Genomic DNA, 237,646 nt, shown 5'->3' with positions numbered 1-237,646 from the left:
CATTGGCCTGAGGGCTGAGAATATCTGACACCTTCTCTCACTTGCTGGCATTGGCCTGAGGGCTGAGAAGAAGTGCCAGTTCGAAGATACTTCTGATCCCGGAAGGGCAGCACCTGCCATGAACGGCGGCCCAGCTGCAGGACCAGCTCCCGCATCCATCCCAGTTACTCCGGGACTTCGTGAACTTCCACCCTCAACATCCTGGTCCTTCCTTCCAGATTTTCACATGGGGCCCAGGCCACTCTCGAACTGCTCCTGGCAATCACAGCCAAGCCCAGAAGCCAGTGCCAAGAAACAGCATGAGGACGCCCGCTCCACACATAAGACATCTCCAGAGGCCGCCCGATCTCTGTCCCATTCCACAGCTGCTGTCATTGGAACCTGACTTTATGGGCCCCAACTCTCCTCTCATGGGATGGCAGAGACTGAATAAAGCAACATCAAGCCTTTTTTTCTGTGAAATTTATTGTTTCCACATTAAAAGACTTTTTTTGAGGGGAAGTATTTTTTGTAACCACATGATGATCCTATACAGCTGCCCAGAGTAGGACACCATCAGAGTCATTAACATGCCATATGAGTTCTGAATAAATAAAAGCTACAAAGCCCAAGTTATATACAAATATCTTAGGCAATAATGTTTACAAACCTATGTACAATAAAACAAATGTAAACAGTAAATGCAGCATGAGAGTAATCAAAGGATGCACAGGGACAGCCGCCGCTGTTCAGTCCACCCCGGAGCTGGTACCAGCCCGCCCTGGAACCAGCCACTCACCCTTCCGAACACAACGGGACGGCCCTTGGGAGAGAAAACAAAAACGCTCCAAAGATGTGGTTGAACTGAAGGACGGGAAGGCTGGCGAGAGGCTGCCCGCCTCCCTCACCCCGAGTCTGAGGCGCCCGGAGGACGAGATAGCACAGAGGCTCGGCCCGTGTGTGCCCCGTCCCAGAGGCTCCTGCCACGTGGGGCTCAGACGGGCATTGTGCTGCTCTGGGAGGCAAGTCCATGGAATGGTAGCTGCTTAAGTAAAATCAGAAGGTGCAGAAAATGTTCCCTAATTCAGTAACCTTCCTGACTCTTTGCCAGAAACAGGCCCAAACCGTGAGGGGCGGAGTTGGGGGACACATGATCATGAGCACTGGAGATGCCTGGGTGGGAGCTCAGGAGGGCACACATTGACCTGATTTGGGGGAGAACTTCTAGAAGATTTGCAATGTCCTAAACACAACTAAACCCTATCAGCACAGCAGAGTGGGGGCTACGAGGCAGGTGCGATGAATGGGTACTTCTGCATCCAGTGACCAAGTAATACACGTATGTATCACCTTGTGACCCACGAAAGTGCAATCATGTGAAACCAACGGCACTACGGCGAGAAGAGAAAATAGCCAGTATTGATATCACGCAGAGTTCCGGGGCTGGGCAGGGCCCAGCAGCCGCCACTGCATGCAGCCTGCCCTCTGCCAGCCGTGCGGAGGCAGACGGAGGGGCACGGGGCTGGGCCCAGGCACCGAGGGGTGAGGCGTGGGTGTCCTGGGTTGCTGGAGGAGGGCAGGAGCCCCCACCTGGAGGCTGGGCACTCACACACTGAGAGGCAGCATACCCGGCGCTGACGACGGACGCGAGGAGCCCAGACCAGGAGGAGGAGGAGCGGGGTCAAAGCCGTTTACTGCCCTGTGGGAGCAACCAGAGCACAGAAGGGAAGAAAGAGGAAAAGAAAAACAAATTCGTTTAAAATCACTCACACACAGTAGGAAATTCATCTGCTTTCTCAAACTATTCCTTGCCCGCAGTAGGGTCCTGATGGCCCAAGGGGGACTGGCTGCCTGGAAAGCACCAGCTGGTTAGAGAATTGAGCATTTGGGAATCCTGGGGAACCAGGACCACATGACCCTTCTTGGCAACTTCTGCACACCGGCCACTGAAGCCACAGTCCTGATTATTTCCCCACAGAGCAGGTCTAAATGCCTGGCAATAGCGAACTAGTTAAATAAATAATGGTGCAACTAAACAATAAGATATTACACAGCCATTAAAAACACACTCCACAAGTTTTTAATAGCATGGGAAAATATTCAGAATGTAACTAAGTGGGAAAAGATGCAGGTTACCAAACTCTGTATGTTCAATGATATGAAAAAAAAAAAAGCAAATAGTATATATTCTAGATTCCAGACTATGGCCCCTTGGACAGACATTACTATCCATGTAGTTAAATCCACAGTGCAGGGGTGGGGCGGGGAGTGTGTATAAATAAATGTATATATACACACATTATATATATGCACACACACATGTATACACACACACCAACATATATGAACATAGGATCATATATATCACAGAAAGAAAATTTAAGAATCATTACTTTTCTTCCCTCTGGGCTGTGGGTGAATTCTGTTTACTACTTTATCCTTTTTTCATCATTTTCCAAATCTCCTTACATTTTCCAAATATAATGTATTAATACACGAATATCTTAATAAGGTGGAGAAAAAGAACTTTTTAAAAACAGTTTAGCAAGCAATGCCAGATGAGTAGGCTTTTCAATGCAGACTGGTGTGCAGACAGCCCAGCCCAACCCAACAGCCTGCAGCCAGGACCCAGCGCACCCGGAGCCCAGCGATGCAGGGAGCCCCCCAGCGTCCCCCTCACCCACTGTGCAGCGCAGCCACAGGAAGCAGCGAGACGGAGGGAGTGTGCAGCCTGGAACGTCTCTGAGGAGCCACTTCAGCCTTTCCACCTTGAAGAGCTTCCTAGGAAAACTGGTCCCACTAGCAATTTAGGAGACAAAGCCAACTACGGCAAGGGGCCACACGGCGGCACGCCTGCGCGCCACTGCCCCCGCCCGCTCCAGAGGCCTCCAGAGAGCTGAAGACAGACTCAGCGAGAGGTTCTCCTTAAAAAGAAGAAACAGCGCGGACACACACTCCCTGCACAGACAGCCGTTCCGTACGCTGGCGAGGCGAGGACAACCTCACAGGGACACAGGCATGCGGAGACTTGACAAACAGTCCCTGCCTACTTGGAAGAAACAAAGTTCGTGTCTAAAGAAACTAAACTCAGAGTATATGTGTGGAGTTTAAATTCCACCCATGCATACAGAGACCAAGAGCCTCAGGAGAAAGGCTCTGACAAATGCCATTTCTCCCTGTTGCACACTGTCCTACTTCAACGACAAACAGCCAGATTGTCCCTTTCCTCGCTGGGTTAGGAGAGGTCTGATTTTTAAGCTTCAACACATTTGCAAGTCTGAAACCATCCTTCCCGTTCTCCCAAGGTCACAGGCCTGTGCCTCTTCTGGGGCCAAGGCCATATCCTATTTGCCATGGTAGCCCTCATATAATAGGCTCCATCTGTCTGGCTAGTCCCAGAGGCCCTGACACCTGCTTCTAGAAACCTCAGGGATAACCAGGCAGGCCCCACAAACGGCCGCAGCTCTCAGCACGTGAACCTCAGATTCCCAGCCTCACACATCACAGGGGCAGGGCAAGCCCCCAAACCGGCACTGTAGACAGCCCCGGAACCCGGCAGAGCCTCACACACCACAGGGGCAGGGCAAGCCCCCAAACCGGCACTGTAGACAGCCCCCAGAACCCGGCAGAGAGGGAGCACTGTTGCATGCCAAGAAGCTGGCACCTGGGCCACGGGGGTGTGCAAAAGCAGCAACTAGGAGATGGCTCCTCGAGCAGGTTGAGGATGGGATTCTGGCATTTTCAAGTGAGATGGACCTTAAGGAACATCAGGTTCGTCCCACTGTTCCACTGCCAAGGCAACCAAAGCAAGAGAAAGTCCAGCCATTAGCCTAGGCTCATCTAGTGAGACGATGGGGAAGTCGGGCCCACAGCTGCCTCCAGATGCCCAGGCCAGGACCCTTTCCTAGCCTCCTCCTGGCGAGAGGCCACCTAGAAGCCCTCAGCAAGCAACCACTTCAGCACTCCCAGTGCAGGCCGGCTCTAATGGGAAAAGCAAGTGGTGCAGCCCAGGCTATAGAGAACCGGTAAATTTCTATCTGGACAGAAACGGAACGCTTAATGTGAAGGCGGGTGGAGTAGAGAACGTCAATCCACCAGCGTCTCACCTAGCACCTCTCTCTTGAATCAAGAAGTAGAAAGTTAAAGAACAGAGAGAGAAGAAAGCTGGCCTTCTAGATGGGAGGACAGGTCTGGTGAAGTCCCCTCGGGGGCCTGCAAAGCGGTGCACGGGGAAAAGATTTTCAAGAGAAGAGACTCTCTATATTCAACATATTCAGTTTCAGGGAGCAGCGAAGGGCCACAGGGCAATGTCCCAGTGGACAAGACCGGACTGAAGGAAGAGAGACGGGGCAGGCTGGAAGATACAGATCTGGGAGTCATATATGTAGAAAAAGGTTCCAGAGCTATAAAATTTCATGATCTTACCACCAAAGACTAGTTAAGGAGACTGAAATGTAGAGAATCCAGCTCAGAAAAAGCGCTAAGGTCAGTCGTAAAATGGCAGTGGAAGAAGTGAAAAGAGGCAAGAGACAAGGCACATTTAGAAGCTACTCGGGACAATAAATCTAAAGCAGCCGAGATAAAGGATGGAAACATTAAGTCTGTCAAAGAAGCAAGGATGAGGACACTGGAGAGGGCAGGAGGGTGGCCTCCAGCTATCCAGAAGAGCTGGCAGGTAGGCACACGCCTCACCCGAGTCTCCCTATTTCAGTGGATGAGTGTGGGCTCAGAGCAGCTCCGGCCTGCTCCAGTCCTCAGTCCAGGCTCTGCAAACTGCAAAGCGCTTCTGAAATGTAAGGCAGATCTTACACACGTCCCCATCTACCATTCCATTTTAACTGGGGACTCCACGCGTGAGCACAGAGGTGAGGGAGTGCTCACACTGGTCCTGATGTGAGAAAACAGAAGCAACTGGGTAACGGGAAGAATCCCAGTCCCAGGAAGACAGTCAAAGGTGGTCCCAGGGCCTGACAGTAACCCTAAACCGCCATCGCCAGACTCTGAAATCAACACTGCAGCGCCCTAGCCCACTCAGGCGTGCCACCTGGCATGCTACTCCCAGCCACCCCAGGACCGCTGCAACTAATTTGCTCTTGTGTCTCACAGCTGAACTAATAATAACGGCATCCAGTCAAGTCGAATAGGACCGTGAAAGCTCACGGATGGGCTGTAAGTCAGTTAAAGCTGGGTCAGCCCCATGCAGTTAGTAAAACCAGACTGTTAATGTGTCTTCCACCACACACCAGGATTAAGAAAGAATGAAAAAGAGCACAGCAAACAAATTCAGTTACCCATGAATAACGTGGGAAATATGACTTTTTCTTGCCTAATAAAAGAAAGGAAAACATATTAAACAGTAATACAAATACTATTTCCACACCGTGCCCTAAAATTAGTCCATGCCCACCTACACACAGCCCAGAACAACTCAGAGTGGCTTACAAAAATAGAGACACGTTACGTAAGAAACTACATAAAGTTATGGGGAAAAAAAAGAATGGTTTTGAGAGAATCCAGGGACCACACTCCACATGAAATGTGTGTCCTTTCAGATGGTGAGACAAAGGATGACCACGGTTGAAGGAAACAGCTCGGCACCTGGGAAGCAGGCACGGCAGCCCACGTTTCAGGAACTGGCAGAAGTGATCAGAGACTAGACAAAATCCTGATTCCCAGAAGCCCTCCAGTGACCAGAATTTACAAAATACTTTTGAATCCCACCAAGCAATATGCCCAGTTAAGGTATATTGTTTTATGTTAGAAGGCTTCACTGCATCTAAAGTTTCAGCGGGTGGGAAGGTGGAACACACGGACACCCACACACACGGACACGCACACAAACCTACTTTGATGACATCTCTCCCCCAAACAACCCTGCCACAGGTTTCTAGCGGCACTAGTGAGCTATCGCCACGGTGCTAGACACCTCAGGAGTGAGAGGGAGGGAGGGCAGGTTCTACAGTGGACTCAGGAGTGAGAGGGAGGGAGGGCAGGTTCTACAGTGGACTCAGGAGTGAGAGGGAGGGAGGGCAGGTTCTACAGTGGACTCAGGAGTGAGAGGGAGGGAGGGAGGGCAGGTTCTACAGTGGACTCAGGAGAGGGAGGGAGGGAGGGCAGGTTCTACAGTGGACTCAGGAGAGGGAGGGAGGGAGGGAGGGAGGGCAGGTTCTACAGTGGACTCAGGAGAGGGAGGGAGGGAGGGAGGGAGGGCAGGTTCTACAGTGGACTCAGGAGAGGGAGGGAGGGAGGGAGGGAGGGCAGGTTCTACAGTGGACTCAGGAGAGGGAGGGAGGGCGGGCAGGTTCTACAGTGGACTCAGGAGAGGGAGGGAGGGAGGGAGGGAGGGCAGGTTCTACAGTGGACTCAGGAGAGGGAGGGAGGGCGGGCAGGTTCTACAGTGGACTCAGGAGAGGGAGGGAGGGAGGGAGGGAGGGCAGGTTCTACAGTGGACTCAGGAGAGGGAGGGAGGGAGGGCAGGTTCTACAGTGGACTCAGGAGAGGGAGGGAGGGAGGGCAGGTTCTACAGTGGACTCAGGAGAGGGAGGGAGGGAGGGCAGGTTCTGCAGTGGAAGCTTTTTCCAAGGGGGCGCTCTTCTCCTGCTGAAACGACAAGCCATGCTTCTACACTTCTATACAGACAGGCTTTTGTGTTCTTTAACCTGCCAGAGTGTGTAACGGACCTAGGAACTGCGATAGCCTGCCCTTCCTTTTGCAGGTGGTACACAACATCTTGGTGTTTATCTGGTCAACAGGTCGGCAGGAAGAAAGGCCAGAGGTAAAAAGCCAGGCAGGCCAGAAGCCAGAATCGAAGCAAAGCGGCCAGAAAGTGAAAACACAGCAAAACCCACAAAAGAGTTCTCCTCAGGAATACAGCAACTAGAAAGAACACACCAGCACCAGTAGGTTCATATTCCAGTGTGCACACACAATCTACTTATCACATAAGCTGAACACCCACACGATAGCCAGTTCACAAAAGCCTATTTCTTAATGGAAAAGGCAAAATGTAAAATGTCTATCATTTAAAACCAACACTAAGTATCTGCAACTGTTCTGATTGGAAAGCACAGCCACTCCGGGTTCAGCTCAAGAAGTACAGCCTACAATTGCATCTCGGATGCTCTCAAGGGACAGGGGTGCAGCCAGTGTGCCCAAGGCCCGTTCCTGGCTTCAGCTCACCCTGAGGTCCCCACATCTCTTGGCAATCCCTGCCCAGGTGCTCTGCCTTGGGAGGCAAGTGGCAGGCAGGAGTAGTGACCCTGAACAGACAGTGTCATCCCTTCCCTCCTCGTGACTGTTCTTAAGGGCTTCCACATGCACAGGCACCTGTCCAACCTATCCATTTATGGTTCATGCCTGCTCTCATGTAAGGCACCTGAGGCCCATCAAGAAATATGATTCCAAGGAGAGACTAATAACTACTCTAGTAGAGGGTCATTATAAGTTGTAGGGAAAAATAATTAGGCACTGTTTCCAACATTTATGAAGACTACCCTAAACATTCTCCATATCATTTAGGGGAAATGGCTACTTTCATGTAAAACCGTCTAGTCATTCCATTTACCATTCCAGTATAAAAACAAGGGCTGCCTCAAGTCTGCCTGAAACTCCTAAGCCTGAGGAAAATCAATTTTATATTTATTCCACCCGAGGAAACCCAATGGTTAGAATAAGGTTCTGATTTCAGCTGGGCGCGGTGGCAATCCCAGCACTCTGGGAGGCTGAGGCAAGAGGATCACTTGAGCCCAGGAGTTTCAGACCAGCCTAGGCAACACAGTGAGACCGCATCTCTTCCGAAGAAAAAAAAAATTATTTAAAAAATTTGTTAAAAAAAGAATAAAGTTCTAATTTGTATAGTGAGGTTTCAGAATGTGTTTTTAATACAAAACCCTTAATGAAATGTATATACCTCAGGGTGAAATTCTCTTAAGGGACAGAGATCAACCAAAACATTCCACTACAAGGAGAAGAGCCTTTTCACAGTGCCCTGTGTGTCAAATCTGCTCCTTTATAAATGTGCCACAATTATTGGGGATGGCAGAAAATGCCAGCTGCTTTAAGAAATCGTGAACATTTCTAGAGTTGTACCTGTTCTGCTTTCAGAGAAAAACAAGCAAGAATGACCTCTATGACTCAAAGCAGAGACAGTGGCAGGGGATCATGGGTGCCTGTTGGCTGCTTCAGTAACAACTACCTTAGGCAGCACCGTGAGCATCCCAGGCCACGGGTCCTAACAGTGACCCATATTAAGGCATACTTGTACAACCATGTATTACCATGCAGTATTTAAAAATAAGTAAATTGAGGTAGAATAATATACATGACATGGAAAGATAATGGCAATATAAGTCATGATAGGCACATTGCAAAGCAATATTTAAAGTAAAATCCCATAACCGTGTTACAAACAACTTAGAGCAGATGCATGAAAATAGGATTTGACATGCCTTGGAATAACTGTAAGGAATGCAGAAACAGTGTGAAGGCAGGAAACAATGACTTTTTAGTTCATATACTTCTATACCAACTGAAACTTTTTGCATTAAGGATGCTTCAATCTTAAGACAATTTTATTTCAGTCTTCAAAAGAGCCTTAACTTTATACAAAAGTTGTATCTCCTAAACTGTATTTGATCCAGTGCCTAAGTACTTCAGGGCTTTATATTTCTCCAAAATTCTCACAGGGGATGTCTGTTGTACAGTTTGCATATATTTAATTGTGATGCTCTCTTCTACCCCAAAAAAGTATTTACAAGTCTGCCAGCCTGTAAGCACCTGGAGAACAGGGACCTTATCACAGTCGTTTTGACTCACCAGAGCCTCACACTGCTGCCTTTCAAGAGTCTGCTTCCCAGGACAGAAGCCTCAGATTCAGGGTTCCTGGGGCAACAGACTCCACGGGGACTAGAGGACAACAACAGACATCATGTCCCCTAAGATTAGAATGGTAACAGGCTGCAGGCAGGTTTGCCAAGCTGAGTTTACCTTTTCAAGGCTTCATTATGCTCACTTAATGATGTCACTTTACTACTCAAAAAATTATCACTTAAAACATTCAGGACTTACCCTTTGTCGAAGAAAGATGTATGCCCTGATCGAGAGAACTTTGTGCCATTGCCATTCAGCACCCCACAGTTAACATTCCCTGAAATATAGGATTTTCGTGATGCTTGGTCCTTTGCAAAATTCCTGCAAGCTGCTAATTTGGATTCTAAAGCCTACAAAAAAAAAAGAAGGAATGATACGGTTGTCAAAACAGTAGCTGCACATAAAAATTTGCATTTCAAACCATTTCTATTTCAAGCCTCAAAACCTACTCATCTCAGTTGATAATGGTGGTTAGTTCAGCCATGATCAATCAACTTTCTAATAAAAAGGCAGAATACTTATGCTCCCTTTCTAATGAGCTCAGAATATTTTATTTTTTCCTCTTAGTGTTACTGAGGGAAATACACGTAATCTTCCCCTCACAAGTAAGAAGAGTGTGGCACGGGAGGTCGAACAGCAGACCCCAGGTCTCTTGTCCCATCCATTGTTCGTTTCTAAATTGTAGACTGTTGGTTGGTGTTAGGAGCAGGGTGTGTTTGGGGAGCAAGCACTATTAAAAAACCCAAAAATATCACTTGAGAATTTTTTTTAGGGCAGCCAATTCTTTCTCTAGGTTCTTCATTTTTTCTACTGCATGAGAATGAATGAGAACATTTACAACACTTTACATGAAATTAAAAGCTATTTTATTTCTGAGAGCACTCTGTAAAATGTTTAACTGATACCCTTTGTAATTAAATAATTCACCTGCAAATGACACTGGTCTTTTAGCATTTACCTCTAAATTGGGCACCCTTGTTTTGCACCTGTCACCACAACATCTGGCAAGCACCAGGCTCTGCCAACACAGATGGCATGAAGAGATCAGGCATTTCTCATGTATTTCCACGCGCTTAGACATCATCAACTGCCTCTTTCCCATAAACACTTTGCCCAGATCAAACCCCTCCTTCTCCAAAAAAAAAAAAAAATATATATATATATATATATATATAAAAAATATATACACACACAATTCATGTCTATTATCCACGACAGTAAAGGACTGGGAATGCACAGCTAAATTAAATCCACAGGTAAAATATACTTCGAGAATCCATTTGGACCTCCTCCCCCCACATTTCAATAAGAGCTATTAAAGAAACAGCAACAACGGCTGGGCGCAGTGGCTCATCCCTGTAATCCCAGCACTTTGGGAGGCCGAGGCAGGTGGATCACTCAAGGCCAGGAGTTCGACACCAGCCTGGCCAACATGGTGAAAGCCTGTCTCTACTAAAGAAAAAATTTTTAAAATTAGCTGGGCGTGGTGGCATGCACCTGTAATCCCAGGTGGCATGCACCTGTAAAATATGCGGGAGGCTAAGGCACAAGAATCACTGGAACCCAGGAAGCAGAGATTGCAGTGAGCCTAGATAGCACCGCTGCACTCTTGCCTGGGCGACGGAGTGAGACTCTGTCTCAAAAAAAAGAAACAGCAACAAAAACAGACAAACTTTTTTCTTCTCCTTCTTTCCTATGACAAAAGTACAATGACCTACTAAAATGACAAGAGAAACAAGGAAGACAGGTAATGACCTTGTAGGACGAACTCTGAATAAGCATAATTCAGCAATAATTCAGCAGCTTATCAAAGCTACACATACACAGTAGAAATTGAGAGCCATTCAATTCCTATATTCAAGACACGCGTTCATTCATTCAAATACATATTGAGTATCTATCACACGGCAGGCACAACTTATGTCTGAGACATCAGTGAGACATCCAAGCACAAGCACCAGGTCTTTTCAGGAGGAAAAGGGTGGTCTAGAGATTAAGATTTGAAAGATATCCCCACCCAGGGGTGGATGAAACTATGGTTGTGATTAAGAAGATCAGAAAATCAAGGACAGAACTCTGAGTAAAACCAATGTCGAAAGGGTGAGCAGATGGACCCTACAAGATGACTAAGAGGAATGGAAAGAAAGTTGGGAGCAGCCATGAAACAGCATCAGAGAAGCAGAGAAAAGAGGGCAAAAAAAAAAAAAAAAAAAGGTCAGTGTTGAATGCTTCAAGTAAAATTAGGACAGAACAGCATCCACTGGATTTGACAGCACTGAGATCACCAGTGAGCAGTTTTAGCGGCACAAGCAGGGGACAGAGCCCAGGCTAAAGTGTCTGGGGAGTGTGCATGCAGTCAAAATGCTAACAAAAAACGGAGACACGCTTTCAAGAAGCTTTAAAGTATGCAATATGTACCACATAAGTATTATATATATTTATGTGGATAGCATGCAATACAGAAATATCAAAGTATACATGTATAATACATAACATATAATGTGTAATATGTAAACATTACACACAAATATTAACACATATATAGTAAAAGGCTGAAGATACAGGAGAAATAAAGATTTGAGGGTTGGAAGAAATGAGATCCAAAGCACAGATGGACAAAATTAGCCACAGGTAGGAATTTGCACTTTTACCACTGGGACAAAAAGGAGGAATGGCTACAAACAGAGGTAATAATAGGAGGGTAATAGCAGAAGATGAGAAAAGAAATCAAAGAAGCTTAAAACAAATGGCCTTCATTTTCTCTGTGAAGGGGATGCAAGAGTCGAGAACGGCTTCCAGTTCAAGTCAGCGGACAAAGTATAAAGAGGCATAAATGAAATATTCATAAAAGCCAACAAAGGCTGGTGGACAGCAGCAGACGCCAAGTGTTGATGACTTTTGGAGGTCGTTATTTTGATAACTGTTAGAAGACAGATTGTCAGCTGAATGTGTAAACCATACAAGGATGCCAAATTAAACTTCTATGCACCACTTCTGAATAAATTAAAGTACTAAAGGAAAACAAACAAGGAACAAAGAGAGACGACAACGTGGGGTTGAGGAATAGGCAGAACTAACCCAAGAGTAAAATGGAGAGAAATTCGAGAGCAACAACAACGCAGCAGCCCTCGAAGCCCATCAGGGCATCCCGCAAAGAGTGTGAAGAAGCAACTAGAAGATACGAGAGCAAAGAAAGGTACAGGTTTTTTCTACTCAAAAGAGAGAAGGGGAAACAAATGCTAGGAAAAGAAAGCAGCATACAGTCAGCTACAATATGAAATATTAAAAAACCCGGTATGATTTTGAGTAAATTACAGTTAAAGAACAAAATTCTCAAAACACATTTGTTGAGTGGCACAAATATAAAGACCCGAAAGTCCAGCATCTCCTCTGTGATGACACAGTAAATAACACATATATAGGCATTGTTACAAATGCTGTTTGACTAATTTTCCATTTTTAGAACCAACCAACAGAGAGCTCACACAGCTAGTAAAGGGCTCAGAAAGGGAAAGCGGAGTGGGAGTGTCAGGGGAAGAAAGGGAGAGAACAGAGAGTTAAGATATAGCCTCATACTGGCCAGAAATGGTGGCTCACACCTGTAATCCCAGCACTTCGGGAGGCCAAGGCAGGCAGATCACCTGAAGTCAGGAGTTCGAGACCAGTGTGGCCAACATGGTGAACTCCATCTCTACTAAAAATACAAAAATTAGCCAGGCATGGTGGCGGGTGCCTGTAATCCCAACTACTCGGGAGGCTGAGGCAGGAGAATCACTTGAATCCGGGAGGCGGAGGTTGCAGCGAGCCGAGATCATGCCACTGCACTCCAGCCTTGGCAACAAAGCGAGACTCTGTCTCAAAAAAAAAAAAAAAAAAGATATAACCTAATACATTTGGAAATGGAAGTTTAAGAACATTAAAGTAATTTTTTTATAAGAACAAAAAATAAAAATTAAAATTTGGGAGGAGGTGATCTAAATTCCTCATCTCTGCTTAAAGTTGAGTAAATCAAGATAAACAGAAAAATAAGCATATTATTTCAAGTATTAAAGACAAATACTCCAACACAGAGGATTTTAAAATCTATCTTGGGAGTGAAGGAAGATTACTTTAGGTACTATAGAAATGACCTATGCACTTTACTTTGTATTTTAACTTTAAAATGCAGGTTTAATCTGATGGTCAGAAAATAACCCCTATGATGAGCTGAAACAGGCAAACGTAAGACCTGTGTCTTGGCCTCCCATATCTGCTTTAGATAAAGTATAATGCAATTTCTACATTTTTTAGAAAGTGTCACACACGAAAATAAGTGAAGGGGGTAGTAGATACTGGGAAATGGCAAGGGTTGGAGAGGTGAAAGTCACTAAGGGAAACAGGAATGGGAGCTAATGCTAGAAACGCAGACTTGATAGTGGCATAAATCCACATGATTCTGCAACTGTTTCCAGTAATTCAGATGGCAGACCTTCTTTGTGGCCAGAGAGACCATGAAGTCAACAGTGACAGAGTAAGAGATGTGTGAGATCACCGATGAAAGAAAGGAAGTGAAAGGAAGAGATGGCAGATAAAAACAAACACACCAAAAAATGGGGTAATACTCTTGATGAGGTTAAAGAGTAGGTATGATACAGAGTAAAACACTGACTAAGCAGAAAAACGGATTTTTTTTTTTTTTTTTTTTTGAGACGGAGTCTTGCTCTGTTGCCAGGCTGGAGTGCAGTGGTGCAATCTCGGCTCACTGCAACCTCCGCCTCCTGGGTTCCAGTGATTCTTCTGCCTTAGCCTCCCAAGTAGTGGGATTACAGGCACCTGCCACCATGCCAGAATAATTTTTGTATTATTAGTAGAGACGGGGTTTCACCATGTTGGCCAAGCTGGTCTCGAACTCCTAACCTCAAGTGATCCACCCACCTCAGCCTCCCAAAATGCTGGAATTACAGGTGTGAGCCACCGCGTCTGGCTGGGTTTAATATTTCAGAAGCAAAACTGTTCTGGAATGCAAGGCTCACACCAAGAAGAAGGCACTGAGGTTGAGGTGGCCAAGGAACAATAAGGTGGGCAAGACTAAGAATAGAGAGTAATGCCATGAGTCAAATGTTAAAGTCCCACAAACACAAGACAAGGGAATGACCAGGAAGACGGCAGACAACAGTAAAGACCAGGATGAGGGTGGTAGAAGACACACAGCAGGCCTTAGACAAAGTATTCTAGACAAGGACAGAGGTGTCGTGCTGTTGAAACAGGAATGGAGAACAGGAAGAATGCCCCGGTGGGAACCTCAGAGCTCAAAGTACAGGCTCTTCTGCAGGGGCATCCTGAAGTGTCATCTGAACTAGCCTCTGGCCAGTCAATGGATGCTTTTGCTTGTCAGCTTCATGACAGCCTTTACCACGGGAAAGTCTCCTTTCTTTCTTCCCTCACTTCAAATTAAGAAATAATTCAATACCTTGTCAGTGGAAACACCTAGTGATAAATAATTGAAACTTACCCCTACTTTCCGTAAGAGATCCCCCACGATGTTTAGTGCTGATATCCTAGCAGAGGGAGTTAGTGGACTGGTACCAAAACCGTTTGGTATAGCTAGAGAAAAATAAAAGCTGAGTGATTACACTTGCAGTTCCCTTGATATTTGGGTCTTGTTGTTGATGTTACAACGTAGTGTAACACTCAATGCAATATCAACAAACAATTTCCAACTATGGACAAAGTACAGATACCATAAGTAGGCTTAACCACTCTCCAATGGGTGCATATTTACATTATATCAAATTTTTATTTTTATATCAAATATATATATAATTAAATTATATCGAATAATGCTACAAGGACATATACTCTTACACATCTAGACAAGTATTTCTGGAAAAAGAGATTCCTAAAAATAGAACTGCCAGCTCAGGCATATGTCCATTTTTTTCACCTTGACAGACCCTGCCAAAATGCTCTCTAAAAAGCCTGTAGTCACATCAGCAATCTATGTGGGGGTGCCCTTGATAATACTAGGTATTATCTTTTTTTTTTTTGACAATTTGATAGTCACGTTGCTTTACTTTCTATTTCCATAGTAACTAGTCATTTGAATCTCTTCTGAAAATCAGCTGTTCAGTCTTTGTACGTTTCTCCACTGGTTTGTCTTTCCTCCTGTAATCTATCTGTAAGAGTTCTATACATTCTGGATATTCACCCTTTCTCTTATATACATTGTATCTCTCAGTGTGACATTCATCTTGTAAACGCTGTGTTTTGGTAGGAGAACCTTTGGCTTCCCCATCTTAATGGCATAATCTTTCCCATACTTTCTCTTAGTATTTTTCTTTTTTTTTTTTTTTACATTTAGATCATTTAATTCACCTAGAAATTATAGTGTCTATAAGATACACATCTAATTTTTTTCTCTAAATGGATAGCCAATTGTCCTAGTATTATTTAGGGAAAACTCATCTCATCTGAAACGGCACTATAACTATTAACTAAATTCCCTAAATATATGAATATATTTCAGTTCCATTGAATTATTAGCCTATTCTATCAGAAGTATGCTACTTTAATTATTATAATGTTAAAATATATTTTGATATCTCAAAAGGCAAAGGTCCTTCTTGTTATGAGCCTATTTCAAACTTTTCTCGGCCGTTCTTGCACATTTACTATTCCAGAATAATTTTAATATCAACATACCAATTTTTAAAATCCTGTTAGGCTTTTTATTAGAAGTTGAAATTATAGATTGACTTGGGGAGAATGGTTATTGTAAGAAAATTCAGTCTTCCCATTCAGAATCATGGTATTTACCATGATATTTACCCACATCTTCCACACTCAGTAAGGTTTTCAGTCATGCACATTTCTTAATTTTTAAGAGATAATATGACATCATGATTAAGGGTTCTTGAGCTGAACTACTGTATACAAATCCAGTTCAGCCACTGGGTAAGTTACCCATATGTAAAAGGGGATAAATAACAACTACCTCATCATAAAGTTGTTGTGAAGTTTAAATTAGTTAACGTACTTTAAAAATGCACATAGTAAGTACTCAATAAAGGTTAGCTATTATTTTTTATGTTTCTTTTCCACAGAGTGCTAATCAGCAACGAGAATACTTGAGTGGGGTTTTTGTTGTTTCTTATCCTTCTTCTCCTCTAGAATGCAATCTCGTTGCAGGTAGGGGCTTTGTCTTACCACTGCGCTCCCAGCATCTAGAAAAATGCATGACATATAATAGGTGCTCGATGTGCTATAAAACACTGCTGTACTGTTCTTGGCAGGGATTTCTAGATCTCATTTTTCCCTATTCGAGTTTTATATTTTAGGTGTTATTAAACCTGTGCTTTTATGGTAAGGTGCATTAAATGCTTTTTAGAAACAAACATTGTTAAGCCAGGCACAGTGGCTCACACCTGTAATCTCAGCACTTTGGGAGGATGAGGTGGGTGGATCACCCGAGGTCAGGACTTTGAGACTGGCCTGACCAACACAGTGAAACCCCATCTCCACTAAAAATACAAAATTAGCTGGGTGTGGTGGAGGGTGCCTGTAATCCCAGCTACTTGGGAGGCCGAGGCAGGAAAATCGCTTGAACCCAGGAGGTGGAGGTTGCAAGGAGCTGAGATCGCACCATTGTACTCTAGCCTGGGCAAAAAAAAGCAAAACTCCATCTCAAGAAAATAAAAAAGGAAAAGAAACATTGTAAAAAATAAAATACAATTAAAGACAGACCACTTCAGAAAGATCAGCTCTAAGATCTCACCGATTTCTCTGACCACCTGCTGCTGCTCACAATTCTGTGCTTTTTTTTTTGAGACAGAGTCTTGCTCTGTCGCCCAGGCTGGAGTGCAGTGGCGCAATCTTGGCTCATTGCAAGCTCCGCCTCCCAGGTTCACGCCATTCTCCTGCCTCAGCCTCCCGAGCAGCTGGGACTACAAACACCGGCCACCACGGCCGGCTAATGTTTTGTATTTTTAGCAGAGACGGGGTTTCACCGTGTTAGCCAGGATGGTCTCGATCTCCTGACCTAGTGATCCGTCCACCTCAGCCTCCCAAAGTGCTGGAATTATAGGCGTGAGCGACTGCGCCCTACCAATTCCGTGCTTTCTTGTAATGAAATTGCAGTGATCTAGTACACAGCAGCTTTTAGGTTAGCCTGTGAAAATTCATGCTATTGGTTCCAGACTAAAAACATTTCTATTAAGCAAATACTACTGCCATACAGTTGGCACATCTCATGCTGTGTCAGAGCAGGCTCCATGTCCTGTTGACTCCCCAAGTCCCTGAATGAAAATTCTTAACGGGCTATTAAAAAAAAATGTGCACCACCTGTGGGTGTCACCTCAACTGAGGCTTTTCACTATTCTGATGAGTCTTCAACTAAAGGATTTTCAGATCTGCATAATTCTAATCAGTAATATAAAACTAAAACTGTTAGTCCTCAGATGTAATTGGGAAATCTTCGAATACACAAGTGGCTAGTCTGAAAAACTGACCATGAGGGCTCCTGGTGACTGCTAATAATCTACTGCCTGCCCTTTGTCCTCAGCAGTAAACCTGGCACATACTGGTGCAATCAGTAACACCTTATGACCATATAGCACCTGCACATACTTTATCTGATATCATCTCGTAACAAGGCAAAGACAAGTTGAATTATCTACTCAAGGGCTACTGAGCACATGAAATGTGGTTAATGTGACCAAGAAACTTAATTTTATATTTTATTTCATTTTAATATACATTTAAATAGCCACATGGGCTGGTGATAATATACTGAGTAGCACAGACATACAGAGCTCACTGTACTAGTTGCCCACACAGCATTCTGAAAGATAAAATCCCATATTTTAAAAAGGGTGGGATGACAGCTTCAATATAGGGTGGAAAAAAAAAAAGCATGGGGGGATGAGAGTAGCCGAAATATGAACTGCGAGCTGCAAAATCTAAACAAATCTCAATTGAGAGCTTTAGGATTCTATTGTAAGGTTCTATCTAGGGGCTACTAGATGGTTTTTCTGCTTATCTGGATTTAAAAAAACGCACTGGCGATGGCAATGTGAGTATTCTGTATGTGCAAATCATCAATTACTCCGAATGATGCTTTTGAAAATGGCAGCTCCTGAAGCATGTAACAGAATGGGCATGTCTACCCAAGCTGGTCTTACATGAGTCTGAAAGGCAACTTAATGATTCTCTGTACATTCTATGTAGAAAGGCCTCAGGTCTCTCAGGACATGGAAAGTGGCAAAAGGAAGAAATAAAACTGTATTTAAATATGATCCCCAAATCTGTATGTGACAAAGAGATGTGCACAAACACACACAAGCACACAATAGAAAAAAAAACTCAAAATGTTAATGGTGGATGCCTGTAAGTGGTAAGATAACATGATTTTTATTTTCTTTTTTTTTTCTGTGTTTTTAAAATTTTCTACCTAAACGTACTGCTATAATCACAAAATCTATTGCTATCATCAAAAAATAAATTTTCCCTAAAAACCTTTAACTTTTAAAAATCTCATGTTAAATGTAGCCATCATTTCACTGTTTCCTATGTATGAGTGGCCTAGGAAAACAATTCCTTCTTCTGTTTCACATAGCACTAGACTTCACCAACTTTTAAACTAAAATTACTCTTTAAACCTTAGCAACCGCCTTCAGCAACAAACCCCCTTAAGCTGATCATCTAACACATGGCCTCAAAAAGAAAAGACATTACAAACCTTTCGGTGATGGAAAAGTGTTCTCCGTTCCTTTGCCAACGGGGGTAGCTGGCAAAGAGAGTGATGCTTGGACGGCGGAGTCCATCTTTTCACAGTCCAGAGTTGGAGAGCTAGGAGCCGACTTTCTAGTTACTTCCTGTTGTCTTTCCCGAACTGCTAGTTCTTGCCTTAAATCTGTAAAATATTCCAAACAAGGGCAGGAATATTCACTAGAGGGAGCAAATATATCAAGAAAAGTGACATCTAAAATGTCATAAAGATCTTCTTCCTAAATTACTATTTCTCAAAAACGAATTTCCTATTTAATTATTAACAACTTTATTTCTAGGGGGAATAAAAATGGCAAAACTACTGTCTAAATGATCTTTTAGAATTTAAAAATGTTACAATCTGAGAGAAATTACTTATGCTCGTATGCAAAAAGTAACAGTGCAGAGTCCACAGTACAATTCACACAAAAGTAAATATTCTTCCCAACTCATTTGCTTTTATTTTCAAATGCTGTAGTTTTGGGGTTATTGCAAAATCAACTAAGTGCATTTTTGTAATTTTAAATGAGTTGGCATTAACTATTATTACTATGAAATATTTAGTTTTAGAAAAGTATTCGGAGTGGTTTAAATATTTGTCATTCTTCTTGCTCTGTCGCCCAGGCTACAGTGCAGTGACACAATCTCGGCTCACTGCAACCTCCACCTCCTGGGTTGAAGAGAGTCTCCTGCCTCAGCCTCCCAAGTAACTGGGATTACAGGGGCACACCACCACACCTGGCTAATTTTTTTTCTATTTTTAGTAGAGACAGGGTTTCACTATGTTGGTCAGGCTGGTCTCGAACTCCTAACCTCAAATGATCTGCCAGCCTCAGTCTCCCAAAGTTCTGGGATTACAGGCGTGAGCCATCACACCCAGCCAATATCAAGTTTTTAACCCAAAATTAATGTTATCTTTTCCGATTATGCAATTTAACCTACAGAATATTTGCTTATGTTAAAAAAGGAACAAAGTCATCCCCCTTTTGGGCATGTATCCAAAAGAATTCAAAACAGGATCTCAAAGAGGTATTTGCACACCCATGTTCACAGCGGCATCATTTGCAATAGCAAGAGATGGGAGCAACTCGATGTCCACCCACAGATGAACAGATAAAGAAAATGAATACATACAATGGAATATTATTCAGCCTTAAAGAAGGAAATTTTGTCACATACTACACATGGATTAACCTTGAGGACATTATGCTAAGTAAAATAAACCAGTCACAAATACAGTATAATTTCCCTTACATGAGGTATCATAGAAAGTAGAACTGTGGTTGCCAGGGGCTGAAGGGAAGGGAAAATGGGTAGTCGCTATTCAAAAGGTATAGTTTCAGTTTTGCAAGATGAAAAACTTCTAAAAATGTGTTTACACAACAATTTGACTATACTTAACACTACTGGAGTGTACACTTTAAAATGGTTAAGAAGCCAGGCACAGTGGCTCACACCTATAATCCCAACATTTTGGGAGACAGAACCAGAAGGATCACTTAAGGCCAAGGATTCAAGACCAGCCTGACCAACATACTGAGACCATCTCCACAAAAAAAAATTTTTTTACTAGCCAGATGGAGCCAGGCGTGGTGGCTCACGTCTGTAATCCCAGCACTTTGGGAGGCCAAGGTGGCCAGATCACGAGGTCAGGAGTTCGAGACCAGCCTGACCAACATAGGGAAACCCCATCTCTACTGAAAATACAAAAATCAGCTGGGTGTGGTGGTGGGCACTTGTAATCCTAGCTACTCAAGAGGCTGAGGTAGGAGAACCGTTTGAACCTGGGAGGCGGAGTTTGCAGTGAGCCAAGACTGCACCATTGCACTCCAGCCTGGGCGAAAGTGTGAGACTATGCCTCAAAAAAAAGTTGACTCTAAGCTTCTTCTGGCATAGGGACAGTAAGGTAAGGGAGGACAAACACAGTTGTCCCTCAGTATACATGGGGACCCCCACCTACACCAAAATTGGCGCATACTGAAGTCCCACAGTCGGCCCGTATATACGAAAAGCCCGCCCTCCACATACAGGGTTTTGAAGGGCATGAATACTGTATTTTCAATCCGTGTTTGGTTGAAAAAAATCAGAGTATAAGTGGACACATACAATTCAAACCCATATTGTTCAAGGGTCAATTGTATTCTTTAAGTTATAAATTTTACCTCTTGCTTCATCCTTTAACCTCTGTACAGAGACCAACAAAGATTCCTTTTCATCAAGTTCACTTTCTAAAAATGCATTTCGTTCAATGGCCTGATTTAGCCTTTGTTCAAAGTCTTCCAGTGAAACTATTGTTGCCCTAAAAAGAAAAATTAGAGTACATGAATTAAATAAATAACATGTGCAAACAGATAGTACAAAAGGAAACTGTCAGTTTATCTCATGACATTTCCTGACCTAGCCGGCCTGGTCCCATTCAAAGAAGATGATCCTGCCCCTTCTTGACCACTGCTGGCACTTAGTGTCTCTACCATTTGGGTAATATATGCAATATATTCTCTTAAATTCCCACCTATTCCTTAATGTTCCCTACGGAAAGGCTGTTTGTTACACTATTTATATCTCCACTGGGTTTTGAACACAATACAATTAAGTTTACACATTTTCAGAAAGAAAACTTTTCAAAACTTGTAATATATGTAAGAGTTTGTTTAAAACATTAAGTCCCAAGTCAGGGAACCTAAGGCCTATTCACACCGACTTCCTAGAACTAAATCAAAAGGAAAACCCCAACTTTCCACACCTAAGTCACGAAAGGACCAGAGGCCATTCCCTTTCCTTGCTGCAACCACTCAGACATTTGCACAGGGTGTCCCTTTGTAACTTCAACTTCACTTCAGCCGCTGACTGGTTGCCCTCCGCAACCAATCTGGCTGCTGCCTCCTTTATGCCCTGGAGCAGCCTGCCCACTTTTTTTTACCTAGGGTATCATCATAGTGAATGTACATATCTGTCACCCCCAAAGGTAGTGACCAGACTAGCTCCGCATCTGCAAGTTTAGCATCATGTCAGTCACTTAAGACTTACTGGATAAATATTAAGGAAGGAAATATCAGGAAACAATTATAAAGTAATAGGAATTAAGTTTGGAATGGTTAAGAAACAACTAATTACAGATGCATAAAAGTTTGGCAACAGAGACAGCAAGCCACTGTAGGTTGCTCAGAAAATGTGAACTGAAATCAACGTTTGAAGAAAACCCATCAGTCAGTATTAAAACAAAAGAGAATAAAAAGGAATAGAAATATAAAGACATATCAGCTAGAAGATAACTATAGAATCCAGGTATAAGATGTGAGGACCTACAGGAAGTGTTAAGAGCACAGAGGGAAGATGGGGGAATGCATGAGACAGTTCAAAAAGAAAAAAAAAAAAAAAAAAAAAAAACCTAGGCTGGGCGCAGTGGCTCACGCCTATAATCCTAGCACTTTGGGAGACCGAGGCGGGCAGATCACTTGATGCCAGGAATTCAAGACCAGCCTGGCCAACATGGCAAAACTGCATCTCTACTAAAAATACAAAAATGTGCTGGGTGTGGTGGTGGCACATGCCTATAATTCCAGCTACTTGGAAGGCTGAGGCACAAGAATCTCTAGAACCTGGGAGGCAGAGGTTGCAGTGAGCCAAGATCATGCCACCACACTCCAGACTGGGCGACAATGCGAGACTCTGTCTCAAAAAAAACAAAACAAAACAAAACCAATAGGATCGACCATAGTATATGAAAGAAGGAAAAAAGAAAAATTGAAAGAGAAAAGCTTTGAAGGGCATTATCTGGGAGATGAGGATTTGGGGTTCCTTTCCATCCGATGAGTTACAGGTGACATGAAACACCAGTCGCAAATGTTCTGGGACTAAGATCTAGGGGAAGAGCCTAATAAAGATTTTAATCACTAATTACCAACGTGGTTTTTTCTAACAAAATGCAGTCATTCGTTTACCTTTTGGCTCGCTCCAGGTCGTCGTTGGCCTGCTCCAGCTCTCTCACATACTTATGCAACTGCTCCTTAATGGCCCGAGTCTGACTTAAATCATCTTCTAACACTGAGACCTGCTTATAGCTCTGTGCATATTGATGCTCTAGCTTCTCCTGAAGGCATCAGTATAGGAAAGTACATGTCATTAATATACAGTCCTCTTTAATAAAGAGGTAACTCAAGTTAAAAGGGTGGGGGGGGAACCTGAGGAATTTACCCACACTCTTAAACAACTAAATGACACATTCATTCTAAGTACCTAAACTCGTGGTAAATTCTGTCAACCATTCTCCTCTCAGAAAGAAACCCAGTAACAACCTCTCTGAAAAGAAGTAATATAAAAAGCCCTTGCCTGAAAATCCCCAAACTTGTTGAAGAAACCTCTGGGTTTTCAGGCTAAATGCGGCCCAGGATAAGCACAGAGTTCAAATTCCCTACCTTTTCCCTGCCCACCCAACCTTCCCCAAACCCACCCACTGCCCAGACACTGAACACCCTCAAGCACGTGGCTACAGTAGATGGTGAAGGGCAGAGAAAGGAGTTAATCCTTTTGCTCCTGAAAATTCCTTTTAGAAGGGAAATTTTTAACCCAAACTAAACTCCAAAACTGAAAGGGCTGTGAACAATAATGAAATAAATGCACATTCCCTATCAATATAATTATAAACATACAGCAGAATGATGCAATCTATCTGTCAAAACAAATAATCAGGTAGCTTTTGAAAATTATAGGAACTATAATAATATAGCTAGGAACATTATAGCTAGAAAAGTGACAGCTACAAAGTTTCTAAGTGAACTCCTAAACTCTAAACCACCTTTTCCCCTGGTTCCATGAAAGAAAACATTTTATTCAAAAATTCACTTTAAGCCTTTTTTCCAAACTATTTTTTGTCACCTGCCTCTCTTAAGCACCTGAAAAACACATTTCTTATTTTAATAAAATCCAACACATTAGACACCAGCGTCTACTGCTGCAGTTACCTTTAATGCTTCCACTTCATATTTCAGTCTTTGGTTATCAGCCTGCAAGTCTCTATTTCTTTGTTCAGCCTGTACTAATTGTGCCTCCAACTCTGCTTCTAATTCTCTGCTTCCTTCCTGGAATTCAACTAGCTCATCCCGAGCTTCCTGGAAGCTAATCAGAAACAAAGTGGGAAAGATGAGTTACACTAGGAACCACAAGGATCGTCTTGGAGGTGATTCTATAGCAATTCGGTAATTTTTTTTTTTTTTTTTTTTTGAGATGGAGTCTCGCTCTGTCACCCAGGCTGGAGTGCAGTGGCCGGATCTCAGCTCACTGCAAGCTCCGCCTCCCGGGTTCACGCCATTCTCCTGCCTCAGCCTCCAGAGTAGCTGGGACTACAGGCGCCTGCCACCTCGCCCGGCTAAGTTTTTGTATTTTTAGTAGAGACGGGGTTTCACTGTGTTACCCAGGATGGTCTCGATCTCCTGACCTCGTGATCCGCCCGTCTCGGCCTCCCAAAGTGCTGGGATTACAGGCTTGAGCCACCGCGCCCGGCCAGCAATTCGATAATTTTTGCTTGAATGTTAATGCTCTCATAAAACATACTAAAGACAATCTGTTTTGCATCTCTTACTGTATATATTCAGGGTTCAATGAAGATGACAAGCCCAAAAAGGAGCCACAAGTTAGTGACTACAATATTTAAGAAAAGTAAGGCTACATGGCTCAATACCACTAGCTTCTTCCACCACAGAACTCAGATGCGAGAAAAATGCATTTTTGCTTTCATTTAAGTAACAAATTTGGCATTTCCTTCTACCATATTCAACAGAAACCACAGATATTTTCACATCACCATAGAATCGTTGCATATATCTCTAAATACATTTATTTTCATGACTATTTCAAAATTAGGTAGTTATTACATTCACTTCTGTATCTTTTTTATTTAATGCATTAATACAGAAGTACATATTACTATGCCATAAAGTAGTTTAATATTTAGATAACTTTTTTCAATATAATTGATTTTCTTTGTAACTCTATTATTCTATGCATTTAAAAATATTATGCTGAGGGGTCCATAGGCTACCCTAGCCTATTAAGACATCTATGACACAGAAAAACATTAAGAACCCTGCCACAGATACACACCTTTCATATCCACTGGCACAATAGAATAACTGACTTCGGTGACAGTAATGAAAGGGCAGTAAAGGTTTGATAAGACTTAGTAAACTCTGTTAACCAAAATAGGAAAATGTATCAATATTTTATTTAGAAAGATCCCATTTTTAAAAAAGAAATTTGAGACAAGTTTTGGTGCTTAAAAGGTTGTTACCTAAAAGTTCTTCCAACCAAATAATTGAAATTTTATAAAACGTTCCATACCCCTGAAGCTCCACCCGCTCCCTCAAAGCTCTGCTGGCTCCAGACATTGATCATGCTTGCCTGAGGAGCACGTAAAGTCTGTTCTATGGAGCCCTAGACAGTTTATCAGAATTTCCAAACGACCAAAATGATGAGGCAGAATCAGTGCACCCAAAGCAGACCAAAGAGGGCCCAGTCTACAAAGCTTAAAGGAGGCAAACGACCGGAAGAAATCATAATGACAGTTTTCCTACTATTTTAATAATTTGAACAATATAAAGACTTATGGCATGTTTACACTATTTAAATACAACCCATGTGGTGACTGTTTCTAGAATCTCAATCCTAGAATCCTAAATCTGCAATTCTAAATTTAGCTTTATGTTAAAAAGAAAAATGCACAAACAAGACATGGTGTATTCCAAATGCCCTCCCCTACTTTTACTGTGCTTTCCGACATTACCTTTGCTTATACTTCAAGGAAAGTTCCTTCCAATAAGCAGTTTCCTCCTTTAAACTTGAAAAATCTGGTATATCTTCACCATCCATGATCAAGAAAGCCTGTGAAATATTAAAGACAAACTGTTAACAAATTAGAGAACAGAGAAATCTAAGCAAAAGCATAAAATCTGGGACAACACTGAACTGCAGCATTCTGGAGGGAGTAAAACATGAGCGATCCAGTGGCTAACTCTCTTCCAACTCAGGCACGTCAATCACTTCACTGCTCCACTCTCAGGGACCGCTAGTATTGTGAATGAGATCATGACAAAGGTCCTTTGATACAAAGCGACAGGAGGCACTATCAGTTGCAGCATAGGTGCTGGGTGACTTGGGCCCACAGAATCACCCTGCACAGAGGTGCAGCGTCGGTTTAAGGCCACGTGGTCTTCCGGGAATCAGGAGACAGAAACAAGCTTATTGTCAGAGATGCTGCTGCCGCATGCATGCCCTTCCCAGGGGTACAATTGCTTCAAAATATCTGCTTGGAACATTTGATACCAGGTGACCCTACTAGAAAAGCAGGCACCACATTCCCAATGATTTACTATTATCAAATTTCTAAAAACTTCCAAAGCTTCCTTCCAAATGTCCACTCATCTCCAACTTCAATGATCTCTCTTTCATCCTGGTTCTTCTCCCAAGGCATTCAGAGAGGGGGAAAAAAGCAATTTAATTAACTTACATTTGGACTGGCTACTTAAAACTCCCAACTGATCGCCAGGCCCACTCTAGAGGCATGCCTACCATCTCCTAGCAGCTCCTCCCCACACATCCCACTCGATATTCCGGCAGTACTGTTCGAAACTGTCTTAACACACCATGCTCTTTCAGGTCTGGAAAGCTACTCCAGGTTTTCTCTACCTGGAGTGGCTCCCCTAAATAGGAAAACTTCTATTTATCCTTAAAACCTAATTGTCATATTTTCCAGAGAGGTTTTCTTGCCCTCAATTGGACAGCATTAAAATCTCTTGCATTCTTTGCTACCTCTGTACCCTACACATGCTTTCACTGATACAATTACCACAGAGCAATGTGTTTGCTTACACCTTTGTGTTGCCTGTTAGGCTGGCTTACTTATTTCCGTTTCAGCCCAATGCCTGCACAATACTGGATACTCAATATTTACTGAATTAAACCATAATTGATTCAACCTATTCCATACTAGGCAGCAAGAACTCAAGACCAGCTTTCAAAGTAAATTAATAGGCCAGGTGCGGTGGCTCACGCCTATAATCCCAGCACTTTGGGAGGCCGAGGCAGGCGGATCACGAGGTCAGGAATTCGAGACCATCCTGGCTAACATGGTGAAACCCCGTCTCTACTAAAAATACAAAACATTAGCCGGGCGTGGTGGCAGGTGCCTGTAGTCCTAGCTACTCAAGAGGCTGAGGCAAGAGAATGGCGTGAACCCAGGAGGCGGAGCTTGCAGTGAGCCAAGATTACGCCACTGCACTCCAGCCTGGGTGACACAGCAAGACTCCATCTCAAAAAAAAAAAAAAAAAAAAGTAAATTGGCCGGGCGCGGTGGCTCAAGCCTGTAATCCCAGCACTTTGGGAGGCCGAGATGGGTGGATCACGAGGTCAGGAGATCGAGACTATCCTGGCTAACACGGTGAAACCCCGTCTCTACTAAAAAAAAAAAAAATTACAAAAAACTAGCCGGGCGAGGTGGCGGGCGCCTGTAGTCCCAGCTACTCGGGAGGCTGAGGCAGGAGAATGGCGTGAACCCCGGAGGCGGAGCTTGCAGTGAGCTGAGATCCGGCCACTGCACTCCAGCCTGGGCGACAGAGCGAGACTCCGTCTCAAAAAAAAAATAAATTAATTAATTAATAAAAACCTGGAGATGCAGAGAACTTCGAGTTTATCTAGCACAAGCCACTCAGGAAGGTTTAGCAAAAAAAAAAAAAAGAAAATTATTTTTAAAAGAATGAACAGTTAAATCTCTCTGCGTCATCAAACACAGAGCACAGTGGAAGTTCAATAAATTATTTGAATTGAGGCTGGGCACGGTGGCTCATGCCTATAATCCCAACACATTGGGAGGCTGAGGCAGGAGGACTGCTTGAGCCCAGAAGCAGTGAGGCTGCAATAAGCCATGATTTTGAGGCTGCAGTGAGCCATGACTGTGCCACTGCACTCCAGCCTGGGTAACACAGCAAGACCTGGTCTCTAAAATAAATAAATACATAAATAAATAAATAAATAAAAATCTGAACTGATTCATAATCATCCTTCCAATATTCCCTCTTGACTTTCAAAGTACCACTTTATTAACATCTGAATTCCTGCTTCAGGAATGGAGTAAGCAAAAAGACGTGTGGGTAGTTTACTTCCACCTCACAATGTACCACCATATATTAAATCAATATGAGAAAATCCTTCATTATCAGTTAGACAAAAGTATTAATCTGATACACGGGCAGCCACATTCAGTCACTGACATAGGCTCAGCACAGGCTCCACATCGAAGAACAGGGAGCTGATGGGATTTCTGGGAAGAACCTTAGAGATAATCACTGCACACTAGCTACCTCAAATCATCATCATCCGGCCCTGAAATACAAACGGACAACCAAGAGCCATCTGACAAATAAGAAAACCCAGTAGCATGAATAAGAAAATTTTAGGACCTACTGAGAGGAAACAGACAATTCAGGAAATGAGATTTTTTCTTATACAGAACTCAGGAGGTACTAGACAAAGACTTAAAAAAAAAAAAAAAAAAAAGTCAGCAGGGCTACCTCCTACACACTTCCTGAGACAAGTACAAAAGAAGGGAGAAAACCATGACCTGGACAGCACGGGATGCAGGAAAGACAGGCTCCAACCTAGTGCTGCAATGAGAAGTCCCAGGATGAAGCCAGTCCATCAGGCCCATAGAATGCTTCAGACAGATGGACAACACCAACAAAAATAAGGAATCCCACAGAACAGATAGCATAGAGCGCGAGGAAAAACCTAGATATATTTGAGGTTGTGGTGAAGACGTGTTACTCTACTGTCACTAAGAAAAAGAGCAATTTACAAGCTCGGGAAAATAAAAAAAGCAACACAAGAAAGTCCTGATCCTCATATAAAGCATTTTGTAAGTTAATGATTTCAATTCTAAAATTGGTAATGTATTGATTTTATCTTATTTGAAGCAACTGGGATAAGTTCCATAACTGTGTAGCCATTGATGAACTTCCTGTTTTTGGTCTTAGCTTTGCCCTAAGTCCCATGTGCTGCTCTCTTGGAAGGTTCCAGGATTTGGTGAACAAAATTGTATTCCCCTTTTTTATGCCCCCTCTGGTTTTGTAGCCTTTGATGATAATACCTGTCAGCCTTGATCTTCCCAAAATGATTACTTCTTGCCTTTTTAGCTTATAATGATTTGGCAGCCATCTCAGTCCCTGAAATATTTTGTCATGCTTTGTATTGCCCCTAGATTACCTATCTGCCTTTCTGGGGCTGAGTGCCTAGTGCTGCTTCTGTACTGAACATTTGATTGACTGGCCGGATCACTTTTATTTTGAGTTTTCAGTACTCTTTCTGTTACTGTGCAGCATTTGATGATATTGCCAATAGTGTGGCCCGTGAACCGGTATCATTAGGAAAGTTCCTAGTGACTGTTAGATACCTTCCTTGGCATCGATCATTTATTTGAAGGTGTTTAAATGTGGAGCCAATTCTTCCACAAAAAGAGTTTGGATTGTTTTGAATCTATAAATGTTATTCAGGAGTCCACTTCAAATCATTTCCGTGTGGGGGTATTTTTTGTCGGTTTTGACCCATTTATATAGTATCAGAGCACCTACCAGCAGCTAATGCTTTGAAGGGCACTTAAGTAGTGATCCCTGAGGAATAGCATTGTTTACCCCTCTGGATGTACTGCGAGTATCCATTTGTCTCTGACTTTTGGTTCTTGAACGGGGACATATTCCTAATACAACACCAACTTTTCCATGAGTGTCCCCTGATAACTCAGGTTTTAAATAGCCTTTTGCATGAAACTTTTTGAGAATCAATTCCTGGCCCTTGCATCCTCTTTGTCCAACTACTTACATTCAGTGTCAAATAATACTAGCAAAATTATTTTACTTCACACTCATTCTTTATTTCTTTTTTTTTTTTTTTTTTTTTTTTTTGAGACGGAGTCTCACTCTGTTGCCCAGACTGGAGTGCAGTGGCGGAATTCCAGTTCACTGCAACCTCCGACTCCCGGATTCAAGCAATTCTCCTGCTTCAGCCTCCTAAGTAGCTGGGATTACAGGCACACACCACCACACCTGGCTAATTTTTGTATTTTTAGTAGAGATGGGGTTTCACCATGTTGGCCGGGCTAGTCTCAAACTCCTGACCTCATGATCTGCCCTTCTTGACCTCCCAAAGTGCTGGGATTACAGGCGTGAGCCACCATGCCCAGCCACATTCTTTATTTTCTTGCTGAATCTTATGTGAATTGAATGTTGACCATAATTTTCTAATCAACAGGCTATTTTCACAACCTGCTTATTGGCCCCTCTAACAGTATTATAACCTATGTTGGATATCATTTACTAAAAGGACCATCAGCTCTTCCAGATCAAACCAACGTAAAACATTTAACCAAGAATAAGTCATTGCAGCAGCATAGCATAGTGGTTAAGAGCCCAGACCCTGAAGCCAAACTGCCCAAGTTTGAAATCATACCTGGAAGTTCTGATTTGCTACTGATGCATCTACTCACTACTTGGGTGACTTTGGGCAGGTTACTTAATTACTCAGTGCCCCATTTCCTCACCTGTAAAATGGGGATAATCATTAAAATGAGGTTATGAAGTGAGCTAATATTTGTAAAGTACTTAGGACAGAACCTGGCACATAGTAAAAACATAAATGTTCAATAAGTTATTAAAAATTGGTAGTTCAGGCCAGGTGCGGTGGCTCACACCTGTTATCCCAGCACTGTGGGAGGCCAAGGCGGGTGGATCACAAGGTCAGGAGATCAAGACCATCCTAGCTAACATGGTGAAACCCCGTTTCTACTAAAAATACAAAAAAAAATTAGCCAGGTGTGGTGGCAGGCACCTGTGGTCCCAGCTACTAGGGAGGCTGAGGCAGGAGAATGGCGTGAACCCGGGAGGCAGAGCTTGCAGTGAGCCGAGATTGTGCCACTGCGCTCCAGCCTGGGCGACAAAAGCGAGACTCTGTCTCAAAAAAGAAAAAATTAAAATTTAAAAAATTTAAAAAAATAAAAATTGGTAGTTCAATAGCAGACCTTTCAAGTATGACCACAAAGTAAACAGGCTTCAAAATTTAAAACATGCAGATGATTATTTAAAATTGATCATTTCGAGAAGCTATATGCATAGTCCAGTGATATCACCATTGCTGAAAAACATTTCCAAAACTTTTTTTGAACACCCTTTATGAGCCACATTAAGAACAAAGCAGGCGAACAAAGCAAGCCAGGCGCAGTGGCTCATGCCGATAATCCCAGCACTTTGGGAGGCTGAGGCAGGCGGATCACTTGAGGTTAGGAGTTCGAGACCAGCCTGGCCAACATGGTGAAACCTCGTCTCTACTGAAAATATGGAAAAAAAAAAAAATTAGCTGGGTATAGTGGCAGGCACCTGTAATCCCAGCTACTCAGGAGGCTGAGGCAGGAGAAACACTTGAATCCGGGAGGAGGCGGTTGCAGTGAGCTGAGACTGCGCCACTGCACTCCAGCCTGGGCAACAGGGCAAGACTCCATCTCAAATAAAAGAAAAAAAAAAAAGCAAACCTTCTTACTTTGTGGTCACACCTCATCTTTATTGCTTCCTAACAGGTATGATCCAGCTCTATCGCCCTACTTTCACCCATCAGATTTACTCGTTTTAAAAATCAGATTCCGGCCAGGCATGGTGGCTCACGCATATGATCCCAGCACTTGGGAGGCTGAGGTGGGAATGTCACTTGAGCAGAGAAGTTCAAGCCAGCCTGGACAACATGCTGAAACCCTGTCTCTAACAAAAATACAAAAATGAGCTGGGTGTGGTGGCATGCACCTGTGGTCCCAGCTACTCGTGAGACTGAGATGGGAGGATCGCTTGAGTTAGGGAAGTTCAGGCTGCAGTAAGCCGTAATCGTTCCATTGCACTCCAGCCTGGGTGACAAAAATGAGACCCTGTCTCCAAAAAAATGAAAACAAAAATCAGATTATTTACAAATAATAAAATTTGCTACCACTGCAGATACTCAAATAACAGTTTCAGGGACTGTGTTACAGTCTGTTCAGTTTGCTTCAAGTTACACTGGGAGGATGTGTTCACTGTTATTTGAAACTATATAATTAGAGATTTTCACGCTATAGAAAGTTAGCCAATATAGAAAACACATTGCTAAAACAATGCTCTAATGGTACATCCACAATTTTCTGAAGCTAGAATGAAGATAGATAATTATGTATTATTGGCAGGGCGCGGTGGCTCATGCCTGTAATCCTAGCACTTTGGGAGGCTGAGGCGGGCAGATCACGAGGTGAGGAGTTCGAGACCAGCCTGACCAACATGGTGAAACCCTGTCTCTATTAAAAATACAAAAACTGGCAGGGCATGATGGCACGCACCTGTAATCCCAGCTACTCAGGAGACTGAGCAAGACAATCGCTTGAACCTGGGAGGTGGAGGTTGCAGTGAGCCGAGATCGTGCCACTGCACTTCAGCCTGGGCGGCAGAGGGAGATTCCATCAAAAAAAAAAAAAAAAAAATTATTATTCTCTGCCCACCCCCACCCCATCTTTATTTAATATCAGGTCTCAATATGGACAGAGTCTCAAAAGCATGACAATTTTTACGGAAAGCATTATCATACAATGTATGACCTTCAGAAACCTAGCAACAATCAACTCGTTTGAATTGCAAACAGCCTGTCCAAAATGCCTTTTATTTACAAGGAAATTACTCTTTGCATAATGGTAAGAAAATCTATTTTCAATATTGTTTCTGGTTAACAGTTCTAAGATGGACTAATGACGCTGGAGTAATTACATGTTGGTATGTTGGTAATACATGCCTTTTTACCGAAATTCTACTGCTCTCAAAGGTGACATTTACAGAATTTTTAACTCTTCGAAGTTGATCATAAACATGGTCTCTCTTTGATTCTATCAGACTTCTTTTTCTACTTTATGGAGTGCTCAGAAACTTACGTCAGAAGTAATTTTAAGCTTTAGTAACCAAATTTATCTCAGCATGGTTTACAATGAAAATAAGTTGTTTTGCAGATCTCATGAAAGCAGGATCTAAGTTTTACTAAGGTTCCTACTTATTTTAAGCTCCTTATCCAACTTCAATCTATCTAATTTAAAAAAAATCAAAACAACTACAGTTTCAGAAGATTTAACAACTTCCATCTGGATCAAGTCAACCTCTAACCAGGGCTGGCCAAAGGTTTTGTTTCTCATGCACTCTAATTTTAAATAACAATAATTTTAATAATAATTTAGAAGAGATACTTCACTTGGTTCCCCTTTACTTCTCTTCAGGCCATGACTTAACGCTGCATTGTGCCCATCAACTTCATGATTTAGCAAAGACATTACCCTGTCTTTTAAGCACATTAAGAGCAACACAGTTTAGCTGACACAATGTTAACCAGCAACTCCTGAACAAGCTTCACAGTAAGATTTTTCTCATGACTGAGCAGCAGTTTTTATCCTAGGTGAGTTTGCTCAAAAATAATTGAGTAAGTAATCAACCAGCTTCTGGCATACCTTTGGCAAGTCACATTTTCTGCCTTGTTTTCTAGCTGAGAAGGGTATAAAAATCCCACGAAAAGAAACCAGAACTCCGAGCCTAGAAATGTAAATTATTATCCAAGCTAAGCCACTCACCAGTTGATTGAACCTAAGTATAAATCAATTACCCCCATCCCAGCTCCATTTCTCCATCGAAATGGCGATAACATAATCAGCTGCAACCACAAGGTGATGCGGTTTGAAAGAGATAGGAAGAGAGTTCTGAAGCGTGTAAAGGTGCTACGTAAATAGAACGTAATAATTAGTAGGGATAGAACTTTCACCTGCTTTGCAAAACTTAAAGGGTCATCTCGTGGCTTACAGCTCGAAAAGAGTCGAGCACAGGTAACCCGAGCCCGTTCGTGACACTTTCCCGAACTCCAAGGGGAGGATGATTAGCAGTTCTGGGCGGGAGTCAGGGGAATGCCAATCCGAGCCCAACGTGGGCTGCTCGCGCTCTCGCCCCCCATGGGAGAGACGCACTGAGAGATCGAAATGCAACCCCGCTTCAAGACACCCTCGCAAATGAAGGAATTTCAGGGAGGGGGTAGGAGGAGGCGGGCTGGGCGCGCCGCTGCCACCTCCGACTGGGCCACTCCTTGCGCCGCCAGCGCCCCAGCCCACGGTGCCACGTCCCGGCCTCCGTCACCGCCAGCCCTCACCCCACCTGGAACGGGGCACATCCTCCGGAGGCCACAGGGATCGTTCCCTTGCAGGCGCCCCTGGGGGGACCACACGTCGGACCAGGGAAGGGAGGGGACAGTTAGAGCGGTTGGAACAGTTGTCCCCGGGCTGGCCGCCCCAGAAGCCGGCCTAGCCCGGCCCGCCCCGGCGGAGCCTCAGACACGGCCCCGGGCCGGGAAGGCTCCCCAAGGGCAGGCCTCGGCGCCGCCGGCCCAGCGCAGCCCCTTAGGGAGAGGTCCCGCGGTGCAGGCTCACCTCCAATGTGTCAAAAGCGCATGTTCGCCGCCGCTCGACCCACGTCTCCGCTCCGCTGGCCTGGCCAGGCCCGCCCAGCCGCTCGGCTCAGCTCCCCTCCGCAGCCCCGAGCTCCACTCCGCGTACCTCCGCGCCCGGCTCCTCCCCGACACGTCAGGGACTGCCTGGGTGTCCGAGGCCATTCTGTGACGCACGGGGGCGGGGCTCGGAGCATGCGCGGCAGCCCGCGGGTGGGCGGGGCGGGGTGGGGCGGGGCTGGTGTCACAGGGGGCGGGCCAGAGCCCGGCGCGCTGACGTCAAGCTGACGGCGTCCTTTTGCGCAGGCGTTCTTGGACTCTGGGACCGGCTGGTTATGGCTTCAGCAGCTCCTTGAAACTGCTATTCGGGAGAGTGGTTCCAAGACGGATGGGAACGTGCCTTCAGTTTTCCGGCCACCAAGGCCTTCAAGTGTCCATGTGTCAGTGTTCCCGTTTATAAAACGAATCTCGGCTCATAGTTCACCTCCGAGTCCATTCCCCCTGCCCGAACACCCAATGGAACACCAGGGGCATTCTAAGCATCACTGCCACAAAGCTCTGTGTTGTTTTTACAGCACTTGCACTGCTTACATTTTGTATTTGTTCTCATCTTCCTCCAGTAGAATTCTAAGTTCTATGAGAGCTAGAACCTTTTATGCCTTGCTCATCCCAACAGATAACTTGGTTCTAGGCAAAGTGGACGCTCAAATATTTGATGAATGAATGGATTCGTTGGCTCCAAGGGGATTTTATATTTGCCCATTTATATATTGTATATATAAATATATTTATATATTGTATATATAAATATATTTATATATTGTATATATAAATATATTTATATATTGTATATATATATTTATATATTGTATATATATATTTATATATTGTATATATCTGAGCATATATTCATTTTTGTATACATGCGTGTACATGTGTGTATGGGTGTGACTTTCTCCCCTCCAAGGCCCCTAAGAAATGGAGTCCTACATTTATATATATATATAATAATATATATTATATATTTTATAAAATATATATAACATATTTTATATAATATATAACATATATATCTATAAAATATATATTATATATTATATATTTTATATAATATATAATATACATTATTATATATTATAGATATATAATATATAATTTCACAAATTTATAATTTCACAAATTTATATATTATATATAATTTTATATATTATATATTATATAAGAGATACATTTTAAAAACAATTTTAAGAACTTTGCTGTATATTATATATTATAATATGTAATATATTATACAATTATATATTATATAATATATACTATATACATTATAGTATATACATTATATATTAGATATATACCTCTTACAATCCATTTTGCTTTTTTTTTTTGAAACGGAATTTTGCTCTTGTTGCCCAGGCTGGAGTGCAGCAGTGCGATCTCAGCTCACTGCCTCCCAGGTTCAAGCGAATCTCCTGCCTCAGCCTCCCAAGTAGTTGAGATTACAGGCACCTGCCACCACGCCCGGCTAATTTTTGTATTTTTAGTATATTTTTAGTAGAGACGGGGTTTCACCATGTTGGCCAGGCTGCTCTCGAACTCCTGATCCGCCTGCCTCGGCCTCCCAAGTTTTGGGATTACAGGCGTGAGACACCGCACCCTGCCCCATCTTGCATTATTAATGTTTATATATATTTTAGTATATAAATACACACGTATGTGTGTGTGTATGTGCGCGTGTGTATTCCCTAGTGGACCTGGAAGCACGCTGGAGGGGATACTAGTTCAAAAAGGAGGGAAAGAGGGATAGGCTATTTACATAGAGAGTGGAAACCTAAAGGAAGAGATACATTTTAAAAACAATTTTAAGAACTTTTGCTGTATAATGTACAAAGTAATCCTTTCTTTTCTTTTTTAGAGACGGGGTCTACTATGTTGCCCAGGCTGGTCAAGAACTCCTGACTTCCGCCAGGCACTGCAGCACTTTGGGAAGCCAAGGCGGGCAAATCACCTGAGGTCAAGAGTTCGAGACCAGCCTGGCCAACAGGGTGAAACCCTGTCTCTACTAAAAGTACAAAAATTAGCCAGGCATGGTGGCAGGCACCTGTAATCCTAGCTACTGTGGAGGCTGAGGCAGGAGAATCATTTGAACCCAGGAGGCGGAGGTTGCAGTGAGCACTACTGCACTCCAGCCTGGGTGACAGAGTGAGACTCTGTCCAAAAACAAACAAAACAAAAAAGAACTAACTTCAGGCAATCTTCCCACCTCAGTTCCCCAAAGTCCTGGGATTACAGGCGCCAGCCTCCATGCTGGACACAATGTAATCCTTTCCAATTTCAGTGCTTTTAGGATTGGATTTGTGGGTATGGACACAAAAATAATGTGTAAGACATGCCTCAAGGTGAAAGCAAAGTGAGTCTAGGAGGCCCAGTTTATACTTTTGAAGGAGATGGACATAAACATGAACAATGCAAGATGGATTGTAAGAGGTACCCAAATAAATAAAGATCAGAGAAGGGATTAATGGGGTTTGTGGGAAGGGTAACATATTACATATGCCTATTATGAATAATATTATAAATAATATGCATATTCTATGCATGGATTTCTTTTTTTTTTTTTTTTTTTTTTTTTTTTGCACAAGGCCAAGCATGGTGGCCCATACCTGTAATCCTAGCACTTTGGGAGGTTGAGATAGGCAGATCACTTGAGCCCAGGAGTTCGAGACCAGCCTGGGCAGCATAGTGAGACACCTGTCTCTAAAAAAAAATAAAATAAATGTTGGCACCAAAATAAATTTGTTCTAACTTGCTATAACATGTCTGAACAGGATCTAGCTTGAAGCACCAGGAAAAGAAATCAGTTTGAAGAGAGTCCCTATATGAACATGTATTCTACAAAATTGAAGCAATAAAAAATATTAAATTTATGGTGAAGGCCAGGTGGAAAAATGGTGGACTCATTGGTGCTTTATAAAAGTTTATAAGGACAATGCCCCAAAAGAAATCAGCAGTTTACAAATGGATAATCCATTTTAAGAAGAAACATGACAATGTTGAAGATGAATCCCACAGCATCAGACCCTCCACATCAATTTGTGAGGAAAAAAAGTAATCTTGTTCATGCCCTAATTCAAAAGGTTCAGTGATTAACAGCAGAAACAATAGCCAGCACCACAGATATCTCAACTGATTTGGCCTACACAATCCTGACTGAAAAATTAAAGTTGAGCTAACTTTCCACTCAATGGGTGCCAAAACCATTGTGCCCAGGTCAGCTACTGACAAGAACAGGGCTTTCAAAATTTCACAAATTTTAAACAAGTGAGATCAAGATCCTGAAGCTTTTTTTTTTTTTTTTTTTGAAGAATTGTAACTAGAAATGAAACTTGGCTTTACCAGTACAATCCTGAAGACAAAGCACAATCAAAGCAATGGCTACCAAGAGACGGAAGTGGTCCAGTCAACGCAAAGTGAACCAGTCAAGAGCAAAAATCATGGCAACCATTTTTTGGGTTGTTCAAGGCATTTTGCTTATTGACTTTCTGGAGGGCTAAAGAATAATAGCATGTGCTTATGATGAGAGTGTTTTGAGAAGGTTAGCCAAAGCTTTAGTGGAAAAATGCCCAGGAAACCTTCACCAGAGAGACCTTTCCACCATGATAAAGTTCCTGCTCATTTCTCTCATCGAACAAGGGCAATTTTGCAAGAGTTTCAGTGGAAAATCACTAGACATCACCTTACAGTCCCAATTTGGCTCTTTCTGAAGACTTTTTGTTTCCTAATCTTAAAAAATCTTTAAAGGGCACCCATTTTTCTTCAGTTAATAACGTAAAAAAGACTGCATTAACGTGCTTAAAATCCCCAGACCCTCAGTTCTTTAGGGATGTACTAAATAAATGACTGATATCATTGGTTACAAAAGTGTCCTGACTTTGGCTGGGCACAGTGGCTCACACCTATAATCTCAGCACTTTGGGAGACCGGGGTGGGCAGATCACTTGAGGCCAGGAGTTCAACACTAGCCTGGCCAACATGGTAAAACCCCGCCTCTACTAAAAATACACAAAAATCAGCTGAATGTGATGGTATGTGCTTGTAATCCCAGCTACTCAGGTGGCTGAGGCTTGGGAACCGCTTGAACCTAGGAGGTGGAGGTTGCAGTGAGCCAAGATCATGCCACTGGGTGACAGAGTGAGACTGTTTAAAAAAAAAAAAAAAAAAAAAAAAGTGTCTTTGCCTTCCTTGATGGAGCTTGAGAAATAAAATTTGTATTTTTTAATTTTATCTTTTAATTTAATTTTTCTATGAACTTTTCGAAGTTCTCTTGTATGCACTGGCAATTGTGCTAAACACTTGGTCTGCTTAATTTCATTCTCACAATAACCCCATGAGACAGGTACTCTTATTCCCATTTTTTAAATGAGGAAACAGACTCTGCAAGATGAAGTTTCCCAAAGTCTCTCAGTTAGAAAGATGAGGCCTCAAGCCTCAAACCCACCCTGTTCTGATTGTCTGACTCTCCAGAAAACACACTGTTAACAACTAGTATACTGCTAATCAAGAAGGGGGAGCATTAGCAATTACTACCATGTATTGGGCTGGAGCACTGTGCTAAGTGCTTTACATGCTTTCCCTCCCTCAATCCTCACAATGAGCCTGTGAGGCTGAAATTATTGCTTCCATTTTACATATTGTAAACGGAGACCCAGAGGAGCTAGGGCTTAAACTCAAGCAGGTCTTACTTCAACGCCAGTGACCTGGGACAACGAGCTGATACAGCTCGTTCAGGCTCCGGGGCTCTGCTTCCCTGGCTGAAGCTGTGCTCTGGCTGATGAGATCACAGACAGGGAGAGGATGAATGAAGGCTTTCCTATGGACCTGGTGCCAGGACAAAACAGTCCTATCTCAAGAGGAAAAAAATTAAGAAGGGCTGCGGCTCTGTCCCTGCCTCCTGGCTGAGGTGCTGGGAAACGCACTGAGTCATCTAATGGCAGGCCAGGCCCCTCGGAAAATGTTGGCATCATCTTCCAAGCTGTCACCCCTCCCACGCAGCCCAGACCCAGAACTGGTGTTTGTCAGGACTGGACTATTGGCCTTATCTTAATGAATGAGCTTTGCCTGGCAGGATTCTAAGAGGTGCCAAAGGGCCCAGACTGATCTAATTCCTTCCTCCTCGTGGTTGAGCTTTCTCCCTAGGAGATGGACCCAGGGACTGGGCATGGCAATTAACTATCAGCAACCTTTGCCCCAGCCCCTGCTTCCAATATACCAAATCCAGAAAAAATAAAGTGGAAAGGAAGACGGAAATCAGCCCCGAAAGGGAACAGAAGTTATAAAACCAGCCTTATGGTGTTAAAAAAGGTGAGTGAGGGCTGCCCTGCTCTCTGCTTTTATAAATCATTAGGAAGGGGTTTGCCGAGGCATGGGTCCCTGTACAAGGTCTTTCTTGGATTGAGCCAAAGAGGTTAATGTCACAGTCCCTGAGAGCATGCATGAGGATCCCAAATCTCTCCTGTCACAAACTCCGAGATTCAGGAAACAGGCCAGATTCCATCACTGGGAGGGGTGGAGGCTGACCAGCTACCCTAAGGGAGATCTGGGTACAAGCCCAAACCCTAGCTAGTAAAGATGCTGGACTTTGGCCACATCACACACTCACAGGTGATGTCATGCACACAGGCCCACTGTGGAAATTCTGACGAGATGGGGCATAGTTAACTCTACTGAATCAGGTGAGCAAGACATCTCAAAATCAGCTTCCGCCTAATCTCTCTCTATTCCTTTGGCCAGCATTTTTTGCTAATCTCTAAGGGTATAGATCTAGCTGGGTAAGGGACACCCACTGGCTGGCCAGTTGCTAATGGTCTGGCGGCTGTGTCCACCAGCTGTCCCACCACCACCTCCAGCTCTACGTGCCAAAACCCCAAACAGATTTGCCTTTGCCCCAACAGAAATTTCCAAAACCATTTTTATGTTTCTGTCAATGGTGCCATCATTCCAGTCAGTGAGGCACAAGGCACTCATCAAATCCCCCTAATCATTTCCCGCCCCCAGCTTGCATCTCACTCTTGTGGTCACCAAAGACCAAAGACTTTCCCTTCCTAAACTCAAGTAAATCTATTCATTCTTCAGTACTTTCTTCCCACATCGCCCATAATCCAAAGTTTCTTATTTGTCTCTCCCTCCCTCCCCAAACTTCTCTCCCTCGAATGTCTTCTTATTTCAGCCCAGCAGTCCACACATAACCATAAGAATAATCTTTCTAAAATCCCACTGTATACAGAGCATCCCTGGCTCCAAAACTTGCTTTGGCATCTTGCTACCTTTGTGATAAGGAACAAAGTAGTCTGGTACTCAAGGCCCTCCCAAAGCAACTCCAGCCCACTTCTGTGGTCTATATCCTATGGATCACCTATCTAGGTCTGGCCAGACCCTCCAGCATGGTCCCCCAGATAGATGATTCCCTTCCTCTACGGACCTATCTTGTTGACTCCCACTGCCCTGTACGCTATAGCTGCTCCCTAGGCTTGGCCGACCCACCTTCTCCTCTGCCTTTTGAAGTCTCACTCATATGCTATCTCCTCCAGGAAGACTTCCCTGATACCCAAAGCCCCAAAGTGAGCACTCCTTCCTCTGAGCTCACATGGAGCTCTACACAGTTCACAAGAGACTTATTAAACATGGCCTTTTGGTCACAGAGATGTTCAGTCTCCAAGAAACCAAAACTCACTGAGTGTAGGGACAGTGTTGATTGTCTAAATATATCCTCAACAACAGGCACTTATTAACACTCATTTAATATGCTTCAACAAAAGTGAAAGAATGAACCAATGGTCTGGTGGCTATAACTTCAAAGGCAAGACTGACAGAACATTCTGGAAAATACCCCAAATCCTGAAAAAAATCACCATAGACAGGAATTTTCACTGGTATAAAAGGCTGAACTTAGATGATATAGGTTACAAAGGAACTAAGATTTGGGTCATAGGCAACTATGCCTTTTCTCTAGCCTAAGTCTTAAACCCAAGCCACAGTGTCTACAATCCCCAATGCAATATCCTTTGCTTTTGTAATTAAATAATATTAATAATAATGTGTTTTTAAAATCTTAAAAATATACACTTGGGGCCAGGCATGGGGGCTCACGCCTGTAATCCCAGCACTTTGGGAGGCCAAGGTGGGCGGATCACGAGGTCAGGAGTTCGAGACCAGCCTGGCCAACTGGTGAAACCCCATGTCTACTAAAAATACAAAAAGTAGCCGGGTGTGGCGGCACATGCCTGTAATCCCAGCTACTAGGGAGGCTGAGGCAGGAGAATTGCTTGAACCTGGGAGGCAGAGGTTGCAGTGAGTCAAGGTCACATCACTGCACTCCAGCCTGGGTGACAGAGTGAGATTCTGTCTCAGAAAAAAAAAAAAAAAGAATATATATACACACACACACACACACACACATATATACATACATATATATACACACATATATATGTACACACACACACACACATACACACACATATACACTTCAGCCTTGAGGCGAGAAGTGGTGTTATATAGAGAGAAAAGTCTTTCATTCATTAGCAAGGAGTTTAGTGCCTGCTGAGGACCAGGCACTGTTCTAGCTATGGGGATCCCGGTACAATTTTAAAAAGCACCCCCCGCCCCTACCCAATATAATTAGCTTATATTCTAAAGGGAAAATAGACAACAAGCAAATAGACTAATCTATTTCTGCCAGATCATGAGAAATGCTATAAAGAAAAACAACCAGGGCAAAGGAAACAGTGTGACAGGACTGCTCCCTGAGTGAAAATAGGGCTTAATATTCATGAGATTCTCTTCCTCCGTCAAGTTGCCAAGGCCCTTAAAACCGAAGACTGCAATATAAGATGTAACCAAGATGTGAAATTTTAAAACAACATAGAAGTATGTGCAGATGCCTTAAATAGAGAAATGCATCTTAATTTTTCATCATAACATTTGGCACTGAGTGGCCACTCAATAAATATTGGTCATGTAAATGGGTTGCTGGGCGGTCCACAGAATGCCAGATCCCTCGGCCTCCCATAGTCCTGGGATTACAGGCATGAGCCACCATGCCCAACCTCCCTTCCAAGACTTTGAATGGTAACCAACTCATGTCTGATTCAAAAATGCTCACTTATGGTTTGGTCCCTGACACAGCCAGCCACAAACAGCCCAGCCTGGGCTATTCCCATACCACCTTGAAGGGAAAGAAGGTTCTATTTGTTGTGTTTATTGCATCCTCATTAGCTTCTGGAGCAAACAGAGCTCACCGACCACTCAAAGCAGCTCAGACTCCCAAACCTCAGCTCTCCCATCAGAGTTTGTCTCCACACTTTCAAACTCCAGTTGGCTGTAAGTCAACAGAAAGGCTGGAATTGGGTAGAGATGAATTTGTTATGCAGTGTCTTAGGTTCCAAGCCCCCTTCCCCTTCCTTCCCTTTCCACTGTGCCTGAGAATGCAGCCTGCTTCTGGCCCTTGGCCCCCTTGCCAGGAGGGTGCTTTGCCTTGTGCAGGTCACCAGGTATAGCCTGCTGAAAGGCGGCTTTTAGAGAAGAGAAAAATGAGAACAGTTTAGGTTGCAGCTGAAACAGGCCTTCCTATGAAGGTCCTGCCCCTGGTGATGGTGCCTGGAAAGAAAGAGACCCTCATCCTTATGCAGGGGGGTAAACTGAAGTTTCAAGAGCCTTTAATCCCCTGTTGAGCTCTGTCTAGCCTTTTCTCCCCTATTGATGGAACTTGACACCCTGCCATGCTCCCATGAATCTCTGGCTAGTCCTAATTTCTTCCCAGAAGGCTCCCTGAACTATGGACTTCCTCCTGATCTAGAACCTCATGGTTTTCCTGACTTCCCTAAGCTTCAGTCTTCACTATCATCCTTGGCTGTCATCCCAGCCACTTGACAGCCACTATCCACACCCCACAGTGGCAGCTGCCTCCCAAGAAATGGATGGCATGACACTGTTAATTGCTCATTGGGTTAACACCTGGCAACCCTAAGGGCTGTTGACATCACACCTCCATAAACAGTGTGACTGTCCCTGGGAAAAAAACGAGATGTGCTCACATACCTTTACACAGGCAAGGTGGCGCCAGGTTTACCTACTCCCAAACTAGACTAATGAAATGACGGGGCTGAAAAGAAATGGAGTATTTCTTACCAGTCTAAGCTTATTAAGCAATTTCAGCCTGATTCCCATTACCAGGTAAGTCAATGAGTCAAAGTTGCCAGGACCAAAAGATCATGCTTCCAACCATTCAACAAATATTTAATGAGGGCCTGGCCCTGTTCTAGATGCCTGGCATAGCACAATTAACAAAAGAAGCTAAATTCTTTCCTTCCTGGAGGTTTTCTAAAAATGAAAAAAAAAAAAAGGAAAATAGAAGGGAAACAGAAATAGATAAAGAGGCTGGGCTCAAGGGCTTACTCCCATAGTCTCAACACTTTAGGAGGCTAAGGTGGGAGGATCACTTGAGGCCAGGAATTCTAAACCAGCCTGTGTAACATGGCGAGACTCATCTCCATGTAAATTTAAAAATTAGCTGGGCAAAGTGGCTCACATTTGTAATCCTAGCTATTCTGTTGCCTGAGGTGGGAGGATGGCTGGAGGCCAGAGATTTGAGGCTGCAGTGAGCCATGATTGCACCATGGGTTAGTTGCCTGGGTAACAGAACAAGACCTTAACTCAAAAAAAAAAAAGAAAAAAATAGACAATCCTGAGTATGTCAGCAGTAACAAGTGCTAAGGAGAAAAAACTAGCCAAGGTTTTTTTTAATATTTTAGATTTAAGGTAGCACCTAGGGCAGCAGCCATGCCTTATTTATCTGTGACCCCAATGCCTGGCATGTTACAGGCAGTTAACATTTATTGAATAAAAGCTTTCAATGATTTTTTTTTTTTTTTTTTTTGAAACGAGGTCTCATTCTGTCACTCAGGCTGGAGTGCAGTGGTTCGCTCAGTCCACTGCAGCCTTGACCTCCTGGGCTCAGGTGATCCCCCCACCTCAGCCTCTCAAGTACTTAGGACCACAGGCATGTGCCACCACACTCAGCTAATTTTTGTACTCTTTGTAGAGAGGGGGTTTCACCATGTTGCCCAGGCTGGTCTCAAACTCCTAGGCTCAAGCGATCCTCTACCTCGGACTCCCAAAGTGCTAGGATTACAGGCATGAGCCACTGCACCTGGCCTCAAAGCACTTTTTTAGTTTAGAAGTCTAATAAAGAACTTCCCTTTAGAAACAAGCAATAGGCCGGGCGCGGTGGCTCAAGCCTGTAATCCCAGCACTTTGGGAGGCCGAGACGGGCGGATCACGAGGTCAGGAGATCGAGACCATCCTGGCTAACACGGTGAAACCCCGTCTCTACTAAAAAATAAAAAAAAAAAAAAATAGCTGGGCGAGGTGGCGGGCGCCTGTAGTCCCAGCTACTCGGGAGGCTGAGGCAGGAGAATGGCGGGAACCCGGGAGGCGGAGCTTGCAGTGAGCCGAGATCTGGTCACAGCGCTCCAGCCTGGGCGACAGAACAAGACTCCGTCTCAAAAAAAAAAAAAAAAAAAAAGAAACAAGCAATAAGAAGCAATTGACAAATGTTTAGATGCAGGCGGCTAAGAAACATGTGAATCATATCCTACCTTGATCCTAATCAAACACATTCAAAGTAGGACAGCAAAGAAGAGAGTCCATATTTCATCCAACAGGTATAAGAGATTCTAAAACATTAAACGACAAATGCATACAAGAGCACTGAGAAACTAGCACCCTCGTGTAAAGGGCTGAGAAGGATGTCACAATTCTTGGTAGGGAGTTTAGCAGCCTGTATCAAACACTTAAATATGTGGAACCTTGGCTAGGCACAGGGGTTCACGCCTGTAATCCCAGCACTGTGGCAGCAAGGCAAGAGGACTGCTTGAGCCCAGGAGTTCAAGACCAGCCTAAGCAAGACAATGAGAGCCCGTCTCTACAAAAAACGTAAAAGGAATAAAAACTTTATATTAAAAAAACAAAGGGCTGGGTGCGGTGGCTCACGCCTGTAATCCCAGCACTTTGGGAGGCCGAGGTGGGCAGATCACAAGGTCAGGAGATCGAGACCATCCTGGCTAACACAGTGAAACACCATCTCTACTAAAAATACAAAAAAAAATTAGCCAGGCGTGGTGGCGGGTACCTGTAGTCCCGGCTACTTGGGAGGCTGAGGCAGGAGAATGGTGTGAACCTGGGAGGTGGAGCTTCCTGTGAGCTGAGATCGCACCACTGCACTCCAGCCTGGGTGACAAAGCAACAAAGCGAGAGTCCGCCTCAAAAAAGAAAAAAAAAAAGAAAAAGGAAAAAAAAAAAAAAAAAAAAACAAAGGTGCAACCTTTGTGATCCAGCATTCTGCTTCTAGGAATTTACCCAAAGGACTATTCAGGATGTGTGCAAATTGTCCAACAGGATGTTCATCAAAGCATTGTTTAGCAAAAAATTAGGAACAACATAGACTAAAGGACTAATGAAGTGGAATGATGTGATAGCTACACAATATAATAGCATCCAAGCCAGGCGTGGTGGCTCACGCCTGTAATCCCAGCACTTTGGGAGGCCGAGGCAGGTGGATCACGAGGTCAGGGGATCGAGACCATCCTGGCTAACACGGTGAAACCCTGTCTCTACTAAAAATACAAAAAATTAGCCAGGTGTGGTGGCGGGCGCCTGTAGTCCCAGCTACTTGGGAGGCTGAGGCAGGAGAATGGCGTGAACCCAGGAGGTGGAGCTTGTAGTGAGCCGAGATCGCACCACTGCACTTCAGCCTGGGCGACAAAGCAAGACTCCATCTCAAAAAAAAAAAACAAAAACAAAAACAGTATCCAAATGGTAACAACAATGCTCTAGAAGAATATTAATAAGGAAAATGTCCACAATATACAGTTAAATGAATCAAGCAGTTAACCATAGGTATGTGATCCCATCTTTGCAAAGTAGAAAAACATGCATACATTGTCATTAGAAAAAGAGTCTGGGGACAAAGACACCGACATGAGGTGAGATCACAATCTAATCTCTCTCTGTCTCTCTCATCTGTTCTTCCTTCGTTTTTTTTCTTTTCTGTATTTTTATCAAAAATGTCTTAAATGTGTAATTTTCTAAAGTTTAAAAACTAAGGATGCATCCATACTTAACAAAGCAAGATAATTTTCTCAAAATTCTTTGTAAATGATGTAAACTATTTCCTAAGCCTATGGATTTAGGAGCTGTTAAAATATTTTTAAAAGGCAGCCTTTCAGCCAAGTAACCCCAGGGGATACAAGAGTGACTGGGCACTCATGTCAGTAAAGCCTCAATGAAAGCGTTCCCAATTCTGCAACACAGATCTTAGGAATTAATTCCCTTCTGCTATGACTCCCTAATTAGTCCAACCTGATGTTATGTTTTTATGTACAATTTCCTCCTTTTTTTTTTTTTTTTTTTTTTTTTTGAGACAGAGTCTTGCTCTGTCACCCAGGCTGGAGTGCAGCAGTCTGATCTCGGCTCACTGCGACCTTCACCTCCTGTGTTCAAGCAATTCTCCTGCCTCAGCCTCCCGAGTAGCTGGGATTACAGGAATGCACAACCATGCCTGGCTATTTTTTGCATTTTTAGTAGAGACAGGGTTTTGCCATATTGGTCAAGCTGGTCTTGAACTCCTGGCCTCAGGCAATCTGCCTGTCTCAGCCTCCCAAAGTGCTGGGATGATAGACATGAGCCACCACACCTGGACTACACTTCCCTCTTGTGAACATACATGCTGGCTCTCCAGTGTAAGTTTCCACCCTACAATCTTTTCAATTTCATACCTTCTAAACACCTACTAACTGAAAACATAACGAGATCTGAGACTTTGAGTGGTAGAAATACCTGGGATGTCATTTATCGCTAATCTGGAATGTTAAGGATTGCTTCTCTGGGCGGCGGGGGCCGGAGGGGGAGTCACTTGTCTGGTGACCACTGTCTAAATAAGAACAAAACAATACTCCAACCATTTAAAACTAAATATGGCAAAATAACAGTCATGAGATCGCAGAATAAATTTCACACTAGTTTTCATCCAACCCTGTATGATACAACACAAATCTAGATGTCTGCTTCGAAATTACAAGGGGGCTCAGGTGCGGTAGCTCATGCCTGTAATCCCAGCACTTTGGGAAGCTAAGGAGGGTGGATCACGAGGTCAGGAGTTCAAGACCAGCCTGGCCAAGATGGTGAAACCCCATCTCTACTAAGAATGCAAAAATTAGCCGGGTGTGGTGGCGGGCACCTGTAATCTCAGCTGCTCAGGAGGCTGAGGCAGAGAATTGCTTGAACCTGGGAGGCAGAGGTTGCAGTGAGCCGAGATGGCACCACTGCACTCCAGCCTGGGCGACAGAGTAAGACTCTGTCTCAAAAAAAAAAAAGAAAAGAAAAGAAAATTACAAGGGGGTTTTATGGCCTTTACATCAAAAACATTTTCCACTCAAAATTAGGCGACAGGACTTCTCCAATCAGGAGTGCCTATAATACAGAGGTGGATTTTTTTTTTTTTTTTTTTTTTTTTTGAGATGGAGTCTCGCTCTGTCGCCCAGGCTGGAGTGCAATGGCGCGATCTCGGCTCACTGCAAGCTCCGCCTCCTGGGTTCACATCATTCTCCTGCCTCAGCCTCCTGAGTAGCTGGGACTACAGGCGCCCGCCACCGCGCCCGGCTAATTTTTTTGTATTTTTAGTAGAGACGGGGTTTCACTGTGTTAGCCAGGATGGTCTCGATCTCCTGACCTTGTGATCCGCCCGCCTCGGCCTCCCAACGTGCTGGGATTACAGGCGTGAGCCACCGCGCCCGGCCTAGAGGTGGATTTTTACTCATAAACACTGAATTGCAGACATGAAACATCCCAGGTTCCATGTTAATCACGGTAGAAATGCCCCTTTCAGGAGAGGGAAGCAGGCCAGGCAGAAGAGAAGACATTCACTGAAGTGCTGGGGACAAGATAAAGTGGAGGCAGGGGGCCGGGCGTGGTGGCGGGCACCTGTAATCCCAGCTGCTTGGGAGGCTGAGGCAGGAGAATCACCTGAACCCAGGAGGTGGAGGTTACGGTGAGCTGAGATCACGCCACTGCACTCCAGCCTGGGCAATAGAGCAAGACTCTGTCAACAACAACAAAAAATAGTGGGGGTGGAGGGGATAGGCAGGGGAGCCCTTTCTCCAAGCATGTTGCTGTTTCAACAATTTTCTAAAGATTGTGTGTTAACAGGATGGTTATTAACACCCTGATAAAAAGATATTAGAGGAAGTAGTTTGAAAGCAAGAGGCCCAGACACATAGAGAAGAGGATCAAAGGACAGCAAGGTCCACCCTCCACCCCCAGTCATTGCAGGTACCACCTTTTCTCAGGGCTCCCACACTGGTGTGAGAACCCAGCCATGCCTCGTGTTACTCACCTTGGCCAAATCAGCCCTATCCCAGGTGATTTTGTTAAAAAGACTTCCCTTCTCTGGGCCTCAGTTTCTTATCTGTAAAATGAGCAGGTTGAACCAGATGACACTGTTGACAGTGAGTGAGTCAGGACCCACCCCGACATCTAGCCAAGCACCATCCTGGTGGAGCGGAGAGCCCTTCCTCTCCTTGGCCAGTCTGCAGAACGTGACAGCAGAGTCAGCCCTCTCCTGGGAGGGTGAGGGTAATGACTAAGGATGGTCTTATTCTTGCCAACGTTCCTTTCTATGCCCTAAGGAATTGCTGATCTTGCAGAATGCACCACTTCATGGGCATCTAAGGTCTGGTGTATTTGTTTCCTGTGGCTGCTATAATTATCACAAGCCTGGTGGCTTAAAACAACAGATTTATCTTCCTGCACTTCTGAAAGTCAGGAGTGTCTAAACCGATACTTAAAGAGCTAAAATCAAGGTGTCGGGCAGCGTTGTTTCCTCCTGAAAACTCGGGGAGAGTCAGTTGCTTGCCTCCTCTAGCTTCTAGAGGTCACCAGCGCTCCTTGGCTTGCGGCTGCATTTGCTCCCATAGCTGCTTCCATCATCATATTGCCTTCTCTGATTTTGATAAGCCTCCCTCTTATAAGGACCCTTCTGATTACATTGAGCTGGCCCAGATAATCCCCCCATCTCAAAAGCCTTAATTATATCTACAAAGTCCCTTTTGCCATATAAGGTAACATACAGGTTCTGGGGATTAGGATGTGAACATTTTTGGTGGGGCTATTATTCTGCCTACCCCTTTCTGATCTTCCAGTTTTACCACCTGCACGTTATTTGCTATTTCTGCATATCATCTTTGAATATTTATTTGAATTTACTCACGTATTTAAAGATTAGCTTAAATCTTCCATTAACCGCATTCTAAACGATCATCTCTATGAAATCATAGAATTTGATGCTGATTGTATTTTCCCTAACATTCCCTAAAATAAATACCTATTGAAATTTCAAATGTGCATCTCTTACCACCTAACATCAATCTGCCTGTCACCAGTAGTACACAGACCATCACTTAGGGAATAAAAATATAGTCCAGCCTACTGGATTTACAGAAAAGGGTAATTTGTCCAAGAATACACACGAGCAAAGAGCAAAACTTCAGCTACACCCACAACTTCTGCTTCCTGTCTCCACGCTCATCAATGACAACTTGAAAGTACGTCAGCTTTTCCTTAATAGCATCCCTAACATTAATGATTCATCTAATCTAAGGCTTGGTTCCTCTTCTCTTACACTCATAGATATTTTATATTTGAAAAATGGGGCTTCCCTTTGCTTCCCCTGGTATTCATACATCTAACTTATAAACAGCAGCCTGTTTACTTGACCCACATCTGGACGGCGTCCAGGCCCCAGGGAAGAATAAACTGAGAATGGAGGTCAGTGGCCAGTGGTGACTTTGTAGTTTGCCCTTTGGCATCTGTCCCAGATGCAAACTGAACTTTGAAACCACTTTTGAGAAGCCAAGAGTCCTTTCTGTACAGAGTGTGGGATGATGTAATTGTCCTCTTCTTATATAACAATCAGCATGCAATTTAAAAAAATAGCTGTCATTCGTTGAATATTTAGTATGGGACAGGCCCTGTGTGAGGTGTTTTAATTTTATTTTTGGGGGGCTGCCTCCTGAACCAGAGCAGGTTCAGAGAACTTAACTCGCGTAAGTGCTTTACAAACACTCTTTCATAACGATGCTATGAAGCCGCTATTCGTGTTCCCACTTTACAGATGAGGAAACCCAGTCCTAGAGAGGTTAAGCGACATCTCCAAGGTCACACAGCTAGTATGACAAGGTCAGCATTCATAGACCCTCAGACACAGAAGAGAACTTTGGAATAATCTGCCACATGAGAAAACCAGGGAAGTTGAGCAATCTGCCCAAGGACATATGAGTCTGAGTTAGTGGCAGACTCAGGGACAGAATTCAGGTCTTCAGCTTAGACCAGTCTCCGTCTTTGGATTTTTCTCTCTGTTAAGCTATTATTTCTCGGGTGATCTGCTTCTTTTTTCTCCTTATTCCATCTCGCACTCCTTCATCGGTGCTTCTGGCCCTCGACAGTTTCATGTCGAGAGAGAGAGGAGGGAGGGAGGGAGGAAGGTGATGCAAAGCTGTGGAGATATCTAATGAGGGTCCCAGAATGACCCTTCCCAACCACTCCCTCTGACCCAGCAACAAACATGGAAAGTTCTAGAAAATTTCCATGAGTCTGTATTCATTACATTGGAATTAGTAATAATGTAACCTGAAAAGAATTAAAGTTTACCTTTATCCTTTTTCCCCCCCCAAAAAAGAGAATGCTAAGCAGATACATGGTGGAAACGGGATTAGATGGGGTCATGATCAACAGAGGAACATGTTAATCAAAATTTTAACCCAATAGGAACCCACATGTGTATCATTTAGGAGATTAGCTAAATAAATGATTGTATATACATGTAAAGAAATATTGTATGGTCACTGGAAATGATGTCATAGAACAATGCACATGAGAACAAATTATGATTTCGTAAGTTGAAAGCATGACACAAAATAAAATTACTCCACTTTTCTTTTTATAAGTATATGCTCAGAATAAAAGACTGGGAGGATATAAGTGGTGGTTATCTCTGAGTAATTCATATTTTCTTTTTTGTGTTTATCAGTATTTTCCAAATTTTCTATAGCAAACACATATTAATTTCATAATCTAAGGGAAGAAAATCATCAAAAACTTTAGATGAAGTCATTAAGAACCACTATTTTCTGAAGTCTGTGCTCTGAGACTGCATATACAAGAAAATAAGGGATCAGGCCAGGTGTGGTGGCTCACACCTGTAATCCCAGCACTTTGAGAGGCCCAGGCAGAAGGATTGTTTGAGACCAGGAGTTCAAGACCATCCAAGGCAACATGGCAAGACACTGCCTGTATACAAAATTTTAAAAATAGCCAGGTATGGTGGTGTGTGCTTATAGTCTCAGCTACTTGGGAGGCTCTGGTGGGAGGATCACTGAACCTAGGAGGTTGATGCTGCAGTGAACCGTGATCATATCACCACACTCCAGCCTGGGTGATAGAGTGAGACTCTGACAAAAAGTAAAAAAGAAGAGAGAGAAGAAAGAAAGAAAGAAAGAAAGAAAGAAAGAAAGAAAGAAAGAAAGAAAGAAAGAAAGAAAGAAAGAAGGAAAGAAAAGAAGGAAAGAAAGAGAGAAAGAAGGAAAGAAAGAAAGAAAGAAAGAAAGAAAGAAAGAAAGAAAGAAAGAAAGAAAAGAAGGAAAGAGAGAACGAGAAAGAAAGAAAGAAAGAAAGAAAGAAAGAAAGAAAGAAAGAAAGAAAGAAAGAAAGAAAGAAAGGAAGAAAGGAAGAAAGGAAGGAAGGAAAAAGAAAAGAGAAGAGGGAGGGAGGGAGGAAGGAAGGAAGGAAGGAAAAGGAAAAAGAGAGGAGGGAGGGAGGAAGGAAGGAAGGAAGGAAGGAAGGAAGGAAGGAAGGAAGGAAGGAAGGAAGGAAGGAATCAGCCATAAACTTTTTTATAGAGCTGGCCATACATTAATAATTTAACAGTCATTCTGCCCTAGTAGAAAAATGAGCGATGGACACAAATAGATGGTTCATAGAAGAAATATAAATGGCCAATAAACACCTAAGAAGACCCTCAGCTATATCATTAATAACTTTTAAACATAAATTAAAATGACATTGAGACATCTCCTTGCTTTTTATTTATCAGATTAGCAAAATTTAAGACAAATGATAATACCCAATGTTCGTAAAGTGTAAGGAAGCCCACTGTCTCCTGCGATGCTGGTCGCAGAGTGAAGAATGCAGTAACCATCTCAGTTACCACGATGGATTAAACACGTGTATCTTCACTTCCTCTTGAAATCCCACCAACAAAAAAGACCAAACACAAATTTTAAAAGGTATAAACCCACAAGGACAGAGGATCGGAAAGGAGACAACAGCGGACAAGGGATGTCGACAGGATTTTGGAAGCTGGAAAGTGGATGAGTAAGTGACAGCTGATGTGGTCGATCAGAAAAGGCTGAAAACTAAATGCCAACCAGCAGCAAGCAGTGCCGTGCCTCTAACTCCAGAACGTCTCAGGAACTGGAGGTGCGGGTTACTTTGAAAAGCAAGGTAGGGTGGGGTTAAAAACAGGAAGATCTGTCGAAACATAGGATGTGTTTACAAAGCGTTTCAACACAGGGCTTCACAGCCCAGGCAATCGACAAGCCAAGGCATCTACTTCTCTCCCACCCCAGCGGGAGAAGGTGTGCTTACTGGAGGAACTAAACCAGAAGAGCTCCAGATCTGGGGAGACTGGACACATCCCAGGCAGGGTTAAGTCACTACACCATAAAGGGAAGAAGGATTTGGGAGAGGGGAAGTCTTTGAAGCTACATACAGAATGCTGAGACCCCCTCGTGTCCCCCGATGGCCCCCCAGAATGTTAGCAGCCTGGCTTGTACCCTCCAGGCAGGAGACTGGAGCATTCTTCTGGGGGGTTCCCAATCATAGGGACTGGTCCCCCCATTTGATCACCATACACAGAGAACCAACAACCAAGGCCAGATACAGACACACACACAGACACATTCACAGACACAGACACAAACACCCTCCAATCAGCTTCTAGTTCCTTGATCATAAAAATGAACATTCAACAAGAAATCACCAAACATTTGAGGAAACCTCCAATGTGAAAGATAGAACAAAATAGCGTAAAAGAAATTCAAGGGCTTCAATATAATCCATAGGTACAGGAAAAGTAAAAGAAAAAAGAGGCTGGGCGCAGTGGCTCATGCCTGTAATCCTAGCACTTTGGGAGGCCAAGGAGGGCAGATCTCTTGAGGTCAAAATACAAAAATTAGCCAGGCGTGGTGGTGCATGCCTGTAATCCCAGCTATTCGGGACGCTGAGGCACAAGAATCACTTGAACCCGGGAGGCAGAGGTTGCAAAGAGCCGAGATTGTACCACTGTACTCCAGCCTGGGAGACAGAGCAAGAGTCTGTCTTGAAAAAAAAGAAAGAAAGAAAAAAGAAAAAAAAAAAAGAGAGAGAGATTCAGCAGCAATAAACACAATGCAGGGAGAAGAAGTAAGCTGGAAAAAATGTTTAATATCTTCAGAGAAATAAACAAAGGCATTACATCATGAAACAAGAACATGGGGCTTCAAAAAAGGAAATGAGAACAAGAGCCCTTTTTTAAAAACAATGAGGGTCGAAATTAAAATATTCATCTGAAGAGTATGACCATGAAATTGAGAAAATCTTCCAAAACAGGAGAACAAAAGATAGATCGCCCAAATCAGAGATTAAAGGAAGAAAATGAGAGGATAAACCCCAAAGTCTAATATTCAAATAATAGGCGTTTCAGAAAGCAAGCACAGGGAAAATGAGGAGGAAGGAATTATTCTAAGATAATCATTCAAGAGATTTTTCCAGAATTGAATAACATGAACACCCAGGTTGAAAGGGTCTCCTGAGTACTCAGGACAATCAATGAAGAAACACCCACAGATGAAATTTCAGAATCCTAAGGATGACAAGACACCCCTAAAAACTTCCATATAAAACCAGCACAAGTACAAAGGATCCTGAATCATAATAGCAGAAGATTTCAACCATAAACTAGAAGCTTGAAAACAATGAACCATTGCCTTTAACATTCAGAGAAAACAAACATTTCCAACCAGTTTTCTAAATCAAGCCAGACCCTTTAACAAGTATAAGGATAGAATGAAGGCCTGTTTCCAGATAGTCAAAACCTAACAAAATTACCTCCTATCATTGGAAGATGCATGTCACCAAAACAGGGAAGAAAATGAGGAGGAAAATGTGAGATCCATACAAACAGACAAGTACTGTATGATTCTCCAAATATGAGGTAATTAGAAGAGTGAAATTCATAGAAACGGAAAATAGACTGATGGTTGCCAGGGCCTGGGAGGGATGGAGGGAGGGGAAAATGGGGATTTAGTGCTTAATGGGTAGAGTTTCAGTCTGGGAAGATGAAGAAGTTCTGGAGATGGGTGGTGGTGATAGTAAGCGCAACAACATGAACGTACTTAATGCCACTGAACTGTATGTTTAAAAATGATTAAAATGGGCCAGGTGCAGTGGCTCATGCCTATAATCCCAGCACTTTGGGAGGCCGAGACAGGTGGATCACGAAGTCAGGCGTTCGAGACCAGCCCGGCCACCATGGTGAAACCCCGTCTCTACTAAAAATACAAAAAATTATCCGGGGGTGGTGGCGGGCGCCTGTAATCCCAGCTACTCAGGAGGCTGAGGCAGGAGAATCGCTTAAACCTGGGAGGCGGAGGTTGCAGTGAGCCAAGATCGCGCCACTGCACTCCAGCCTGGGCAACAGTGCGAGACTCCATCACAAAAAAAAAAAAAAAAAAAAAGATTAAAATGGTAAACTTTGTGCTACATATATACTACATATATTTACCACAAAATGTAAAATGGGCAAAGCACATTAAAAATGTAAAATGAGTGACTCACGCCTGTAATCCCAGTACTTTGGGAGGCCGAGGAAGGAGGATGGCTTGAGCCTAGGAGTTCCAGAACAATCTAGGCAACATGATGAAGCCCTGTCTCTACAAAAAAATACAAAAATCAGTCAAGTATGGCAGCACGTGCCTGTAGTCCCAGCTACTCAGGAGGCTGAAGTAAGAGGATCACCTGAGCCCGGGGAGGTTGAGGCTGCAATGAACTGTGATTGAGCCACTGCACTCCAGCCTGGGCAACAGAGTGAGACCCTATCTCTAAACAAATAAATAAAGTTAAAACTATAAAGTGGCAAAAAAGTATATATATAAATTTAAAAGTGGCAAAACTTCATCTCTACAAAAAATACAAAAAATTAGCCAAGTATGGTGGCACACGCCTGTGGCCCCAGCTACTTGGGAGGCTGAGGTGGGAGGATGGCTTGAGCCCGGGAATTCAAGACTGTAGTAAGCCGTGATCACACCACGGCACTCCAGCCTGGGCAACAGAGCAAGACTCCATCTCAAAAAAGAACGAAAAGAAAAGAAAAGAAAGAAAGAGAGAGAGGGAGGGAGAGAGAGAGAGAGAAGGGCGGAGGGAAGGAGGGAGGGAGAACGGGACGAAGGAAGGAAGGAAGGAAGGAAGGAAGGAAGGAAGGAAGGAAGGAAGGAAGGAAGGAAGGACAGACGGACGGAAGGAATCCAAAAGAGAGAGGATTCACACAAGAAACAGAAAAAGGAATTCCTAAAATGACAACATTCAGCAGTCCTGGGGAGAAACCGATCCAGGCAGGAGCAGCAGGATGAGGCACCAGGCAGATGTCTCTGAGGAATAAGGGAAAGAAAACAAGACAAGAGACTGAGAGACAATCTAATGCGTTTGATCAGATTGCCGGGAATTTTATAGCTCTGTTGGAGAGGAATCAGTGATGTGTATCTAAAAACTAAGCAAATGAAGGCACAGTGGCTCAAGCCTGTAATCCCAGCTACTTGGGAGGCTGAGGTGGGAAGAGGTGTTTCTGATCAGGCTGGGCAACATAGCAAGACCCTGCCTCAAATAAATAAATAAATAAGATGGTATGACATTTCTTAAGGGAATCTGGACAAATGAATGAAAACTAAATATATGTACAACCTTTCACCTAGGAATCCAACACCTAAGGATTTATTCTGAGGAAATAATAGGACTAGTGTGCAAAGACGTACATTCAGTGATGTTTACTGTGGCACTGTTTATTATTATAGAAATAAATTGGAAATACCCTAGACAGCCACCAACAGGAGACTGGTTTAATAAATCATGGTACAGCCACACAATGGAATACTACACAGCTGTTAAAAAAGACGAGGTAGATAATTATGAATTAACAGAGACGACACTCAAGAGATATTATTAAGTGAAAAAAAGGTTACAAGACAGTAAGTAGGATTTGACATAAAAATATTCATTTAAGAGTCTAGATGTCTATGTGCCAAAGTATTAATCTTTGGAGATAGAATTATGCAAACACTTCCAATTTCTCTGTCCTGATTAAATTTTTGTCAGATATTATATTATCAGGAAAAATCATCTAGTTCCATTTACAAAATGAAATAAAAGGAACCCCAAACCCTGAAGAATACAACCATACAGTTCACAAAACACCTTCACAATCATCATTCTGCTTAAGTTTACAAACGTCCAAAAACATAGAGATGTCTTATATTTTGTAGATGAGAAAACACGTTCAGAGGGAAGCAAATGGTCCATGAGCAGTGAAGTCAAGGTCCCAGGACGTGATCGTAAGCCCCTAACTTGGTCAGCTCAGCATGACTTCAGTGTATCGCACTGATTGTCTCTGTCAGCTCCAGATAAACCTGTCGGAACCCTACGAGCTCCCTCTGCAAACCAGAAAAATGCTACGTGGGCAGTTCAGGAGATAGGAAACCAAATCAAGGTGATCAGACTCTCGGGGAAAGATGTGCACAAATGATGTGGTTTCAGGAAGCCACCAAAGCCATCTCTTTATGTCACCCATCACCCAACCCTCACACCACAGGGACATAACCAACTTTCCAAACGGACCTCAGCCTTTGACAATCCACCTGCCTCATGGGCACAGAGGGTCCTCAGACATCAGGAGCCCCCCCATTCTGGCATCTCTCAGGCAAACCCTCCTGTGGCCCAGACCTTCTCCAATCAGCCCTTTCCACCCAATGTACCTGGTCCTGTGTCTCAGGCCTCAGCTGATCAGATCCACGGCAGCATACGGGGCCCACGCTAAACTTGCTGACACAAAGCAGAAGTCAATAGGAAGAGTGAGAACCACCGTCCGACCAAAGATACGCAAGGACCGGAAATGGGTTAGAGTCAGGAAGGCTGGGGCCTACTGCCCTGAAGTGAGGCAACCCTGCCCGCCTCATCACTCAGCTGGTGTTGAGCAAGACTGCAGTGTTTTGGGAAGGGAAGAAGAAATTCAAGTTCTAACTTCTCAGCCAGGCCTTCAGCCTCCCCATCTCCCCTGCATGTGTAGTTTGGAAGCCACTGGCCTCCCGGACAGATGACCTGTTCTCTCCTCCACTTTCCTGCCTTCATTCCTGTATTTGGAGGGTAAAGGCATGGACAAGAGCTGTCACTATTTAAGGGGGGAGACAGTGGATGCCAATGTTGTTTGTCTCTCCATGCAGGCCAAGCACATAACGTGGTACATAAGACAATGAACTTGTCACATAGCCTCCACCTGCCACTTGTAGCTGTGAGAACTTGAAACCGGGCACAGTGGCTGACACCTGTAATCCCAGCACTTTGGGAGGCCGAGGCAGGTGGGTCACCTAAGGTCAGGAGTTCAAGAACAGCCTGGCCAACATGGTGAAACCCTGTCTCTACTAAAAATACAAAAATTAGCCAGGCATGTTGGCACACGCCTGTAATCCCACGTACTCGGGAGGCTGAGGCAGGAGAATCACTTGAACCTGGGAGGTGGAGGTTGCAGTGAGCCGAGATGGTGCCACTGCACTCCAGCCTGGGCAACAGAGCGAGACTCCGTCTCAATGAAAAAAGAGCTTGAGCAAGTTGCTTTGCTCTCCAAGTCTCATTTTCCCCATCTATAAATGGAAACAGTGCTGGTACTGACCTCATAGTATTGTGTAGAGCTTAAATGAGATAACGTAAGTTATCCCAAGTCCAATTAGCCCCTTTAAGTCTTAGTGGTTGTCCCCTTCTAGCCCTATCAGATCTGACTCACTCCTTATGACTTTATTAGGTCAGACACCCTGGTCTGAAGACTGAACACTGTTGCCTCCACAGTGGCTGTAGGTCTCATGCCTCAATTAGTCTTACGATCTAGAAGAAGCACCATTATTAAGAAGGGCTAGGAGGCCCTTCACGGATCCTTCTTTTCCTTCTCCCAGGGTGACGTCTTTTCTCCACAGAGTCAGCCGTGAAGGTAGGGCTGTGTGGATTTGTCTCTGTATCCCCAGGAGCACTCATCAGAGCCCTGGAGGTTAAGTCCATAAATATCTGTGGACCTTAGAGGTACATAGAAACATCACCCCTATTTAAAGCCTGCGGGTAAACTTAGGTACCTGGGCTGAGGAATCCATGGCAGTGGGACCGAGGCTTTTTTCAGGATGTGGCAAAGCCATGCATGCAGGCGGGATCAGGGTGACCCTTGGCTCCTCTTAGCTCCTCTCGCAAGTCTCTGAAGCCCCTAAAGATGTGAAATAGGGGAGTGTGCAGAAAGCCGCGGCTTGATCTGCCTGGAAATCCTGCCCACCTCCACCTCCAGAAGAAAGCCTGCTTCCTGCTTAGCCTGCAGCACACTTAAATCCCCTCAAAGCCCCTCTTGGGTTTGCCACCTGCTAATCAAGGCACCTGACCTCTCCCTGGCTCTCTGTCCTCACCTCCTGACACCCTTCTTCTCAGATGATGGATATCCTGATAACTGAGACGGCACCCTCTTTGCCCAAGCTGGAGTACAGTGGTGCAATCTCGGCCCACTGCAACCTCCACCTCCCAGGTTCAAGCAATTCTCTGCCTCGGCCTCCTGAGTAGCTGGGATTACAGGCACCCACCACCATACCCGGCTAATTTCTGTATTTTTAGTAGACACAGGGTTTCACCACTTTGGCCAGGCTGGTCTTGAACTCCTGACCTCATGATCCAACCGCCTCAGCCTCCCAAAGTGCTGGGATTACAGGCATGAGCCACCGCACCTGTCCCGAGATGGCACCTTCTTAAGGATTGACCTCCACTACTTGCTTCCTCCAATTTACCACCCTGCCAGGGTAACCTGCCCGACTCCATACTGCTCTTAGGGTGCCCCAAGCTTTGTTGAGGTTTACTATGCGCTAGGCACTGTGCAAAGTGTTTCATGCGCAATATCCTGCTTTAACTCTCAAGTAACTTTCTAAGGTAGAGGCTATTACTATTCCCATTTTACAGATGAGAAAACTGAGACCCAAAGAAGTCATGCAACTTGCCCAAGGTTATGCCGTGAGTGGACTCACACTCTAACTTGTATTTCAGACATTTCTGTGAAATTGTGTTCACTCTGGTAAACTCTGAGAGAAGAGCCTGGATTTGCTTCTCTCTCACCTCCCATATTGCATAGAGATGGAAACTTACACAGCATGTTCTAACAAATTTTAGAACTACTGGGCATGAGTCACCACCAGGGAGCTTGTTAGATGCAGAACCTCAGGCCCCACCCCAGTTCTTTTGAATCAGATTTTGCATTTTCACAAGAGAAGTGGGTGATGCGTTTGCTCATCAAAGTTTGAGACCATACTGTTCTAAACTGAATTGAGTGGATGGTGCTCTACAGACACCCACAAGCCAAACAAGTATAGGAAAACAAAGCAAAAATACCTACAGGCTCTTGATCTTGGGAACTGCACTTCTGCAGGAAGCACAGAGCAAAAAGTTAGGGCTGAGAGGTTCCCCATGCCTCACTCAGTTTCCACTTCCCGGTGCTCCAGCAAGATCTTGGCCCTGGGAGTCTGGATAGCAACGAGACGTCTTTAGAGCGCCACCTGCTGGCCGTGATTAGGTATGTACCGCTCATTTCTGCTCCAGGCATTCCCTCTCAAAGCTGCAGCTCAAGGTCTGAGCCTTCTGTAACGGATCCCTTGATTCTTTATTTCTGTCCCGTCACCATTCACCATTCACTATTCCTGTCGCTGGTTCAGATAACTCCTTACTCTCTGACAATGATGCAGCACCCCTATGTTTGCTTAGCCCCTTGACCTCAATTCAGTTCAGCTCATTAGGCATTTGTTGAGCTCCTGCTGCGTGCAAAGCATTAAGACTTTAACAGAACAGCCTTCTCATGAGCATCAAAGCAAGTGGTCAGTAAATAAACCAGGCCGTTAGTGTTCTGACTCAGGGTAAAAGCACAAAGATTTAATACTGGTCCCTATAAGAAAGTATTTGCAATATTCACATGGACATAGTTTTTTGTGCTTTTTTTGTTTTTTGTTTGTTTGTTTGTTTGTTTGTTTTGAGACGGAGTCTCGCTCTGTTGCCCAGACTAGAGTGCAGTGATGTGATCTCTGTTCACTGCAACCTCCACCTCCCGGGTTCAAGCGATTCTTCTGCCTCAGCCTCCTGAGTAGCTGGGATTACAGGCGCCTGCCACTGCGCCCAGCTAATTTTTGTATTTTTAGTAGAGATGGGGGTTTCACCATGTTGGTCAGGCTGGTCTCGAACTCCTGACCTCGTGATCTGCCCGTCTCAGCCTCCCAAAGTGCTGGGATTACAGGCATGAGCCACCATGCCCGGCCCACATGGACATATTTCTATTTACCTGGGTTTATATCTATTTTAAATCAATAAGAAAAGGAAAGCATCCAAATAGATAACTGGGGAAAAGATACAGATAAATTCATAGCAGAAGAATGCAAATAGTCAAAAACATTTTTAGGAAATTTACTTACTTTATCCCTTTTTTACCCTCTTTTTAAATAATCAGATTTTTAGAATTACTCCATTTCCCCATTAGCTTTTTCTTTTTTTTAATGGAATCTGGCACGACCTTGGCTCACTTCAACCTCTGCCTCCTGTTCAAGCTATTCTCCTGCCTCAGCTTCCCAAGTAGCTGGGATTACCGGCACACACAATCGTGCCCGGCTGATGTTTGTATTTTTAGTAGAGATGGGGTTTTGCCACATTGGCCAGGCTGGTCTCAAACTCCCAACCCCAAGCAATCTTCCCACCTTGGCCTCCCAAAGTGCTGGAATTACAGGCATGAGCCATTATGCCCGGCCCCCATTAGCTTTTTAATTATGCATTCTTGTATTCTTGTTTAATGGTTACCTTAGAGATTATGACATTCATTATTAAATTAGTAGACCACTATAATTCATACTTCTATCACTCCCCAGGTAAAGCAAGAAGCTTACAACAATTTAACTCCACTATTTCCCTCTTACCTTTTGGCTATTATAGTCATGGAATTCCTCACATATTTTTTAATTCCTAAGACACTCTAATTGTTTTGTATGGTCAATATTCATATATTTTCTCCACCTACTTACGTCCTTTCACTCATTCATTCCTGCATTTCTGTGCTGCCCTTGGATTGTTTCCCTTCTGCTTGAATAACTTCCTTTAGTATTTCTTTTAGTAAGGCTCTCTTAGCAATGAATTATCTCTGTTTTCATTTGTAAACCTCTATAGCCCACCTTTCTTTCTTTTCTTTTTTTCTTTTTTCTTTTTTTTTTTTTTTTGAGACAGAGTCTCACTCTGTCACCCAGGCTGGAGTGCAATGGCGCGATCTTGGCTCACTGCAGCCTCCACCTCCCGGGTTCAAGCTATTCTCCTGCATCAGCTTCCCAAGTAGCTGGGATTACAGGCGCCCGCCACCATGCCCAGCTAATTTTTGTATTTTTACTAGAAACAGGGTTTCACCATGTTGGCCAGGCTGGTCTCGAACTTCTGACTTCAGGGGATCCACTTGCCTTGGCCTCCCAAAGTGCTGGGATTACAGGCGTGAGCCACCGCACCTGGCTTGCCCACCTTTATTTTGGAAGAATATTTTTCTGTGTAGAAGATTCTAGATTGTCAGCTATTTTCTTTCAGCCCTTTGAAGATTATAACATGCATCCTTGACTTCCATTGTCTCCTGATTTCCATCATTTATCTTGGAAGAATTATGCCTGCTTCTCCAAAGATAACATGTCTTTTTTTCCCTCAGCTGATTTTTTTTTTTAAGACAGAGTTTCACTCTGTCACCCAGGCTGGGGTGCAGTGGTGCAATCTTGGCTCACTGCAACCTCCACCTCCCAGAATCAAGGGATTCTCCTGCCTCAGCCTCCTGAGTAGCTGGGATTACAGGTGCCCACCATCATACCCGGCTAAGTTTTGTATTTTTAGTAGAGACAGGCCTTCACCATGTTGGCCAGGCTGGTCTCGAACTCCTGACCTCAAGTGATCTGTCCATCTCAGCCTCCCAAAGTGTTGGGATTACAAGTGTGAGGCATGGCTCCTGGATCGATTTTTTTTTTAAGAGACTGAGTGTCACTACGTTGCTCAAGTTGGCCTTGTACTCGTCGGCTCAAGCAATCCTCCTGCCTCAGCCTCCCTAGTATTTTGGGACTACAGGTTCTCACCACTGCACCTGGCTCCTCCCCAGCTGATTTTTAAGAGTTCTCTGTCTTTGGTCTCAGAAGTTTTACTACAATGCTCCTAGGTGTGGATTTTTTTTTTCTGAAGAGTTATAGAGTTTCACAAATCTGTGGTTTAATGTCTTTCATTAATATTGTAAAATTCATAGTCACTAATGCCTCAACTATTACCCCGACCCAGCCACTCATTCTCCTGTATCTAAGTGATTCCAACTGAATGTATGTAGACCTTTACACCACGTTCCATATGCTCTTATGCTCTTTTCTGTGTTTTCCACCTGTTTCCCCACTCCATACTTTAGACTGAATATTTTCCACTCACCTGTCATTCATTTATGAATCCTTTCTTCTGTTGTATCTAATTTGCTGTTAAACCTATCTATAGAGGGTTTTTTACATCTTAGTATGTTTTTTAGTTCCAGAATTACCATTTAATTCCTTTTAAAACTAATTTCTATCTACTTTTTTTTTTTTCTTTTTTTTTTGAGACAGGGTCTGTCTGTGTCATCCAGGCTGGAGTGCAATGGCACAATCTCGGTGCACTGCAACCTCTGCCTCCAAGGTTCAAGCGATTCTCATGCCTCAGCCTCCCGAGTAGCTGGGATTACAGGCATGTACCACCATGCCCAGCTAATTTTTTGTATTTTTAGTTGAGTCGGGGTTTTGCTGTGTTGGCCAGGCTGGTCTTGAACTCCCGTCCTCAAGTGATCCGCCCACCTTGGCCTCCTAAAGTGCTGGGATTACAGATATGAGCCACTGTACCCAGCCCCTATCTACTTTCTTCAGTGTATCAGAGTTCAAATACAATAATACTAATACCTTGTTCTCCTTTAGATCTGGTTCTATAATCAGTTTTTTCTTGCTTTTTGTTTATTTGGTCTTGTCTCCTGGTATATCTGCTAATTTTTGTTAAATATTGGATGCTGGGTAGAATGAAAACTCGCATTCTCACTTACAGGTTGGAGTTAAAATAAAAATTGTAGAGGCTCTGAATGATGTTCTCCAGAAAATATGTAAATTTCTTCACCCCCCGGCCAGCCCATTAGAGTAGGGTCAAATCATTTAATCCAATCAGGAATTGAGATGTTACAGGCTTTGTGTGGGCTGGTCTATTTCTGGATTGCCCTGATTCCTCGGTCATGGTCTTGTAGGACTCTCTCTGAAACCCTAGGGCATTTACCAGATTCTTCTTATCAGACCCTGAACTCCAATTTTTAAATTCTCACAACCCTGAAAAGCCCAAAAGCGAGACTCAGCTTAAGAATAGCTTTCTGCTTTGCTTCTGCCCCTCACCCTCACAACAACACGTGCAGAGAATATGATTTGGCAAATTTTCTGAGAAAAGAAACTACATGGAAATTGGGGCTCGCCTCTCTCATGCCCTTTTCCCCAGGATCTTAGTTCCTTACATTCTATTTGCCTTGGATTCTAATTTTTGAGCCCTGTGATACTGCCCAAGCTTTAGGTTACCCTTTTCTGCCCAGCCTCAATGTCTCCCAAGCAAACTGGCAAATTTCTTGAGAGTCAAAAGCAGTGAAGAATATCCCCTGACCTCAAAGTGGTTCCCTTCTCTCCAGGATTCTGGTTATTTAATTCCACACATGTTGAGTGCTTTCTGATGCCTTAAAACAGCCGTGTGTGTATGTGGTGTGTGTGCGTGTGTGTGTGTGTAAGAGAGAGAGATCCAATTTTTACATCGTCCTCTAAAAGAATCCTAATCTGATCCAAGCCAGTCTGTCACAACCAAATCAAAAAGCAATGGATGCATATTTTTTAAAATGAGAACTCTAGCCGGGTGCAGTGGCTCCCGCCTGTAATCCCAGCAGTTTGGGAGCCTGAGGCGGGCTGAGGTCAGGAGTTCAAGACCAGCTTGACCAACATGGAGAAACCCTGTCTCTACTAAAAATATGAAACTAGCCAGGCGTGGTGGCGCATGCTTGTAATACCAGCTACAGAATCGCTTGAACCCAGGAGGCAGAGGTTGCGGTTAGCTGAGATTGCGCCATTGCACTCCAGCCTGGGCAACAAGAGCGAAACTCTATCTCAAAAAAAAAAAAAAAAAAAAAAAGAACTCTGACCATTCTGGAGAAGACCATGAGGGAAGAGAGTTGAAGCAGAAAAGGAAGTGAACGGGCTATTGCAGAATTCCAAACAAGCTGATGGTAATGCCTTAAGCTAGGATACTGACCCTGATGACAGAGAGGTGGATGACTTTCAGATTTTTTTCTTTTGGTAAAGATAATGTTATAATAATATCCAGGCAAAGTGGGTGGGGGTGACAACAAAAGACAATTTCAAATATCGCTGAAGGGAGTCCAAATTGGCACAACCTTCTAAAAGGCAAATTTACAATATTTATCACAAGGCTTTAAAACAATATTATCCTTTGAGCTGTCGATTCTATTGCTAGTAATTTATTTTAAGGAAATACCACCAATATATTCAGTAAAAACACTTATTGCAGACTTTTTTTTTTTGAGATGGAGTTTCACTCTTGTTGCCCAGGCTGGAGTGTAATGGCGCCGTCTCAGCGCACCGCAACCCCCACCTCCCGGGTTCAAGCGAGTCTCCTGCCTCAGTCTCCCTAGTAGCTGGGATTACAGGTGGATGCCACGACCCCCAGATAATTTTTGTATTTTTAGTAGAGACAGGGTTTCACCATGATGGTCAAGGCTGGTTTCAAACTCCTGACCTCAGGGGATCCGCCCGGCCTTGGCCTCCCAAAGTGCTGAGATTACAGGCGAGAGCCACCGCACCCCGCCAACAATTTTATAATAGGGAAAAATCGGAAACAACCTAAATATGAATCAACATGAGATTAGTTAAGCAAATTACTACATCTATTAAAAAAGAGGATCTAAAAGAATGTTTATTGGGATTAAAAGATAACAATTGAAAAAAAAAAAGGTCCAAAAAGCATTCATACAATGTGACCCCATTTATCTTAAAAATAATTATATATAATATGTGTAAGTACAACTATACATTTTAACATAATTATATATTATATGGCCATATTATATATATACACACACACGCTGGAATAAACACCAAAATACTAATGGTAGTTTTCTGTAGAAGTGGTGTACAACTTGTATTTTGTGTGTGTGCATGCGTGTGTGTTTATGTGTGTGTTAAAATTTTCCACATTTTTTTTCAACAGTAGTGCTATTTTTATCATCCGAAAATAAAATTGTTCTTACTCTGAACTCTGTCCCTGACCCTAGCCTTACCTGTCTCAAGAATTGAGGCCTCTCAGCTGTCAGGAAGGATTAAAGCCCTGGGATGAAGACTGCCAACTCAGAAAATCCTCCAAGGCGGCCAGCTCACATCAAGCACTCTTTCTCCAAATGCTGCCACCACCCCGGGAGTCAAGAGAGGTTTCCCTTCCACCTACCGTGTCCCTGAGAACAAATCTCCCCGCTGTCTTGGTGACTTCCCTCCCCTGCCTGTCCTGAAGCGTCTCTGCCCCGGGAGTGGGTCACTTGACGACAGTGAGAGGGAATCCATGCGGTGGGTGCCAAGAGCGCAGCCCCGTGCTGCCCGGGCTGGCACAAGCTTGGGCCATGACTCAGCCCCTTCCTGCTCACCCGACGTCCCGCCCTGCTGTCTCCGCTTCCTCCCTGGCCCACACCCTCGGGTCACTATCCTTCCTTGCTAGTTTCATCCTGTTGAAAGAGTCCCAGCTACTTTTCTCTGGATTCTTTTATTTGATCCACTTCAGTGGTGTCCCATCCAAAGGACTCTCGGGTCAAGCATCTCACCCGGGCCTTGGGCTCAGCCACAGAAAGTCCTAGAGTCGCCTATTTCTAGCTCTGGGACCCCAAGTTTCTGTCCCCCGCGTGGGTGCCAGCCACTTGTGCCACAGCGCCAGCCCTCACCCACTCGTGCCAGAGTGTACATGTGTGACACTTCAGATGGTACACAAGTGAACTTTTTATACTTAGAAGTTTATATTAATTTATTAAAGTTTGTACCATTTCAGGAATTGAGATTTCAAGTTTCATTATATTCCATACATACATTTTTTTTTTTTTTTTTTTTTTTTTGAGACGGACTCTCGCTCTGTCAACAGGCTGGAATGCAATGGCTCAATCTCAGCTCACTGCAACCTCTGCCTCTCGAGTTCAAGAGAATCTCCTACCTCAGCCTCTCAAGTAGCTGGGACTACAGGCGCGTGCCACCACCATGCCCGGCTAATTTTTTGTATTTTAGTAAAGACGGGGTTTCACCATGTTGGCCAGGATGGTCTCGATTTCCTGACCTCGTGATCCGCCCGCCTCGGCCTCCCAGGGTGCTGGGATTACAGGCGTAAGCCACCACGCCCAGCCCCTAATTATATTTTTAAGGTACAGATACTTATATTTGAGGCTGTTAAAGGTATGACTGCTTATGTTTAAGGGTTGTGTTTTGTTTTGTGTTTTTTCCCAGGCTGGACTGCAGTGGCGCAATCTCTGCAACCTCTTCCTCCCAGGTTCAAATAAAATTCTCGTGTCTCAGCCTCCTGAGTATCTGGGATTACAGACCCACTCCACCACACCTGGTTAATTTTTGTATTTTAGTAGAGATGGGGTTTCACCATGGTGCCCAGGCTAGTCTCGAACTCCTGAGCTCAAGCGATCCACTCACCTTAGCCCCCCAAAGTGCCAGGATTATGAGTGTGAGCCATGGCACCAGGCCAGGCCATGTTTAAGATATTTTTAAGAAATTGATGTTTTTGCTGGGCGCAGTGGCTCATGCCTGTAATCCTAGCACTGTGGGAGGCAGAGGTGGGCAGATCACTTGAGGTCAGGAGTTCGAGACCAGCCTGGCCAACATGGTGAAACTCCATCTCTACCAAAAAATACAAAAGAATTAGCTGGCCCTGGTGGCAGGTCCCTGTAATCCCAGCTACTTGGGAGGCTGAGGCAGGAGAATGGCTTGAACCTGGAGTGGGTGGAGGTTGCAGTGAGCCAAGATTGTGCCACTGCCCTCCAGCCTGGGCGACAGAGTGAGACTCTGTCTCAAAAAAAAAAAAAAAAAAAAAGAATAGAAAGTAAAATGACTGTGTTGCTCAAACACCCCCTTCACCCCACTTCTGGCCCAACACACAAGTTAGGCTTGAGAAGGCAGACTTTTTTTTTTTTTTGCTTAAACATGTATTGAGCTCTAATAATACTGGATCTTTGTGCAGGGTCTACAGAGCTGTGTGAAATAGGATCCCCCTTCTTCAAGGTCTTAAAAGATGTAGAGGAAGGCCAGGGGCAGTGGCTCACACCTGTAATCTCAGCACTTTGGGAGGCCGAGGCAGGCAGATCACTTGAGGTCAGGAGTTCGAGACTAGCCTGGCCAACATGATGGAACCCTGTCTCTACTAAAAACACAAAAATTAGCCAGGCGTAGTGGCACACACCTATAATCCCAGCTACTCTGGAGGCTGAGGCAGGAGAATCGCTTGAACCTGGGGGGAACGGCGGTTGCACTGAGCTGAGATGGTGCCACTGTGCCCTAGCTGGGCAACAGAGCAAAAACCTGTTTCAAAAAACCGAAACAAAAAAGATGTAGAGGAGATGCCAGGAGAGATGTAATGTAGAAAGGCATTCCAGCCAGGAAACGACCCCAAAAACAGCATGAAAAAAAAGATCACAGAGGCCCACAAGCCCAGGGCCTTCAAGACCTGAGCTGGAAGCCAGAGCTGTGACCACACTGTGTCGCAAAAGATAGCCCAGGGGAGGGGCTGGCTGGAGCAAGTCTCCAGAAAGCACTGAGGGCTTCCTGGGCTCCCTGAGTATGGGCTTTGCCTCAGGGCAATGGGGAGCCAAGGAAGTCTTCATAGGGAAGGGACGGGATGGGGTGAGACCTGTGGTCACTGCCTGTTGTTGGGCTGGGGGCTTGGGAACTAAGGCAGGTGAATTGGGAATGAAATCAGTTCCTATTCTGCCTGCTAAGCCATGCGCCCTGACACAGCCTGAAAAGAAGGAGGGTCTTTTTCCAATTTACTTCCTAGAGGCAGGGGCCTCTTTGTGTTAGTTCAGAGGCCCAAGGTGTCCCCGGTGCTACCAGCAGCCCTGGGCTATGTAATAATGGGGCAGAGCCCACAAGGGTGAAACAATGGGGAACCTTGGGGTAAATCAAACCCTTGAGCTGGCTGGAGCAAGCCAGGCCAGAGCTGACAGCTGCAAATGGGTGGGGACACCCTCAGAGCTGCACCAACCCAGGGTTCTCCCCTAGTCTCACCGTGGCAACTGCAGCCTCACCCGGGTGCCCCAGTGGCATCCTGTGGGGTCACTGAAGCAGCAGATCTCGTCCCCTGGCCTCTGTGTAGGCTTCCCTAGGGACACGGCCGTACTTCACTGCATACTTTTGGGGTCCTTTGCCCTCTCTGGTTAGGCCCTCCCATCTGCCCACAGTCACCAGGTCAAGCAGGATGCTGAGAAGCCAAGGTGCGGCGGGAGGAGGGTCAAGGGTCATGTGCACACACACACTCATGGCTGGGAGGTGCTCCCACCTCCTGCCCTTGTGCATCGCCTCACTGTCTTCATGCTGAGCACATGTGGGGCAGCCAGCTTGCCTTCTCCTGCCTCCCTTGCATGAGCCCATCCTCCTCTGGAGCCGGAACTGGAGCTGGCCCCACTTGGCCAACTGTGAGCACTCAGGGCAACCGTGCTGTCTCCAAACAGCACACAACCTTCAGTGTCCCCGATCCGGGCCCTGGTCGGTAATCTAGGCCTACCCACAAGATCATTACCAGGTGTCTTTTCATGGACAGCAGTGACGTAAAAAGACCAAGAGTCTCTGCCCTGCCGAAGGTTGGCCTTAACCTGTAAATTCACATTCTCCGTCTCTCCTATCCCCTCTGCCACCTCTCTCCACTGCATCTGGGCTGGGCCTGCAGTTCCCGGCCCCATGTTTGCTCCCCAGCCTCCAATCCCTCCGCCTTAGATATTTGGGGTGACTCACATTTACTCTTATTTAAATGTCAGCCCTGGCACAACGTTCCAAATAGCCTGAGTGACGCCATCCCATCAGGGTTGCCCCTGCCTGCTGCACCCACCCTGTCCCCACAGGGAGTGGCAGGAAGGTGGCGCAGACAGCTGCGGAATGCCCCTGCGCCCGGACACCCAGTGTCCCTCCAGTGCAGCAGGAAAGCCAGGAGCTTCAGTGATCCCAATTCCCTGGAGATAGTGTGCAGGGAAAGCTGGGGACAGTGAAGACGGTGGGGACAGAGAGCAGGTTACTCTGGAGGCTCCTGAGGCCCTTTGGGACTCCATCTGAGCTGAACCACCGCAGCTTCCAGTCCTCCTCCCCTAGCCTGGAGGAAGGAGTACATCTCCAAGCTACCCAGGACCCCAGTGATTTCTGAAGCCAGAGGTTCCCACATAGGCTGCCCCTTAACATCACCTGGGGAAGCTGTTAAAAAGTCAGATTCAACAACTCAAACTGTGCATGTGCGTAAGGGAGAAAGCTCCAAGCTGTACTGTCCAGTAAAACAAGCAAGATGCACCAGCATGCATGTGGTGCACACCTTTAGATTAAAAACAGGGGGAAGGGCCGGGCATGGTGGCTAACAGCCACCTGTAATCCTGTAATCCCAGCACTTTGGGAGGCCAAGGCGGTTGGATCACTTGAGGTCAGGAGTTCGAGACCAGCCTGACCAACCTGGTAAAACCCTGTCTCTGCTAAAACTACAAAAATGAGCCAGGCGTGGTGGTGGACGCCTGTAATCCCAGCTACTTGGGAAACTGAGGCAGGAGAACTGCTTGAATCCGGGAGGCGGAGGTTGCAGTGAGCCGGGACCATGCCACTGCACTTCAACCTAGGCAACAGAATGAGACTTCATCACAAAAAAAAAGCAAAAAAAAAAAAAAAAAACCACAGGGGGAAGGGTGGGCACAGTGACTCATGTCTATAATCCTAGTACTTTGGGAGGCCAAGGCAGGAGGATTGCTTAAATCTAGGAGTTCAAGACCAGCCTTGGGCAACACAACGAGATCTTGTCTCTACTGAAAATTTAAAAATTATCCATGTGTGGTGGCATGCCTGTGGTCCCAGGTACTCAGGAGGCTGAGGTGAGAAGTCACTTGAGAATGGGAAGTCAAGATTGCAGTGAGCTGTGATTGCAACACTGTACTCTAGCCTGGGCAACAGAGTGAGACCCTATCTCTCAAAAGAAAAAAAAAAAAAACAGGGAATACAAATCCCTATTTGTATTTGTTTGTGTATATATAAATATAAATAACATGCACAAAACTAACTGCTAATAATAGCAGTTACCTTTTTTACTGTGGTAAAATACAGATAACAAAATTTACCATCTTAACCTTTATTGTTTTTTTGTTTTTGTTTTTGTTTTTGTTTTGAGACAAGGTCTCACTCTGTCGTCCAGACTGGAATGCACAGGTGTGATCTCAGCTCACTGCAACCTCTGCCTCCCAGGTTCAAGCGATTCTCCTGCCTCAGCCCCCTGAGTAGCTGGGATTACAGGTGCGCACCGCCACATCCGGCTAATTTTTGTATTTTTAGTAGACACAGGGTTTCACCATGTTGGCCAGGCTGGTCTTGAACTCCTGACCTCAAATGATCCACCTACCTTGGCCTCCCAAAGTGCTGGGATTACAGGCATGAGCCACCGCACCCGGCCCATCTTAACCATTTTAAGTGTACAGTTCCGCAGTATTAAGTACTCTCATAGTGTGAGCAACCATCACCACCATCCATCCAGAATGCTCATCTTCCCAAACGGACACTCTGCCCCTGTTAAACACTCACTCCCCATTGTGCCCTCATGCCCCACCGGCCCCTGGCAACCACCATTTCACTTTCTGTCTCTACGATTTTGACTGCTCTAGGAACCTCATTTAAGTGGAATCATAAAGTATTTGCCCTTTTGTAACTGGCTTATTTCACTTAATGTCCTCAAGGTTCATCCATGTTGTAGCAGGTGGTAAAATTTCCTTCCTTTTAAGGCTGAATAAATATTCCATCATGTGGATGGACCACACTGTTTATCCACTTACGTGTTGATGGACATTTGGATTGCTTCCACCTTTCAGCAATTGTGACTAACACTGCTATGAACATCGGTATACAAAGATCTACTTGAGTCCGTGCTTAAATTCTTTGGGGTATATACCCGGAAGCGGAATTGATGGATCCTACAGTAATTCTATATTTAAGTTTTTGAACCACTGTACTGTTTTCCAAAGAAGTGCACTCTTTTACATTCTCACCAGCAGGGTACAAGGGTTCCAATTTCTTCATATCCTCACCAACTCCTGTTATTTTCTGGTGTGGTTTTTTTGTTTTATTTTTGTTTTTTGGGTTTTTTTGTTTGTTTTGTTTTTGGTCTTGTTTTTGTTTATTCTTTTGAAGGGATGGTTACCTTCTGAAGGGCTGCACAGGAAACGGGCAGATGAGGGACAGGGAGGAAGATTAATATTCACTGCAGGTCACTTAACACTTTCTCACTTTTTTTTCTTTTCTTTTGAGACAAATCTTGCTCTATTGCCCAGGCTGGAGTGCAGCGGCATCATCTTGGCTCACTGCAACCTCTGCGTCCCGGGTTCAAGCAATTCTCCTGCCTCAGCCTCCCAAGTAGCTGGGATTACACGCACCCGGCTAGTTTTTTAAATTTTTAGTAGAGACGGGGTTTAACCATGTTGGTCAGGGTGGTCTCGAACTCCTGACCTCAGATGATCCGCCCACCTCGGCCTCCCAAAGTGCTGGGATTACAGGCGTGAGCCACTGTGCCCGGCCACTTTCTAACTTTTGAATCATCTGAATATATTACTTATTCAAAAAAGTACTTTGTTTTTCCAACAGGTGTTATGAAAATTTTCAAACAGACAACAAAGATGAAAGAATTTTACAAGAATCCATACATCCATCACCGAGATTCCACCATTAGCATGCACTATTCTTACATCATCATATATCTAGCCATCCATCTATCCAACTATTAAAAATAAGTAGAGTGTACTTTCCTGGGCCCCTCCCAAGACCTGCAAGTCATGAGTGGGGCCTGGAAATCTGTTTCTGTAATCTGTTCTCCAGATGATTCTGGCATTGGGAACTTCTGTTCTGGTCCAGCTACTCATCCCATGCAGAAACCACACCTGCAGTTAGTCAGTGGCCAGTGGGGGTGGGATTCTTCCCTTGTCTAAAAGCCCCTTAGCCTCACAAAAATGTCTCCCGGCCGGGCGCGGTGGCTCAAGCCTGTAATCCCAGCACTTTGGGAGGCTGAGACAGGCAGATCACGAGATCAGGAGATCGAGACCATCCTGGCTAACACGGTGAAACCCCGTCTCTACTAAAAAATACAAAAAACTAGCCGGGCGAGGTGGCGGGCGCCTGTAGTCCCAGCTACTCGGGAGGCTGAGGCAGGAGAATGGCATGAACCCGGGAGGCGGAGCTTGCAGTGAGCTGAGATCCGGCCACTGCACTCCAGCCTGGGCGACAGAGCGAGACTCCGTCTCAAAAAAAAAAAATGTCTCTCTAAGGAAGAGCTTATCTCACTGCACCAAAATGGTCTCCAGACTCAACTCCATCCTGGCCAACCTCTTCCCCAGCACACGCTTTGGTGCCTCATCAACACCACTTCCAATGTGGCCCCAGAACTAGACAAAACTCCACAGCATGACCTGCCCAGGGAAGGGACTCCTGGTCTCGTCCCTCCCTAAGCTGAAACTATTCTTCCATAGTTCAGCGTGCATTTGTCCTTTCTGCTGAGAAGGGGAGAACACTCTAAAGTGACGTGGCAGTGTTTGCAACAGACACCTTACTCACTAAATCAGGACAAGATTAGCCAGGTCCCTTGAGTCAGAAAGTGTTTGCATCTCCTTACCCACCTTTAGCCTTCTCTTCTTGCCATAATGGTAATAAGGATGATTTCCATGATAATTGATAGAGAGAGATAAATGAAGAAATATGTATATATATTAGACAGATGAAGAGATTGGATAGATGATAGATAGATAGATAGATAGATAGATAGATAGATAGATAGATAGATCGATCTATGGAGAGATTGGAGACAGAGATTGGATGAATGGATGGAAGGATGGATGGATGGATGGATGGATGGATGGATGAACTGATAGACTGATAGAGAGATAGATCAATGGAGAGATAGATAAATACATAGATACACAGAGATGGATCAGTGGAGAGATTAGGTAGATAGATAGATCAATGAAGAGATAGATCAATTGAAAGATAGACAGATGATTGATTGATGGAGAGATTACATAGATGGATGGATCAATGGAGAGATAGATAGACATTAGATAGATGGATAGATGAACATATAGATGGATGGCTGGATCAATGGATGGGTTGATTAATGGATGGATGGAGAGGATAGAAATAGATTAGATAGATCAATAGATACATAGATCAATTGAGATAGATGGATCAATGGAGAGACCAGATAGACAGATGAATTGATCGATTGATAGATAGATAGACAGACATATAATTAGATAAACACTGATAGAGCCCCTCCTGCATAGCAGGTGTTGTTGCAGACACATTACTTGCATTCATTCATTTTATTGTCACAAGAACCCTATAGAGTAGGTACTATTATCCCCATTTTCTACAAATGAAGCAACTCAGGCACGGAAGGACTAAGTAACCTACCCAAAGGTACATGGCAATTTCTCTTTAGTCACCAACACACATAAACACACATAGAGCACTCATGAATACTCATGGGCTGGTCTTTAGTTTCCCAGAGCTCCCTACCATCAAGTCCTATAGTGTAGTTCCTCCTGGCTACTATACCTGTGCTCTTAACCTTTCCTGATAACTAATTCCTTCTTCCTGCCAAAATCCAACAGTCTACTTTCCCAGAAACTTGCTAGATGGCTAGAGCCAATCTGAAAAATAAATTCAAGTTAAAGTGTCTCTGGCTGATGCATTTACCTCCTCAGGTAAATGTGTGTGTCCATGCCAACATATATAAGTATATGCAATTTTTTAAGTCGAATTCTTTTTTTTTTTTTTTTTTGAGACAGAGTTTCACTCTGTCACCCAGGCTGGAGTGTAGTGGTGACATCTCAGCTCACTGCAACCTCTGCCTCCCGAGTTCAAGCGATTCTCCTGTCTCAGCCTCCTGAGTAGCTGGGATTACAGGCACCCGCCACTACGCCGGGCTAATTTTTTGTATTTTTAGTAGAGACGGGGTTTCACCGTGTTAGCCAGGATGGTCTTGATCTCCTGACCTCATTATCGGCCCTCCTCAGCCTCCCAAAGTGCTGGGATTAAAGACATGAGCCACTGCGCCAGGCCGGAATTCTCTTTTTAGAACACAAAACCAAAACAGACAGTGATACTAAATATTTACATATTAAAGCTAATCTTCATAGTCAAGCTTCATGACAGGGCCAGTGGAAAAGATATTGGCACCTTACGAACTTTATATCACCCCATAAATCACATCCCAAAAATCTAAGGATGGCTGAGACTGGCTCCGTCTCCTCTCTGGGGAACACACAAGGGGGTGATACTGAGGTATTTGGGGTGCCTTTTCAGGAATCCCCAGAAAGCCCTAGGCAGAGTCATGAGCCACATTGTTGAAGGGACTTAGAACTTTGCAATGTGCCTCTTGGAGGTGCCAGTGGAAGGAGAGAAATTTGGAGAGTCCTCTGGGATTAGACTTGCTGGATGAAAAAACAGAATGCCCACTTAAATTTGAGTCTCAGATAGAAAAGAAATACTCTTTAGTATAAATATGTGCCAGAGGGCCGGGTGTGGTGGCTCACGCCTGTAATCCCAGCACTTTGGGAGCCCAAGGCGGGTAGATCACTTAAGGTCAGGAGTTCAAAACCAAACTTGCCAACATGGCGAAACCCCGTCTCCACTTAAAAATACAAAAAATTAGCGGGGTGTGGTGGTGCACACCTGTAATCCCAGCTACTTGAAAGGCTGAGGTAGGAGAATCACTGGAACCCAGGAGGTGGGGGTTGCAGTGAGCCGAGATTGTGGCCACTGCACTCCAACCTGGGCAACAGATCGAGACTCTGTCTCAAAAAAAAAAAAAAAAAATCCCAGATATTGTACTGTATTGTACTGGACATACTTATACTAAAAAGCATTTGTTGTTTGTCTGAAATTCTAATTTACCTGGGCATACTGCATTTTCATTTGCTAATCTAGGACCATCTAATACTCTCAGGGAACGAACAAAAGAGACCGTGACGACGGCTTGGCACTCACCGATCTCTGTCCACGGTGAAGTGGCCGAGTGCACTGCCCTGACTGTCCTCCCCACCAGCTTCAAGGTGTCCATTGAGCCAGGGCCATGATTGACTGGACAGAAGAGGGGTCATCCTGTGTCATCCTATAGGGTCACACACATGCTGGGCTGTGCCTTGGACCCAGTAACTTACTTTTTTCAGAAGAAAACTGGTTTCTTGGCCGGGCGCGGTGGCTCAAGCCTGTAATCCCAGCACTTTGGGAGGCCGAGACGGGCGGATCACAAGGTCAGGAGATCGAGACCAGCCTGGCTAATACGGTGAAACCCCGTCTCTACTAAAAAATACAAAAAACTATCCGGGTGAGGTGGCGGGCGCCTGTAGTCCCAGCTACTGGGGAGGCTGAGGCAGGAGAATGGCGTAAACCCGGGAGGCGGAGTTTGCAGTGAGCTGAGATGCGGCCACTGCACTCCAGCCTGGGCGACAGAGCGAGACTCCGTCTCAAAAAAAAAAAAAAAAAAGAAAACTGGTTTCTTGGTAACCTCCTGAGAGGACTGGGAGGGAATCCTCCAAAATGATTTCCAGTTCCCCAAACTTCATTCCCCATTATTCTTGATGACTTTTTTCTTTTTTTTGAGACACAGTCTGACTCTGTCGCCCAGGCTGGAGTGTAGTGGTGCAATCTTGGCTCACTGCAACCTCCACCACCTGGATTCAAGTAATTCTTGTGCCTCAGCCTCCCAAGTAGCTGAGACTACAGGCTTGCACCACCATGCCCAGCTAATTTTTGTACTTTTATTAGCGACAGGGTTTCACCATGTTGGCAAGGCTTGAACTCCTGGCCTCAAGCAATCTGCCCACTTCAGCCTCCCAAACTGCTGGGATTACAGGCATGAGCCACCGCACCCAGTGGATTTTTTTTTTTTTTTTTTTCTAATCACGAAAGAAACAAACTTTCAGGGCGAAAACGCAAACATCACAGAAATATAAAACTTAGAAAGTCTCTCCAGAGATAACTGCTATGAACAGTTTCATGTGTCTTCTTCCAGATTTTCCTCTATGAGTATGATCATGTATTATCATCTTCATAAATAGAATTGTATTACACAGGCTGTTCTGAAACTCCCTTCCGTTTATCGTGATGTCGGGGACTTCCTTCCATATCTGTGTGCATTCCTGCTTCACTGGTCTTACTCCGCCTCATTCTTTATGTCAGTGGCTCTGGGTCTTTGGAGCTCTAAGCCCCTTTGGGTGTTCTATGAGTGACAAATGCACATAGGCAGATCCCACAGACATGTGACTCTGAGTGTCATAGACTTCCCGAGGCTGATCCACTACTGACCCCTTCACCCTGTGCATGGTATGGGGCTGGGGGTGTGGAGGGAAGATGGGGATCACTGAAATGGGTCCAGGAGGGTGGGAAGGACGGTGTATGTGACTTTCCTATTGATAGGGAGACCCATGCCTGGCGAGCCTCAGTCAAAGGGGTCCTGGGTCACTACCTCCCCGGTGAGACCCTCTGACTCTCCTGAGCGCCCACCCCTGGGCTCCTCCTCAGGCTAGGGGTTCCTCTCCTGGCATCCTCAGCAAGATCACCTGACTCCAGCAGCTGCCAACCCCCTGGGCAACGCCAAAGCCTCCTGGCCTCAAACGGGTTGGGCGACATTCACTTCCTCGCGCTGTCCTCCCGACCTGCTCTGTCATTAGGAATCCCTCGGCGGCGGCGGTCACACTAACAGCAACAGGAGGAGATCGTGCTGCTGCCCAGCACCTCGGGGCGGCTCAGATCTGCTGGAGGCCCCAGGAGGGAAGGTGGTTGCTGCTCTCTCTGGTCCCAGCCAAAGTGAGTCTAGGGGCCTGGCTGGGGGTGGGGAAGGAGCTTGGCAATGTTGGAAGGTTGCCAACATTGGAAGGATGCAGGAGAATGAGGGAGAGAAAAATTGAAAGAGAGAGAAGAGATAGATAGCTGTGGGTGAGGAAGTAGTCACAGCTAAAGCTGTAGGACCTTGCACTGGGGCTCCAGGAGGGAATCCCAGGTGCCTGGAAGTGTCATTCTGTCCCACAGGCTCTGTGCTGAGGTGGGGATGGGGGGTGTTTTCTCTGGGGTGGGGACACCTGCCCCTGTCACCCTGTCCTGGAAATGGGCTACTGCTATGGGGGAGACTCAGTGAGGGCAGCTCCCTTGGGCCAGCCATTGCCTTCCCCCTGCCTCCCAGGTGGCCTGAGGGGCATCCTTGTTTAGGGTCACTCTGAGGAAGGAAGGTTGGGTAGTCACTTCTCTGTCAGTGCTATTTCTTCTATTCCTTTGACCAAAGTCTGAAGACAAAGTCTTAAGCTCTGAGCTTCAGTTCCCTTATCTATGAAATGGAGACACTCCCTACCTCCCAGCGTTGTTGTCAGGATCAGATGAGGAAGGGATGCAAAATGCCAAGTGCATAATTAGGATTCAATAAATGGTCGCTGTTGTAATTATTTATTATTAGCTCAATACTGGTCCTACTTCACCTAAGAAGACCTTCCAGCCCTCCTCTCCCCTCATTTTCCTAAGGCACCAATAGGGATGCTTTTGGCACTTACTGCATCATTCTCGAACTTGTTTGTGCTCAAACTAGAGTATGTTCCTTGCATTTCTTCTGTTGCTCTCTCCCTCACCCCAGCACCCAGACAGAATCAGGCCTTAAGAGGAACTCAAGGATGGAGAATGGAATGGGATTCAGAAAGGGAGAGAGGCAAAGAGGGAGGGGTCAGGGAAAGACTGAGAAAGGGAAGCAAGAAGGTGGGGAAGGAGATAGCATTGTCCAGGTGTGAATGGCATGGCTCTCTGGAAGCACGGGAAGGGGGAAGGATTGCCCAGAGAGGCCATCGTTGAAAGGGGGAAGGATTGCCCAGAGAGGCCATGTTTGGAAGATGGAAGGATTGCCCAGAGAGGCCATCATTGGAAGAGGGAAGGATTGCCCAGAGAGGCCATCATTGGAATGGGGAAGGATTGCCCAGAGAGGCCATGTTTGGAAGAGGGAAGGATTGCCCAGAGACGCCATCGTTGGAAGGGGGAAGGCTTGCCCAGAGACGCCATCGTTGAAAGGGAGAAGGATTGCCCAGAGAGGCCATGTTTGGAAGGGAGAAGGCTTGCCCAGAGAGGCCATTGTTGGAAGGGGGAAGGCTTGCCCAGAGACGCCATCGTTGAAAGGGAGAAGGATTGCCCAGAGAGGCCATCAATGGGGCTGGAATGTCTTCTGCACTCCCTGGGTCCTTTTCACTTTTCCGCTAACTCGGATGAAAAGTACAGGCTCTCCGCCTCCTTCCCTGCTCGTCTCAAGGCGGATGGTGCTTCCTAACTTGGCTAATACCTACTCACCCAATCTATCAGCTGATTCTCACAATGTTCTACCATCTACGGAATCTGTCTCTGTTAACTCCCCTCCATCACCTTCACCGGTGACCTTAGGCAAGTCATTTCCCTCTCTCTAGACATGGATCTGCTCATCTCTGAAACTAGGAACTTCAACTAAGTGATCTCTAAAGTCCTTTTTTCCCTCTAGGATTCCTTATTTGCTCGTCTTCTCTTGTCAGCCTTGATCTCTACTTCTCAGTTATCCAAACAACTTAAACCATCGATCATCAATCCTCCTTTCAAAAAAATATCTTTTTTGAGAAAATTTATAAATGTCCACTGAGCTCTAAAGTTTTATAAGAACTTCCTTGACCACTACTTACCCCTAATATGTAAGCTCAGTACCTAGCATATAGCAGGTGGTCAATAAATATGTGTTGAATAATTAGACGGATGGATGGATGGATAGAAGGATGGAACTCTTGCCGTCATACACTTTGGGGAGTTATGAAATGTAATGAAACATATTAATAGTTGATTGACTTAAGAAAATCATGGCCATCCTGATTATAATGGCTGTTTGGTATAAACATTTGCAAATGTGTTATTAAAAAACTGCTAAGAAACATTGGAATAACCATTTAAACTCTTATTGATCGCCCATCGCTTATCTTATCCATTGTCATCTTGTTCAGTTATTCTAATTTGAGATGAGTTGCCCTCTGTCAAGGGGGTGCGATTTTTTTAATCATCCACATACCAAGGAACATTTGGGGATGACAAGGAAGGAAAGGAAGGCAAATGCTGTGGCTGCCTCAAGAGCTGTAACAGGGGTCTCCAAGTCTCCTTTGGGAGAAGAGGTGACAGGACGTGGCCTGTCTTAATAATGACAACTGCCATTTACTGAAGACTTACTCTGAGCCAAACTCTTGACTCACATTAGCTCACTTAATTCCCCCAACAACTCTCCGAGGAAGATGGTACCATTATTATCAAGTTCATCTTATGGACAGGAAACTGAGACTCAGAGAGGTTAAACAATTTGGTTAAGCTTATACAGACAGTAATGGGTAGATCAAAGATTTGAACCCCTAGCCCCATCCTGCGGGCCACACTGACCACCTCAAAGACCACACCTGGAAACTCCCAAAAAGGTTTGGGGGCTGCCTCCAGGATGCCAGATTCCTTATCCCACCTCCAAATATTTTTGCTGTTTCTTAGACTATGGGACATTTTCAACTCGGCAAAATGGATTTGGAGCCAAGCCAAGAGAGGGAGGGATTCTGAAAGATTTGTGATCTTAACAGTTGTCCTTCATATACATTGATTTTATTCTGATTATGTCATCTCTCAGGTCTGGGGGATGCCATGCAGCTCTATTTTATCAGTGTGCCCAGGGGTCTTTTGTCTCTGTTATGGATGGAAGAAAGTAGCAATAACATGGAATCATGGTTCCTTTTAAAGAAGCCGTTCTAGATAAGTTTAGGCGACACAGTTGTGACTCTGTGAACTTTTCAATGAGGACACTTGGACCTCACCACACACCCCAGTGGATGTTTCCCTTCAAAGCCATCGACTTGGGAAGCCATGTACTTAATCAAACAAATCTGCTCTCGGATTCTGTTTAAAACCCATCTTGTGGCCGGGTGCGGTGGCTCACATCTGTAATCCCAGCACTTTGGGAGGCTGAGGCAGGCGGATCACTGGAGGTCAGGAGTTCAAGACCAGCCTGGCCAACACGGTGAAATCCTGTCTCTACTAAAAATACAAAAATTAGCCAGGGGTGGTGGCACATGCCTGTAATGCCAGTTATTCGGGAAGCTGAGACAGGAGAATCTCTTGAACCCAGGAAGTGGAGGTTGTAGTCAGCTGAGGTCACACCACTACACTCCAGCCTGGATGACAGAGCAAAACTCTCTTTCAAAAAAGAAAGAAATCATCTTGTTACTTTATAGTGACTCTGTAGCTTTGATTTCAAACAATATCATGTCACTTGATCATTCATTTACTTTCCTATCAGACTTGGCTCCCAGTGACTTCTGGCCACTTCCAAAATATCAGACATATTCTCAAAGGATAAAATTCTGTCTCCATCAAGGTTGATCAGATGCTTCTCTCACTGCCTCAGGCAGCCCCATAAGAAGAATCTGGAGAATGACTGAGCTGTGGCAGGTGAGGGAATGAACCCAAAACTTCCGGACGTGACTGTGTGGAAGGCCAGCAGGCATTTGAATGTGTAAGTTCTGAGCTTTGTTTTTTTAAACAGTCATTGCTTTATAGCCACACTTAGCACAGAGGAATGCAATCCAATGGCTGGAGGAAATCCAGTGGACCCGCCAACCCCAGGTGAGGGCAGAGGTTGAGACTAGCACAGGTTTTTCTGGAAAATGGCCACTCTGGGTGCAGGCCCAAATTGGAGACTGGACTGGGGTTGTGCATGCATCTCCTTAGCCACCTGCTTCCCCTGGTAACAGGGACTTCCTTCCTTCACTTCCGTCACTGAAGCAGGAAGAGGTGAGGCAGTGACCTCACCATGTGTGTACATGGTGATTGAGGTGAGACATCAGGAACTCCACACACCTCCTCCTGGGGTCCAGTGTGACTGGGTTCTCTGGTTCTCTGTCTCCCGATTCTCGCTTCCAGAAGCTTCTAATCCTCTCCTCCTAAGGGTCTTGGGCTCTAGGTTTGAGTCAGGTGGGCCATAGAGGAGGAGCAGCAGAAGAGCCAAGAGTAGGAGGAAGAGAGAGGCGGAAGACAGGGAGAGGGGATAAGAGGCAGTGGAGGCAGAGGTGTAGGTGGGAGCTAGGACGGAAGAGGGAAAGAGGGAAATGCCTCAATATTCACTACCCTTCCCACCCACAGCTGAGTGTGCCATCTCCCAGTGGCCATGTCAGAAGGGGAGAGCAAGGACAGCTCGGGCAGCGAGTGCCCTGTGTGCTACGAGAAGTTCCGGGACCTGGAGGGCGCCAGCCGGACGCTGAGCTGTGGCCATGTGTTCTGCCATGACTGCCTGGTCAAGTACCTGCTGTCCACCCGCGTGGACGGGCAGGTCCAGAGGATCCTGGTCTGCCCCATCTGCCGCTACGTCACGTTCCTCAGCAAGAAGAGCTCCCGCTGGCCCTCCATGCTGGACAAGAGCTCCCAGACCCTGACTGTGCCTGTGGCCCTGCCCTCCGTGCCCCCACTGGACAGCCTGGGTCACACAAACCCCCTGGCCGCCTCCTCGTCCGCCTGGAGGCCACCCCCGGGCCAGGCCAGGTCGCCGGGCAGCCCGGGCCAGAGCGCCCAACTCCCCCTGGACCTGCTGCCCAGCCTGCCGCGGGAGTCGCAGGTCTTCGTCATCAGCCGCCACGGGATGCCCCTGGGGGAGCAGGACAGCGTGCTGCCCCGCCGCAGCCTGGCCGAGCTCTCCGAGGCCTCCCCCGCGCCCCGCTCCGCCCGCGCCTTCTGCTGCCGATCGCGGGCCCTACTGCTCATCACGCTCATCGCCGTGGTGGCCGTGGTGGCCGCCATCCTGCCCTGGGTGCTGCTGGTGAGGAAGCAGGCATGAGGCGCACAGCAGGGAGACCGCCGGGCTGGCTGTGGCCTGGGGTGGGACGGGAGGCCCCACGGCAGCCCTGGTGCCACGAAGCTCCGAAGCGCAGGCGGGCAGGCAGAGGGGAGGTCCTCGGCACAGAGAGGGCCTTGGGCTTCCCCGACCCCCGCAGGGAGGCTGGAGCTGACTCCATGGGCGCAGTGCGTTTCCCCACGTGAATCCTCAGCAGACGCGTTCCCCTTCCATCTAGGCTGGGAAGATGGGTGGTTACTGCCCTCCTGCAGGCTCACCAGCCCTGAGCGGCAGACCTTATCTGCCAGGTGTCCTGCCCAAAGCCAGGTGGGCCCCTCCAGGGGCAAGGAAGCCCTGCGGGCAGATGTCCTGCTGGGCTGGTCAATGGCAGGATCCTCCAGGCCAGAATTCCCACCCAGGATTTGTGGCTTGCCCTCCGGAACAGACAGAATGGGCACCCAGAATCTCAGCACTCACCCCTGACCTCCACCACAGTACCCCATCCCTAAGCCCTCCCTGTCCCCAACCTGCCAGCTTAGAAGGGCTTCCCTGAAGGAGAAGCTGATCTCAGAGGCTGCCTCAGCATTTCTGGGAGAATGAACAGAAACTGTTCTTCCTGGAGAGCTGAGGCCAGATCCAGAGACAGGGGTTTGTTGATAGACACCCCAGCAGAGTGCTCCACGGACGGAGCCCTCCAGGCCCAAGGAGGGATCCAAACTTTGAGTCCTAGGGTTCTCAAGGGTGGCAGGGAGTGGAGGGGAAGCCTGACAGGCGAGCCTTGAGTCAGCTGAGAACTATGTGGGCAAACGAACCCCTGGGGGCTCCCACCTCCCTCCCAGCTGGTCCTCCTCCTCATGACCCAGCCACTCATTTAGAGGCCACACCAGCTGGGCCAGTTTCCTAGGTGGATTGCCAGGCTGGGCTGGGTGAGGAAGGGTGGGGAGGAAAACAGCTATGCTTGCCAGGGACGCCGCCATCTCAACTGAGGAATGCTGAGGCCCAGGTGCCATCAGCTGCTCCCCGAGGTCTCTTTGCCTGGGGCGCCCGCGTGGGACTGTGAAGAGCCTCAGGTTGGGTCTAGCCTGAGTCATTTGGGGATAGCTATTGGCTGTTTATTGTGGTCCGTAAGTCAACCAACACCTTTCAACGGAAAACAACAAAAACCTCCAGCAATTATCTCAAATAAGTGGCGGCCTGCACCCAACTGTGCCCACGGTTGAGCCCCCAACCTCCCCCAACCTCCCCTAACCTATATCCCTCTCAGCAATTTGCTGTCTGTGGGGGAAGAAATAGCAGTCTACATTTTATCTAGTTCCTAAATGCCTGCAGTAGTGGTCATCTGGGGGCCGCTGGGGAATTGGGCCCCACTACGGGGGATATTTGGGACATAGCGAAGGCTGCTTTGAAAGCATTTGTGGGCTTCTCTGTGCTCGTTTCAAGATTACAGAAGTGGCCGGGTGCGGTGGCTCACGCCTGTAATCCCAGCACTTTGGGAGGCCGAGGCGGGTGGATCACAAGGTCAGGGGTTCGAGATCAGCCTGGCCAATGTGGTGAAACCCCGTCTCTACTAAAAATACAAAAATTAGCCAGGCGTGGTGGCGCACGCCTGTAGTCCCAGCTACTTGGGAGAGGCAGAATATCCGCTTGAACCCGGGAGGCAGAGGTTGCAGTGAGCCAAGATCGCGCCACTGCACTCCAGCCTGGGTGACAGAGTGAGACTCCGTCTTAAAAAAAAAAAAATACAGATGAGCACAGGTGCTGTTGGGGGGAAGAGATACAGATGGATTCCATGGGGAAAATATTTATTATAGGAATAAAAATAATGTTAAATTTGCAAAGACTCCAATGAGTCTCTTTTAACCTCAGCCAGGCTGTTTTAAACAGTGTCATGAATTTTTGGGAACCTGGTTCTAGTCTTTTCAGATTCTGTCGTATTTGCCAAAAGTGTCTTTCCAAATATCCTCAGTGTTTTCACATTGTTCAGTGGTGACCTGTAGCTGCAACTTCTTTTCAGAGAATGCCAAAAGCTATTTTTAAAATAAAGGTATATATTTTCTCAAAGATTCCAGAGACTTTGCAATGTATGTGGAAAGCTCCGAGCCTGGACTTGAGGGACAATTCACTTTAGATGAAAAAGTTTGACGCTGTGTCTCATTCCTGTAATCCCAGCACTTTGGGAGGCCAAGGCAGGTGGATCACGAGGTCAGGAGTTCCAGACCAGCCTGGCCAGCATGGTGAAACCCCCATCTCTACTAAAAATACAAAAAATTAGCCAGTCATGGTGGCGCGTGCCTGTAGTCCCAGCTACTCGGGAGGCTGAGGCAGGAGAATCACTTGAATCTGGGAGGTGGATGTTGCAGTGAGCCGAGGTCACGCCACTGCACTCCAGCTGGGCAACAGAGCGACACTCCGTCTCAAAAAAAAAAAAAAAAAAGAAAAGAAAAGAAAAAAAAGAAAAAGTTTGAAATACAAACACAAATGGCTCCTACACATCTGTTCAACTACACTTGCAAAAGAAAATTAAAATTCTGCTGGCATGCCATTAAATTAAAATTCTGCTGGCATGCCATTTTTCACCTATAAGCTTATCAAAACCTGGAAGTCTCATAACCCACTCTGCTACTGAAGCTGAGGGAGGCAGGGGAATGGTTAGTGGAAATGCATATTATTAAAATCCCTGTCAAGAGCAATGTGACATTATCTACCAAAATTTCTGCCTTGCTCCAGTAATTCCTGTTCTAGAAACACCCTACAGATATACTTGCATGTATGGACAGCAGCATACATATGATGCTATATAATTGCAGTGCTGTTTATAAAAACAAAGGATTGGAAAAACCCTGAATGCTAATCAGTAGGGTACTGGTTATTTATCTTAAGATCCAGGGAATATCATGCAGCTGTATAAAAGAAAAAAGAAAAGAACAAGAAAGGACTCAATGAACTTATACGGAATGTCTCCAGGGTACAATGGAAAATGAGGAAACGCAAGGTGTGGAACACTGGATACTGGATACTACAATTTGTATAGAAAGAGCGGGAAATAGGCCAGGCACAGTGTCTCACGCCTGTAATCCCAGCACTTTGGGAGGCCAAAGCGGGTGGATCACCTGAGGTTAGGAGTTCGAGACCAGCCTGGCCAACACGGTAAAACCCGGTCTCTACTAAAAATACAAAAATTAGCCGGGCATGGTGGTGCATGCCTGTAATCCCAGCTACTAGGGAGGCTGAGGCAGGAGAATTGCTTGAACCCAGGAGGCGGAGGTTGTAGTGAGCTGAGATGGCACCATTGCACTCCAGCCTGGGAGACAGAGCGAGACTCTGTCTCAAAAAAAAAAAGAAAAAGAAAAAGAAAGAAAGGGGGTAATAAGAATTTACATTCCTATTTGCTTACTTATGCATCAAAAAAGAGGGAATGCAGGGCACGGTGGTTCACGCCTATAATCCTAGCACTTTGGGAGGCCAAGGTGGGAGGATCGCTTGAGGCCAGTTCAAAACCAGCCTGGGCAACATAGCGAGACCCTATCTCTATAAAAAAAAAATTAATTACCTTGGTGTGGTGGCACACCTCTGTAGCCCCAGCTACTCAGGCAGTTGAGGTGGGAGGGTCCCTTGAGCCCAGGAGGCTGCAGTGAGCTACAATTGCACCAATGTACTCCAGCCTGAGCAACAGAGTAAGACCCTGATGAGAGAAAGAAAAGAGAAAGACAAGAAGGGTGGGTAGGAGGGAGGAAAGAAGGAAGGAAGGACGGAAGGAAGGAAGGAAGGAAGGAAGGAAGGAAGGAAGGAAGGAAGGAAGGAAGGGAGGAAGGAAGGGAGGGAGAAAGGGAGGGAGGGAGGGAGGGAAGGAGGGGGAGGAAAGGAAGATGTACAAAAACTAATAATTCTGACTAGCCATGGAAAGGGATGAGAAAATGATGGAATGGGAAGGGGAGTTTTCACTTTATCTTTTTTTTTTTTTTTTTTTTGAGACAGAGTCTCGCTCTGTCACCCAGGCTGGAGTGCAGTGGCTGGATCTCAGCTCACTACAAGCTCTGCCTCCCAGGTTTACGCCATTCTCCTGCCTCAGCCTCCCAAATAGCTGGGACGACAGGCGCCCGCCACCTCACCTGGCTACTTTTTTGTATTTTTAGTAGAGACGGGGTTTCACCGTGTTAGCCAGGCTGGTCTCGATCTCCTGACCTCGTGATCCGCCCGTCTCGGCCTCCCAAAGTGCTGGGATTACAGGCTTGAGCCACCGTGCCCGGCCTTTTTTTTTTTTTTTTTGAGACGGAGTCTTGCTCTGTTGCCCAGGCTGGAGTGCAGTGGCGTGATCTCTGCTCACTGCAAGCTCCGCCTCCTGGGTTCACGCCATTCCCCTGCCTCAGCCTCCCGAGTGGTTGGGACTACAGGCACCCGCCGCCACGCCCAGCTAATTTTTTGTATTTTTAGTAGAGACGGGGTTTCACCATGTTAGCCAGGATGGTCTCCATCTCCTGACCTTGTGATCCACCCGCCTTGACCTCCCAAAGTACTGGGACTACAGGTGTGAGCCACCGCGCCCGGCCTCACTTTACCTTTTATACCTTTTGATGTTTGAACCAAGTAAATGTATCATTCAAAAACTGAATTGAAAAACTATTAGAAGCTAAAGATATCTTCAGTGCATACACCTGTTGCCAGGTAAGATCGCCCCAAGAACATTCAAGAGCTGCCAAACCGCCTGTCCTGTGGTTGGAGTGTCAGCTACTGGCTTAGTGGGGCTGGTTTGTCTGGTTAGAGGTGTGACATCTTACGCTAACAGGCGCCCAAGGAGTAAGGTTTAAAAGGGTAATGTTCTCAGCGTTCCTGAGTTCCTGAGCATTTCTCTGGGCCCGGTCATTGAATGTGCTTGTTTTGATTCTCCTTTCTCTTCTTTTCCTCTTTGTTTTCAAATAAAATCTTTCGTTTTAAGCAACCATCATGGAGTCAGGGCACTACAGGACAATACCGTTACATAGATGGATGGATGGATGGATGGATGGATGGATGGATGGATGGATGGATGGACGGACAGACAGACAGACAGAGGGGTGGATGCCCAGGGTTAAACTTAGTTGCTCTTCTCTTCCTTTCCTTGTCCAGAGGCACCCCAACCCCTGAAACACACACACAGACACAGACACACACACACAGACACACACACACACAGATACAGACACACACACACAGACACAGACACACACACACAGACACACACACACACAGATACAGACACACACACACAGACACAGACACACACACACAGACACACACACACACAGACACAGACACACACACAGAGATACAGACACACACACAGACACACACACACACACAGCCACTTCCCATCATCATCATAACCTTTAACTGTAATACACACATAGTCGGAGCCCACCAGGCAAGCTTAAGGATCCACAGCATTGCCAGCAGGGCCCTGACGAGGGTTGCCAGGATCCTGGGCGGGCATATTAGAGACCTCTGTGCCCCTCAGAAACAGTTCCGTAACCTCTCCCCTCACTGAACCCTGTGTGACTCACAAGACCACTCAGCTGCTATCTCCTTTTGACCTCCTTGTCGGTATGAATGTACTTTTTGGGGCCAGGTGCAATGGCTCATGCCTGTAATCCTGGCACTTTGGGAGGCCAAGGCGAGCAGATCACAAGGTCAAGAGAGGGAGACCATCCTGGCTGACATGGTGAAACCCCGTCTCTACTAAAAATACAAAAATTACCCAGGCATGGTGGCAGCACCTGTAATCCCAGCACTCGAGAGGCAGAGGCAGGAGTATCGCTTGAACCCAGGAGGTGGACGTTACAATAAGCCGAGATCGTGCCACTGCACTTCAACTTGGGCGACAGAGCGAGACTCTGTCTCAAAAAAAATGTCATTTTTCAGGGACACACAATAAACTACTTTGCCTCATCCTTACGACTCCTCACTTTTCTTCATCCTCCTCCTACCAGGACAAATTAATCCCGCAGCTCATTCTCAGCACAAACCACTTGCAGTTCCCAATACGCAGTGGCGTGCAGGCCTGGGCCTTTGCTTACAAGACTCCCTCTGCCTGAAACACACTCCCCCGACCCCCAACTCCCACTCCACCCCATCTACCTGGAAAACTCCTACCTAGCTTTTTAGAAACTACTAGTAGAGTTCCAGGGTTACCTTTGAAGATGTGCCCACTTCCTTGCTCAGGGGAACTGCCGGCTCCAATGCTGCCTCCCCATCCCCCACAAAGCATCCCATCGGTGACACTTCCTTATGCTTATCTGGTCACATCTGTCTCCTCCTCAACAAAGTGCTCCTTCAGGGGAGGCTAGAGCTTACAGATCTTAGTATCTCCAGCGCCTGAATTTAGTAAACAGTAAGAGCTGGAGAAGTATCTGTAGAATGAGTGAATGAATGAATAAAACTGACAGCTTGGTGTCTAGAAAAAAGTTGAGTCCAAACAACTCTAGGTGTGGAATCTAGCTATAACCCCTGCTTTGCTGTGTCTGGAGCTTCAAAATGATCCTAAAGGGAACTTTCTCAAATCCAGGAAGAGGAATGTGGGCAGCGAGGGAGAGAGGGCAGTCAGACTAGGCTGCAGGGTGAGGGCAAGGCTCCCAACAGACACGTGTTAAGAGAAAGGGACGGCCAGGCGCAGTGGCTCACACCTGTAATCCCAGCACTTTGGGAGGCTGAGGTGGGCAGAACACTTGAGGTCAGGAGTTCGAGACCACGCTGGCCAACATGGTGAAACTCTCTCTCTACTAAAAATACAAAAATTAGCCAGCTGGGCGTGGTGGCTCACGCCTGTAATCCCAGCACTTTGGGAGGCTGAGGTGGAGATCAAGACCATCCTGTCTAACATGGTGAAACCCCGTCTCTACTAAAAATACAAAAAAATTAGCTGGGTATGGTGGCGGGCGCCTGTAGTCCCAGTCACTCGGGAGGCTGAGGCAGGAGAATGGCGTGAACCTGGGAGGCAGAGCTTGCAGTGAGCTGAGATCGCGCCACCTGTACTCCAGCCTGGGCGACAGAGTGAGACTCCAGTTCAAAAAAAAAAACAGAGAAAGGGACATTCTAACTAGGCTACTGGTCATTTGCATTTGCATGTGTGGACAATTTGTACCCTGCAAACCTTCACACTGTATCAAGCATCATGCTGTACCAATGGTGGGCTGAAGGTTTTTTTTATTATCATTATTTATTTTTTTTTTTTGAGACAGAATCTTGCTCCGTCACCCAGGCTGGAGTGCAATGGCGAGATCTCTGCCCACTGCAACCTCCGCCTCCCAGGTTCATGTGATTCTCCTGCCTCAGCCTCCCAAGTAGCCGGGATTACAAGTGCACACCGCCACACCCGGCTAATTTTTGTTTTTTCAGTACAGACGGGGTTTCGCCATGCTGGCCAGGCTGGTCTTAAAACTTCTGGCCTTAACTTCTGACTTAAACTTCTGACCTCAAGTCTGCCTGCCTTGGCCTCCCAAAGTGCTGGGATTACAGGTGTGAGCCACCATGCCTGGCCTGAAGGTTTCATTTTGAGACTCGTATTGAACAGAGGGAGAAAGGAAGGAAGGCTTGGGAGGGTAGGGTGTCAGCAGAGGATGCAAGGGCTGAGGAAATAGAGAGGGTCTTGGTGGGAAGAGAGGAAGACGATGGGGATACGCGAACAGGAGGAGAGCTGGGAAACTAGTAAGGACAGTAGGAAGAAAGAGAAGGAGTGACAATGTGAAGGCCAGAAGGGCAGGCAAGATAGGAAGGCAGGTACCTTCAGCAGCTCCCTAGGACTTCCAGACCCAAATCACACTCATCTCAGCCCTAGAGCCCCTGGGCTCCCCTCTGAATGCCTCTCTTCAGTAGCAAGGACCTGATTCCTGGAAAACTCGAGTCACACTGCTTCACACCTCAAGCCTTCCTTCAAGCAATTCCCACTGCCTTGTGGAGCTCATGTTAACATTCTTCCAATTCCACTCAATGCTGACCTCACCCCGGAAGTCTTCCCTGATCCCAGAGCTCCCTTCTGCTCCCGAATCACAGAGGCAGCAAAGGTAGCAAAGGCAGCTGGCTCAGCGAGCACTCTTCCTGTGGGCTCGTGGCTGTCGATTCCCTTGTCTATCTCTCCTTGTAGACAGTAAACTTCCTGCAGGCACAAACTTTGACCTATTTTGCATCGCCAGTGTCTCTGTTCCTCTCTGAGGAAACAGAGAGGGCCTTGGTGGGAAGAGAGGAAGACGACGGGGACACCCCAACAGGAGGAGAGCTGGGAAACTAGTAAGGACAGTAGGAAGAAAGAGAAGGAGTGACAATGTGAAGGCCAGAAGGGCAGGCAAGATAGGAAGGCAGGTACCTTGGGCAGCTCTCTAGGACTTCCAGACCCAAATCAGTTTCAGGGCTGGCTCATGAAAGATGCCTCGTAAATATTTGTTGAAAAGAGTCGCAACAGAGGAATTCTTGCTGAATTTTTCAGTTATGAATAGAACCTAGGGCTACTTCCTTGAGAACATATTTAAGAACACAACTATTTTTAAACCATGAAAACATATGTTCGTGCTGACCATCCTCTGGGCAGTCCTGGGTATGAGGTCCCCCACAAATTGGGGCCATATATACAGTTCCCAGAAGAGGCTGGGGAGCCAGCCTGCACGGCTTCCCTGTGACTTGTGGGTCGTGAATAACCTTGCACTGAGTTCCTCTCATTTCTCTGTGGCTGAGTTGCCCAATCTGTAAAATGGGGACAGTAATACCAACAACAACAGGGCCATTTTGTGGATTAAAAGAATTCATGATGTAAAGTGTAGACAAGAGCGTCCCCACACCCAGCAGGCTCATTACGTCTTCGGTATTCTTGTGAAACGCGTGTCCTCTGTCACTGTGACACCCATGTCATTCATTCAGCAGAAGCCGTTCAGCGCCGGTGCCTGCTGTACTGCGGCTGCCTCAGAAACCATTTGCAGGGGCCAGGTGCGGTGGCTCAGGTGGCTCACGCCTGTAATGCCAGAACTTTGGGAGACCGAGGCGGGCGGATCACTTGAGGTCAGGAGTTCAAGACCCGCCTGGCCAACATGGTGAAACGTCGTCTCTACTAAAAATACAAAAATTAGCCGGGCGTGGTGGCGGGCGCCTGTAATCCCAGCTACTAGGGGGGCTGAGGCAGGAGAATCGCTTGAACCCGGGAGGCGGAGATTGCAGTGAGCGGAGATCGTGCCATTGCACTCCAGCCTGGGCAACAAGAGTGAAACTCTGTCTCAAAAAGAAGAAAAAGACAAAAAAATTGAGAGAGAAAGAAAGAAAGAAACCATTTGCAGGGAGCGCACGGCTTCCGTCTGGTCCTGAACTGGACGCGAACAGGCCGAGCATTTAGAAAGCCGCGCAACTCCCCGCACCGAGAGGCTTCCTCCCGCCCGGCTCCTTCGAAGCGTGGTCTGGACCAGCACCTGTCGCAGCACTGGGGGCGCCTTAGAAACGCGGCCTTGGACCTATTTCCGCGGGGGGCGATCGGTGGCCCCGGTCCTCGCAAGGCCCCCCGCCACCCAGAACCGAATCTCTGGCGCGCCCCGCGGTGCGGTCAGCAGACGCCGAAGTGCAGGGGCGGTGGCCGGCGTCGCGATGGAGCTCGTTAAAGTACCGGCACGCTGGCCGCGCCCACGCCACGGGCGGGCGGGGACGGTGAGTGCAGGGACCCAGGCGACCGGCCGGCCAGCCGGCGTCCCCGCGCCTCCTGGCGGCCAGAAGCAGGGCATGCCTTTCCCCGGCTAAGGGGGTGCCGGTCCCCCCTCCCCCCGGCACCTGGGAGTGAAGGTACCAGGGGGTCTCCTGGGGCCGCTCGTTCCTTCATCACCCCCAGGGGCAGTTGGACCCTGAGCAGCCTTCGCTTCGCCACTCGCCCGGGGACTACCCTTCCGAGAGCATTCAGCGACAGCACCCGGGTCTCGGAAGGAAGACAAACACTAGGACCTGGAAGACGGGAGTTTTACAATCCCTCGCAGTTCCCCTCCTAGCCAGTAGGTGACACTAGCCATAAATTTATTTCCCAGTTTACTGCTTGCGCTCAAACTCCGCGCCCCTCTCGCTCCAAGAGACAAAGGTCTCGCGAGATCTTTCGTAAACTTACAGAACCGGAAGCAGCGTGTAGTTCTTTTCCCTTTTGCGGCCATCACCGAAGTGGGAGCGGGTAAGGATTCGGCGGGCAAGCGAGTGTAATCCACAGCCATCCGTTCTTGGGCATGATGGCTTCTGACCGCGGGGGTCCCGAGTCTCCCGTCGGCCGAGTAGCAGCCAGGAAGGGGAGGCCGGGATGGTTTTTTTTTTTACCTGTTGGTCGCTTCAATCAAGGGCCGCCGGACCGGAAAGGGATGGAGGGATCGGGGATCTGGGGACTCGAAAACGAGTTGAGGAAAGGGAGCCTGTGGAAATAGACTCGAGTCTGGGCGATGTCGTTTCCTAGAGAATGGTCTCGAAGTAACTTCTCGGTAAAGTCTTCACGGAACTTCCAGACCACACACTTGCCTACTGGGAGACTTCTGGGACCCGAGACGTGTGCAGGCTTTTCCAGGTTCGGGATGGAGGGCCTTACTCATTTAGTTTCGAGCTTCGGTTGATAGGCCCTTCTGATCAAGCAGTTTTTATTGAAGTTGCAGCACATGACAGTTCCTATGATCATTCTAGACTATCAAGATAAAATCATTGTGGTTATTTGTTTGGAAGCTGGATGAGATTTTGGTCATTTAAGAGTCTTTTTAACTTTTTATGTAGCCAAAATGAAGTTTAATCCCTTTGTGACTTCCGACCGAAGCAAGAATCGCAAAAGGCATTTCAATGCACCTTCCCACATTCGCAGGAAGATTATGTCTTCCCCTCTTTCCAAAGAGCTGAGACAGAAGTACAACGTGCGATCCATGCCCATCCGAAAGGATGATGAAGTTCAGGTGTGTATCCCTACTTGTTCTCGTGGTCTTGATGGATATTTCACGCACTTAGCTTAGAAGAGGGATTGCATGCCTGATAAAGATGCTTCTAAGACTCTTCCTCCCAAAGAGTGGCGAGATGAGCCAGGGACCGAAAAACAAGTAAGCTGCTGTTCAGTTTTTAATTGTATTCTTAGGTAAAAATCTCAATTTTATTTTCTTTTTTTTTTTTTTTTTGGAGACAGAGTCTTGCTCTGTCGCCCAGGAGTGCAGTGGCGCGATCTCAGCTCACTGCCAGCTCCGCCTCCTGGGTTCACGCCATTTTCCTGCCTCAGCCTCCCGAGTAGCTGGGACTACAGGCGCCCGCCACCACGCCCGGCTAATTTTTTGTATATTTAGTAGAGACGCGGTTTCACCATGTTAGCCAGGATGGTCTCCATCTCCTGACCTCGTAATCTGCCCGCCTCGGCCTCCCAAAGTGCTGGGATTACAGGCGTGAGCCACTGTGTCCAGCTGAGACAGGGTCTCACTCCTACCCAGACTGGAGTGTAGTTGCATGGTCATGGCTCACTTTTGGGCTCAAGCGATGCTCCCATGTGGGACCTGTTTTTGTTTTTGTAGAGCAGGGTCTCACTTTATTGTCCAGGTTCGTCTCCAACTCCTGGGGATCCTGCCTGAAAATCCATTTTCCCAAATGTCAGATGATGTGGCCATAATTAGGTGACAGATAATCAGAACATTGCCTTGGGATTATCTTTTTATCAATACATTGTGACTACCCAACAGGCTCATTTTGCCTACTGTCCAGATAGAGCTGATTTATCTAGACAGGAGTTGCAATAAAGAAAGAGTTTAATACATGCAGAGTCAGAACGGGAGACCAGAGTTTATTACTCAAATCAGTCTCCCAGAAAATGTGGGGACTGGAGTTTTTTGAAGGATAACTTAGCGGGTGGGGGCCAGGGAGTGGGGCGTGTTGATAGGTCACATCAGAGATGAAGGCATAGGGAGTTGAAGCTGTCTTCTTGCTCTGAGTTGGTTCCTGGATGGGGGCCACAAGATCACCTGAGCTAGTTTAGTGATCTGGGTGGCACCAGCGGATCCATCAGTGCAGGGTCTGAAAAAAATACCACGCAAATCTTAGGCTTTACAATGTGTTATCCCTAGGAGCAATTGGAGAAGTTTAGAATCTTTTGGCCTCTAGCTGCCTAAACCATAATTTCTAGGCTTGCAGCCAATTTGTTAGTCCTACAAAGGCAGTCTGGTCTCCAGGCAAGAACGGGGTTTGTTTCAAAGTTAAACTGTAGACTAAGGTCCTCCTAAAGGAGTTAGTTTGGTCTATGCCCAGGAATAAGCAAGGCCATCTTGGAGGTTAGAAGCAAGGTGGAGTTAGTTAGGTCAGATCTCTTAACTGCTGTAATTTTCTCACTGTTGCAATTTTTGCGAAGGAGGTTTCAGTGTTTGGTCATTGAAGAGGCAGTTGAGGACCAGTAAACAATTGCTCCAAATCTAGATTCAGGAGCTGTAATGAAGCGTAGTCTCACATGATCGTTTGTGCTTACAGGTAAATAATTTGTTGGATCTACTTAGGTGAAGGTTTCTATAAATGACCCTTAGGTGTAATCTGTAGTGCAGCTAGTGATTACAGAATTCAGGCAGTCTCTAAAGCCATTTACATACACATCATCAATGTGTTTTCATGCTATTTCAATAAAATGTAATGGGTTCACAAATGAACAGTGTGGGTTGAGAACAGCTGTTGGTCCTTGCTATAGTAGTGCTAAACTTGCCAGTAGACCTTAAAAACGATCATCTCTGTTTTCAATACATACCAATGCAAGAAAGTCACAAACTGGGAAGAAGAATCTGTTCAGAAACACTTGGCCTGACAAACTGAGGACCACTAGGATTTCTGTCGATTAACCTTTGGGAAAGAATTGGTTTGTTCCCTTAAGCATTTGTTGCTGCCCTCTGACTAGCACTAGGTTGAACACATTGATGGGTTCAGATTTAAATACTCTTGGTCTGTTGCTCCTTTTGAGATGGAGTGTCAACTTACTACAAGTTGCCAAAGTGGACTCTTTTTTTTTTTAACCTTTTAATATAATGATAGGGTGAGTGGTGTATGCATGAGTTTGTTTACTTGATTTACAAGGTTAATCTTTTATTCAAATATTTACTTTTGAATTTGCACTTAGGTTGTACGAGGACACTATAAAGGTCAGCAAATTGGCAAAGTAGTCCAGGTTTACAGGAAGAAGTATGTTATCTACATTGAACGGGTGCAGCGGGAAAAGGCTAATGGCACAACGGTCCACGTAGGCATTCACCCCAGCAAGGTAGGTGTTTTTGAGAATGCTTGAGAGAAGGAAATTATGGCAAGTATTGTTGACGTGTGGTTGTTTACAGAGCGAGCCCATAGAAATAGTCCTTGATTTTTCACATGTGCTGGAAAAAAACATATCTTGAAGTAAATACTACCGCACTTCTGTTGAAAATTCTAATAACATTTAAAATGTTTCTGAAATCAAAGTGTCTTTAACGGTCATTATGTTTCTGTTAGTTTGTTTTTGAGACAGGTTCTTGCTCTGTCACCCAGGCTGGAGTGCAGTGGCACAATCTCAGGCTCACTGCAGCCTCCGCCTCCCAAATGCAAGCGATTCTCCCACCTCAGCCTCCTGAGCAGCTGTGACTGCAGGCATGCACCACTACACCTGGCTAATTTTTGTACTTTTTAGTATAAAATTTCACTATGTTGGCCAAAGGTTCCACTGTGTTGGCGGGGCTGGTCTGGCCTCAGGTGATCTGCCTGCCTTGGCCTCCCAAAGTGCTGGGATTATAGGCATGAGCCACCATGCTCGTCCCATCGTGTATATTAAATGTGCTTTTTCTTCAAAAGCTATTAGTAAGCTGATTAACAATCAATAATTTATAGATCTTAAAATTTGGGAAGTAGGTTTTTATAAGATGAAATGGCACTTTGGCCCTGGTTTTTCTTTTTTGAGACAGTCTGGCTCTGGCCCAGGCTGGAGTGCAGTGGCATGCAAGCTCCGCCTCCCAGGTTCATGCCATTCTGCTTCAGCCTCTAGAGGAGCTGGGACTACAGGCACCCGCCACCATGCCCGGCTAATTTTTGTATTTTTAGTAGAGACGGCGTTTCACCGTGTTATCCTTAGCTAGGATGGTTTTGATCTCCTGACCTCGTGATCCACCCACCTCTGCCTCCCAAAGTGCTGGGATTACAGGCATGAGCCACCGCGCCCAGCCAATAAATGTAATTTTTAAGCCTCAGAGAAGTCAAAAGCCTGGTATAGTAAAACACCTGTATATCTCTGACCTAGAATTCTCTATTAAAATTTTGCCACGTGCTCTTTGTCCATTTTCTCCACCCCCAGTGAATTTACTAAAAAAAGATCATGACACTTCACCTGTAATTACTTCAGTATGTATCTCTTAAGAGCAAGGAGTTTCTCATTCATTAACCTACTCCAGTTATATTTTTCGCTTCCCAACACCAGAAAAGTTGTTTTAAAGGTCACCAATCTGGTAGCAGATTGTCTTTTTGTACTGCACATGTCAGTGCAACATGTGACAGTCGATCTTTGAGTAACTCAGTAATCATCTTGTAATTAGTATCCCAAACTTGGCATGTTCAAACCATCATAGTGTATGACAGCTCTCTATGTTCCTAATTGCTCAGGCCAAAATGTCATTTAAAAATTTTTTTAATACGGGTTCTTGCAGTGTTACCCAGGCACTGGTCTCGAACTCCTAGCCAGAAACTATCTTCCCACCTAGGCCTCCCAGAGTGTTGGGATTATAGTCATGAGCTGCCTTGTCCAACCAAAAATGTCATTTTGACTGATTTATTATATACCTCACATCAGTTTATAAGGTCTGTGGACTGCTGTCTCATTATACCTAGAATTCTGTCTGCCCTTTGCCATCACATTGGCCTGTAAGACCTTAACTGATGTGGCCGGGCGCAGTGACTCACGCCTGTAATCCTAACACTTTGGGAGGCTGAGGCAGGCAGACTACCTGAGGTCAGGAGTTCAAGACCAGCCTGATCAACTGGTGAAATCCCGTCTCTACTGAAAATACAAAAAAAATTAGCTAGGCGTGGTGGCGGGCGCCTGTAATCCCAGCTACTTGGGAGGCTGAGGCAGGAGAATCGTTTGAACCTGGGAAGCGGAGGTTGTAGTGAGCCAATATTGTGCCATTGCACTCCAGCCTGGGTGACGGAGCGAGACTTCCATTTCGGGGAAAAAAAAGACCTTAACTGATCTTCCCTTACTTCTGACATCTTTTCCATTCTGTATGCTTTAGTCTGCTCGCCTCCTAGCAACTTGGTAGAATTAGAAATTCTAGGAGCCCAGGCCTACTGAGGCAAAATTAGGGCTTTTGACCCAGGTGTCTGTTTTTAATAAGCCCTCCAGTTGATTCTTATTCAAGTGTGAGAAACACACCTGTGAAACTTGATCATCTCCTGCCTTTGAACCTTTCAACTTGGTGTTCTCTTCCAGAGCTCACACCTGTAATCCCAGCTCTCAGGGAGGCAGAGGCGGGAGGATAGCTTGAGCCCAGGAGTTCGAGACCTGCCTGGGTAATATAGCGAGACCCCGTTCTCCACAAAAAGGAAAAAAAAAAAAAAAAACAGATACCTATATATAAATAAAGTGCTTAGCACTTTAGGTCTCTGTTCAAATGTAGCTTTATCAGTAGGACTTTGCTTGATCACTCTAGAAAGCCCCTCGGCCTCCTCACACTTACCGCCTTTCTCTATCAAAGTGATGTCAATTCACTTGTACATGTTTTCGGGCTCCCTGTACTAGAACGTGAGTTCAGCAACTGGAGATTTTTGTTCGGTCACCATGCTATATTTCCAGCACCTCTTTTCACCCTTTCCTCGCCCTCATAAGACTAAAGTTTATCATAATTTGGATGTCTTTTAGGATTTGAACTGTTGGAATAAGATCTGTATTGTCATATTCTCACTAAAGATTTTTCTGGTGGAATTATGTGTGGATGCTATCTTTAATTTCTAACATTAAAATTCTGAAGTTACTTTATTATATTTTTCTGTTTTGGGGTGGGGTTTTTTTTGTTTTGTTTTGGATAGTTTTGCTCTTGTCGCCCAACCTGGTGCAGTGGTGTGATCTCGGCTCACTGCAATCCTCTGCTTCCTGGGTTCAAGTGATTCTCCTGCTGTAGCCTCCTGAGTAGCTAGGTTACAGGCATTTGCCACCACACCCAGCTGTTTGTTTGTTTGTTTGTTTTTTGAGATGAGTCTCACTCAGTCGCCCAGGCTGGAGTGCAATGGGATGATCTCAGCTCACTGCAGCCTCCGCCTCCCGGGTTCCGGAGATTCTCCTGCCTCCCAGGTAGCTGGGATTACAGGAATGTGCCACCATGCCCGGCTAATTTTTGTATTTTTAGTAGAGAAGGGAGTTCACCATGTTGGCCAGGCTGGTCTCGAACTCCTGACCTCAGGTGATCCACCCGCCTCTGCTTCCCAAAGTGCTGGGATTGGGGGCATGAGCCACCACACCCAGCCTGAAGTTACTTTAGAAACAAATATATATGCCAGCTTGTAAAACTGGAGTGAGAAGAGCAGAATCATATTTCTCAATGAAAAAGAAACACATTTTACAATGAAGCACAGAAGAGGCTATGATAAGAATTACTGATGCCATCTTGTCTTTTTCTCCTTTGTTGGTGGGAAATTAGTAAATAAGCCAGGTTTGATGGCTAAAGAGTAATTTCTGGAATTTTTAAAAAGTTAAATCTTATTTAGCCATCAACCTGCCCCAGGTGTGGGAAATGCTATTGAATGTTGGGCTTTCCCATGTGTTTTAGTGATTATTTAAAGCTTGGGAGTGTGTTTTTCTTATTTTTCTGCAGGTGGTTATCACTAGGCTAAAACTGGACAAAGACCGCAAAAAGATCCTTGAACGGAAAGCCAAATCTCGCCAAGTAGGAAAGGAAAAGGGCAAATACAAGGAAGAAACAATTGAGAAGATGCAGGAATAAAGTAATCTTATATAAAAGCTTTGATTAAAACTTGAAGCAAAGAGCCTGTGTTTTGTGTGTGGTGATTTATGACACTCCCTAGTTTTCAGTGGACTGGTCTCTTACCTCTGATTTGTCAGTCAAAATTTTTCTTTTTTTTTTTTTTTTTTTTTTTTTTTTGAGACGGAGTCTTGCTCTGTCGCCCAGGCTGGAGTGCAGTGGCCAGATCTCAGCTCACTGCAAGCTCCGCCTCCCGGGTTCCCGCCATTCTTCTGCCTCAGCCTCCCGAGTAGCTGGGACTACAGGCGCCGCCACCTCGCCCGGCTAATTTTTTGTGTTTTTTTTAGTAGAGACGGGGTTTCGCCGTGTTAGCCAGGATGGTCTCGATCTCCTGACCTTGTGATCCGCCCGTCTCGGCCTCCCAAAGTGCTGGGATTACAGGCTTGAGCCACCGCGCCCGGCCGTCAGTCAAAATTTTTCTGAAATTAGGACTGATACATATATTTTTTTATAGTGGGCAGCAGCATTTGAGGATATATCAGTAGCTGGAGGGGTCTCATTGAGAAGAAGGCCTATAAGAAAAGCTAGTTGGAAATACTTCCTCTTGAACCTGTTTTTGAACTTTCTTATTATAGATAGGTTGCTATATGGACAGCCTATGTTTTTTAACTCACTGTATATAAAAGTTTGTATTGCCATTGGATAGGAAGTCTTGCTTTCAATAGGATAAGAAGCTTCTGTGACTTCCTATAGCATCTAGATCACTTCAAGCTGTTTGTCTAGATTGAGAGATCTCAGGTTCAGGTTCTCTGAGGGACCCATGGGCCCCGTTTACCTTATTTTCTGCCCAAGTGCTGGGTGAGTGCCATCAGACCAAAACCTCACACATCCGAACTGAACCGCAGCTTCGTCAGGATGAAGTGAAAAGGTGTGAGGTGGCAGCGCTGTGTGTGTTCCTGCCGTTCCTCATTTTAAGGATCTAAACAGGATACCTGAAGCCAGTTTATTTTCCAGGCTGGAGACTTGGCAACAAAGTGGGAACGGGTAACGGGCCCGAGTTAAGTCACCGGCTTGGACGAGGTCGCAGCTGTCATTTGGGTGGACAGCGCCGCAGGGGGTCCGCAGTGCTGTCCCAGCCGGGCAAAGCCTGGAGTGAAGAGCGGTGGCTGCTCTGATCCGCGGCGCTTCGAGGGGGCGGGGCTTCCGGCTGGCGCTGACCGGCTTCCGGCGGAGCCGGCGGGAGGTGGGGCGGCGATGCTGCTGCTCGCCGTGGGTGGAGGGGATTGAGACGCAGCGTCTAGTGTATCCCTTTCTCTTTCCCGACCTTCCTCAGTCTGCGGCTCTTTTCTCCACCGCGCACCCGCCTCAGCGGTTCAGCCCTGAGCTGGCGGGCGGACGGGCGTGGATCCAGGCTGTGGGATCATTCTGCGAAGTCAGGGTAGGAAGGCAACACAAAGGAGGCGACGCCCCAGCCCGGTCCTCAGGAATAAGCGGGCGTGCCCGGTGGCGTGGACGGTGCGGGGACACTGTACTAAGTGCCTTATCTGCATTGTCATTGAATCTTCATAGCAATCGATTGTGATGGGTACTGGTCCTCTCCCCGGGTTGTAGATGAGGAAACTGAGGCTCCAGTAACTTTGCTTTAGTCAGTAAATGGTAAGAGTCAGAAAATGAGTTCCCAAGCGTAGACTCGGCCATACCGCTGCTCTGCCTTGCTAATGACAATCTACCTGTAAGCGACATTTTTGACTAAATGTCCTTTGAACACCTTTTGTGCTCAGCTCTGTATTCGTGGGCCCTCCAAAGGGGGTACAGGCAGGCAGAGGGCTCCGTCTAGGTTGCATACATCTGAACTGGTCGACTGCAGATGCAAATCAAGAGTGCGCCAGTGAGTGTGGTACAGGTGTTGAGATGAAGTCCAGATGGCAATCAGCTGAAGTTAGTGAATACGTCGGGAAGGAGGCTGATTTCAGCTGGCTGGGATTGGGAAGATCGATGCGAGGACATTCCAAGTCGGAAACCGCCGAGGCAAAGACTCACAGGTGGGTGAAGGGAGTAAACATGGCTTTGGAAATATTTCCAGTTTTCTCTGACCAACTCGTTTATCACTTAGCCGTTTATCCCTTAGCCGTCAGCACAGATCACACCAGGAAGCTGATTGATTTACGATCACATTTGTTTCATGTTGCTTTGGAAAAGATACTGAAGCCTCAGGCAACATAATGAGACCCCGTCTCTACAAAAAAAAAAAAAAAAAAAAAGAGAGAGAAAAAAATTAGCCGGGCCTGGTGACGCATGCCTGTAGTCCCAGGTACTCAGGAGGCTGAGGTGGGAGGATGCCTTGACCCTGGGAGCCGTGATCATGCCACTGCACTCCAGCCTGGGTGACGAAGTGAGACCCCTCTCAAAAAAAAAAAAAAAAAAAGATACTGAAAGCTTAGAAATCTGCAGGAGTGGGCAAGATGAATAGGTTAGTAGGTCCCGACGTCCTGGGCTGCATGCGACCCACAGGCCACAGGTTGGACAAACTTGATCCAAAGGAAGATGCTGCCTATTACAGCCAGTTATTGCCAGGCAGCAATGCCGCCAGTGCAGCCAGAACATTGCCTTTTCAAGAAAGCCAAAAATCGAGGCCGGGCGCAGTGGCTCACGCCTGTAATCCCAGCACTTTAGGAGGCCGAGGCGGGTGGATCACGAGGTGAGGAGACCGAGACCATCCTGGCTAACACGGTGAAACCTCATCTCTACTAAAAATACAAAAAATTACACGGGCGTGGTGGCGGGCGTCTGTAGTCCCAGCTACTCTGGAGGCTGAGGCAGGAGAATGGCCTGAACCCAGGAGGCGGAGCTTGCAGTGAGCCGAGATCGAGCCACTGCCCTCTAGCCTGGGCGACAGAGCAAAACTCTGTCTCGAAAGAAAAAAAAAGGCAGAAATCGAGATTTTTATGTGAAATCTCCCAATTGGTAAATATAGGTGAAACATTCCTTTTTTTTTTTTTTTTTTTTTTCTTTTTGAGATGGAGTCTGGCTCTGCCGCCCAGGCTGGAGTGCATTGGCACGATCTCGGCTTACCGCAAGCTCCGCCTCTCGAGTTCACGTCGTTATCCTGCCTCAGCCTCCTGGGACTACAGGCTCCTGCCACCACGCCCAGCTAATACTTTGTATTTTTAGCAGAGATGGGATTTCACCGTGTTAGCCAGGATGGTCTCAATCTCCTGACCTCGTGATCCGCCTCATTCCCCCAAAGTGCTAGGATTACAGGTGTGAGCCACCACACTTGGTCGAAAAATTCAAATTTTTAAAAATCACTAGATGGACCAACCAAAATAGGTCTATTAGATAATTGTGGACTTTGGACTCTACTGCAGAATTTCATGGTATAGTAGGGACTGGATCTCTTACTAAAGACTGTGATTCTACATCTTTTGGTTATAAATTGTTTCTAGCCTGTTGCCTCCGTTCTTCTTTCTTTTTTTTTAATTTTTTTATTTTTAAAGACAGGGTCTCACTATGTTGACTAGGTTGGTCTTGAACTCCTGGCCTCAAGCAATCCTCTTACCTTGGCCTCCCAAAGTGTTAGGATTACAGGCATGAGCCACTGCCCAGTTGCCTTCGTTATTTTATAGAATGAAGATGAGACTTTTCCTTTCTTTGCAGTCCCCTGAAGGGAATCAAACAGCAACCAACACAGCACTCAAGTTGTGAGAGATGCTGGTTTCAGAAAGGAATCTGGAAGGTGCTCTTTCTGGACTCCATTGAATACCTTGTGGTTTCAAGAACTGTTAGAACTAGTAGGACCGGCCGGGTGCGCTGGCTGTACATGCCTATAATTCCAACACTTTGGGAGGCCAAAACAAGCAGACCACTTGAGGCCAGAAGTTCAAGGACCAGCCTGGCCAACATGGCAAAACCTCATCTCTACTAAAAATGCAAAACATTAGCCAGGCGTGGTGGTGTACCCCGGTGTTAAAAAAAAGCTAGTAAGACCGTGGGATGGTAATAGATATTCCTTGGGAAACGAAGTCCCATGTCAATGATTGAATGGTACTGGTGGATGAAACAAAGTGAAGCTGGTTTCTTTACTGCAGGACTTCTCAGAGCCTTTTTTTGTTTTTTGAAACAGACTCTCACTCTGTCGCCCAGGCTGGAGTGCAGTGGCACGATCTCGGCTCACCGCAACCTCTGCCTCCTGGGTTCCAGTGATTCTCCTGCCTCAGCTTCCTGAGTAGCTAGGACTACAGGCATGCACCACCATGCCTGACTAATGTTTGTATTTTTAGTAGAGACAGGGTTTCACCACGTTGGCCAGGCTAGTCTCGAACTCCTGACCTCAGGTGATTTGCCCGCCTCAGCCTCCCAAAAGTGCTGGGATTACAGGTGTGAGCCACTGTGCCCAGCCTCAGAGCCTTTAAAATGTCAGTTTGCAGAAGATCTTGAACCCAGGCTTAGAGTAAAGAGCATTTTGCAAATGTGCAGTTTCTTCATTTCTGCAAGGCATAGTTTTGGCCAGGCCCACTGCCTCAGGCCTGTAATCCTAGCACTTTGGGAGGCTGAGGCAGGTGAATCACTTTAGCCCAGGAGTTCGAGACCAGCCTGGGTTTTTTGCAACATGGCAAAACCCCATCTCTATAAAAAAATACAAAAAAAGAAAAAGAATGCAAATGCACATTTTTCACATTTAAAATTTTGGATGTGTCATCAATACATTCATTTAATACACACTGTTTTTCCTCTCAAAAGAAAGTTACTAAGTCAGTGGTTTTACAGTCAGCAATGTCTTAGAATCAGGAATATACATGACTAACCAGCAATGCTGAGGAAGGGAGTTTGAAGCCCTTTTAGTGGAGGAGCTTCAGGACCTGGAAGTACGTTCCACTTAACTGAGACTCTTGCTCAGAACTTTGAAAAGTTTCCATCTTTGTCTGCTTCTCAGGATTCTGCCCTGCCCCTCCACTCTGCATCTGACAGCTGGGATCTTGGGATCCTGTTTTCCTAAGCTTGCTGGAATTCCTGCAGTCCTCATATGAACTCCCCTGGCCTCATCACCATCCTGTCTTAGGGCTGTTCTAACTAAGGAATCCCGGTTTAGACAACTGAGTATCAAGTTCTCCCCTTAAGGAATTATCTGATCACAGTGGCATGTAGACTCCCTTTGGGGTATCTGTTTTCTGCAGGATAATCTCCTGACATATCTCCATGTACACAGACATAAGATTTCCATCGGAAACAGATCCTGCCATCCCTGTTAGGCGTCATCAAGCCTGTGCTTAAGTTCACTTGGACTCTGCTTTATTCTGGAAATATTAATACACGGGCTACAGCTCTGGCAGCGTCAAAACTGGCCAGACCAACAGACCTCCCAGGAAAGCAAAACTCCTTTCCCTCACCCGTGAAGCTGTACTCATCTTGTTGGATATGAGACCTATTTCTTATTTCTTCCATTTATTCACCTGACTCGCTTTCAGAGTCCTCTATGCTGCATTGCCTTCATTCCTGATGCCCTCTCTTGTCTCCTCCGCAGACCTGCTGAGGCTGCTCCTTATCCCAGGCCCCCAGACTGTATGGTCCCTGTGGCAGCAGCCAGTGTTGTCTCAGGAAGCAACAGCATTTGAAGATACGACCAAATATTGGAATTACTTAGAAGCCTCTCAAAAGGATTGCTACAGAGACACAATGCTGGACAGTTATGAGAACACGGTCCCACAGGGTAAGGACTCAGAATCTTCCTTTATTAATCTTGTGGACAATTGTCAAAAGGAAACCGTCGTTTAAAAATATTCCCACAGCTTTCTTCTTGATTCACGCAAAATTAGGACAGACTCTTGTGCCATAAGCATTTTTTTCTTTTTTTTTTTTTTGGAAACAGTCTCCCTTTGTCGCCCAGGCCGGAGTGCAGTGGCGCAGTCTCGGCTCACTGCAACCTCCGCCTTCCGGGTTCAAGCCATTCTCCCTGCCTCAGCCTCCCGAGGAGCTGGGATTGCAGGTGCCCACCACCGCACCTGGCCAGTTTTTGTATTTTTAGTAGAGATGAGGTTTCACCGTGTTGGCCAGGCTGGTCTCGGACTCCTGACCTCAAGTGATCCGCCCACCTCGACCTCCCAGAGTGCTGGGATTACAGGCGTGAGCCACTGGGCCTGGCCAAGAGATTGTTTCTGTTGATCATGGGAAGCCTCAGAAGCAATGCCTGGTACAAATTTCAGTTTAAGAGTTTGCTGTTATTATGTGGTACCTTTTAGCAACGTTCTCCCATTTATATTATTTTAAAGGGTACTGAGGGTAAGATTTTAGCCTACTGCCTTAGGAGTTTCTGTTTATCCTCTCTCCTGTTCAATTAATGAAAACCAGTTGATTAGGTTTCATGCTATAAGCTAATGGCTTCGTTGTTTTTTCTGTTTGCCGAAAGTCTAAAACCTCTACATATTTGTGATTTAACTGATGTCAAATTCTATTGCTATGCTGTGGTTTTGGATGGTGCCAGTTGGCTTTCTAATTGCTTTTTACTATGACTCTATTATCATTCTTCCATATAATCATCTTCAAAAATTATATGAAAGAATTGATGAGGAACTCCAGAGGGGAAGTCTTCCAGGTGGGAGTGTCAGTGAATTTAACTTTGTTCTCTTTTTTTCCTTTCTTAGCATCCTTCTTACAGTTCTCCTTGATGCCTCAGAGAGCTGGAAATGATCCACCTGGTGTTTCAAATGTGAATGAAATGGAAATGGAGATAAGTAACATGAGAGAAAAGTTTCTTATGAGTGTAACAAAGTTAGTAGAAAGCAAAAGTTACAACAGCAAGGTATTTTCCAAAGAAAAGTACTTTCAAACAATAAAGGAAGTTAAAGAAGCTAAAGAAAAAGGGAAGAAGTCATCACGTGATTATCGCCGTGCGGCAAAATATGACGTGATCTCTGTACAGGGCACAGAGAAACTGATAGAGGCTACTCATGGAGAACGTGATCGAATACGGTATTATGTACATAAAGAAGAGTTGTTTGATATTCTTCATGATACACATCTCAGTATTGGACATGGTGGGCGGACACGCATGCTCAAGGAGCTGCAAGGAAAATATGGGAACGTCACCAAAGAAGTTATTGTCTTATATCTGACTCTGTGTAAACAGTGCCACCAGAAGAACCCAGTACCCAAGAAAGGCCTTCCGCCCAAGCCCATGACTTTTAAGGACATAGACTCCACGTGCCAAGTTGAAATACTTGACATGCAGTCAAGTGCCGATGGTGAGTTCAAGTTCATTTTATACTACCAGGACCACTTGACCAAGTTTATTATTTTACGGCCATTAAGAACCAAACAGGCCCGTGAGGTGGTCAGTGTCTTATTAGATATTTTCACAATTCTTGGTACACCCACTGTGTTAGACTCTGACAGTGGCGTTGAGTTCACAAACGAGGTTGTTCAGGAGCTCAATGAGTTGTGGCCAGACCTAAAGATTGTGTCTGCTAAGTACCACCCTGGCCAAAGCCAGGGCTCCCTGGAAGGAGCAAGCCGTGATGTGAAGAACATGATAGGTACCTGGATGCAGAGTAACCGTTTATGTCACTGGGCCAAAGGCCTTCGATTCCTGCAGATGGTGAGGAATCAGGCTTTCGACGTTTCCTTGCAGCAAAGTCCATTTGAGGCAATGTTCGGTTGTAAAGCCAAATTTGGGCTATATTCCTCAAACTTGCCCCGGGAAACCGTGGCTACTTTACAAACAGAAGAAGAGCTAGAAATTGCTGAAGAACAGCTAGAAAATAGCCTTTGGATCAGGCAGGAAGAAAGAGTTGAGATTGGAGCAGACAGATCTGATATGGATGATGACATGGATCCCACTCCTGAAGCTACAGAACCCAGCACCTCACAAGGGGCTTCCGGTCTCCTCTGCTGGTGAACAGATGGCTGCTGGGTGGACAGTCACAGGTGTCTCTCTGAGCATAGTCATCTGAGAACTGTTGCCAGAGGCCCCGGGGGAAAGGATTGAAGGCTGCACTCTCAGGTCAAGTTGTATATGGTAGCCCTTGCTCAAAAAGGGAAAAGTTTGGGTCTGTGTATTTATTCTTAGGGCTACCATAAAAAATTACCACAACCTGGCCGGGTGCAGGACTCATGCCTGTAATCCCAGCACTTTGGGAGGCCGAGGTGGGCAGATCACTTGAGGTCAGGAGTTCAAGACTAGCCTGGCCAACATGGTGAAACCCTGTCTCTACGAGAAATACAGAAATTAGGCAGGCTTGGAGGCGTGTGCCTGTAATCCCAGCTAACCGGGAGGCTGAGGCAGGAGAATCACTTGAACTCAGGAAGCAGAGGTTGCAGTGGGCCGAGACCATGCCACTGCACTCCAGCCTGGGTGACAAAGCAAGACTCTGTCTCGAAGACAAAAAAAAAAAAAAAAAAACCACCACCTGGGTGACTTAACAGAAATTGAGTCTCACAGTTCTGAAGGCCCAAAGTCTGAAATTAAAGTGGTTAGTAAGGTAGGTTCTTTCTGAAGGCTCTGGGGGAGAATCATTCCATGCCTTTCTCCTTTCTCTAGTGGCCATCGGCAATCCTTGGTATTCCCTGGCTTGTGACAGTGTAAGTCCAGTCTCTGCTTCTGTCTTCTTGTGGCCTTCTCCCCTGTGCTGTACGTATTCTTTCCTGTCTCTTGTAAAGACATCACTGGACACCGAACCCATGTCACTGGATTTAGGGCCCACTCTAATGAGGATACTCTCATCTCGAGACCCTTACCTTAATTAGATCAGCAAATACTCTTTCCAAGTAAGGTGACATTCACAGGTACTAGGGACTTGAACTTGGACTTATCTTTTTTATTTATTTTTTTTTTAGAGACAGGGTCTCCTTATATTGCCCAGGCTGGTCTCAAACTCCTGGGCTCAAGGGATTGGCCTCTGAAAGTGCTAAGATTACAGGTGCATGCCACCACACCCAGCCAGGATTTTTTTTTTGTCTTTCTTTTTTTTGAGGCGGAGTCTCACTCTGTTGCCCAGGCTGGAGTGCAGTGGCACAATCTGGGCTCACTGCAGCCTCTACCTCCCCAGTTCAAGCAATTCTGCCTCAGCCTCCTCAGTAGCTGGGACTACAGGTGCGCACTGCTACGCCTGGCTAATTTTTTTTTTTTTTTTTGGAGACAGAGTCTCACGCTGTTGCCCAGGCTATAGTGCAGTGGCATGATCTGGGCTCACTGTGACCTCCGCCTCACAGGTTCAAGCGATTCTCCTGCCTCAGCCTCCAAGTAGCCAGGACTACAGGCACGCACCCCCACAAACCCAGCTAATTTTTGTATTTTTTAGTAGAGATGGGGTTTCACCATATTGGCCAGGCTGGTCTCAAACTCCTGACCTCGTGATCCACTCGACTCAGCCTCCCAAAGTGCTGGGATTACAGGCGTGAGCCATCGTGCACGGCTGGACTTACCTTTGTAAGAGACACAGTTCTACTCATTATAGTCAATAGAAAAATACGGGCCGGGCGCAGTGGCTCAAGCCTGTAATCCCAGCACTTTGGGAGGCCGAGACGGGCGGATCACGAGGTCAGGAGATCGAGACCATCCTGGCGAACACGGTGAAACCCCGTCTCTACTAAAAAATACAAAAAGCTAGCCGGGCGAGGTGGCGGGCGCCTGTAGTCCCAGCTACTCGGGAGGCTGAGGCAGGAGAATGGTGTAAACCCGGGAGGCGGAGCTTGCAGTGAGCTGAGATCCAGCCACTGCACTCCAGCCTGGGCGACAGAGCAAGACTCCATCTCAGAAAAAAAGTAGATGAAGGAAAAGTAATGAGAAGAAAAGAGGTTCATCTAAGACGCCATAGAGACTGGCCACCTTACCAACTGGGCTTTGTTTCCCACTTCAGGAGAAACCGTTTGAGCCATCCCTTTTCTCAGAGCATTATGCACAGAGAATTGTGTAACTGCATGAAATATATTAAAATTCGGTCAGAAGTAAGATATGACTGGAATTTGGGTATGCGTCTGCCACTTGTCTGTGTCTCAAGCACTTAAAAACATATCCTATTCCTGGCACAGTTCAGTGCATTTCGGGAAGTGACCAATAGTCAGGGAAACAATCGAGGTTTCTGGAACAAAATGCAAGAGTTGGCCTGAGATCATTGCTCTACCTAGAGAGGAGGAGGGCAAGGCCAGTCTGGGTCAGGGTTCAGAGTAAGGATGACTGACCCAGCCACAGGGGAGGACAGTGCTCAGGACCTGTGTACTCCTACGTTCCCAACGCCTAAGACAGCGTGCCCAGCCCATGGAAGGTGTTCAGTGAATTTAATGAATAAATGATTCTACTAAAATGGGCACGGGGAAGGAGAAAGGGCCTGCAGTCTTTTATTCTTTTTATTTTATTTTATTTTATTTTATTTTTATTTTGAAATGGAGTCTCACACTGTCGCCTGGGCTGGAGTGCAGTGGCACGATCTTGGCTCACCACAGCCTCCGTCTTCCAGGTTCAAGTGATTCTCCTGTCTCGACCTCACGAGTAGCTGGGATTACAGGCACCCACCAGCACGCCCAGCTAATTTTTTGCTTTTTTAGTAGACACGCGGTTTCACTATGTTGGCCAGGCTGGTCTCGAACGCCTGACCTCATGATCCACCTGCCTCGGCCTCCCAAAGTGCTGGGATTACAGGCATGAGCCACTACGCCTGGCCAGTCTTTTATTCTTTATACAGGTGTCCTTCCTGCACATCCCAGAGCCATCTAAGACCCATCCTGATTGTCACTGATGCCAGTTCCCTCTTCTGTAAGGGGCAGTAACACGCCAGTGCTGCCTACCTCACAGGAATGTCCTGAGAGACAAGCGAGATTCTGCATGTGAAGGAGCTTTCTCTCTGAATGGTGAAGTTCTACAATGCGACTCATCTTTGCCGCGAGCAGACCCTGTCCTCCACGTGAGAGTGGGAGAGCTCTGCTCACTGCCATTTCTTCTCAGATTCAGCAGTGTGAAGTTGGAAGGGATCCAGGGAAGCCGCATTATTATTACATAGGAAGTGACATCACTTCCCAGCTTGTTTTGGGGGCCAAAATCTTGCTCTGTTCTTGGCCAGCACCTTACTTTCCATCCCCCTTCCAACCCATTGTCTTTCTTTGTAACTCAGCCCAACAGGTCTGGGAGGCCCAACTTTGACTGAGGATGTTACCTTCCCCTCCCCAGTGCTGACCTCCTCCCTCCTAGTTACTTGGCATACCGGGAACCACATCATCAACTCGTGGGTAAAAGGTGACACATGAGCCATAACACTGCTTGCTTTCCCAGAGATGCCTGCAAATAACCAAGGTTTCCAGGAGCTGCCGCATCATTCTTCCTCTTTGCATCTTAATGTTGGCAGTGGGAAAGAGTGAGAGGTGGATTCCTGGACCCAGTCTTTATTTCAGCCTCTGCATTATTTCAGCATCTGGAATAGAGGTCACCAACTGGTGTGCCACAAGCTAGTCTCAGCTTGCAAATATATTTTGTCCACATAATGTTTTTAGTTTTTTTTTCAAACAGAGTTTCACTCTTGTCGCCCAGGCTGGAGTGCAGTGGTGCCATCTCAGCTCACTACAACCTCCATCTCCCAGGTTCAAGTGATTCTGCTGCCTCAGCCTCCCGAGTAGCTGGGATTACAGGCGCCCGCCACCACGCCCGGCTAATTTTTGTATTTTTAGTAGAGACGGGGTTTCGTCGTTTTGGTCAGGCGGGTCTCGAACTCCTGACCTCAGGTGATCCACCCACCTTGGCCTCCCAAAGTGCTGAGATTACAGGCGTGAGCCATGGTGCCCAGCCTTTTAAATTTTTTTTTTTTTATTAATTGCCAACTCTTTAAACACTGGAGAGTTCATATAAAAATCTGGATGTCTAGCACCTCTTGAGAATTCGGCATATGTGGCCACAGTGGGCCCACAATTTCTGCATGGCAGCAAATGAGGAGACACACTGCAGTGCATGTGGCACTCTCCAGGTGGCCACCCTCAGCCACTCACATGCACGTGCATTTCTGTGGCCCAGCGCTGAAGAAAGGCCAGTGCAGGGCGTGGTGCCATGCACCTGTAATCCCAGCTACTTGGGAGGCTGAAGTGGGGGGTCACTTGAACCTGGGAGGCCGAAGTTAAAGTGAGCCGTGATTGTATCACTGCACTGCAGCCTGGGTGGCAGAGACCCTGTTTCCAAAAAAAGAAAAAAGGCCAGCAACAGAACTGTATATCTCTAGGAACTTATGATAGAAGTGACATTTCAGTCAGTGGGAAGGCATGTATCATTCAGTTAATGGTGCTGGATCAATTGGCTGCCCATTTGACAAAAATGAAGTCTGACCCCTAAACATTAAACATATAAAAATAACAATAAAAATATTGGGGGGCCGGGCGCAGTGACTCACGCCTGTAGTCCAAGCACTTTGGGAGGCCAAGGTGGGTGGATCACCTGATGTCAGGAGTTTGAGACCAGCCTGGCCAACCTGGCGAAACCCCATCTCTACTAAAAATACAAAAATTAGCTGGATGTGGTGGCAGGCGCCTGTAATTCCAGCTACTCAGGAGGCTGAGGCAGGAGAATCACTTGAACTCAGGAGGCAGAGGTTGCAGTGAAGAACCAAGATTGCGCCATTGCACTCCAGCCTGGGCAACAGAGCAAGAATCTGTCTAAAATATATATATATATATATAGGGGAAAAAATACTTTTGTGACCTTGGAGAAAAGTATTAATATATTTGGCTACATAAAAGTAAATACTGGTACGGAAAAATAATGCCATTTAAAAAACAGAAAATAGGCTAGGTACAGTGGCTCATGCCTGTAATCCCAGCACTTTAGGAGGCCAAGGTGGGCGGATCACCTGAGGTCAGGAGTTCGAGACCAACCTGGCCAAAATGGCAAAACCACATCTCTGCTAAAAATACAAAACTTAGGCATGGTGGCAGGTGCCTGTAATCCTAGCTACTCAGGAAGCTGAGGCACAAGAATTGCTTGAATCTAGGAGGCGGAGGTTGCAGTGAGCTGAGATCGTGCCACTGCACTCTAACCTAGGTAACAGAGGAGACTCACTCTCAAAAAAGAAATTTTTGTTTTCTAAAAATCTGTTATGATTTTCTTTCTCATCCTTGGCCATTTCTTCTAGTCTCAGTTTTAGCTGTGACTTTTCTGTATAAGACTCCCTTATGCCTCTTCTAGGCTCCAGCCTTCTGACTACTATGGGCTTCTCAGAGTCAATAATCTCCCCTAACATATTCTTCCTTCTGTTTTCCACTAGTTCTACTAATGGCACCATGGGTCACCCAACCCAGAGACATCGGTGTATCATTCTCCCTCACTGCCCCTAGCTAATTTGCTAAATTATGTCATCCCTACCAGTGGCAGATTATATTTTCCAAATGTCAATGCAACAGTATATCTGTCACACATGTTCTTCTAGAACTTTGCACTTCCCTATCAGGAGATGGAGTTTTTATCATCCCTCCTTGAACCTAGGCAGAAATTTGTTCTTGCCTTGACCAGTCTAGTACAAAAAAGTAATAATATGTGGCTTCTGAGGCTGCTATAAAAATACTACCTCACTCTCTTGGAATAGTTACTCTTGAAACCCAGTCACCATGTTATGAGGAAGCCCAAGTCACATCAAGAGGAGCCAAAGCCCTGGGCCCTCAGCCCTGAGCCAACAGACAGAATCAATCTGCCAACCATATGAGTGAGCCATCTTAAAAGCAGACTCTTGGCCAGGCGCAATGGCTCACACCTGTAATCCCAGCACTTTGGGAGACCGAGGCGGGTGGATCATGAGGTCAGGAGATCGAGACCATCCTGGCTAACACAGTGAAACCCCGTCTCTACTAAAAATACAAAAAATTAGCCGGGATGTGGTGGCGGGCGCCTGTAGTCCCAGCTACTCGGGAGGCTGAGGCAGAAGAATGATGTGAACCTGGGAGGCGGAGCTTGCAGTGAGCCGAGATCACGGCTCTGCACTCCAGCCTGGGCGACAGAGTGAGACTGCGTCTGAAAAAAAAAAAAAAAAAGAATCTCCAATGGGCCAGGTGCGGTGGCTCATGCCTGTAGTCCAAGCACTTTGGGAGGCTGAGACAGGATTGCTTGAGCCACAGGGTTCGATACCAGCCTGGGCAACATAATGAAGCATGGTATTAATTAGCCAGGTATGGTGGCTCGCACTGTAGGCCCAGCTACTTGGGTGGCTAAGGTGGAAGGATCTCTTGAGCCCAGGAGGTTAAGGCTGCAGTGAGCTACAATTGCACCACAGCGCTTCAGGGGGTGGAAAAAAAAAAAAGAATCTGCAGTGGCTCCCCATTACTCACAGGATAACAACTTAAACCTGGCATCCAAGTTGGACTGTCATATGGTCCCAACTACCTTTGTGGCTTTGGAATTGAGGCATCAGGTCTAGGCACATGAATTTCCTGGTTGCACTTGTTTTGTGTGGCGTGGCAGGAAGAAACTCAGGCCATCGGCTACTCTAGACACTGCCAGAGTCACTTATTCTTTCCAGAACTTGGCTTCTTCATCTAAGGTGAGAGACAATTGAACCAACTCGTATTAAAGTTCTCTTCCAGTTCTGCCCTGTGTAGTGTGAAAACTGTCATCTTGTACTTTTGTACTTCCTACCTCTTCTAGAACCCCGGCCTGAGCTTCCTGCCAGGGGGCGTGTCCCCACTTCTGAGGTGGAGAGAAGATGGGAGACTTAGACATGAACGCTTTCTGTGAATGTTCTCTGTTTACCCACTTTTTCAGAACTAGCTTTGGCCTTATATTGTGGAATAGAATCTGTTTGTCTGCAGCTCTAGGGGTAGAAGGAACATTTTCTTCTGATATTTCTGAGATCCCTATTACCAATGGTTTTTTGAGACTAAGCATTGGAATGTCATTAGTACTGAGAAGGAAGGGCAGCTGGGAAGGCAACCAAAAAGCTCAGACTTACATTCTTGCTTCCAAATTATTTTGCATGCTTTCTGGACGTCAGTACAACAGACCATTGAAGTATGGTTTGCCAAGGTTAGGTTCAATCACGGCATGAGCCCGTTACCTCTGTAATTACTTTAACCTTCTTCAATTTGGTGACTTCGGGTTGTTGAATTGTAAGGGGGAAAGGTTTTTCGTTTTGTTTTGTTTGTTTTAGTTTGTGATTTACAGTTCTTCCTTCCATTTGTTTTGTGAAAGCTTTACAGAAATTGATCTGAAACCTGAGATACTTTGAAATATAAAAGAGCAAGAGTTATCTCAGGACTTTCATTCAGAACGTTGACTGATGGCAAAACAAGTTTGTCCCTGGAATCTTCAGAATTTTCTTCGGAATTCTGTCCCTTTGAACTTATTGAATTTGGTTTCTTTTTTAGTTCCTGGTTCTTCCTTATTTTTATCATGGTGCTAATCTTTGTTTACCCAGGTTCTGACATTTTTACCCTAGAATTAATTACCCCAGATGGTCGACTCTACTGTGTTTTCCAAGCAAACAAAGTAGGCAGGAAACGTGAGCTTCCTGCACAAATTGCTTTTCCGTTTTAATATGAGACTTTGCCTTTTAGAATCATATTTTTCGTATGTTTACTTTTCTTAGTTATAATTGATTATTATTATTATTTGGTTTAGATCTAGTCAGAGTTTCCCTTTTCCATTTAAAATTTGGTCCTGATATTTTGCTTTTTGCTTCCCCACATCTCAATTTGTTCAGTCTTATTGTTCTATTTAATTTGAATTGCTACATCCTTTCTGTTGACTAGCTCCTCTTGATCAGAATAACTTTTCCATACCTGGAACTTTGGCGTAGGAGTTCTCTTCACTTTTATGCATTTCCCGTGACATTACAGGGTGAGTACGTAGCAGATGAGTGCTTGTGAGCCTTTCCTCTGGTTTTCACACAGATAGCTCACTCCTAACTTTGGTGAGTCATTCAGTGGCCAGATGTTTGCCTCTTTCCTCCTCCCCACTCTACCCCCACAATTCAGTGTACTGTTCTTTGAATGACATCCCCTCTGTTTTTGCCTCTCTTTCTCCTGATTGCAATGGCCGGAATGCTGGAAATGGCTGCCTTAAATGTAGGGACCATTAGGATCTTGCTCAATACAGAACCCAGGTCACCTGTAATAACACAGCTGCCTTCCAGTCCTGAAACCCTGCCTTTCTGCCCTGAGTGGGGTGCAGAGAACCAGTCCAGACACCTGAAACTGCCACCCTTCTTCATCTCCAGATGCAGGGGCTCTCTGTATCAGGAAGAGAGCCTCTCTGAAAATCCACTGTCATTCTGGGCTTTTTCTTGACCAGCTCTCCTTGCCTACCCCTTCTCTAGCCTGTCAGTTTCACTCATTCATTGGACATTTATAAGCCCTAAGGCATCCTGCTGGCCTTTGGAGGTACCAACAGGTAAAGAGACTGCTAAATGCAGAAAAATGGGCACAGAGTAAAGACTTGTAAGTCTGTAAAGGAGTGCTCAGTGAGAAGTCACACAAGCTAAGTTTCTTTTTTTTTTTTTTTTTTTTTTTGAGATGGAGTCGCTCTGTCGCCCAGGCTGGAGTGCAGTGGTGCGATCTTGGCTCACTGCAAGCTCCGCCTCCCGGGTTCACGCCATTCTCCTGCCTCAGCCTCCCGAGTAGCTGGGACTACAGGCGCCCACCACCACGCCCGGTTAATTTTTTGTATTTTCAGTAGAGTTGGGATTTCACCGTGTTAGCCAGGATGGCCACGATCTCCTGACCTCGTGATCCACCTGCCTCGGCCTCCCAAAGTACTGGGATTGCAGGTGTGAGCCACCACGCCCGGCCGAGCTAAGTTTCCAAGGACCATCTGCAGATCACTGCTGAACATTCTCCATCCTGCCTACTTTGTATTATAAGAGGACTTCTTGCAGGGTAAGTATGGTCAGCAGGATCCTCACTCAGAGACCTGGCAGACACCACCTTAACCCGGTGATCAAAGTTAACCTCCCCAGTATATGTGCAACTACTGCTGCCCCGACAGGATGCACTGAGAACGTTTCTGTGACATTTCTACCACAGATACGCTACTTGCATCCAATTATGAAGAGACAAGAGACAAACCCAGATTGAGGGGCATTCTGCAAAATAATTGCCCTGTACTCTTTAAAAAATGGCAATGTTGAGAAAGACAAAGAAAGACTGAGGCGCTATTCCAGTTAAAGTAGGCTAGAGACATGGGAACCAAACACAATGCATGATCCAGGATATTCTTTTATTACAATGAGCATCATTGGGACAGTTGGCAAAATGTGAATATTGTCTGAAGATTATAATATTGTATCAAAGTTAATTTCCTGATCTTGAGGATTGTACTGTGGTTATGTAAGAGAATGTCCTTGTTTTTAGGAAATAGATGTTGAAATATCTTGAGATAAAGAGCATTATGTCGGCGATTTATTATCAAATAGTACAGAAAAATGAGTGTGTGTGTGTTTGTGTGTGTGTGTGTGTGTGGACAGAGAGAAGGGAGGGACAGAGAGATATAAAACAAATGCAGCTGGATGCGGTGGCTCATGCCTATAATCTCAGCACTTTGGGAAGCCGAGGCGGGCAGATCACGAGGTCAGAAGTTCGAGACCAGCCTGACCAACATGGTGAAACCGTCTCTACTAAAAATACAAAAATTGGCCGGGCGTGGTGGCACGCGCCTGTAATCCCAGCTACTCAGGAAGCTGAGGCAGGAGAATTGCTTGAACCCAGGAAGTGGAGGTTGCAGTGAGCCGAGATCGTGCCACTGTACTCCAGCCTGGCAACAGCACGAGACTCCTTCTGAAAAAAAAAAAAAAATGCAGTAAAATGTTAACATTTGTGGGGAATCTGGGTGAAGAGTGGGAATTCTTTGTACTGTTCTTGCAACTTTTCTGTAAGTCTACAATTACATCCAAAAAAAGTTAGAAGAATTGACAAGGTCCCACCAAAGAGGAGAGACAGCTTTGAATACAGAAATACAGCACAGTAACTTGGCAGTTTGTTTTTTAGCCTGCAAAGGCAGTATTCATGTGAGTGAGAGTCACTTGTCTTCAAGTCCTGGCATTTTATGTAGCGGATCCCAAAAGCTGCCTGAAAGCCCCCAGGCCTTATGTCGTTTCCCCTTCTGTTCACAGGTATCTTCCAGGCACTCACTAGAATATGGTGTCTGACAAGTTTCTCAGCTAACCAGGCATGGAACCAGAATTCTCAGCGATACCAAGGACAGTTTCTATCGCACTGACCAGGCTTCACCCTAGACAGTGGTCCCCTACTGAGAACAATTCTTCCTTTCCCCTGGCTACAAAATAGGGATTCCTGGCCTATTTCTGCCAAATGCTCTATGGAAGCAGAAAATCATAAGTCTTGTGTTTTCTCCATTATAGAAAATTAGGCCAGGTGCGGCGGCTCATGCCCATAATCCCAGCACTTTGGGAGGCCGAGGTGAGTGGATCACTTGAGGTCAGGAGTTCGAGACCAGCCTGGCCAACATGCTGAAACCCTGTCTCTGCTAAAAATACAAAACTTAGCCAGGTGAGGTGGCGGACATCTATAACCCCAGCTACTCAGGAGGCTGAGGCAAGAGAATCACTTCAACCTGGGAGGCGGAGATTGCGCCACTGCACTCCAGCCTAGGCAACAGAGCGAGACTCTGTCTCCATTAAAAAAAAAAAAGAAAGAAAGAAAAAATAAATACTATTCCCTCTTTCTTGGCCCTTGGTTTTTGGGGTGCTTTTGTATTGTTTAATAATGGACTTTATTTTTATTTTATTTTTATTTTCGAGACAGAGTTTCGCTCTTCTTGCCCAGGTTGGAGTGGAATGGCGCAATCTTGGCTCACTGCAACCTCCACCTTCTGGGTTCAAGTGATTCTCCTGCCTCTGCAAGTCTGTAGTTTACATTAGGGTTCACTCTTTGTGCTATGCATTCTATTGTGTGTGTGTGTGTGTTTGGAGACAGGGTCTCGCTCTATTGCCCAGGCCAGAGTGCAGTGGCACAGTCACGGTCCACTTCAGCCTCAAGCTCCTGAGCCTAAGTGATCCTTCCACCTCAGCCTGCCAAGTAACTGGGACTACAGCATGTGCAACCATGCCCGGCTCATTCTATGGGTTTTGACAAATGTAAAATTACATGTAGCTACCATTAAAGTATCATACAGAATAGTTACACTGCCCTAAAAGTCCCCTGTGCTCTAGCTAGCTATTCATCCCTCCCTTCCTACTCCCCAAACTCCTGGAGACCACTGATCTTTTTACTGTCTGTAGTTTTGCCTTTTCCAAAATGTTATATAGTTGGAATGATATAGTATGTTCCTTTTTCAGACTGCCTTCTTATACTTCGCAATGTGTATTTAAGGTTCCTCCATGTCTTTTGTGGCTTGATAGTTCATTTCTTTTTTTGCACTGAGTAATATTCCATTGTCTGGATATACCACAGTTTATACATTCACCTACTGAAGGATATCCTGCTTGCTCCTAATTTTTGGCAATTATGAATAAAGCTGCTATAAACATTTGTGTGTGGTTTTTGGGTAAGCGTCAGATTTTGGTTCATTTGGATAAACAGGAGCACAATGATCGCGAGATCATATGTTAAGAGTATGTTTAGCTTTTTAAGAAATTGCCAAACCAGGCCGGGCGTGGTGGCCCACTCCTGTAATCCCAACACTTTGGGAGGCCGAGTTCAGAAGTTCGAGACCAGCAAGGCCAACATGGTGAAACCTCGTCTCTACTAAAAATGCAAAAAAAGTAGCCAGGCGTGGTGGTGCACCCCTGTAATCCCAGCTACTCAGGAGGCCAAAGTGGGAGAATTGCCTGAACGCGGGAGATGGAGGCTGCAGTGAGCCAAGATGGCACCACTGCACTCCAGCCTGGGCAACAGAGCGAGACACTGTCCAAAAAAAAAAAAAAAGAAAGAAAGAAAAGAAAAGAAATTGCCAAACTGTCTTCCAATGTCGCTGGCCATTTTGCCTTCCCACCAACAATGAACGAGCATTCCTGTTGTTCCACATCATTGCTAGCTTTTGGTGTTGTATTTTGGATTTTAACTATTTTAATAGGTGCAGTGGTATCTCATTGTTTTAATTTGCAATTCCCTTGAAAACATACTATGTTGAACATCTTTTCATATGCTTACTTGCAATATGTATATCATCTTTGGTGAGATGTCTGTAGATCTTTTGCATATTTTTAAATCTTTTGCACATTTTGTAATTGGTTAGTTGAGTTTTAAGAATTCTTTGCCTGCTGTGGAAAATAGTCCTTTATCAGATATATCTTTTGTTTTTTTTTTTTTTTGAGACAGAGTCTCACTCTGTCGCCCAGGCTGGAGTGCAGTGGCCGGATCTCAGCTCACTGCAAGCTCCGCCTCCCGGGTTCACGCCATTCTCCTGCCTCAGCCTCCCGAGTAGCTGGGACTACAGGCGCCCGCCACCACGCCCGGCTAGTTTTTTATATTTTTTAGTAGAGACGGGGTTTCACCGTGTTAGCCAGGATGGTCTCGATCTTCTGACCTCGTGATCCGCCCGTCTCGGCCTCCCAAAGTGCTGGGATTACAGGCTTGAGCCACCGCACCCGGCCTCAGATATGTCTTTTGCAAATCTTTTCTCCCAGTGAGTGCTTTGTCTTTTCATACTCTTGAGACACTTAATATTGTCCAGGCTGGTCTTGAACTACTGGCCACAAGTAATCCTCCATCCTCAGCCTACCCCATGGCTGGGCTTGGCCCAACACTTGGTTTTTATTTACCCTATTTCTATTTCTCTGTTTCAGAGCTGGCTGGCTAATCTTGGCTGGAGCCAGAGACTACAAACTTGAACTAACAATGATAGAGATTTTTAAAAGAAAAAAAAAAAGCTGTTTTCAAGATAAAAGTTTACTTACTCCAGTGCTGTGAAAATCAAAATCAAGATGCTTAGCACTCAGTCACTTTAGGAAACTAATAAAACCTAAGAGTGTTTCTTGGTTTTGTTGTTTTTTTTTTTTTGTGAGACAGAGTCTTGGTCTGTCACCCAGGCTGAAGTGCAATGGTGCGATCTCGGCTCACTGCAACCTCCGCCTCCGGGGTTCAGGCGATTCTCCTGCCTCAGCCTCCCAAGTAGCTGGGATTTCAGATGACCACCACCACACCCAGCTAATTTTTGTATTTTTAGTAGAGACAGGGTTTCGCCATGTTGGCCAGGCTGGTCTCGATATCCTGAGCTCGTAATCCACCGACCTCTGCCTCCCAAAGTGCTGGGATTACAGGAGTGAGCCACCGCACCCAGCCAAGGGTGTTCTTTTAAGACATTAGAAAAAAATTAAAATTTTTTTTTAAATTTTTAAAAAAAAGACATTAGATCAGGCCGAGCACAGTGGTTCACGCCTGTAATCCCAGCACTTTGGGAGGCTGAGGTGGGTGGATCACTTGAGGTCAGGAGTTCATGGCCAACATGGTGAAACCCTGTCTGTACTAAAAATACAAAAAAATTAGCCGGGCGTGGTGACACACTCCTGTAATTCCAGCTACTCTGGAGGCTGAGGCACGAGAATCTCTTGAATCCCTGGGAGGCAGAGGTTGCAGTGAGCTGAGATTGCGCGACTGCCAGGCTGGGTAATGGAGTGAGACTCAGTCTCAAAAAAAAAAAAAAAAACCAACAACAACAAAAAAGACATTAGATCAAAGATATAAAGAATATATGGTAGCCCCCTGCTTATCCACAGGAGATACAGTCCAAGATCCCCAGTGGTTGCCTGAAACCGTGGATAGTATCAAACCCTATATATACTGTGTTTTTTTCCACATACACATACATGATAAAGTTTAATTTACAAATTAGGCACAGTAAGAGATTAACAGTAACTGATAATAAAATAGACAAATTATAATGCTCAGAATGATATGTAATTTAAAACTTAAGAATTGTTTATTTCTGAAATTTTCCACTTAATTTTTTTTTCTTTTTTGAGACAGAGTCTTGCTTTGTTGCCCAGGCTGGAGTGCAGTGGCACAGTCTCAGCTCGCTGCAACCTCCGCCTCCCCAGTTCAAGTGATTCTCCTGCCTCAGCCTCCCAAGTAGCTGGGACTACAGGCATGTGCCACCACACCCAGCTAATTTTTGTATTTTTAGTAGAAACGGGGTTTCACCATGTTGGCCAGGCTGATCTTGAACTCCTGACCTCAAGTGATCCACTCACCTGGGCCTCCCAAATTGATGGGATTATAGGTGTGAGCCACTGTGCCTGGCCATGCTTAATAATTTTGGACCCCAGTTGACCACGGGTAACTGACATCATGGAAAGCGAAGCAAAACCACCAGATACCTTGATCTTGGATTTCTTGATAATGAGAGAACTACTGATAATAAGGAACTACCAGTAGTGAGGGAACTACTATAAATTCTAATCTGTATTGAGGAACGAAGACACAATCATCAAAAGCATACCTGTGCTGTAACTTAAAATCTTTCCATTCTTTTTCTTGTTTGTCTCTTTGTTTCTTTGTTTTTCAGACAGGGTCTTACTCTGACACCCAGGGGCTCACTGCAGCTTTGACCTCCTGGGCTCAGGCAATCCTCCCACCTCAATCTCCCTTGTAGCTGGGACTACAGGCCTGTGCTACCATGCCCGGCTAATTTTGGTATTTTTTGTAGAGTCAGAGTTTCACCATGTTCCTGAGGCTGATCTCAAACTCCTGGGCTCAACCAACCTACCTGTCTTGGATTCCCAAAGTGCTGGGCTTCCAGGCGTGAGCCACGACCCTGCCTCCCTTCTTCTTCTGTCAAGATTATTTGTAAATGTTTCCTTCGTTATTCAGACTTCACACATTTATTGTTCTCTCTGGTGGAATATTACCAGCCTCTTCAAGCCTTGCTGTTTGATTGTAATTCAAATTAAGGTCTGAAAATCCTAGCTATGTAAGTATTGGAGTTGTCTTTGTAAAGCAGAACAATTTTAGTTTCAATCTGTTTTAATCCTCCCTTTAGCCAAAGAAGTTGTGTCCATCAGCACAGTCTCAGTTATGCTAAGGTAATAAACAACCCTGAAATCCTAGATGCTTACAGCAACCAGGTTAAATTCTCACTCACACCGTGTGTCTTGGTCTGCTCAGGCTGCCATTGCAAAAGTCCATAGACTGGGTGCCTTAAATAGCAGAATTATTTTTCTCACAATTCTGGAGGCAATAAATTCAAGATGCAGGTTCTGGCTGATTCCGTTTCTGGGGAGGGCTTCCTTCCTAGTTCAAAGGCAGCTGCCATCTAGCTATGTCCTCACACGGCCTTTCTTCAGTGCATGTTTGCAGAGAGAAAGAGACAGAGTTTTGGTGTCTCTTATAAAGAACCACTAATCCTATTGGATAGGGCGCCCACCCTTATGACGTGATTTAACCCCACTTACCTCCTAAAAAGCCCCATCTCCAGATACAGTTACATTGGGAGTAAGGGCTTCAACATATGAATTTCAGGGAGAAACAATTTAGTCCATAGCACTACCTATCCATCAAGCATCTGCTGTGGGCTCCGCTCCATGTCTCCTCATTCCAGCACCCAGGGTGACAGATCAGCCACCACTTTGAATGTTGTTACTGTGGCAGAGGGAATTAACACTAGTAATTAAATGTTCCACGTCCACTTCCAAATCTCCTACGAAATGTCTCTGTGGCTCAAGCTAACCTGAAACACTGCGGGAAAGAGACTTCTGGAAAACAGTTGCAGTTTAGCTAAGCTGACACAATACACCAAATAGGTAAGGAAGAAAGAATACCAATCCCAGGCCGGGCACGGTGGCTCACACCTGTAATCCCAGCACTTTGGGAGGCCAAGGCGGGCGGATCACCTGAGGTCGGGAGTTCAAGACCAGCCTGACCAACATGGAGAAACCCTGTCTCTACTAAAAATACAAAATTAGCTGGACGTGGTGGCGCATGCCTATAAATCCCAGCTACCCAGGAGGCTGAGGCAGGAGAATCGCTTGAACCCAGGAGGCAGAGGTTGCGGTGAGCCAAGATCATGCCATCGCACTCCAGCCTGGGTTGGAATAGAGACGGGGTTTCACCATGTTGGCCAGGCTGCTCTCGAACTCCTGACGTCAGGTGATCCGCCCGCCTTGGCCTCCCAAGGGGCTAGGATTACAGGCGTGAGCCACCACGCCCGGCCCTAATTTTTTTAAATAAGGCTTCAAATAATTGCTTGGCCCTTCCCTCTCTTCCACCATGTGAAAACACAACAGAAGGCACCATCTTGGAAACAGACAGCAAGCCCTCACTAGGCACGGAATCTGCTGGTGCCTTGATCTTAAAGTTCCCAGATTCTAGAATTGTGAAAAATAAATTTCTGTTCTTTATAAATTATCCAGTCTCAGGTACTTTGTTAGAGAGTGCAAATGGACCAAGACATTCAATTAAAATACATTTTAGACTGGGTACAGTGGTTCATGCCTGTAATCCCAGTGCTTTGGGAGGCTGAGGCAGGAGGATCACTTGATGCTGGGAGTTCGAGACCAGCCTGGGCAACGTGATGAGCTCCCTTCCGCCATCTCCAAAAACACTTTTTTTTTTTTTTTTTTTTTGAGACAGAGTCTCGCTCTGTTGCCCAGGCTGGAGTGCAGAGGCGTGATCTCGGCTCACTGCAAGCTCCGCCTCCCAGGTTCACACCATTCTCCTGCCTCAGCCTCCCGAGTAGCTAGGACTACAGGCGTGTCCCTGCACTCCTGTAGCTGCCTGGTATCGTGGTTTCATCTGGAGGGATAGACATGACCCAGATCAGCTATGGATGCTCTCTTGGGAGGCTGGCCTCTCTGGGCAACATGTCCAAAGCCTGATGGGCATTGCCAGCACTCCCCAAGCTGGCTTTAAAACCCAAATGTGCAACTTACCTTTTGGACCTAACCCGAATGCTTTCCTTTGTCGCCATGTTTTATTCCTGCTGTTACATAGCGGAGGGTGTGGGAGGCTTGGGTGGAAAGCTATAGCAGCCAGGGTGGATGGTGGTTTCCAGGGCACAGGCCCTATGCATTCTGTCATCGGAGCTGGACACAAAGGGTGGGAATGCCGCCCAGGACACACACCTGGGCGAACCACCTGTGCTGTGGTGCTCGTTGTTCAACCTGCCTCTTATCTTTGAGCCTTTTGGCTTTTGAATCCTTCACTATGCTTAAGCCAACAAGATGGTAGGTGATATCTTTCTCCTAATCAGCGCTACCTCCTCCACCCACTAACTAGCAAATGTTGGGTCAGAGATAACAAAGAAAAAGAGGCGTAGCTCTCCAGAGGTATTTGCCCATGTACAAGTATGCTCTGGTAGAGGTTGGGCAGGTTTAGGGACTAGCAGGTGCCAAAAGGCTCCTGGGCAGCAAGAACTGGCAAACAAACTTGTTCTTTCTCCCTTCCTCTCCCTCCTCCTCTAGCTTGCCTCAACAACAGCCAGATATGAGAAAGAAGAGACGGACAGTTTATTCCACATCACTCAAGCTCAATCAAGTCAGGCAGAAAGCAGAGGAGTGCAAAGCTGGTCCAGCATCCTCCCTTTCTCATTCCTTGCAATGATGAGGACCAACCTATTCAAGGGCTGTGGGGAGGATGAGGAGACAGGGTCAGAGGAATGGACTGAACTTGGTGCCAGGAGCTCAGAAAAGGTTACAGGTGTGTATCCTTCCGCTCAGGATCCAGGACCCCCTCCTGGGTGATGGGGGTGTCTGTGATCATCTGTGCCCTTGGAGATTCTTCTGCTGAGCCGAAACTGCTGCTGCAGGACACGGTGCCACTGGGGTGGCTCAGAATCAGACTCCAGAAACTTTTATGGTTGAAGTAGCAAAGGATCGCTGGGAAAGGACAGGGACAGGGGAGAGGAAGGTTGTGACTGGGAGGTAAAGTGACAAGCAGGGTGAGGCCAAAGGGAAGATAAGATCCTAAAAATCTAACCCTGGGGATCGCCAGCCTCTTCCCTCCACACTTTCCCTGACCTAACTTTCCCATGTCCCTTCCTTCCCCCAGGGCCCTCTGGCCACTCACCGCAGCTGACATATAGGATGAGCACCAGCCAACCAATGAAATAGCTCCATCCGATGGGGATGGATACATTCCTCTCCACCTCGAAGATCCAGATGTTAATGGGGAACAGCATGAGGGTGAAGAAGATGAAGGTCACTAGGAGACAGGAAGCAGAGGGTCTCGTTGTCATGCAAGAGTCCCACAGGAGGCTCTTCCTCATCTGCTGGGCTAGAGCCAGAAACCACATCACCACGCACAGAGTGACTGGCCCCTGAGGTTCCAGGAGTCAACCCCTCCATTTCTACCTCTCTTGTGACCAGGAAATGATGTAACCCGATTCTCGGCTCTGTTCTCCCACCACCCACAAAACCCCCACACCACCCCCAAAGAAGAGGGAGCAGTGCCCAGGAAGATGTGGGTTAGGAAAACAAAGGACCTTTTTCCAGAGCTAAGAGGCACCTTCACAGAAGCTCAAGATGGTCCCGACCAAGCCGACAATGGGCAATTTCTGAACAGCGGGCAGGTAGGGCAGGTGCAACCAGATGGTGAGGATGAGGCCCAGCCCCAGGGTCAGGTTGAAGCTTAACTTAGCCACCTTAAACATGGGCTGATTTATCCACAGCTTAAAACTGTCTGGGGAAAATGACAAACAAAAAGATCAACTAAGGATTCACAAAAGACGAAACATAAAAATGAGCAAATACAAGAAAACGTACCACCGGGTGCGGTGACTCAGGCCTGTAATCCCAGCACGTTGGGAGGCCGAGGCAGGTGGGTCACAAGGTCAGGAGTTCAAGACCAGCCTGGCCAACATAGTGAAACTCCATCTCTACTAAAAATACAAAAAGTAGCTGGGCATGGTGGTGTGTGCCTGTAGTCCCAGCTACTCGGGAGGCTGAGGCAGGAGAATCGCTTGAACCTGGGAGGCGGAGATTGCGGTGAGCCACTGCACTCCAGCCTGGTCAACAGAGCGAGACTCCACCTACAAAAACAAACAAACAAACAAAAAGACAGAAAGAAAATGTGCGGGCCCATTAATAACCAAAGAAGTGCACATTTGAAGTAACACTGAAATATTGCTTTCACTTCTTTTTTTTTTTTTTTTTTGAGACGGAGTCTCGCTCTGTTGCCCAGGCTGGAGTGCAGTGGCGCAATCTCAGCTCACTGCAAGCTCCGCCTCCCGGGTTCACGCCATTCTCCTGCCTCAGCCTCCTGAGTAGCTGGGACTACAGGCGCCCGCCACCACGCCTGGCTAATTTTTAGTATTTTTTTTAGTAGAGACGGGATTTCACCATGTTAGCCAGGATGGTCTCAATCTCCTGACCTCATGTTCTGCCCACCTCGTGTTCTGTCTCCCAAAGTGCTGGGATTACAGGCATCAGCCACTGTGCCCAGCAGCTTTCACTTCTTAAATAAGCCAAGATCCTTGATATGGAGATTGTTTGATAATCTCAACCGCATGCAAATGAATACCTCAACAGAAAAGAAAATGGACAGAGGACTTAAACTGCAGTTCTCCAAAGAAGGAGTACAAATGTCTGATCAACATATGAGGCTCAACACAAAGAATTGCTAATTAAATGTGATTTGTGAAAAACCATCAAGGCCGAGCACGGTGGCTCACACCCGTAATCCCAGCACTTTAGGAAGCTGAGGTGGGAGGATCTCTTGAGCCTAAGGGTTTGAGACCAGCCTGGACAACATAGGGAGGCCCTGTCTCTTTGAAAATATACAACTGGAGCCGGGTATGGAGGCTCATGCCTGTAATCCTAGCCCTTTGGGAGGCTGAGGTGGGCGGGTCACTTGAGATCAGGAGTTCGAGACCAGCCTGACCGATATGGTGAAACCCCATCTCTACTAAAAATACAAAAATGAGCGGGGCATGGTGGCACGCGCCTGTAATCCCAGCTACTGGGAGGCTGAGACAGGAGAATTGCTTGATCCTGGGAGGCCAAGTTTGCAGTGAGCTGAGATCGTACCACTGCACCCCAGGCTGGAGGACAGAGTAAGATTCCATCACAAAAAAAAAAAAAAAAAATATATATATATATATATATATGTGTATATATAAATATACACACACACACACACTTGGCTGGGCACAGTGGCTCACACCTGTAATGCCAGCACTTTGGGAGAGCAAGGTGGGCAGATCACAAGGTCAGGAGATCAAGACCATCCTGGCCAACATGGTGAAACCCCATCTCGACATACATATATATATAAACTGTCAAATTAGCAAAGATCAAAATAAGATTGATAACACCTAGTATAGGAGAGTATATAGAGAAAAGAGGTCCTCTCACACACTCCTGGTGGGCAGCATTTGTGGTGAATGATCTGGCATAAAAGATCCAGAAAATCTACATTCTTTTACCGTACAATGCTTCTTCTTAGAATTTATGTTAAGGAATAATCAGATATCTGCAGCAAAATCTGGGTACAAGAATCTTCTTTGCAGAGGTATTAATATGTCGGCCAAGCATGCTGGCTCATGCCTGTAATCCCAGTACTTTGAGAGGCTGAGGTGGGTGGATCACTTGAGGTCAGGAGTTTGAAACCAGCCTGGCCAACATGGTAAAAACCCTGCCTCTACTAAAAATACAAAAATTAGCCAGGTGTGTGGCACCTGTGTGTAGTCTCAGCTACTGGGGAGGCTGAGGTGGGCGGATCGCTTGAGCCCAGGAGGCAGGGGTTGCAGTGAGCCGAGATCACGCCACTGCACTCCAACCTGGGCAACAGAGTGAGACTCTGTCTCAGAAAAAAAAAAAAAAAAAAAAAAAAGTCCAATAAGCTTGATTTACAAGAGATTTGTAAAATAAATTATACTATACCCACACATTGGGTTATTGTGTGTTCATTTAAAATGGTGATAGGTGATAGACTAGGCACAATGGTTCACAACGGTAATTCCAACACTTTGGGAGGTGGAGGCAGGAGGATCACTTGAGCCCAGGAGTTGGAGACCAGCCTGGGCAGCATCAGGAGACCCTGGTCTCTACAAATTAAAAAAAAAAAAAGTAGCCAGGCATGGTGGCATGCACCTGTGGTTCCAGCTACCCGGGAGCTTCGAGGTGGGAGGATCACTCGGGCCCAGAAGTTTGAGGCTGCAGTGCAATAAACTACAATCACACCACTGCACACCATCCTGGGTGACAGAGTGAGACACTGTCTCAAAATAAAAATAAAAATAGATGCTTGTCTCTGAATAGAGTGTCTCCAGAAAGAAACAGAAGAAACTGGGGAGGGAGACTAAATACTAAGAGATAACAGACTCACTTCACTATACAATCCTTTGTATTCTTTGAATATTCACTGTTTATACACTACCTAATCCTAATTAAATAAATTTTAAAAATCAGTGATGTTCGGCTGGATGCGGGGGCTCACACCTGTAATCCCAGCACTTTGGGAGTCCGAGGCAGGTGAACCACCTGAGGTCAGAAGTTCAAGACCAGCCTGGTCAACATGGTGAAACCCCGTGTCTACTAAAAATACAAAAATTAGCTGGACATGGTGGTGGGCGCCTGTAATCCCAGCTACTTGAAAGGCTGAGGCAGGAGAATCACTTAAACCTGGGAGGCAGAAGTTGCAGTGACCTGAGACCGCCACTGCATTCCAGCCTGGGCAACAGAGCAAGATTCTGTCTCAAAAAAAAAAAAAAAAAAATTGGCCGGGCGCAGTGGCTCAAGCCTGTAATCCCAGCACTTTGGGAGGCCAAGACGGGCGGATCACGAGGTCAGGAGATCGAGACCATCCTGGCTAACACAGTGAAACCCCGTCTCTACTAAAAAATACAAAAAAAACTAGCCGGGCAAGGTGGCGGGTGCCTGTAGTCCCAGCTACTCAGGAGGCTGAGGCAGGAGAATGGCGTAAATCCGGGAGGCGGAGCTTGCAGTGAGCCGAGATCCGACCACTGCACTCCAGCCTGGGCGACAGAGCGAGACTCCGCCTCAAAAAAAAAAAAAAAAAAATTAAATTAAATTAATAAATAAAAATAAAAAGCCTGGCTGTCTTTGAGTAGCTCCATAGAGCAAGGCGCCTACGTGAGTTTCAGAGCCAGACACACCTGAGTTGCAATTCCAAACCTGCCATTATTAGGTTGATCCATATGAAATGGCTCCTTTTGTAGGTGAAAAAGCAGTCAAATATTAGCATGTCATTTGGTTCAATCTAATAGCTTTATGACCCTGAGCAAGGTACTTAATCTCTCTGAGTCCCAATTTTCTCATCTCTAAAATAGGGATAATTATCTCTATCCTTAGGGTTGACTGAGGACTAAATCGAACAAATGGAGGAAGTGTACAATAAAGGATAGCTTTTGTTTCCCCAAATTTATTATAATAAGGACATACTTTCATAATTTATTATATGAATACTTTCATATTCATACAATAAGGATATAATACTTTCAGAAAATAAGAGCTGTGTGTTTTTTTTCATGCTAAGGAAAGTGAAAAAATTGAAATAAGGGTCAAAAGCTCTGGTTATCCCCAGGAGCTGAGAAAGAACTCCAAATTCCTGAGGGGTGAGGGAACAGCATAACCAGAGACTAACAAGAATAAGATCCAGGTGTGGTGGCCAGGGCCTGTAGTCTGAGATTCTCAGGAAGTTAAAGCAGGAGGATCCCTTGAGCCCAGAAGTTGGAAGCTGCAGTGAGCTATGATTGCACCACTGCACTCCAGCCTGGGTGACAGAGTGAGACCTTTTCTCTAAAAAAATCGGTGAAACAAACAAAAAAAAACAAGGATAAGGAACGAAGCAGCTGCAGGAATTCAGGGAAGGAAGGAACACGGAAACCAGGTGTGGAAACAGGAAAATGATCCAGAAAAGCAAGGCCTGAGGCAGAAGGAAAGGAGAGCGTGTGGGATCAGGGCCTGAGAAGAGACATTGCAAGGAGTCCTCTCAAAGCTCTGGGTACACAAGACTAAGGAAACCCCCATCTCACTGGGGCTCTTCTCCCTGGTAAATTAGGCGATTAATGAGTGAGTCTCTTGTGCTAAGGGTCCATGCCCCTCACAACTTTTTTTTTTTTTTTTTTTTTTTTTGAGACGGAGTTTCACTCTTGTTACCCAGGCTGGAGTGCAGTGGTGCGGTCTCGGCTCACTGTGACCTCCGCCTGCCGGGTTCAAGCGATTCTCCTGCCTCAGTCTCCAGAGTAGCTGGGATTACAGGCATGTGCCACCATGCCTGGCTAATTTTTTGTATTTTTAGTAGAGATGAGGTTTCACTGTGTTAGCCAGGATGGACTCGATCTACCCACCTCAGGTGATCCACCTGCCTTGGCCTCCCAAAGTGCTGGAATTACAGGCGTGAGCCACAGCGCCCGGCCTGATTTTTTTTTTTTTTTTTTTTTTTTTAGAGACAGGTGTCTCACTAGGTTGCCCAGGCTGGACTCAAACTCCTGGGCCCAAGCAATCCTCCCACCTCAGCCTCCTGGATAGCTGAGACCACAGGTGTACGGCACCATGACCAACTCTCTCACAGCATTCTTAGAAGCACAGATTTGGCTCTGGGTTTTATCAAAAGCAGTGACATTTTCCTTTGCACCAATCAAATCTATTTAGCCAGGCTACAGGAACAGAAATGATCGTTGGCGGTCTCAGTGCCAATGGAACTATCTTGCAGGCCAAAAAGTAAAGATGACCAGGGAGAGGGAACAAGAATACATCCAGGGTGCAGATAGAGAGGCCAAGACAGGCTGGAGGCCTGGGCTGGGATTGGGGCTGGAGGGGCTCACCTTTCCCATTCTCTAAGTCAGAACAGCCCCTGGATTTGCAGAAGTGCAGGAGCCCCATGGACATAATGTGGGCTGATGTGTGGATTCTGTTGCTGACATCTACGGGCCAGCGCTGGTAGAAGCGGCTCCTAGAGAGGTACAGCCATTTCTTGGAGAAGGCCATGACCAACAGTAGGATAAAGGCAACCAGGCTGAGCTCAGAAGCCAACACCTGGGCCATCCAGTGGAAACTGTGTGCGACTCTCCATTGAAAGGGAAGCGGAGAGTTCCGGCGCTGGCTCACGGACCCATCTCGTCCCAGCTCACCTCTGCCCCATCCTGCCTCCCCACTCTTCGTTTCCTTTTCAGGTCTCTGATGTTGGTCTCTTTCTCCTTCTGACCTAGGGAACTCATTCCCAGGGTCCTCTGCATCCATCTTGAGCACCACTTCTCCCCCTGTCTCCCTCTTCCCTCACCAGCCTCAATTGTCTCTTCTCATCTTTCAGATCGTTTCATCAGCTGCCACCATGCAGCCTGGGGTCTGAGAAAGAATGAGGAAGTCTAATAAGAGACCTTAATCTAATAAGAGACTCTTGATCCAAGAGAAGGCCCCAACCCATTCAGCAGGCCAGGTCCCCTAACTGCCACGGAATTTTCCTGGGGCACAGTGAGATGGGGGAGGAGAACCAAGACTTCAGCTTTTTTTTTTTTTTTTTTTTTTTTAAAGAGAGACAGAGTCTCCCTCTATTGCCCAGGCTGGGGCCTGGGGTTCCGTGACACAACTTTGGCTCACTGCAACCTTGAACTTCTGGGTTCAAGTGATCCTCCCACCTCAGCCTCCTGAGTAGCTGGGACTACAGGATTGTGCCACCATGACTGGCTAATTTTTCTTTTTTTTTCTTCTTCTTTTTTTTTTTTTTTTTTTTTTGAGATGGAGTCTCGCTCTGTCGCCCAGGCTGGAGTGCAGTGGGGCAATCTCGGCTCACTGCCAGCTCCGCCTCCCGGGTTCACGCCATTCTCCTGCCTCAGCCTCCCGAGTAGCTGGGACTACAGGCGCCCACCACCACGCCCGGCTAATTTTTTGTATTTTTAGTAGAGACGGGGTTTCACTGTGTTAGCCAGGATGGTCTTGATCTCCCGACCTCGTTATCCACCCACCTTGGCCTCCCAAAGTGCTGGGATTACAGGTGTGAGCCACCACGCCCGGCCACTAATTTTTCAATTGTTTGTAGAGATGGGGTCTTGATATGTTACCCAGTCTGATCTCAAACTCCTGGCCTCTGCCAGGCACAGTGGCTCACATCTGTAATCCCAGCACTTTGGGTGGCCAAGGTGGGTGGATCACCTGAGGTCGGGAGTTCGAGACCATCCTGACCAACATGGAGAAACCCCGTCTCTACTAAAAATACACAATTAGCTGGGCGTGGTGGCGTGTGCCTGCAATCCCAGCTACTCGGGAGGCTGAGGCAGGAGAATTGCTTGAACCCAGGAGGCAGAGGTTGTGGTGAACTGAGATCATGCCATTGCTCTCCAGCCTGGGCAATAAGAGTGAAACTTAGTCTCAAAAAAAAAAAAAAAAATCCTGCCCTCATGAGATCTTCCCCGCTTGGCCTCCCAAAGCATTGGGATTACAGGTGTGAGCCACCGCACCTGGCCCGTGGCTCCAGCCCTAACTCTTTCTGGAAATCCTGTTTCTCAGGCCACAGCTCAGAACTGTGGATCTGACGCCTCCCTCCAGCTTCTGCCCCACTTTACATGCGAGCAGTGGTCTGGGAGAGGCCCTCCTGTGGTTTGCGTATGGTTAATTTGTCCTCACCAAACCTCACGTTGAAATGTGCTCCCCAGTGTGGTGGTGATGGTGGGAGGTGAGAGGGCTGAGTGGGTGGTGTTCGGGTCATGGGGGCAGATGCCTTGTGAAGGGATTAACGCCTTCCCTGAGACCTCACTCTATTAGCTCCCCACAATAGCTGGTTGTTAAAAAGAACTTGGAACTGTTACCAAGCAAAAGGGCTCACTGCCCGATGTGCATAGAAGCCAATACTAGGGCACTAGGTTTTGAGAAAAGAAAAGCTTTATTGTGAGTTGACCCACAGGGATATGGGAATCCAGCTCAAATCTGCTCCCTTTGCTGGCCTTAAGGCAGTCCTTCCATGAGAAAAGGTTTAGGGGGTGGATTCTGGGACTAGCGGATGATTGGTGGAAAGAAAGGAGAAGTCTAGAAAGTCCTTAACCATGTCCAGTTATCTCTGCAAGCTTCTTCATGGGCTGCATGTGCAAATTTGGTGGCGTTAGTATGAAACATCAGGTGGAAATTCGGGCTGCGACATCAGCAAGCTCGTTCTGTGCAGATTGCAGTCAGCTATACGGGTTCCCACGGATTTCAGCCAGTTCTGTTGTAAGCAAAGGGAGTTTCAGGATTTCAGCAAGCTGTTTCTTGGCTACCATCCTGTAAACTCGAAAATGTCCGTTAATCACTGGTTATTTAACTCTTTGGGGCACAGTTTCAGCTCCTCCCTTACCTTGTGATCTCTGCGCAAGCCAGCTCCCCTTCGCCCTCCACCATAAGTGGAAGCAGCCTGGCATCCTCAACAGACACCCAATCTTGAGCTTTCTGGCCATCAGAATTGTGAGCCAATTAGCCCTTTTTTCTTTATGAATTATTCAACCTCAAGTATTCTGTTATAGCAACACAAAATGGACTAGGACAGTCCCCTTTTCTCTTCCTATTTCCTCTGCCCTAACCCCAACCCCAAATGCTCACTGATGGAGCAGGGGGAGGGAGGAGGAGCTTGTCCCCAGGAAAAGATCCTCCCTCCATTGTTCTTTGGAAATGTCTTGCAAAGATGTCATCGAGCTTCCCACTGCTTTCCCCAACCCTTCACCTCCCTCCCAGCTCTACTCACTGCTAGTCAATCATCACCAATTCCTTCCCTCTTCTTTTGACTTTTCTTTTTCCTTTCTTTTTTTCTCAGCACCAGAAAGAGGAGGATGTAGGATGAGAATGGGTCCTGGGGATGTCATGCCTTCTGAGAAGATTATTATAATTATTTTTATTGATGATTGATTGATCGAAACGGTCTTCCTTCATCACCCAGGCCAGAGGGAGTCTCTGTCTCAAAAAAAAAAAAAAAAAGAACATAGCTTTTGGGGTCCAACAGGCGAAGCTATGAAAAATGGGTCTTCCCCCCTCTTTTTTTATTTTTGAGATGAGATCGCTCTTGTTGTCCAGGCTAGAGTGCAGTGGCACCATCTTGGTCAGCTAAGTGCAACCTCCACTTCCTGGGTTCAAGTGATTCTCCTGCCTCAGCGTCCCAAGTAGCTGGGATTACAGGCATGCACCACCATGCCCGCCTAATTTTTTATATTTTGTAGAGACAGGACTTCACCATGTTGGTTAGGCCAGGCTCAAACTCCTGACCTCAGGTGATCCACCCGTTTCAGCCTCCCAAAATCTTGGGATTACAGGCATGTGCCACCACACGTGGCCGGGTCTTCCTCTTAATAGCCCTCTGAACCTGGATGTCATATATTTTCCGTATGCCTCAGTTTACTTATCTGTAACACAGGAACGATATTTTTCTCATAGACTTGGTAAGAGTGCTGAATGAGATAATGATCAAAAAGCACTCACTACTTCATAGTAAATTCCCGGCAACTGGTAATTATATTGTTAAATTATCATTTTAATTATTTTTACAGTCTTTCACTAGCAAACAGGGAAGGAGCAAAAACGTAGAAGATAATTCCTGGCAAGCATCCTTGCCAGTCAGTGGCATCTGCAAATCCTGGAACAGATTAACTCTCCTCGTAAGCAAAAGCAGAATGAACTATGAATCCTGATGTCACCTGTGCAGTGGGACCTCAGGAATGGTTGGAAGTTGAAATTCAAAGCCTGTGAGGGCGCTTCCTCTGGCTCTGGTCTCTGCCCCTCCCTGGGCATCTTTCTCTGTCTCTGCAGACCAGCCTCTTCCTCTGCTCTGGCCCACATGGTAGGAAACGTGACCCTCACACTCCAAGCTGTGTATCAGACACCTCCAGCTGCTGGAGGGGAGACCTCTCAGTCCCAAGTCCAAGCATTCTCTGGCCTTACCAGGGACGAGTGCCATGCTTAGAACAAGCAGTCACAGTTGGGGCACTGGGTCAGAAGACAGAATCTTTTTTTTTTTTTTTCCAGACGGAGTCTTGCTCTGTCCCCCAGGCTGGAGTGCAGTGGCATGATCTCAGCTCACTGCAAGCTCCGCCTCCCAGGTTCACACCATTCTCCTGCCTCAGCCTCCCAAGTAGCTGGGACTACAGGCGCCTGCACTAATTTTTTGTATTTTTAGTAGAGACGGGGTTTCACCGTGTTAGCCAGGATGGTCTCGATCTCCTGACCTCGTGATCCACCCACCTCGGCTTCCCAAAGTGCTGGGATTACAGGCGTGAGCCACTGCGCCGGGTCAGAAGACAAATCTTGAAGATGGGAGAAGCGGACAGCGCTGGGAGAGGGGGTGGTGGGCCTGCTGGGAATGTCATTTACACAGAGCCAGCGTCATCAGGATTGGGCTTCCTCTCTCGAATCCTGTTTAGTTTTTAAGTTTTTCCTGGAGTTTCTTTTTTTTTTTTTTTTTTTTTTGAGACGAAGTCTCGCTCTGTCGCCCGGTCTGGAGTGCAGTGTGATCTCGGCTCACTGCAACCTCTGCCTCCCGGGTTCAAGTGATTCTCCTGCCTGAGCCTCCCAAGTAGCTGGGATTACAGGTGCCTGCCACTATGCCCAGCTAATTTTTTGTATTTTTAGTAGAGACGGAGTTTCACCTTGTTGGCCAGGTGGGTCTCAAACTCCTGACCTTGTGATTCACCCGCCTCGGCCTCCCAAAGTGCTGGGATTACAGGCGTAAGCCACTGCACCCGGCTTTTTTCTTGAGTTTCTAAGGGTCTTTAATAATAAGCATTTCTCACAGCAACACACAACATGGAAGAATCTTGGAAATTGAAGTTTCCTGAAAAATGTAACCCCCAGAAGACTACACGTACATGTGATGCCATTTTTATAGAGCCCATAACCAAGTTCAACAAACAAAGCATTGTTTAAGCTTATGTAAGCTTATGATTGCTTGGTAGTTTTTTGTTTTTTGTTTTTTGGTTTTGTTTATACTTTAAGTTCTAGGGTACATGTGCACAACATGCAGGTTTGTTACATATGTACGCATGTGCCACGTTGGTGTGCTGCACCCATTAACTCGTCATTTACATTAGGTATATCTCCTAATACTATCCCTCCCCCCTCCCCACAATAGGCCCCGATGTGTGATATTCCCCTTCCTGTGTCCAAGTGACCCCATTGTTCAATTCCCACCTGTGAGTGAGAACATGTGGTATTTGGTTTTCTGTTCTTGCAATAGTTTGCTGAGAATGATGGTTTCCAGCTGCATCCATGTCCCTACAAAGGACACGAACTCATCCTTTTTTATGGCTGCGTAGTATTCCATGGTGTATATGTGCCACAGTTTCTTCATCCAGTCTGTCACTGATGGACATTTGGGTGGATTCCAAGTCTTTGCTATTGTGAACAGTGCCACAATAAACATACGTGTGCATGTATCTTTATAGCAGCATGATTTATAGTCCTTTGGGTATATACCCAGTAATGGGATGGCTGGGTCAAATGGTATTTCTAGTTCTAGATCCTTGAGGAATCACCACACTGTTTTCCACATGGTTGAACTAGTTTACAGTCTCACCAACAGTGTAAAAGTGTTCCTATTTCTCCACATCCTCTCCAGCACCTGTTGTTTCCTGACTTTTTAATGGTCGCCATTCTAATTGGTGTGAGATGGTATTTCATTGTGGTTTTGATTTGCATTTCTCTGATGGCGAGTTGATGATGAGCATTTTTTCATGTGTCTGTTGGGTGTATAAATGTCTTCTTTTAAGAAGTGTCTGTTCATATCCTTTGCCTACTTTTTGATGGGGTTGTTTGTTTTTTTCTTGTAAATTTGGTTGAGTTCTTTGCAGGTTCTGGATATTAGCCCTTTGTCAGAAGAGTAGATTGCAAAAATTTTCTCCCATTCTGTAGGTTGCCTGTTCACTCTGATGGTAGTTTCTTTTGCTGTGCAGAAGCTCTTTAGTTTAATTAGATCCCATTTGTTGCATGGTAGTTTTTTAAAAGCAGTGGCACAGTGAACACGAAATGTCATATGATGGTTACTTCTCAAGAAGGTAGAGGAATGGGATGAGGAGTGTTACACAGGCACATACACATTACTAGTAAGAGTCTAGCTCCTGGGTTGGGTGATAGATGTATGGATATTCTTTTTTTTTTTTTTTTTTTTTTTTTTTTTTGAGACAAATCTCACTTTATCACCTAGGCTGGAGTGTAGCCGAACTCCTGGGCTCAAGCCATCCTCCCACTTCGGCCTCCCGAGTAGCTGGGACTACAGGTGTGGTGATGCACCTGGGCTCAAGCGATCTTCCTGCCTTGGCCTCCCAAAGTGCTAGGATTACAGGCACAAGCTACTGTGCCTAGCCAGGTATTTATTATTTATCATATTATAATCATTTACAACTAACATAGATGTCATATCATCTTGTGAATGTATCGAACATTGTTTTTCAGAAGGTAATTACAAATAGTTCAAGAAAAGAAATGTAATCTAAGTGATTACTAGCTCTGCAACAAAAGATATTTATATAGTCACAATGTATAAGGTAAACACTGTTCATTGCCTTTCAACTCTTAGAATCAACAGATGGACAAAGCAAGGAAGACTTAATTATAGCCACAAAAGTAAACATAACTGTCATCAGCCTTGATGTTGCACAAGCAAAAGTCTAGAAGAGGTAAACTGAGAGGTGGAAGGAGTAGAAGAGAACTGAAGGGAAGCTGTCCACTAGTAACACAGAGAGAATTGACAGAGAAATTCCCTAGCTTCCTTGCTCCTAGGTTGGGATATCTCTAACTCATGTCCTACATCAGGAGCTGACAAACTTTTTCTGTAAAAAAAATCCAGATAATAGGCCGGGCACGGTGGCTCACGCCTGTAATCCCAATGCTTTGGGAGGCCGAGGTGGGCAGATCACGAAGTCAGGAGTTTGAGACCAGCTCAGTCAACATGGTGAAACCCTGTCTCTACTAAAAACACACACGCACCAAAAAAAAAAAAAAAAAAAAAACCAGCCAGGCGTGGTGACTCACGCCTGTAATTCCAGATACTCAGGAGACTGAGGCAGGAGAATTACTTGAACCTGGGAGGCAGAGGTTGCAGTGAACAGAGATCGCATCACTGCACTCCAGCCTGGGAGTCAGAGTGAGACTCTCTCAAAAACAAACCAAAAAAAAGTTAAAAATAAATAAGTAGGCCGGGCGTGGTGGCTCAAGCCTGTAATCCCAGCACTTTGGGAGGCTGAGACGGGCGGATCACGAGGTCAGGAGATCGAGACCATCCTGGCTAACACGGTGAAACCCCGTCTCTACTAAAAAATACAAAAAACTAGCTGGGTGAGGTGGCGGGCGCTTGTAGTCCCGGCTACTTGGGAGGCTGAGGCAGGAGAATGGCGGGAACCCGGGAGGCGGAGCTTGCAGTGAGCTGAGATCCGGCCACAGCACTCCAGCCTGGGCGACAGAGCAAGACTCTGTCTCAAAAAAAAAAAAATAAAAATAAATAAATAAATAAATAAATAAATAAATAAATAAATAAATACTTGAGGCTTTGTGAGCCATACAGTCTCTATCACAACTATTCCACTTGGCTATTATCCTGTGAAAGGATAATATACAAACACTGCCCTTCAACCTGGGTAACAGAGCAAGACTTGGTCAAAAAAAAACAAGCCGTAGTCTGGAGACAGCCCAGGTTCAGCTGTAGAAGTTGAACAAGCCAAAGGTTCACTTTCCCAACTATTGATCTAATTACGTAACCTGGGATCAACCGAACAGACACAATGTCCCTGGACTTAAACTTGGGAGCCAGTGACACAAAGCAGGGACAGAGAAGAGTCTATTTTACAGTGGTGACAGCAGCCGGGCCAGGAGTCGCACTGTCAGCGGTATAAGCAGCAGCATCTGTTGTGGGCATTCCCAGCACAGTGGGCTTTGTTGTCATGCTGACCAGGACACCCAGTGACAGGGGGTGAAGGTCGTGTGAATCTACCGTGCATGCTTGACAGGCCAGTTCTGTGGAGTGCTTTTGGTGGTAGCTTGGGCTGTGTTACCTCCCACACTCCTGCCTGTTTTTTGTTTTGTTTTTTTTTTTTTTTTGAGACGGAGTCTCGCTCTGTCTCCCGGGCTGGAGTTGCAGTGGCCGGATCTCAGCTCACTGCAAGCTCCGCCTCCCGGGTTCACGCCATTCTCCTGCCTCAGCCTCCCGAGTAGCTGGGACTACAGGCGCCCGCCACCACGCCTGGCTAGTTTTTTGTATTTTTTAGTAGAGACGGGGTTTCACCATGTTCACCAGGATGGTCTCGATCCCCTGACCTCGTGATCCACCCGTCTCGGCCTCCCAAAGTGCTGGGATTACAGGCTTGAGCCACCGCGCCCGGCCGTACTCCTGCCTGTTTTATAGGCTTGATCCTCCAGCTTTCCCGGAGACTCGGTGACTATCCAATATCCTGTCCGCAAACTCCATTTTCTACAAACATCATCAAAGTCGTATTCTGCTGCTTATAATCCAGACTGATCCATTTTTCCTTTTGGGAAGTGCTCCTCCATCCTCATTTTAATAATATGTGTTAGGAAGAAGCATTTATTTCCCATTAATATTTCCAGGTAGATAGGTGAAAACCCCTAACTTCTCTCCCCATTTCTTCTTCATTCCTCCTCCAAAGAAGATGGAGCACCTTATCTGATTGGTGAATGCAGCAGTCAGGATAGGCAAGGTTATGCTGTGGTAACAAGCAACTGCAAAATCTCAGTTGCTTAAAACAGCAAAGATTTCTTTGTTGCTCAAACTCCACGTCACTGTTTGTTGTCTCAGGGCTCCTCTCCATGTCATCCTCATTCCGGAGCGTAGGATAATGAAGCAGGTACTACCTGGACCACTAACTGTTACCATGTCAAATGGAAAAAGAGTTTGTGCAGCCAATCAAGCACAGGCTCTTAAAGCTCCCAGCTAGAGGTGATACACATCACAACTAATGACATGTAACTGGTTAAAGTAGTCACATGCCTGCACTTTACTCAAAGAGGGACACCATCATGTTCCCAGAAGAAGAAATGCAGCTATTTCATTAATTGTACAAATAATTAACACAGTGGATTTAGGATGAAGGGACGTGTGGTGGTTCAGCTTCATCTGGGTTCTCTTTTGACAACCTGTTCACCTGAGACGGGCATGTGTTCCTGTCTGCTCTTGGTCACACAGTAAAAGCTCCCCAGGACTAGGCGATCAAGGGTGAATTTTTTTTTTTTTTTCCCGAGATGGAGTTTTGCTCTATTGCCCAGGTTGGAGGACAATGGGGTGATCTCGGCTCACCACAACCTCCGCCTCCCGAGTTCAAGAGATTATCCTGCCTCAGCCTCCCGAGTAGCTGAGATTACAGGCATGCGCCACCACGTCCAGCTAATTTTGTACTTTTAGTAGAGATGGGGGTTCTCCATGTTGGTCAGGCTGGTCTTGAACTCCTGACCTCCCGCCTCGGCCTCCCAAAGTGCTGGGATTGCAGGCGGGAGTCACGGCACCCAGCAAAAGTGAATTATTAAAAAGCCAATTTAACCAGAAAAAATAAAGCCACATTTACAAACATCTTTACCAGTAATAATGGTACTATTGTGATCTACATATGCTTGTCTCCTATTGGTTGATGCCTGAAAACTCATCACTGTGGTTCCAGTGGGGACTGCAAAGTGGTGAACACGTGACCCAAACTCAAAATGATTGACCCAAGGCCAGGCGCACAGTGGCTCACACCTGTAATCTCAGCACTTTAGTAGGCCAAGGCGGGCAGATCACCTGAGGTCAGGAGTTCAAGACCAGCCTGACCAACATGGTAAAACCCCATCTCCACTAAAAATACAAAAATTAGCTGGGCATGGTGGCACACGCCTGTCCTCCCAGCTACTTGGGAGGATGAGGCAGGAGAATCGCTTGAACCCAAGAGGCAGAGGTTGCAGTGAGCTGAGATTTCACCACTGCACTCCAGCCTGGGCAACAGAGCGAGATCCATCTCAAAAAAAAAAAAATGATTGACCCAAGCTAGATCCTTCTAGAGTTATTCCCTGGGACTTTGTAATTGAAGTCAAGTGCAAAGTCAGTGGTGAAACTATGAGGCTGAACTCTAAGTCTATGAGAAATTCCTTTCATTCTGGGGTAATCCCCACTCCTCTGCCCACTGACCCCACCCCACCCTGCTGATTCTCAAAGTATTATTTCAGAATCTACATTCAAATAATACTTTGAATATTATATTCGAAGTATTAGAGTCACTTAACTAATACTTTGTGAAACCCACATATATGTATGTGTGATTGTATCTGTGTGTATGTGTATGCACATATATAATGATATGTAGATGCATATATAAACACACATATATGTTATCCATGAATCATAAATAAGTACTACTACACTAATAGCTTTAAACATTTACAATAATATATTTTATAAAGGGCATAATAAGAGTAGAAGTATGGGGCCGGGCGTGGTGGCTAACGCCTGTAATCCCAGCACTTTGGGAGGCTGAGGTGGGCAGATCACCTGAGGTCAGGAGTTCAAGACCAACCTAACTAATATGGTGAAACCCCGTCTCTTCTAAAAATACAAAAATTAGCCAGGCGTGGTGGCACATGCCTGTAATCCCAGCTACTCAGGAAGCTGAGGCAGGAGAATCACTTGAACCCAGGAGGCGAAGGTTGCAGTGAGCCAAGATCATAGCCAAGATCATGACACTGCACGCCAGCCTGGGCAACAGAGCAAGACGCCGTCTCAAAATAAAAAGATTAAAAATATGGAATGTTGTTAAGTATTTATTTCTCACCCCCATGGATCATCATATATATGCTGCTTCCAGAACACTTTGAATATATCCAGAATTCTCAAGTGAGATTGTCAGATGCAAATGCTATCTCTGCCAATTGCTAGCTCTGTGAACCTGAAATACTTAATCTCTTTGTGCCTCAGTTTCTTCTGAGAGAATGAAACCAACATGCAACATTTTGTATTTTCACCCTGGTATTCTTTTATTTTATTTTTCCTTAGAATTGTCCATGTCGGCCGGGCGCAGTGGCTCAAGCCTGTAATCCCAGCACTTTGGGAGGCCGAGACGGGTGGATCACGAGGTCAGGAGATCGAGACCATCCTGGCTAACACGGTGAAACCCCGTCTCTACTAAAAAAATACAAAAAACTAGCCGGGCGAGGTGGCGGGCGCCTGTAGTCCCAGCTACTCGGGAGGCTGAGGCAGGAGAATGGTGTGAACCCGGGAGGCGGAGATTGCAGTGAGCTGAGATCTGGCCACTACACTCCAGCCTGGGCGACAGAGCGAGACTCTGTCTCAAAAAAAAAAAAAAAAAAAGAATTGTCCATGTCAATCTGTCATGATTTTACTCTCGCAAAGACAAAATCAAAAATCACTAACACAGCTTTTCTTTCAGCAGGATAATGGCAGTATTTAGTATTTCACAAAATGAAGCACTGTAATTGCAGCTTGCTTTTTCACTCTGACGTTCTAAATGCCCAATCTAGTCTTTTTTTTTTTTTTTTTTTTGAGACAGAGTTTCACTCTTGTTGCCCAGGCTAGAGTGCAATGGTGCCATCTTGCCTCACTGCAAACTCCGCCTTCTGGGTTCAAGCGATTCTCCTGCCTCAGCCTCCCAAGTAGCTGGGATTGCAGGCATGTGCCACCACACCCAGCTAATTTTTGTATTTTTAGTAGAGATGGGGTTTCACCATATTGGTCAGGCTGGTCTCGAACTCCTGACCTCAAGTGATCCACCCGCCTTGGCCTCCCAAAGTGCTGGGATTACAGGCGTGAGCCACCGCGCCCGGTCTGGTCTTGTCTTAAATAAAATGGCAAGCCATGGTGAGGACCAAATTGAAGCAACTTTGGCAAAATTACATATTGTAACAAGCAGGCAGACTTGAAGTGGACCTGCCCACCTCAGATTTGCATCCTACCATTTGGGAATTCATTGCATGACCCACAGAGTCTGAACAGGAAGGCAGACAGGAGAGGAAGAGCTGCCAGTGAGATAAATGGCCTCTCTGGAATAGCTAAGAGTACAATTGTATTGTGGATTATCTGAATCAGTTAGGACTCTGTAGCTAATAAAAGAAAGGAGATTCAAACTGGTTTAAGGGATAAAGGGAATTTAATGACCTATAAAACTGAAGAATCAAGGCTGGTCTCAGTGGCTCATGCCTGTAATCCCAGCACTTTATGAGGCTGAGGCGGGCAGATCGCCTGAGGTCAGGAGTTCGAGACCAGCCTGGCCAACATGGTGAAATCTCGTCTCTACTAAAAACACAAAAATTAACCGGGTATGATCACAGGCGCCTGCAATCCCAGCTACTCAGGAGGCTGAGACAACAGAATCACTTGAACCCGCGAGGCAGAAGTTGCAGTCAGCCAAGATCTCGCCGTTGCACTCCAGCCTGGGCGACAGAGTGTGCCTCCATCTAAAAAAAAAAAAAAAAAATTAGCTAAGGCATGGTGGCACATGCCGGTAGTCCCAGCTACTAGAGAGGCTGAAGCATGAGAATAGCTTGAACCCAGGAGGCAGAGGGTTGCAGTGAGCCGAGATCATGCCACTTCATTCCAGCCTGGGCAACAGAGAGAGATCCTGTCTCAAACAAACAAAAATAACTGAAAAATCAAGATATAAGCTTCAGATGAGACTTGATCCTGGAACTCAAGTGATGATAAGAAGGACCTGGCTTTCCCCTTGTCTCTCCATTTCCAGTTTTGTGGTGTTGGCTCCTTCATCAGGCTGCCTCCCCAGCAACTCCAAGCTGCCTCTCACTGCACTAAAATGGCAGCCACTGATCCAGACGTTATATCCTCACACCACAATGTCCAGGGAAACAGGGAATGGCTCATTCAAGTGGCTCTTGGGTGGGTCTCGAATTAACTGTCTCTGAACTATTTGGTCCAAATTGGGACACATACCCATTTCGACCCAATCACAGTAACCAAGGGTTGTCTTAAATCAAGGAAGAGTAACTGGGCGCAGTGCTTCGCCTGTAATCCCAGCACTTTGGGAGGCCAAGAGGGGGCAGATCACAAGGTCAGAAGTTCAAAACCAGCCTGGCCAATATGGTGAAGCCCCGTCTCTACTAAAAAAACGAAAAATTAGCCGAGTGTTGTGGCGCACGCCCGTAGTCCCAGCTAGTCGAGAGACTGAGGCAGGAGAATCCCTTGAACGCAGCAGGCGAAGGTTGCGGTAAGCCGAGATCACGCCAGGCCACTGCACTCTAGACTAGGCCATAGTGTGAGACTCTGTCTCAAAAACAAAAAACAAAAAACAAAAAAACTCAGGGTCACTTTCAAATCCAATTTTTAGTCAATATTTTGTATTTTTAATTTTAAGGTTCCCAAAAAGTCTGGATTCAACCCCAACGCTTTCTCACAGAGGGCGGCTTCAGGTTTCGAACGGTGGACGGAGTGGGAGAGGCTTCGGTCAGCGGTGGTTGTGGGGAAGTTCGGGCGCAGCCCACGGCTCCATGCCCTGCGGCGGGGGCACGTGCAGGCACCAGCTTGAAAAACTCCATCGGGCGCAGAGCTGACCCACTCGGGTCCGAAGCCAACCCTCGTCGGATCAAGCAGCTGAACGCAGGCCCTGGGACCTGGTGACGGCCGTTGCGACCTCGAGAGTTCTGCGGGTGGGTGGGAAGCAGGAGTGGCGCGCTGAGGCGGGCGTCGGGCAGTGTTCTGGACAGCGGGAGTCAGTGCCTCAACTTCCCCAGGATTCTTCCGTGGGAGCAGCCCACTCCCACACTCCGCCCCGCGTGGGAGACGAGCCCTGAGAACCAGGAGACACAGCCAGGCCAGGAGACTCCAGAGCCCTGCCAGACTTGCTGAGACCCAGCTGCAGGAAGCCCTATGGCCGCGCTGCGCTCACGCACAGAGTCCGGGTCTCCCGCAGAGAGCCAGAGGCAACCCCTGCGGGAGGGGCGGGGGCGGGGCTGGGGCGGGGCCAAAGCTGGACCTGGCCACGCCCCGGAGGATGAGGGGAGTCCCGCTAGGGTCGGGGGTCTCCCAGGAGCTCCAGCGCTCTGCTCCCCTTGGTGTCGCCCGAGGCTGCTGGAGGGTGGTGAGACCATGGCTTGGAGAGGACGTGCTGGGAAGCTAGGTCTGGAACCCGCCAGGCTCGCGGTGGAACTGTCGCGGGAGAGGCACTGCTGCACCGGGACGGTGGGCTGGTGGGCTGGCCACTCTGGAGAACCTGAGCCTGCAGTTACCTCTGTAGCTGAACCTGCGAATATGGAGGGAGGAAAGAGAAGCTTTCCGAGATGGCCAGAGAGCAAGCCAGGCTGAAGGGCTCCGGAAAGGATCACAGGAAGTGGGCTGGAGGGTTCCTTGCGGGTGGAAGGAGGAGGAGAGAGCTAGTGAGCAGGCTTGGGGGACCGGGGAGTGGGGGGAAGAGGGCGAGGCTCCTCTCTTTCCTCTGTTGCTTGTGGGCGTGATTGCAACCCCCACCCCCGCTTATCTGCGATGTCGGCCACAAAGATGTTGACCCGGAGCCCACAGAAGGCCAGTGCAAAGAGAGGCCCGTGCCCTTTACTCTCTGCCTTATCTTGTAGGAAAAGAAAAACTTTTTATCTGAGGAAGGCAAGCCTTTTAAAATTATCAGGCCCATGGAGAGGATCGTTTGAGCCCAGGAGTTCCAGACCAGCCTGGGCAACATGGTGAAACGCCGTCTCTACAAAAAATACAGAAATCAGTCGGGTGCGGTGGCTACTGGCTGTGGTCCCAGTTACTCAGCAAGCTGAGGCAGGAGGATCGCTTGAGCCCAGGAGGTCGAGGCTGCAGTGAGCCAAGATCGTGCCACTGCACTCTGGCCTGGGTGACAAAGCCAAACCTTGTGACCAAAAATAAATAAATAAATCAGGGCCAGAGAGGAATTAAAATGAGACAACAGTGACATCCGATTGCCCCCTTTGAGCTATGTGTTCATCTCTTGAACTGCTTGCACTGGCTTGCTATTGCCATAAGCAGCTATGAATTAACCTAGTAATGCCACACTGGATACTATAACCCACCCCCTACAGCTTAACAGTATATAGCCAATCACTAATCAATGAGGTTCCTTTAAACCAATGAGAATTCCTAACAACTTTGTATCAGCCCACAGCCCACTCTTTTTTGCCTTTGAAAACCTGCTTGTAACAAAGCCCTAATGGAGCTCATATCCAAGGTTACTTGGGTCTGAGTCTTCCTGGCAGCTGTCCTCCCTTTGTTTTTTGTTTGTTCGGTTGTGTTTTTTGTTTTTTTTTTTTTTTGAGACGGAGTCTCGCCCAGTCGCCCAGGCTGGAGTGCAGTGGCGCGATCTCGGCTCACTGCAAGCTCCGCCTCTCGTGTTCACGCCATTCTCCTGCCTCAGCCTCCCGAGTAGCTGGGACTACAGGCGCCCGCCACCAAACCCGGCTAATTTTTTTGTATTTTTTAGTAGAGACGAGGTTTCACCGTGTTGGACAGGATGGTCTCGATCTCCTGACCTCATGATCCAACCGCCTCGGCCTCCCAAAGTCATTTTTTGTTTTTTGAGACAGAGTCTCGCTCTTGTCACCCAGGCTGGAGGGAAATGAAGCGATCTCAGCTCACTGCAACCTCTGCCTCCTGGGTTCAAGCGATCCTCCTGCCTCAGCCTCCCAAGTGGCTGGGATTACAGGCAGGCACAATGACACCCGGCTAATTTTTCATATTTTCAGTAAAGACGGGATTTCACCATGTTGGCCAAGCTGGTCTCGAAGTCATGACCTCAGGTGATCCACCTACCTCGGCTTCCCAAAGTGCTGAGATTATAGGCGTGAGCCACCGCGCCTGGCCCTCTTGGGCTCAAATAGACTCTTTGAGTCATATTTTGTGCCTCAGCCTCTTCCTTTTAGGTTGACAATTGACTCCCAGAATATGGAGGCTTCAGCTATGAGGAGCAGGGCCATGGGTGAAGAGTGCCCACACTGACTCAAAGAGAGGTCCCCAACTGGGGCCCAGCTTTCCCACCCTATCCCCTCAGGAATCTCTCCCCTGGGACGCCTGTGCCTTTCCTGAGCCTGTGGAAATGTTGGTTTCCTCCACCTCCCCAGCATGATAGACTGGGAGGGAATAAGGTGATAGTGGCTCTGGAACTCCCCAGCTGACTCAGTGAACCTCTCTGTACTACCCCCACCAGCATGCCTGGAACCCAGACAGGGCACAGCTGAGAGGCTTCTCCCATGGGCCCTCCTACGCCGCCGGTGAGGAAGTTGCAGGAGGCAACCCAGAGGGGCAGGAAGAACACAGGTAGGAGGGGACGCTGGACTCCCATAGCAGAGATGCCTGAGGGAGAGGGAGGGAGACAATTCGGGATGAGCTGAGTTACCTCCTGCCACCTGTCCTGCAACACCCCCCATCAGTCTCCCTTTTCTGTCCTCCTTACACCATCCCCATCTTGGGTCTATCCACACTCTCCTTGCTGTGGTCCTCATTCCCCGACATCCGCCCCTTTCCCATATAGCTGTGTTTCATGCCCTTCGGCCCCCTTGGACTGGCCAGCAGAATGCAGACCCCTCCAGGACAAACACACTCAGGTCACCCCAAAATGGAAAGCGGGATCTAACAGAAACCAACCCTTAAAAGTCAGGAAACATGGCAATGCCCTCCCTTCCTGTCTTCTCAGTCTCTTTTGGAATATATGGTTGTATTGTATGCACCTTTACGTCTCCAAAGTAACCCTTACCTGGTCCGCATCTCCCCATTATCCCACCATCAGAACATCTGAATTGGAGCATGGGGGCTTCCTTGGTGGCAGGACTCTAGAAGGGGATGAGGAGCCAGGAGAGAAGGTGTATGGGGTACGTGTCTGCCCCGGATGTCTGTCTTTCTGAGTAGCCCAGTGTGTCTCCGTCTTATGCCAAAGAGGGAGGGAGACCTGGGTGGGGAGGGGCTCCCCCTACCAGGACACTTGAAGGGTCAGGTGCACTGATTCCCGTCCCCACTACCACTACCTTCTGTTCCTGGGCTATCGTCCCCTGTTGCCTCCATTCGAATGCTCTTTCCCCAGATCTTCTCAGGGCTACTTCCTCTGGAAGTCATCTGGGTCTCAGTTCAAATGTCATATCTTCCAAGATCTTCCCTAAAGCCACCACCCTCCCCCAAAAAACACACACACAACATTCTATGCCACAGCCCTTGCTGTGTTTTCTGCTTACTGCTTACTGATTTTATCTTACTGCTGGTTTTTTTTTTGGGGGGGGGGCGTGTTTTGTTTTGTTTTGTTTTTTAGATGGAGTTTCGCTCTTGTTGCCCAGGCTGGAGTGCATTGGTGCCATCTCGGCTCACCGCAAACTCTGCCTCCCGGGTTCAAGCGATTCTCCTGCCTCAGCTTCCCAAGTAACTGGGATTACAGGCATTCACCACCACGCCTGGCTAATTTTGTATTTTTAGTAGAGAGGGGGTTTCTCCATATTGGTCAGGCTGGTCTGGAACTCCCAGTCTCAGGTGATCCGCCTGCCTTGGCCTCCCAAAGTGCTGGGATTACAGGCGTGAGCCACTGCGCCCAGCCCTTGTTTTGTTTTATTGAGACGGAATCTCGCCCTGTCGCCCAGGCTGGAGTGCAATGGTGCGATCTCGGCTGACTGCAACCTGCAACTTCCGCCTCCCAGGTTCAAATGATTCTCCTGCCTCAGCCTCCCAAGTAGCTAGGACTTACAGGCATGTACCACCACACCCAGCTAATTTTTGTATTTTTAGTAGAGACAGAGTTTCACCACGTCGGCCAGGCTGGTCTCAAACTCCTGACCTCAGGTGATCCGCCCACCTTGGCCTCCCAAAGTGCAGGGATTACAGGCGTGAGCCACTGCACCCGGCCTAATTTTTGTATTTTTAGTAGAGACAGGGTTTCACCATGTTGGCCAGGCTGGTCTTGAACTCCTGACCTCAAGAGATCCGCCCACCTCAGCCTCCCAAAGTCCTGGGATTACAGGGGTGAACCACTGGCCCGGCCTGATCTTATCTTACTTATTAATTTGTTGACATGGTAATTGTCCCTGTCACCTCTCACCCTCAGGATGAAGGTTTCCTGAGGGCAAGGACCTTGTCTTTTTCATGTCTGTATGCCCAGATCCTAGAACAATGCCTGGCACATTGAAGGCACTCAATAAATAGGTATCATTGAATTAAACACAGAGATGATTGGCTGGTCAGTAAAGGGCCTTTATTGCTGCCTTTTTTTTTTTTTTTTTTTTTTTGAGACAGGGTCTTGCTTTGTCACCCAAGCTGGAGTGCAGTGGTGCAAACATGGCACATCGCAGCCTCGACCTCCCGGGTTTAAGCTATCCTCTTGCCTCAGCATCCCGAGTAGCTGGGACTACAGGTGCATACCACTGTGCCTGGGTAATTTTTGTATTTTTTGTAGAGACAGGGTTTCATTATGCTTCCCAGGCTGGTCTCAAACTCCTGAGTTCAAGTGATCCGCCTACCTCGACCTCCCAAAGTGCTGGGATTATGGGTGCGAGCCACGGTGCCCAGCCCTGATTGCCTTTTTTTTTTTTTTTTTTTTTTTTTTTTTTTTTTTTTTTTGAGACGGAGTCTCGCTGTGTCACCCAGGCTGGAGTGCAGTGGCGCGATCTCGGCTCACTGCAAGCTCCGCCTCCCGGGTTTACGCCATTCTCCTGCCTCAGCCTCCGAGTAGCTGGGACTACAGGCGCCCGCCACCACGCTCGGCTAGTTTTTTGTATTTTTAGTAGAGACGGGGTTTCACCATGTTAGCCAGGATGGTCTCGATCTCCTGACTTCGTGATCCACCCGCCTCGGCCTCCCAAAGTACTGGGATTACAGGCTTGAGCCACCGCGCCCGGCCCCTGATTGCCCTTTTTATTCTTCTTGCTGCATTTTCATCGCCTGCCTGAGCCCCAGGCATTGCCCAGTCTGCAGCGGCCCCCAGCCACAGCTGCTGCAAACCCACAACCATTGCCACCACCACCACTGCCGCCACCACCACTACCTCAGAGCCCTCAGGAACTGAGTGGGCTGACACACTCAGGTCTTGCACATGACCTTCAAGCCCCAGTTCCCAACAGAATTGACCCCTGCTCTGGACCCCTTTCCAAGCAGCCCCATCCCCCTTATGAAACCACACTTGGAGACCACTGCTCCTATAAGCACACACTTCCCCGGAGAGCCTCAGTACAAATGCACCACTATTTATTGAGGGTTCCCCACGTCAGGCACCCTGCTAGGGGAGTCTCCAATGTCATGGACTGCCAAACGCCAGTGCTCTCTGCCTCTGAGTCTCCCGGAGTCCCTGTGCCTCCTGCAGTCAATGTGACAGTGTCGGTCCTGGGCAAGTTGCTGTGCTGAAGGGGAGGCCTTGTCCCGGGCCTGGGACCCCCTGCCAGTCACTGTCCGCCTTGCTCTCTCTGTCCCTCACCTCCTCTGGTATCATGCGAGGCATTTACTCATCTGGAAACAGATACTCTGGATGGGGTTGGGCAGCCACACCCGCTCTCCAATCTCTCCCCACTGTTTGGCCCAGTGTTTCTGTGAGAGGATCAGGACAAAGGCAAAAAAGCCCAGGAGGTTCACTGACTGGCCTGTGATCCACAGCTCCCGTTTCTTCACCCAGATGCAGGATCTAATGTGGTTCCGAAGCTCAAGGCTGAGGCTGGCTGGTGGATTATACTTCAAGTTGGGGAATCTGCAGGCAGGAATTATGGAGGCCAGCGTTTGGGGCATGGTGAAGGGCCTGCAGACTTCAGGGGCCTCAGGACCCAGCTACTGGCCATCTTCAGTCCCTTGGGCTCCTCTGCCAGGTTGTTGGCTGCTCCATAACATTGCCCCACATCTGCCACGGAACCCTGGCCTCCAAGAGACCCAGAGCTCAGGGCTCTCATCCCCTGGGTGCCAAGCCACACCCAGCACAGTCTCTTCTGGAGCTCAGACTTAGCATCTTTCTTGGAGCAAGTAATAGGAGAAATGAGAGGTAAAGGAAGAAATGGAGCATTTGTGGGTGAGAAACACAATCACCACACACACACCACAGTTGGCAGAATGCCTTCCCTGATACATATACACACATATCTACATATGCGAGTGCACACACGCAGATTTTCTGAGACACACACTATGAATTCTTCTGGAAGAGAAGAACTGACTTGAGAGGGCACAGGAAGCACCCATGAATGGAAACTAGTATGTCCCGGACTCAAAAGACAGGACCAGTCATTGCTGCAGAACCAATCAGGGTGACTACTGGTCTCTTGGGCCCAGATCACCATTTTCTTTGGCTGGTTGGCTTCCTGCTCATTCCTGTTCACAATTTTATCCTAGGACTTTATCTCCAATGAGGCCCCTTTTTAACTGCCATGATCTAGATTTATCTTCCTTGGCCTTGAGCATAGCAGGAATACTCATTGGCCGTAGGCTCAGCCAGCTCAGTACCCATTGGCTGCTCTGCACTAAGCTTCTGTCTCCATTGGCCGCACATTCAAGGCATCCTCATTCATTCTTATTGCTGTGGGCTCAGGAGGCCGTTTTCATTGGCTGCCCGGTCCTGAAGCTCGATCTCTATTGGTTGCCACGAGAGGTAGTATCTCCACTGACAGTGAATCCAATGGATGAATGGGCTTTGTTCTCTCCGTGCCACACTGGTAGGTGTCTCCCAACATGTGCCCCCTCCTCAGCCTGCATTAAGGTGGGGGGGCATTGGGGGTGCCTGAAGAAGGCCCAACAGCCTCTAGAAGCCTCTGGTGCTGGCGAAGGTGCCTCCTCCTTTCGTGTTCCCCTGTGACTTCACACACCAGCTGGGCAGGGAAGGCCCCAGGAAGCCCCTTCAGCCAACCTGGGGGAAGAGAGACAGGGGATCCAGTGAGGTAGGGACAGGAAGCAGGTGAAGAGGGAAAGGGGGCCTCATGGGTTCTCAGGCCTTCAGGGTCATTGTAGGTGTGGGAATTCATGGATAAGCCTGGAGCATCAGTAGAAAGGGCATCAGAAGTGGAGGTGACAGCAGCTTGAAGAGGGTCTGGGCTGCTCCTCCATCAAGCCCTGCATGGCTGCTCATGTCACTTGGAGTAAGAGGTGGAGTCCTTGCAGGGACCTGCCAGGTCCTGCGTGATCCTGTCCCTGCCACTTCTGTGACCTCATTTGCTTCTCCCCCTTTCTCTCTCCTGCTGGCCACACTGGCCTCCTTATAGTTCCTCAGTCACACACCAACCACAGGGCCTTTGCACTGCCTGCTGCCTCCGGCTGGGACATTCTTCCCCCAGACACCATGGGCCTAAATTAGCTCCATCAAGCTTCATGCTGCCTTCTCAGTGAGGTCCACCTCAGCCTCCGTATTGAAAATTTCACGCTGCCCAACCCTGGAACTCCTGACCTTCTTTGCTCTGCTCCCTTTTTTTTTTTCCCCCATAACACTCCTCACCTTCACATGTACTTTATAATTTACTTATCTATTTTGCTCATTCTTTATCGTCTGCCTCCTCTGCTAGAACATGGCTCCAGCAAGGAAGGAAGTGTGATTGATACATTTGATTCACAGTCCCTAGAACAGCGAGTGGCACTTCGTAGGTGCTTAATAAATATTTACTGAATGAATAAATGAAACACGGCCAGGCGCAGGGGCTCATGCCTGTAATCACAGCACTTTGAGAGGCTGAGGCAGGAGGATCACTTGAGCCCAGGAGTTCAAGACCAGCCTGAGCAACATAGCGAGACCCCCACCTCCATTAAAAAAAGAAAGAAAGAAAGAAGGCCAGGCACCGGAGGCTCATGCCTATAATCCCAGCACTTTGGGAGGTGAAAGCAGACGGATCACCTGAGGTCAGGAGTTCGAGACCAGCCTGGCCAACATGGTGAAATCCCATCTCTACCAAAAATACAGAAATTAGCCAGGCTTGGTGGCAGGTGCCTGTAATTCCAGGTACTTGGGAGGTTGAGGCAGGAGAATCCTTTGAACCCGGGAGGCAGAGGTTACAGTGAGCCGAGCTCACACCACTGCACTCTAGCCTGGCTGACAGAATGAGAATCTGTCTCAAATAATAATAATAATAAAAAATACAAAATAAATAAATGAAAGACTGTCTCACCTTCAGGGGTCTTGTGCAGGTGTTTGGGGGCAGCCCTGGACTCCAGACTCCGTCCTTCAGTTTTGGCAGGTGTCGATGACTCTGAACACAGTTCCTGGGAACAGTCTGGTTGGGGGTGGGTGACATTAAAGTGATTCTGTTTAGCTTCTCCCCCATATTCCTCTAAGACTCACTTTTTCTTTTTTTTTTTTTTTTTTTTTTTTTTGAGACAGAGTCTCGCTCTGTCGCCCAGGCTGGAGTGCAGTGGCGCAATCTCGGCTCACTGCAAGCTCCGCCTCCCGGGTTCACGCCATTCTCCTGCCTCAGCCTCCCGAGTAGCTGGGACTACAGGCGCCCGCCACCGCGCCCGGCTAATTTTTTGTATTTTTAGTAGAAACGGGGTTTCACCGTGGTCTCGATCTCCTGACCTTGTGATCCGCCCGCCTCGGCCTCCCAAAGTGCTGGGATTACAGGCGTGAGCCACCGCGCCCGGCAAGACTCACTTTTTCTTCCCTCCTCCCATCTAGGGGGATACTCACCACAGTCCTCATAGATGGTGTCTGGGGAGCAGGGAAGAGGGCCTGGGGTCGGGAAGGCTCCTAGCCAGCGCTGCATGTCTGATCTGGTGGGGACATTGGGAAGTGTCACAGATGGCCCAAGAGATCCTCTAGGGCTGAGGCAGGAGCCACAGAAGAGAGAGACTGGGGAAGTTGGAGGAGCTCTGAGAGGTCAGATAAGCGTCCCAAGGGTGTTTTCTGAAGGAAACACAACTCACAGGGAAGAAGCTTGGAGTAGCCGGTGGGTGGGGCGACCCTGGTGGTTGCTGAGAAGGGAGAGGCGGAAGGTAGGGGGTCCAGATGGATCCGGAACCTGCTGGGCCTGGACCAGGGAGCGATGGGCATAGTCCAGAACCTGTAGCCGCTGCCCACTGCCCAGGGATGAGGTCGTTCAGAAGGACAGCAGGGGTCCCGCTGGACCCCTCCTGCCCACGCCAGACTGGGCTCCTTCCTTCCCTAGGACTCACCTCTTAGGCTGAGTGATGAGCAGCAGGTCGCTGAAGAGCAGCAGGCAAAGAGGGGTGAAGCGGGGGCGCGAGGCAAAGAGCACGCCCCCCCTCCGGCACCCTAACTCGGTTAGCTCTCCCTGGAACTCCAGGCGCCGTGACCAGGAGACTAGGGGCAGGGCCTGGGAGGAAGCAGAGGCAGAGGAGGTTCTAGCAGCAGCAGCAGCAGCACCGTGGGGCAGGGCAAGATGGGGAGCCTGGGCAGGGATGTACCTTGACTTTGTGGAAGCGCAGCCTTTGGGTGAGCCGGATCAGCTCTTCAGTCTGCTTCATGCGCCCCACCTCAGCGCTGCAACGCTCGATGATCTAGGTAAGGGGATCTGTGTTACCCACCCCAGCGGCCAGCCCCCTACTCCCTACCATTTCTCTCTACCACCTTGTCACCTCCCCCCACTTCAGTGTCCCTCCTGCCCACCTTGCTGACAGCACCCAGGGCCTTCTGGGCATTCTCCTGACGGCTGGACCCCTCTTCTGTCTGACGCAGGATATTCTGGGGACAAGGAGGAAGGGTGACTGGGCCCCCTGCTCTGTGGCCCTGGGATTCAGAGGGGCCACAGCTCAGAGGACCCTGCCTGCTTTGGCCAATTTCAACAAGGCTGACAGACCTCATCATTCACCATCTGCAGAACCCTAAGCAAGTCCTGTTACCTCTCTGAGCCTCAGCTTCCCCATCTGTAAAATGGGGCTAATATCCACCTAGCATATCAATAGCATTGTTTTGAGGATTCAAGAAGGTAATATATGTAAAGTGCTTATTGGTACATATTAAATGTTGAAAAGAAGATTCCTATTTTTTTTTTTTTTTCAGAGTCTGGCTCTATCACCCAGGCTGCAGTGCAGTGGCGCAATCTCGGTTCACTGCAACTTCTGCCTCCCGGGTTCAAGTGATTCTCCTGCCTCAGCCTCCCAAGTAGCTGGGATTACAGACATGTGCCACCACGCCTGGCTAATTTTTTGTATTTTTAGTAGAAATGGGGTTTCATCATGTTGGCCAGGCTGGTCTTGAACTCCTGACCTCAGATGATCCACCCGCCTCGGCCTCCCAAAGTGCTGGGATTACAGCGTGAGCCACTGTGCCTGGCCCAAAGGTTCCTATTATTTTAATAATTATTAACCAAAACTGTTAGTGCAGGCAATACAGTAGAGTACCTAAGAGTGCTTAATTACAATTTTTTCTCCATCAGTTATTTCTATATGACCTGGGGCAAGTTATGTAACCTGTGCCTTAGCCTTCTCATCTCTAAAGTAGGACAAATAATAGTTCCTACCCTCACACAGTTGTGGATAAGGTTACACAGGTGTATAGCACTTAGAACCATTCCTAGAAAGCTCAATAGCTGTTGAGCTATTATGATTAGTATCATTATTATTATTGTGTTGTCTACACTGGGGATAGATAAAGCTGAATAAGATCATAAAGACACTGAAAATCTGGTTGGGAACTCTTCACATAAAGATCCCCCCATTTGCTGGGCTCAGTGGCTCACGCCTATAAGGCCAGAGCTTTGAGAAGCTGAGATAGGAGGACTGCTTGAGGCCAGGAGTTCAAGACCAGCCTAGCCAACTAGTGACACCCTGTCTCTATACAAATAAAAATTAGTAAATAGCAGGGCATGGTGGCACTGTGGTCCCAGGCTGAGGCATGAGGATCCCTTGAGCCCAGGCATTTGAGGCTGCAGTGAGCTGTGATCGTGCCACCGCTCTAAAGATCCCCATATTGGGTGGCCTGGTTAGAAAGGAGTCTCTACTTTGCAATAGAAGAGAGCATGTCAGCTGGGAGCGGTGGCTCACGCCTGTAATCCCAGCACTTTGGGAGGCCGAGGCGGGCAGATCACGAGGTCAGGAGATGGAGACCATCCTGGCTAACACGGTGAAACCCCGTCTCTACTAAAAATACAAAAAATTAGCCAGGTGTGGTGGCGGGCGCCTGTAATCCCAGCTACTTAGGAGGCTGAGGCAGGAGAATGGTGTGAACCCGGGAGGCGGAGCTTGCAGTGAACCGAGATCAGGCCACTACACTCCAGCCTGGGTGACAGAGCAAGACTCCATCTCAAAAAAAAGAAAAGAAGAAGAAGGAGGAGGAGAAGAGTGTCTCAAACTTTTTTTTCCCAATATCACCCCACTAAGATGCCTTTTTTAGATAATTTTCCCTAAACATCCCCCTCACCATGAAAGTTTAATTCTACAGATCTACTGGAACTCTGTTTATGCACTAAAGCTTAATGGAGTACAACTGTTGGAATAACTAAGATTATTTTCACCCCCAAAGAACCAATTTTTGCCCCCTTGGAGGTGATATCACCCCAGCTGGGAAGGCATGTGGGTAGAAGAATACAGCCAGAGACAACCTCAAAAACCACTCACACACTCCCCCTGAGACCCAGCAAGCAGAAGGGACTTGCCCGAGGTCACTCAGAGAGTCAGTGGCAGAGCTAGGTGTGGAACGCCTGTCTCCAGCCAGAGGCCCTTTCCCTGCACCTGGACCTGGAGGCAGTCCAGGTAAGAGGAAGAGCGCACAGGTCCCCTAAGGCAGGGCGTGGTGGGTCCTAGGCTGAGACACCCAGATTCGTAGTTACGATTTGGGGGATTTTATGTTTAAGGTGGAGTAGTGCATGGTGATAACTGGAGGGCCAAGAAGCCCTCAGGAGTGTTCTCCGATGGGGTTGGTGGGGCGGAAACTGCCGCAGCCGGAGGGGTACCTGCAGTAGCATGCGGAGCCGGGTGATGCGCTGGAAGGGCAGTAGCAGGAAGGACGGCAGCGGGAGCCGCTCACACTTAGGGAGGCTCTGCAGCCGGCGCAGCTCGGCGGAGAAGCGCATGTTGGTGTCCCTGCAGAAGCAAGAGTGGTTAGCGGCTGCCTGGAGGCCCTGGTGCCCCAGCCTGCTGTGGCCTCGACCCCACCCCTCTCTGCAGCTTCCTCCACACCCCTGGGACACTCACATGAGGCGGCTGTAGGTCTCCTCCTGATACTGTTGGTTCCGCACATAATCCACATACACCGAGAAAGGCCCCACAGCGTGGGCGTGCACCACATCACACAGGTCGCTGATGTGGGGGGAAGAGCGCACACGGGACAGGAGCGTTGCTAGAAACCTGAAGGAATTGGGGAAGCAAGCAATGGGGGCGGGGCAGAGAGCCAGGTCTCCCGGGTTCGTGAGAGAAGGGCTGGGAACCAACTGGGTCAGTAGAAGGAAGGACCTGGGCCCGGGAGAGAGGAAAGGGCGTGCCCAGCAGCCTAAGGGCAGGTTCCCTGGAAGTACAGGAAGCCACTGACCGTTCGCTGACTCCCTGGACTCGCTGCACATTGGAGAAGAGTGTGTGGTGATCACGGGGGGTGAGCGTGTCCCGGAGTGCCTGGCTCAGCACGAAAGTGTCGGTCAGCAGCCGCAGGGAGCGCAGGTAGGAAGCCTCGGACGTTACCACCTCGAAAAGACTCTAGAAAGAAGAGCAGGCAGTCGTGGAAAGCCAGGACCCTGGGCCCTCCTCCCCTACGTCTGATCTATGCAGCCCGCCCAACCCCAGCAGCCTCCTCCCGTCTCCCACCTCCAGCTCCCACCTCCTGCATGCGCCTCTCCTGGGGGCTGAGGGTATCCAGAAGGCCGCTTGTTTGCACAGCCGGAAGCTCCTGCCACAGGGTGTTGCGAGGTCCAGGGGGTCGTGGGAAAGTGGGCGCATCTCCAGCATTTGCTGGAGAAGGACTCCCATCCTCACCGACCCCCCACAGCTCCTCTGACAGCACGGCTGCTCGGTAGGTCTGGTACAGAGGTTCTAGAGGGCAAACATAGCACTTCAGGGAAGCCCAGGGCCCCCAAACCCTTCCCCCACTGCTTGATGGTCACAGCAGGGACCCTCAGGTCCAGAGGCCCTCACCATCCTGCAGGGGCAGCTCCCAGTTCTGCTCCTTCAGCACCTCTAGCCCCTCCTCTTCCCTGTGGAGAAAGAAAGGGAAGGGAGTCCCCCAGGGCCACGACTACTGCCCACCTCAGGGTGCTTGTTGTTCCCATGCTGGACAGGGCAACGCACATGCAGATTGAATGTAGGGATCCTGACGGCTCCCCACGTCAAACCTCAGGCTTTTTGTTTTGTTTGAAGGGGAAAGACAAGGTTTCGCTGTTGCCCAGGCTGGTCTTAAACTCCTGGCCTCAAGCAATCCTGCCACCTTGGCCTTGCAAAGTGTCAGGATTACAGGCGTGAGCTACTTTGCCTGGCCCAAATTTCAGATCTTTTTATGTGCCTTTTAGAGAGGAGCCCCTGAACTAAGTGGGCCCCATTCCTATCTCAACTATTGTAGACCAGAGATTTCTGAGTCTCCTTCTCAGCCCTCTCACGTAGCAATCATTGTCTGGAATGCCCTGTTTGTGTGTCAAGGAAGCTCAACGTGGTGTACTACACTCTCACACCTCCCACCAGCACGTGTAGCCCCTTATCTCCCCTGCTCTGGTCATCGGCACCACCACACCCCCATTCGCCCAAGCTAAAAACCACGCTAGTAAATGTTTATTGAATAAATGAATGGACCCTGATAACAATGTTGAATCTAAGATAATTAACAAGCCTGGATAGCATAGAAGAGATGGTCATGATTGCCAAATAGATTTTCAGACAATAATTACAATAGAAGCTCAAGGTGAGGGAAGGGAGTTAAAGTGGTACACTTACTCTGGGCCCGGCTCTTCACAATATCATATCCCCACGATTCCATGAAGTGGCTTCTATGCTTAGCCCCATTTCATAGATGAGGACACTGAGACCCAGGAAGGCTAAAGACCTTCTTTTTTTTTTTTTCTTTTTTGAGACAGAGTTTCTCTCTTGTTGCCCAGGCTGGAGTGCAGTGGCGCGATCTTGGCTCCTTGCAACCTCCGCCTCCCAGGTTCAAGCGATTCTCCTGCCTCAGCCTCCCAAGTAGCTGGGATTACAGGCACCCGACACCACGCCCAGCTAATTTTTGTATTTTTGGTAGAGATGGGGTTTCACCATGTTAGCCAGGCTGATCTTGAACACCTAACCTTAGGTGATCCTCCCGCCTCGGCCTCCCAAAGGGCTGGGATTACAGACATGAGCCACCGCACCCAGCCTTCTATAAGATCACAGAATTGATAAGGGCCAGAGCTGGGATTTGAAACAAGGGCTGCTTATATCTAGAGCCCTGGCCCTTGTCCCCTCACCTTTGTGCAGGTGGGATTTAGCTGGAGCTGAAGGTTAGTCTGCCCTCAGGTAGAAGCATGGTGGGGAGAGAACCAGGGAATAGGGGTGGGGGTGTTCGGTACCTCCCCTCCACAGTTGCTGGAGGAGCGTTCCGAGGAGCTTCATCAGGACTGTCCCCTGGAGAGAGAAGCCAGAGTGAAGAGAAGAAAACTCCAGGATCCCCAGCCCAGGACTCCCAACTCCAGCCTCAGCAGGAACGGTTACTATAAAAACTGCAATTCTCATCAGCACCAGAGCGCAGCTGGTAGGGAAGCAAAGAACCCAGGGCCTGTTGGGTATTGTAGTTTGTTGGAGTTTAGTCCCCCCCTGCCTCTCTCCTGTCCCCTCACAGCCCAGAGGTCCACTCCCCCAGGCCCTGCACCTGTTTGGATTCCATCTTCAGAAGGCAGATCAAGATCTGGCTGTGGGGGGTCCCTGAAAATGGTGACGTCCTGCCTGACACGAGTTGGTTTGGGAGGCTTGAGGGGTGGCAGGAGTTTGCGCTCGGCAGTGGAGCGGTAGGATGTGAGGACCACAGCAGGGTGACCGATGCTTGGAGGATTGGGGCGGGAGCGAGAGGTCCGCAGCGGAGAGGCCCGACGGGGGGCCCTGGGGACCTCCTCATAGCCCCCCACAGGCACCCATCTGAGCTCCAGGCCAGGTCGGGTGGTGTGGCAGACACAGGGGCAGCAGGGAGGGCAGGCCAGGCCAGCATCTGTGGGAGATGGATATCCTAAGGAGAAAGCCCTTGGGGCCCAGCCCCACCCCTGAGACCATAGACCATCTCCATCTTTAACCTGCCCAGCAACTGCAACACCAAGGTCGAGGCATCTGTAGATCTCCTCCACCCTGACTCCCGTCAAATCCTGACATACAGAAACCAGATATCCCAAACATTAAATCCATTTTTGAAAAGGTAGCCCCTAAAAGTCGTTAGCACTGAAAACGAAGAAGATGGGTGGATTGAGGTCCCCCAGCGCCACCCCCACAACACTCACCTGGAGCACCGTTCTCCTGGGACCCACTCCCGGGGAGGGGAGCTTCTCTCTCCCCATTCACATCTGCTCTCGCTTGGAGACCTGGCTCCGGGGCGTCTGCATCCTGAACGCGGCCTTCAGCACCCCCTTCAAACCTGCCAGCCAGCCTCCGCACAGTGCCAGGGGCTGAGGCAGAGCCATTCTGAGCCAGGACCCCGGCCATGGGGAGCAGAGGTGTGCGGGGTGACCCAGAAGGCTTGGGTGGGGGGACTGGGGACCGGGGAGCAGGTTCCGGGGAGGCAGAGCGCCGGGACACTGGACTAGGTGCGGGGGTGCTGGAAGGTGACTCTGGGGAAGTCTGGGAGTCGAGGCTGGTTCTAGAAGCTGAGGAGGGCAAAAGAGCAGGGGGCTTGAGGGATGCAGCTGGGGGCTCCCAGAAGATGGGGGTGCACATTGGGGTTGGTGCATCATTGGCGGTTCGGGGAAGTTCTTGTGGAGAGGAGCCGTTGTGGGGAGGCCCTGAGGACTGGGCAGCCCTGGAACGAGAAGGAGGGCGGGGGCGGATGATCCGAGGGGGCTTCTGCGTGGGGGGTGTTGCTGCGGGAAGGGACTGGGCTGACATCTTCCTCTGTGGTCTTCAAAGGAGTGGGGTGCTCTGCTGGAGTCATCCCCTAAGGAGGAGGGAGGGAAACAGAAAGACCCTTAGTGCCCCGCAGGGTGGATAAACTGAGGCCACTGGAAGGCAGGATTTTGAAGTCAGGAGGGAAGGCTGGTGTGGGGGTTTCAGAGAATCCATAAAACTCAATACGGGGGATCCCCTTTGCTAGTACAACCACCCTGTGTCTGCCTACTGAACCACGTGTCCGTGGGGTGTGTTGCGGAGGTTTGTGTGTGGTTGTGGTGGGGGAGTGGCACGGTGTATTGTGAGTGTGCGAGTTCTGTGCTTGCCGGGTGGGTGTGCAGGGGGAGAGTGCAGTGGACAGTGTGTGGCGTGTGGCCCGTTAGGAAGTTCTCAGTGTGCGTGTCTGAGATAGCGGTGGCAGGGTGGGTGTGCGATGTGTGTTCTGTGCTGTCTGGGTCTGGGTGCCGTGGGTGCGCCTGTCCGCCGGGCCTGGGCTGCGAGGCGTGCATCACTGTTTCCCTGCTCCACCGGCCCTCCGCCCCCCATTTCCCAGTTCCTCTCTCCGGACTCTCCCTTTCCGGATTATTTTTAGTCTCCTTTTCCTGCCATCAAGATTCCTGGAGCCTCTGACCCCCGGAGATGAGGAGGCCCTGGCTCAGTCTCTCCTGTCCTGTGTCTGATCGTCCCCGCCTGCCCTTGGGTCTGGTCACAGAGAGAAGCCCAGCACAGGCATAAGTCTTGCCAGGAGGCCTGGGGAGGTGGCTGGGAGAGCCAGCTGAAGGAGAGGACCAGTCAGGCCAGGGCGCTGTGGCCTGGGTTTCTCTTCCTCCCTTGAGGAAGGAGGCTACAATCCCAAGAAGGCTGCAGGGTCCGGGCTTGGAAGCAGGGGAACCTCCAAACTCCCTTCAGGGCTCAGCAGGAGAGTCAGACCCCTCCAGGCCTCGGATTGGGTCCTTGAGAAATGATGAGGGGGTAACAAGGGGGTTGTAAATGACGGGTCTGGCAGCTCAGTGGCCTCTGTGTTCTGGCAGAAAGTCACTTAGCAAAGTGACCCACACAGTGGTCTTGACCACTGGCCAGCTCCTCCCCAGCCCCTACCCCTCAGGGATCCCACACCCCTCTCGGGTACCTGCATTTACTTCCTTCCCTACCCCCCACTCAGGAATCCAGGTACTCGGGCCCCAAACACTCACCCTTGAATCCCCTCCACTCTCAGTCACCTCCCAGGGCTGAGTGAGTAGGGGCAGGAAACAGGAATCAGATCCGCCTCCCAACCGGACACCCCCCCCCAACAAACCACACCACGCTCCACATGCGCACATCACACGGGGCCCCAGGAAACAGAGGTATCCAGGGTCTCAGAGGTTAACGGGCTCTGGGGAAAAGCTGAAATTCAGGCATGGGAAATGTGTGTACAGGTTCTACCTGAACAGCTGTGTAGATGGGGGCTCACAGGAGTGAGGGGGACAGGGGTGGGGATGAGGACAAGACCGCAATGGCACAGAGCATGGGTATCTGGATGCCTCTGTCTCAGCTAAGGGATGCTACGTGCGTCCCTCCAAGGCGAGTCTCACCATCTTTCCCAGGACTCGCACCACCACCTGTCTCTTCAGCCAGGTGTGCGCCAACCCCTCTTTCACCCCGAGGGACCCTCCCGCAGGCCTCCCTCCCTAACTCTGCAGGAGGTCCCCATGAATTTACCTTTATCTTTTTGGAATCAGTTGCTATTTTCAGCGTGTCCTTTCTGCCCCTTGGAGCAAGGAATGCGGGGCTGAGGTCTCCAAATGTCTGTTCCTGTGATTCTGGGGCGGGAGCTCAGGGCCCAGATTGAGATCTCTGCGGGGGAAGCCAGTTCCTCAGCTCCACCCAGCCATTGTGTCTGGCGTGTGTGTGTGTGTGTGTGTGTGTGTGTGTGTGTGTGTGTGTGTGTGTGTGTGTGTGTGTGTGTGTGTGTGTGTGTGTGTGTTAGAGGGGAGGGCCAGGAGGTAGTACTGAGGGGAGGAGAGGTGTGGCTTGGGATCTGTCTCCTCCAGGGAGGTATAACATTTGCAGGGGGCCAGGCGTCGTCGTTCACCCTTATAATCCCAGCACTCCAGCACTTTGGGAGGGCAAGGTGGGAGGACCAGCCTCGGCAACGTAGTGTGATCCTGTCTCTACAAAAGATTTTTTTTTAATTAGCCATGGACAGGTCAGGGGAAGTGGCTCACGTCTGTAATCCCAGCACTCGGGAAGGCCGAGGCAAGCAGATCACCTGAGGTCAGGAGTTCGAGACCAGCTTGGCTAACATGGTGAAACCCCGTTTCTACTAAAAATGCAAAAACTTAGCCAGACATGGTGGCATGCGCCTGTAATCCCAGGCGCTGAGGCAGGAGAATTGCTATGGGAGGCAGAGGTTGCAGTGAGCCGAGATCGCGCCATTGCACTCCAGCTTGGCCAACAAGAGTGAAATTCCATCTCAAAAGAAAAAAAAAATAGCTATAGTGGCACACATTTGTGGTCCCAGTTACTCAGGAGGCTGAGGTGGGAACATCACTTGAGCCCAGGAGTTGGACACTACAGTGAGCTGTGATCGCACCACTGCACTTCAGCCTGCGCAACAGAGCAAAATGCTGTCTGAAAACAACAATAAAAAATGTGCAGAGGTCGGGCGCAGTGGCTCATGTCTGTAATCCCAGCACTTTGGGAGGCCAAGGCAGGTGGATCACCTGAGGTCGGGAGTTCGAGACCAGCCTGACCAACGTGGAAAAACCCCGTCTCTACTAAAAGTACAAAATTAGCTGGGCCTGGTGGCACATGCCTATAATCCCAGCTACTAGGGAGGCTGAGGCAGGAGAATTGCTTGAACCTGGGAGGCAGAGCTTGCAGTGAGCCGAGATCGCGCCACTGCACTCCAGCCTGCGTGACAGAGTGAGACTCCATCTCAAAAAAACAGAAATAAAAATAAATGAAATAAATAAAACCACCTTCTAAAGAGGACCAAAACAAGACAACAATTGTCCATGGGTGACAAAAAGTTTTAGGGCAGTCCTAGTCAAAGACCCAGTTGACAAGGAAATTTGTCACCTCTCTGGCACACAATAATTTAACATAACAATTATAATTACTACTGATAACATACACTAAGTCACATCAGAATTATAGGAGTTTCCCATAATTTTGGAACACATACCAATAACAAATTTTTACAAATACAGCCCAAAGAAAAGCAAACACCATTTCATATTTAACAATGCTTCCTGTATAAGTTTTATACCAAATAAACCAAATATGTCATTTTTGGACTTTAGGGACCCTAATATCTTAAAAGATTAATTGAGTCAGAAAAAGACACAATTATAATTTGATTTTAGAAAGCTCGTCAAATATCAAAGGTTTAAAACTCTTGATGTCACAAAATAGGATCACAGGCCATTGTAAAATAAGTCATTGATTTAACCAAAGTGATAACTCAAGGACTTCAAAAAAAGGCAAAAACCTTTATTCTTTGATAGAAGAGACTTAATTTTCCAAACAATAAGCCCCAAGAAAAACACCATGAAGCCAATTAAATTTTTTTCCAATTTTTTTTTTTTTTTTTTTTTTTTTGAGATGGAGTCTTGCCCTGTCGCCCAGGCTGGAGTGCAGTGGTACGATCTCGACTCACCACAACCTCTGCCTCCTGGGTTCAAGTGATTCTCCTACCTCAGTCTCCCAAGCAGCTGGGATTACAGCCACCACACCTGGCTAATTTTTTGTGTTTTTTTGTTTGTTTGTTTGTTTTTTGAGACAGAGTTTCACCCTGTCGCCCGGGCTGGAGTGCAGTGGCCAGATCTCAGCTCACTGCAAGCTCCACCTCCCGGGTTTACGCCATTCTCCTGCCTCAGCTTCCTGAGTAGCTGGGACTACAGGCACCTGCCACCTTACCCAGCTAGTTTTTTGTATTTTTTAGTAGAGACGGGGTTTCACCGTGTTAGCCAGGATGGTTTCGATCTCCTGACCTCGTGATCCGCCCGTCTCGGCCTCCCAAAGTGCTGGGATTACAGGCTTGAGCCACCACGCCCAGCCAATTTTTTGTATTTTTTAGTAGAGACAGGGTTTCCCCGTGTTGGCTGGGCTGGTCTTTAACTCCTGACCTCATGATACGCCTGACTCAGCCTCCCAAAGTGCTGGGATTACAGGCTTGAGCCACCACGCCCAGCCAATTTTTTGTATTTTTTAGTAGAGACAGCGTTTCCCCGTGTTGGCTGGGCTGGTCTTTAACTCCTGACCTCATGATACGCCTGACTCAGCCTCCCAAAGTGCTGGGATTACAGGCGTGAGCCACCGCGCCCGGCCCCCAATATTTTATAAACATTCTATAACATTTTAATCTTGACCATAAGATATAACTTCCATAACTTTTGTATAACCTTTACGACCTTTAGTAAGGAGTCAGTTAATGCTCCAAGAAAACGTTGTTAATCGGACACAAGGGCCCATATGGCTGATCTTGCATCAGTGTGCCTTTGACATTAATGGTTAATTTATAGAGAAACTGAATTTATTTTATTTCACAAAATCAATCCTTACCATCTCACATGCCTTCTGCAATAGTCCCTGGGCCTTGAGCAGTTGAATAGCTTTAATTTGTGGCTGTTTGTCTCTGATAGTCCCTGGGCCTTGAGCAGTTGAATAGCTTTAATTTGTGGCCGTTTGTCTCAGCAATACAGTTTATTTTGATTGACATCTTCTACTGGGCCTGAAGATGAGGCTTTAATTGATGTCAGTTTTTAAGATTTAGCAGAATTTGGTGTCCTTTTTAGACCCAAGAATCAAAGCCCTGTAACTCAGTGTCACAAGGACTTTAAAAGCACATACAGGCCGGGCACGGTGGCTCAAGCCTGTAATCCCAGCACTTTGGGAGGCTGAGACGGGCGGATCACGAGGTCAGGAGATCGAGACCATCCTGGCGAACACGGTGAAACACCGTCTCTACTAAAAAATACAAAAAACTAGCCGGGCGAGGTGGCGGGCGCCTGTAGTCCCAGCTACTCGGAGGCTGAGGCAGGAGAATAGCGTAAACCCGGGAGGCGGAGCTTGCAGTGAGCTGAGATCCGGCCACTGCACTCCAGTCTGGGCGACAGAGCGAGACTCCGTCTCAAAAAAAAAAAAAAAAAAAAAAAAAAAAAAGCACATACAGAAAAATACACAGATGTAATAAACTTAATTTTAAAAAATTGTTTTTGGCCCAGCACGGTGGCTCACACCTGTGATCCCAACACTTTTGGAGGCCGAGGTGGGTGGATCACCTGAAGTCAGGGGTTCGAAACCAGCCTGGCCAACATGGTGAAATCCCTTCTCTACTAAAATCAGATCTAACCAGTTCCATGTTGCTTCTAACCTTTAAGCTGTCCTTGTTCATTCCTTGGCGTAGGCTGAACTAACTTTGGGAAGGAATTCAGTTCATGGTTTGACTTGAAACAAAACTGATAATAGCCCTGAACCGAAAAGACCCCCTTCTTGCCTGGGAACCGGTCTGCCTTTGCAGGACTAACAAATTGACAAATTAGCTACAAGATTATAAATTAGTTTGGGGGTCATGCAGCCACTGGCTCCATGAATCAGTTGATGCCACTCAGACCTTAATCTGACATAACCAGTTCTGTCATCACACCCAGGAACAGAAGACAGCAAGAAAAACTCACTTCTAGCCCCTACAATTCCATCTCCAACCTGACCAATCAGCACGCCCCACTTCCCGAGCCCCTACCCCCTACCCGCCAAATGATCTTTAAAAACTCTGATTCTGCCTGGGGAGACTGATTTGAGTAATAATAAAACTCCCATTTCAGCTGCGCGCAGTGGCGCTCGCCTGTAATCCCAGCTCTTTGGGAGGCCGAGGTTGGCGGATCACGAGCTCAGGAGTTCAAGGCCAGCCTGGCCAACATGGTGAAACCCCCGTCTCTACTAAAAATACAAAAAATTAGCCGGGTGTGGTGGCGCACACCTGTAGTCCCAGCTACTCGGGAGGCTGAGACAGGACAATTGCTTGAACCCAGGAGACGGAGGCTGCAGTGAGCAGAGACCATGCCATTGCCCTCCAGCCTAGGTGACAAAGCGATGCTTCGTCTCTCTCTCACACACACACACACACACACACATACACACACACAAACCACACACACAAAACAAAACAAAACAAAAAAACCACAAGATTTGGTTTAGGAGTCATGCAGCTGGAGGTTGCAAGATTCTGAACCTCCCCAAATTGCTCCTGGGGATAACATCATTGTTGTAAAACCTAAGATCAGGGCTTGTGATATTTTGCAGACCCTGCACTCAGAGCATCCTCTGGCAACACCCACATCAATAAACTGGTTCATCTGGTCCCACCCAGGAACCGACTCAGTGAAAGAGGAGAGTTTCAACTCCCTATGATTTCATCTCCCACCTGACCAGTTAGCACTCCCCACTTTCCGGCCCCCTACCCACCAAATCATCAAAAACCCTGATCTCTGAATTTTCAGGGAGATTGATTTGAGTAATAATGCAATCAATTTTGCATGTGGCATGGCTGGCCTCGTGTCCATTAAACTCTTTCTTTACTGCAATGCCGTGGTCTTTATTTGTGCAGAGGCCTGGAGGAGCCCGCTGGGCAGTTCCATTCCCACTGAGGATGCTAAGCTGGTGGAATATGGGCCTAGAGGTACTAGTGGCCATCAATGAGGTGGCCTGAGAATAAAACCGATGTATGGCACAGGTGGAGAGGGTCAGATTTGAGTGCCTGATTCTGCTGGCCTGAAGTCATATCTGTGTCTGGAGTTTTCAGTTGTGTGAGTCAATGAGTTCCCTTTTTGCAAGCTAGTTTGAGTTGGATTTCTGTCACTTACAGCAACAAAACAATCCCTTATAAAGGGAGCTTATACAGGGTTTGGTCCAGGTGAGGATATACACAGACGATCCTTCCACGCCACCACTAGGTGGAGTCTGAGCACTTCAGGTGCGGGGTCAGCAGCCAAGAAGAACCCATCAGTGTTTAGGCAACCAAGGAGGAGGCAAGAAAAACACAGCCCCCTGCCCTCCAAGCCTCCGCGTGGTTCTGGCTCCCTCTCCATGGTACCACCCCCTCTTTCAGACACCTGGGAACTTTTATGTTCCCTATGCAACTCCTCTCAACTCTGACTCAGGACATTCACATCCAGGAAAAAATGATAACAGCCTACAATAAATCAAGACAGTATGATATTGGTCAAAGACTAGACACACAGATCAAGGGAACAGAAGAGAAGGCCCAGAAATCGAGCCACACAAATATAGAAAACAGATTTTTTACAAAGGACCAAAGGAAGAAGAAGGAGAAGAAGGAGAAGGAGAAGGAGAAGAAGGAGGAGGCGGAGAAGAAGAAGAAGAAGGAGAAGGAGAAGGAGAAGGAGAAGGAGAAGAAGGAAGAAGGAAGAAGGAAGAAGGAAGAAGGAAGAAAGAAGAAAGAAGAAAGAAGAAGGAGGAGAAAAAGAAGAAGTAGAAAAAGAAGAGACGAGGACGAGGAAGAAGAAACCAAACCCAGACCTCACATAGTTTACAAAAATTAACTCAAAATGGATCATAGACCTAAATGTAAAAAGTAAAACTATAAAGCTTCTAGAAGAAAACATAGGAGAAAATCTAGGTGACCTTGGGCTTAATTAAACATTTTTGGGTTTTTTGGGGGTTTTTTTTGTTTTTTTTTTTTTGAGACGAAGTCTTGCTCTGTCGCCTGGCTGGAGTGCAATGGTGCAATCTCGGCTCACTGTAACCTCCTCCTCCTGGGTTCAAGTGATTCTCCTGCTTCAGCCTCCCGAGTAGCTGGGATTACAAGTGCCACCACCACACCCATCTAATTTTTGTATTTTCAGTAGAGACGGGGTTTCACCAGGTTGACCAGACTGGTCTCAAACTCCTGATCTCAGGTGATTCCCGCCCCCCACCTCGGCCTCCCGAAGTGCTGGGATTACAGGTGTGAACCACCGTGTCCGGCCTTAATTTTTGCATTTTATTTTTAGTACAGATGAGGTTTCACCATGTTGGCCAGGATGGTCTCAATCTCTTGACCTCGTGATCCACCCGCCTCAGCCTCCCAAAGTGCTGGGCTTACAAGCATGAGCCACTGCGCCCAGCCCTGATATATACATATATATATATGTATTTTTTTGAAACAGAGTTTCACTCTTGTTGCCCAGGCTGGAATGCAATGGCACGATCTCCGCTCACTGCAGCCCCCACTTCCAGGGTTCAAGCAATTCTCCTGCCTCAGCCTCCCGAGTAGCTGGGATTACAGGCATGCACCACCACGCCCAGTTAATTTTGTATTTTTTTTTTAGTAGAGACGGGGTTTCTCCATGTTGGTCAGACTGGTCTCGAACCCCCGACCTCAGGTGATTCACCTGCCTTGGCCTCCCAAAGTGCTAGGATTACAGGTGTGAGCCACCGTGTCCAGCCTCTTGATATTTTTAATTAAAAAAAAAAAAAATAGGAGGTCAGGGAACCCAAGATGGAAGGCAGATTGTGACAGAAGAATTTAATGATACTACAAATGTATGAAATAACTTTTCTGAAGGGAGCTGGGGGTAAAGGTGCTGACCTGAGTAATTTTGGAAATGAGTAGAGTCTGTAAGATCAAAGGCTAATGGAACTACACATAAGCACTGTACCCTAGTTTATAAGATTGTTTCCCACAGGGGTATGTGTTAACAATTCTCTTTTGAGACATTATGATTACAAATAAAGAAAATTTTTATTTTATTTTATTGAAACGGAATCCTGCTCTGTAACCCAGGCTGAAGTGCACTGATGCAATCTTGACTCACCGCAACCTCCGCCTCCCAGGTTCAAGTAATTATCATGCCTCAGCCTCCCAAGTAGCTGGGACTACAGGTGTGCACCACCACGCCCAGCTAATTTCTGTATTTTTAGTAGAGATGCGGTTTTGCCATGCTGGCCAGGATGGTCTTGATCGCCTGACCTCAGGTGATCCACCTGCCTCAGCCTCCCAAAGTGCTGGGATTACAGGCATGAGCTACTGTGCCTGGCCACAAATAAAGAAAAATTTTAGGCCAAGTGCAGTGGCTCACCCCTGTAATCCTAGCACTTTGGGAGGCTGAGGCAGGTGGATCACCTGAGGTCGAGAGTTCGCAAACCAGCCTGACCAACATGGAGAAACCCCGTCTCTACTAAAAATACAAAATTAGCCAAGTATGGTGCCTGTAATCTCAGCTACTTGGGAGGCTGAGGCAGGAAAATCGCTTGAACCCAGGAGGCAGAGGTTACAGTAAGCCAAGATCACGCCCTTGCACTCCAGCCTGGGCAACAACAGCTAAACTCTATCTCAAAAAACCAGAAAAAGAAAGAAGAAAAATTTTAGGCTGGGTGCGGTGGTTCATGCCTGTAATCCCAGCACTTTGGGAGGCCAAGGCAGGAGGATCACCTGAGGTCAGGAGTTCAAGACCAGCCTGGCTAACATGGTGAAACCCCATTTCTACTAAAAATACAAAAACAAATTAGCCAGGTGTGGTGGCTCGTGCCTGTAATCCCAGCTACTCAGTAGGCTGAGGCAGGAGAATTGCTTGAACCTGAGAAGCGGAGGTTGCAGGGAGCTGAGATCACAACATTGCACTCTAGCATGGACAACAAGAGCAAAACTCCATCTCAAATAGTAATAATAATAAAGAATTTAAAAAGAAAAACAAAACAATTCTGATACTCCTATACAAGTGTCCTGGAATAAACAATTAAGTAAATAGATGGCAAATTATGGAAGCCAGGTTTCTCATAGTTGAGGTGGGAGTTTAGATAAACACGGGAGGCAGCCAGAATGATCCATGTGGTAATGGATTAAAGTTGAAGACATCACTCCAGGCGCGGTAGCTCACGCCTGTAATCCCAGCACTTTGGGAGCCGAGGCGGACGGATCACCTGGAGTTCAAAGCCAGCCTGACCAACATGGAGAAACCCCGTCTCTACTAAAAATACAAAATTAACCAGGTGTTGTGGTGCATGCCTGTAATCCCAGCTACTTGGGAGGCTGAGACAGGAGAATCACTTGAACCCGGGAGGTGGAGGTTGCAGTGAGCTGAGATCGTGCCATTGCACTTCAGCCTGGGCGACAAAAGCAAAACTCCATCTCAAAATAAAAAACAAACAAACAAAAAAAGTTGGAGACATCAGTATGAATTCATGCTTAGCTTAATATAGATATGGATGGTTATATATGGAAATACATGTTTGCGTATATACATGGGTTACTATACACACATATATTTCCTTGCTTTCTCAGATGTGAGGGTCCAGAAGCAATGACACCTCAAAAGCAACAAGCACACCTAGTGCCCAGACCTTGGATTCTAAAGCCATTTGCCAGTAAAAGAAAATAGGGGTCCTTGGAGAAATGGCTGATTCCAGAACTGTGGCAGGAAATATACAAAATGAGCCTGGAGCATTTTATAGTACCAGAAAGTAAGGTGATACTAAATAAACAAAAACAAGGTTTTAATTAAAACAACAACAACAACAACAACACTGATGGGACTCTTATTTTTCTCCCTGGCTGACGATTGACCGCCATCTTGAATGACTTAGTAACTGTCTGAACTAGGAAGTTCATGATCACTTCTACACACTTCAGAAGGAACAAATGGTTATCGATGTCCTTCACCCTGGGAAGGCAACAGTATCTAAGACAGAAATTCAGGAAAAACTAGCCAAAATGTATGACACTACACTAGATGTCATCATCTTTGTTTGTTTTTGTTTGTCTTTATGAGATGGAGTCTCCCTCTGTCACCCAGGCTGGAGTGCAGTGGCGCGATCTCAGCTCACTGCAACCTCTGCCTCCCAGGTTCAAGACGGGAGGCAGACGTTGCAGTGAGCCAAGATCGTGCCATTGCACTCAAGTCTGGGCAACAGAGTAAGACTCCATCTCAAAAATAAAATAACCTCCAAATAATGTATTTACATACTCCCCTTTCAAGGAGGGAGAGGCATAACTTCCTACTTCTTTAATGTGAACTGTGCTTAGTGACTTCCTTCCAAAATGTACAATATGGAAAGGGGAAAAAAAGAAAAATGTTATATTGGGAGGCTGAGGCAGAGAATTGCTTGAACCTGGGCGGTGGAGTTTGCAGTGAGCTGAGATCACGTCACTGCACTCCAGCCTGGGTGACAGAGTGAAACTCCATTTTTTTTAAAAAAAGAATAATGTTGTAATGAGAAAAACTGACAAATGCCACCTCAGCCGGGTGATCAAGGTCAATATCAACAGTGATGAGTCATGTTGATAGTATGTATCAAGTACCACCCTTGATATGATGTGATGAAAATAGCAGTTTACCTCAGTGGTCTTCCTGCCAAAAGCCCCGTGCAATCCTAAGAAAAGCCCTCAGCAGAGGAACATTCTACTAAATACCTGAACAGTACTCCTCAAAACTGTTAAGGTCATCAAAAACAAGAACATTCTGAGAAACTGTCACAGCCAAGAGGAGCCAGTGGGCTGGGCACAGTGGCTCACGCCTGTAATCCCAGCACTTTGGGAGGCTGCGGCAGGCAGATCACCTGAGGTCAGGAGTTTGAGATCAGCCTGGCCAACGTGGTGAAACCCCATCTCTACTAAAAATACAAAAATTAGCTGGGTGTGGTGGCGGGCACCTGTAATCCTAGCTACTTGGGAGGCTGAGGCTGGAGAATCGCTTGAACCCAGGAGATAGAGGTTGCAGTGAGCGGAGATCGAACCATTGCACTCCAGCCTGGACAAGATTGAAAAAAAACAGGAGCTACAGACATGACAGTTCAATGTAACTTGGTATCCTGGATGGGATCCTGGAACAGAAAAAGGACTTTGAGCAAAAACCAATGAAATTTGAATAAAGCATCCACTGTATCTCTCTCTCTTTTTTTTTTTTTTTAGACAGAGTCTCGCTCTGTCACCAGGTTGGAGTGCAGTGGCACGATCTCGGCTCACTGCAACCTCTGCCTCCTGGGTTCAAGAGATTCTCCTGTCTCAGCCTCCTGAGTAGCTGGGAATACAGGCATGAGCCACCATGCCCAGCTAATTTTTGTATTTTTCGTAGAGATGGGGTTTCACCATGTTGGCCAGGATAGTCTTGATCTCTTGACCTCATAATCCGCACGCCTCGGCCTACCAAAGTGCTGAGATTCAATGCGTGAGCCACCGCGCCCAGCTTGTATCTCTTTTTTTTTTATCTTCTTTTTTAGAAACAGGATTTCACCATTTTGCCCAAGTGGGTCGCGAACTCCTGGGCTCAAGCAATCCTCCTGCCTCAGCCACTCAAAGTGCTGGAATTACAGGTGAACCACCGCACCCAACATGAACTCAAGATTTAAAACAATGACCAAATCTCGGATGGGCGCGGTGGCTCACGCCTGTAATCCCAACGCTTTGGGAGGCCGAGGCGGGCGGATCATGAGGTCAGGAGATCGAGACCATCCTGGTCTAAGACGTGGTCTCTACTAAAAATACAAAAAAATTAGCCGGGCGTGGTGGCAGGCGCCTGTAGTCCCAGCTACTAGGGAGCCTGAGGCAGGAGAATGGCGTGAACCTGGGAGGCGGAGCTTGCAGCGAGCTGAGATCGCGCCACTGAACTCCAGCCTGGGCGACAGAGCGAGACTCCGTTTCAAAGAAAAAGAAAAGAAAAAGCCTAAGGATTTAACCAAGTTCCTTCCTCCATCCTTCAGGCCTCCCACCCTCGGCGCCCGCGGCCAGCCGCGGGCACATCCAGCCCCGCCCGGGAGCTAGAACCTGCTGCACCACCCGGTGCAGCCTCGGGAGACTGGCTCCGCAGCACAGGTGTGTCCCTCTTCCTTGCTCAGGCCGGTCCGCGGCTTCCGGGCTCTCCGGGCGCCGGCACCAAGCATGGCGTGAACCTGAACTTAGGTGACCCCACCCGGTCACAACCGGGGTAGGAAGCTAAAGAAGGGAGCCGTCAGCCCACCCAAGGGGCGGTCCCAGCACCCCAGTAGGGAACTGCTGTGCTCGGCCTCTGTGTTCGATCGGGAACCCAGGTCTCTTTCCTGCCAATGACAAAACCTCCGCGTCCCAGGCCTCCCTTCCGGAGCCGGAGTCGGCGGCTAAGCGCTGGTGGCGCCGGGAGAGTTAATTCCAACTGCCTCAGGCTGATTCCGGGGACCGGAGCGCCGAGAGCTCCTCCCATTGGCCGCGGAGCCGGCTCGGCGCTGATTGGCTGAGGGCCTCGGCGGCTCTCGAAGGCTCCCCATTGGCCCAGCGCTCCAGTGACAGGAGTGTGGCGGCCCGGCCTCCGCAGGGTACCCGGGGTTGAAGCTGCTGCGAGCTCCGAAGGCTGCCTGGGTCCTGACTTATTTCTCGGATCCAGATCTCGTTGCTGGCTCGAGGAAATCACCGGCTTTTCTCCCGGATCCTTTTCTTCTCTAACCTGCTGGCTTTCTTTTTCCTGCCTGCCTGGCTTCCATCTCCCAACTCCGCGGTTCCCTCCTCTACTCCCCTGCCCCCGTCGCCCGCCATCCTGAGCCATCCCACCTGTCACCTTCTGTCTTTTGCCCCTCCTTGACCTCAGAGGGTTCTGCCATAAGCTTCTCCTAGACTTCTGTCTCTTCCCTGCTTGCCAGCTCCTGACTCCCAAATTCCAGCTGACTACTTCCATTTGACCACTTGACATTTGACCCTGACACCCTTGACTGCAAACCTAAATTCTTACCTTCTGCAGCCTGTACTGCTGAAACAGGCCTTCCCCTGTCTTCCAACCCCGCTTTCTGACACCCATTTTTACTTTCTTACTCTTGGGCCAGTCCCTGCTACAGTTACCCACCATGGACTTCTTGATGAGTGGCCTGGCAGCCTGTGGGGCCTGTGTATTCACCAATCCCCTGGAGGTGGTGAAGACCAGGATGCAGTTGCAGGGAGAACTGCAGGCCCCTGGCACATACCAGCGGCACTACCGAAATGTCTTCCATGCATTCATCACCATCGGCAAGGTGGATGGCCTGGCTGCCCTGCAGAAAGGCCTGGCCCCCGCCCTCTTATACCAGTTCCTGATGAATGGCATCCGACTGGGCACCTATGGACTGGCTGAGGCTGGGGGCTACCTGCACACAGCCGAAGGCACCCACAGTCCTGCCCGCAGCGCAGCGGCTGGGGCCATGGCTGGGATCATGGGAGCCTACTTGGGGAGCCCCATCTACATGGTAAGAAGAAGATTCTTGCCTGGGACCTTCAGGGCAGATCCTTGTTGTAGAATAGGAGCCTGGTCTTTCCTAAGGGCATAGGTGGCAGGGTGCTACCCCACTGCAAGCAGGGAAAGGCATCGTGAAAGAGCTGGTAGGCTTTGGAGTCTTCTGACCTGCCCTATACACACCCATCTGATGGACACGATTGAATGTATTGATTAAGATTATCGACTTTGGAGCCGATCACCGTGGCTCACGCCTGTAATCCCAGCACTTTGGGAAGCCAAGGCGGGCAGATCACAAGGTCAGAAGATCCAGACCGTCCTGGCTAACACGGTGAAACCCCGTCTCTACTAAAAAATACAAAAAATTAGCCAGACGTGGTGGCAGGCCCCTGTAGTCCCAGCTACTCAGGAGGTTGAGGCAGGAGAATTGTGTGAACCCGGGAGGCAGAGCTTGCAGTGAGCCAAGATCACGCCACTACACTCTAGCCTGGATGACAGAGCAAGACTCTGTCTCAAAAAAAAAAAAAAAAAAAAAAAAAAATTATGGGCTTTGGAATCAGCCTTTCTGGAACTAAAGTCCTGGCTTTGAAAATTACTAGTTGGTGAGCTTCAGTTGCCACATCTGTAAAAAGGTAATAATTGTAGTGGCCTTTGTGTGATTATTGGGAGGATGGAGGGAGACAAATGCGGTAGACATGGAAGCATTAGTGCGAATCCTGGCAGAGAGTAGGCATTTGGTAGCATTGTTTTTATTATTATGTGTTGATATTGAGGTTGGACTTGTGAAGGGGAGGATAAGGAATTTAACATACGTCAGAGAGTGTAGGGATCAGGAAGATCCTGGGCATTACAGAATTAACAATCTCTGCCCCTTTGAGTTATCTGGTATAGGTGAAGGGTCAAGAGCCTGAGGCCCAGAGAGGGGAAGTGATCCACTCAAGGTCACACAGCTGTTTATTGCTAGGACTAGGCCCTGCTTAGTGCTCCTAAGAGCAAAAGAGACTGGGAAGTAGTACATCCTGTAGCAGAGGCAGTCTGGTCCATTCTCACGGTTTGAGTTTCAGGGACAGTGGTCTCTCCAAAATCGACTAGATACTTTTATGGGGAGTGGGGGCTAGAGAGCAAGTTTTGCCTAGAGTCTGATGGGGAGCCTGATAGAAGTGGTGGCTGGAGATCTGGTCTGGGAATGGGAGCTGGCATGACAGGCTGGACACCCAGGTCTCGCCTAACATGCCTTAGGAAATGGTGCCATTCTCCAACCACTCCACCCCCAATTGCTAGCCCCAAGGGAAGAAGGATATGAAGGGGGTGTGGTGTCTTACAGTGCTGGGAGATCCATCCCTCCGCAGCTGGAGCCTAGAGACAGAGTCTTTTTGTTAACCAATTTGTTAAGTAGGAACAACAATAATTATCAGAATAAGAGGATATTCATTGCTGAACACCCTAGAGGAAATGTGAGGGGGTCAGACATTTGGTTCTGAGGTAGGAGGACAGCCACTGGGCCGTAGGCTATGATAGTCTCTTGTTCACAGGTGAAGACACATCTGCAGGCACAGGCAGCCTCAGAAATTGCTGTAGGGCACCAGTATAAGCATCAGGTGAGAGTTCCCAAGTCTGCCAAAGTCCCTGATCATCCTTTCTCTTTTCCCCTAGCTTTCTGCCTGTACCCAACAGCTCCAATCCCAGCTCAACCCATTGGTTCTGTCCCATTTTGCCCCTGGAGTCTACCCAGACCCTCTTTCCTTTTTTTTTTTTTTTTTTTTTTAGACGGAGTCTCGCTCTGTTGCCCAGGCTGAAGTGCAGTGGCACGATCTCAGCTCCCTGCAACCTCCGCCTCCCGGGTTCAAGCGATTCTCCTGCCTCAGCCTGTTGAGTAGCTGGGATTACAGCCATATGCCACCACCACACCCAGCTAAATTTTGTTTTGTTTTGTTTTGTTGAGACAGAGTCTCGCTCTGTTGCCCAGGCTGGAGTGCAGTGGCACAGCCTCCACTCACTGCAACCTCGGCCTGCCGGGTTCAAGTGATTATCCTGCTGCAGCCTGTTGAGTAGCTGGGATTACAGCCATATGCCACCACGTCCAGCTAATTTTTGTATTTTTAGTAGAGACGGGGTTTCACCATGTTGGTCAGGCTGGTCTTGAACTCCTGAACTCATGATCCGCCCGCCTCGGCCTCCCAAAGTGCTGGGATTACAGGCGTGAGCCGCTGCACCTGGCAATTTTTGTATTTTTAATAGAGATGGGGTTCCACCACATTGGCCAGGCTAGTCTCAAACTCCTGACCTCAGGTGATCCGCCCACCTTGGCCTCCCAAAGTGCTAGGATTACAGGCGTGAGCCACCACGCCCAACGCCTCTTTCCAATATGTATTCCAGTTCCTCTAATTTTCTGCCCCTGTTTCTCCTGACCAGTGAATGCCCTCACTTCCATGCATCCCGCCCCAGTTCTTGGGTGCCCAGGGAGGGAACAATGGGGTGGCTAGACAACCAAGGGCCCCCATTCTGGCTCTAAGCCCACATTGAACTGGTTGTCTGGACGACAGGTTCCTATTAAGCACCCATCCTTGGCAGTGTTAGGATGGCAGCCCCTGATGCTTGGCTGTCTGAACCCCACCCCCTGGTCTTCCCCACACTAGGGCATGTTTCAGGCGCTAACCGAGATTGGCCAGAAACATGGTCTGGTGGGGTTGTGGCGTGGGGCTCTGGGCGGCCTGCCCCGAGTTATCGTCGGTTCCTCCACCCAGCTGTGCACCTTCTCATCCACCAAGGACCTCCTGAGCCAGTGGGAGGTACTGCCTGGGAAATGGGTGGGTCTGTTTCGGGAAGCGGGGAAGGGGAGGGCAAGCTGCACTGGGCCCTGGAGGGGATGGTGCCCAACATTCAAAGGTGAGGGAGTGGCAGGAGGGCTTGGAGGTCACTGACTCTTTAGACCCTTCCCACAGTTCTCTTGTCACTTCCTCCCAGAAGGGGTACCTGAGCCTTCAGGGTACCCTGGCCTTCCTCCTTCTCAGTGTTTTTGCACTGTTAAAACTGGTGCAGTGGAAGCTCCCCGAGTTAGCAGCATCTGTGTCCCCAGGGCAGGGACTGTCCTGTCCTTGGGGTGGAATGGCTGGCGGATTGACAGTGCTCTTCCTCTCTACCCCCTTAGATCTTTCCTCCTGAGAGCTGGAAGTTGGCTCTGGTGGCTGCCATGGTGAGTGGCATTGCAGTGGTCTTGGCCATGGCACCCTTTGATGTGGCCTGCACAAGGCTCTACAACCAGCCCACAGATGCACAGGGCAAGGTAAGGAAGTGCTCTGGGATGCAGGCAGGGAAGCAGGGGTTCGGGGAGGCAGATTGTGGGTGCAGGTGGGATAGCCTGAAATGCAGCCTGTGGAGGAGCTGCCCCTGGTGGGCTCTGACAAACTCCTTCTCTGTGCTCTCCCTCCCTCTCTGACATGCTCTCAGGGCCTCATGTACCGGGGGATTCTGGATGCTCTGCTGCAGACAGCTCGGACCGAGGGCATTTTTGGCATGTACAAGGGTATAGGTGCCTCCTACTTCCGCCTCGGCCCCCACACCATCCTCTCCCTCTTCTTCTGGGACCAGCTGCGCTCCCTCTACTACACATACACTAAATAACAGTCTTTCTCCCAGACTCCACCAAATGAGCACTCCCTGGCCATTTGTGCCTCCACCACTATGTCCTGGTGACTACTGATAGGTGACCTTTCATCCATCCATGGGAGACAGCCAACCCCACTCCCTATCTGTTCTCAGGGTTGAATCACTACAAGAGTTTCCCTTCTTTCCTTGGGTGTTGCTTTAAACCTTCCCTACCCATTCCCTGGGTAATTCACACTCCTCTCTCAGGACTGAACCAGTCATCCCAAAGTGTATTTCCTCCCTCTCACCACTGCCACCCTTGAGTCCCTCCTGCTCCCAAGAACAGCTTTAAACTCCTCCCTCCAAAACCAAAGGGAATTGGAAGACCCAATTCCCAGGTGTCTGAGACCCAGGCATCTTGTTAGATTCAAAGGCACAGAGATTATATTGATGATAAAGCAAGTTTATTCTGAAGAGGGATTGTCTTATGTTTATGCACAGGGAAGAAATGAGAGGAAACTCTCTTTTCAACCTCTCTTCCCCCTCACAGAACCGAGTCCCCAAGTTCTCAGCAACATCATGCAGTGCTTCAGCACCTTCACTGGGGACCAAAGATGTTGGGATCATGAAGGGTCAGACTGGTCACCAGCTGTTCAAAGTCACCCAGGCTCCAGGGTGGAGGTGACAGATTTTCAGGGCCAAGAGATGACCTGTTGTCAGGGCTTGGGGTGGGGAAACAGATGGAGAGAGAACATCATCCAGGCCTGAGGTTTGGAAATTGCCAATTCCGGTTCCAGAGGACCTGGGTATCAGTTACCCCAAACCTCTGGCCCACTCCTGCTTCCTGGGAGGATCCCACCAGTGAGTCTCCCTGTTCTGTCCCTCCCAGCCCGATTCTCCTGGGAACCCAGTCATGAGATACCCGCCCGTTCCTTCCTCCTTACGGGGGCTGATTGAAGGTGAGCAAGAGATCAGTCTGGTACTGGGGCAGCCTCAGCAAGGCCTGATGAAGTGTCACATCCTTTGCTACCTAAGGGGATCAGAGTCAGGATGCTTATCTGGATCTCTGCGCCCCCGCTACCGCCCTTCCAGGACATTGCACACTCTCAGGCCCTCACCTGCTGGTTTTCCTTAGCTATCTGCTGCTTGCCAGAGAGGACCCAGGCTTCTTGACAGCAGCCCCTCAGGGCCAGGTTCTCCAAACTGAGAGGTTGAACAGACTCCACATGGACAGCCCTAGCCCCCTGCACGCCACCAACATCCTCAAAGTGGTACCTGGAGTAGGGAAGCGGGGTCAGGAAGGGACATCTCTGGCCGCCTCCCTGGGAGCATCTTTAAGTTGCACGCCTGGCTCCCGGCCCCTGCGTGTTCTCACCGCCCAGATTAACCGTCGGCCGCGGGTCCCGCCCACTGCCCCGGCCCCGCCCCTGCCATTGGCCAGCCCGGGGCCCTTCCCTCACCGCGCAGCCGCTTCGCCCTGCACGTGGGCCTGCAGCTCGAGAAGTTCCACGATCAGGCTCTGGTCCGTGACGGGATGGCAGAAAACTTCTTGATTGTCGGGGACCGGTCGGAGGTCGCTGGAGTGAGGCGAGGTAGACCCTGGTTGACCCCGGTCTCTTCCCACAACCCACCCAGTCAGCCGCCCCTGGGCGCCCCGGCCTTCTCACCTTACGTCAATGGCCCCCGTGGGGAGGATGGCGGAAAAGGCGCCCCCGAACAGCGGGCAGTCTCTCATGGGCTCCATGGGCCTGAGGCTGGGTTATGGACATTAGAAAGGTTTAAAAGAAGCCCACATTGGGTCACGTGGCATCGGCTCCCTGGGTTTCGCAGCTGCCACCACCACCCGGGTCTAGCTTAGCTCCCGGATCCTTTAAGATTTGGTTCCGCCCCGCGTTATCGCTGGCCAATCGGCGCCAAGACCCTGGGGGCGGGGGTCAGCGGCGTTGCTCCGGAAGCTGCGCTCTTAGAAGGGCGCCGGGCGGGACCGTGGGGTCTGGCTTGTGGTTAGGGTCTGTGTCGCCCTGAGTGGTCACAAGCATGCTCCCGCCAGCCTCCCCTTGATTGATTGATTGATTGACGGGTCTCGCTCTGTCGCCCAGGCTGAAATGCAGTGGCGCAATCACGGCTCACTGCAGTTTCCACCTCCAGGACTCCAGCGATACTCCTGCCTCAGCCTCCCGAGTGGCTCCTGCTCCCGCCACCACACCCGGCTAAATTTTTAATTATTTGTAGAGACAGGGCGGGGTGGGGGGGTGTCTCCCTATCTTGCCTAAGCTGGTCTCAAACTCCTGGGCTCAAGCGATCCCCCCGCCTCGGCTTCCCTAAGTGCTGGAATTACAGGGGAGAGCCACCGCGCCTGGCCGCCTCCTCCTTTTCAAGTGGTCACACCTTCCAAGAAGGTCGCCTGAGACCCTCCTGCGGGGGGCAGATGCTTGTCCAAAGGGCCCACGTCAAGGTTGTGTCTTTTGAGTCAGGAAAGCGTAGTTTCACGGTGTTCTGAGCCTCTGAACAACGAATCGGCTACCACCCAGACCGCTAATTTACAGATCCGATGCTGGGAATTAGGGAAACAATGAGTCCAGCTTAGGATTCAGGTCTCACACCTTCCTGAAAGTGGGACCCAACCTGGGTATTAGAAATCTAATTCCCCTCAAATCTTTGCTTTAGGAATGCTCTTGTGCAGGAGCAACCCCACCCCCAGCTCGGCACACCTGGACAGAAGCACAGATTAAACCCTCTTTTGTTTGTCTTTTACAGATTTGTTGTGTTCTTTAAGTTTTAGCTTCACTCTATCCTTCCAGTTCATTTCTCTATTCATCTTTGATCCCCAGCACCTGGCACAGTGTTTAGAGCATAAAAGACCTAATATATATTGGTTTGTTTTGTTTTGTTTTGTTTTTGAGATGGAGTTTCGCTCTTGTTGCCCAGGCTGGAGTGCAATGGCATGATCTTGGCTCACTGCAACCTCCGCCTCCTGGGTTCAAGTGATTCTCCTGCCCCAACCTCCTGAGTAGCTGGATTACAGGCATGCACCACCACGCCGAGCTAATTTTGTATTTTTAGTAGAAACGGGGTTTTTCCATGTTGGTTAGGCTAGTCTCGAACTTCCAACCTCAGGTGATCCACCTGCCTCGGCCTCCCAAAGTGCTGGGATTACTACAGGTGTGAGACACCGTGCTCAGCCCAGACCTAATATATATTGTTGAGTGATTGAATAAACTCAGTGCAAATGTCCAGAACCCAGGAGATCACCCATACCTTCATGGATTCTAGATGTCACCTGCTTCCCAGCCAAGAATTGGGCAAGAGGATTCTGATCTTGAGGCCATTCCACAGGGTTCCAAGTGCTGACCATACCTCTGGACGCTAATGATTTAGTGAAATGAAGCCAAACGGTGCGCATTTATTGGTCTCTTACCTTGCCAGGCCCTATGTGAAGGGCTGGAGATACATTTAGGACACAGCCCCTGATGCCTCACTGAAAGTGTAAAAGGAACAGTGGAGCACACTTGGAGTCTTTTTTTTTTTTTTTTTTGAGAGGTGGTCTCACTGTTGCCAAGGCTCGACTGTAGTGGTGGTGGTGCAATCATAGCTCACTACAGCCTCAACCTTGTGGGGTCAAGCCATCCTCCTGCCTCAGCCTCCTGAGTAGCTGGGACTACAGGCACGCACCACCATGCTCGGGTAATTTTTGTTTTTTTTTTTGTTTTTTTTTTTAAGAAATGGAGTTCCACTGTGTTGCCCAGGCTGGTCTCGGACTTCTGGTCTCAAGTGATCCTCCTGCCTGAGCCTCCCAAAGTGATGAGATTGAGTGATAAGACTCAAAGTGATGAGCCACCATGCCTGGCCCACACTTTGAGTCTTAAAGGTTGACTCACAATTCAGTAGGACATCCTAGGGGTATTCTAGCTGGGGGAACATCAGGAGCAAAAACTTGGAGATGAGAGGGCATGTTTTGGGGAAAGCAAGTGTATCCGTTTGGCAAGAGAGGGTAGGATGGGAATGGGTGGCAGGGAGCTGCGAACATGGTCAGGTGTGCAGGGTTTTTGTAGCGCACACTAAGGAGCTTGACTCCTCATTCCTTACTACAGCCATCAGACTCCTCTCTGAGTCTCATTTCATCTTTAAAATGCTGTAGGGGGGCCGGGCACCGTGGCTCACACCTGTAATCCCAGCACAGTGGGAGGCCAAGGCGGGGCGGATCATGAGATCAGGAGTTCGAGACTAGCCTGGCCAACATGATGAAACCCCATCTCTACTAAAAACACAAAAATTAGCCGAGCGTGGGGCAGGCGCCTGTAATCCCAGTTACTAGGGACGCTAGGCAGGAGAATTGCTTGAACCCAGGAGGTGGAGGCTGTGGTGAACCAAGATTGTGTCACTGTACTCCAGCCTGGACAACAGAGCAAGACTCCATCTAAAAAATGAAACAAAACGCTGTTAGGAAGAAATGAGATATGGATGTAGTTGAGTCTGACCTATTTCTGGGTAAAGAGAGTGGAATAAGTTTGCTGTATGAGGAATTTGAGAGAGCGGGGATGGTACAGGCTCCAGAGGGAGAGAAGGAGCCCAGCCATGGGAAACCAAAGGAGCCAGGTCAGAGGAGCCCACCCCACGATGCTTCTCTGGGATGAGTGACAGACCTCTCTGTCCCTCCCTCCTGCTTTGTGCCAGCCTGCTCTCCAGCCCTGTTCCCCACCAGGGGCATTACTGGCTCTGGCTGCTTTGGGAGCAGTCAAGCAGGTAGAGTCCTTGGAAACGGACCTACAAGGACATAGAAGTTAACAGGGTGCCTGCACCAGGCATAAGGGGGTGTGGAGGCCTATTACATGGGCCCAGAGGAGGTCACGCTAGGTCAGGAAGGCTGAGAAAAAGCCCCGCCAGCTTCCTCATTTTGGGTGTCTGGTATGTCTCATGTTCTGCCATGAGCCCTGTGCAGCTGGGGACCCCCGGCCCTCCACAATTCTGTGGGCTCTTGGGGGGTGCTCAGCCAAACCTTCTCTGGATGAATGGGGTAGAAGGCTACCCTCACTTGGCAAATCTCCAAGCTTGGCTCCACTTTCCCTTCTCCCTTCACCTCTTTTGTGTGTGTGTGTGTGTGTGTGTGTGTGTGTGTGTGTGTGTGTGTCTGTGTGTGCCTGTCACTTCTGCTGGCCCTGCCACCTCTCGACTCCCTCAAGTGTTCAAATCCCAACTTCCCAAAGGACAGGATCTAACTGGGTCGATTTGTTGTCATTCAATCTGCAAGTACCTATTTGGCAGGCTCTCCCGCCTGGCCACTCCTCGGGCCACCACCCAAATACAAGAGAGATCTCTGGTCCAGCTGGCTGTGGCTAGGATAATGAGTGTCAGGGGACAAATCTCAGTACAGAGATGGCCAGCAGCCACTTTTCTCAGGAGAATGTGAGGGTGTGGCTGGCTCTCAGCCCACTGGTTGCAAGTAGGCCTGCAACTGATTGATTCTCTACACCTGGGACATTCCCTTATCCAGTGCCCTGCATGCAGTTGATGCAGCTGTTTGCTTTGGGGACAAGAGTCCCAGAGACTCTCCCCTTTAGGGCACCAAGAGATGGACTCAAATCAGAGAGACACCACCACACCCCAAGTCAGGCATCCCTTTGAGAAGTTAGGGCAATGAATATTTCTATTACGCACGGGTTTTCGTCTTTTTTTCTACTGCAGACTGCTTTGGCAGTTTTGTGAAGCCCATGATCCCCTATTCAATGTGATGTTATTGTTATTGTTATTTTTTCTGTTTTTTTGAGACAGGGTCTTATTCTGTCACCCAGGCTGGAGTGCAGTGGCACGATAACAGCTGACTACAGCCTCAACCTCCTGGGCTCAAGCCATCCTCCCACCTTGGCCTCTTAAAGAGATTACAGGCATGGGCCAGGTGCTGTGGCTCACGCCTGTAATCCTAGCACTTCGGGAGGCCTAGGTGGGCAGATTGCTTGAGCTCAGGAGTTTGAGACCAGCCTGGACAACAAAGTGAGACTCTGTCTCTATTACAAAAAAAAAAAAATTAACTGGGCGTGGTGTCATATGCCCGTAGTGCCAGCTACTTGGGAGGCCAAGGTGGGAGGATGACTTGAGCCTGGGAGGCGGAGGTTGTAATGAGCCAAGATCACGCCATTGCACTCCAGCCTGGTTGGCAGAGCCAGACTCTTTCTCAAAAAATAAAGAAAATTAAACCCAGATATTTGATAGAGTACAAGTCTACTTCTTGGTTATCATATTAACTAGATCTAGCAGCAGCCCTAATAAAGTAATAAAAAACTGGTGATGCACACAAATTATGGATCAAGAGATCCACAGCCATTCTAAAGTAAGCACATCTGTAACTGCTATTGAGCTGAAACCGCAGATACTGCTAATACTACTGTGGTTCATTACCTAAATTCAAAGTGAAAGGAAATGCTAAATTTCAGTTAAAAGGTTACTCAAAACACCCGACACTGTGGGAGGCCCAGGAGGGAGGATCGCTTGAACCTAGGAGTTTGAGACCAGGCTGGGCAACTTGGCAGAACCCCATCTCTACCAAAAAAATACAAAAATTAGCTGGGCGTAGTGACTCGCATCTTCCAGCTACTGGGGAGGCTAAGGTGGGAGGATTGACTCAGCCTGGGAGCTTGAGGCTGCAGTGAGTCGACATCATGCCACTGCACTCCAGCCTGGGTGGCAGAGGGAGACCCTATCTCAAAAAAAAAAAAAAAAAGTCAGGCATAGTGGTACATACCTGTGGTATCAGCTACTTGGGAGGCTGAGGTGGGAGGACGGCTTGAGCCGGGAGGTTAAAGCTGCGGTGAGCCGAGATGCCACTGCACTCTAGCCTGGGTGACAGAGGGAGACCCTGTCTCAAAATATTATGCATATTGAAAATAAAGATGAGCCAGGCGCAGTGGCTTACGCCTATAATCCCAGCACTTTGGGAGGCTGAGGCAGGCAGATCACGAGGTCGGGAGTTCGAGAACAACATGGTGAAACCCCGTCTCTACTAAAAATACAAAAAATAGCCAGGCGTCGTGGCGCACACCTGTAATCCCAGCTACTCAGGACGCTGAGAGGAGAATCACAGGAACCTGGGAGGCCAAGGTTGCAGTGAGCTGAGATCCAGCCTGGGCAACAGAACAAGACTCTGCCTCAAAAAAAAAAAAAAAAAAGAATGGAGACAGCAATGACAGAAAGAAGGAGCTGGAAGGTTTGGGTTGTAAGTAGGGCAAAGAGGACAGACGGCCTCTGATCTTTGCTGCTAAGTCACGAGATTGGGTACTTTACCCTCTGTCCCCTAGTTCTCAACAATGACAGAGGCGCAACACGGACAAGGGAAGGAGGACTTTCCACATCTACAACCAGTCTATGCAAACCTACCCAAAGGCCAAGGGAGCTAAGAGGCTGAAGAAAGATACTGAGGCCAGGAATGGTGGCTCACGCCTATAATATGAGCACTTTGGGAGGCCAAGGCAGGCAGATTACCTGAAGTCAGGAGTTCAAGACCAGTCTGGCCAACGTGGTGAAACCCCGTCTCTACTAAAAATACAAAAGTAGCCAGGTGTGGTGGTGTGCGCCTGTAGTCCCAGCTACTCATGAGACAGAAGAATCACTTGAACCCAGGAGGCAGAGGTGGCAGTGAGCTAAGATAGCGCCACTACACTCCAACATGGGTGACAAAGCAAGATTCCATCTCAAAAACAAACAACAACAACAAAAAGAGACTGATGTATCCAGTTTCTCAGAAAGAAATATTTAATAGTGACTTAGAAACAGAAGCCAGGCGGCCATTAGCCAGTTACCCCCGAGTCCCAGGGCTGATATACCTGACCGGAAAGGTATACATGCCTCAGTAGAAATGCGTGGTACCACTGACATCAATACCTCAGGGAAAGGCGCAGAATGCTATGTGAATCTACCTAAGAGCAGGATTGAAGGTCACAGTAGATGAAGTGGCAATCTTAGAGGCATTCCAGAACAGGGGTTAACCAGAGGACAACACGGCGGATCAGCATCCAAAATGGAGCAGCTTCATCCTCTACGACAACCCAGGCTGGGATCTCTGTGTCTGAAACCCAGTGGAGGTGCCCGTTGTTTCTTCCTTTGGAACCTCTTAGAAGGTGCCATGCCTCTTAAGAGTCCATGTAGTGCCAGCCTCCAAAGCACCACATAATTTAACTCTTTTCTTTCTTTCTTTTTTTTTTTTTTTTTTCTGAGACGGAGTTTCACTCTTGTTGCTCAGGCTGGAGTGCAATGGCTCCATCTCGGCTCACCACAACCTCTGCCTCCCGGGTTCAAGTGATTCTGCCTCAACCTTCCTGAGTAGCTGGGATTACAGGCATGCGCCACCACGCCCGGATAATTTCGTGTTTTTATGTTTTTAGTAGAGACGGGGTTTCTCCATGTTGGTCAGGCTGGTCTCAAACTCCCGGCCTCAGGTGATCCGCCCGCCTCGGCCTCCCAAAGTGCTGGGATTACAGGCGTGAGCCACCGTACCCGTACAGCTCTTTCCATCTGCTTGATTTAGCCAAGGTCACTTCCCTATAACTTTCCACAAGTGAAATCTTTGGGAGTGGGGAGGGCTGTTGTACTGCATTTGGCAATGATCTAGGGGAGAGAGGAGTTGTGGTGAACAGGCCTGCTTCCCATCCCTTCTGCTGCCTTGGATCCACCGGCAGTGGGAAGTCGCTCAACTGGTTAGACTGTTGGGTTAGTCGTGGCCATTCCTTCTCAGCTTTCTCTTTTTCTTTTTCTTTTTTTTTTTTTTGAGACGGAGTCTCACTCTGTCGCCCAGGCTGGAGTGCAGTGGCATGATCTTGGCTCCCTGCAAGCTCCGCCTCCCAGGTTCACGTCATTCTCCTGCCTCAGCCTCTGGAGTAGCTGGGACTACCGGCGCCCGCCACGTCACCCAGCTAATTTTTTGTATTTTTAGTAGAGATGGGGTCTCACCATGTTAGCCAGGATGGTCTCAATTTCCTGACCTCGTGATCCACCGGCCTTGGCCTCCCAAAGTGCTGGGATTACAGGCGTGAGCCACCACGCCCGACCAGCTTCCTCTTTTTCTGTCAACCCCTTCAATGCTGGGTTACCAGGCCCTGCACACTCCTCCTAGATAACCTTACCCATCCACATTCCAGTGCTTCCCAAATATTCATCTCCATCCCGGATCTCTTCTGACCACCTCCTGGATACCCCCACCTACATGTCTTATTGACATTTCTTTTTTTTTTTTTTTTTTTTTGAGACAGAGTCTCGCTCTGTCGCCCAGGCTGGAGTGCAGTGGCCGGATCTCAGCTCACTGCAAGCTCTGCCTCCTGGGTTTGCGCCATTCTCCTGCCTCAGCCTCCTGAGTAGCTGGGACTACAGGCGCCCGCCACCTCGCCCGGCTAATTTTTGTATTTTTTAGTAGAGACGGGGTTTCACTGTGTTAGCCAGGATGGTCTCGATCTCCTGACCTCGCGATCCGCCCGTCTCGGCCTCCCAAAGTGCTGGGATTACAGGCTTGAGCCACCGCGCCCGGCCTTGACATTTCAAACTGAACACATCGTAAGCAAAGCATATCATCTTCCCCCCAGACATGTCCCTATCACAGGTAATGACATTATCTACACAGTGGTTCAGGCAAGAAGCATGGGCATCATCACTGGCTCCTCTCTCCCCATCTGTCTTCCCCAACACCCAGTTTGTGGTGATTCATTTTTTTCCCCCCCGAGACAGTCTCATTCTGTGGCCCAGGCTGGAGTGCAGTGGTATGATCTCAGCTCACTGCAACCTCTGGCTTCTAGGTTCAAGCAATTCTCCTGCCTCAGACTCCTGAGTAGCTGGAATTACAGGCGCACACAACCACACCCAGCTAATTTTTGTATTTTTAGTAGAAACGGGGTTTCACCATATTAGCCAGGCTGGTCTCGAACTCCTGACCTTGCGGTCTGCCTGCCTTGGTCTCCCAAAGTGCTGGGATTACAGGCGTGAGCCACCACGCCTGGCCGTTCATAGTGATTCTATCTCCTAATAGCCCTCAAATCCTTCCACTTCTCGCCATCTCCACTGCCACTACCCTAGTCTGGGGTAGCAGTTTCTGCCTGGAGATTGTGTAGCTTTATCCATGGACTCCCATGTCCTCTCCTGCCTCCCTCCTCTCAGAGTGATTTCTCAAAAACGCAGACCTCCTCATGTCTATCCGCTGTATAAACCCCTCCAAATGGTTTCCATTGCTCTTAGAATCGAGTCCAGATTCCTGTTCTGTTAGGCCTTCGATTTTGCCTGTCCTGTTTCCCAGTTATATTATATTTGATGTTCCAGACAGACTCACTCACCTTTGTTAACTCCTTACAATATCTCTCGCCTCTGAGGCTTTGCAAATGTTGTTGTTTTTCTAGAGTGCCACCCACCTTCATGTAACAAACTGCTACTCATCCTTCAGGTCTCAGCTCACTCCGAGAATCCTTCCCTGATCCCAAAAGTCTGGGCCACATCCCCTGCTATGAGCTCCACGGTACCCTGAGCTTCCCCTAAAAGCACTGGATTGAAGTCACTTGTTCCAAGTCTATCTCCCTCGTGTGTGCCCCTCAGGAGGAGGCCCTTGACAATGTTGTTCCCTGAGTGACAGTATGGGCAGGGCTGTCTCACAGAGGTTTGTCTCGTTCTGTAGTCGCAGGCTGCCCCTCCAGCCTGACCAGGCAGAGGGAGCTGCACAAAGTCCTTCCTGCTTGGGGGAGGATGGCCCAATGCTGCAGGCACTCCTAGTGGACTGCTCACACGGAAAGGTTTCCTGAAGCCTCACAAGACGCCAAGACCCAGGCTCCACTGTGGCAGGTCTCCGGTCTCTACTATCTGGCTGTTTGCCGCTCCCAAGCGTCCAATGACAGAAGGTTTATTTGGTTTCCACCACCACAGGGTCTTACATACAGCAGGTGCTGGGCGCACGATGCTAGCCAGGCCCCAGGATACTGACCACCCAGCTGCCGTGGGAGACATTCCTTCACCAGGCTCACCACTGACGGACGCCCATCCCCCTTCTTTCCAGTCTTTCTCCATTATCTATGTTCCGGTTTGAGCAGTGTCCCAGACACACTTCAGAAGTTCCTTGGCGGGCTGGCCTGTTGGAGAGCAGAGGGTGCCCTGGCGGGGAGCCTCTCTAAAACAGATGGCCCCCACCAGGTGATCCCATCTGGATGCTCTCACTCACACTGCTTCTTTGTGCTTAGCCCCTGCCTGCTGCCTCCCCGGCCAGTAGTGCTCCTTCCAGCAACTGAGGATGACGTAATGTGTGCTTAGTTCAGTGTTGTGTCTTTTTCTGTACAACGGAAGGGCCCTGTTGGCAGCCAGGCAGATGTTAAACTAATCAAGAAAAGAGGCCGGACGCGGTGGCTGTAATCCCAGCTACTCAGGAGTCTGAGGCAGGAGAATTGCTTGAACCTAGAAGCCAGAGGTCTGTAATTCCAGCACTTTGGGAGGCTGAGGTGGGCAGATCACGAGGTCAACAGATCAAGACCATCCTGGCCAACATGGTCAAACCCCATCTCCACTAAAAATACAAAAACCAGCTGAGCGTGGTAGTGCCTGCCTGTAGTGCCAGCTACTTGGGAGGCTGAGGCAGGAGAATCGCTTGAACCTGAGGGACAGAGGTTGCCGTGCGCCAAGATCGCGCTATTGCACTCCAACCTGGGCAGCTGAGCAAGACTCCATCTTGGGAAAAAAAAGAAAGAAAAGAGACTTACTGGTTCTCCCTGTCTTTCCACTTACACAGGGCCAGTCTCCTTGACCTGATAACAGGAACTCGTGACTTTAACTGGACAAATGAGGTAAAAAGGGGAAATGCTTGAGAAGTACAAAGTCCAACCACCCATGAACCCAATCCACTAATTCACTCTTGTATTAAGGGAAAAAGAAAAATGTCAATATTTACTAATTTTAACATTCATATGTATTCATTTGTTCAGCATATATTTATTGAGCACCTACCAGGCGCGGGGCACTGTGTAGATATTAGGACATGGTGGGGAGCAAAAATGTGTCTCCTGATATCATGGAACTTACACACTAATAGGGAGACAGATCTTTGATCAAATAAACAGCTTAGGCTGGGCACAGTGGCTCATGCCTATAATCCCAGCACCTTGGGAGGCCGAGGCGGGCAGATCACGAGGTCAGGAGTTTGAGACTAGCCTGGCTAACATGGCGAAACCCCGTCTCTACCAAAAATATAAAAATTATCGTGCCACTGTACTTCCACCTGGGAGACAGTGAGACTCCCTCTCAAAAATAAAATAAAATAAAATACAAATATAAAAATTAGCCAGGCATGGTGGCAGGCGCCTGTAGTCCCAGCTACTCAGGAGGCTAAGGCAGGAGAATCACTTGAACCTGGGAGGTGGAGGTTGTGGTGAACTGAGATTGCGCTACTGCATTCCAACCTGGGCAACAGAGCGTGACTCCATCTCTAAATAAATAAATAAATGAAAACAGTTCACAGTTCATTCATTGCAATGGTGAAAAATAAAGTACAACAGATTTGGGCTGAGAAAGGAGGTATGTGGTGCTGCTGAAATAACCTCTCACAAAGGATTTGAGCAGTGCTATTGACCCAGCTGAAACCCAAAGGAAGGACTTGTTCACTAGGTGTGTATGTTGCTGTAAATGGTTTTGCTTTTAGACCTCAGTTTTAGAGAACTAAGGTCATCATAACCCTTGGTTCATGGCGCATTATATCATTGAAGGCCCACTTGGGCACTTTCTTATTAACCTTTCATCTCCATTTTTCCTTCCCATTCCCTGTTTCCCCAAAGGTGGTTAATGATGAACTTATGAGAGAACCTGTTCTGTCTGGCTTTCTCAGAGGAAGCAGGTAGGTTGGGAGTTTGCCAAATGGGTATGATGAAAAGGTCATAGCTCAAGTGAAGGGGCTTTGGAAAGGCTGTTACTGGAAGCTGGATAAGGAGGGAAGAAAGAAATGGAGCAATGGATTAGGGTAAAGTAATTATTGCATTGGAGGTCCTAATTACATTGAAATCTCAGAGTATTGTAGATAAAGAAGCAAGATGGAAGGAAAGGGCCGGGCACGGTGGCTCATGCCTGTCATCCCAGCACTTTGGGAGGCCAAGGTGGGTAGATCACTTGAAGTCAGGAGTTTGAGACCAGCCTGGCCAACACGGTGAAACCCCATCTCTACTAAAAATACAAAAATTAGCCAGGCGTGGTGGCGCATGCCTGTAATCCCAGCTACTCGGGAGGCTGAGGCAAGAGAATCCCTTGAACCCAGGAGGTGGAGGTTGCAGTGAGCCGAGATCGCACCAATGCCCTCCAGTCTGGGTGACAGAGTGAGACTCCATCTCAAAAAGAAAAAAAAAGATGGAAGGAAACAGGACGCCTGAATAAATAAGTTTGGAAATAGAGCCTTATGGTTGGAAGCAGAACGCCTGCATAAATAAGTCTGGAGACAGAGACAGTCCTGGGTGATGATAAAATCCAAGTGGGGTAGTTGGCTGAGGTGGAATGAAGGTCACTGTAGAAAAAGTTCAGTGTTGGATGGTCAGCGACATGGATACAGGATAACAGAAGGGGCTGAGGTGAAGCACAGGACAGGGACCCAGGGCCTAATACCCTTAAAGAATGAGAGGGAGTTAGGAATGGTTGAATAGGGTAAGGTTTAGCTACAAGGGATGGAAAACACCAAAATTAATAGTGCCTAAACAAGACAGGCTGGGTGCTTTGGCTTACGCCTATAATCCCACGCCTATAATCCCAGCACTGTGGGAGGCCAAGGCAGGCAGATAACTTCAGGTCAGGAGTTCGAGACCAGCCTGGCTGACCTGGCGAAACCCCGTCTTTACTAAAACTACAAAAATTAGCTGGGCGTGGTGACATGTGCCTGTAATCCCAGCTATTCAGAAGGCTGAGGTGGGAGGATCGCTTAAACCCAGGAGGCGGAGGTTGCAGCGAGCCGAGATCACACCCCTGTACTCCAGCCCGGGAGTCAGAGTGAGACTCTGTCACAATTAAAAAACAAAAACAAAAACCAAGACAGAAGTTCATTTCCTACACTCAAGATATTCAGTGTTATCTTGTCCTCATGGCACTCCTCAGTGTTGGAAGAACCAGTCTCCTTTGATCTTTTTTTCTTTTTTAGAGACAGGGTCTGGCTCTGTTGCCCAGGCTGGAGTGCAGTGGTATGATCACAGTTCACTGCAGCCTCAACCACCTGGGCTCAAGTGATCCTCCCACTTTAGCCTCCCAAGTAGCTTCCTCTTATCTTGTTGCTCTGCATGATACCAATTCCCAAAGCTACTTCAGTATGGCTGCTGAACTTCCAGCTGTCGTGTCTGCATTCCAGACAATAGGAAGCAAAATTCATAAAGAGAAAAATGCATCCTTCTTGTAAGAACACTTGGAAATTGTATACATCATTTTCTCTCCCACTGGCCACAATTTAATCAGCAGCCACAACCCCAGCTAAAATACTGGAACATTCTGTTTTTGTTTTTGTTTTTTTAATTTTCTTATTTTTAGACGGAGTCTTGCTCTATCGCCCAGGCTGGAGTGCAGTGGCGTGATCTCGGCTCACTGCAAGCTCCACCACTGGGGTTCACGCCATTCTCCTGCCTTAGCCTCCCGAGTGGCTGGGACTACAGGAGCCACCACCATGCCCGGCTAATTATTTTTGTACTTTCAGTAGAGATGGGGTTTCACCATGTTAGCCAGGATGGTCTCGATCTCCTGACCTCATGATCTGCCAGCCTCGGCCTCCCAAAGTGTTGGGATTACAGGCGTGAGCCACCGCGCCTGGCCCTGGAACATTCTCCTTCCCTCCCTTCCTCCCTCCCTCCCTCCCTTCCTTCCTTTCTTTTTTTGAGAGGGACTCTCTGTTGCCCAGGCTGAAGTGCAGTGGCGTGATCTCGGCTCACTGCAACCTCCGCCTCCTGGGTTCAAGCGATTCTCCTGCCTCAGCCTCCCAAGTAGCTGGGATTATGGGGGCACACCACCACACCCAGCTAATTTTTGTGTTTTTAGTAGAGACAGGGTTTCACTATGTTGGCCAGGCTGGTCTCAAACTCAGGTGATCCACCAGCCTTGGCTTCCCAAAGTGTTGGAATTACAGGCATGAGCCATCGAACCTGGCAGGAACATTCTATTTCTAGAGAGGAATCAATTATTGAAGAACTGGCACCTTCTCCCACAGAGAGCGCCAGAGAAGTCAGTAGAACACAACGAATTGGGCGAAAGGGATGTAGTAGAATGGCATGAGCCTGCAATGGGCAGGGTTTTCTTTGAACTGGGTGAACAGTCTGGCAGTGGTACGAGGACCCTGACTCCCTAGCCTGGGGAAGATGAGATACGTGAGGTTGAGGTTTGAGAAGAAAAGTCGCCACTTGGAGGGGCTGCAGAAGTGGCTCTCAGAGGACAGCTGGTTTTCCATGAAGGCAAGGAGCGGGCAGAGAGCTAGCCTGGAGGGTTCACCAGAGGGCCCTGGGGAGTGGGTGGGTGGGAATGGAGCTGGGTGGGGGTCATCAAGGACAGGGTTATATGGCTCCTGGATGAAAACACGGATGAAAAGCCAGGGGACTTGGTCTTGATAGTGTCTGAGGAGGGTGGGTCTTACTTGGCCATTGGGACCCAAACCAGAAACTGCTCCCCCTTCAAAATCCACGAGTTTACCTATCACAGCCAACCAGGAGGTTACCTCGCATGCCATCCTTTGACTTTTGCATCAAGCCCTTAATAAACCTGGTATCTAAGCCTTGGTACCAGCCCCCAAATTGTACGTTTGATACTATAAATCTGAAAGACATACATATATCCTTTCCAAGTGTCAGGAAAGAACATTAGAACGTCAAAAATGATCCGGACCCTCACTCTCCTTTCGCTGCCTGACCGCCGCCATCATGGGTCACATGCATGCTCCCCGGAAGGGCCTGTCCCAGTCGGCCTTGCCCTATCGACGCAGCATCCCCACTTGGTTGAAGTTGACATCTGATGATGTGAAGGAGCAGATTTACAAACTGGCCAAGAAGGGCCTGGCTCCTTCACAAATCGGTGTGATCCTGAGAGATTCACATGGTGTTGCACAAGTACGCTTTGTGACAGGCAATAAAATCTTAAGAATTCTTAAGTCTAAGGGACTTGCTCCTGATCTTCCTGAAGATCTCTACCATTTAATTAAGAAAGCAGTTGCTGTTCGAAAGCATCTTGAGGGGAACAGAAAGGATAAGGATGCTAAATTCCGTCTGATTCTGATAGAGAGCCGGATTCACCGTTTGGCTTGATAAGACCAAGCAAGTCCTCCCTCCCAATTGGAAATATGAATCATCTACAGCCTCTGCCCTGGTCGCATAAATTTGTCTGTGTACTCAAGAAATAAAATGATTGTTTAACTAAAAAAAAAAAAAAAAATTGATCCAGAGGAGTCCCATACTGCTCAGGGTAGGTCACTTTGCAAAGCAATGAGGAAAATCTCTGAAACAGTTGTTTTCCCCATAGCCATCATTTACCATTGTTTCATTATCATCAGTTTCTTCTTAGGGTGGCTGCTCTACCAGGAGCACACACAAGTGCTCAGCCTCCCGACCTGAGCTCTCCTAGCCCTCATGCCTTCAGGGGTCTGGGATTATAGTCTCCATTCTCAGGGACACTCCTTTTATCAAGATGTTGAACATTCTAGGGAGCCAACTGACTTGAGGTGTACAACACAACAGTCACGAGGAAGGGAACTCTATCCACAGTCCTGTGAGCAAAGGAAGCAACGGACAGCAAAGGAAGCAAAGACAGCTGCCAGCAGGAAGTCTCGACACACTGCCTCCAGGAAGTGAGACTGCAGGATGGTGGGAAGCAGATGTAGTCCTGGTGAGCCCAGCCCCCTTCACTATGTGTGGACCCCAAGCAATGCAGTCAACCTTCATTCATCCTTCATTAAAAAGGTGGGGAGGGGCTATCAAGTACTTTAGTAAGAATTAATTCAGATACATACAAAATGCGTCACACATGCATGGATTGAGGTGTTATACACAGCAATTGTTTTTAATTCTATTACACATAAACTCCCTGAGGCCAGTGACAGTGCTTTGAAATAATAACTAATCAACAATAGTTAATAGAATAAGTGAAGAGTAGAATTCCAGCATACAAAATGCCTCACACATGCATGGCTTGAGGTGTTATACACAGCTATTGTTTTTAATTCTATTACACATAAACTGAGGCCAGTGACATTGCTTTGAAATAATAACTAATCAACAATAGTTAATGGAATAAGTGAAGAGTAGAATTCCAGCATACTAAAGGGTTAGGATCTAGGGATGAGAGCATCAACCACATCTATCAGAAAGAGAGCTGCTGGGCCACGTACAGGATTGCAGGTTCCCACCTGTAATCCCAGCACTTTGGGAGGCCAAGGCAGGTGGATCACTTGAGGTTAGGAGTTTGAGACCAGCCTGGGATACATTGTGAAACCCTGTCTCTACTAAAAATATAAAAATTAGCTGGGTGTGGTGGGCATCTGTACTCCCAGCTACTCGGGAGGCTGAGGCAGGAAAATCGCTTGAACCCGGGAGGCAGAGGTTGCAGTGAGCCGAGATCACACCACTGTACTCCAGCCTGGGTGACAGAGTGAGACTGTCTCAAAAAATAAAATAAAATAAAAAGAGCTGCTAATTTAGAAGCAAATATCAGGAATGCTGGGTTCTGAGGCCAACCCTGAGACAGCCAGAAACGCTGAGAAACTTCCACAAGCAACAATTCCTTCCATTCAGTACAGTGTAGCACAAGAGAAATCCAGAAAGTTTCAGTTCCAGATGAGAACGATGAGGTGGTGAGGGGCTGATCTGCACACTACTGCTGAATTTGTCTGTACCTCCTAAACCCCAATAATGAGAAAAGGGAGCGCAAAACATCCCTCAGAGCCGAGGAGGCAAATGCATGCCGGTGATCACTGGGTGTTGTGAAGTGGGCAACAGAAGCTCCTGCTCCGACCTTAGGAGTCCTAACTTTTCCTTGTCACTCTTTTCTCTGAACCACATGCTGTTTCCTGGGCTGAGAAAGGGAATGCCATGTTAGAGCAGAACCGAAAATAGACACAGCCGCGGAGGAACATCAGCAGGCAGATCATTGAGTCCGCTGAGACTTTGTATTTTGGTCCTTGTCTGTCCAAGATACTTTTGGAAATAACATGGGGTGCTCCTGAAAGTCATGGGGGAGAGGGCAGCACACACTCACGGGAAAAACCATGGGACCTAGGTGAGCCCCTGTGGCCAGTCAACAGCTCCCTTCCAGGGTCCAGTTTCGGGCATTGATAAAGAGCTGGAGCCAGGGGGAGGTGGTCAGAGTATCAAATGGAGGGGGTCGCCACGCCCACTGCCAAGGCCTCACGGCCCGCTCAGGGTGAGGCATGAGAGCCAGGTGGCGGCCATCATGGGAGCAGATGCCAGCCACGCCCCCTGGGGACCCATTGGGATTCAGAGGGTACTGCTCTGTGGGGTTCCCGTCATCATCTGCCCAGTGCAGCGGAGCCAAGCCCCTGGCCTCAATCTGAGCTTGGAGTTCTGGAGAAGAAAATGCCACGTAACCTGGGACGGAAGGAGGAGGGAAGTGAGAGTCAAGGTCCTTCACGCCCACCCTCGCCCCCAACCCTCTGGCCCTGCCCCAGCCTTCCTCAGGCCTGACCTTCCCCGTGCGCACTCCACACGGGCAGCACGGCGCCCTCCATCCCTCGAAGCATCAGGGCTGGCCCAGGCCCCACACGCACGCTGGCCCAGCGAGACTCATAGCGCCCAGACAGGTTGTGGCGTAGCAGAAGGCCTGGCTGGGAGTCAGGGCCCATCTCCACGGCATCCTCATTGGGGTCGCCTCCTACCCAGCCCAGCAGAGCCAGCAGCTGACAGCCATTACACACGCCCAGGCTGAAGGTGTCTGGTCGCTTCCGGAAGCGCCTCAGCTCACCCCCGGCCAGGGGATGAAAGGTCACAGCAGCTGCCCACCCTAGCCAGGGAATAGGGAAGTCAGGCTGAGACGTGGAGGACCTCAGAAAAGGGAACTGGGAATGAAGGGGCATAGCTGCTCTTCTGTTTCCTTTCTTTCTTCCTTTTCCCTCCCTCCCTCCTTCCTTTCCTTCTTCTTCCTTTTTTTTTTTTTTTTTTTTTTTTTTTTTTTGTGAGATGGAATCTCGCTCTGTTTCCCAGGCTGGAGTGCAGTGGCATGATCTCGGTTCACTACAACCTCTGCCTCCTGGGTTAAAGCGATTCTCCTGCCTCAGCCTCCCAAGTAGCTTTTTAATGAAAAAATTAAAAATTTACTACCAGCATTCTGTTGGCATGTGGCCCGGAACGAACGTGCCCACTCTCACCTAGCTTGGTGGAGTGAGAGGCCAATCCCCAGCCCAGGAAGACGGGGCTAAAGGTACCTCTTCAGGAATGCAGGGGAAGGGAGTGGGCAGAAGGCTGCACACTGACCTTTGGCAGAGCCCAGGACATCTGCATAGCTGAAGCCGCCCACGAAGGCCACGCCGCGGAAAGTGTCCAGCCCAATTGCCCCAGAGCAGAGGTCCTGCATGGTCACGTCCCATACCTGCGAAGATGGGGAGGGGGAGTGTGGGTGGGAGGACATGCAGCTGAGGCTGGATAACCACCCCCAGCTGCCCCCTACCCTGCTCACCTCAAACCCAGCCAAGTGGAAGGCATCGGCCATCTCCCGGTCTCCATTACTGCCCTCCTCTCGCAAGATGGCGACTCGGGGGCTGGGACCACCTTGGGGAAGAATAATTGTCTTTGGGCCAGAAAGTTACTTCCCCACACCAACTCCCCAGACACCTTTTCCAGGGCAGGCCCAGGCATCCGGGCTCAGTGCCCCCAGGACGCAAAGCCTCTGCACACACTCCCTCACCAGGCTCACGGGGCACGGAGGCTTTGGGAAAGGTGGGGGGCAGGCAATAGCTGGGCCCCATCCGCTCCCTCAGGCCCCGTTCCTCCTCTGCCACACAGCGAGGCTCTGCCTGCAGCCGGTCCAGCTGGAAACTTGTCTCCTCCCAGAGGGCTCGCAGCTCCCCAACAGGCTCCTCCAGAACCACAGCCCTGTTCACTGACACCCGGACCTAGGAAGAGGAACAAATCTCCCTGGGCTAGGAGAAAGGATGGCCCCTCCACAGTGGGAGAGGGATGGACCATGGCCGCCCCACTCTGACTGCCCACTGCAAACTGCTCTCTCCCTCACTTCCTCACCGTGGCGTGGGGCCCGGCCTCGCCTGTGTGGCCCAGCTCCAGGCAGTGGAGGCCAGCATCCCAGTAACGCTTCAGCACCTGGGCCAGGTCTGGCTCCTGCACCTCCAGCACCAGGCCTGGCTCCTCAGCGAACAGCACAGACAGGACTGGGAGAGCAACAGGGGGAGTTAGGGGGATGCAAGAAGGGCTGAGGAAGTTGGGGCGGGGATCAGGGGAATGCAGGAAGGGCCGGGGCGGGGGTCAGAGGGACACAGCCAGGGAGTTAGGGTGGGGATCAGAGAGGATGAGGGCTGAGAGGGCGGGACTGAGGATGTTTCATCATGGACATCTCAGGGATGGGAAGTCTCAGAGAGATGCAGTCAGGAACATGGCGGGTGCCAGCCAGTTCCATCCAGTTCAGCTGTCAGAGACACAGCACAGAAAAGCTAGTCGGGGAAGACTCAGGGAAAGGGGATTGGAGGGCACTCCACTCTTTAATATATTGGAGATGGGGTCTGCAGGGTGGAGAAGGCAGCCCAGGCCTGAGACTAGACCCCAGGTTCCTTACCATCAACCCCAGCGACAGGCACATCCACCTGTAGCCCACAATTTCCAGCAAAGGCCATCTCCAGCAGGCATGTGATGAGGCCTCCATCGCTGACATCATGGCCTGAGCAGAGGAGGCGGTCTGGAGGAAGAAGAAGAAAGCTCAGCAACCTCGGGGCCCAAACCTGACAGCCCCCCTCCACCTTCCAGAGTCAGTCCATCAAGAGTGTGTGTGAGAATGTCGGGGGATCTGAGGTACACTGTCCATTGGAGTCCCTCTTGCCCCACTGCCCAGCTGGTGAAGGCCTGCTGCACGCCTGGCACCCCGTGCGCCATCTCCCCAGTGGGCTTCACTTACCTTTCAGCAGCCCCTGGGTGATGCTGAAGGCACGCACCAAGTTCTCAGGAACGTCCAGGTCTGGAGGGTGCTCCCCGAGCTGGGAGAAGCACTGGGCCAGAGCCGTGCCCCCTAGCCGGTGCTGCCCAGGGCTCAAAGGCACATAAAGCAGATGGCCTGGGGAGACAGGGAGGGGTGAGGAGAGGAGGATCCGTCCCTGAGGTGCTCACAGCACTGCTGTTCCCAGCATGTGGTGAGACGCTCAGAGAATCAGTCCCAGAAACCACCACAGCCCAGTGTTGAGATGGGGGCCCAGTAAAGAACACACAAGGCGGTGGGATGGGGCCACGACCATACCTCTCCCTTCAGGATGCTTGAGGTCTGGGGTCACGGTGGCTGTGATGTCTGGGCAGACGGCATAGGCTGAGATGACCAGTGACCCTGTAGAGCAAGGAGGAGTCCAAAGGAATGAGTTGCCAGCCCAGCCCCGTAGTTCCTCCTCCCCTCCCTGGGGCCCCCACACCTCACCAGGAGCCCGCACGGTCTCAGTGCCAACCCGAGCAGCCATGCTGAGGGAGTCCTTGCCACCGTCCACTGCCACACCCAGGGCTGCCATCACTGCCACCATAGCCTCACAGGCGTCCGCCAAAGCTGCGCCCTCCCCTGGGAGCTTGGCTGCCCACATCCAGTTCCCGCTACACTTCACATCCTGGGGTGGTAGAGGCATGGCATTAGAGGGGAAGAGAGATGTGGAGAAGACAGGGGTGCAGGGGGACTAGGAGGCTGCAACATGAAATGAAGGGCTACAGATGGATGCCGGAGGGTCCTAAAGCCTGGGGGCTCCAGGGTAGAAGCTACGGGAGAACTCACCTGGAGGTCCGTGACCAGAGCAAACACCAAGTTGGTGAGGGCTTCAGCCACAGCCAGCCGAGCGGCGACCTTGGGGTCCAGCAGGCTCTTGACTGGCTGCTCTCCCAAGGCTGTGGCAGCCCCTACGAGCTCCTCATGGCTCAGTGCCACAACTGCTACATCTGCCAGAGGAGTCTGCAGGGGCCCCACACACTGCTGCTGGGCCACCAGGCCGCCCACGGAGCGGTCCACCTGTGGAACCAGGTGGGGTTAGCAAGAGAGCAAAGGACAGGGACAGCCTGTGCTCCTGCACCTGCCCCCAAGGGACCCAGGGCGGTGGGAGGCCTGGCTTTCCCCCAGTGCAGACAACAGCTCTACTCAGAAGGTGGGTAGCAGGGAGACCAGGCCGTCAGGGTGGCTGCCCTGCCCGTTGCTTCCCCCCAGGGCCAGGCAAAAACTCCCACAGCAGTCTCTAAGGGTGGGAGGGCAGAGGAGGGTGCACGGAGGAAGCAGGCAGGGGGCAGAGGAGGGGTGCAGGGAGGACCTTATTGGTGAGATAGCGCTTGCTGGCCACAGCGGGCAGCCTCAGAACCCTCTCCAGAGCCTGGCGCACGCTCAGCCCTGGGGGCAAGGCCAGAGGCTGCAGCACAGTGGGCTTCCTCTGGAGGAAGAACTCCTGCAACACAGACAGCGACAGGGAGTGTGAGCACCTGGGGCAGGCCGGGCACACAGGTGACAAAGTGCACGTAGGGTAAAGGGTGGTGTGGAGCGGACTACAGGAGAAACCCATCCCCCCAACCCCACATACCTTCCGAGGCATCTTGCCCAGCACCCATTCGAGCTCCAGGTCCACAGGGGTTGGCGGGGGTGTCGGGGGGGCATCCCCCTGGCCATTTCTTCTGACAGGACACTCCCGATCGTCCACCAGCACTATCTATAGACCCCAGGGACCCCACCCAGGGGGGATGAAACTGTGACCACCAGCAGGGAATATGCCTAGAAATCAGGGCACAAATGTGCTTTCCACTCCTTGTTTGGTGTCCGTATTGAGTCCCTGCCCTTCCTTGGCTCCTATATTCCCCAAAGCTTGTTTGCCACCACCTCCCATCTTCCTCTCGTCCCTCTCCCTTGACAGCTCTCCCTCTAGCCCATACCCAGGTGGCTCATGTCTGCCCCAGCATCTGCTCCCAACTCCCTGGGCCAACTCACTCTCCGGTCTCCAGTGATGGTGCCCACGAAGCACGCCGAGCAACGTTCACGGGCACTGACACGAGTCAGGAAGTTCCGGTCGGGGGACCTCAGGAGAAGTGCATTTGATTCCTGGTACTCGGCCCCCCAGATTTCCAGGGCATTCAGGGTCGGGTCCCCGAGCTGCACAGCCATGGCGGGGAGGAAAGAGAAGGGCCAGTGGGCACTGCCATGTCTCATGTTGTTGCAAGAGAGAGATGGGTGGGCGTGGGCTGGGGCTGGCAGGGGTGGGGAAATGCCAGACTTCAGGGGATGAGACCCACCTGGAAGCGGCTGGTGTAAATGATGGCTCCAGCTGGGTCACTCAGCTCCTTTAGGACGTTGCCTAGTGAGAGGGTTGCAAGGAGAAGTAGTGACCTAGTGGTGGTCAGGCAACAAAGGGCAGTCCCTGGCCTCCAAAGGAGCCCCTAATTCTGTGTGTTCCTGTGTCAACTGCTGCCTCACCCTCATCCCACAGCAGTGGCTTCCACCCTTCCAACCCTGAACCTGTCTAGAATGTACAGAGCGTGGAGAATGGGACCCAGAGCTGGGTGGTTGGTTGGAGATTCCTGATACCTCTCCCTAAACCAAACCTGGCAGGATACCAGGCAGGCCCAGTCTCTTGTTCTAATTCCTTTCCTCACCATTGCCACCAGCGCCCTGATCGTGAAGGCTACAGATGGGGTTTCCTTTGGGGGCCTCCACACAAGCCCTGATCACACGGTTCATCTTCTGTTCCATCTCCGGGTCTCCTCGCTGCACAGCCCCGAAGTCCAGGTCACTGGTGTTATCTCCCTGCACCTGGGGGCATATATGGCATCGCTTAGTTCAGCGAGGCTGGAAGCTCCTGTACGCTCTGCTATGCCTGGGGCCCAGTTATATCAAGGATTCTGCACCTTTAGCAATTCCCACTCACCTGCACAGACGAAGCAGCTCCACCTCCAACTCCAATCCTGTAGACGGGACCTCCAACCTTTACAACTTCCATGCCTGTAAGAAGGGAAGGCAGAATCAGAACACCGGGAAAGCCATGAGAAGAAGCCTCGAAAGCAAGGCAGCGTGAGGACAGAGGAAGCTGATGTTAGGGGAGGAGAATCCTGACACTTTTTTTTTTTTTGAGATGGAGTCTTGCTCTGTTGCCCAGGCTGAAGCACAGTGGCGTGATCTCGGCTCACTGCAACCCCCGCCTCCTGGGTTCAAGCGATTCTCCTGTCTCAGCCTCCTAAGTAGCTAGGATTACAGGCGCCTGCTGTCATGCCCGCTAATTTTTGTATTTTTTTAGTAGAGACGGGGTTTCACCATGTTGGCCAGGCTGGTCTCAAACTCCTGACCTCAGGTGATCCGCCCACCTCGGTCTCCCGAAGTGCTGGGATTACAGGCGTGAGCCACCCTGCCTAACCCAGAAGCCTTACCACTTGACTGGGTTGACAGGAGAGTAAACTGGTATGAACTACAGAGGACGATTTGGCATTAACAACCAAAATGACAAATGCACGCAGTCTCTGGGTAAATACACTTTGAGGAAGTTATCCTGCTGGCTTTTGCACAGGTATAAAATCACCTACTTACAAGATTAAACACCATAGTAGTGTTTGTACTAGCAAGGACACGAAATAATCTAAAGGCTGACAACAGAGACCTGATTAAGTAAACTATGGTATGTCTATACAATGAAAGACTAAGCCACCAAAAAAAAAGAATATAGGAATGTAATGAAGTAATATGACTTCATCAGTATGAAATTATTTCTAAAATATACTGCTAAGCGAAAAATGAAAAAGGCAAAAATATGTATATCTATTTACAGTAGCATCAAAAAGAATAAAAATAATTAGGAGTAAATTTAAAAATAGAAGTAAGGCTTATACATTAAAAACTTTTTTTTTTTGAGATGGAGTCTTGCTCTGTTGCCCAGGTTGGAGTGAAGTGATGCAATCTTGGCTCACTGCAACCTCTGGATGCGGAAGGGTCCTGAAGCCCGGGGACTCCAGGGTAGAAGCTGTGGGAGAACTCACCCACGCTCCCAGCACTTTGGGAGACTGAGACGGGCGGATCGCTTGAGCTCAGGAATTTGAGACCAGCCTAGCTAACGGTAAAATCCTATCTTTACAAAAAATGCAAAAATTAGCCAGGCATGGTGGCAGGAGCTCGTAGTCTCAGTTACTCAGGAGGCTAAGGTGGGAGGATCACCTGAGCCCAGAAGATGGAGGTTGCAGTGAGCTGAGATCGCACCACTGTACTCCAGCCTAGGTGACAGAGCGAGATTTCATCTCAAAAAACAAAAAAAGAAATAGGAAAGGATCTGAATAGATGTTTCTTTAAGGAAGACATACAAATAGCTAACTAAAACACACAAAAACATGCTCAGCCAGGCGCAGTGGCTCACGCCTGTAATCCTAGCACTTCGGGAGGCTGAGGTGGGCAGATTACCTGAGCTCAGGAGTTCGAGACCAGCCTGGGCAACATGGTGAAACCCCATCTCTACTAAAATACAAAAGAAATTAGCTGGGTGTGGTGGCACGTGCCTGTAATCCCGGCTATTCAGGAGGCTAAGGCAGGGGAATTGCTTGACCCTGGAGGCGAAGGTTGCAGTGAGCTGAGATCGCACCAGTGCACTCCAGCCTGAGCAACAGAACAAGACCCTGTCTCTACGGGAAAAAAAAAAAGAAAAAAAAAGAAAAGAAAACACACTCAACATCATTAGTCATTAGAGAAAAACAAACCAAAACCACAATGAAATACTACTTCATACCCACTGTGATGTCTTACAATCGAAAGGACAGGTAATAACAAGTGTTGTCAAGGACATGGAGAAACTGGAACCCTCACACACTGCTAGAGGGAATATAAAATGGTACAGCTGCTTTGGAAAACAGTTTGGCAAGTTTTTGAAAAGCTGAACATAGTTACCACATGACCCAGCAATTCCACCCCTAGTTATATACCTGGGAGAAATGATAACATATGTTCATACAAAAACTTGTACATAGGCTGGGCGCGGTGGCTCACACCTGTAATCCCAGCACTTTGGGAGGCCAAGGCGGGCAGATCATGAGGTCGGGCGATCGAGACCATCCTGGCTAACACGGTGAAACGTCATCTCTACTAAAAAAATACAAAAAAATTAGCTGGGTGTGGTGGTAGGCACCTGTAGTCCCAGCTACTTGGGAGGCTGAGGCAGGAGAATGGTGTGAACTCGGGAGGCTGAGGCAGGAGAATGGCGTGAACTCAGGAGGTGGAGCTTGCAGTGAGCCAAGATCGTGCCAGTGCACTCCAGCCTGGGTGACAAAGTAAGACTCCATCTCGAAAAAAAAAACAAAAAAAAAAGTGTACATAAATGTTCACAGCAGCATTATGCATAATAACTAAAAAGTTGAAACAACCCCTAAGCCCAACAACTAAGGAATGGGTACACAAAATGTGACCTAGCTATATAATGGGATATTATTCAGCCATAAAAAGAAAGAAAGTACTGATGCAAAGGATAACCCCTGAAAACATCAAGCTAAGTGAAAGAAGGCAGATGCGAAAGGCCACATATTGTATGATTCCATTATGGTCATGAGCTGATGACATTTTGCTTCACAACAGACCACATATACAACAGTGATCCCTTAAGATTATAATGGTGCTGAAAAATTCCTATTGCCTAGTGACATCGTGGTACACTGGTGGTGATGCTATTGTAAATAAACCTACTGCACTGCCAGTCACACAAAAGTATACTGCAGACCATTATTGTACGTATACTACATAATGTTTCATAATGACAATAAATGACTATTGCTGGTTCATGTATTTACTATGCTTTTTAAAATTTTTGTTTTTATTTTTTTGAGACATAGTCTCACTCTGTCGTCCAGATTGGAGTGCAGTGGTACAATCTTGGTTCACTGCAACTTCCGCCTCCCAGGTTCAAGTGATTCTCCTGCCTCAGCCTCCCGAGTAGCTGGGATTACAGGTGCGTGCCACCACGCCCAGCTAATATTTGAATTTTTGGTGGACAGGGGGTTTCACCATGTTGGCCAAGCTGGTCTTGAACTCCTGACCTCAGGTGATCTGCCCATCATGGCCTCCCAAAGTGCTGGGATTACAGGCGTGAGCCATTGCACCCAGCCTACATTTATTTTTTTATTCTTTTTTGGAGACAGGGTCTCACTTTGTCACTCATGCTTGAGTGTAGTGATATGATCATAGCTCACTACAGCCTAGAGCTCCTTGGCTCAAGCGATCTTCCCATGTCAGCCTCCTGAGTAGCTGGGACTACAGGTGTACACCACCATATCCAAGTGATTTTTATTTCTTAATTTTTTTAGAGACAGGGGTCTGACTATATTCCCCAGACTGGTCTCAAACTTCCGGCCTCAAGTAATCCCCCTGCCTTGGCCTCCCAAAGTGCTGGGATTACAGGCATGAGCCACTGTGCCCAGCCAACTATACTTTCTACTGTTATTTTAGAATGTACTCATTCTACTTATATAAAACACTTATTTTGGCTGGGCACCATGGCTCACACCTGTAATCCCAGTGCTTTGGGAAGCTGAGGCAGGAGAACTGCTTGAGCCCAGGAGCTCAAGGCCACAGTGAGCTAGGATAGAACCACTGTTCTTCAGCCTGGATGACAAAGCAAGACCCTGTCTCCAAAAAGAGAAAAAAAATCCTGCTTGAGAAAGAAAATGTAGATTAAAAATAATAATAATTAACAAAAAAGAGAAAAAAAGTTAACTTAAAAACAGTATGCCATGTTACATTGACAGCAGCTTCATATATCTCATATTTACCATGTCTTTTTTTTTTTTTTTTTTTTGACAAGGTCTTGCTCTGTCATCCAGGCTAGAGTGCAGTGGTGTGATCTCCACTCACTGCAACCTCCACCTCCCGGCTTCAAGTGGTTCTTGTGCCTCAGCCTCCTGAGGAGCTGGGACTACAGGGGCACACCATGACGCCTGGCTAATTTTTGTATTTTCAGTAGCAACGGTGTTTCACCATGTTGGCCATGCTGGTCTTGAACTCCTGACCTCAGGTGATCCACCTGCCTCCGTCTCCCAAAGTGCTGGGATTACAGGTGCGAGCCACCCTGCCCAGCCCACCATGTCTTGATTGCATTATTTTCTCTTATGCTTAATTTATTCTCATGCTGTTTTGTTCATCATGGCTCCTAAGTGTACAAAATTCCTGGATAATGTTGCCAGTAAGAGGCCATGTGGAGTGACTGTGTAGTAGGCTATACCATCTAGGTTTGTGTATGTATGCTCCATGAAGTGGGCACAGTGGGCACAATAATGAAATTACCTAATAACCACATTTCTCAGAATGAGTTGTCCATCATTATGTGATGTATAACATAAGCCAACACATTAAAAACTAACCACTGAAGTGGTCCCTGAGTTCCCTCCCTGCAGCCATCCTGTGCCGGGGAGAAATCTGGCTGGATCTAGAGAAAGGTGGCAGGCTCTTACCTGGCTCTGGGGCCTCCTTGCTTATGTGGTCAGCTTCCATGGACCCAATGCCCCCACTAAACATGATGGGCTTGATCCACTCACGCCGCTGGCCGTCTGGGAGCTGGAGGCCCAAAGAGCGGGCGAAGCCTGGAGGGTGAACATCAGAGGGACGTGTCACTCAGTTCCCTCAGTGCTCGCCCAATAGCACAGCCCCTGGGTAGCACACCCCACCCACAAGTCCCTCTGGGTGTTTGTCATCCCTCCACACCCCCAGTCTCACCAGCCAGCACTGGTTCCCCAAACTTGTTGCCATAGTCAGAAGCTCCATTACTGGCTTCAATGGCAACCTCCAGGGGCCGGGCAAAGTTCCCAGGATACTGGAAGCTTGGATCCTCCCAGGGCAGATTGTAACCTGGAAGGGAAGGAAAGAGAACTGGATGAACTGAATGAACTGTGAAGACAGAGGCCGGAGCAGCCTGCATCCTTCAAGAAGGGTCAAGACCACCAAGGACCAACTGCATGGCTGCCATGTTCCACTTCAGGAAGTCCTGTTTCAGGAAGCCGTAGAGCCTGCAGTGAGGCACTGGTCTCTCCACCACCCACACCAGCCTTCCCTCTGACTCTCACGATCAGTTTCACAGGCTTTCTTTTTTTTTGAGATCGAGTCTCAGTCTGTTGCCCAGGCTAGAGTGCAGTGGTGCAAACTTGGCTCACTGCAAGCTCCGCCTCCTGGGTTCACGCCATTCTCTCGCCTCCGCCTCCCGAGTAGCTGGGACTACAGGCACCCATCACCACACCCAGCTAATTTTTTTGTATTTTTAGTAGAGATGGGATTTCACCGTGTTAGCCAGGATGGTTTCAATCTCCTGACCTTGTGATCTGCCCACCTCAGCCTCCCAAAGTGCTGGGATTACAGACATGAGCCACCACGCCCAGCCGAGTTTCTCAGGCTTTCTAAGAAACCAGATTTGAGGGGCAGGTGGTGATCATAAGACCAATCCAGTTTCATGCTTTCTGGCTGAATGAAGGCTAGTTTCTAAAGAAAATCGTGGACCTGCAAAGTCAGTCTGGCCACCTCATCTCCCCAGGTCTACACTTAATGACCATAGGTAGTGAAAGGCCAGCTATCTTAGAGCCCTCCCTCCCAAGAAAAGGCACCCAGGATGACCCTATGACCTAAGAGATAAAAGTTTGGTGCCTGCCAGGACAAGGAATCTGGAAGGGAAGGTGGAAGGAGAGGAAGGAGATGGAACCTGGAATATGCAGATTTCCAAAGCAATAGCCGGCAGTGCCAGCCACCACATGGGCCCCACGGCCTGTGCACTGGACATCTCGAATCCGGCCCCCTGTGCCAGTGGTCGCACCACTAAAGGGGGATACTCCTGCAAAGAGAGAGTGGGGAGAGGTCTGGGTGCCTCAGAGACAAATCCCATCTCTGACCACCCCCACTGAAATTAAGGATAACCAGCTTCCCTGATAATTTTCCCCAAGCCCAGCCCAGGCACCTGGGACCTTTGCCCTGCCCTATTCTGTGATCTCACCTACTTCTCCAGGGAGCCCAGCTCACCTGTGGGAAAGTTGTGAGTCTCTGCTGTGAAGACAACATGTCTCAGACCTTGCTGTTGCCGGAAACGGCTTGGCCGTGTGGGGTCCTCAGGCCGTAGGAATCGGACTTCCTTTCCCTGGATTGCACTGTGGACATATTCGTCCTGGACCCTGCTTCCTTTCTGGGAGCTACACTAACCCACTAACCCAATCAGGGCCTGGGGCCTCCCCTCCCCGGGTCCTGATGCCACCCCAGTCTAGGGCACAACCCACCTGCTGTTATCACAGAATTTGAGGACGTTGTTGGGGTTTGAGGATTCCTGGGTGCTCATGATAGACTCAAACAGTGAGTGCTCCAGCTTCTGCCCATCCACGTGGAGCTGGCCCTTGAAGAACCAGTGTCGGCTGTGCTCGCTGAGGGGGCGATGCAGGGAGGGGAAGGCAGGTGGAAACGGGGTCATTTATTAATACCCTGTCTTCTCACCAGCATTTAACAGCAGAGTTACAGCCAAATTCATACTTAGATAATAGATCAAAATATATTCCAAAAAGTCATAATCTTCAAGTATTCTGTCATTTTGGATTATCCAGAGCCAAAGTGAAGATAAAACCAAAATTTGAATATAGACTCCTTGATGGATGAGGGGAGCCCAGGCCCTCAGAGACTCAGGGAGGCCCCTAAGCCAAGGGAGAGCCACGAAGGCGAGTCCCTGTGGTCTCTCCCAATATCCACGGGCTCAGGTATCAGCACAATCCCATTCCTCCCCACCTATTGGACTGCGCCAAGTCAAAGGCCTCCACAGTGCTCGGGTTCCGCTGTAGCTCCTGGAAGCGCTTGGTGTAGAAGTCTAGGTCCCAAGAGTCTAAAGCCAGACCTAGGAGACAAATCCAGGAAGAGGTGACTATGGAACTCAGGCAGCCACATTCCAGATCTCAGCACCCCTACTGGCCTGTCCCGGGCCCTACACCTCCCTCCCCAGCTACTCACCAAGCTCCTGGTTGGCCTTCTCCAGCGCAAGCCGGCCCTCGCCCAGTATATTGATAGGGCCATTGAGGGGTTCCAGGATGCTCTCAGGGGAGAAACTCTGGATGGGATGGGGGAAGTGCTGCTCTGTCATCCGGTCGTGCAGGGTAGCCAGAGCGATGGCTTCCACCTCAGCCGACGGAGGGTGGGCAAACTAGGGGTGCAGACACACAGAGGGCAAGGGGTGAAGAGTTTAAGAATGGAGAGAAATGGTCCACCTTCCTACCCTCTTAGTCATGCAAGGCCAGCCCACTGCCACCCCATATGGCACTTTTTCTCAGATTATAAAGACGCCCTTTCCCGGTATGAATCCACGCCAGGATGCACAGATTAAGGGAAGCATAGGCTGGATTTCTGCCTCATTTACGCCTTAACCAGGTACCCTGAGGCAGTGAACAACCTGTACAACCATATAGAGCAGGCCTAAAGCCAGGAGCACCTGTCCCTGCTTCTCTCTAGAGTTTAGGATCTAATCTTCTATCTCTGGCCCATCTCCTCCTCCTGATTCCCCACCACCTCACCGAGAGCCGGTAGCGCCGGGTGGTCTCCACACGATCCACAGGCCCCAGCCCAGCGGCGTGGCACACTGACACGATGTTGGTAGATGTTGGAGTGGAGAAGTTCAGCCTGAGCAATGGGCCTGATGGTTAGGACTGAAGAACCCCTGGCAGGCCTCAGATGAGAGGGTGGATCCTGCCCACTGCTGTCTGGACAACCTCCCACCGCTTTCCCCTCACCATTGGCTTTCAGCCTCAGACTGGGCAACAAGAAACCTGCTTTCAAAGTTCACTCAAACCAAACCATAACTATCCTCTAGCATCAAAACTTTTTTTTTTTTTTTTTTTTTTTTTTGGTGAGACAGAGTTTCGCTCTGTCGCCCAGGCTGGAGTGCAGTGGCGCGTATCTTGGCTCACTGCAAACTCTGCTTCTCGGGTTCAAGCAATTCTCCTGCCTCAGCCTCCTGAGTAGCTGCGACTGCAGGTGCATGCCACCAGGCCCGGCTAATTTTTCGTATTTTTAGTAGAGACGGGGCTTCACTGCGTTAGCCAGGACGGTCTCGATCTCCTGATCTCGTGATCCGCCTGCCTCGGCCTCCCAAAGCGCTGGGATTGCAGGCGTGAGCCACCGCACCTGGCCAAAACTGTTTGATTTTAACTTGGAATCCAATTTATTTTGCTTTGAGAACATGTTTTGGAGCAGGGTGGTCTTTGGAGGGATCTACCCAAATGGGGAAAGCACATGCATGGTTTCCTAGGCAGGAAGTAGCAAAGAGCAAAGGAAAAACAAATCTCCCAAGGATCACAAGAGAAAGCGGAGGAAAGCAGGAGAAAGGGGTGGGCAGGATGAGATACTTACCTGGGCCCGACCTCCAGCAGCAGGTCACTGGAGCCAGAAAGGAGCCAGGACTCCTGAGCAACATCATCCAGCAATAACGGGCAACCAAACAGCCACATCAGCTTCTTCATCTCCTCAGCACTGGGGAGGGCCTCAGCTGCAGGGAGACAGGGCAAGGACACCTTGAGACACTGCCCCCAGCACCGAGGCATGTCCCCCAAGAATCCAATGCCTGGGCCCAACCTGTCCAGTTCACATTGTAGCACAGTTCAGTCTCGACGGCCTGCAGCTGTGGCAGTTTCCCTTGCAGTTTCCTTCGAGTGTGTCCAGAGGCTGCCCCCTCATGGCCAGAGGGACGAACATAGAAGTGAAGGACTGGGGACATCTCTGCAGGTGTCCTTTGCTGGAGAGATGTGTCCTTTGCTGGAGAGATGAATTAGGTGCCTAAAAAATAACATTAACTGAGCCGGGCGGGGTGGCTCACACCTGTAATCCCAGCACTTTGGGAGGTTGAGGAGGGTGGATTGCCTGAGGTCAGGAGTTCGAGACCAGCCCAGTCAACATAGTGAAACCCTGTCTCTACTAAAAATACAAAATTAGCTGGGTGTGGCGGCAGGCGCCTGTAATCCCAGCTACTAGGGAGGCTGAGGTTGCAGTGAGCTTAGATTGTACCACTGCACTCCAGTCTGGGCAACAAGAGCAAAACTCCTTCTCAACAAATAAACAAATAAATAAAAATAAGATAAATAAAAAAACATTAACCATGGCCTATTTGTTCAACTGATTTCAGATTTCAAGGAAAGTTGAGGTGTTAGGGATAGGGTAGGGGAAAGTGATAGGGACATTTAGTGAAACAAGGTAACCTGAAAAACGTAACCTTGGAGATTTTAAGGAATCTTGCAAAATGTGGTCTCTATTAATGTGGTAGGGAGGTGACAGGTGCATGCTTGACACATGTTCCCAGAGTACATGCACTTTGCTGGGTCCCAGGCAAGGTCTTAGGAACACCGCTGTGAATCAAGACAGAAACTATGTCTGCTCTCACAGGGTTTATATTTTATTGGGGGAGAAAGGCCAAGTACCCAGACATTTCCAGTCCCATGTAGTGAAGGTCAGGGGACTGTGAACACCAATCCTGCACTTTAAGTGTCAGGAAAAATTTCCGGAGAGAAATAGCATCAGCCATGGATGTAATGTTTGTGTATCTCCCTCTCCCAATTCATATATTGAAACCCTAATCCTGGAGAACGATCCCACTAACCTGACCACCGCTGGCCTTCGCAGGACACCATGAACCACACGGTCCAAACCTTCTTCTCTCCTGTCAACAGCGGCCAGCCTCCCAACTATGAGACGCTCAAGGAAGAGCATGAGGTGGCTATGCTGGGGGCGCCCCACAACCCTGCTCCCCCGACGTCCACCGTGATCCACATCCGCAGCAAAACCTCCGTGCCCGACCATGTCGTCTGGTCCCTGTTCAACACCCTCTTCATGAACCCCTGCTGCCTGGGCTTCATAGCGTTCGCCTACTCCGTGAAGTCTAGGGACAGGAAGATGGTTGGCGACCTGACTGGGGCCCAGGCCTATGCCTCCACCGCCAAGTGCCTGAACATCTGGGCCCTGATTTTGGGCATCCTCATGACCATTCTGCTCATTGTCGTCCCAGTATTGATCTTGCAAGCCCATCAATAGTTCAGGAGACATCATTCAGGCCAGGAGCTCTGCCCATAACCTGTGTCCCACGTGCTCCACCTTCCATTCCTCGCTCTGCCCCCAGAGCCGAGTCCTGTATCAGCCCTTTATCCTCACACACTTTTCTACAATGGCATTCAATAAAGTGTACATGTTTCTGGTTAAAAAAAAAAAAAAAGGAAACCCTAATCCTCAATGTTATGGTATTTGGAGGTGGGGCCTCTGGGAGGTAATTAGGTCATGAAAGTGGAACTCCCATGAATGAGCTACTAATCTCACCAAACCTCTTATAACCTGCCCTTATAAGAAGAGGACAGATTGGGCTGGGCACAGTGGCCCACATCTGTAATCTTAGCCCTTTGGAGGCTGAGGTGGGAGGATTGAGCACAGGCGTTTGAGAGCAACCTGGGCAACGTGGCAAAAACCCCATCTCTCTCAAAAAAGATACAAAAATCAGCTGGATGTGCTGGCATGTGCCTGTAGTCCCAGCAACTGGGGAGGCTGAGGTGGGAAGATCACTTGAGCCCGAGGAGGCAGAGGCTGCATTCAGCCATGATCGAGCCACTGCACTCCAGCCTGGGCAACACGGTGAGAACTTGAGATCAGGAGTTTGAGACCAGCCTGACCAACATGGTGAAACCTCATCTCTACTCAAAAAAATACAAAATTAGCTGGGCATGGTGGTGCATGCCTGTAATCACAGCTACTTGGGAGGCTGAGGCAGGAGAATCACTTGAACCTGGGAGGCAGAAGTTGCAGTGAGCTGAGATCGAGCCATTGCACTCCAGCCTGGGCAACAAGAGCGAAACTCCATCTCAAAACAAACAAAAAAAAAGGATCTCTGATCACAAAGCTTTTGTTTAATAATTTATTGGTTGATGATATCATGTCATAATTTATTTATTTACTTATTTTCTTTTTTTTTTTTTTTTTTGAGACGGAGTCTCGCTCTGTCGCCCAGGCTGGAGTGTAGTGGCCGGATCTCAGCTCACTGCAAGCTCCGCCTCCCAGGTTCACGCCATTCTCCTGCCTCAGCCTCCCGAGTAGCTGGGACTACAGGCGTCCGCCACCTCACCCGGCTAGTTTTTTGTATTTTTTAGTAGAGACGGGGTTTCACCGTGTTAGCCAGGATGGTCTCGATCTCCCGACCTCGTGATCCACCCGTCTCGGCCTCCCAAAGTGCTGGGATTACAGGCTTGAGCCACCGCGCCTGGCCTACTTATTTTCTTTTTCTTTTTTTTTGAGATGTATTCACTCTGTCACCCAGGTTGGAGTGCAGTGGCACAATCTCGGCTCTCTGCAACTTCTGCCTCCTGGGTTCAAGCAATTCTCCTGACTCAGTCTCCTGAGTAGCTGCGATTACAGGCATGTGCCACCACGCCCAACTAATTTTTGTATTATTAGTAGAGACAGGGTTTCCCCATGTTCGCCAGGCTGGTCTCCAACTCCTGACCTCAAGTGATCTGCCCACCTCGGACTCCCAATGTGTTGGGATCACAGGCATGTGCCACCATTCCGGCCCATAAATTACTTAAAAAAAAAAAAAAAGAATTGCTTAAGCAGGGCCGTGCATGGTGGCTCACATCTGTAATCCTCGTACTTTAGGAGGCCAAGACAGGCAGATCACTTGAGGTCAGGAGTTCGAGACCAACCTGGCTGACATGGCGAAACCCTGTCTCTATTAAAGATACAAAAAATTAGCCAGGTGTGGTGGCGGGCGCCTGTAGTCCCAGCTACTCGGGAGGCTGAGGCAGGAGAATCGCTTGAACCTGGGAGGCAGAGGTTGCAGTGAGCCAAGATTGAGCCATTGCACTCCAGCCTGGGTGACAGAGCAAGACTGTGACTCAGACAAACAAACAAACAAACAAAAAAACGAATTGCTTAAGCAGATCCTGAATTCCAGCAGAACAGCTGACTCCACCCAGCTCAAAGACTCCCACAGAAGCCAGGAGCAGTGGCTCACGCCTATAATCCCAACGCCTGTAATCCCAGCACTTTGGGAGGCCAAAGCAGCAGACTGCTTGAGCCCAGGAGTTTGAGACCAGCCCTGGGCAACATGGTAAGACCCTGTCTTCATTAAAAAAATTAAAAATTAGCTGGACATGGTGGCGTGTACCTGTGGTCCCAGCTACTCAAGAGGCTGAGGCAAGAGGATCACTTGAGCCCATGAGTTTGAGGCTGCAGTGGGCGACGATTGTGCCACTGCATTCCATCCTGGGTGACACAGCAAGACCCCGTCTTTCTTTATCTTTCTGTTTGTTTTTTTTTTTTTTTTAGATGGAGTCTCGCTCTGTCGCAAGGCTGGAGTACAGTGACACCATCTTGGCTCACTGCAACCTCTGCCTCCTGGGTTCAAGCGATTCTCCTGTCTCAGCCTCCCGAGTAGCTGAGACTACAGGCGTGCACCACCACGCCCCGCTAATTTTTATATTTTTAGTAGAGATGGGGTTTCACCATGTTGGCCAGGATGGTCTCGATCTCTTGACCTCGTGATCCGCCCGCCTCGGCCTCCCAAAGTGCTAGCATGATTATAGGCGTGAGCCACCGCACCAGGCAGACCTCATCTTTCAAAAAAAAAAAGAAAAAAGAAAAAGACTCCCACAGTGGAACCAAGTGAGCATGAGAATCAGTTTCTTCATCTTCCTGTTTCATGACCTCACCCTGCACTCTTCAATCAAGTGTGATTTTCACACTTCAGCCCAATCCTACTCCAAACCCTTAAAAACCTTAGCCCCAAAGAACTCTGGGAGATGGATTTGAGTTCTCCTCCTGTCTCCCTTGCAGCAGCCCTATGATTAAACCTCTTTCTCTGCTGCAACCTGGTGTCTTGGTGTATTTACCTCCAGTGTGCATCAGGCAACAGAACTATTACAGTTAATACTTTTAGCCTAACATTCAAAGGCCCTCCCCATCTATCCCAAACTACCTATCTAATTTCTGGTCCCATTACCTCTCAGCGGGACCCTGGCTTTACTCAACAAACTCTGCTGTTCCCCTAGTCTTGACATCTCAGTAAACAATACCATCATCCAATTTGTTGCTCAAGACAAAAACACAGAAGTCATGCTGAATTTTCTTTCCCTCAGACTCTCTAAATCCAATCCACCAGGAAATCTATTTCCAATCATGTCTCAAATCTCTCATCTCTTCATCTCTACTACCTCACTCTAGTTCAAGTAAGACACCATCATCACTCACCTGGACCAATGCATTAGCCTCCTGATCACTGCATAATCACAATTCATTTGTCACACATCAGCATAAAGTGGATTATGGCTTCCCATTACACATGGTATAAATTCGACCTCAGCATCCTAGTTTACCAAGTGTGGCCAGTCTCCGGCCTACCTCTCCAACCCTATCTCACACCATTCTCTTTTTCACCCACAGTGCACCAAACACATTAGCTTCTTTTCTATTTCTCTAATTTGCCAAGCTCAGACCTGGAAGGCATTTTTTTCACCCTGACATATGCATGGCTAGCTCCTTCTTGTTATTTAGATTTCTGGTGATTCGCCTTCGTGGAAAAGGCTTCACTAGCCACTAAGTAGTTACTATCAGATGGCCCTATTTTTATTTCCTATATAGCGCTTATCACTATGGGATGTTTTTACTTTTCGCTCTATATTCCCCACTAGAAAAAAATCTCTACGTGGGCATGGGATGTTGCTGCTTCGTTTCCATTGAATTACCAAGGCTTAGAACAATACCAGGGCTTGAAACGCAAAAAAAATTCTAACACTTGTGGACTGACTGAATGAACTCTTGATTCTCATCACTCTTCAGCCCCTCCCCCACTTTCAGGACAGTCTTCCTGAAGGCATTTGGTTTATCAAGCCACTTGATTTCCGTCTATCATTCCTAATAAAATGTTAAGTTTCAAGGGCTCAGAGACAGGGTTTGCGTGCATGAGCGCTGTATCCCAGTAGGCGGCCGGCAGACTTTCTGTTAGTTGAATCCATGAATGGGACAATGGGGCTAAGTTTACATGGGGGTCGGCCATGCCTGGGGTCTGTGGAACGCACGCAAGATAGGATGAATGGACGCCTCCACTAAAGCAAATGCGCGGGCACCAAGTAGACACAGCTCGGCTTGGGGGGATACTGAAGGGGCCAGACCAGGCTTGGGCTAGATGACAAAACGCTGCACCTGGAGGAGGTTCCAGGTCCGTACGCGGTAACTATACTCACGTGGAAGACGCACTCGCGGCCACAGAGCACCTCGAATCGTCGCGCGTGCTTGTTACGTCATCCACGTGCGCCGCGGGTAGAGACTGGACCTGCCTGCGCCGGGGCTACTACGCCCCGCCCACTTTTCCCAGCTCGCACTCAAAATTCTAGGTTCTTGGAGGGGAGAGGTTTATCCCCACGTGGTTTCTCGCACAAATCTGTCTTGAATTGACGTTTGTGAAAATACATTCTGTTCCCCATCCACGCGGGGACAGTTAAGTAATGACATCAGTTATTTAAGGCTATAACGCAAGCATGTGAAAGGTGTACTTTGGAGGCATTACGAGGAAGCGCTTCTCTGCTTGGCAAGATCAAAGTGACTGAAAGATGCTTAGAAGTCATCCACCAGGCGGGCTGTGTTTGAGTTCCTGAGCTCTCCCACCCCATCCATGTGAAGGCCTGCGGGATGCCGGACAGGATGTCACTTAGAAGGGAGACGGAGGCTGGGCGCGGTGGCTCCCGCCTGTAATCCGAGCACTCAGGGAGCCCGAGGCGGGCGGATCGCTTGAGCCCAGGGGTTCGAGACCAGTTTGGGCAACAATGCGAAACCCTGTCTCTAATGAAAAACACAAAAAGTAGCCGGGTGTGGCGGTGCACGCCTGTGATCCCAGCCACTCGGTGGGCTGAGGTGGGAGGATCGCTTGAGCCCGGGAGGTCGAAGCTGTAGTGAACCGAGATGGCGCCGCTGCACTCCAGCCCGGGCGATAGAGTGAGACCCCGTTTCAAAAAAATCAGAGAGGGCCAGGGGCGGTGGCTCACGCCTGTAATCCAGGCACTTTGGGAGGCTGAGGCGGGTGAATCACTGAAGTCAGGAGTTTGAGACCAGCCTGGCCACATGGGGAAACCCCGTCTCTACTAAAAAAAAAAAAAAAAAAAAAAAAAAAAAATTAGCCGGGCGTGGTGGCAGGTGCCTGTAATCCTAGCTACTCAGGAGGCTGAGGCCGGAGAATCGCTTTAACCTGGGAGGCAGGGGTTGCAGTGAGCCGAGATCGCGCCACTGCACTCCAGCCTGGGCGACAGAGCCAGGCTTCGTCTTAAAAAAAAAAAAAAAAAAAGAGAAAAGAGACAGGGGTATCGGGAGTTGGGATGGTGCACCGAGGCGCCTCGCAGTCTCCAGGGTGCGAGGTGGTAAGCTGCGAGAAGGAGCTGGAGGTGGCGACGAGACCCGCCCACCGGTGACGTCACCGAGGGCCCCCCCCCCCCAACGAGCATCCGCACCTCCCGGAGGCGGAGCTCCGGCGCATCATGGCGGCTGGCGGGGCTCAGGTGTCTTCCTCTGTGAGTGCTGCTATTCGTCCCTTGTTCCTTTTTTCTTGTTTGTCACAGATATTCTTTTTCTTCCTATTTCCTCTGCCTTGTCTCTGTGGGCTCGCTGGCCGCGTCCGGACCATGGGTGAGGGGGTTGTGAGTCGGTCGGCTCCTACCTCTTACTGGTTCTGCGAATGTTTATTCCCTCATGCACGCGGCGCCCACTGTGAGCCTTAAACTGGCCTCCGTGCACTCTCTAGGGTTTAAGCCCGGTGGGAAACCAGGAGCAGGTTAATGGGGTAACTGTGGGGCTGTGGGTTCCTGGAGAAGACCCTTGACGGAGCTGTAGGGGAAAAGGGCAATCATAATAAGAAAAAGCGTCTGAGACCCGAAGTGCGTGTAGAAGGCAAAAAGCGCCAAAAGGGGCCGGGTGTAGTGGCACACGCCTATAATCCCGGCCCTTTGGGAGGCCGAGGCGGGCGAATCACTTGAGGTCAGGAGTTGGCGACCAGCCTGACCAACATGGTGAAACCCCATCTCTACTAAAAATACAAAAAATAGCCGGGCGTGGTGGCGCGCACCTGTAATCCCAGCTACTTAGAAGGCTGCGGCAGGAGAATCGCTTGAGCCTGGGAGACGGAGGTTACAGTGAGCTGAGATTGTGCCACTGCACTCCAGCCTGGGCAACAGAGCGAGACTCCGCCAAAAAAAAAAAAAAAAAAGCGCCGGAAGGGGTTTCAGGACGGAAGCAGATACATGTTCAAAGGCAGGAGGATAGAGCAGGTGTCTGAAAAACTCAAAAGTTCAATTGAATGGTGGTGGAGGGGTCAGAACTGACAGTGTTCTACCTCTTGCTGAGCAACGACTTTAACATGAAGGTAATTGGGTGGCACACGCCTGTAATCCCAGCTGTAATCCCAGCTGCTGGGGAAGCTGAGGCTGGAGAATCGCTTGACCCTGGGAAGTGGAGGTTGCAGTGAGCCGAGATCGCGCCACTGCACTCTAGCCTGGACGGCAGAGCCAGACTCCATCTCAAATAAATAAATAAATAAATAAATAAAAAGATGTTAAGAAAATACAATCTAAAGGATTGGGTTTGGGTTTTTTTTTTTGTTTGTTTTTTGTTTTTTTTTTTTTTGAGAGACGGAGTCTAGCTTTGTCACCAGGCTGGAGTGCAATGAGGCGATCTCGGCTCACTGCAACCTCTGCCTCCCAGGTTCAAGCGATTCTCCTGCCTCAGCCTCCCAGCTGGGATTACAGGCATATAGACACGTGCTGCCATGCTCAGCTAATTTTTATTATTATTTTTTTTTAGTAGAGACGGGGTTTCACCATGTTAGCCAGGATGGTCTTGATCTCCTGACCTCGTGATCTGCCCGCCTCGGCCTCCCAAAATGCTGGGATTACAGGCGTGAGCTACCGCACCTAGCCAGGACTGGGACTTATGTAGGGAAAGGAAGGAGTTAAGGAGGACACCTAGGTTTCAGGATAGAAGAACTATTTGGTTAAGGGTACTGTTTGCTAAGTTAGTGAACATAACACCAGAAGAGTTCTAGATAAGGAGAGGGTTTTGTGAAAGGTTCAGTATTGGGCATGTGTGCTGCCTGTGGGTTGGCCATGGAGAGTCTGGCAGATGGATAAGACTAAAGCTCAGGAATGAGTTCTCAGCTAAAGTAGACATGCAGGAACAATCATCATCTGGCCATGGCTGTTAAACCCATGCAGTGGTTGAGATAATTGTGGGAAAGCATATTGTGTTCTTAAACTTCAGCCTGTATTAATCTGGGTCTTCCTCCCTCTTTTTTTTTTTTTTTTTTTTTTTTGAGACAAGGTCTTAACTCTGTCACCCAGGCTAGAGTGCAGTGGCACCATCACTGCTCACTGCAGCCTCAACCTCCCTGGGCTCAAGCAATCCTCCCACCTCAGCCTCCCAAGTAGCTGGGACTACTGGCTGTGCTACCACGCCCAGCTAACCCGGCTAATTTTGAATTGTTTTAGAGTTTCACCATGTTGCCCAGGCTGGTCTCAACCTTGCCAGACTCAGGTGATCCTCTCACCTCAGCCTCCTGAGTAGCTGGGACTACAGGCACGAGCCAGCATGCCCAGCTAATTTTTCTGTTTTTTGTAGAGACGGGTCTTTGCCTTGTTGCCCAGGTTAGTGGTGAACTCCTGGGGTCAAGCGATCTGCCTTGGCCCTGCAAAGTGCTGGGATTACAGGCGAGAGCCACCACATCCAGTCTGCTCCATTTTTACTCAGTAGATGAAAACATGAATTTACCTTTTTAACAAAACTTAGGTAATTTCACCTTATGGCCATGAGATCACTTTGAGAGACAATAGTATTCAGTGCACCAAGCAAAGGATAGGCCATCCAAGAAACGGAACTACAAAAGAATACTGGGAGAGGGCCGGGCGCGGTGGCTCACGCCTGTAATCCCAGCACTTTGGGAGGCCGAGGCGGGCGGATCACAAGGTCAGGAGATTGAGACCACGGTGAAACCCCGTCTCTACTAAAAATACAAAAAATTAGCCGGGCGCGGTTGTGGGCGCCTGTAGTCCCAGCTACTCGGGAGGCTGAGGCAGGAGAATGGCGTGAACCCGGGAGGCGGAGCTTGCAGTGAGCTGAGATCGCGCCACTGCACTCCAGCCTGGGCAACTGGGCGAGACTCCGTCTCAAAAAAAAAAAAAAAAAAAAAAAAATACTGGGAGAGGAAGACAAAAAGCGTGAGAGTCGGAACTTTGATGATGCTGGTGAGGCAACTGTGAATGGTGATTTGGTCTAGTTTCTACAACTCTGACCTTGAATGAGTGTTTGGCTGAGGTGGGCTGAAGGTCAGTTGTAGGACTGTCCAGAAGGATGCTGAAGACATCTAAAACTTGAAGCCTTGTTTTTTTTCCTTTTAACTTTTATTTTAGGTTCGGGGGACGTGCGCAGGTTTATGATGTAGGTAGTAGCCTCATGTCACGGGGGTTTGGTATAGAGATTATTTCGTCACCCCTATACTAAGCATAGTACTTGATGGGTATTTTTTCCAATCTGTCTCTTCCCACCCTCAAGTAGGCCCCAGTGTCTGTTATTTCCCTCTTTGTGTTCATGTGTTCTTGTTATTTAGCTCCCAGTTATAAGTGGGAACAAACATGCAGTATTTGCTTTTGTGTTCTTGGGTTAGTTTGCTAAGGATGATGGTCTCCAACTGTAGCCATGTTGTAGCAGAGGACATGATCTCATTCTTTGTTATGGCTGCATAGTATTCCATGGTATATATGTACCACATTTTCTTTATCCAGTCTACTGTTGATGGGCATTTAGGTTAAGACTGGCTTTTCTAGCTCTTTTCAAGCTCCTTAAGATTAGAAGAATGTGAAGGGCAGGGCCGGGCGCGGTGGCTCACGTGTGTAATCCTAGCACTTTGGGAGGCTGAGGCGGGCAGATCACTTGAGTTCAGGAGTTCGAAACCAGCCTGGCCAACATGGTGAAACTTCGTCTCTACTAAAAATATAAAACATTAGCTGGGCGTGGTGGTGGATGCCTGTAATCCCAGCCACTTGGGAGGCTGAGACAGGAGAATCACTTGAACCCGGGAGGCGGAGATTGCAGTGAGCCGAGATCGCGCCACAGCACTCCAACCTGGGCGACAGACCAAGACTCCATCTCAAAAAAAAAAAAAAAAAGAAAGAATGTGAAAGATTGACCAGGATGTTAGTATATGAACCTTGGAGGACCAGGGAAGGAGCTGTAATGGCTTAGAAGTAGCATTAAGGGAGAAGGATAAAGGACCTACTGCCAAGTGTGTTAAAGCTGCCTGGCACTGGGAGGAGGCCAAACTGGTCCTTTTTCCTAAAGTTATCTACATATAATGGCAACTATGTGTCCAGAATCTGTGTCAGGTATACAAAGATAGTCTGTATCCTCCTCAGGAAGCCCACACCTTTGCTGAAAAGACAACAGGAAACAAATCAAGTGAGGTTGTATCTTGCATATATTTAGCTTGTGGGAAATGCATATATTTGAATAAAAAAATGATTAAAAATTATACTCTGCCTATATCCTTTTTATGTACTGTCCACTATTAGGCACTTATACATAGTATGGCACTATGTCCTATTCATTTTTGGTTTTGGTTTTTTTGAGACAGTGTCTCGCTTTGTCACCCAGGCCAGACTGCAGTGGCGCCATCCGGGTTCACTGAAGTTTCAACCGCTCCAGGCTCAGGTGATCCTCGCACCTCAGCCTCCCGAGTAGCTGGAAACACAGGTGTGTGCCACCACACCTGGCTTTTTGTATTTTTGTAGAGATGTGATTTCGCCATGTTGTCCAGGCTGTTCTTGAACTCCTGGACTCGAGCAATCCACCCGCCTTAGCCTCCCAACGTGCTGGGATTACAAGCAGGAGCCACTGCACCTAGCCTGTCCTCTTCTTTATGAACAATTTAAAGGATTGTTCAACAATGTTTTTGTCCATTCTCGCTTTTCAACATACTGACTTTAGAACCAGATTCCATGTAAGATGGGATGAGTACAAGTTTATTAGAGAAAGGGGCAAGACCAAAACTGGATGGCCAGCTATCTATGGTATGGCTGGATTAAGACTTTTAAGGTTTCTTCAAGTTCTAAACTCCTTTACTTTTGATCTTCATTTCATGTGCCCTCTGGATATACTTTTCTTTTTCTTTTTGAGACGGAGTTTCGCTCTTGTTGCCCAGGCTGGAGTGCAATGGCTCAATCTTGGCTCACCACAACCTCTGCTTCCCAGGTTCAAGCAATTCTCCTGTCCCAGCCTCCCAAGTAGCTGGGATTACAGGTGTGCACCACCACCCCTGGCTAATTTTGTGTTTTTAGTAGAGACAGGGTTTCACCGTGTTGGTCAGGCTGGTCTTGAACTCCCAACCTCAGGTGATCTGCCTGCCTCAGCCTCCCAAAGTGCTGGGATTACAGGCGTGAGCCACTGCACCCGGCCTGGATATTTTTTTCTAGTCCTTTATTCTTCCCAAGTTTCCTTGGTGGGCCGGATAGTCAAGAGGATTTAACTAAATTCACTTTCCTCAGGAACAAGCCTGGCTTGAGGATGCTCAGGTCTTCATCCAAAAGACCCTGTGTCCAGCTGTCAAGCAGCCTCATGTCCAGTTGACTCCATTGGTAATTGATTGTGTGAAGACTGTCTGGTTGTCCCAGGGAAGGAATCAAGGTTCTACGCTGCCCCTCAGCTATAGGTAAGGACAGGTGGCGGTTGTGGGGGCTGGGCAAGGGCGGGTACTGAATTCATGATTGAAAATTAAGGTTCTATAGTTAGAAAAAGGGCAAGTGAGAGAGAGCAGAGGACAAGGTAGTCTAAACATACCGCTTCTGCAGAGCTTTTCTGTTCTAACACTATCAAGCTTTCCTTTTCCTAAAGTTCTCCCGAATTGGCTTAAGATTAAAGAAAAGGAGAAGAAGAGGCAAAGAGAGAGGAAAATTTAGAAAAAGAACTCTCAAAGTGGGGAAAGAGGCTAGCATTATCTTTATTTTGTGTATTAGGAAACAAAGATACAGAGAGCTGTTTGACATTACCAAGTGCAGATCATTGTGTTTAAGATGTGAGTTTTAGGGCTTCCGAGGGTGTGTGTGTGTGTGTGTGTGTATATATGTGTGTATATTTATGTATATATATGTATATATACACATTACGTATATATACACATGTGTATATATACGTGTAGATATACGTATATATACACATTTTTTTTCTACACTATCATTTCCAAAAGTGTTCTAGGCAATGTTAGTAAAGCACAATAAAAGGGGTTCATAGCTAAGTAAGTGTGAGGGAAATTGAATATGATAAAACTTCGCTGGGAGAGTCATAGGGTTTATTAACATATTAGAGGCTATGACAAGTCCTGCAAAAGAAGCCTATTTATTGCCTCATAGAAGTAATCACTATCGGCCAGGCACAGTGGCTCACACCTGTAATCCCAACACTTCGGGAGGCCGAGGCGGGTGGATCACCTGAGGTCAGCAGTTCGAGACCAGCCTGGCCAACATGGTGGAACACTGTCTGTACTAAAAAAAAAATACAAAAATTAGCCGGGCATGGTGGTGTTTGCCTGTAAAATCCCCAACTACTCGGGAGGCTGAGGCAGGAGAATCGCTTGAACCCGGGAGGCAGAGGTTGCAGTAAGCCGAGATCGCACCATGGCACTGCAGCTGGGCGACAAGAATGAAACTCCATATAAAAAAAAAAAAGTATCACTATCTTGTAGATGGGATATATTATTCCAATAAATATGTTAATATTTTTACTACACATGCATCTATCCTTAAGCAATATAATGTAGAGTTTTGCACACATGTAGACCTTAAATAAATGGTACCATACCCTATTTAAATACCCTCTGCAATTTGTTTTTCTTTTTTTTTTTTTTGAGATAGGGTCTCGCTCTGTCCCCCAGGCTCTAGTGCAGTGGTGCAAACATGGCTCACAGCCTTTACCTCCTGGGCTCAAGCAGTTCTCCTGCCTCAGCCTCCCATATAACTAGGACCACAGGTGCATGCCACATTGGTCTTGAACCCCTAGGCTCAAGCAGTCCTCCTACTGTGGTCTCCCAGGGTATTATAGGCATGAGCCACTGTGCCTGGCCTGCATTTTTTTTTTTTTTTTTTTTTTTTTTTAAGACGGAGTCTCATTCTGTTGCCCAGGCCGGAGTGCAGTGGCACGATCTCGGCCCACTGCAACCTCTGCCTCCTGGGTTCCAGTGATTATCCTGCCTCTTGAGTAGCTGGAACTATGCGCCACCATACCAGCTAATTTTTGTTTGTTTGTTTGTTTGTTTTTCACTCTTCTAATCAGTTTTTATTAGCAGGTAAGAGATGATTTAGGATCCCAGGGTGGGGGTCACTGGGTACTAGGTCCCCCTTCACCATCCTGGGAGAAGGACGGAGAACAGAGGAGAGGGAGGTGCAGCCAGTTCAGATCTTCCCAGGAAACGTGCCTTCAGCCCGTTGGTCGTCCCAGTCTATGACCCAGGATGTGGGGCAGAGGGACTGGTACACACACTGGTACCATTCACACACAGAGATAGCGCCTCCTTTAGCGGTCATTGCCTTCTGACAGTGGTGGAAGTCCAAGTAGTTCTGCCAGCAGTTCCTGGTCTGGTTCTGGTTGGGGAAGCGGCTGTCAAAAGGGGCAGTCTTGTAGTTCTTGCTTTTGGTCTCAATGTCTTCTTCCGCCATGGTGCTGAATCCTAAAGGCACCCCAGATGCAACTTAATTTTTGTATTTTTTAGTAGAGACAGGGTTTCACCACATTGACCATGCTGGTCTCGAATTCCTGACCTCAGGTGATCCCCCATCTCGGTCTTCCAGAGTGCTGGGATTATAGGTGTGAACCATTGCACCGAGCCCCTATTTGCTTTTTGTGCTTAACATTATACTTCTTTTTTTGTTTGTGGTTGTTTGTTTTTTGTTTCTTGAGACGGAGTCTCGCCCTGTCACCCAGGCTGGAGTGCAATGGCATCATCTCAGCTCACCGCAAGTTCCACTTCCCAGGTTCAAGTGATTCTTCTGTCTCAGCCTTCCAAGATGCTGGGATTACAGATGTCTGACATCACACCTGGCTAATTTTTGTATTTTTGCAGAGATGGGGTTTCGCCATGTTGGCCAGGCTGGTCTCAAACTCCTGACCTCGTGATCTGCCCAGCTCATCTCCCAAAGCGCTAGAATTACAGGTGTGAGCCACTGCACCCAGTCAAAAAAAGTAATCTTAAGTGTTATGGACGTGGACAAGAATTATAGGAAAAGAAAGGAAAAACAGTCCAGTGAAATAAAATGATAAAAAGGAAAAAACATAACCCGTGTACAAGCACCCTCAGAAATTACTTTGGAATTAGGCCAAGCACAGTGGCTCATGCCTGTAATCCCAGCACTCTCGTCTACTGAAAATACAAAAAATTAGCCAGGCATGGTGGTAGGTGCCTGTAATCCCAGCTTCTTGGGATGCTGAGGCAGGAGAATTGCTTGAACCCAGGAGATGGAGGTTGCAGTGAGCCGAGATCACGCCACTACACTCCAGCCTGGGCGACATAGCGAGACTCTGTCTCAAAAAAAAAAAAAAAAAAAAAAAAGAGACAGTTCTCTCTGGTTGCTTTTTCTTGGGACTTCAGATAAGTAGGAAAACACAGAGAAAGAACATGGACTTTTGAATGAGACACGCCTGGCTTTGCCACCCATGCCTCTGTGTACTAAGCCTCTGACTTTCTCCATTGATGATGTTTACAGAGTTTTGGGGAGAAGGACATTCAATATTGAGCCTGACCAGACTCAGTATAGTATAGTGTGCATGGCAGGGGCCAACATGTGTTAGTTTCTGTCTTTGCCCTGTGTCTTCTCCAAATCCATTAGGGAAAGAGACCAGATGCAGAAGGGGAGTGGCCTTCTAGAACAGCATTCTCTCTCCCTTTTTTTTTTTTTTTTTTTTTGTTTTTGTGACAGAGTCTCGCTCTATCGCCCAGGCTGGAGTGCAGTGGCGCGATCTCCGCTCACTGCAAGCTCCGCCGCCTCCCGGGTTCACGCCATTCTCATGCCTCAGCCTCCCTAGAAACTGAGACTACAGGCGCCCGCCACCACACCCAGCTAATTTTTTTGTATTTTAGTAGAGACGGGGTTTCACCATGTTCGCCAGGATGGTCTCGATCTCCTGACCTCATGATCTGCCCACCTCGGCCTCCCAAAGTGCTGGGATTACAGGCATGAGCCACTGCGCCTGGCCCATTCTCTCTCTTTAATACTCATTTGTGCATAATGTTCTTGAGTCCGACAGGGAGGATTAATTGTGATGTTTTATTACTCGATCCTTTTCATTTCCACTGAAAAAAAGTCATGGGGGCCGGGCACAGTGGCTCATGCCTGTAATCCCAGCACTTTGGGAGGCTGAGGCAGATGGATCACCTGAGGTCAGGAGTTCAAGACCAGCCTGGCCAACATGGTGAAACCCCGTCTGGAGAGGGTTCAAGATTTCGGTCTTGATTTCCCTCCAGCCTGGGCGAAAGGGTGAGACTCTGTCTCAAAAAAAAAAAAAAAAAAAAAAAAAAAATCAGGGGAATGCAAGCGAGAATAATGGTATTATAGAAAGGTGAATTTATCACAAATTTGATAATTTAACTATTATTTGTATCACATCCAACACCTACATCTCAGCCTCAGCTTCCCCCCTAGTCTCTAGTACTGTGCTATTCTAGACTAGAAAGGAACTTGGCTGGCGTCATTGTAGTTGGACCCTTAGATGCTTAAGCGGTCCCATTAAGTTCTCTCTGGAGCTAAGAGCCGAGATGCTTTCAAGAGAATTGCCTTTGTTATTTACAAAGTGTTCTCCCCACACATTCATTTCCTCAGGCCGCTCATGCGTTCCTATTTCTCTGGGTCCTCTCCTTGGCACCATCTTGTTGAAGATATTGTTCAGCACAAAATTGGACTCAGATCCCATCCTTATTTTCTTTTTCCTTTTTTTTTTGAGACAGAATCTCACTCTGTTGCCCAAGCTGGAGTGCAATGGCATGATCTTGGCTCACTGCAACCTCCATCTCCTGGGTTCAAGCAATTCTCCTGCCTCAGCATCCCAAGAAGCTGGGGTTACAGGTGCCCACCACCATGCCCAGCTAATTTTTTGTATTTTTAGTAGAGATGGGGTTTCACTATGTTGGCCAAGCTGGTCTCAAACTCCTGACCTCAGGTAATCCACCCGCCTCAGCCTCTCCAAGTGCTAGGATTACAGGTGCAAGCCACTGTGCCAACCTGCATCCTTATTTTCTTAGGCCTTTAGCCCCAGGTTTTACCCCTTTAATCAAACTCACCTCTTAGTCCATGTTCCCCTGCAACCTTTCCTTGGGCTCTTGAGGGTTTGTCAGGGTTGAGGGTTACCTACTAGGCTTGGACCTGTCTTTGCAGGACCTCTGTTCCCTTCACTCTACAGCTTCGTCTCAGTACAGGACCTCAAGACTCACCAGCATCTCCCATGCTGTAGCCATCTGTCCTGGAGCAGTACTGCATACCAGGCCTGGGCCCAAGAGGCTGGACCAAATGGGAACCCCCTGCCCCGAGAGCAGCTGTTGCTTTTAGGGACACTAACAGACCTACCAGGGGACTTGGAACAAGAGTGCAGGAACGGAAGCCTCTATGTGAGAGATAACACTGGCGTCCTGAGCTGTGAGGTGAGTGGAAGGTGGAGGTCACATGCCTCAGATCCTGACAAGAATGGTGTCCAAGGATCAAGACAATTAAGTCTCTGAGGAAACAGGCAGGGAGGTGGGTGGATGGGGTGCTAAGGTCCTGATTAACCCTTGCTCTTGGTCTTTTTTAGCTCATCGACCTGGACCTTTCTTGGTTGGGCCATCTTTTTCTGTTCCCCCATTGGAGTTACCTCCCTCCTGCCAGGTGGAATTCCTCAGGGGAGGGGCACTTGGAGCTGTGGGATGCCCCTGTGCCAGTGTTTCCTTTGACCGTCAGTCCTGGCCCGCTCACTCCTATCCCTGTCCTCTACCCAGAGAGTGCTTCCCGCCTGCTCAGGCTCAGGTAAGTTCCCCCTCTAGGCATGACGGGGACACTGTGAAATCGGAGGCTGATGTTGGGTCAGTGGAGGGAGAGAAAGAAGGGCATTGATAGTAATATAGACGGAATGTTCCAAATCAAGGGAATGGTGAGCTTTGAATGTTAAGAAGGTAAAGAGAAGGTTTTTCAAGGGATCTGTGCCTTATCTAATGGGGGCAAGAGAATTTTGAAGGTCTTTAGCATACCTAGCTTTGGGCTGTGGACATTTTATATCACTACCAGGTTATTCTTTACTGTGGAAGGGACAGCACTTATAGGGAAAAAGAAGAGAAATAAAGATGACTGCTGCTTTTTTTTTTCTTTTTTTGAGATGGAGTTTCACTCTTGCCGCCCAGGCTGGAGTTCAATGGCGTGATCTTAGCTCACTGCAACCTCTGCCTTCCAGGTTCAAGTGATTCTCCTCCCTCAGCCTCCTGAGTAGCTGGGATTACAGGGCTTTTTCTTCCTTCTTAGAAACAAGCTCAGAGGTGTGCAGCGAAACCTGGCTGGGAATCTGGTTCGACTGAGTGCTCTGGTGAAAAGTAAGCAGAAAGCTTACTTCATCCTGTCTCTTGGTAGATCACCCCCAGCTGTCACCCACGTGTCTGTCATCGTGCAGGTGAGGATTGGGGTCATTTCAGCCATGGAAGTGGGGGAGGGTGTTAGAACTTTCAATAGGAAAGATAACATCGTAGGAGAAGCCATGTAGGAAAGGAGGACAGCTGGGGAAAGCTGTTTTCTGGAGTAGCGCTGTTGGGAGAAGGTTCCAGGAAATGTTTGTGCATAGAGGAAATAGACTTTCCGCTTTGCAGTTCACTTGAGCACACAGCTCTTAGATTGTATGTGACCTTTTAAAAAACTGCCACACTGACTTGTGGAAGATGACCAAAGAAATCGCTCATCTTAATACCATTGAGACATTGAATACAGGCATTAAAAAAAACAACAACTTGGTACTTACTGTTGACTCTTTTTGCATCAACTGGTACAATTTTATTTTCATAATTTCAGCTTTTAGACTCAGGTGCATGTGCTTGTTTATTAGCTGGGGATATTTTGTGATTCTGAGGTTTGGGGTATGATCCATCCTTTTACCCAGGTACTGAGCATAGTACCCAAGGTAGAAATTGTAAATCATTAATTTTTATTCTAACCATTGTTTTATGACATATAAGTATCTGAATAATGTTTCTTTTCTTTTTTATAAAAAAATTAAAAATATGTGTATTTTGTAGAAATAGGGTCTCGGTATGTTGGAGAAGAACAGTTTATCATACTTCCCTTGATATCAGTCCCAATACTGGATACATATCTACTGAATACATATGGATTACATGAATGAATGTTGTTTGTGTGTTATGGGGTGGGATAGGGCACACTTTTCTCAATGGAATATGTATGTGTTTTGAAGGAAGTTTTAGGGATGGTTTATATGTTGGGGAAGTGGTTAGGAAATATTTGGCATCTCCTGTGAGAGGAGAGACGCTAAGATTTAGTTGGTAGACATAAGGAAGATAGAGAAGTAAGGAGAGATTCACAGGGGGCAGGTCTCTGAGTTCAAATCGTGAGGGAAAGGGACTCTGGCAGAGCGGCAGTGTTGGGGTCTCTTGTGCCACATTGCCTGTGTCTGCACAAGCCAGGTCCCTGCCCAGCTGGTGTGGCACAGAGCCCTTCGGCCTGGTACAGCCTATGTGCTGACAGAACTGCGAGTGTCCAAGATCCGTGGTCAGCGCCACCATGTTTGGATGACCAGTCAGTCCTCCCGTTTGTTGCTGCTGAAACCAGAATGTGTGCAGGAGCTGGAACTGGAGCTGGAAGGACCCCTCTTAGAGACTGATCCCAAACCACTCCCCATGCCCAGCGTTTCCGAGGATGAGAAGGATCCAAAAGGTCTTGTCCGGTATTCTAGACTCCTGTCCTATTCGGTGAGCACAGGGAGAGATCCTAGAGCTTGAGGGGCTGGAAATGGGGGTCTTCAAAGAGGAAGAAAATAGCGGTCAACTGGACCTCAGCCTGTTTGCAGGGAGCAGTGACTGGTGTGTTGAATGAGCCCGCTGGCGTCTATGAGCTGGATGGGCAGCTGGGGCTCTGCCTTGCCTACCAGCAGTTCCGTGGCCTCAGGCGGGTGATGCGACCAGGAGTGTGTCTGCAGGTATGTGAGATTAGGGCTGATAACGAAAAGAGACCTCTGCAGCTTCTCTTACCTTCATGGGCTCCTTTTCTGCAGCAGGGTGGTTATCTAGAAATACAGAAATAAAAAGTGTGTGTTGGGGGTCACTTTTGTTCAGGATAACTTGGACAGAAGTTTACATCAAAAAGGAGTAGAGTCTTGGGCACTGTGAGGAGGAGTTGTGGCCAGAGCATCTCCTTTACAGAAGGGCCTTTCACCTGGAGGAGGAGATGGCTGAAGCACAGGTCTGGGGCTGGGATGATCTCAGGCGACCTGGTGAGAAGCCTCAGCCATGTCTGTTCATCCTGGAGCCACCCAGCCCACAGCAAGACTGAGTGGAGTTCATGGGAGATGAAGGCTGACCGCAGTGGGCGTGGGTTGTAATGGAAAGCAAGGCCAGCCCACGTGGGAGAAATTGTTTTCCTTCTTCCTGGAACCCAGGCAGTGGCAAAGTGCAGTGAACATTTCCTGGATTCATTGAGTTGGGGGCTTCATCTCTGCTTTTTCATTTTCTCTGCTTCTCCCCAGCTCCAGGATGTTCACCTGCTCCAGTCAGTGGGTGGGGGGACAAGAAGGCCAGTGCTCGCCCCCTGCCTCCGTGGCGCCGTTCTGCTTCAAAGCTTCTCTCGTCAGAAGCCTGGGACTCACTCATCCCGTCAAGCCTACGGGGCCTCCCTGTATGAGCAGTTGGTGTGGGAACGTCAGTTAGGACTTCCCCTCTACCTGTGGGCTACCAAGGCCCTGGAGGAGCTGGCCTGCAAGTGAGGAGGCTGAGGGCCCAGGGCGGGGAGGCAGGGGAGTAGCACACTTCCTTGGCAAGGAGAGCGGGATTCTTGAAGAGACAGGCTCTTCAGGGGAAGTGACTGCGCTGCTTTTCCTGGCCAAGGCTGTGTCCCCATGTGCTGAGACACCACCAGTTCCTGCAGCATTCCTCTCCTGGGAGCCCCGGCCTGGGACTGCAACTCCTGGCTCCTACCCTGGATCTTCTAGCTCCGCCAGGCAGCCCTGTTCGGAATCCGCACAGTGAGATCCTTGAAGAGCCACATCACTGTCCCCTCCAGAAAGTATGAGGATGTGGGGGAAGGATGGTGGGAGAACACCGGAGGACGCCTGGGGCCCACGGGACACACTCCCGGTTTTTCTTCCCTCCTTGACAGTACACTCGGCTGCAGACTCCCTCCTCCTTCCCCACTCTGGCCGCCCTGAAAGAGGAAGGACAGCGTAAGGCCTGGGCCTCCTTTGACCCTAAGGCCCTTCTGCCCCTCCCGGAGGCCTCGCACCTGTCCAGCTGCCAACTCAATCGCCGCCTGGCTTGGTCCTGGCTCTGTCTGCTGCCCTCTGCCTTCCACCCAGCCCAGGTAAGGGGGGCCCTTGCAGGACTCAGGGGACTTCCTTTTTTTGTCATCCTTATTGCCACGACCCTAGTCTCGGTTACTATCATTTTTTTGTCATTTTGACTACACTAGCCTTCTAAGCAGACCACTTCATCTGTTGTTGGCCCCTCCAGTTCATTCTCTCTGCAGCAACTAGAAAGGGGGGATATGCCAGGCACAGTGGCTCATGGCTGTAATCTCAACACTTTGGGAGGCTAAGGCATGAGGATCACTGGAGCCCAGGAGTTTGAGACCAGCCTGGGTAGAGACCTTGTTGCTACAAAAATTTTGTTTTAATTAGGTGTGGTGGCAGGTGCCTATGGTCCCAGCTACTCAGGAGGCTGAGGTAGGACCGCTTGAGCCTGAGAAATCAAGGATATAGTGTAGCCAAGATCACACCACTGCACTCTAACCTGGGCAACAGAGCAAGACTCAGGAAAAAAAAGGAAGTCAAAAAAAAAGTGAAACTTGTATTACAGAACTCTCTTGTTTAAATCCTTTTTTTCGAGACAGGATCTTGCTCTGTAGCCCAGGCTAGAGTGCATTGGCACGATCATGGCTCATTGCAGCCTCGACCTCCCAGGTTCAAGTGATCCTCCCACCTCAGCCTCCCAAGTAGCTGAGACTACGGGCGTTCACCACCATCCCTGGCTAATTTTCTTTTTTAATTTTTTTGGAACAGGGTCTTGCTCTGTCACCCAGGCTAGAGTGCAATGGCTCTATCTTGGCTCACTGCAACCTTGCCTCCTGGGCTCAAGCAGTCCTCCCACCTCAGCCTCCCGAGTAGCTGGGACTGTGGGCATCCATCACCACGTCCAGCTAATTTTTGTGTTTTTGTAGAGATGGGATTTTGCCATGTTTCCCAGGCCGGTCTTGAATTCTTGGACTTGAGTGATCTGCCTGCCTCAGCCTCCCAAAGTGCTGGGATTACAGGCATGAGCCACTGCACCCAGCCTGGGTTAATTTTTACATTCTTTGATTTTTAGAGATGGGGTCTCTCTATGTTGCCAGGCTGATTTCCATCTCCTGAGCTCAAATGATCCTTCTGCCTTGGCCTCCCAAAGTGCTAGGATTACAGGCGTGAGCCACTGCGCCCAGCTTAAATTCTTTGCATGCCTCTCCCAGTGCATATAAAGTAAAATCAAACGTCTCATCATGTCCTATGAGATCCCGCATGGCCTCTTACCTGTAACCTCTATTTGTACCCTTTCTCTTCTACAAAATGTGTGAATGCATGTGTGTTTTTTTATGTCTGTCTACCTCACTTGAATATAAGTTATTTGGAATCAGAGACATGTCTTTTTTGTTCACTTTGTAGCTTTACCATGTAATACAGCATCTGGCAAATAGTAGATGCTCAGTATTTGCTGAATAAACATTTGGTAACTCAACCTTCATCTTCTTGCAGGTTTTACTTGGGGTTCTGGTAGCTTCATCTCATAAAGGTTGTCTGCAACTTCGGGACCAAAGTGGCTCCCTGCCCTGCCTGCTCCTGGCCAAGCACTCTCAACCCCTCAGTGACCCACGGCTGATAGGTTTGGAGTTCAGATGCGGAAAGAAGATGGTGGTGGGGTGGTGGTTCTCACAGCCAGGGGATCCTGGGAGGAAAAGTCTGCTGGGATTTACTAGAGATGCTGAAGTGACACATGTCAATCAACAACTTCTGGGAGACTGGTATGGCAGGCGGAGAGCAGGAGCAAGAGGACCCCTAGCCAGAATTTCCAGCACGCATTTCTCCACCATAGCTCCTAACGCGCACTCCAGGATTACAACTGTGTCTCCTACATTCTTAGTTTGGAGAGAAGGTGTCACCCCTCTAAGGTGGGGGTCAGGTGTGGGCTTTCATGTCATGTTAGGGCAGCAGCTCTGGCCTGGGATGGGCAGTGAGACCGGTAGGATGGTCTGCCTCGCAACCCACCCCACAGGTCTCCTTTCTTGTCAAGATAGAAAACTTTCTTCCTCTAGGCTGCCTGGTGAGGGCAGAGAGGTTTCAGTTGATCATAGAGAGGGACGTGAGAAGCAGCTTCCCTTCCTGGAAGGAGCTGAGCGTGCCAGGCTTCATCCAGAAGCAGCAGGCCAGGTTGGCTGCTTGGGGTCGTGGTTGTCCTGAGTCTGGGGGGAAGGAAGGGCCTGGTGAAAGGAGTGGGACTCTGGGGACCAAAATACCCAATGCCTGCATCACTAAGAAATCTATTTCTTGTCTCTCCCAACAGAGTCTATGTCCAGTTCTTTCTGGCTGATGCCCTGATCCTGCCTGTGCCCCGGCCCTCCCTTCATTCAGCAACACCCTCAATACCTCAGACAGATCCCACCAGCCCGGAGGGACCCCACCTAGGACAGAGCCGACTCTTCTTGCTCTGCCACAAGGAGGCCCTCATGAAGCGGAATTTTTGTGTCTCTCCAGGAGCAAGTCCAGAGGTGCCCAAGCCCACCCTCAGTTTCTGTGTGTTGGGGAGCTGGCTTGGGGGCACCCAGAGGAAGGAGGGGACTGGATGGGGGCTGCCCGAGCCCCAGGGAAATGACGACAAGGATCAGAAGGTAAACTGGGACTCCAGGGACCCAGGACCTGACCTGTGCCCTGAGTCTCTGGCTGGTACCCTGGCACTTTGCTCTCCATCCTCACAGGTTCACCTCATTTTCTTTGGCGCTTCAGTCCGCTGGTTTGAGTTCTTGCACCCGGGGCAAGTGTACCGACTCGTAGCTCCTGGCCCCCCTGTGAGTGCTCTACTTCATCATTCCTTTCCCCAGAAAGCTTTTTAGGGGTTGGGGTCTAAAGAGGGCATGCCAGTGCCTGGTCACTCTCTAGGCCTTCTGGAAGAAGGCTGGACTTAGATATACCAGAAAGCCTGTGTGTGTTGACACACTTCCTTCTCCATGTTCCAGAAAGAACAAAATTGGGTCAGAATATTTTGTGAACCTCCCACTGGACTAACACACACTCACAGACAGTCATCTTCCCATTTCTGTGCAGACACCAATGTTGTTTGAGAAGGATGGTTCATCCTGCATATCTCGGCGTCCTCTGGAGTTGGCTGCCTGTGCATCCTGCCTCACTGTCCAGGACAACTGGACTCTGGAGCTTGAAAGCTCCCAGGATATCCAAGATGTGCTGGATGCAAACAAGGCACTGCCTGAATCCTCACTGACCGACCTGCTCAGTGACAAGTAAATGTCCACCAAGCCCCTCTGGTTAATTTGGCCACTTTCTCTTCTCGCAAGCTACCTGGGTTTGGTGAAGACTTCATTTTCTTTTGCAGTAGGTATTTCTTTTGTTATTTTTTTTTTTTGAGACAGAGTCTTGCTCTGTTGCCTAGGCCAGAGTGCAATGGCCTGATCTCAGCTCACTGAAACCTCTGCTTCCCCTGTTCAAAGGATTCTCCCACTTCAGCCTCCCAAGTAGCTGGGATTATAGGGGTGCACGCCACCACGCCCAGCTAATTTTTTTGTATTTTTAGTAGAGACAGGGTTTTGCCATGTTGGCCAGTCTGGTCTCGAGCTTCCACCTCAGTCTCCCAAGTGCTGGGATTTAGGGGCGTGAGCCACCTTGTGCGGGTTTCGAATGATCTGCCACAACCCTCTTTTTCCCATAAGCCCTTAGTGTGCAGTGTCGCGGAGCTCAGGGCTTTTCAGGACTTTATATATGAAATTCTAGCAGATACTTTAGTTCCATTTTCTGCCTTGGATCTGACTGTCTCCACTCTGTGCTTTCTTTCTTTTTTTTTTTTTTTTGAGACAGAGTCTTGCTCTGTCGCCCAGGCTGGGGTGCAGTGGCCAGATCTCAGCTCACTGCAAGCTCCGCCTCCCGGGTTTAGACCATTCTCCTGCCTCAGCCTCCCGAGTAGCTGGGACTACAGGCGCCCGCTACCTCGCCCGGCTAGTTTTTTGTATTTTTTAGTAGAGACGGGGTTTCACCGTGTTAGCCAGGATGGTCTCGATCTCCTGACCTCGTGATCCGCCCGTCTCGGCCTCCCAGAGTGCTGGGATTACAGGCTTGAGTCACCGCGCCCGGCCACTCTGTGCTTTCTTATGCCTCCATTCACAGTGTATTTCCCTGACCTTCCAGTCTCACAGATTCCTTGGTGTCTTTCTCCGCTGAGATTTTGTCACGGACACTGTGTGAACCCCTTGTGGCCTCTCTCTGGATGAAGCTGGGTACTGAACCTTCCTTTGTGGGGAAAGTATGAAATAGAGTGATGGGCCTTTGTGGACTTCACAGATCCTACTAACACCCACCTTCCTTCTGTAGGGAACACGGGGGCCATGAGAAGGTGTGTGAAGCTAACCGTCGCTCTTGAGACTGCTGGCTGTGAATTCCCCCCTCACCTGGATGTATATATCGAAGACCCCCACTTGCCTCCCTCACTAGGACTCCTTCCAGGAGCCCGGGTCCACTTTAGCCAGCTGGAGAAAAGGGTTTCCAGGTGAAGATGTGTAGTGTCACCTGCCTCCTCTTGCTACTGATGTAGCTCTCTGGAATGTTCATCTCTGCTTTGCTGCAGCGACCCCTTTTCTTTCATACCGCTTTCCATATATCAGTCTGCCATTTGTGCCCAGTACCCTCATGAGGTATTGCAGTCTGGTCCTCCTCCTAGTCTTCCCCTAGCTTTGGTAGGCCCATGGCCAGGGTATGTCCCTCAGGGGGAGTGGCCAGTCTGTGGTGCTTGATCTCTGAGTCCCAGCTTCTACCCCAATTTGTCTTGTCTTCCTGGTCACTAACTATTCCTCTTCCACTTGCAGATCTCACAATGTTTATTGTTGTTTCCGGTCATCCACTTACGTGCAGGTCCTGAGTTTTCCCCCTGAGACCACCATCAGGTCAGTGCCCAGACCCCAACCCCTAAACTTCCTGGCTTCACATCTGCATCTCCCACATATCCCTGGTTTTGAAGATTTTGCCATCACT

At 47.9% G+C, this 237,646-nt stretch overlaps 12 protein-coding genes, 1 long non-coding RNA gene, 1 other non-coding gene and 1 pseudogene across 38 annotated transcripts in view; 7 read left to right on the top strand and 8 right to left on the bottom strand.

Annotated features, from left to right (window-relative positions):
* Positions 1-445: 445 nt before the first annotated feature.
* On the bottom strand, positions 446-57,339 carry LOC105474089 (nudE neurodevelopment protein 1 like 1). Of its 4 annotated transcripts, XM_071082341.1 has the most exons (10): positions 34,091-34,252; positions 25,370-25,467; positions 23,553-23,706; positions 22,533-22,681; positions 20,754-20,890; positions 18,563-18,736; positions 14,339-14,430; positions 9,046-9,197; positions 5,271-5,305; positions 446-1,678 (listed from the first exon to the last, which is right to left on the bottom strand). In XM_071082341.1, the coding sequence occupies exons 2-10, from the start codon at positions 25,453-25,455 to the stop codon at positions 1,671-1,673; spliced, it is 987 nt and encodes a 328-aa protein (XP_070938442.1). In that variant the 5' UTR covers positions 25,456-25,467; positions 34,091-34,252; the 3' UTR covers positions 446-1,670. The 4 variants fall into 4 exon arrangements, with proteins under 4 accessions (XP_070938442.1, XP_070938440.1, XP_070938439.1 ...); XM_071082339.1 differs by lacking the exons at positions 5,271-5,305; positions 34,091-34,252 and adding an exon at positions 57,279-57,339; XM_071082338.1 differs by lacking the exon at positions 5,271-5,305.
* Positions 57,340-77,555: 20,216 nt separating this feature from the next.
* Positions 77,556-84,797, top strand: LOC105474078 (ring finger protein 222). The gene is made up of 3 exons (XM_011728405.2): positions 77,556-77,687; positions 81,208-81,359; positions 82,050-84,797. Exon 3 carries the CDS (start codon positions 82,075-82,077, stop codon positions 82,735-82,737), a length of 663 nt encoding a protein of 220 aa, XP_011726707.2. The 5' UTR covers positions 77,556-77,687; positions 81,208-81,359; positions 82,050-82,074; the 3' UTR covers positions 82,738-84,797.
* A 7,936-nt stretch (positions 84,798-92,733) lies between these two features.
* Positions 92,734-99,703, top strand: LOC105474067 (ribosomal protein L26). 2 transcript variants are annotated; one of them, XM_071082335.1, is made up of 4 exons: positions 92,734-92,890; positions 93,472-93,644; positions 95,822-95,962; positions 99,528-99,703. In XM_071082335.1, the coding sequence occupies exons 2-4, from the start codon at positions 93,477-93,479 to the stop codon at positions 99,654-99,656; spliced, it is 438 nt and encodes a 145-aa protein (XP_070938436.1). In that variant the 5' UTR covers positions 92,734-92,890; positions 93,472-93,476; the 3' UTR covers positions 99,657-99,703. The 2 variants fall into 2 exon arrangements, with proteins under 2 accessions (XP_070938436.1, XP_070938437.1); XM_071082336.1 differs by lacking the exon at positions 92,734-92,890 and adding an exon at positions 93,083-93,271.
* On the bottom strand, positions 93,834-100,872 carry LOC105474075 (uncharacterized). The gene is made up of 2 exons (XR_982663.2): positions 100,471-100,872; positions 93,834-94,740 (listed from the first exon to the last, which is right to left on the bottom strand). It is a non-coding gene; the product is annotated as an uncharacterized lncRNA (long non-coding RNA).
* Positions 100,873-100,901: 29 nt separating this feature from the next.
* LOC105474020 (KRAB-A domain containing 2) lies at positions 100,902-119,070 on the top strand. 3 transcript variants are annotated; one of them, XM_071082333.1, is made up of 5 exons: positions 100,902-101,073; positions 101,473-101,677; positions 105,157-105,342; positions 106,274-106,873; positions 117,695-119,070. In XM_071082333.1, exons 3-5 carry the CDS (start codon positions 105,309-105,311, stop codon positions 117,799-117,801), a joined length of 741 nt encoding a protein of 246 aa, XP_070938434.1. In that variant the 5' UTR covers positions 100,902-101,073; positions 101,473-101,677; positions 105,157-105,308; the 3' UTR covers positions 117,802-119,070. The 3 variants fall into 3 exon arrangements, 2 of the variants coding, with proteins under 2 accessions (XP_070938434.1, XP_070938433.1); XR_011615367.1 differs by having other exon boundaries at positions 100,904-101,073; positions 106,274-108,109; XM_071082332.1 differs by lacking the exon at positions 117,695-119,070 and having other exon boundaries at positions 100,904-101,073; positions 106,274-109,578.
* Positions 119,071-124,962: 5,892 nt separating this feature from the next.
* LOC105474029 (outer dense fiber of sperm tails 4) lies at positions 124,963-131,893 on the bottom strand. 8 transcript variants are annotated; one of them, XM_011728360.3, is made up of 5 exons: positions 131,569-131,893; positions 131,263-131,390; positions 125,982-126,155; positions 125,544-125,750; positions 124,963-125,353 (listed from the first exon to the last, which is right to left on the bottom strand). In XM_011728360.3, the coding sequence occupies exons 1-5, from the start codon at positions 131,577-131,579 to the stop codon at positions 125,169-125,171; spliced, it is 705 nt and encodes a 234-aa protein (XP_011726662.2). In that variant the 5' UTR covers positions 131,580-131,893; the 3' UTR covers positions 124,963-125,168. The 8 variants fall into 8 exon arrangements, with proteins under 8 accessions (XP_011726662.2, XP_011726642.2, XP_011726643.2 ...); XM_011728340.2 differs by having other exon boundaries at positions 131,263-131,893; XM_011728341.2 differs by having other exon boundaries at positions 125,544-125,678; positions 131,263-131,893.
* Positions 131,894-142,728: 10,835 nt separating this feature from the next.
* LOC139359701 (small nucleolar RNA SNORA69) lies at positions 142,729-142,866 on the bottom strand. The gene has a single exon (XR_011616059.1). It is a non-coding gene; the product is annotated as a small nucleolar RNA SNORA69 (small nucleolar RNA).
* A 7,671-nt stretch (positions 142,867-150,537) lies between these two features.
* On the bottom strand, positions 150,538-163,120 carry LOC105473992 (Rho guanine nucleotide exchange factor 15). 3 transcript variants are annotated; one of them, XM_011728317.3, is made up of 16 exons: positions 162,963-163,120; positions 160,661-161,310; positions 160,045-160,377; positions 159,746-159,800; positions 158,349-158,407; positions 158,035-158,246; positions 157,753-157,913; positions 157,419-157,571; positions 157,178-157,307; positions 154,894-154,968; positions 154,692-154,784; positions 154,440-154,600; positions 154,191-154,343; positions 153,955-154,037; positions 153,437-153,541; positions 150,538-152,190 (listed from the first exon to the last, which is right to left on the bottom strand). In XM_011728317.3, the coding sequence occupies exons 2-16, from the start codon at positions 161,259-161,261 to the stop codon at positions 152,039-152,041; spliced, it is 2,526 nt and encodes an 841-aa protein (XP_011726619.2). In that variant the 5' UTR covers positions 161,262-161,310; positions 162,963-163,120; the 3' UTR covers positions 150,538-152,038. The 3 variants fall into 3 exon arrangements, 2 of the variants coding, with proteins under 2 accessions (XP_011726619.2, XP_011726624.2); XM_011728322.3 differs by lacking the exon at positions 162,963-163,120 and adding an exon at positions 162,455-162,509; XR_982621.3 differs by lacking the exon at positions 150,538-152,190 and having other exon boundaries at positions 154,191-154,294.
* Positions 163,121-173,741: 10,621 nt separating this feature from the next.
* LOC105473960 (solute carrier family 25 member 35) lies at positions 173,742-199,090 on the top strand. 8 transcript variants are annotated; one of them, XR_982601.3, is made up of 7 exons: positions 173,743-175,427; positions 176,947-177,012; positions 178,051-178,203; positions 178,563-178,697; positions 190,737-190,791; positions 191,776-191,834; positions 195,645-195,722. XR_982601.3 is itself a non-coding variant. In XM_071082329.1 (7 exons), the coding sequence occupies exons 1-6, from the start codon at positions 175,053-175,055 to the stop codon at positions 195,790-195,792; spliced, it is 936 nt and encodes a 311-aa protein (XP_070938430.1). In that variant the 5' UTR covers positions 173,756-175,052; the 3' UTR covers positions 195,793-195,826; positions 198,955-199,090. The 8 variants fall into 8 exon arrangements, 6 of the variants coding, with proteins under 6 accessions (XP_011726561.1, XP_011726533.1, XP_011726541.1 ...); XM_071082329.1 differs by lacking the exon at positions 190,737-190,791 and adding an exon at positions 198,955-199,090 and having other exon boundaries at positions 173,756-175,427; positions 195,645-195,826; XM_011728259.3 differs by lacking the exon at positions 191,776-191,834 and having other exon boundaries at positions 173,742-175,427; positions 195,645-195,776.
* On the bottom strand, positions 179,442-180,908 carry LOC105473982 (RAN guanine nucleotide release factor). Of its 2 annotated transcripts, XM_011728287.2 has the most exons (5): positions 180,667-180,889; positions 180,460-180,576; positions 180,118-180,274; positions 179,944-180,029; positions 179,442-179,721 (listed from the first exon to the last, which is right to left on the bottom strand). In XM_011728287.2, the coding sequence occupies exons 1-5, from the start codon at positions 180,741-180,743 to the stop codon at positions 179,598-179,600; spliced, it is 561 nt and encodes a 186-aa protein (XP_011726589.1). In that variant the 5' UTR covers positions 180,744-180,889; the 3' UTR covers positions 179,442-179,597. The 2 variants fall into 2 exon arrangements, with proteins under 2 accessions (XP_011726589.1, XP_011726601.1); XM_011728299.3 differs by lacking the exon at positions 179,944-180,029 and having other exon boundaries at positions 180,667-180,908.
* Positions 194,490-195,624, top strand: LOC112425277 (small ribosomal subunit protein uS15-like). Its single transcript, XM_071082331.1, has one exon. The coding sequence runs from the start codon at positions 194,869-194,871 to the stop codon at positions 195,247-195,249; it is 381 nt and encodes a 126-aa protein (XP_070938432.1). The 5' UTR covers positions 194,490-194,868; the 3' UTR covers positions 195,250-195,624.
* Positions 195,974-217,454, bottom strand: LOC105474453 (phosphoribosylformylglycinamidine synthase). The gene is made up of 28 exons (XM_071082327.1): positions 217,357-217,454; positions 211,718-211,918; positions 211,496-211,631; positions 210,661-210,766; positions 210,104-210,293; positions 209,885-209,990; positions 209,389-209,529; positions 209,138-209,262; positions 208,824-208,952; positions 207,851-207,982; positions 207,589-207,717; positions 203,046-203,119; positions 202,774-202,930; positions 202,414-202,475; positions 202,112-202,273; positions 201,711-201,836; positions 201,447-201,578; positions 200,924-201,154; positions 200,582-200,762; positions 200,411-200,494; positions 200,075-200,230; positions 199,739-199,858; positions 199,192-199,337; positions 198,857-199,064; positions 198,629-198,720; positions 198,427-198,541; positions 197,642-197,956; positions 195,974-197,544 (listed from the first exon to the last, which is right to left on the bottom strand). Exons 2-28 carry the CDS (start codon positions 211,857-211,859, stop codon positions 197,234-197,236), a joined length of 4,008 nt encoding a protein of 1,335 aa, XP_070938428.1. The 5' UTR covers positions 211,860-211,918; positions 217,357-217,454; the 3' UTR covers positions 195,974-197,233.
* On the top strand, positions 212,765-213,292 carry LOC105473984 (interferon-induced transmembrane protein 3 pseudogene; annotated as a pseudogene).
* Positions 217,455-218,554: 1,100 nt separating the features above from the next.
* The window catches only part of LOC105474445 (CST telomere replication complex component 1), a 21,071-nt gene continuing 1,979 nt past the window's right edge, over positions 218,555-237,646 (top strand). Inside the window, exons 1-18 of one of the 2 annotated variants that reach the window (XM_071082323.1) lie at positions 218,555-218,673; positions 223,690-223,853; positions 228,587-228,824; positions 228,974-229,185; positions 229,675-229,819; positions 230,841-231,125; positions 231,224-231,352; positions 231,899-232,131; positions 232,257-232,434; positions 232,528-232,728; positions 234,152-234,278; positions 234,709-234,823; positions 234,957-235,281; positions 235,369-235,458; positions 235,715-235,908; positions 236,807-236,895; positions 236,990-237,164; positions 237,481-237,558. In XM_071082323.1, coding sequence (XP_070938424.1) covers positions 218,641-218,673; positions 223,690-223,853; positions 228,587-228,824; positions 228,974-229,185; positions 229,675-229,819; positions 230,841-231,125; positions 231,224-231,352; positions 231,899-232,131; positions 232,257-232,434; positions 232,528-232,728; positions 234,152-234,278; positions 234,709-234,823; positions 234,957-235,281; positions 235,369-235,458; positions 235,715-235,908; positions 236,807-236,895; positions 236,990-237,164; positions 237,481-237,558 — 3,011 coding nt within the window. In that variant the 5' untranslated portion in view covers positions 218,555-218,640. The remainder of the gene's footprint in view (positions 218,674-223,689; positions 223,854-228,586; positions 228,825-228,973; positions 229,186-229,674; positions 229,820-230,840; positions 231,126-231,223; positions 231,353-231,898; positions 232,132-232,256; positions 232,435-232,527; positions 232,729-234,151; positions 234,279-234,708; positions 234,824-234,956; positions 235,282-235,368; positions 235,459-235,714; positions 235,909-236,806; positions 236,896-236,989; positions 237,165-237,480; positions 237,559-237,646) is intronic. The other variant, XM_071082324.1, reaches the window with a different exon arrangement.
* LOC105473956 (cytochrome c oxidase subunit 6B1) lies at positions 225,587-225,881 on the bottom strand. The gene has a single exon (XM_011728216.3). It carries the CDS (start codon positions 225,850-225,852, stop codon positions 225,589-225,591), a length of 264 nt encoding a protein of 87 aa, XP_011726518.1. The 5' UTR covers positions 225,853-225,881; the 3' UTR covers positions 225,587-225,588.

Source organism: Macaca nemestrina, chromosome 17, assembly GCF_043159975.1.
Source record: "Macaca nemestrina isolate mMacNem1 chromosome 17, mMacNem.hap1, whole genome shotgun sequence".
NCBI classification, from domain to species: domain Eukaryota; kingdom Metazoa; phylum Chordata; class Mammalia; order Primates; family Cercopithecidae; genus Macaca; species Macaca nemestrina.
This window is presented reverse-complemented; position numbering and strand designations above follow the sequence as displayed.

Excerpts from the sequence above, each read along its gene's own strand:
- LOC105474089 (XM_071082339.1), bottom strand. The coding sequence starts at position 25,455 with ATGGATGGTGAAGATATACCAGATTTTTCAAGTTTAAAGGAGGAAACT. Across the intron at positions 9,198-14,338 it reads ATCTCTTACGGAAAGTAGGG|GCTTTAGAATCCAAATTAGC; the intron begins GTAAGTTTCAAT and ends TTTTTTTTGTAG. Across the intron at positions 1,679-9,045 it reads ACATCTTTCTTCGACAAAGG|GGCAGTAAACGGCTTTGACC; the intron begins GTAAGTCCTGAA and ends TTGCTCCCACAG.
- LOC105474453 (XM_071082327.1), bottom strand. The coding sequence starts at position 211,859 with ATGTCCCCAGTCCTTCACTTCTATGTTCGTCCCTCTGGCCATGAGGGG. Across the intron at positions 202,476-202,773 it reads TCAGGGCGCTGGTGGCAATG|GCAACGTCCTAAAGGAGCTG; the intron begins GTGAGGAAAGGA and ends CCCTCTCACTAG. Across the intron at positions 199,065-199,191 it reads AGGCCGGGCCCCACGCCACG|GTCCGGGTGTCAGTGAACAG; the intron begins GTGAGGAAGTGA and ends TCCTCTTCCTAG.
- LOC105473956 (XM_011728216.3), bottom strand. The coding sequence starts at position 225,852 with ATGGCGGAAGAAGACATTGAGACCAAAAGCAAGAACTACAAGACTGCC.
- LOC105474020 (XM_071082332.1), top strand. The coding sequence starts at position 105,309 with ATGCTGGACAGTTATGAGAACACGGTCCCACAGG. Across the intron at positions 105,343-106,273 it reads TGAGAACACGGTCCCACAGG|CATCCTTCTTACAGTTCTCC; the intron begins GTAAGGACTCAG and ends TTCCTTTCTTAG.
- LOC105474067 (XM_071082335.1), top strand. The coding sequence starts at position 93,477 with ATGAAGTTTAATCCCTTTGTGACTTCCGACCGAAGCAAGAATCGCAAA. Across the intron at positions 93,645-95,821 it reads GAAAGGATGATGAAGTTCAG|GTTGTACGAGGACACTATAA; the intron begins GTGTGTATCCCT and ends ATTTGCACTTAG. Across the intron at positions 95,963-99,527 it reads TAGGCATTCACCCCAGCAAG|GTGGTTATCACTAGGCTAAA; the intron begins GTAGGTGTTTTT and ends ATTTTTCTGCAG.
- LOC105473960 (XM_071082329.1), top strand. The coding sequence starts at position 175,053 with ATGGACTTCTTGATGAGTGGCCTGGCAGCCTGTGGGGCCTGTGTATTC. Across the intron at positions 178,698-191,775 it reads CCACAGATGCACAGGGCAAG|GTGGTTAATGATGAACTTAT; the intron begins GTAAGGAAGTGC and ends GTTTCCCCAAAG. Across the intron at positions 191,835-195,644 it reads GGCTTTCTCAGAGGAAGCAG|GGAGCCAACTGACTTGAGGT; the intron begins GTAGGTTGGGAG and ends TGAACATTCTAG.
- LOC105474078 (XM_011728405.2), top strand. The coding sequence starts at position 82,075 with ATGTCAGAAGGGGAGAGCAAGGACAGCTCGGGCAGCGAGTGCCCTGTG.
- LOC112425277 (XM_071082331.1), top strand. The coding sequence starts at position 194,869 with ATGGGTCACATGCATGCTCCCCGGAAGGGCCTGTCCCAGTCGGCCTTG.
- LOC105473992 (XM_011728317.3), bottom strand. The coding sequence starts at position 161,261 with ATGTCAGCCCAGTCCCTTCCCGCAGCAACACCCCCCACGCAGAAGCCC. Across the intron at positions 154,601-154,691 it reads TGCGCTTCCACAAAGTCAAG|GCCCTGCCCCTAGTCTCCTG; the intron begins GTACATCCCTGC and ends GCTTCCTCCCAG. Across the intron at positions 152,191-153,436 it reads CCTGCACAAGACCCCTGAAG|GTTGGCTGAAGGGGCTTCCT; the intron begins GTGAGACAGTCT and ends CTCTTCCCCCAG.
- LOC105473982 (XM_011728287.2), bottom strand. The coding sequence starts at position 180,743 with ATGGAGCCCATGAGAGACTGCCCGCTGTTCGGGGGCGCCTTTTCCGCC. Across the intron at positions 180,275-180,459 it reads CAGGGCGAAGCGGCTGCGCG|GTACCACTTTGAGGATGTTG; the intron begins GTGAGGGAAGGG and ends TCCCTACTCCAG. Across the intron at positions 179,722-179,943 it reads CTCACCTTCAATCAGCCCCC|CCCTGACAACAGGTCATCTC; the intron begins GTAAGGAGGAAG and ends CCCCACCCCAAG.
- LOC105474029 (XM_011728340.2), bottom strand. The coding sequence starts at position 131,677 with ATGGATGCAGAGGACCCTGGGAATGAGTTCCCTAGGTCAGAAGGAGAA. Across the intron at positions 126,156-131,262 it reads TGACTTAGAGAATGGGAAAG|ACAGTTTTAAGCTGTGGATA; the intron begins GTGAGCCCCTCC and ends CATTTTCCCCAG. Across the intron at positions 125,354-125,543 it reads CATCCTATATGTCAGCTGCG|CGATCCTTTGCTACTTCAAC; the intron begins GTGAGTGGCCAG and ends GTCCTTTCCCAG.